Source organism: Cryptomeria japonica, chromosome 11, assembly GCF_030272615.1.
Source record: "Cryptomeria japonica chromosome 11, Sugi_1.0, whole genome shotgun sequence".
NCBI classification, from domain to species: domain Eukaryota; kingdom Viridiplantae; phylum Streptophyta; class Pinopsida; order Cupressales; family Cupressaceae; genus Cryptomeria; species Cryptomeria japonica.
In genome coordinates, this window is record NC_081415.1 from 279080862 (window position 1) to 279369219 (window position 288358).

At 35.9% G+C, this 288358-nt stretch overlaps 2 protein-coding genes across 4 annotated transcripts; both read left to right on the top strand.

The window, feature by feature from the left end:
* Positions 1-11935: 11935 nt before the first annotated feature.
* LOC131054335 (uncharacterized) lies at positions 11936-139011 on the top strand. The gene is made up of 18 exons (XM_057988817.2): positions 11936-12458; positions 61753-61789; positions 62173-62356; positions 62456-62604; positions 62768-63001; positions 63082-63271; positions 64131-64256; positions 64425-64524; positions 65596-65930; positions 120145-120427; positions 134261-134297; positions 134694-134877; positions 134976-135124; positions 135282-135515; positions 135597-135786; positions 136527-136652; positions 136818-136917; positions 138536-139011. The coding sequence occupies exons 1-18, from the start codon at positions 12219-12221 to the stop codon at positions 138848-138850; spliced, it is 3213 nt and encodes a 1070-aa protein (XP_057844800.2). The 5' UTR covers positions 11936-12218; the 3' UTR covers positions 138851-139011.
* A 58231-nt stretch (positions 139012-197242) lies between these two features.
* On the top strand, positions 197243-206764 carry LOC131054334 (uncharacterized). Of its 3 annotated transcripts, XR_009359503.1 has the most exons (4): positions 197243-197408; positions 197491-197572; positions 206327-206401; positions 206565-206764. XR_009359503.1 is itself a non-coding variant. In XM_059214217.1 (3 exons), the coding sequence occupies exon 1, from the start codon at positions 204840-204842 to the stop codon at positions 205758-205760; it is 921 nt and encodes a 306-aa protein (XP_059070200.1). In that variant the 5' UTR covers positions 204067-204839; the 3' UTR covers positions 205761-206156; positions 206327-206401; positions 206565-206764. The 3 variants fall into 3 exon arrangements, 1 of the variants encoding a protein (XP_059070200.1); XR_009359504.1 differs by lacking the exon at positions 206327-206401; XM_059214217.1 differs by lacking the exons at positions 197243-197408; positions 197491-197572 and adding an exon at positions 204067-206156.
* Positions 206765-288358: the final 81594 nt, after the last annotated feature.

Genomic DNA, 288358 nt, shown 5'->3' on the forward strand with positions numbered 1-288358 from the left:
TTCTATGTTTTCAAGGATAATTAAGATTAAAGTTAAGATCAACATATTATCTATTTCAGTTTTAAAATTTTAGTAGAATATTGATTCATCTGTCCCACTCAGCATTCTAGTTTGTTCAACATCTTTTTGATGTACAATAGAGTAATTTTTTTGTGGTCGACTATTGATAAAATAGTTCTAGGTGGGAAAGTGTTTCTTAATGTATGAAACTATTGTGCTTGCCACTTGGCAAAAACAATCATGGCATATGTATGGTTGTATCAAATTACAAAATTTTTCCATAAATGTTCCCATAGGTATCTCCTCTTCTACATAATCTAACCTCGTGGATTCTTTACCAAATTTTGTTTCAAACTTTTGTACTTGTAACTCTTGCAATTTACCATCTTCGTCATGTCAATATCTTCATTTCTCAAAGGCAGTTTAGCCAACTTTCCACATGTTTCACAAATTCATTTTATGTAATCTATTTGACTGGTTGCATTATCATCCGATTTACCACATAATATGAATACTATGAATTGACTTGTTCGCTTAGGAGGATCATTTTTATATCCATCACTTTCTTCTCTAATCTTTCAAAATATCTGATAGTAGAGATCAAATTCAATATGATAACGACAACAACAAGTTTCAAAAACTTTGTTTGTCTTCACATAATATGGCCTTAACCTTTCAAACATTTTTTGTCCAATCTTTATATGAGGGTTTGAATTAGTAAATATCACATACAATTCATGTTTTGTTGTGTCTAACCAATGTTTTACTTGGAGATCATAACGAGTAGGCCCAATCCTACATTTGATAACATCTCTACTATTTGATGAAGGACAAGTATTATCATTCCAAAAAGTTGAGACCAATTTCCTAACAACATCTTCAATCCTACAGGAATGAGGATCTCTACACATAATTGCCCAATTCCCTTTCAAGGCAGTATCATCCAAAAACCTTCTCCTTTTCACATATTTTGATATTGTATTTGTACTAAAACCAAACTCAGTTGGCAGTGACGAGATTTGTCTGTTATGGGGCATTTTTTCATTTATTATAGATTTCAACATCATTCTTCTTGACATGGTCTTATCTGTTAATTGAGATTTTTTTCCAATGGAACCCAAACCTTTCTTAACATTTTCAACAATAGCTTTTAGTAGCTGGGAACTTTTCCTCTTTTTATTTGTTGTATCTATACCCAACAATTTTAATGCATCTTTTAACTCATTGTGAATAAGCACAATTGATAACAATTGGGCTTTCTCTAATGTATCAAGATTTTCGAAATGAGAGATTATTTCCTGTGCATTTTTATTCATTGACATCCTTTTAGTATGTCTAGGTTGTTCACTAAGAAGTTTCAATTGTTGCACATCCATTTCAAGTCAATGATCTAAATTTTTATAAGAAATATTTCTCTTCACCTTTTTAGCTAGATTCACAATATGCTCATCCATACCAGTTGAAGGTAACGAGCCTAAGCCATCTCCAACCTCCATTGGTTCAACTTGGGCATCCTCCCTATGTTCAACTATGTGTTCTTCAACCTCGTTCACCTCAACTCTCACTTGAGAAATTTCTTGTTGTTGACCCCGTTCTACACACAAAAGATGAATATATATGTAAGAGAAAGATATCTCTAGAGAGGTCCTAAAAAGACATAAGGGGGGATCGAGAGATAGACTAAATTAAAACAAGATTATTTTTAATGCAACAATTCCAAATATCTACTAATCTAGAGAGAGAGAGAGGTTAAATTAAAACAAGATTATTTTTAATGCACCTATTCCACATATAATTTGCTAATTTAAAGAGAGGTCCTAAAGAGACATCCTAATTTAATTTAAGAGAGGTCCTAAATAGAGAGAGAGAGAGAGAGAGAGAGAGAGAGAGAGAGAGAGAGAGAGAGAGAGAGAGAGAGAGAGAGAGAGAGAGAGAGAGAGAGAGAGAGAGAGAGAGAGAGAGAGAGAGAGTAGAGAGAGAGAGAGAGAGAGAGAGAGAGAGAGAGAGAGAGAGAGAGAGAGGTTAAATCTATTTCACTTATATAATTTGCTAATCTAGAGAGAGGTCTTAAATAGAAGAGAGAGAGAGAGAGAGAGAGAGAGAGAGAGAAGAGAGAGATGAGAGAGAGAGAGAGAGAGAGAGAGAGAGAGAGAGAGAGAGAGAGAGAGAGAGAGAGAGAGGTCCTAAAAAGATAAGGGGGGAGAGAGAGAGAGAGAGGTCCTAAAAAGATAAGGGGGGAGAGAGAGAGAGAGAGGTCCTAAAAAGATAAGGGGGGAGAGAGAGAGAGAGAGAGGTCCTAAAAAGATAAGGGGGGAGAGAGTATAAATTAAAACAAGATTATTTTTAATGGACCAATTCCAAATGTTTGTTACTCTAGAGAGAGGTCCTAGAGAGAGAGAGAGGCCCCAGTAAAAGAAAGGAGAGAAAAAGAGAGGTTATAAAAAGACAAGTAGAGAGAGAGAGGGATTCATAAAAAGATTTAAGTAGAGCAACGAGAGACTAATTTCTAACAAGATTATTTTTAATGCATCAATTTCAAATATTTGATAATTTAAAATAGCACAAACACACTCAACTAGTTAAATAATTAAGATAAATTATTAATGAAATATATTTATTTAATCAAATAAAGACAATTTTAGGTACATAATACATGTAAAATTAAATAAAAATTTAAGTAAAGATGCATACCTGTTTGATATCTTTGCATTCTTATTTCTCGATATCTTTGTTCCATATCAGGTGAATACTTCCTTGAAGTCTTATTTTCCCTCGTCTTCTTATTCCCCATGTCCTTCCTTTAAAATTATCACCCTTAAAATAACCTTCAAATGCCTTCTCTCACAAAAAATGTGAATTGCTTTGTTATTTTGTGTTTTAAAAAATGAAATAAGACATTTATATTTATATGAAATCATTAATTAAAAATAAAAATTTATGGATAGTTGTAACACCTTGCCAAGGAACCCTAGAGGACAACACCTAACTAAGCAATTAAACATAGCAATAATTTTTTTTCTTAAAACAAATTACATAACATTACAAACTCAACGTGAAATTAACTATAGCATTTGCACATGAGGAAGATAATAATTCTCCTAACTACGTCCTCTTGTGGGTTCCCTAACGTCACTACCTAAACAATGCTCTAAAACAACATCTAAGCATCTAGAAACATAATGCAATAAAACAACTTTACATAAGCATAAACATAAATGTCTATTGCTAGGTTCATTTATAAACACCAAACTAAGTGTTCTTATGATAACCTTTAAATAAGACATAATGATAGATAACATCAGATGAGGGTGGTCGATACCAAAATCGCACCACTAAATACTAATTTAGATTACATTCTAAGATCCATTTGAAAAACTATGGATAGATTAGACAAGGTGTACTAAATCCATCTCATCTACATGAGAAAAGTTGTTATAGTAATCAATGCCCTTAACCTATGAGAAACTCTTAGCTACAATATGAGCCTTGTAGCTTTCAATAAAATTGTGAGCTTCATGTTTTGGGTAGTAAAATCACTTGCACCTAACCATATTCCATTGCATAGGAAGAGAGACCAAACCACATGTGTTATTCTTCATCAAAGAAGAATATTATTTTGCTACAACAGAATCACACTCTAGAATAATTGATGCCTCTAAAAGTCTATGTGGATTAATAGATATAGCATGACTCAAAAGAATATTGCTAGAATTTTATGAGTGAGTATGACAAGAACTCATAGGATAACTAACTAGAGGCCTAACCTCCTCAATATTATTGTGGTCCCATCTAGAAAAAACAAGAGTAGGTGGAGGTAGAGATAGTGGCGAAAGAATGTGACCATCATTTAAAGCCCCCTCAAGTTATAATGTATTTAAATGTGGTGAAGAAGGCAAAGTAGGTAGTGAGGAAGAAGAAGTCAATGAAGGATCCATTTGTATGAAGGCGTCATCAAACTAGGCATCTATTTGAAAGTAGACATCTTTAGTGGTTGGACAAAGAAATGATAACCCTTCACATCTTCATAGTAGCCAAAAAATGAATTGTTGATTCTTCTTCTCCATTTCCGTACGTTGATCATTTGGTATGAAATCCCAAGTCTCACTACCAAATTTCCTAAACAAGGAAACATTAGGCTTGATATTGGACTGAGCCTCCTCTAGAGTTATGTTATGAAATACCTTGTGTGGAGTATGTTTTGAATATAGTTTGCACGATTGACTACTTTATCCCAAAAGGATGACGCTATAGATCAATGATTGAATCATACAATTTTCTATCTCCCTACCTCAAATCTCAAGTTCATCATACCAAAACACTATTTGAGTGTCGCATGAACTTCAATACACAAAATTGAGGCAACAAAGCAAACATGGTCTCAAAATAATTTAAATCAAAAGACAATAATGGGACATATTTTCCCATATTAAAATTCGTCCACAATTCAAAGGAAAAACCATAAAATATTTCCAAACTCCATTGATGAATACTTGATTTAAAAAAAAATTTAAATTTTTAGAAATCAAAACATATCCTTTTGATCCTATGGTTAACAACACCACTATTTTAAAATCAATTTCACATTGCATAATTTTTGAAAAAGAAATTTGTCAAGATAAGAACACAAAATGAACTTTAACAATTTTTCTAATAATGAATTCATTGAATAGAAATGAATGAATTATTCTAAAACAAAAGCCATATACATCCTTATTGACAAAAAAATCAATGAAAGAAATCGATTCACCTTAAGTTTGATCTCATAAAATTTATCATTTTTTTTAATCAAATTTGAGAAGCAAATTAAGATGCAATGCAAGCAAACCTTATATCATGCCAATATAGGCAAATCAAAATGCAATTAATTTCACTAATTTTTCAATTTTGAGAAGATATGATTTTTTTTAGCGAGATATTTAAAAAAATGAACAATGAAATAAAAAGACAACCTTTTTTCATTATATTTTTTTCTTTTTAATCTCTTGTTCCACTTTTAGTTCCATTTTTTTTATTACAAAATTATAATAATTTCATTCAATTTTTTTTTATATTAAATAATATAATTTAATTTTCTTTCTTAAACTTAAATAATTTAAATTGGTTTTCTCTCATAAAAAAAAATAAAATTTTAGATTCTAATTAAATTAGTTTTAATAAAATAGATTTAATCTTTAATACACATTAAATAATAATTTTCCTTTAGTTTTTTCAAGTTAAAAGAGAAGAATTGGATTAAAGAATACTTTGAGGACGATGGTGTCACCTCTTTCGCTCCGAAGACAGAATAGATGGTTGGGTGGTAGACCTTGAAGAGTTAATGGAAGATATGGGTCTAAAGCCTCTTGAGAAGTTGGTCTGCTTTCCTTCTCCCTTTCCATGGTTGATTCAACAATGAGTCCCTATGGTCATTCAACTCATCGACTCCTCTACGACCTCTTCTTCTCAGCCTCCTCTCCTCTAAGATTTGCTGACGTTTTTCTCCCTCTGGTTCGGATTTGGCTTTGATACTCCTGCTTTCAACATTCAGTTCTTTGAATTAGGTGTTTTTATTAATGGTTTTTCAAATAGCTCTTTTGATTATTTGATAAAGACTCAAATTTTTGTCTTTTCTTTTTAGGGGGGTTCAAACTTGTCAATGGTCCTTCATCTCTTGCCTTGACTTGTAATGCCTCCTAAAATACCCTAGAGAAACTAAGGATCTAACATACTATTTTTTTTTTTACTACAACTAATGCAACACAAAACATCGTCTACAATTACACCCATCAACATTAATCATTATGAACATGAATTATAAACATATTAACTAATTATGCAAGCAAAATAACATTACAATCATTACTACTATCTCTCTAGGGTACCTTAACGTCATTACTTAATTAACTATCCTAAGCAATAACATTCTACTCACTTGATTACCACACTTATTATCAATTACTCCTCAATCTTAATAAAATGCAACTTATATGTTCCCTTCCATTACGATATGCAATCTACTTGATTATTTAACCAATATGAAATGCAATCTACTCTATCATCTAGCCAAAATGATATGCTTACTCTTTTCAATGCAAGACTAATCCCTTTTTCTTGTTCATTTTATATACCAAATCCAAATGTGCTTAAACCCTTAACCATTTCCATCTACATGATCATTATTCATTTTAAATGATAATGCAATACTTAATGCATAAACATAATCAACTTTACTTATCTGCTTTATCCATGCTACACATGCATCCATATTTGTAGCATGATCATTTCTTTAACATGAGTTCCAAATGCATAATGCAAGAATCTTAATGCCATCCTACATGCTATGCATACTTTCCTAACTTTCCAATGCAACCACATGAATGACATCATCAACTAAACATGATATTATTAATCAACCATAATTTCCTACATAATATTCATTCCATTTCCTTAGGAATCTTCCTCATAGTAATTCCACATCCTAGTTAATAACCATGAATTTTCTTTCTAAACTTATTACAAATAACCATCACATAAATCAATTCTATTCCATGTGTAATTCCATGACAAGCATCTAAGTACATGAATTCATTTCCTTACAAAATACAAGTGCATAAGTTTACATCTCATAGTCTTATTATTACAATCATGTGCTAGTCCTAATACATCGGCTACATTACAATCACAAATATAATTACATGAATGATACATCATGAGCATAACTCATTCCTAGTACATGATTTCATCTACATCTCTTACATAATAATACATTAAATGAATCCAAGACATCCATTACATAAATATGCTACAAGAGACATCCATAAGCTGCCGCAATGGGAAGAATCCACATTCACGCATGAAGAATCCAAGAGAATACCCCAATGGTTGAAAAACACCAACCACCTGACCATGTGGAACCAAAGGAACCACCCCCTGTGTTAGGAGATGACACAAGGTCCCAACACATACTCTAGACCTAAGTTGGCACCTAACAACCAAATATATTAAACAACACAAGGACTCTCAAGCAAGGACCAACCACAAGCAATCACACGAAGAAACTCCCAGAGGCTTACAAATCATCAAGTCATAAATGCAACAAGCAAGGACACATGTAGAAGTGGAGTGTCATCACATGCTATCCTCCAAAATATAGAAACACAACCCTTCAAGGCATAACCCCAATAGACATGTGGAGCCATCTCAACCTATGAGAGAATCAAGGGAGATTGACTTACCACCGAAATGGCCTTCCCAAGCTTATCCTAAAACATCTTGCCTAGGATCAAGTCTTGGGGCTCAACTATTAATTATCTTGATTAGGTGAGTCCTAATTACCCAACCCATCTAATACATTATTAATGTTATCACTTGTTTATAATAAGGAAAACTTCCAATGTGCCCTGGTGATCTAGACTTCATGCATCCTTACAAGGAACCTCATGCAATTCTATCTCTCGTGACCCTGGTCATCACAAGGAAGCCCACTCCCCCTAAAATGTTCCCAAAATGATATCACAACAAGATGATCCAAACTTAATATTCAAGAATGAAATCCAAAGCATCATCATGCAACCATAACACATACATGAACATCCAATGACTATCTTATCAAGTAAAGCAACAATGAGCCTCATAACATAGTAACACATCAAGCCATATACAGGCAATTAAATTTATTAGTCATATGAAATGAATACTAGCAGCAAGGCACATCAACTTGTTGGTTCAAAGCATCAAATCAACCCTCTCTATCATGGCTTCTCAACATGAAAGAGAGAACAAAACCACAATAATGAAACGTATCAACATATAGAAGCAAAAACCACATAAAAACATAAAAACTGATAAAATGCAATACTGGAAAACATCATCAGACCTCCATAAATGCCTCTGGTACAATGTCAAATCTGGAAAACCAGAACAGACTGAGAAAATTAACCAAATTACGAGCAGTTCAGCGCATGTGTTACACAGTATATCGCATATGCCAAGTTGTTCAACGCATTTACAAATTTATACGACACATATATCAAACTTTGAAGTGCATACACAAAATAAAACAATGCATATATTGAACTCTAAGCTCATACACAAAATAAAACAACACATATATTAAGAAATGACACATTTGCAAAATCAGATAGCGCAAATAAAGCATAGTGCAATGCATATACCTCAAACAAACTCGCATTTGCACAAAGATATAGCGCATTTGCTAAAAAACAGACAGACTTGGGAAATTTATGACTCAAAAATAAAATCAAAAACATAGCAATAAGGCCCGAATAAGGGCTCAATAGAGACGCCCAGAACTAACAAAGAGATTGATACAAATGTATAAACAAATGGTGAACTATGGGAAGACTATGTATCATAAATGTCATTCACAGTTATGGGATCAACTCCCAAAACCAAAGTCCAAGCTCGAAAATAAAATTGCAAAAAAGATTTCAAAATCGGGTAACCCAACAAGAAGCTTAGGCTATCGAATAAATAGAAAAACCAAACCAAAACTGTAGCCTCTAAGCCAAAACCCTAGCCTCAAAGCCAACCAATGAAAATATTCCCATTTTACCTACCCACGTTAGGTTATATTTTTATTTTTCATTTCAAATTCAACCAATGAGAATAAACTATGGGTGAGGGAAATATTAAAACATATTTATACTTATAAGTGGGATGTAAAAATAATATAATATAATGTACTTTATTACCCCCACATAATTAATCATTAAACTATACATAACTATAGGCTATGATTAAATAAATAAATCAAATGGGTAATTAAATAAATAATCAAAGGGCTAATAAAATAAATAATTAATCTCCAATAAATATTAATAAAAAAAAAGAAGTAAACAATAAATACTAAATAAACCATTAACCAACAATAAATAAATATCAAATCTTAAATAATTAAACACCAATAAATCATTAATAATTAAATGAGCATTGAATCCCAAAAAATTATATACTCAAATAAAACTATATTAAGCCAACAATTAATTGAAGATTACTGACTATATAATCTCACATCAATTAATTAAATAAACTAATAAACACTTGCATACTCACAACACCATAACATACTCACAAAACCATAGCTCATTGACTGACATGGCGAATTACGCCAAGACGCTGACAACTCAAGGTAGACATCTTAGACCTAGAGTATGTGAAGGGATCTCATGCCATCTCCACACCACATACCATTGAGATTTAAAGACACACTCAGACCTGTAGAGCCAAGTGGAGCTGGTGTCTAGTACTTGCAAATCCTACAACCACAAAGCAACGATACAATATATGCATATATATCTTAACAGACAAGTGATAGGGAATCACAACGACACATCTCGCTCGCAATGAGTGATGTGACATTGTCCCTCTCACTAAGACGGTCATACAATAATCAAACACATCACATTATCAACTCATCATATGTAATCGTGAAGTAGGGTTAGTGTAATCATAATAGCATCAAATCCATGATCAATATAAACTATCAATATTCCATCAACATAGTAATGCATATAGAATCCATCAAGCGTATGTGATCCATCAAACACATATATCCATCAAATCACATGATCAATAATGATAGCGTCATCATCCATATAAATCCTCAAAATAACATATGTCCAGATAATGTCTAGCATCATAATGAGTAACTAAAACACATGTATAATCATAATCCAAAACATCATAAAGAGTCTAGACAAGTCTATCATACATGAAATAAAAGTCAAGCCAAGTCAAATCAAGTCAAGTCAAGGAGGGACACTACATGGCTAGGCATTTTTTTGGATTGTCCGCTGCTTCTGTTTCTGGTTCGACAACTTTCTCAGACTTCTATGTTTTAGGTTATATTTTTATATAAATATATTCGGCTTTTGCCTTGATCATAAAAAATAAATAACAAATTTCCCTTTCATTTCCTTTCCATTGCATCACGTATGGGTAACATGTGAGATTTACTTATGAAATACGATTGCATTGGGACAATAAACAACCACAATAACAATTAACACAATTACATGTTTTCTATAACATAAGAAAAAAAACATGACTCAATCTCACACTTAAACCAAGTGTGATAAGAATTACTATACAGACTAATCCAAATTGATATCTCCAATATAACCAGTGTTAGAGAAATAACTCAAATATGCATAATTAGATGGAAAAATAACTTTGTACTATTCAAATAATTAAGATATCACCTTAATAGGAAACATAATCACGAAGTCTATGGCTTCAATATCAAATATGTTAGTACTCTAAAGTAAATTCTTTAACAACTTTATTCCAAAAATAACAAGGACGCAAAGCGTCAAGTTCCTGCCATTAGTGTGATGAGTCTAGATTAGATAAAAAAGAAATAGATAATGACCATTACAATATAAACTATCAAAATTTGAATTGTTTTTAAGATAATATTTAATTATTTTATTTTTAAAATTTGATTTAAATTTAACATTTATCTTTTTAAAAAACAAGTATATGTATTGTATAATTAAAAGTGTTGTAATTACCTTCTATTGTGAATAGAGGAGGAAAAGAATATGTTAAGAAAGGCTTTTATTTTTTACCTTCAATTTGACAATCATTTAGATATCAAAATGTTAATATTTAATATAAATATAATAATTTCAAGATAAATAAAGAATTTAAAAAATTAAATTTATAACTTAAACTATAATTTTTAGATAAATGTATAAATATAATTTTTTAATTAAATAATTAATAAAAAATTTAAAATAAATAAAGATTAAATTTAAAAAATGAATATGTTATTTCATAATTAAAATTTATCAACAAACCTCTAAAAAACATATTAATTGACCTTAAAAAAATCCTTTTTTTACATAAAATATTTCTTTATATTTTATAAAATAATAATATATTAAATTATTTGAAATAAAATAAAATAAATTTTAGTAAATAGAATAGCTCCAAATTGATATCTCTTTACATTTTGATATACATGTTTAAAATATTTATATCAATTTATGTAAAATATATTAACAATAATATAATTAGCAATATATTTTTCTATATGATATATAATCTTTTATAAATTAAATGAAGAAAATAAAATAATTTTAAATTAAACTAAAATAATATTATATTTTAGTCATATATTTAAACATTGTTAAAAAAAAATATGATTAATTTTAATAACCTACCTTCTCTAGATTTTTAATGAAATTGTTTTAATCTAGCATTAAAAAAAAAAAAGTATTAAATATATAATTATCTACATTAATACTTAAACTTAAAATAAATCTCACATTAAACAAAATATATAAAAAAATATATTAAAATCAATTCAAAAAATATTGACCATCCATGTGAACCCATGTATTAATTATTAATTTTTTTCACATTAATTATTAAATTAAATATAATACACGTTTAGTAATTATTAAAACATCCAATCATATAGTTTGAAAGTTAAAAGAATATAAATTGATGTGCATGTAACCTGTAGTATTTACCATATCGGATTGATCTAAATGCATTGCACGGTCTAGTGTTTTAATATATATGTGCAATTAAATCCGTCAATATGAATGCCAACTAAATAGCAATATGGAGAGATTGCATTAAATCTCCAGCATTAACGATGGTTAGGTTTGAGTTTTCTTTTGGTACGAATGACTAGTTATTTAAATCGAATCAAATATATAGAAATGTAAAAAAAAATATGCTGTGGCAGGGACTAATAAATAATGAAAACACAATATTACTTGATTAACATCCATAATCATAATCAACAAAGAAATAAGAGAATTAAGAATAAAGATTTTGATTTGTTAGTGGGAACTTTAAATGATTTCTGCACGATTCAACTCTTGGGTCCCATGGACTAGGTACCCGATCACATGATCGCCATTTAAAATTATTACCATCAGCCAGTGTTGCCTGCTGTGACAATTGAACAGGATTAATCTGCTCCACACGGAAGGCTCGATGACAAAACAGTATTGGATGACTAGAAAAGCAAGCTACGTAACATTGGTACTGTAGAAATCGATTTATCCGGATTCAATGTGTACACGAGCACTTTTCTTTGATCTGTATGACAATGTAAGATCAGCAGATAAATGTCATAATCAACTTTCCCATTACCCTATCCTATGCTGTTCTTTATATACTTGCTTTAAGTTCCACCGTTTTTTACCAGTACATGGCAAACTCACTGACACTACTAGCCTTGCTTCCCAACAAAATCCATGGCTTCCTATTGTTTATGGATTTGGCTTTTGGCAGCCTCTTGGAACGTATTTTTCCACTACCAAAAGACATATGATTTTAGCGCAAGTGCTTCTGTGCTTGCCAACATTTCAATCCATGGAGACGCTGCCATAGCTGAGACGGATGACGATTTTATATGCGCCACCTTAGACTGGTGGCCGCCGGAAAAATGCGATTATGGGACATGCAGTTGGGGAAATGCTTCTTTGCTTAATTTGGTAAGTCCCTTCTACACATTTTCACTTCTGCTGCTTGCACTGGTCAGTTTTGCAGAGTTTCTGTATATTTACCTCTTTTGCACTGGATGAAATGTAAAATTACCATCGACTGTTTGATTATTGAATCTTTCAATATGTATTTTCAATTTTTATGCGAATAAATGATATATATCAAATAAAACATTTTAAAATTATGTCTTATTATTACTTTTAATATAAAAATCACTTCAGTCTGTCACTAATTGTTCAGAAAAATGTATTTAAGAAATGGCTTTTGGAAAGTTTGCCAATTACTATTAACAGTTAGTAACATTATCTAGTAAGCTACTTTTTCTGCTGAACGGTTTTAAAGTGTTAGCTGATAAAAACAATTGCAGGTATAAAAGGTGAATGTAAAGGCTCTGTTAGGTCATTGTAAAGCCAGAGGCTAATTTAATCCCAAAAGGGGATTTATTTTCATTAGGATTTCCTTGCATACATAAATTTTGTCTGGTAGGTCATTGTAAAGCCAGAGGCTAATTTAAGCCCCAAAGGGGATTTGTTTTCATTAGGGTTTTCTTGTATATATAAATTTTGTATACCAAGTTTTTCTTTATGATGCATAGATCACACATTCCCATGAGGAGATTTCTATCCAAAGAGTTATCTTTCTATCTATCTTTTATTCAAATATTGTACCTTGTGTCTATATCATTCACATAGTAATTGAAGTCCATCATTTTTATATGGTAATGGTTTTTCAAGCTAACGTCATATATTTAAAGCTTCAGTTCGTTTTACTGGACTCTGTCTTAAACAACCCACTTAATACACACAAATCATTGCCAATTTACTTAAGCTCATTCATCAATCATCAAATACAGATGATGAGACTTAATAATGAACAATTTAACCGTACTGTTTTATGAATACTGTCTGCTTATATAACTGAAGATATGCCAATCTTGTAGCTTCAGAAAATTGGATAAGTCGGATGTGTATATCAGCATCCAGAGTTGAAAGAATCGAGAATGAGTTTTGTTTGAAATGAATAATCTAAATGTTAAAGAATTGATATAGCTCCTTGCCAATCTAACAAGTGTGAATTGTGCAAACAATAGAGTACCAAACTCATGGATATAGAGATGCAGACTATGAAACAACTAGCTGCTTGTCTGTGACATTGTCATTAACTGTAGACCAATGCTAATTAGCTGCTTTTCTGTGACCTTATTCGTTGTCCCACATCTGGACCTACAAAACAAATCAGTTAACCATGCACAATATGATACTTTGGAAAACAGAAATTGGAAAAAAAAAACATGAGAAAATGTACCTTGGATGTGTGGTTTGAGAGATACCACCTTGTCATCTGTCCCTGTCATTTGCCTATAACCTGCAAAACAAAGACCAACAAACTGAATCAAGTGTGTATTTATAAACAGTTGGCTCAAAATCATGAAACAAAGAGGAGAGCATGTACCGTTGATGTGTGGTTTGATTTTTATTTGTGTGACCTCAATGATCTGCAAGATTGGTGTAAGAGAATACAAAACGAAAGACAAAAACCTACCTATAAAAAAAAATGGAGAAAACACAAGTCAGTTTTAAATGCAACAACAAAGAATAGAGAAGAAAAAGTGAGGGAAAATGGTCAAATGACAATGAAAGAAACAATAGATTAGAAGCCTTGGTGGATTTATGACCTAGAGTCGACCTTGAGGTCTTTAAGTGACTTCTTTATTTGTCTGTAGAGATTTTTTACTTGCCCCCTTGCATGGGGAGATTCACGTGCTTGTGTGCACTTTTTGCTCTTTAGCTCCCTTCATGGAGCCCATTGTACTTAGACACCTTATTATTGCACTTTTATGATGATATTCAAGATTGGCATTGATCTATACATAGTTTATGGTTGACATTTCTTACTTTTCTTTCTCTCTTGTGCACATGAACTGTTTTAGAATTCATATTTATTTAGTGACAAATGTTATGAATATACCGTAAACATGTATGGTACTCTCTTCATGCTATTTTTATTATATTCTGATATATGTGAGATGGACGCAATGTGTATACTTAGTATGTATGGATGCATTAGATATATGGATGCAATGCAGTATACTTAAATGCTCTTTTGCTTTTCATGGATGCCATTTTGCTATGACATGATTTATTGCTTTTGTGTATGATATGCATGTGAATCTTGACAATATGATTGTTCTTTAGTAGGATTTTTGACCTAGGGGATTGTGGGCTAACTAGCATAGGGTGACTTCCTAAGCTTCTGAGATAGGAATTATCAGGGAATTAGTTGGGGACAGGGAAGGTATGGAAAAATATAGATGAAGCTTACAAAAGGCCAAAGATTGATCCTTGTCTAGATCAACCACTTAGACTAGTTTTCAACTCAAGCAAGCAACAAAATTTATTGTTGCCTTCTAGAATTAGACCAAAAGATGGCCAACAGGTCAAACCTAGGGTAAAGGAAAGATCCTCAACAAGGATGGCTTTTCAGAAGTAAACTAGACTCTTAATTGTTTCCCCTAGTTTGTTCGTGCATGTGCTTTACTTATTGGACTCCTTCAAATGCCATCCTTGTAGATTCAATTCCTTTTGGGCTCCACTTGTGAGTCTTAGACATTATGAGCAGTTTTTTATTTTTGACACTATTCTCATAATCTAACTGCCCCATGCAACCATTAAGATGAAAGGGCTCATCACCAAGGATTAAACTATGTGGATATGCTATTTTTCTTGTTTACAAAATTGGAGTTTTGACACCCCTAACATAGCCCCATGCTACTAGTAAGAAGTGAGGGTTTAACACCAAAGGCTATGTAAGGTGAGTAAGGGACTAAGTGCAACCAAAAGGATAGGCAACTCCTAAGACTTCCTCTTGGGAAGAATAATTGGGGAGACTTTCTTATTATCGTCAATTAGGCATCGTGGGTTTGAAAACTTACTTTGTTTAGAATAGATTGAATGATAGCTAAGACTAGGATCAATTCTGAGCTAACTTTATTTAGCATTGTTGGGAATGTAAAAGGGAATGGTGTTGATGTGTCTTTTATACACGATCAAACACATAATTAAATACCCAAAGGTACCTTATCCTCTCTTGAACAAAGCTTCCCCGAATGCTAAAGATTTCGCCTAAGCATCAATCGAGGCAACTCCAAGGTTCTAATATGTAGGTTCTCTACGTGTGGATAAGCACTAGTGTTCGTTGTGTTTGTTGTTTCATCAAGGGGCCTTACGTACTTTCTATGAAAGCTGGTTCTTGCAACTACTTAACCAATGAGGAACTGGGTTTTCCTACTACTAATCGATGTTTCAAGAAGGACAAAAGATAAGGGATTAGAGAGGGCTATATTAAACTAAGCCTAAGAATGACTAAATGGAGGGCGATCTTAGTGAAACTCTACCAATCTTAGTATTGCCATAGAAAAACAACACTACTGGAATTGGTGCGATCTTCTAAGGGAATTCAAAGATTTTCGAATCATTAATGAACATAGATACTATCAATAGGATACATATCAGTATTCAAGTAATGATTGAACTTCAAACGATTTTAATATCTCCAGTTGACCACACAGGGCACTCATACAATTAATAAGAGGCTAGTGGTTTGGACTATGAGCTTCACTAAAAGATCAAACACAACATTTATCACTCAATCTATCTCTAACATCCAAATACTATCTTCAATAAAGTGATTCAAGAAGATGAACAACCATGCAAGAAGCCACAAAGATTGCAACAAAACACCATAACTTCAATATTTAATTAATCTCATAGCAAAATATAACAACAATTGTTCAACTTTCTCTCTTCACCAAATCTACACTCTCTATGAATAACTACTCTTCTTCTCTGCTACTAATAAAATTCTTCTTCTTAACCCCTACAAATGAATTGAGTGAGAGCTTATATAGCATTCTCTAATACAATGAATGGCCTAGATTTAAAGAAGATCAAGGGCTGAGATTTTGACACCTAAGCCCTAATTAGGGTTTGTTACAAAAATAACCCTATTTAGATAAGCATTATCATAACATAGCCAATAGAAATTGGCATGAATAACGAGTAAGCATCCTCCAATAGGGATTGAATTGCCACATCATTTCATAACAACTTTTGATCTAGAATTTTGTTCCCTTTTCCTTGTTCCTTTCTGGCATATTCAATGAATTTGGACGTAATCCCTTCAATCTTTGCAATGGGAATCTCAGGCAAGTTCTTCATTCGTTCCTCCAAGTGAAGGACCTCATCAAAGGCCACAAGAAGAGTCATCTCCCATCCGTGCTCCAACTCTTTTGTTTTCTCAATCAGGAACATAGTAGTATACATTTGATCTCACTACTCTTCTGTAATGATGCTGTCTTCTCTACAAAAGATAACCTTGATCCTGTCTTCCAACTCTTGGATATCCACATCTGTTTCAATCTCTATCCTTCTATCAAGGATTGCACATAGTACATCAAACACCTTATCCTGAATAGGATTGATAGTGCCCTCAACTCGGCTGCACCTACTATTGATGTCCTTGAATAGAACCTCCTTCATTTGGAGCAAAGTTGACCATTGTAGGAGATTATGGGTTCCACCATCAATTATCCTTTCTTGTGCTAAAACTTGTCTTGATGTCCTCCTTACCACTTGCAATACTGGGATGGTAATGTCTCTAATATGAGTGAATGCATCGACAGTTACCACTAGATTATGAATGATCTCAAGGACTTGGATGGCCCTGTGGATTGTTTTCATCATTCTTCCTATAAATTCCTTGGCTACCATGTAGGATCTATCAATGCATGTATCCATGAGTCGGGCTGAGTTCTTCATCTTTTCTATCTGATTTATTGACTCAAGAGGAAGTGTCTGCAAGGGTGAGACTACTGGATCCTGTCGCCCTAATGGCTCATTAAATTGGCTAAAATAATTCCTCCAAGCATTAATCTTCTTTTCCAACCTTTTATTCTTTTCTATCTCTTCTTTCAGCTTATGTAATATCCCACTCAATTTTTTTTTTGATTTTTCAGGCCAATAACAATTCATCCACAACAAATAACCCGTTAAGGTTAGAGGAATAAGCAAAACAACTGAAAGGGAACCCTTCCACCTTTTGTTCACCGAGAGCCCAGACTGGGAGGGTGAGAGCATACGGTGTTCCAGGGATCGTCAGCATCAATAAACAAACTGAAAATTACAATGCATGGGCGGCAAGCCAGCCCCTTCTGCTTATCCAACAGGATAGAAATTGAACATCTTGGCGGTAAACCGACCAAGGGAAAATTACAAGAAATTTGAGTTCAATCACTCTACCACGTATTTCAGCAGGAGGACATTATATTAAACAATCACTCTATCGCATATTTCAGCGGGAGGACCAAAGCATTGAACTTATCACTCGACCACTTATTCAGCGGGAGGACTGAAAATTACAAATTTGTTGCATATCAGGTGGCAAGCCAGCCTCTTCCACTTATTCAGTGGGATGAGAATTACAAAGACAGAACTGGTTAGTAGTACTACTACCTAACCTTACAATAATAGAAATGATAGAAGGAGAGTAATGCAGATTTCTACAATAAAGATATAAATTTCTGTTACAACCAATCTGCAGGCTGGAAACACAGACCAGCAGCCTAGAGAAATGCCAAAATACTCATAACTCCCTCATTTTACATCCAAATCAGCTCAAACCAGTCCCAAACCCACCGTACATCATATGCAATGGTAACCAATCAAAACAACACCCCAAAAAGACCCTTATTTAATTTGCATGCATCCCAATGCAAGGCAGAAAACCCAAGCCTAGCCTAGAGATTTCGATTTACCATAATAAATTTAAAACTCAAACAAACATGCTATAAACTTACAAAGTTTATTGCTAGTGCTGGGAAGGAAGATAGGAATGATACCCATAACTGTCAGTCGCTCCAGTAGAGAGGTGTGAGCAAAAATGTGCTTCAGCCACAGGCGAAACCAGCAAGTTCCAGAATCACTTCAACACCAAGATGTCTATGGCAAAACTCTGAGGATGTAGAAGAATACAAGGCACAGCTAGGTACTATATTTCAAGTACGAAACTGGGTAGCACTAGGGAGACGCACTTCGAAGCCTCAAGTTTTGTCGCCAATCCGGCAGCATAACATTACATATTTTCAAGATAGTGCAAATGGGAGCCCAAGTCACTTATTTATAACTTTTTGCCAACCAAATTCAAATTCAAATGCACTCCAAATACGCCCAAACCAAATGCCATTCCATTTCATCTACATTTAGCATTGCATTTCATTTCATTTCCTTGCACAAGTTCGCCCTTTTTAAATAAATATAAGTGTCATAAAATAAAGTGTAAAGTGGGCGCCCAACTATGGCTTCCAAATAAAAAATATTACTAAGGCAATATACTTAGAAAATCGCCCATTTGCCTTGAGTTATAATTTATTTATTAACACCATGACGACCCCCTTGAAGTCATATGCAAATTTCACCCAAATAGACTTAGGATAAAATTAATATTTTCTCCCTTCCTAAGTCGTCCATCCATAAAATAATCAAATATTAATACCTCATGCCTAAGGTATTAATATATTAAAATACCTTCTCCTCAAATATTGATTATTGCCAAATTGAGCCGGAGACTGAAGTGCTGGAAATCACCAAAATTGAACTGAGTTGGGGCTCTGAACTGAACTGCCAAAAATAGTCATCTGAGCTGAGTTGCAGAATCCTTGCCAAGAATAGCACCAAAAAAATGCTAGAAGACCAACTGCTCAGACTGACCTGCCAGAAATAGCCATCTGAACAAGCCAGCTAACATCCTGCTAAAAATAGAACTGCTAAAAATAGTACTTACTAAAAATAGCATACTGCTAAAAATAGTAAGTGTTTCCAAAGTGATTTTAACCACATTCTGAGCAGTCGTCGCACTTACTAAAAATAGTAAGTTAGGAAAAAGTCACCCAATGTAGATGCATGTCGAACCATCTTGAAGCTCTTTGAAAACCCAGAAGGAATCCAGAATCCAAACTGTCAAACTCCCACATAAACACCCTGAAAACACCAAAGAATCCTCCTAGAAAATAGGAAACCCTAATTCTCTTTTCCAAATAGCCTACGAGTCTCTGGAATAGGCCAATGGACCACTGGATGCACATCACTGAGAAGGGGACATTACAGCTTATCCTTGACTGCCCTCACTAAATCAGTCGCATCTTCCATGGCCTGCTCAGAGGTAAGTGGACCAAGATCAAATGTCTCCAAATCGTATTCTTCTGCCATGATCTCATCATCATACTTGTCCACCATTGATGTAGCTATCTGTATCTTTTTGGAGCCTGTATCATCTCTGATCACCTTAGATATCTTTGTAGCTTTCTTCTTTTCAATCCCCTCTTGAGACTTGCCTAGAAGACTTTCCAAATCAAATACTTGCTCCTCTTCTTCAACCACAACTACCCTTGTAAGTCTTTCTCTAAGCCAATCTGGAATGGAAGACTTTCTCTCCCTTACTTGCACTTCCTTAGGCAATGGCTACTCGCCTCTAAAAGGAGATGTTGCTTCATCATCATTTCTTTCTCCTTGCTGATCATTATCACAAACTTGGAGAGGAAGAGATTGACTTGATGAGTGCTGAGATGCCCTTCCTTTGTCTTGTTTATCATTTTGTATTGTGGACTCCATAGACTCATCTATCTCATACACCTTCTCTCTTTGATCCTCTCCTTGACTTATCTCCTTTTCATGTCTAGAAGAAGCACTAGAGGGATGATCATGATTCACCTTTTGTTTCTTCTTGGACGATTCTCTCTTTTCAGGTCCCTCCTTTCTCTTCAACCCCTTAGAATGAGAAGTGTTCTCACTTGCACTCGCCTCTCCTTCTTCCGTTCTTGTTTCTAAGCTGAATGTCATAGCTATGTTTTGTTCTTTCAACCTTTGATGCTGGACATCTACCCATCTGCGAGTACAACTCAAGATTGGATCCATCAATGTTCTCAAGTCCGCGACCTCTTGCTCATCCCAATCGATCTTCACTTCTTTGTCTTCTTTCTCACAGGAAGATTGAAGATATCTGCCACTGTCTTGTGCTTGATCCGCTACTCTATAAACTTTGCATCTCCTGATAAGATGCAAGGGCAATCGAGAGTGCATCCTCTTCTTTATTTCCAAATCATCTTGAGCATTTATCCAAAAATCCTCTACTTAGGACACATGCTTGTACTTCTTCCCGACTGTTTCTTCCATGTGACCACTAGGATCAAAATTATCTCTTGAAGCGAAAGATGTGAATGAGTAGAGAGATAGCTCCTTTTCTGCATCTTCAGCTGCTTGAGAATTAGGACAAACTTCAATTGAATTTCCTAGTGAAATATGTATAGGGATACCATTCCCATGCTTATGTCTTGATGCCTTAGCACAAGCTGCCAACTGTCTAGTCACCTCAAGTAGTACTATCCTATCCGTTGGATACCTTGGCAACATATAAGGAGGTGAAGGACATCCATGAATTCTAATATAGGTGAATTTAGGAAATTGAACGAACCACGCACCATGTTTCTTCACAAGCTCTTGTGCTTCTGGAGACAGTCGATGGTGAATCCTTCCTTGTAGTGTCATGGTGATATGCATTGTGAAAGTATCGTTGACTAGCTTGTAGTAATTCTTAGGTGGATGATGCAATTGGGCATAAGAATCACATATTCTTATCTCTCCGGGCCCTCTCCCAACAACTCCTCTATGTGGTAGTCCCGCATACTCAAAACATCTGGCTAGAGAATATATAACATATGAGCTCATGTGGAATGATTTAGTAGGGACTAACCTTCCTCAACTGCACATCTAGGTTGTTACTGATAATCTTGGCCCAATTGAACATCCCTTTCCCTTGAACGATCACTTGTATAAAGAAGAACATCCACCTATTGAAAAAGAAGGCTTGAGAGGCACCTACAATTCGATTAAGCATGGTTATCAAGTCTCTGAATTCTTCTTGAAAATTAATTCTGTTAGGGGTATTAAGTATCTTATTCAGGCGAGGCCTATTCTTGAGCAACCAATTCTTATTGATGAAATTTAGACAGGTATCAGGATCATCTTCGTAGATAGACTTGGCTCCTTCTAGGCTCTTGTAGATCACATCCCTTTGCTTTGGAAGATGAAAAGCTTCACTTATAGGTCCCTCTGAGAGATAGGCAAGGATAGTCCCATCTTTGGCCACACTTGTCCTTGAATGCAAATCATAATGTTTGGCACATTCGATCATTAGCTCATGACACCTGACTGCGGGAGGGAAACCTGCTGCCTTGATGATTCCACTCTCAATTATCTTCTTGGCTATGGGTGATGGCTTGCCGATGTAGGGTGCTTCTCGAAACTTCTTCGAATTGAAGTTTCCTAAGTTGGTGTCTCCAATATTGCTCCACTTGGACGTGATCCTCGTCTCCAAGTCGTCACTCCTTTGATCTTCCTTAATGAGGGCTTGCCGAGTAGAGGATCCACTTGCCCTGGGGTTCTCCATTTATCACCTATGAAAGGGTTTAAGTTAGGTTTTAGGTATAATCACAAAGATAGGTGATTCAAGACCTTAAAAAGAACAATTGAACACCAATTTGAAAATGAAAATGATAAACCTTTAAAATTATGAATTTTCAAATTGATATCACATATGAATCAAGCTAAATCGTGAAAACCTAACTTTACAAAAATAATCTTTATTGAACTAAATCAGATCTTCATTCAAATTCCTTAAATAAATCAGATTGCACATACCTTAACCTTGATTTTAAAGATAGCAACCTGAAAAGATGGATAAATAGTGAGTGGCTGCTGAATTCACCTCCCTTCCCAGCGATGCTTTCACAAGATAGCTGTCTTAGACCTGCATCTCAAACATGTTAGAGCCTTCTTAGAAGAATCGGCATTCTCTTAATTCACCCTCTTAAATCTGAGTTTTATACTCATTGTTCCTTGAATTCGTACATTTGGAGAATTAGGTGTAGGTTTGAAGATTATTAAATTTGCATTGACCTGCCTTATGAAGCTCTGAAATTTGCCTACAAATCAGCTGCTAAAATTCGGCTCATGAAGATTATAAGCTTCCTTCTTAGGGTCTGCAATGAAATCTGCTGATGAAGTTTCGCCTCCCAAGTCTGCTTTTTAAAATTCGCTCTAAGGAAGAAATTGTTTGACTGAATGATTAATGCTTTTAGGATCCACTCTCCTTTATAGGCGCCTTCACCCTTCTTCTAAAAAGGCCAACCTTGCTATATATAAATTTTTTTTTATTATTACACCTTTCCAAGCTGGCCGGCTTTTCATTAACATTTGAAAAAAATGCTTTGGCGCCAAAGGGTGAATATTTGAAAATTTGAAATTAGCAAGTGTTTAATTTAGGTGAATTTGCTTTCTTAATGAATGAGGAATAAAGTGTTTTGAAGAAATTTGCTTTGGACCCTTTGGAAGGGTTAGGAGCGAAATAGTTATTTGCACTCAACCTTTCATCATTTCCTTGAACTTTGCTCCTAGGTTTGGCTTTTGGGTCCTCCCTCCATACTATCAAGCCCATCTACCCTCAACCATTTCAACGTTTTTGGCAAGAAATTAGGCTATCCTAAGGATTTCGCTCTGGACCCTTTGGAAGGGTCAAGAGCGATTTTTCTCTTTTAGACCCAAATCCTTCACCTTTTCACCCCTCAATTGCTTCCAAGGCATGATAACATCTTAGCTAAGGCTCGAAGGCACAAAATTAGTCCAAATTTGAAGCAAAAGGGAGGATTCTATGAAAATTCGCTCTGGACCCTTTGGAAGGGTCAGGAGCGATTTTCGTCTTTTAACCTCAAATCCATCATTGCCTTCACTTCAATTCACTTCTTAAGGCAAGTATACATCAATCCTCCCTCAACCATGTCCTAGGAACAAAAACTTTGGTTTGAACAAGGAAGAAATATGTGTTTTTAGGAAAAATCGCTCTAGACCCTTTGGAAGGGTCAGGAGCAAAATTCTTCCTAGGCTCAATTCATCTCCCATTCATCCTTTCTTTGCCTTGAATTTAACTTTATCAAACCTCCTTCTATCAGCATCAAGTCAATTCGCTATCAAAACAAGGTTCTTTTAGTGCACTAGGCGAAATTGAGAGTCCATCTAAGGATTTCACTCTGCACCCTTTGGAAGGGTCAGGAGCGAAATGAAATTTCGTCCTGGACCCTTTGAGAGGGTCAGGAGTGAAATTGCTCTTTTAGGCTTGATTCACATCCCTTTTCACTTAGGTTTGTTTTAAACTTGACTTTTGAATCCTTTCCTTCCATAATCTTGCAAATTTGCCCTTACTTTTACCCGGAATGACAACCATTCAATGACTTTGGTGAAGAATTAGGTCCTTTAGGGAATTTCGCTCTAGACCCTTTGGAAGGGTCAGGAGCTTGGATAAATTTCACTCTGGACCCTTTCGAAGGGTCAGGAGCGAAATTTGCACTCTTGGTCAACTTCCTAACTCACTCAAGGTCCAAGGGCACTCATCTAGGTCCCAAATCACTTTAAATCATTAATCTATCCTTAATCACACCATAGGAATTAAGGGTTCGATCCAAACAAGGAGCAAATAGGTGTTTTAAGAAAATTCGCTCCTGTCCCTTTGGAAGGGTTAGGAGCGAATTTGGTGTTTTTGCCCAAATTCTTTACTTCCTCATGTTCCAAGTGTATTTATCCTCTTCAAAGATGCCATGGGAGCAAGGTTTGTGGCGCAAATTAAGACCAAGAAAGGAGATATAAGGAAATTCGCTCTGGACCCTTTGGAAGGGTCAGGAGCGATTTTGAGAAATTAGTCTTAGGTATCATCCAAATACTCAAACCTCTCCCTCATTCATGTTGTTCTCACCTCAAGACATGCTAACAAACCACCTTAAGAAAGTACCTAGCTCAAAATGTTGGATTACAAGTACATCTTAACCATTTCGCCTAGGTACCTTTGGAAGGTACATGACTTCAAAAGGAATTTCGCTCTGGACCCTTTGGAAGGGTCAAGAGCGAAATTTGCTTTTTGGCTCAAATTCCTCATTCAATATTGTTGCAACTCATTCCAATGGCATGGATCGATCATTCTTCACTCAATTGAAGCCTGGAAGCAAGAGTTATAGCCCAAGTTAGGACCAAGAGAGGTTCTTAAGAGAATTCGCTTTGGACCCTTTGGAAGGGTCAGGAGTGATTTCTTCTTCAAGCTCAAATTCTCTCGCAAATCTTCAAATCTATCTGTCACAATTACATTCCTCCAAACTTGCCCTTGCTAGCCTTCGTCGTTCACGCCCATACTTCGATTACTTGCTTCATCACATCAACTCAGACTCCACAGGAGACCCTTGACAAAAAACTCTGGCCTAGTCACTTCACAACTTGACCCATACCCTTGACTCATCTGGACTCAAACTCTCAAGACTTCCTCTACAAAATATACATTCTCCAACTTTCTAAGGCAAGGTCTTGTTAAAATTCACATCAGGATTCTAGGCATAGAACAATGACTTCCCCAAGCTTAGGCCAGACTTGGCCCTAAAAGGAACCCTAGGCAAGCTCTACAAAGAAAACCCTAACTTACCAAACCTAGGCCACAACTAACTCACTCAAAACACCTAACAAGCAGAGAAAAGCTAAGCAAAGATAAAGCAAGACCCAAAAAAGAGAGGGGGTCCCCATTTTGATGGGGCGATGTGTGAAAATGGTCACAACAAATGGTAATAATGATTTTGGGAATTTGTGGTTTAGCAAGGGTAACCTATACTAGCAACTCTTAGACTCCTTACTAAGATGAAAATTAGACAAGAGCGAACCACTAACCAATGCAATGGTGGAAATAGCATAACACAATGCATGGTTTTTTTGAGATATATTTTTATGCTTTTTGATTTTTGATTTTATTTTTGAGCTATTCTATTTTTATGTTTTTCAAATGGAGTGCTTGTTTAAATGGAAGGTGTTGATTGTACCATTGAATTCTTTGCCTTCCATGGTGCACAAGTTATGGCCATCATTGCCAGCGTCTTCTTTAACGCAGTATGGACTGTCCAATCCTCATGGAAGTTTCTTTTATTTTTATGACTCTTATTTTCATGCTTCTTGTCTTGATAACGATTTCCTTGACCTCTCGGGGCTTGTTTTATAACCCTATTTGAGCTTTGCTATGTGGGTTGGGGCTTTATGAGTTGCACTAAGACTTGAAAAGTCTATTGGTGAGATGAGGTCCAATATAGTATCCCTGTTATGGATAGAAGTTGAGTGTGAAAATCAAATTCATCTTGTAGATAGATTCAAACCACTTCACATTTTGAATTGTTTGTAAAAATTGGAGAAATTTGAAAGGAGTTTGAAGCTCTTCTAATATTCCTTGAGAAAGAATAAAACATATACTCAATTTTCCATTAGGCTTGGGATGCAAATCCATGGAGTAATTCACATACTTCTTTGGTAACTCTAGAACAATTAGATTTTCAGCATTGATAGTTATGCGTTATTTTCTTTCATGTCTTAATTCCCCCACACTTACGTCATCTTAATCAAGGAATTTTCTATTGTTTTTTGACTTGCACTTGGGGAGCTTCCCATACATCATTAGATCTTGTTGAACTCATAGGTGAGGATTGCCCTGTAGAGGCCTCTCTTGTGGATACCTTGAGTAAAACTATACGGTTATCATCAAGCTCATTTGTGCAAATTCGTCCTAGAGGGTGAGTATAATCTTCCTCGAAAATAGATATGATGGTTTTGGGAAATTTTTGCCTAGATGTTACCTCATCATTTTGACCTTTTGGAACAACTCTAATCCTTAGAAAGATGGGTTTGTAATTGCTTTTAAATTCCTCTCTTGGGGCACCACAAATTTGTTTGGGTCTAACTCTTTCAAGCTATCTATTATGATTGCAAACTCAAAAGAGGATTGTGATTTATGTTAGCCAACCATTTTTTAAGTGGTTGAAGGAATTCCTTACTTTCTATTTGAGCTTCATGATTGCTTTGCTCATTTAACATTTCCTCTAGCACATATGTAAAAATACCCATGTCAAAAAAATACTTTGATTACACAAACTTGATCCATTGCATTGAATGGGAAACCAAAAGTTCATCTTGTTCTAACAACTCCATGATTTTTACAAATGTCTTAATTGACACAATTGACCCCTACTTAGGAGATTCTTCCTTCTCAAAAGTTCTAATTCCCTGTTCATCACTAGGTGTTTTTTAGAATAGAGGACACTTGATTTGGTAGTTGCTCTACTTTTTGTATGTGAATACTTTGAGGAGTCGACTTTGGGATGATTACCTTGTTGATTCCCAACTTGTATTCTATTAGAATTCCTACCTTCTTTTTGGTTACATTTGATTTAACCATGCTAAAGGGTTCTAGATCCCCTTTTGCAAAATAGATCTTTCCTAAGTGAAGGAAGTAGATCTCTTGGAATAACTTGGAAGGAAGGACCTTCATCTTGTGGATCTAGGGTCTTCCCAATGATAGGTTTTACCCTATCTCCTCATCAATGATGTAGAAGGTCACAAAAACCAAAGAAATTGGGAGTATGATCTTCCCAATTGTTGCCACCTTTAGGTTGTCATAACATTGCAAGGTATCCCTACAAGCCGTTATAATATTGTGCCCATATTCTCTCTAGGAGGAAGAATGTAACTATGTTCATAGCAACTCCATCATCAACAACCATTCATTTAATGCAGGTATTGTAAATTCATATTTGTAAGTACAAAGGAAGATCGCCTTATCTTGTTAGCTTTGCATTTGTGGGAATCTACTCTAAATCAAGGAAAAACCCATGATCATTTATATTTCCGTTTGGTTGATTCATGTCAAGATCCACTTGATTTATTTGTTCTTTCAAAGGTTGGATTATATGATTTAAATATTTAAGCCCGACTACTGCCAAGAGAGCTTCACAATGGAGAAAGAGTTCCTCAAAAGATCTACTAACAAGATCTTAGCAAAGGTTTTCTTAAGATTCTCAACCATGTTATATGGACCAATTGGGATTAGTGTAGGATCAACTATTGAGACTATGTCCTAGATTTTTTGTTTCTGGACTCTGAGATCTTCTTGCAAGTCACCATTTTGAACTAACTTGATTAAACCTAGCATTTTTGTTTTGCCTTTAATTCCCAATTGACTTAGGCCACTTTTTTTTTCTTGGAAGGGATTGTGTTGCTTATTTTCATCATTGATTGTTTTGAGTTGTTTCCTTGTTGATGAGTTGGGGAAGAATTTTGGTAGATCCTTAAATTTGAGGGGCAACTAACCCTTGTTGGTTGCGGTTTGGGTTTTTCAATAGGAGGATGAACATGTCCAAAAATACAAATCTTTGTTACTTCGGGAGAATTGATATGAAGTTTTTGTACTCTTGACATGACCTCTTCTTTTATTATTTATGGAATGAGTAGTACCTATCAAGATATTACTGACAAGTATTATGATAGAGTTCATAGCAATTGTCTCATTTGGTCTACCTTTTTACTTGTAATTGTTTCTAATGAGAAAGTCATTGGCATAAGATGTTTTGAATCCTTGAATGGGAATTATTTCCACCATCGTAATTGTTTGTGGTTTTTTCTCTTTGATGACAAAATTTTGCCATCTCTATATAGTAGCACCTTTTTTTTTCTGAATATTTTTGTGTTGAGGGATTGTTATTGCCATTATCTTGCATTATCAATCGTTTGTTGGCATTATGCTGTTTCGTTTTGCTATTGTTGGCGGCTTGGTCTATTGTAAGATCACCCTCAAGAGCCTCTGTGTAAGAATTATAATGAAGTTTTTGGATCTCCTGCCATGTTTCCCTATTGAGGACATGCTAGAACAAATCACAAAATTATTTGTCCATATTCAGCATGCTAGTTGAAAACTATAGGAATGCCTCCACTACATGATGAAATGTGTTGCAATTCATTTGTATCTTTTTCCAAACTCAAGAATTCACAAATTCCTGACTTGACCAACTTGTTCATGTCAAATGGCACATCAATGATCAAACTCACCAATGAGTTATTAGAAAGAGTGTATTGATGCTTCAAGAAGTTTGTAATACCAGTCAAAGGTGGTGCTCTCCAAAGTCTTTAGAAAGAACCTAGTAACCATCCCATCCCAAGGGAGGAGTTCTTGCATTGTTGTATTGTAAGATTTTATTTGTGAGTTAGGGTTTCCTCCCTCCCTAAACTTAGGAATTTCAAGGAGGGTTTGTAGCAACATTTCATTGTGAATTATGTGATCTAATGGCTCCTTGAGATACTAAAGGTATATTCTAAAAAGGGGTTATGTGTGGAGGGAGTGGTTCCCTAAAATATAAGCCATGTGGGTGGAGCGTATTGCATTTTTTGTTCTTGAAAGGACATGCTTGGTGGTTGCTATTAAGAAAGGACGGGATAGCTAGGCAATGTCAAGTTTAAATTTCGAAAACCAAGTGGAATCATTTGGTTAAATTTTGATTTGTAGGTATCCCACTTGATTGGTTAAAATTTGTCATATTATAAGATGAAGGCAAATAAGTACAAAAGCCTCATTGTTAGCATTGTGTGAATAGAAATTACATAGAGGGGAAGCTGAGTTGCATCTTGACCGCATATTCAGTTATAACAGTTGCAAATGAATTTGTGCTAGGTTGGTTCTTTGGAGTCTTTGGTCTTTCACTAACTTGAGCCTAATTTTGCATTGGCCTCTTAGCACTTCTAGCCTCTATAGTCCTGATCCATTGGACCAAGATTGATATAATGACCTTGAGAGTGGCTTCTCCTACATTATGTGCTTCGGAGGTCAGTTTTGGTCAAGATGTGGGATTTGATGAGCCTCATCTCTTGGTTTCTATTTGTGGTTTTCTACCCTTTCTCTTTGGGTAGAGGCTTTGTCATTTTGAATCACGGTATCAAGGTTTAACATAGTTGCTTAGGCATGTGTGAGATATTTTTCAAGGCGTTCAACCTCATTGTTTTTGTGTGACCACCTTCACAAAGTTGGGTCTATGAACTTTAGACTATGCTAGAATCCTATGGGATCTTGTTAGGCCTAATTTTGGTTGAATTATGGGACCTTGATTCTCTCCCCATGTTGGGATGTCAAAGGGCATAAATTGGTTTCGTGGATGGTTGTTGTTTTTCTCTAGTCACCCACTATCAAATTCAATCTCCTCATAGTAATACCTATTAGAATTAGGTTCCATGGATTTTCATTAACTACTCGGAAAAAATGAATTTTCGCCAAATGAGTGCAATTCTAAATGGCTTTTCCTAATGCAATTTTTTGTTTTTTTTGTTTTATGTTTTGATTTCTTGTCTAAATCTATTTTAAGTAACATGCAATTACTTTTGGATTTAAATCTATTGAAAACAAGAAAAATTCTAATTCTAACAATTTTTACCTTGGGTAGGGAAATTTTCTGGTTACTTATGAAGAAAAAGCCTTTTCAAAATAAATGAATTGAACAATGTAACTTGTGTAAAAAAGAAGCTTTCAAGAAGCTTTTGATGTTGTTTGTACTAGCACGTGTTCTTAGGAGGCTCAACTTCCTTGTCCTTCCTCTTCAACCGTGGGTCTTCTTCTTTGAATCTAATAGACTAGAGATTATTTGGAAAGCAGGGGAAGGTTTGAAGCTTCTAACAAAAATTAAAAAGGGCCACGGGGTCCTATAAGGGCATGTAAGTGCTAGTGGGGATTGTAGTAATAGACATAACCAAGATCATAAGGGTGATTCTATAGGGAAAAATAGAGCCTATTGCAGGGAAAGATAAATTGCAGTAGTACACAATCTCTCTAACTCATGGGAAGGGAGGTACTTATAGTAGAGAATCTTCATAGATTGGGGAGATTGATTGGAACTAAAGAATTGATTGAGATTCAAGAGGAGAGGAAAGTTAGTAAAGGTGAGTGAAGGCTTAGTCAAGATTGGAAAGAACTCTCTTGGAACTAAAGAACTGATTGAGATTCAAGAGGAGAGGAAAGTTAGTAAGGGGAGTGAAGACTCAATCAAGATTGGAAAGAACTCTCAATCTTAAGCAAAAATGAAGGAGCAACAACCATAATTGAAGCAATCACAACTCTCTAGAAATGACAAGGTTGCCTGTAATGTCCCCTATTTATACTCTGTCAATTATCAAAGCAACATCTATGTTACTACCTATTATTAATTAAGTAAACTAACTAATGTCTTATTACATAACTTCTTAAAACTATACCTAAACTTAAACTATTCCGACCCCTTTTCCCAGAAGAGGGCTTGGCTGCCTAGGGCACTTGACACCAACTCTTAAGGTTAACCCAGATTACCAAACTCAGTCCATTCACCCTTGGGGCCTGCATCCCAGATTTCAGGAGGAGTCTTTCACCCTTGGGGCTTCCTATCGGATGGATTTACTCCCCCCCTCCCTAGCAGCACCCATCTCCCCTGGGGAATAGAAGGTATAGAACTGGTTATGATTTAGGACAGTTTAAGAACATATTATTGATGTCTTTGATATTTCATAATTATCAATCTGAAATGTCTTATTTGTTTATCTTATTATTGTCACTTAAATGTAAGCATTGTTCATATACCACAGATTTAATATATTTAATGGTAACATTGTTCCTTGATATGTGTATATATATATATATATATTTGATGGATTCAGCATCACTGGTAATATATATGTATACATACATTTATATTAATATATATTTATATAGTTTTATTTATTTGTTTAGATATTATATATATATATATATTAATGTAGAACAAATATCAGATAATGCTATAATTATAATTATTATATTATTATCTATACTTATATCATTATTAAATTCTACATAATAACATTATCGGGCTTCATATATTAGGCATACATATCGAGCATACCTCCCCACGCATACCATCCAGAACAAGGATGTTACTGCCTGTAACTTCATAGTCGTTCTGATCTGATCTGTTCCCTTGATATATATAGCGCTCATATCCCTTCATCGAAAGGTCACATCTTTATATTAATTATTATGAATATACTAAACTGATTTCACTGAGTTAATAAATCTTAACTTATTTACTAATTCTGTTGTTATATCATAGTATAGTAATTTCAATTGTTTTAGATGTGAATGACCTTTTTAATATAGTCGTATCCTTTCTTTAAGGAATCGCAACACATGTCTGAAGTAAATCGCATCAATTCACAGACATATCTCTTTATGGAGTCATTTTGTAACTAGTCTTTTCAAAATATGATTTTCGTATTTCTGTCCAGATGTGACTTACGTGTTTACTGGCTTGTCCAAATATGAGTTTTATTGGCCATGGTATCTTTGGAACTGGTCAACATACCTTAGTCGGTTAGCAAGAGGAAACATTTGAATATCCTTTACACAGTGCTTAATAATATTATCATATTTATTACTAGTTTTGATGTTGTATATATATTATAGTTTCTGCAATTTGATAATATAATATTATATTATTGATGCTGAGTGTATTTACTGTATTTATTTACTGTTATTGTCATTCTGAGACTATACTCTTTTCTGTTGTCTGTATATATATTCGCTGCCATAACAGACTGAGATTATGTAGTGTTGTCTCTATATATACTGCCGACTGTAGAATATGTATAGCTAAGTCTTCAAAGTGCATATGTATTCTGTATTGTAGAGTATGTATATTACAAATATATATATATATATATATATATATATAGTATTATTTCATTAATTTTCTTCATATTTGCTGCTATGAGTAGGTGCCAATTCTTTGACATCAATGACAATTTCTCTACAGTTGTCATATATTATAGGCTTATTCACTGCTCCTTATTCACTGAGGTATGTGTATCGATAATGGCATTTGGTCTAAGTCTCTAGTTTCAAAGAGGGGACATGACATTGCCTCTTTTGCTAGGGCTGGTTGCCCAAGTGACCCTATAGTCTCTCAAGCGACCCCCCAATTAAATGTTGTAAAAGGTATTTGGAGATGCACATGTACTTGGAAGTCAAATAATGTTGAGAGGAAGTATGATCCACTCCACGTGGATCATGTGTTGGACCCATTGGATCATCATTGGATTACCATGTTGGCTTGTGCAATTTTGGGCACTTAAAAGTGCAAAGGTAATGATGTCATGAGATATAAATAGAAGTAACTTTGTTCTATTTATTGATGAGGTGGTAGAGGGATGCACAGTTCTCTAGGATGACATGCAACAAAGCATTTACAATTTATTTAACAGAAACAAATTGCTGAAGCATAGGCATGCAACTACAAGCAAGGCTTGTCATGGTGAAAGCAATGTTAGAGGACATATTTTGTTATATGTGGTGAGGTGGCTAAAAGGTGGTGAGAGGTGAGTGTGTAGTAGGGAGAATATACTCGATGATGAAATATTTTTATGAGAGTGACTGCCCAAATTATCTTACATTTTTTGGCATTTTGAGGAATCTTTGGCCTGGGTTGCCCTACTAATAAGCCTTTTGTAGCTAAAAATGGCTATTGACTTGTTTATATAAAAGTTTGGTGCATTGGTATGCATTGTGGTCATGACAAGACCATTTTTAGATAACCCTTAGCATCCAAGTGCTTTGATGTACTTGTTGATAGGTGTTTAGTAACATTCTCCAACACAGAATAAAATAAGTATTCTATTCTATCTTGAATTTGGAAACCTCAATTACTAAAGATATGATCAAATAAGGTTACCCAAGGTTCCTATCGTCAAGTCTTGACATGCAATGGATAGTCTCAGTGAAATGATGTGATTTTGCTGGTTACACAAAGGGACTTATGCTTCTACAAGCTGAAACTTTGAAAATCTGTTATGGTGATCTAAGTGATGCTTTCCTCCTAAACTAACTCGAACTCTTCAAGCAAGAGGACAAGGATTAGAGAAACTAAGCTAAGAACCTGTTGTTCATCAAAATTGGTTAACCCAAGTACACCTGCAATTGATCTGTGAAGTAGCCAATTCAATCTATGAAGAACCTCAGGGCTTGGACAACATAACAAGGACCTAAATCCTTCTACTCTTCAGGCTCTGCAAGACCTAGGTGGGTATACCTTTGATGCATTTACTCAGACCCATTTCACATATGATTGCATCCATAAAAGCAGAAAGATCTCATAAGGCTTAACAACTAGGAGGTTACTGTAGATGGGCTAGATCTACATTGACGTCTCAACTAAGTTGAAGCATGAGATTGGTGGAACATCTCCACAGAATAGAAAACAAACAAAGGTATTCTGATTTTTATATTTTAAGATCTCTAAGAATCCCCTGAATTGCAAAACCAATGCCTTATCTCAAGGCAACAGAGTCATACATCAAAACTGAAAATGAAAACTTCTACTGCAGATCCACCTTCATCATTAAATATTCCTGCATTAATGCCTTACAAATATGCATTACTCAGCTCACTCACAAAATCATCAAAATCTTGAAAATATATCCCATTATCTATGATTTATTATAGAATTTAAATTCTTCCTTGAAGAATGCCTGCAAACAATCACAACAATCTCCTCAAGATGACAAACTTCAGCCTCCTTGAGGATTTAATTTGTAACAAAGAAATATACATTCAGAGACAATTTTGTGTGAAATTATGTATGCCTTACATACATATAACCCTGCAACAGAAAACATCTACAACAAGAAAATAACTCCATTACTGAAAGAAAGCCCTACCCTGTACAATCTTCAGGAATACTCAGAATTGGAAACCATGAGAATCTAGAGCATTTCTCCAAATTTCAGGAACCCCACCATGAGAAGAGAAAATGGAATAAGAAGGAGAGGGGCTAACGTTAGGTCTCATCCCAAAATGCCAAGTGTCTTCCTTTTCCTTAACTGAAAAATATTCTATCCCCCTTTCCGTGGAAACTGCTCTCAGAATCTCAAAAATCAGTTGAAACAAACATCATAACTGAGTCACCTGCCTCGAGAGCTTTCCAACGGTATAAAACACTTGCTACTTTGGGCAAAATTTAACCTTTGAGCGAAATAATCATTTTGTCCCTCTGTCATTCAAATTTTGGAATTTTCACACTATAGTCTGCACTATATACTTAAGCTGATTTTTAACTTTGATTTTTCCCTTTTTGGCCTGACGCCCTACCACGTGGCGGTCTCTGATTGGCTCGCAGGGTCCACTGGGCGCCATCTGTTTGTCGGGTTGCTCGGTCATCGCCATGGTCTGGTTGCCCGGTCTGTCGATGGAACTCTTCCTTCGGCCAATCGTCCTCAGGTCACATCGACACCTTCAGTTTCATCGACACCATTCTATGTTGATGAAACTTCTTCTTCGGTGAGCTCCTTCAATGATCCATCGACACCCCATTTTCATCGAAATTCGCCACGTCGCTGCCGGGTTGGCTACGCGTCCGCCACCTCAGTCGTCACCGGGACCCACCAACTCTTTCGGTGGAAATTTGCCATTGGCCGGCCGTCTGTGGGTTTCATCGATGTCTCTGGGCCCACTGTGGACTGCCAGGTCATCTTCCTGTTGGATCGTCACCTCACCGGGACCCACCAACTGGATTTCGATGAGACTTCCTCTTCGGCCAACCGCTTTGTGGGTTCCATCGAAACTGCATTTTCATCGAAATCTCTGGGGCCCGCCTGTTGGATCTCCACATCATCGGGACATGGTCGCCACCTCACCGTCACCGGGACCCACCAACTCTTTTCGATGAGACTTTCTCTTTCGATGAGCGGCCTATGGGTTTCATCGAACCCTCATTTTCATCGATGCCCTCCACGTCATGCGCCACGTCACTGCTGCAAAATTTGCCCACCATGCCAGCGTGGGGTCCACCTGTCGCCACTTGTCAGCCTCTGGAAGCGCGCCCACGCGCGTGGGGTCCTTTTGGGCGCCCAACCGGCACCTTGTGTCAAAAGCCTTGAGGCTTTCGACATATTACTTGCGTGGGGCCTTGTATCTAAACATTAAAATTTCCCCCTCCACAACCAATGTGGGATAAAGCCTCAAGCCTGGGACTGCACTTTTTTTTGAAGCGATTTCTGAGACTTCATGGCGTTTTTGCATGACTGCCAATGTATTCTATTCACCATGCTACGACAGAGAGGGAGGAGATGTTTGCATTTGTCTTTGAGGCTTCTCATGTGAAGTTCCATTTCCTCTTCAACAGGCCCACACTTCACGCTCAGCGACTTGCATTTGTTTGAAAGCTTCAATTTAACCCTTCCCACTCTCCACGCAGGGAAGATGCTGGCAAAGGCCATGGAACCGGTTTTACACTTGCTAGTATATTTGCTTGGAGATTTAAAACCTCTTTTACAACATTCTGCTTGAAGTTTAATATCCCCACAACCATCACATAGGGAGGAGAGGACTGTTGTTTGCATTGGCTTTAATTGCTGAAGTCTATAGACTTTTTAAACTTCACATTTTCCTCTGTGCATTGCAGAAAATATACCCAAGCTCCTCCTAAAGCTCCCCATTGCAATTCTTCCTTGCCCATTTTCATTTGTTGAATCAATTAGCTCTTTTTCCCGTTCTTGTAATTTCTTGATTTTCAATTCCATTTGCTTAAACCCTATCTAGGCCATTCAAAATGACTCATTTGGAAATGCAGAGCAAAATTTTTGAAATGGGCTTCAAGACTTGACTAAATTTAACGAGTCCCAACAGAACCTAAGGAAAATGATGAGGATGGATAGTGTTTTAGATAGACAAATTCCTTAAATCAAGCTTTCCTTTGCCATGATAACAAAAACTACACAAAACTGATGCAATCTCTGAAGGTAGTGAAAGATTTTCATATTGTAAACATCATAGTTCCATAAAGTTCCTGATGGGGGGACATGGGGATGTGGGGACGGGTTTTGTGGACTAGGGGACCAAGGGCCTAAATTTGGGGATGGTGAGGGGATGACGGTGGGACAGCTGCAAAGCGGTGGTGTGGGGCCAGTGTTATAAAAATAGAGGTGAATTGAAATCTTTAGGGCAAAATATGCAATATAACATCTTTGTGAGTGCCCCATGAAAAGCCAACTAGTTTTCACAAAGTTAAAGGTTACAATTAGTATGTAATGGCATCTTAGAAAGCAACCTGGCGGCATCCTCAACAAAGGTGGTGGAGGTAGTAGAAGTGGTGGTGTTGTGGGGGGGCGTTTCCCCCAAGTCCTCAAGTCTTAGATACGTCCTTGTACAGGGGACACGGGTTTTTTTGGGGGGACATGTCCTTGTGGAACATTGGTAAACATCCATCCAAATACCCAATGCTGGCACAATCCAAATGAACATCCATAATCAAATTATTGCTCAAATGAGGTTCATACTAACCATACACTGCAATTTGCAATCAGCAAACTACAAATGGTATGAACCAAGGAATTCATCAAATATCTTCACATTTCTCCATTAACATCAATGAACTTCAACTAAATATTGAGAAGTAGAGACCATGCAAAATGTAGAAACTTCATATAAAGATCCACCATATCTTCAGTGGAAATTATGTATTGATTTCAACATAGTCCTAGCAACAATTTCTAATCTCCTCCTCCTACTACTACTACTATCACTATTAACCTTTACAAATGAAAAGGCCAAGCCTTATATAGACTTCTCAATTACAAACTAAGGGCCTAGATTGATTCTAAATTAATGGCCAAGATTAATCAATAAAACCCTAAGGTGGAGGTAGGTGTATCTACCACCACATATATTTAATGCCAACCAATGAGCAAATTGGAAGTCTTTGAATACATATCCTTTTAGAAAAAGGATCAATAAGAAAAAAAAGGCCATAATATTGCATTTAATGCCTCCTACAAGTACATCTCCTCTTCTTTGGATGAGTTAGGTTCGATGAATCTGGACATATTGCCCTTGGATTATTTGATTGGTAGAGGTGAGTAGGTGCCACCTCACCTTGCATGTCTTGTAAACTTTTTTCTTTCATTTCATCTAGCTCTTTATTTTAACTCCACTTCTATATCATCATAAAGAAGTCTCTGCATCTCCAGCAATATCTCTTGATACTCAACATCATCCAAATTTTTGACTAATTGTGATGGTTCATATTCCCAAATTGCATCATCTTTGTCAGATATAATACCATTCTTTATATCTCCACCGGATGAGTTTCTAACTTTGATTAACTCTTCTGAAACTTCAAAATGCTTTCTTTAGACTTCATTACACACTTCCATCTTCATCTTCTCCATCCTCCCTCTTGGTTGTCCATGACCTTGACTTCACTTGTCATAGTTGAGTTCTCCTTTATTCACCCTCATTCCATGCAATCTTTCCTGAAAAGAGAGAAAATCTTTGAATTAAAGTCATGGATAAACAATTTTATCAATTCCGGATTTTGGAATTCCTAACAAATTCATGAAAAGATCACGGAATTCCAAACTTAAACATATGCATTTCACCCCTAATACTCTTGTGGAAGATTTTAAAGATATTTTATGCAAAATACTCTTGCAAAGAAATTGTGAAGAGAACTAATCAATTTTAGATTTTCAAAAATTAAGTTCTCACATTCACTTCACAGTCAAAATGCATTCACAAAAATGATTTCACGAAACTTCTCAAACCTTTTTTTTCACATTGCACAAAATTTTCCAGAAAACTGAACTTCAATGAATTCTGATTTTTCCTCTAACAACTTGGAAATTCTCTGGAAATGATGCTTCAAGTCTGGAAAAAATGCTCAGATTGATGGAGAATCTCGCCTAGGTCTTCATGTAATTTGCAAGTATTTTGTCTAAGAAATTTGTTGTCGGGTAATTAAGCATTAAGGTAAATTGTGTTAGCGTTGGCAGTTAACCCATCGGTTGTCGGTAGTTGGTACCGGGTAACTGACCAGACTCCTTATATTGTATCTGTTTCCAGTCTTTGGACATGCTATTGTAGTCGAACATATTGCTATCATTGTATATACTGGCTTATTATGAATCAATAGAATACTTGTGAGTTCCATATATTCTGTGTACTTCTATCATTTATGCAATGTCTTAACCTGACACCCTATGGGGAAAACATTTGGCGCCGTTGCCTAAGTAAAAACTTGGGAGCAAAGGGAAAAGGACGTACTACATGGCACACGAATAATGGGACAACCATTACCAGAAGGAACGAGTGACCCTGACAGAGAACCCGACGAATTGTTCGAGGGGGAAAAGACACTCACGAAGGATTTTTCCTGCATCCTACAAGCGGCAATCGAAACACACCTACAGAGGGAAGCCACCACCGAAAATGTCCCAGAAGATGCTGTGTGGAGTTTGCTCGGAGTAAGCCTTGCGGTGAATTGGTTGATGAGCCAACTGCCTAACCTTTTGGCACGAGGATTTTTGGCTCTCTAGAACTGAAGGGAAGACATCTACCGAGAGAACCGACGGCAGCAAATTCTATGAGAATTTAGGGAGCGCCAACAAGAGGAGTGCAATACATGAACTTTGACGGTCATCGAGAATAAATAAGAACACCCCCATTGTAACGAGTATGTCAGTGACATACATTATGTACGAGGGATGAAGTAATAAAAGTTTTTTTGTTTGGTTGTGTACATGGTATGTGCTTGCTGTGTACGGAAGTGATTTATGCCCAATATACTAAATAAAGACAAAAATAAAAAGATACAAAGTGACGAATGGGAAGTGGCACAAAGAACGTTGAATCTCAGACAACAGATAGAACAAAGGCGTAGGCTAAGGTAGCTTACCGACGGATGACCGGTCGAGGGGTTGCTCGAAGGGAACCCAGGAGGTGTCACGGAGGTTGTAGATGCAAAGATAGACAGAGAGAATTACACTCTCTACACTGTTGTAGGGTTGCCCGAAGGGAACCTAGAAGAAGTCATGGAGGGTGCCGAAGGAGGACTCTACAGTTCGCCAGAATACCACCATAGGATAAGAAGTCGCGAAGAGTTGGTGGAACAAACAAGGCGAAATCTAAACCTGATCGACGCTACCAAAGACCTCCTAAAGAACTTGTCCATTTCGGAGGACAACCAGAGGGACACAACCAACCGGAGGGAGACGACCGAAGGTGACAGTACAGCCGAAGGTGCCGAGGGAACACAAGGGTACCGTACGGGAGGCAATTTGTTCGGTTTGGGGTTAGCAACCTTCTCCGAAGGACCCACGAGTGGAGGGTCAAGTGCAGGAGGCGGAGGCGGCGGATCACCAGGAATAAGCACACAAGGCATTAGAGGAGCGAGACCCAGCGGTGGGATGGCAAGTAAACAAAAATTGCCAAAGTTCACAGGGGATGGCAAGGAGGACCCCGTACGACACTACCGTACATGTGAAACTATTTGGTCCGCCAACGGAGTGACGGACCAGGATGAGTGGGTACAACAGTACCTAGCCACGTTACGCGGAGCTGCCATAGATTGGTACTCCGATGTTGACAAGCAAAAAGTGGCCACATGGGCCAATCTACAAAAGGAATTCAAGGAGGAGTTTCGGTTGCTCCGTGATGACAATGAAATCGTAGCCGAGATATACAGTACCAAACAAGGTCCCAAGGAGACAGTACAAGCATACAGCTGGAGGCTGAAAGAATTGCTGGGTAAAATGGAAAGCCAACCCGCAGATGGGTTGAAGAAACGATGGTTCATTGAAGGGTTGAAATCCTCCCTACAAAAGAAGATGAAAATTGTACCCCCGACGTCATATGACGACGCCTATAATAGGGCGATGGACCTTGAGAGCGAACACAAAACGTCAAAGAAGAAGAAAAGTAGTAAATTCTCATCAGACGACGATGGAGACTCTGATAGGGAAAGTAGCAGCGGTGGCGAATTCAGTAAAAAGGTGCACGTGCTCCAACAGGATATGGAACGAATGCTGAAAGAATTCAAGGCCATGAAGGAGAGTACAAGTAAGACTGAAGAAAACGATGTGTGGTGTACGGACTGTAGGAGTGACGAACACACCAAGGGGTCCTGCCCCAAGAAGGCTTTCTGCGACATTTGTCAGATTGCCGAACATTTGACAAAGGAATGTCCCTACAATATGAAAACAAGGAGCCAACAAGTTCTCTTCACGCAAGAGCAGCCAGCTGCTGGAACCCCTGATATATCAAGAAGTGAAGAAGCTGCTCTCAGCCAAGATCATCTTCCCAGTAAGACACTCGACGTGGGTCGCCAACCTGGTACCTGTCAGAAAGAAAAATGGAGAGATCAGATTGTGCGTCGATTTCAGAAATCTCAACCGAGCATCAGAGAAAGATAATTATCCGCTACCATCACTAGATGAAGTGTTGCAGATTGTCAATGGATCGCAGATGATGTCCTTTCTAGATGGATGTTCAGGATACAATCAAGTTCTAGTCGAACCTTAAGATCGACTAAAGACCGCTTTCACCACCAAATGGGGAACATTTGCATACAAGAGAATGCCTTTTGGACTTATCAATGCCGGGGCCACATTTCAGAGAGCCATGGATATCGCTTTCAGGGACTTAATTGGTAAATGTATTGTTATATATATGGATGATATCACAGTTTTCTCCAGGCAAAGAGAAGATCATGTGGACGACTTAAGAAGAGTTTTCCAAAGGTGCAGAAGATACGGTGTCTCCCTCAATCCGAAGAAATGCATATTTGGAGTAACAAAAGGAAAGCTTTTAGGACATGTCATTTCAGAAAGAGGAATATCCATTGATCCTGAAAGGGTAAAGGCCATATCCACTATCAATTTGCCAGCAAGCAAAAAGGAACTCAAGTCATTTTTCGGCAAGATCAACTTTGTCCGAAAGTTTATTACCGGATTTGCCGAGATTGTCAGACCTTTGAATGAAATGTTGAAGAAGGACGCAAAGATTGAATGGACTCCACAAGCCAAAAGGGCGTTTGAGGAAATAAAGACCGCCATCACAGAAGCACCAGTATTGATCAGTCCAGATTACCTCAAGCCTTTCTATCTATATTCCTTCGCTTCCGATTACACTTGTGCTGCCATTCTCACCCAGAGAAGTGAAGAAAGGGATGAAAATCCGATTGCATTCATGAGTACTCCGCTGAAAGATGCAGAACTCAGATATCCTAACATTGAGAAACAAGCATACGCCCTAGTAAAGGCCATTAAGAAATTTAGACATTATCTACTAAGGGCCAAGATTTATGCAATAGTGCCTGATGCAGCAGTCAAGACTCTTCTCATGCAAAATGAACTAGGAGAAAGAAGAGGAAAGTGGGTCGCCATTATCCAAGAATTTGATATTGAAATTCAGCCCATGAAACTTGTTCGAGGACAAGCTTTGGCGCAGACATTGGCAATTGACGGACCAGGATTAGTCCAGCAAATCTATGAGTTGGAGGATGTCACCCCTGACGAATGGTACAAAGATATTGTGACATACTTACTTAATCACAGATGTCCTGCTCGCATGACACCCACACAGAAAAGAGCACTAAGAATGAAGTGTCAACACTACATGCTTCAAGGAGCTGTTCTATATCGCAGAAATTATGAAGGAGTATACCTGAGGTGTGTTGGCAAAGATGAAGCGAAACAGATAATTGAACATTTCCATTCCAAGTTTGGAACCGGACATGGAGCCAACCTCGCTACAGCTCACCAGATCCTAAGAGCAGGATATTACTGGCCTACACTTTTCAAAGATACATTCAATCACATCAGGACTTGCCACACATGTTAAGTCGCAGCTTTTAGAGAAAGAAATCCTGCCATGCCACTGAATCCAGTGATTGAAGCCAGACCATTTGCCAAATGGGGGATGGATTTTATTGGTGTTATTAACCCTGCATCCTCAGCACAACACAAGTACATCATTATAGCTACAGATTATTGTACTAGATGGTTCGAAGCACAAGCACTTAAAGTTTGCACTACTGAAGTTGTAATCAAATTTCTGGAGGAAAACATAATCACAAGGTTTGGATGTCCTTATGCGTTGGTTTGCGACAATGGATCGGCATTCACATCATTGAGATTCTCAAATTGGGCTTTTGAATATGGAATAACCCTTAAGTTCTCATCAAATTATTATCCTCAGGGTAATGGGTTAGCTGAGTCTACCAACAAGAATTTACTCAGTGTTATCAAGAAATTGCTAGAAAGAAGTCCGAGAGAATGGCATACCCAATTGAGATTCGCCTTATGGGCAGACAGAATCAGGACCAAGAACGCATTAGGCATTTCACCTTATTTTTTGGTTTATGGCCAAGACCCAGTCTTCCCCATGCAACTCAGAATCCCGACTTTGAGATTTATTCAGGAGTACATGGAAGACACTGATGCAGTACAAGCCCGATTGACGCAATTAATGAACCTGGAAGAAAAGAGAGATCAAGCATTAGAAAACTTTGCGAAACACCAAGGAGTGGTGAAGAGATGGTTCGACCGACAAGCAAGAGTTAAAGCATTCCGAATTTCAGATCTTGTCCTGTATTGGGACAAAGCACATGAAAAAAGAGGAGAACATGATAAGTTTGATAAGCTTTGGAAAGGCCCTTATCAAATTTCAGAGATATTGGGAGAAAATGCATTTAGGTTGCAAACTTTAACTGGAGAAGACATCCCGTTGCCTGTTAATGGGAGGTATCTCAAACATTATTTCCAGTCCTGAAATGCCCAAGCCTTCCCTTGTACATAATTAGTTTAGTTTGCTTTCGTTGTTTTCCGTTTGTTTGTTTTTTCTTTTCGCTTTGGTTTGCCTTTTTGTTTCGTCCTCGTTTTCTTAGTTTAGGTGTTTTGTCTTAGGTTAGTTGTTTTGTCCTGAGGGGTATCCATTTGATATTGGGTGATTTTGTTATGTAACGCTCTAACTTCCCGCTAGGTTGTTGGTTGCATTTAGACAATCATGAGGTCTTTTGGAATTGCAAAGGGAGTTTCTTTTAATAAAGCTCTGAGTCAGGACGTATTTACATTGAAGCAAGATTAGCTTATTGAACTCACGTATTTTTGTCCTCCAGTTATTATATCTTTACACACTTATAATCTCCAAGTTATTATGGTTTCCAGGCAAAGCTGTGATCAGTGAAAAATCTAAAGTCTGACTTCAGCGCCACCGCAATCCTCAAACCCTAGTGAGCTTCATTGCTCGCAAGCCAAAGAATTGACAGGACTAAAAGCAGTATCAAAAGAAAAGATGAGAAAATGAGAAAAGAAAAAGATCAAAAAAAGAAGATGAGCTAAAAAGAAATATCAAATTGACTAAAGGGAATTTACGAATAACTCCATCGGGGCTATAGACGCCTGGTTGGCAATGGAGCAATGTTCGTGAGCTTGCGGCGATAACCTCGTCAGGACTATGGACGTCTGACTGGCAACGAGGCTCTATCCAGGATGCTTTTGGAGTCTAGACGAACTACGTAGCTTATCACAGGGGAGCCTGAAGATCATGATTGTCTTGTTGAGGGGAATTAACGCATTTGCACACACATGGGTAATTGTGGACTTGATACTTTGTCTCAATATGATGGTCTCTTCTTGTAAGTGTTTCTTAACTCCTGGTTTTGTTGAGGGAGGTTTTCTGAGTTTTCTTCTAGAAAGATTGATTCCCAAATGTTTTTCAACATTTCTCAGTGGTGTCGCCAGATGTTGTGACCATTTCACACATCGCCCCATTTGAAATGGGGACCCCCTCTTTTCGCTCGTTTCTACTCGCCTTTCGCTTTGTTTTTTTAGGATTTTGGTAGTTTGTCAGTTGTCTGGATTTAGGGTCAAGCCTTAGGGTTTCCATTACTGTCTTTTCAGGCCAGAATCCAGTCAGTCTTGAGAGCTTTTTAAGCTTCCTTTTGTAGGATGCAATTTTGAATGAAATGAATTCGCCAGAATGGTCTATTTTTCAATTGGAATTTTTAGTGCAGAGTCTTAATTTGTCTAAGTGTTGATGATGAAATTATGAATTTTGTCCAATTGAGTGATTTTGACCAAATTTTGAGTTTTTTTGATTTTTGATCCTGGGCGTGGGGAATGATTTGTTTTTGCCTTGTGAAGTGATTAAACTTGTAAAATCATGATATTTTGGCCTGTAGGAGCAAAATCTCTCCCGTCCCTCAGTGAAGGACCGGAGCTCGTTTTCAAAAATCTTACTGTCTCTGCAGGGTCAAGATGAATTTCGAATTGGAAGTGATAAAGAAAGGCATGATCTTTCCGTTGAATATAAATTGAAGAATTTCACGAACACGGAAATGCCTCAGGAAGCAAAATCGCTCCTGTCCCTCAGTGAAGGACCGGAGCTCAGAATCAAATATTGCTTTGTCCTTGCAGGATTTTAACAACTTGACGATTTGAAGAGGTCCAAGGAAGTACATTTTACCAGATGAATATAATTTGAAGGCACAAACATGAAGAAAGATGGACCTAATTGCAAAATCGCTCCTGTCCCTCGGTCAGGGACCAGGGCGAAATCCATTGTAGCTCCCGTCCCTCTCCCAGGGACCAGAGCGAAATTCTTCATGATGCATGTTTTGGGCAAAGATCAAGCAAGTCTTAGGTTTGAAGGCAGAATAGGAGATGAATTGAACCCGTTGAAGACAAATTGAAGATTACCAAACACCAACAAGGGATCCAAATGCCCAAGTTCGCTCCTGTCCCTCTCCAAGGGACCAGAGCGATTTTTGTCTTAGACAAATTTCTGGCCAAGTTACAATGAATTCCAAGGCATGGATGAGTGAAAAGATACATTACGAATCCGTTGAAGATAATTTTTGAAGGTGATAAAGTGAAATGAAGCCTACAGGACTAAGTTCGCTCTTGTCCCTCAGTCAGGGACCAGGGCGATATAATGATTATTTTGCTTTCTACCTAAGTTCAGGACACTCCAGGACAAAGTACAAGGTGGCAAGGACGTTTCGAAGCGTCTCAATCAAGCACAAAGTTACAAAGACTACTAAGATGAAGGACTTGCACTAAAATACCTAGTTCGCTCCTGTCCCTCAGGCAGGGACCAGAGCGAAATCTTCATGAGGACCTAGATTTCGAAAATTGATCACGTTTCAAGTGTCCAAGGGGATCAAAAGGACTTCATTTTACATGATGATAGCAATTGCAAGTTGAAGAAAGCAAACACGAGCTCAAAATACCTAAGTTCACTCCTGTCCCTCAGGCAGGGACCAGAGCGATATTGACTATAGTTGCCAAATCCTTCAAAAATCACGTTAAGCAAAGATCATGCGAGGTGATAAAAGGTCCAAGGTGTCTTTTGAAGATAATATACAAAGGTTTTAAACGTTAAATGAATACCAATTTGTACAAAGAAGCTATATCGCTCCTGTCCTTTGGACAAGGACCAAAGCGATTTTTATTAAAACCTTCATTTTCCTTCAAATGCATGTCAAGGCAGGGTCGCACAAGGTCAAGGACGCCATTTGGAAAGCAATGAACAAGAGGCAAAGATCAAGAGTTTGCAAATTTGAGCCAGGACACAAGGATTGCTCCTGTCCCTCTCCAAGGGACCAGGGCGATGATCCTCCAAACATTGAAAATGCTTTGATAAAACAAATGAGACAAACGTGGAATAGAGAAACAATGTTATTATTCACCTTATAAAGAGGATTGGTGATCAAAGAAGCGAGATCAAGGAGAGGAACGCCAGGATCGCTCCTGTCCCTCACCAAGGGACCAGGGCGATATTTGCTAAGTCACTTGTTATCCTTTGAAGATCACGTCAAAGCCAAGTTGCACAAGGTTTAAAACATCATTTGGAAGGCGATACAAAGAAGGTGAACGTTAAAATGTTACCAATTTGAGCTTGAAATGGAGAAAACATCTAGATCGCTCCTGTCCCTCTCCAAGGGACCAGGGCGATATCACATCAAGAAGCACTCGTTCACACAAGCAAGTCAACCTAGCTCGAAATCCCTAGCAAAAATGCCAAATTCAACGAAAGAATGGGGACTTTGAACGTCAAAATTGCAAGAATCAAGACCAAGTTGATGGATCGCTCCTGTCCCTCAGTCAGGGACCAGGGCGATGAGGTATGTATTTTTCATCTTCAAAATTTGGCGCTCAAGCAAATATTTTTGAATTTTTTAAATGCTAAAAAATGGATAAATAGGAATATTCAATTGATAGCATTTAAAAATTGCGTATAAACATTAATTAATTAATTTTTGCCTATTAAAAAATCGAAAAAATTAATTATAAAGGCAATTAATTAATTTATTATTATAAAAATTGGAGCGCTTGGATTTATTTTACAAAAGTCGGCCTTATTTTTTATTTAAAATTTGTTTTTAATTGCTATATTATAAAAGTCGGCCTAGAGGTAAATGAGAGGTGAGCGCTTATAAAAGGAGGGTGAAAATTTTCATTTTCACATTATCATTTTATCATCTTTCACATGCGATTTTGGAGAAGATAAGGAGGAGCGAATTTCATAAAAAGGAAGGTGCGAAGCATTATCAAAGGAGTTCGAGTTTGAATTAGGGCGAACTTGCCAAGGACATTGAAGATCACATCAAGGACTTGAAAGGTGGCGAAGTTGCTAATTTGAAGAGGAGATCACGTTGAAGCCATTTAATATCAATTTTGCCTAGGCGATTTTATTCATTTTGCATTTTAGAGTTAGCTCTCAAGTGAGGTATGGCGATGTGGTCCCTTGTTTTAAATTTTGAATTCTTGATCGTCATAGCTTAAATTTTGAATTTTGAATTCCCCTAGCTCAATCGTTATTTAGGAAATGATAACTCAAAGACTTATCATGATGTTTCCTAAAAATCTATTCTCTAATCTATGTTATGCATTGCAATACCCAATTACTTATTGTGAAATGTTGTGTAGGTATGGCGACCTCGAAGGCGGGAGCATCCACCAGTCGTCCAGCTCTCATGAAGGAAGATCAAAAGACCGAAGAAGTGGAGACCAAGATCGTGTCGAAGTGGAGCAACATTGGAGATACTAACTTGGGCAACTTCAGCACAAAGAAATTTCGAGATGTCCCTTACATTGGCAAGCCATCACCTGTCGCCTGGAGGATAATTGAAAGTGGCATCATTAAGGCGGCCGGCTTCCCTCCAGCAGTACAGTGTCATGAGTTGATGATCGAGTGTGCTCGTCATTATGATCCTCAGTCCAGAACGATCGTGTCCAATGAAGGAAACACTTTGGCGTACCTTTCAGAGGAAGCTATAAGTGAAGCTTTCCATCTTCCAGAACACAGAGATATGATATACAAGAGCATAGAAGGAGCCAGGTCAATGTACGAAGATGATCCAGATGCTTGCCTAAGCATCATCAACAAGAACTGGTTACTCAAGAGTCGTCCTCGCCTGAGTAAGATCCCAAACACACCACACAGGATTGATTTCCAGGAGGAATACAGAGATTTGATTACGATGCTCAACCGAGTCACAGGTGCACCTCAAGCTTTTTACTTTGAAAAGTGGATGTTCTACTTCATCCAGGTGATTGTTCAAGGGAAAGGAACAATTCATTGGGCCAGAATAATTAGCCATTGCTTGGACGTACAGTTGAGGAGACTCAAGGCTACCAAGTCCTTCCACATGAGTTCATACGTCATCTATGCCTTGATTAGAAGTTTTGAGTACGCAGGACTACCTCACAGAGGAGTGATTGGAAGAGGACCCGGCGAGGTCAGAGTTTGTGATTCTTATGTCCACTTGCATCATCCGCCAGGAAGCAACTACAAGTTAGTTAATGATACCTTCACTATGAACATCACAAGGACGTTGCAAGGTGGGATTCACAACAGATTGTCTCAGGATGCACAGAAATTAATAAAGAGGTATGGTGCTTGGTTTATTCAATTTCCGAAGTTTACTTATATCAGAGTACATGGATGTCCTTTACCTCCATACATGTTGCCGAGATATCCGACAGACAGAATTGTGTTACTTGAGGTAACAAGACAGTTGGCAGCTTATGCGAAGGCATTCAGACACAGACATGGAAATGGAGTTCCGGTACCTATCATATTGGGCAATTCAGTTGAGGTATGTCCTAATGCTTTAGCCATGGATGACGCAGAGAAGGAGTTAGCCTTGTATTCTTTTTCATCCTTTGCTTTGAGAGAAAGCTTTGATCCACATGGACATTTAGAGGAGACAGTCGGTAGGAAGTTTAAGCATGAGTACCAAATTGAAGATTTTATGATGAATCTCTTAGATGATCTTGAAGTGAAACGAAAAATGCATTCTAGATTGCCTTTGGATTTCATCAGGAAATGCAGGATTTACAGAGTGGCCGACCAAGCACAGGACAGTGGCAGACATATCCAGTCATCCTATGATCGAGAAAGCAAATCAGTAAGGTTAGATTGGAATGAGCCCGAGGTCGTGGATCTAGATGCTTTGATGGCTCCAGTCTTGTCTTGTACTCGCAGATGGGTTGATGTACAACATCAGAAGTTGAGAGAGCAAGGCATAACTATGACTTTCACTTTGGAAGAGAAACCAGCCGAAGGTGGAGCTAGTGTGAGCGAAGGTAACCCTAATCCTAGGAATTCAGGTGAAGGTAACTTCGATGTGCCAGTGAGGGCAATCTCCATCCAAGAGGTTCGAAGAGGAAAGAAAGATCAGAAAAGAAGGAATCTTCCAAGAGGAAGCAAGGAGTCAATCATGATCGTTCATCCGGTACATCTTCTAGACCAGAGAAGAGGACATTTCAGGTGGAAGAATCCATGGAGTCGATGGTACAGAATGATAGGCAGGAAGAAGGACAGGCACCGCAAAGGTCCCCAGGTGGATCTCTCTAGGATTATGAGCTAGATGAAGATAAAGAAGATAACGAAGTAACATCTCCTTCCAGAGAAGAAGAAGTAGTGCATAAGGAAATTCAGGTTCAGGAGACAAGATCGGCCATCCCAGATTGGTTGAAGGAAAGATTAACGAAGGTGATCGTGATAGAGGACGAGGACAATGTGATTGATTTAGAGAGCCTTGTTGGACATTCCCAGGAAGTGACAGAGAAGAGAAAGGCTACCAAGATGTCCAAGATGATTAGAGATGAGACTGGATCCAGAAAATTACAGATAGCTACACCGGCAGTAGACAAGTACGAAGGTGAGATCCTAGCAGAGGAATATGATGTAGAGACATTTGAGCTAGGTCCATCCACAGCTGAGCAGACACTAGATGATGCCACCGATTCATTTGAGGCATTGAAAGACAAGCTTAGAGAAGAAATGGAGAAGAATAGAAAGCTTGAGAGAGAGGTCGGTGCATGGAGGGCATATTTCAGTCATCTCAATGAACCTTTGGGACGTCAGGATCCAGCTAGATCACCAGTGCAGGCACTTCCCCTTCAATCAATTAATGAGGCAGAAAGATTCAGGAATATGGTCCAGCGTACGAGTACTTGGATGGATAAATCTCATACAGTTGCCGTAGAATTTGTAACAAGGATGATGAAGACTATTCATCAAGCTATCCAGGTTCTTGAGATAATCCACAATTTGATGATAACAGTAGCCGCATTCGCTCATACCAAAGATGTTATCATTCCTGTCTTGAAAGTAATTAGACATACATCAAGGAAGGTCTTAGCGCAGGAAAAGATCATGGATGGAGGACCTCACAGTTTGCTTCAGTGGTCAACCTTACTCCATATGAAGAGTGTTTTCTTTGAGGACATCAGTACTAGATGTAGCCAAGTGGAGGAGGTGATCAACCCGATCCAGGACAGAGTATTTGAGGTACTACGTACCATTCTTGGCAGGAGGATCGAAGTCGAGACAGATGTGGATATGCAGGAATTGGAGGATAGAATCAAGGTCATCTTTTGTAAGGACGCTAATATCACAGACGAGCAATATGATCAGATGTTTGCCACCATGCTCCTGATTGAAAGAACAAAGGAACTTGAATCTACATGGGACGCAGCTCTTCTAGATGCATTTGATCAGGTCATCCATTTGGAGGAAAGTATGAAGAATCTTCCCGAGATTCCAATTGCTGAGATTGAAGGAATCGTATCAAGATTCATTGCATATGCTAAAAAGGAACATTGGAAAGGGAATAAGATTCTAGATGAGAGGTTGTTATAGATGACATGGCACCTTAATTGTCATTGGTTTGTCTCCTAGGTTTTTGTGCCAAATTTAATATATTGGCTATGCATTTAATATTGTTCAGTAAAAAGGAGGCCATTTGTAACAAACCCTAATTAGGGTTTAGGTGTCATGATCTCGACCGTTGATTTGCTTTCAATCTAGACCGTTCATTGTAATTGAGGATGCTATTTATACCCTCATTTTCATTTCATTTGGTATTATTAGAAAATAGAGAAAGTTAAGAGATTAGAGAGATTAGAGTTTAGAAGCAATTTGTTTTTGTAGCAAGATTGAGTTTGAGGAAAGGAATTCAAGCAATTGTTGTACATGATGACTTTGAAATCAATGAAATATTGAAGTTATGGTGTTTTGTTGCAATTTTCTTGGTTATCTTCATGGTTGTTCAATTTATTTGAATCATGCTCAATCAAAGTAGAGTGTTAATTTGAAGGACATAGTGTGAGACTTGATCTTTGGTAGGATTCGTAATCCAAACCACTAGCTTCTTGCTGATTGTAGGAACGCCTTGCGTGGTCGACTGGAGAATACCTGAATCATTTAAACTTCAATCATTATTGTATCTTGGATATGTACCTTCGTGGTAGTGTCTTTGATCTTTGATGTGTTGAAAATCATTTTGTTACCTTAGAAGATCGCATCAATTTCAATTGAGTTGTTATTTTATGGCGAAATTGAAGTTGGTAGAACCTTGCCAAGACTTGTTCACACGAAGTCATTCTTAGGGTTAGATTAGATTAGATTTCTTGCAAAACCCTATCCTTTTGTTATTTTTTGAAATGCTTCTTAGTTTAGTAAAATTTCAAGCTTTCGGAGCATAAGACCCCTTGAGGATACAGCAAATCACATCATACGACTGGTGCTTGTCCACACGTAGAGACCCTACTAACCAGAACATTGGAGTCATCCTAACTGATCCTTCATGCGAATCTTCAGCAGTTAGAGACTTTATTCAAGAGAGGATAAGATGCCTTTAGGTATTTTATTCTGTGTATGATGGTGTACAAAATACACGTCAACAAGTCCCCAGATGACATTTTGGTGAAAACACAGTTAGGAAGGGCATGGGTGCATTGGGCCATTCAGATGCCGATATTCGCCATTCAGGATTTTGAGCCTTGCCTGCGCATGATGATAAAATCGTACAATGATGAGTTGTGCACCTCCTCGTTCAAGTACTAGCACACAAACGTCACCGTGTCTTTTGCTCCAGATGACTTTGCCAGGGTTTTTGGCATTCTTGACGGAGGGAAGAAGGTGGACAAGCATGCGATGAAGATGTCCGCCGAGAGGAAAAATCAGCTGCTACAGCAAATATGTCGGGATAACCTGACCAGAGCAGAGTGGGACAGGATTACGACACCCAAGGGGCGAGGACTGAAAAAATCTTACATAGTACCTGGTGCATGGCACTGCTTGCTCGACTTGATGAAGAGCAGTCTCACAGGAGCCAATAGGGCCTCCGACACAGCCGTGCCGATGATTGCATTGATGAATGGGCTCCGGAATGGGACGGTGTACAATTGGGCTACTGTGCTGTCAGACCGCATTCATGAGTTCCTCACACTAAAGCACAAGGCATTCTATATGCCCCACCATGCCATTGGGTTATTCCTAGACGCAGTCCGTATACAGGTGTCAGAAGAAAGGCGAGGGTGGCAGCCGCGAGACAGCATTGACCCTACGATGCCCTCCATTTTTTACTGGACTCATTTGGATACACACACAGGGGATGCACCATCCAGCAAGAAGCGGAAGCCCCAGATTCAGGTAGTCTCTGCTAGCGAGTCGGATTCGGCCACCAAGAGTAGTTCAGGAGCGGAGTCGGAGGAGACATCTTCTCGATGTTCGGGTGGTGATACCGGATTTCGCCTCTCACACACGGAGGTACCGTATCCAGAGTTGGGTACGGAAGAAGGTGCAGGTGGTACGGTTGCCCTTGGCCAGATATCGAAGGGGACGTGGGGACTGCCAGGAGGAAGAGTGGTCCGACCTACAGGTGTTCAGACAAGGAGGCTAGTATATGCAACCGCTGTGTTGACTACAGATGGGACCGTGACACCATTACCAGCAGCAGGAGTGACAGTGGGAGCCATATCAGCAATCCCTGTGTCGGGGTTTGGCCAGCTGCATCCTCGTCCCTCCCTCGAGCAGATTTCACAAGTCCCTAGTAGCAGTGTAGTTCAGCCGAGGGACACAACCCTTATTCGGACAGAGCTAGTGGTACAGCCGATGGAGGGTGGAGGTGGAGAGATCAAGTTAGATAGGGGTGACGTTGAGGGAGATGATACACACTCATGGTTGGAGCAATACTCAGCGCCACTGAGAGCCCCAGTAGGACCCCTGCCTGCCACACCTCACCGTCAGGAGGTGGTTGATTTAGAGGGTAGTGACTCTCCTCATGAGATGCGTGCACAGGGGGAACCTACGGACCTACTCTAGCACATGGGTGGTGCGGAGGATACGGTGCCACAGGTAGACATTTCGATGCTTGGTTCTACAGAGAACTAGCTCACTGCCTTGACTCAGTATTTGGCAACAGTAGAGAGTGAGGCACGCAGACTTTTGGCCTTGATGGAGGAAGGGACCCTGGGGCAGCCAGCGTTGGAGGGTCTCCTGGCATTTGCTACCGGAGGAGTTGCTGAGGCATTTCAGCGGTGCTTTGTTGACAAAGGATGGCCTTGCGTGGATATTCCTGTGATGTTGGAGGAGTGGCAGCACCCTGGACAGACTGGAGAGAGTCAGGTGCAGAGCCTACTCAGGAGGATTGAGCAGGCCATACGGGATAGTCATTTGGCGCATCGTCGTGCTTAGCAGGAGGCAGATATCACTAGAGAGACACTGGAGTTGGAGTTGGCTCAGCAGAGAGCCCGGATAGAGAGTATGGAGGAGGAGTTGGCTCGTGTCTGCGCCGAGTTAGCAGTAGCCTCAGCCACACGGGTGGCAGATAGGGCTTTGTTGGAGGCCAGTCTGAGTTGTACGAGGGCAGAGCTGGATAAGAAGTATACCGAGCTGATGGAGGCCGTATTCAGAGTGCAACGGTCTCGGGAGTGCCAGCTGGTGGCTAAGAGGGATCTTCGCCACCGCACAGAGCAGGTGTTGCAGCTCTGGGAGTAGTTGGCCTCTTCCTCATCCACGGGACCATCAGAGACGCCATCTCTACCCCAATCCTAGTAATTTGTTGTTTTGGGGTTTCAGTTTTGCTTGTACATCATTCCCATTTTGGTTGTCTGTCGTCTGGAGACAACGTTTCTTTTTGGGGGGGATGATGTTGTCGAGTAATTAAGCATTAAGGTAAATTGTGTTAGCGTCGGCAGTTAACCCGTCGGTTGTCAGCAGTTGGTACCGGGTAACTGACCAGACTCCTTTATATTGTATTTGTTTCCAGTCTTTGGACGTGCTATTGTAGTCGAACATATTGCTATCATTGTATATACTGGCTTATTATGAATCAATAGAATACTTGTGAGTTCCATATATTCTGTGTACTTCTGTCATTTATGCAATGTCTTAACCTAACACCCTACGGGGAAAACAAAATTATGTCTCCTTCTCTGCTGTAACTCACTTTTATCTCTGCTGTAACTCATTCCTTGAACTGTTGGAATTCATTCGTTTGAATTGAATTGCATTGTAAATGATCTTCTTGATTTCTCCTTTGTAGATGCTCATGTAACAATTCCTTCTCCTTGATAAGGGTTGGCTCCTTTATGTTTTCCAAATCGTCAATTCTCTCCACTTCATTCCAAGTCAGTCCTTTATATTGCACTTTACATTCTTTTCACCCATTTGTGTAGGAAGCCGACTCTCTTTCACCTAATGCACCTCTTTCTTGGTGTGGATCTCACTTGCTTATGTAGGAATTTGTCAAAGTGCTGGGCAAGATTTTAAGGTGGTTCAACAGCATGATTGCAAGATGATTCAACATTTTCCAGCGGGATTGCAAGATGTGTTTGCAATATAGAGCGGAATGTGATGTTCCCATCATGACAATCAAAACACGATGATGTCGCTCTAGAATAGAATTTAAAAACTAAATAATAATACAATTAAAAATATGAAATATTTATATATAACCACCAAACAAGACCCAATTCAGTATTATTAATATTGATGACTAATCATGGTGTAGTTAGGATCAAGGTATTAATAAGTGCATAAGGATGACAGCGATGATTCCACCACAAGAGTTCGGGAGGAGCGGACTGTCATTGTCCTGATCTAATATGGGATCGTCTTACGAAGTAAGACTTCACGACTTTATAAACAAACCAGAATACTTTAATGACCATCTCGTGGATGTGCATCAGTCTGAGAATTGATCATCTTCCGCATAGGAATAAATAGTGACGAGATATGTATATGCAAGAATAACATTATTTATAACGTCGTTTTATATATGTATATACTAATGAGTATTAATGTAGTTACTCTGGTTAATGTCAACGCCTTCCTTTAAAGCTAATGATTAAGAATGTTAAATGAAGAGTCGCCACTTGAAGAAGTCATTCGATAAACGGGACATTACAGTAAGAAGGATCGAATATGATCCTAGGCGTGGACAGATATCGATTACGTGTTAATAGAAGTCAGTAGTGAGATAAGACTAAATAATATCAATGATGATTAGATTACTATCCAAACCGATGTAAACAAAATAATTAATGATGTCGATGAGCATGCCGAACCATCAATTATAAACTAATTGATATCGTTATGAAGAGACACAATAATAATTAGGGTCAGCGATCATAACAAGCAGACGTCGATTATGTATGAAGGCTACCATATGTAAAATCAAATCGATAATAATAATTATCGTGAAAGGAGGTGATTAGCTTACGGTAGTAAGGGATGATGAATAGTCATGTCCCTTGCCACATAACTTACCATTTGAACGCACAAGGTATAAGAAGGCATTTCCACTTCTGTCACAGGGGAGGATTAGATGATAGTTACATATCGATGTTAGAAATACATAGACGTGGGTATAAGAAACTGATATAGCAGAGAGAGTAAACCATTGCCAAAAAGCCATATATATGAATATATCAATTGGGAGGCATATCGTACATCAGATCAGTCTTATTCCTTTATCACAATAAGTAATTAAGTAATCTCATTTATAGTATATCTCATAATTATATATCAGACCCTGCTATCAGTTCTACATCAATTCTGACATATTTGGGTAAGAGATAACAATTGATAATCTGTGTAATACCCTTCACTTGGTTTAAATCTCAATCATTTAATAGGAATCAAGATAATTGTCCCCACTTACCAAGATAGACCATAAGGGGACATTACATGGAATTAGAGGGTTGTTCAACAATTTTGGGCGGAACTTAACCTTGTCTTGCATTTTCCAGCAGAACTTGCATGCTATCTAAAAATTTCAAGTGGAAATGCATGTTTTCTTGGCAATTTTGGTCAAAGTTTGAAGTTTGCCTTGCACAATTTTGAACGGAATTTGATGTTCATCTCAAACCAGAATTTCAAATTGCCTCAAGTTCATCTCAAACTGGCCTCTTCACTCTTTATCCTTGGTGGGGATTCCACCTTGGATTACATTCTTGAGCGGAAATTCGACTTGCTCAAGGATTTTTCAAGTGCAATTTTATCTTGTCCAAGAATTTTTAGTGGAAATTGGAGTTGGATATGGATTTTTTCTTGTCCTTGTGACTTAAACTTTGAAATTTTCCCTTTCTAATTTATGCTTATTTTCCAGATTTCGTTTTTATTTCATGGATAAAATTCTTATTTCATTTTCATTCCAAGGACAAAATTCTCATCTCAACTTTGGAAATTTTCATGATCTTATTGTGGACTTGTAAATTTATCGAAGAGAGGGTTAGAAATCCGACCTCTCTTGGATAACTTCTCTTGATCGCATAAACTTCTTTCCATTCACAATTTTTTTTCTCTCCAAGTTTGTCCAAGGGAAGGTTGGATTTCCGACCTTCCTTGGAACAATTATTCTTACACTTTTGTTCATCATGAAACACAACTTCACTTCTTACATCTTGTTCCAAGTTCAAACTTCGATACTTCATCTCATCTTTACACTATTCATACATCTAAAGGCTCATGCTTTTCTGATTGTCCACACCTTGCATTGTTGATTACTATTCCATACTTGCGACTCGGAACAACATTTGTCTAAGAGAAGGTCACGTTGTGACGTTTTCACACATCGCCCCATTGCAAATGGGGACCCCCTCTGTTGGTTGAATAAACCAAGTCTTTTGCAGTTTGTGCCGTCTCTTGACCCTAAGGAATGAGTTATAAGGTTTTATTGGTTTGGATTTTCGTCTTTGGAAGTAATTAAGTGACTAAGTAGGGAATAGATTATTAAGGAATATACAGCCTAGATAGGATACAGTCTTAATATTGTCATCAAGTCAAGAATTAGGGTTTTAATGTATTAAAAAATGCATTGTTCTTATTGCTTTATCCTTCAAACTTTTCATTTTGCTAACTGCGAACTTGATTGATACTTGTACTTCACAACGTTTCCTTGTCTTTCTTTAGGAACACTACGGGGAGCAAAACCTTAGATGCTGAAAGGAGGACATCGTTGAGTGAGTAATATTATTGTCCAAGGAAGAGATTGCAATAATAGAACAAAGAATTTATAGTAAGAGGAATGGAATGATGGACATTTGGCTAAGTGTCAAGATAACCTTGAGAATTGATATGAGGAAATGAAAGAGAATCATTCAAAATTTTGGTGTCTGGAAGCATGTATTGTCTATTTTAGGGTTTTTACCCTTCAAACTTAAAAAAGAAGTCCGTAACCTTGAGCATAGTGAAATCCGAGGCTAAGTATAGAAAGAGAATCCTTCAAGGAAGCCACGAGTGAAATTTGAGCGTATTTTGGGAACTTTCTATTTTTAGCAATGTCTATTTTTAGAAATTTTCATTGTGGCCCCGATTGGCCTAGTTTTGCGTTTGAACAAAACTTTCTATTTTTAGAAACATGAGAATGTTGACTGTAAATGGAGCAAATACCCAGATTCAAGTCTAGTAGAAGGAAGATGAAATATAAATCGTCAAAGAAGTGAGTGTAGAAGAAAAAGTCCTCCTCCAAGCCAAAAGTACGCCCAGGAGTAGAAATTCTCATCAAAGGAGGAATTTGGCAAAAACAAAAAATCCTCTAGGCCAAAAGTGCGCCCGGGAGTGAAAATTCTCATTGAAGGAGGAATTTGGCAAAAAGGAAAAATCCTCCTCCAAGCCAAAAGTGCACCAAGAGTGGAAAACCTATTCCGAGGAGGAATTTTCTGTGAGGACAAAAGCCCTTCTCCCAAGCAAAAGTGCGCCCAAGAGTGGAAAATCCACTCCGAGGAGGATTTTTCCGCAAGGACAAAAATCCTTCTCCCTAGCAAAAGTGTGCTCAAGAGTGGAAAATCCACTCCGAGGAGGAATTTTTTGTGAGGACAAAAATCCTTCTCCCTAGCAAACGTGTGCTCAAGAGTGGAAATTTTATTCCGAGGAGGAATTTTCAGCTAGAGCTCAAATCCTCCACATGCATCAAAGTGCACCTAGGAGTGAAAATTATCCTCCAAGGAGGACTTTTCCAAATTTCCAAAAGTTATTCTATGCCTCCCAAATGCACGCCTAAGCATACTAAGTGTTGGAAAGAAATTCCTTCTCCAGACCCCAAATGCGCCAAGTCTTGGAAATGGAAAAAATGGCCGTGTTAGAAAATTCTCCCCCAAGCTTGATGTTCGCCCAAGCATTCTTCGGATATGGAGACTCAAGAAATTGGCTAAGGCATTGAAGGAATTCCTCCATCCGTCTCCAAGTGTGCTTAAGGATTTTGTAGACATGGGAATGATGAAATTTGGCTAAGGCCTTGAAAATTCCTCCTATCCCTCTGGAATGCGCCCAACTTCAGGATGGCAAGGAATGATAGAATGATGTAAGGACCCATGTAAAAATGTAAATTTGAAATTGTAATGTGAATGATTTAAGTAAAATCCAGATTGAGAATGGAAGAGGAAAGGTTATTTGGTTGGCTGTAACTTCTACATCTAGTTGTTTTTAAATTGGAAACATTGCAATAGTTTTCCTCATGCTTTTGAGAGGTATGTAAGGAAGAATAGCAGAGAAAAATAGGAAGAGTTCAGAAAGAATTCCATGGTGAAGTATTTGATTTTCTTGCCCAACAATCACCATTGCCATTTTCTACTTGCAGAATTGAGCTTAAGGAAGCCACACTGACCATCTTTCAAGATAGCAAAGCCTCTAGGATAAATGTTTGTTTTAATTTTGTAGTGAATGTTTATTTTCATTATTTGCATTGAATGTTATTGCTAAAGAGGAAACCTCACATTACACACTATTCAAAGTTGAGGCCAAGGTAGACATTGAGTTGTGCCAAAAGTGAGAAACACTGAAAATGAATAGTTAAATAAAAAATGCATTCTGTAATCTAGAGCGCAGACTACCTTATCCTTTTTGATTAGCTTCAATGGTCAACCCTTCCTGTTGCCGCAATTTAAGAAACAAAGTCACCATGGTTTTAGAAACTTGAACTTGGCATTGCGGCAAGTTGCATTAAACAGCTTATTTAGTATTTTGCAGGTAAGTATGCATGAGATAAAATTCCTTAGCCACACATCAAACAAAATATGCCTTTGAAATGCTGAAAATATTGTAAAAAATTGTCAAATGCATGAGGATATTGTGCCTAAACCCTATTAAAAAAAATTGTTGGTAAGTGAAAAAATTGTTGAAAAGCAGTCAAATGATAAAAACTAGTTCAAAAATCTTGATCAATTGTTTCGTTATTTTTTCTTCTAGAGGAGGTCAATTTGTCAAAACTCAATTTAGGCACAAGCTTTGTTGGTAATATTATTTCACTTAAATTACATATTTTATTTGGTATATTTTCATGTCTTCCGCTAATCTCTTGTGGGTTATCAAACTTACCCAATGCATTGAGAGAACCCACGCCTTCCATGGAATCATGACATAAAATTGTTCTCTCCTGTCTAACCATATGCTCTATTTATGGCTTTTGAGTGTAGTAAAGATAGGTATATTTGAAACACACAGGTAGGAATTGTAGTGGTAGCAAATGCTTGTTGGAATGAATATCTTTTACTTTGATAAAAACTGTGGGTTTTCTTCTAAAGGGAATTCATCTCCATGAGTAGCGACCATCACTTCTAAAGGGATTTCCTATTCCAATGAGCATTGACCATCATAACGAGTGGAGTTCAAGAAGTTTCTAGTTTTAAACTCGTCAGATAACCATATCTCAAGTAAGGCATTGGTGGCTTTGAAGGATTTTTATATGGTTTGATGCACAAACAAGCTCTTGATTATTGTAAATTCTACTGCAATAAGCTCTTAAAATTTAAGATGTTCTAACACCTTTTGCAATAAGGTACAATGGTACAAATTACATGCTTAGTGAGCACCTTCCATGCATCCTTTTCCTTCAAAGCTTTTATTATTCATTTGGCATATGTACTGGTTGCGTCTTTTACAGTAGTTTTATTAGTCATTCCTTGCTTGACTAGGTGTTATTAATATAGGGAGGCCTTTAAGCCTTGCAAAGGGTCCAAACAAAGGATTCAATGATCTTAGTGAATTTTATGTGGCGAGTGACTAAAGGTGTCCAGTACAACAAAAAGTAAACAGCTCTAGCTGTAAACATTACCACATATGTCTGGTGTTGTATTATCTAGTAAGTCACCTTTGTTTCGAATCTCGGGACTACTTGTTTCCATAAATCTGTTGGAAACACTTAAAGAACAAATGGGGTGCTGAAGAACTTGTATCTTTTCTCTATTTGGCTAAGACTCACCCTGGGTTCCTAGTTTACAATTGCAATTCACTTTCCTCCATGGATTTTAGAACTAGAGGCTTTATCAAAAGTCTGATTGCTGCTCAACAACTCATTGCCAGTTCATCATTAATGAAATGACCATCGGGAAGCTTCTGAAGATATTTGCATGAGAAAAATGCCACTTATATTTTGCTTTGCTACCTTGCAGGCCAATAGATGACCAAATGCATCAGGTAGATATCATTTACAGAGTGGGTGTGAGTGTGCAGCATTGCTGAATGATCTGAAGAGCTCCATTTCTTCCAATATATCCCAGTTCCCATTGATGGTAAACCGGGTATAAGCATTGAAAAAGCAATTTACTACAATTATTAGAAAGATGTGGTCAAGGCTTACATTTTGAAGCAGGATAAGGTTCAAATAGATATTCCATTAGGTCATAAGAACTTTGAAACAAAGGCTGATTACTATGGTCTCTGCTTAGTGTGTCTAGCCCATTACTTACCTTTCCAAAGTGCATAACTTATTCTATTAATGCTGATGCATCTAGCATCCACCCCATACATTTTTGAGTTCTGTTGTGGAGTCGTTTTTATATATTCCATAGCACTAGTTAAAGATGCGTCTGATTGCTGCAATATCTGATCTTGAGTTTTGTAGTTGATTAATTGAACATCTTCACAGTCCCTTTCCTTCAAAAGGTGGGTTATGAAATCGCTTGCAGCTCTATCTGGTAAAGATGCTAGGAGAATCATTTTGAAAGATAATCAAATCTCATGAGTCTTAGCAGTATATATTTTGATGTCAACATGATGAAAGTTTTGGATTAGTATATTTTTTCTGTGTTATTGAAAATTAGTCACCACTTAGTAATGAGGATGTTAGGATGTTCTGCTCGAGATCATTAATTAATAATTTTGAATATGATTCTTGTAGACGCTAGCTACTTGGATGTACATGCTCGTTGAACCAAGTCAATTATATGAGAAGCTTTTTTCGAATCTTATTTAACTACATAGGGAATATATAGCTTCTTGAGATGTAGATATCATGGTGGGTGATTAATTTCTCTACCAAACATGTTAGATGGTCATATGACTAAATATAATTTTCTCAGTCCACACAATTAGGAAGTGTGATTCACGATAAAGTTTAAGGGTTAGAAATAGAAAAGAAAAAGGTGAAATCTGACATTTTCATATCAATTTTCAATGTAGAATTTACATGTAACACATTTTTTTTTCTATTTTAAGAACTGCCCCTTCTCAAGCATGAAATAAATTAATATGTTATTGAAGGAAAAGGCAAGATGCAACCTAGAAAACTGCTACAGTAATTTGAAATATTGCAGAAATATCACTTGCAACCTAGGAAGACATCTATAACAACAATATTGTGACAAATATCATGTTTTCAAAAGAAGAATTGTAATATGAAACCAACAACGAATGGAAAAAATCAAAATTTTCAACATGAGAAAATAGAAGTTTATTTGGTATGTTCTTCTAATTTGTCCAGCTGGCTTATTACAGGATCTTGAAAGTTCACTGCTGGAAAATGCTGTGAAGGGTAAGCATCGTGCCTTCCTTTCTGCACAATCCTAAGATGCATTATCTGTTTATCCTTCCATCTTTAAGTTAATAATTGACAAAAACGTGAATTTGGTCTAACTAATTTGTAATTTTATAGCATTCATGATATTTTAATCAAACTATTTTATGCATGAAATATACATTTAAACATATAAGTTTATGTATCCTTTTGGGAGGAAAATAAGCCTTTTCCACCCTAGGAGATCAAGCTGCTTTAGAATTTGTATGGGCTCTCTAGATGATACATGATTGGTTAACATCTAGACAGTTATCATTTGTAATTCGACATGTCTTGAGAACTAGTCTTTGGGTTACAAAATGTAAGAATCCTTTGCTAACATTTTGTGTGTAAATGTACAGCATTTGATCCATTGAAAATAAGATTGGGTGGAACATTGCAAGACAAAGTCATATATGATGTTGGAGATTTGAAGCAACCTTGTCACCCTTTTATCAAAAATGTTTCTCTAATGTTCAAATTTACAGATGGATGCCTTCCCATGTCAAGATGGGATGCCCTGAACTTGTTTTTTAGGAAAACAAGGTAACTTCTTGACTGATTCTGAGAGCATTATCATAGATGGCTTAACCTTCCGTTGTTGAATTTGTAAAGTTGTTAGCTAATATTGAAGTGTGACTATAGGGCTGTGGTAGCATTTGGATTGAATGCTTTGAATGGAAGGAAAGTAGTATCGAAGGGTGTTTCATCAGGACCTTGGGATTCAACCAACGCTTATGATTTTATTCAGTATACAGTTGATCATGGTTATCAGATAAATGCATGGGAATTAGGTGAGCTGCTATTTCAAGTTGTTTTGACATTTTCCTATGCTCAGTAAGATTGTCATGTGTGATTCTATGTGGGATGTATATGTATCTCATTGTAATTGATCTATGAAATATACCCAATTTTTTATCAAGAATATGACAAGAAAATTGACGTTTTTGAGAATAGGAAATGAGTTGAGTGGAAGTGGTATTGGAACAAGTATCAACGCTACACAGTATGCAGCTGATGTAATTAAACTTAAAAGGATATTGAAAAAGATTTACAAGGATTTTCAAGTGAAACCCCAACTTGTTGCACCTGATGGATCTGTTGATAAAAACTGGATTAAGGAATTTCTTCAACGATCAGGACCAAACATTGTAGATGTTGTTACACATCATATCTACAATCTGGGGCCAGGTAATATAAGATGTTAGCTTTCATCAATGTCTGTTCCATATCAAGTTTTTAGATGATACTATTAGTTATCTGATTAACAGGTGTGAATCAGCATCTTGTGGGGAAGATATTGGATCCGCATTATCTTAGCGAAGGAGAGTCTACATTCAGAAGACTTAAAACTGTCTTGGAGAATTATGGACCTTGGTCAAGAGCATGGGTTGGTGAATCTGGTGGAGCTTATAACAGTGGACACAATCTCGTCACTAATTCATTTGTCTCTAGTTTTTGGTACACTCGTCTTTTGTGAAACATCAGTATTGTTTGCTCCAGAAATTGCAACACCATCCAGATTTTAAGATGTACTGTTTCCTTATAAAAAAAAGGAATGAAATTTATCAAGAGTCAATCTTCTAGAGCAAGCAAAATCATGAGACATGATGAAAATAGAAGCTAACAGCCAAGAATCAGAAGACCAAAATCATCTATGACTAACTCTATGAATAAACACACTAGTTTTTCTGCTTGTCCTTTTTTTTGGCCAGCCTCAAAATAGCGCTCAGTCTCTTAGGTTATTTATAGTTTTTTTGAATTTTCCTTTTCCTCTTTGTTCTTTGTGTGTACTCATACTTCACCTTTTCGTGGCAGCAATCCTGATGTATTTCTAGTTTTATGTGAGTGTATGTATATACGAAAACATGCATTTGATGTACGTATGTGTGTATATAAATATATACATTCACACATTCCATATAATTTTATTTTCAAACTCCAATGTTTCTGAAGCGTTCAGCAATATTGCATAGGATGTTCTTCTCTTTAATAAGGATCTTACATTTTGAATTTTCACTTGGGCCACTAAAACACATGTTCACACAGTGCTACACAAATTCTAGGTGTAAAGGTCACTCTATCCTTGAGTAGCTAATGAGAAAGAGAGAAATTATAATTAATTAATTTTCCTTTACGAGTGCATGAATGTGCACTTAAACCTTCAATATGTCTTCATAAATGCACAGAATGACTTACTGCACCTTCTGGAGATTTCCTTTTGGGCAAGTCCAGTTTTCTTATCCATTTTCTCTAGCACAGTGATACCATACACAGCAATTTGTTCATTTTTAAGGAACACTCGTTGGAACTGTCACAGGTATTTAGATCAGCTTGGCATGGCATCAACATACAATACAAAGACTTATTGCAGGCAAAGCTTGATTGGTGGCAATTATGGGCTTTTAAACACAACTACTTATGTGCCAAATCCTGATTACTACAGGTACAGCTTTAAGATCTGTTGTTTATTTAGTTCCTGGCGTTTTTGTCTATTTAACAGCTTAACCAAAGGGAGAATTTAATACTAAATTTGAATTCCTACTTGGGGTGATATAGAGAACCAAGATTTGGACACAAACATTGTCCTGACACTTTTTTAATTATAAATCAGTGCACTTCTTTGGCATCAACTAATGGGAGCACGTGTTCTGTCCCTAAGTTCAAATGGAACACCATACCTGCGGCCTTATGCACATTGTACTAAGAATGCTGTGAGTATTTAAGCTTATTTCATTCATAACTTTTGTATGGTACAACCTCAGCATATGGGCACAATTTCTATAATTCTGGCTTTCAATATGAGTTTTGCAGGGTTCAAGCATACCATATGATCGCAGCCTGCATCCTTGCCCTTAAGTTTTCTGTTTGCTTATCTAAAAGGGAAAGAATAAAATTCGATAGCTTTAATTAGAAAAATGTGATAAATTTATGGAGTCTTATTTCGTTGATTTTAAATTTATGCTCTGTACCCATTTATCTTTATCAGTCTAAAGGAGATACAGGATATTTCATAGAAAAAATAACTGAGGTAAATAAATGATATGGATGAATAAGTAATAATCATTCAAATGAATTCTAGTGTTCTCATTAGTTGTAACTTGTAAGTATACCTTGCATCCATCTAGACCAATCACTTCAGAAATTAAGCGACACAATTATTTGAGATTTGCACTGATCATATTATAAGCCATCCACCCTTGTTTGCAAGTAGCTTGCATCACAATTACAGTTCACCTACGTTATCATGTTTTCCTATTTCACCCTCTGTAAGCATACCGGTACAGGCCAGGTATTGATTTTTGGCAGGTACAACCTGGAAACACTCTGAGTTCCTCAAGGCAGGGACTCCTACATGGGTATGTCCCCTGGCATACGTGGGACATACCAGGGTTAGGACTTAGTATTGACCTTTTGCTTGGTTAGGACTTAGGAAATTCATTAGTATATATTATTTGCCTCTCTAATAGCAAATTAAAATTGGATGGTTCTGTGCAGTCTGAGTGGATTTAATGGTGAAAACTTGTGTACTGTATAGAAGAGTCACAATTCCAAATTCAGAGCTAGGTAGGGAACTGATACTGGAGAAATATAAAAAACTAAAACTAAAGTACCCATATCGAAAGTTGCTCTTTTTATTACTTACATGCTTCGTTCTCTCCATCTTATTTGATGCACATTTAAAAATAGAATCTCCATCTTACTTGATGCACATTTTAAAACAGTTGTAAATAAAAATTTCCAGTTTTTTGGGTAAATGACTTATGAGAATGATCAATTTCCAGACAGGAGTCACCTTACTCTTGATCAATCTAAGCAAATTGGATGTCATTACTGTTGGGGTTTCTACTTATTCTCATACTGGAGGGCAGAAAAATATTTCTGCAAGGACTGATTTGATAAAAGGGAAATCCAGATTGGAGTATCACTTAACAGCAAAAGATGGGGATTTACATAGTCAGACTATGCTCCTCAATGGAAAAGCTTTGGGTGTAAGTGTCAAGGGAGAAATACCATCTTTAGAACCAATAGAGGTGAATCCCCAGACACCTATTTCAGTAGCTCCTCTCTCTGTTGCATTTGTATCTCTTCCTTATGTTCAACTCCGAGGATGTAGCAGGTAAGGAATGTATGCAGATCCAAAATAATACTCAAAGTTGTTTTTCTTTTTGAAGCATCAATATTATTTGAATCAAGATGCTATTTAGTGTATGATTAATCTGGAAGTTCAATGAGATCAATAAATTTTTAATGTCTTGTTTTACAGAGATGTATGATGATGATCACAAGAAAATACTGTTGAAAAGAGGCTTACATTTGGATAGCAATAGGGAGTAATCCATAAAGTGGGCATTCACAAAAAATTTGATTGTTTTTTCATTTCCAATTTTCCTTGACAAAAGGTCATATTCGTTCATTAAAGGATATCGTTGGTTTTCATTTTCTCTTTGTGGTGCTTATTTTTGTTCCTTTTTAAGTTTGTTAAAGTTCAAAACTTACACTCTATTCCTTTCTTACCATTGTATTTTTCAGTCTCGTATTTCACTTTTTCATGAAGATTAATATCATTATTTTATCTTATCTTTATTTGAGATTAATTTTGTTGATAAAAAGTTTTGACATAATCAAAACCAACAACAATAATGGAGAAGAAAATAAAATAAAATAAATCAAAGGAAGAATGAAGGGAAACATCATAGGTAAGAGATGAAGAAAATTGACCAAAGAAAAATAATGAGGATTTTGAGGTTTGGAATAAAAAGGTCATAAGGTTTAAAAGTCTTAGATTTGGTTAATACACCACTATTCTTTAGTAAAGAAATACAATATATTTGATTTTTTTTCTTTTTTATTTGATCTAGTATTCAAAGTAAATCATAATAAAATATTTCAATGGTTTTTATTATATAAATTATAAAAAAAAAAGTTTGTTCATAGAATTGAAATAAGAGGGTTAGAAGGTGTAGTCTTTTTAAAGGCTCGTGTGGTTTGGTTGGAGGTTCTAAATTGGTCTAAATAAAAATACTGAAATTAGAAAATGAATAATATGCTCATTGTTTACCATCTTTATATTTCGACACTACCATGCAAAATTTTGTACTAGTAGAATGATTTTGTTCATACAATTACAAGGTGTCATGTGCTTATAAATTTTTTTTTATAGTTGTGTTTTGTCACTTGCAACTATTAAACTTGTTACTTATATAAAATACTTGATATCTTGTCTAGATGGTGTTATAGGCATTGATGGGGGCTCGCTCTTAGATGATGATCAAGCCCCACAAGATTTGGAAAAAAAAATTTGTTGGGAAAATGTGCAAGATATGTTGAAGTGAATATGTGCAAGCACAAGTATAGTAATTGCTTTTACTTTGTAGTGTCATGGTTGGGCATATATATGATTCATGCTCTAGTGTTCTTTTTAGTTTAATTGTTTTGTTATCCTTGTGTTAGTAATTATGGGGATCACTTGCTTTAAATACATTTGTTCATAATTGTTTATGGTTGTTTGGGTGTTGGGAAAGAAAAGAGGTGAGAATGATAATACTATTGAAATGAATGCATAAAATTAAATAAATAAAATAATTGTCTTTAACTCTAGGTTCAATTTAGGATTTGATTATGGCAAATGTTGTCGATCGGTTCACTAATGTGACATAGAATTGGAACTTGCCAAATGATTGCCTTGGACTAGTAAATGTATTGTTTGATGTTTTAGTTCACTTCTCCATCTATGAAATTGACCTTTGTGCCTACCTAATTGAACTTTGTGAACAAATTTGGACCCTAACTATAGATTTGAATACATTGAAACTAATTGTTGTGCATGCAAAATGCCATTAGGAACTAATGGTCTATGACTTTCTTTTTGAGGCTTATTTGATATAATTATGAAGGAATATAGAAATGATATCCTTATATAAATGTTTGTCTTATGTGATGTTAATGTTATGGAATAATCAAGAAATGTGCTTTATTTTCAAATATCTCTTGCATTGATCTTTTTCTTGTGTATTGTTGAAACAACCTCCTGAAATGCCCCATGGGATAATGAAGATTTGAATTTGAATTTTATTGAGGCACACTTTTGTCGAGCTGGACACATCTTCAGTTTATTGTTGAGTTAGGAGTGCTTCCCACTCACATATTATGATGAAACCCTTGCTCCACTAATTGTAGCACCAATACCTAAAATTGTTGTGAATATCTCTTGCACTCTAGTGTGATCTTCCAGTTTGCACTTAGTTCTTCTAAGTAGTTAGTGAGCATTGATAATCTTTGTTTTTAAAATAAGATCACTATATATGTTAGCCAAATAGTTAATCATAGTTTAGCTTGTTTGATTTCTAGTTTGAACTTTGAATTGTAATTTTCCATTTTTTTGAAAACTCTATAATTCTCCCCCTCCTAGGGCCAATTTGAATGCAAGTAATTTGTCTAAGGATCAGGGTTGAATTTGGTTTAACATTAGAGTTGGGATTCATTTTGGTTTAGGGTTATAATTAGGATTCAATTTGGTTTAGTGTTAGGGTCAAGATCATATATATGATTATAGTTAGGTTTGAGATTAAAATAGTAGCACTAATTTAATAAAGTTAAGGTTCATTTTAGTTTACTGTTAGGGTTAGGGTTTTATTTGGTTTAGAGTTAGGGTTCAATTAGGTTTAGTGGAAGAGTTTGTGTATGATTTGGTATAGGCTTAGGGTTTTATCAAATACATTTAGAGTTAGGGTTCAATTTAGTTTAGATTTTAATTTTGTTTAGGGTTAGGGTTTAAATTGGTTTAGTTTAGGGTTAGGGTTTAATTTGGTTTAGTGTTCCAATTATGTTTAGGGTTAGGGTCAAATTTGATGTTAAGGCTAGGGTTTAATTTGGTTAAAGATTAGGGTTAGGGCTTAATCTAGTTTAATATTTAATTAGGTTTATGGTTAGGGTTCAATCTGGGTTTTGGTTTAGTCTTAGGTTTAGGGTTTAGTTAAATTTAAGGTTAGAAATTTTTTGGTTTGGGTGATCCCGCAATAGTGGGTTACACTTTCACCCATGAAGAAAAAATGGGAATGGAAAAAAAAAATTTATCAAGGGTGTTTGGTCACAGAGGGGGTGTTCAATCAATTTTTGGCTGGCAAAGTTCCTCAGCACTCGATACCACCCACTATTTCACATTTATTATACCAGGTGCACCAAATTCTTTTTTCTTGTTTAAAATTGCTTGTATTTTTTTTATTTTTTTTGCTTTTTTTGGTTTATTGTTGGATTTTTAAATTTTTTTTAGCAAGTACAAATTTTTATTTTTGTATGCTTGTATTTTTAGATAAATAATTGCATATTTAAATCACATAGAATTTTTTTAAAAAACCTTAGAAAAATCTTTGAAAACCTTAGATTTTTTTAAGAAAAACTTAGATAGCCTTAAAATTTTTTTAGAAAACCTTAGAAAAATCTTACAAAACCTTAGAATTTTTTTAGAAGAACTTACAAAAATTCTTCTATTACATTACAAAACCATATAAAAATCTTTAAAAACCTTAAAATATTTTCATTTTTACCTTTCTCTCTCCCTCTCTCCCCTTAATTATTTTTACTCTCTCTCTATAAAAATCTTTAAAAACCTTACAATATTTTCATTTTTACTTCTCTCTCTCTCTCTCTCTCTCTCTCTCTCTCTCTCTCTCTCTCTCTCTCTCTCTCTCTCTCTCTCTCTCTCTCTCTCTCTAAGTCTTTTTCACGCATGTCACTCTCTCTACATTTTTCTCTCCCTCTCTCCTCTTAGGTCTTTTTACTCTCTCTCTCTCTACCCCCCCTTAATTCTTTTTACTATCTCTCACTCCCCCCTTAAGCTGTCTTTTTAGACCACCCCCCCCTAAAGTATGAAAAAAATTGAAAAGTTTTAAATTGTATGTGTAGTTTGAGTTTGTGTATGTGTAAATTTAATATCCAATGTTTAATATTTAGTTTGAGTTCACATACATGTAAATTTAATGTAACTTGAATAATCTTGTTGACATTAATGTTTGGTATTTAAATTTAATGTAACTTAGTATTTAAATTTAAATTTAATGTTTAGTTTGAGTTTATACATGTGTAAATTTAATGTTTAGTATTTAAATTTAATGCTTTTCACATGTGTGTTAATGTACACTTACATAATTTGTAACATTATGACACCTCTAGATGGATGAGCTAGCTCCACATGCACTACCTACACATCATGATGCAGTTCTTGATTATGATGATATTTTTTATTATAGTGATAAGGAGATCCATAAATTGAGAACCATAATAGATTACCCCCTTAATGATGGTGTGTATAAGAATACATGCCAAACCATTTTGAGGAGCTTGGAGAGCCTTATAGAGTGCCTAGGCTAGCACACATCATACTCCCATCTGATTGTGGATACCATTTTTAGGGAGTTGAGGGCAGAGGTCTTGAGAACTATTTCTTTGAAGGATGTCTAGCGCTAGGTCCCCAAGGAAATTATTAAACGAGATCTATTTCCTTATTATTATGACAAGCAAAAGGTGAGAGGATACTAGGTCACACAATGTATAGATGCAAATGTGGCTCATAATATATACCCTCAATTCCTTGCTACAATTGGTTGTTATCTTAATAAAAACCAAATTCCATTATACTTTTCTCAACAGGTGTACCCTAAGGTTCGTTTGGCATTGAAGGTCAACTACCTTAACCTTCCAAGCTATTTTGGGTAGGGGTGTGACAGAATGGTAGATCAAGAGCCATATCGCATAACTGACCAATAAGTGTCGGCCTATAGACATTTTGTTGGTCATAGATTTCCTGCAATATACCCATCCCTTGCTCCCATAATAGATTGGATGGTCATTGCTTCCCAAAGGGGAAGCAATTGATAGTGTTGGAGATATTGCAACTACTACTACCATTTCTTTTGATAGGTTGGGTATATATATGATGAGTTGACCATGACCCTGGAGACCATCGATAGGCTCATCATCTAGTCATGTGATCGATGATCACTATTATGTTGTCGACATCACCACACCACTGGACATAACATCTATTGCAGGAGGTGCTCAACAGATGCAGATGCCTCACTATTTGATCGAGCACCTCCTACATGCATACTATTTTATTTCATCCTACCTTCATATACCATTGGGTAAGGTCAAGCAGGAGGTGCTTAGAGAGTCACATGCTGGAGCATAGAGTCATACGTCGGGACATTCACAACATTCTCATCACTCTGCGTAGCATGACCCACCGATAGATCACTCCATTGTTGTAGAGGAGGAGATATGGGCTGATAAGGTTCATATCACACTAGAGGGCTTGGATCCATTTGAGGAGTAGCTACAGGGATTGGGCCAGATTGGTTTTATGGATATGCTACTACGGTCAAACTCTTCATCGATGCCTTCTCATCTACATAGCCCCATACACTCCTCATTTGTTGAGACTGTCACAAACAGATATGCAAATGTACTTGTTGTGGTAGATATGATTGTAGCAATTGATTAGACTATAGCTCTTGATACCTAGGTACATGATAATAAATGATTTAAAATATTCACTTATATTTAATTTATAATTTTTGTAACTTTCAATTATTGAACTAGTCCTAACATATGTACACATGTAACAGTTAGCTCATGTTACTCCCAGCTTGAGTTAAGAGTATGTGCATAGGCAGGATTCAATTGATGCTACACTTGCTAGTGGACTGGTGAGTTTTAAATTCTTATATATATATGTGTGTGTGTGTGTGTGTGTGTGTGTGTGTGTGACATATATACATGTGTACACACACACACACACACACACACACACACACACACACACACACACACACACACACACACATATATATATATGTACATATCTATGTATGTATGTGCATTTTTTTAATATAATTATTGATATTTGATATTATATGTGTGTGCGTGTGTACATTTATTGATATATAATTTGTGTTTTACTATTTGCATAGATCAGTTGGACATCCATCAAACCAAGATTCTCACTCAGAGGGTCGCTCCATTCATAATCGACATGATGACTGAGTTGGCACTTAGAGCATGCCCATCTACATGTTTACCTTTATATATAATTTCTTAGACACGTTTACCTTTATATATAGATGTATTTAGGGACTTGATTACGTGTTTGATGAGACACCATGTACATTTGTTGAGATTTAGTTCTTGATGTTTATTTAATGATGTTTATATAGACATGTTTATATAGAGAGATCATAGATTAGAAGTTTATTTGATGATGTTTATATAGATTAGATATTTATAAATGTGTGTACATGTTATATGTTTATATATGTTAGATGTAACTATATATACATGTTTATAGATCATTAGATGTTTAAATATGTTAGATGTTTATAATGTGTGTACATTAGATGTTTATATATGTTAGATTTAACTTATATACATGTTTATAGATCATTAGACGTTTATATATTGAATTAGATATTTCATATCAAGTAGATTAGATTAGATGTTTATATCTATGTTTATATAGATCTAAAATTAATCTATTTAACATTGTCTTGAGAACAATATATGTTTATGGTAAAAATGGAAACAACAATATTGAAAGACTAAATAGATTCAACCACAAAACCCTAGCCTAACAACAACAAAGATCCACCATAACATATGAAGATTACATAAGACAATGCAAATAAAATAAAATCACAAAGATTATACCATCACATGTCCAATAGGGTTTGGATCTCCGTTCTTTCTATCTCCTTTGATCTTGCTTGATATATTTGCTCTCAGATTTTATGTGTGCACAAAAGCTCAACAAAGAATGGAAATGTGGTTGTAAGTAGGCTTGATCTCATATGAAAAATCGAAAGCGTAGTTGGGGGTTGATAATGAAGGAAACATCTCCTTATATAAAATACACTATAAGAAATGGAGGGATAAGATTGAGAGATGTAAAAGATAAATGGTCGGTAAGGATTAGAGGGTAGGTAAAAGAAATAAGAAAATAATGAGAGGGTAGGTAGTGTAGAAATTAAAAGATGAATGATATGTGTCATGGGTGGAAAAATGTTAATGAATTAATTAAATAAATAAAGATTTATTAATTAATAAAGGAAGTGGGATCAATTAAATAAATAAGATATTTATTTAATTTAAGAAAAGGATAATTTAAATAAATAAAAGTATTTATTTAAATGAGAAATAAGACTAGAAGAGGATAAATGAATTAATTAAATAAATAAAAATTTATTCAATTAATAGAAGAATTAGGCTTAAAATAATTGAATAAATAAAGATATTTATTTAATTAGACAAGACAATTTTAGGTGTCTACATTTTGCCCCTCTTTGAGACAATGCAACTTGTCGCGTTGTTTCAAAGAAGATAAGATGAACTGATACAAAGTTGCCCCAAGATGGGAATGATATGCCCCCTCAAGAGATTGGATGAAAATGTTTGAAAAGATCGCAGACAATTTCTCGATAAGAAAGAAAGGCTAGAATGGACTGATCGGATAAGATAGAGTGACAAAATCACAGGATAAAGAAGACTGACTCGGGAGACTAGGGCTAGGGTAGTCTATAAAATAAACCACGAGGGAAAACATCCTCATTGTCATTCACACACCAAAGGGATCAGAGTGCAGAGAGAGCAGAAAGCAGTCAGCAGTTAGCAGCAATGACATTGGTGCACAGATTTGATCGCGTTCGCTGATATCAGAGGCCAGCAGATGCACGAGAGCCGGTGTGTACCATAAAACCTCCTTGTACCTTGTTGCATTAATTATTATCATAAATGCATGCTAGGTAGAGCAATAAATGCGCATTAGGTATGTCTAGAAAAATGTCAAGCGGGGGGGAAACGTTAAGGCGTGTCTGCGTTGGTGCCAGGTGCGTTTGGATAGGATAGGCACGTCTGCATTTGTGCCAGGCGCGTCTATGATTTCAATAGTGTCTGTGTCAGAGGCGAGTGCGTCTATGCATTTCAGGCGCGTTTATGCAGGACAAGCATGTTTGTGAAGTATGTAAACGCGTTTGTGCCTTCAAGGTCAAATCAACAGTTCTGTGATAAACATACATTGTCGATTGGATAAGTTGCTGAGAGGATACACTCAAGCAGGTTCTCTAGGGAAGACTAGGATAGTAGATAGGGCTAGGATTGACAATTCTGTGATAGAACATAAGTTGCCAATCAGGAAACTAATCAAGAGGATACACTCAAGCAAAGCCCTAGGATATGATAGATTGAGGCACTTTGTGATGAACAGGGAGTACCATAGAAATTGACAATTCTGTGATAGAACATACGTTGTCAATTGGATCAGGCTGAAATTGACAATTCTATGATAGAACATACGTTGTCAATTGGATAAGCTACTCAAGAGGATACACTCAAGTAGGTGCCCTAAATATATGATCAAAGCAGCACTTTGTGATGAGCAGGGAATGCTACTATGATAGAAAGCAACACTTTGTGATGAACAGGGAGTACCACTAGGATAGGAAGCAACACTTTGTGATGAACAGGGAGTACCACTAGGATAGGAAGCAACACTTTGTGATGAATAGGGAATGCCACTAGGATTGACACAATTGATTTGCTTGACTGCAGGAGGACCTGTCGATGCTAGAGTCATGGGAGGTATTCCCTTTGACTCAGAGTTTGCGAGCAGAGCTGACATTCGAGGATAGAGTAGCAGTTCAGGCTATGGGCTTGCGATATATTCTGTATGTGCCTGAGCTTCAGGCAAACATGAGATTGTTGACTGCTCTAGCTAAGAGATGACACTCAAAGACTTGCATGTTTCATTTACCGATGGGTGAGATGACAGTCACCTTAAAGGATGTGTATAGGATACTGAGGATACCGATCGATGGGGATTTAGTTCCTTACGATTAAGATGGAGATAGGGATGCATTGAGATGAGTGTTTCAGGATCCAGGACTGGAGATGAGGGCAGGAGATGTGGCTTAGGATACCATGACATAGACAGGATTGACAATACCGGCGGTACTGACAGGAGTGATCAGTGGGTTCCTCTGTCCGGACAGAGCGACACGAGGGTTGGCTATGGGATGGGGGAGGACACTAGAGACATTGGTGACATAGCACACCAGGTTTGCATGGGAGCCGTGTCTGCTGACACACTTGTATTATGAGCTACATCAGTTTGTGTATCACGGATCAACAGGTTTGGGATGCAGAGTGACATTGCTGTAGGTGTGGGCATATGAGCATCTGTCTGTTACATGACCGATACACTTCAGAGGTAGAGGACATGGGCGTAGCTATATACACTTGTATGATATGATTACATCACAACCACAGATTGAGAGACTGGAGTACTGGCGTAGGGTTATCGATGAGATAGACAATGTGATATGGAGGCCTTACTTAGACTGTGAGGAGTGGGAGGATGATGCAGTGGAGTTGCCGTATGTATTTCGGAGCAGGTATCTGATAGGGAGGACACCATATGTGATTGAGAGGCAGTTGATAGATAGAGTATGGAGGCAAGGAGATCATCCGTTTCCATGGATGACGGTTCTAGGGGAGCCGATAGACAAAGACGATGGAGGTGATGGTGATGATAGTGGAGATGGTGGAGGTAGAGGCCGACAATGGAGGCGGGGCACAGTGGTAGAGAGGAGAGTGGCTCCGAGGAGAGAGGGCAGAGAGGAGAGACAGGCTCATCAGACTCATGTAGTGAGGGGCAGAGGTGGATTTTCGTTACAGGTGCCAGCAGCACAGGTTCCCAGATAGGTACAGGCTCCTAGATAGGGACAGGGACAGGGACAAGGACAGGGACTGGAGCAGCTACAGGAGCAGCCACAAGGACAGGGTGAGGGGGGAGAGGAGGAGGATGAGTTACTATCCTTGAGGGAGATCTTTCAGGGACAGACATATGAGATCCAGGATCTAGAGAGGGAGACAACTAGGCTTAGGAGATAGCTGAGGGACACTGAGCGGGAGAGGGATCAGGCTATTCAGCTCTATACAGAGGCTGAGACAACACTGAGGGCAAGGAGGCAGGTGGCAGAGGACACAGGAGTAGGATATGCCTATGTTTTGCGGGCAAGGGAGGAGATAGCCTACTAGAGAGACTTGTACTATGGAGTGGTGCCACCAAATTAGCGGGCTAGGAGCTTCCAGAAACCATCGTGAAAGACAACCACCAGAGGGAGAGATAGGAGATAGGCATCTAGTTGTGGGGTTATGGGTCCTCCACCACCACCAGATAGAGGGGGCAGGAGAGATGATCCTGGGGCGGGTCCTTCCAGGGCTCAAAGTCTGTCGAGGCTAGCCGGCTCCGAGGGAGGGAGTTCATCATAGCCTTAGAGGGCTCCCTATGTATCAGTTTTGTACCATTTTGTATGATGATGTAGATACCTTCGGGTGATTGTAGCCATACGATTTTGACATCATTATATCATGACACTTATGATTTTTAAGATATATATATTAGATGATTCATCCTTGTGGCAGCTATATGCATGTGTAGCTATGTGATGTTTCTATGTGATGCTTATGATATGAATGCATTATTTCTATCTGACATTTTCGACAAACTTTTGGCATTTCCACGTCTGTGCATCCTGGAACCACATTTTTTCTTTTCTGTCACATCTGTGACCTCCGTAATCGCGTCATTGTTCAGAATTTATTTTATCTTATTTTGCAGATTGCAGGGTTGCGTCTCTATTTTCAAACCGCATCTGTGTACCATTTAGACGCGTTTGTATTTGGGAGTCACGTCTGTGTTATCTAGGCATGTCTACGAAGGATTTAGGCACGTTTGTGATTTTCTGCCATGTCTGCGTTAGTTTTAATCGCGTCTGTGGTTCAGATCTTGCATTTTTCAGTTTTTGATCTAGTTTTGGGGCTTTATTTTGTCATTTGGATTTCAAATCTGGTTTATTTTGGGCTAATACATTGTGATCTAGTTAACAAAATTGGTGCAGCTTGTCTCAGAAGCGAATTGTCTCATCGAAGGCCCCTATTTCACAAAGTCTTTTGGATTTAAAATTCACCTAACTCGTTTGCTTGCAGGAAGGGGTAATCATTTGAAACAACCCAAACTACTAACAAATCTTTGTTGCAGGATCTTGACAAGGGTTTTCTTTTGATCTTTATTGTGTGCCTTGTTTTCATAGATTACCAAACAGTTCAATTGGTGCACTAAAATTGAACCAGTGTCTTTTGTGTTTTGAGCAATAGGCTCTTTTTGTTTAATCTCTAGAGGGTCTATCTCCCCATGTGGTCATTAGGACTACTAGTGAGGAGAGAACGACCCAAGTGGTAGCGAGGAAAACCCACCTCTTTCGAACCACTATAAATAACTGTATCCATGGTGAAAGCCATGTGTAACGTGTGTTGATTAGTTCATACCGACACTATGTCTCCCCATAAACCCGTTTGACCAAATTTATTTCAAGATCAATTGTAAGGCGTAACCCTACCGGTTGGGAGCCTTCTATATTTACAGAGCTGAAAGTACTGCATGTATGGCCACACAAGCGGATGCCCTTACTAGCACCTTTTTTGGTTTAGAAAGCCAAAATCCTTCTAGTTGTTGGGTTAGGAGGTCGAACCTTTGGAGCAGCCCACACACATACAATTCTTAGTAGAGATACAAAGTTCACCACAGACAGTTTTTATGGGGACTGATGCTTGGCTGCCTCAGAGAAGTGAGTGTCGAGGGTGGAGCCAGTGGGGTCAAGCATCTAAGTATATGCTCTGAATAGCGTAGCCTCGGGGGAAACCCCATGTGGGATCAACAACTATTGTCTTGGCTAACCATAAGAATTGTGCTTGTATTCTTTTGAACAATCAAACATTCAAGATCAAACATCAAAACATTGTGTCTTTTGTGTCTTCAAGTGTATGCAAAACATTTTTACATCAGACAACACACTTTTCTTTGAGTCATTTTGAGTCTAAACACTTGCAAACATTGAGTATTCATCAACATTGTGTCATCTTATCATGAAAAATAGTCAAACAAATTCAGATTTGGTCACAACAACAACTTCACAAATTGGAAAAATTGCACTCAGTTTCCAGAAATGCGTGTGTTTAACAGAAACATGTCTATGTCATTTAATCGCATCTATGAAGTACGAAAACGCATCTGTGTCATCCTAAAGAAAATTGCATTCACAAAATCTTAGAAACGCATCTGTGCAGTGTTCAACCACGTCTGTGTCATTTAACCGTGCCGATGAAGTATACAGGCACGTCTGTGTTCAGAATTAGAAAAATTTACAGTCCAACAAACAAGAGTAGTCAATTTCAGACTTATTGAGCTTCCTAGGTTATCTCTCCGGGTTTTCATCTAGAATTCAGCCTATTTCTGGGTCTCACAAAGTCCATCATTGCTTTACACCTTACATTACATTCACATTTGTCTAATCTTGAGTCAAAAGGTCACTTGCTTGTCCTCATCTTACTTTGACAACACACTACATACAACAACATTTTGCTAAGTGGTCCCTCATCAAGGTCTATCACCTTTGGGTCTCATTTGGTCTTACTTAGAGTCAAGGTCAACTTACCTCATCAAGAGAAACTATCATCTCTTTGGAAGCCACACCTACTCTACTACATACATACTTGGTCTTACACTTTGGACATTGCAAGTAAACCTCATATTCATTTACATTCCATCCAACTCTTGGTCTTCCATACTCTTTTCTATTTTCATCTAATCTCCCACATCTTGGTCAATACCTAGTTCATGGTTGAAACCCGTTCCCAAAAATCTAGGAGGGAAGCTAAAGACGCTCAAGAGTCCGCAAACATGAGTGCCTATGAGTATGACAATGATGTCTTTTTCAATTCTAATCATACCACATTACTTGACATGGATGCCTATAGAAACATTCCAAATATTGAGAACATGGACACTACAAACAACAATGATACACACAATGACAATATGGACAATTTTTCCATACATTCAGCAGAAGTGGAAGACTCCATTATGGATCCCCGTTTTAATCGATTGGTTGAGGAAATAATGAGGAGAGATAGACAATATTTTCTACAAGTGATGGCACAAAGCGGAGCCAAGATCCCTCATGATTTTGACATGTCTCAAATAATGGAAAATCAACCTTTGCAAGAACCTCAACTCAACATGGATAAAAGGAGGCCTAATAGTGGAGGCAATAGAGGACCACATCTTGTGCCTGAATCACCATCATCTTTGTTTCAAAAACCTGAGGTCCCACATACACATGGTCAAGCATATGATACCCACCTTCGTAGACCATTATGGAAGTCATGCAAAAAAATATACTCAATCACATGCCAATGCTAAGGACCAACCACCAAAGCAATTGGATATCCAAAGGCATGTTCAAAATTTGGACAAAAGAAAACCCTGCGTCAAATTTGGGGGAAACACATTAGAATAAACTCATGACATGCCTGTAGAGTATGGTATACATGGACAAAACAGATATTCCATTCCTCATCATGACTCTATACCAAGTGGTCCCTATACGCAACATCACTATAGACCTCCTTCATATGAACATGTGTATGATCAATATCATCCATATATGCAACATGCTCCTCCTCCACCCGGTGGCTCAAGCATGGGGTATGGTCCAAGAAGTCGGTCTCCACCTAAGAACAATTTGGGATAGCAAATCAAGGACTTACAAAAGAAAATGGAGGACATAAATACACCGAAGCCATCTTACACAATGAGAGACATATGTCCCTATCCATTTGACAAAAGTATTCCAATGCCTCCATTTCCTACACACTTTGTGACACCTAAGTTTGATAAGTACATAGGAAAAGGGGATCCTAAGGCACATATAAAACAATTTTTCACAACTTGCATTGAGGTAGCAGGAGAAGAGAAATATTTGATGAGATTATTCCCATAGAGCTTAGGTGATCAAGCTATGGAATGGTTCTCCCAACTCCCACCTGGAATTAAGTCATGGGGTGACTTAGAAGAGGCATTTACTCAACATTTATCAGACAACATAGAGACAAACATATCAGTCACTACTTTGTGCAACACCAAACAAAAGGATGGAGAATCTTTTTCATCATTTTTACAAAGATGGAGAAATCTAGCCAGCAGATGCTCTTGTGAAATTCCACAAAAACAAATGGTAGAGATGTTCGCCCAGAATGTTCATAGAGAAATTGGTTATGATCTAAGAAAAGCTTGTTTGTCCACCTTCAAGGATGTCATTGAAAAAGGCTTAGCAATAGAGAAGGTCCTAATTGAACAAGGAGTAATTAAGATATTCAAAGAAAACAAAGAGGACTTTAAAGGAAAAGACAAGCCAAGATTTTGGAATAAAAACAAGAACACAGTCAATGATGGTGTTGTTGATTCCAATAGAGTATGACCCAAAATCATTTTTTTCTGGATCAAGCTCTACAAACAATCAAGTGAATACTCAAACAACTTCAAAACCACAAAGGAAATACACCCCATTGGGAGAACCACTTGAGTCAGCTTTCAAGAAGCTAGTGGCAAACAAAATAATAACAATTCCAGATATGCCTCCATATGAGCTAAAGGTCAAACAAAATTGGTGGAATGACGATGAATACTGTGAATATCACAAAAGCAAGGGCCATAAAATGGGAAATTGTCATCGACTGAAGAACATCATACAAGATCTTATTGATAGAGGCGGCATTGAGATCTTATTGATAGAGGCAACATTGAGATCGAGGGACACTCATCTAACCAAGAACACGAAATGTTTAAAGAACCATTCCCAAAACATGACAAGGGAAAGCCAAAGCCACATATGAGCATACCAACTATACCAGAGCATCTTATAACTATGATTCAACTATTAATCACATTTCAATGAACAATTATGTCTTTACCATTATCATCATGGTCAAAACGCCTGAAAATTTTACCCAAAGACCCAAGGTTGTCCTAAAAGGCATTGGACCTTCTTTTGAACCTACCTCTAAATGTAATGTTACAACTTGTCAAGGTAAATTCACTTTGCAAGCTGCTCCAGCTAAAAACACTGCTTCCTCATCAACCAAACCTGAGTATTACCTTGTAGAGAAGTTAGGGAAGACACCTGTGCTTATCTCCATCCTTGAGCTCTTACGCATATCCCCTGCACATAAAGCCATTCTTGACAAAACTTTGAGAGACACTTCCGTCCCCCTGATCTGAATGTGGACCAGTTTCAAGCCATGGTGGGATACCTTTTTGGTCCACACTCCCTTACATTTATAGAAGCTGGCGACATCTCCATGAGCCAGCCACATAATGTACCTTTACACATTGAAGCCTTCCTACACAAGCATCGAATAAAATGAGTCCCGATAGATGGAGGAGTTCGTCTCAATATATGTACTTTGAACACACTAATACAATTGGGATATTCAGACAAAGCTGTGAATGCTACAAACAAAATTACCTTCAAGGCATATGATGACGAAGAGCATTCATCCAAAGGTACAGTCGCCTTGCCTCTCAGAGTTGGGCCAGTTACAAAGGATGTGGTTTGTCAAGTCCTAGACCTGGATCTCACATACAACATATTGCTAAGACGTCCTTGGATTCATGAGATGAGGGCAATCCCATCTACATACCACCAATGCATTAAGTTTCCTCACAATAGAGTTGAAGTAACAGTTAATGGTGATCCTAATCCATTTATATATTGCAATAACTTGAGACCAAAAGCTGAGACAATCATTTCAATTAATAGAGAAGCTATCCCTTCTTCTGCATACATTGACCCTGAATCATTAAAACCTTCAACATCAAAGCAAGGTGAGCTTAAAGGGAAATATCAAGACAAAGGCATGGGTGAATACACTTTGAATCAAACCATGTGCTTACGACAAGTTATGAGTTCACCAAAAGAATATGGCCGACCACATCCTTCTAAACGGGTATCTATCATTACACTCAAATGGGATCCTACTATCTTCCAAAAGTGGGGTGAAATAGAAGAAGAAGACTTATACAAAATGCTTTACAAAGACCCTGAACATGGTACACAAGATCACATCAGCATACCATGTGAAAAATATGGCAAAGGATTCAAGATCCTACAAAAGTTTGGGTATGATGGCAAAAGTCCTCTTGGCTTAAGAAAAGAAGGTATCACTCAACCTTTGCAACCAGAATTGACATTTAAAAATCAACACTTGAAAGGGCTTGGTTTCATCTCTTCCAAGGAAAACACTCACAAATCAGAAGAAGCACTACAAATCATGATGTCCAAAGATCAACAAGAGAACCACTATTCCACCGACTCTAATGAATGGGAATGGGGTTCGGACAAATCCTCCAGTGACTATGAACTCACTGAGACATTCAGAGAACTAGGTGAACCCACAGAAGAAGAGGAATTTTATAGAAAGTTCAAAGTTGGTCAAGAAACAACCCCTGAGGATCCCACATAGTCTTTGCCTCTAAGTTCTAGGTCAAAATCATGAAGGATGAGGACACCCATCCCCGAATGCGCTTTTAGTGATGACAATTTGGACTCGTTCACGATCAAGACAGATGAGGAGAGTGCCAACGATGACCTCGACAACTACCTCGACATACCTGAATATAACTACATCTTCACCCTTAGTCCCACTGACTTTGAAAACATTGAAGGCCTTCCCCTTGTTCACCACCAACTTATTAACTGGGACCATGAAGGACCTGTACAATTCGACACATTCCAAAATGATGAAGCCTTTATTGACTATCTAGGCATACGAGATGATCTTCCTCTTGGGGACCATAAGGCGGCATACACTATAGAACTCAACAATGTGGCATATTTTGGTGAGGGTGTTGGGCCTTCCAGTCACAAAAATGTAAAAATAAAAATAAATTATGGGTGGTGAAAATCACATTGTGGCACTGTCGGACCCCAAAAAAATAAAAAGAAAGGACGTTTCCGAGGGTGAAAACCTCTCTGAGGCACCCAAAGATGGAAGGCTCGACATTCTCTCGACATCATATGATGAAAAATCATCTATGTTAGAAGAGGAGACCATCAAAACAAACATTGGTACAGAAGAAATTCCACATAACATATTCTTGGCACAATCTCTGATAGAGACAATAAGAACGAAGTTCATAAGTTTCTTCATAGAGTGACAAATCAATTTTGCATGGTCATATGCTGATATGCGTGGACTGGATCCGGATTTAGTAATACATCATTTGATAGTTAAATCGGGGGCAAAACCAGTGAAACAAAAATTAAGAAAGATGCATCCACAAGTGCCATTATTAGTCAAGGCAGATCTTGTAAAATTATTGGATGTCGGATTCATATGCCCAATTGATTATCCTGAATGGATCTCCAACTTAGTACCAGTCAGTAAGCCAGATTGTAGCATCAGAATATGCACAGATTTCAGAGACATCAACAAAGCTTGTCCTAAGGATGATTTTCCATTACCAAATATCGACCTGATCGTAGATCTCACAGCAGTTCATCGATGTTATCTTTGATGGATGGATTCTCTGGATACAATCAAATAAAAATCGCATCCGAGGATCATCACAAAACAACATTTACTTTCCCTGGGGAACTTTCTGCTGGAATGTCATGCCCTTTGGGATAAAGAATGCATGCGCTACATATCAAAGAGCCATGACTACTATCTTTCATGATCTCATGCACGTAACTGTAGAAGACTATGTTGATGACCTCTTGGGAAAATCAATTAACAGAGATACACATTTGGACATACTTTTAGTCATTTTCAATCGGTTAGAAAACTACAAAGTAAGATTAAACCCCAAGAAATGTGTCTTTGGAGTAACCTCCGAAAAGCTCTTGGGATTCATTGTATCAAAAAGAGAAATTGAAGCCAATCCAACAAAATTCAAGGCGATGCTAGAGATGCCACCACTGTGAAATATCAGTCAACTTCGATCTTTCCAACGAAGACTCCAGTCCATACGAATATTCATAGCACAACTTGCAGATAAATGTCATCCTTTTCAGCACTTGCTACACAAAAACATCAAATTCAAATGGGATGATAACTATCAACAGGATTTTTAGATACTCAAAGATTATCTTCTGAATCCACCAGTCTTGATGCCACTTGTTCCAAAACAACCCCTATTACTCTACATATCAGCTACATCAACAACACTAGGGGCACTCTTAGCACAACAAGATGTTGAGGGAAAAGAAAAGGTAGTCTACTACATCAGTCATACTTTGGTAGGCTATGAGCTAAACTACACACAAATTGAGCATGTGTGTCTCGCTGTGGTCTTTGCTTCGCAGAAATTACGACACTACATGATAACTCATAAAACTAAGTTGGTCGCAAGGATCGATCTATTGAAGTACCTTCTCAATAAAGCAACGCTTACTGGTCGACTAGCCAAATGGGTGATGCTCTTGAGTGAATTCGACATTATATGTGGACAAAAAATCAATAAAAGGACAAACTATCACAGATCAGTTAGTAGATTCTCCCATGATAGATGGTGCTCCTCTAACTTTAGAATTTCCAGATGAATCCATCTTGACGGTATCACACACAAGAAGTTAACCTTTGAGCAGATACCAAGAGAGCAGAATCGAGCCGCAGATGCCATGGCTACTATTGCCTCCCTGATTGATCTACCGTAGAATGAAACCTGCTATGAGTTCTTGGTGGATAACCTTTTGGTTCCCTCGTATGAGATCACTCCTACTGAGATGATATGTGTCGTTGGTCCTAATTCCTAGTTATACGGTTCCATTTTCACATACCTTCGTAACAACACCCTTCCTCCTGACTTATCCAACTACCAATGTCGCACTTTCATTCGCCAATCTTCTCGATATGTCATTTTAGCCGATATCCTATACCGTCGAGGTCTAGATGGCACTCTTCTTAGATGTTTAGAAAGGGACGAAGCTCAGATTGCGTTACGCGAAGTTCATGAAGGGATATGTGGTCCACATTCTAGTGGTCCTACCTTAGCCAAGAAACTCATTAGGACTGGATATTACTGGCCCAATATGGAAAAAGAATAATATCAGTTTGTAAGAAATGTAAGCAATGTCAAATTCATGGAGACCTTATTCATGCACCAGCACAAGAACTTCAACCGATTGCAACTCCTTGGCCCTTTTGTCAGTAGGGACTCAATCTCATAGGCAAGATTCACCCTCCTTCTTCCAATGGCCACAAATTCATCATCACTGTCACAGAGTATTTTAAAAAATGGATTGAAGTCATGCCTCTTACACAAGTCACTGGAAAATAGATTGCTACATTCATTCTCAACTACATCATTTGTCGGTACGGTATTCCTATTTCCATCATCATCGATAACGGGCATCCCTTCAAATATCAAGATGTTCGTGAACTTTGTAATCGCTTCCATATTACCCATCGTTTCTCCATGCCCTATTACCCCCAAGGTAATGGTCAAGCTGAGGCATCTAATAAAACCATTCTTAAAATCCTAAAAAAGATAGTCGATGACACTGGCCGCAATTGGCATATCCAACTTAATCCCGCACTTTGGGCTTATCGCACAAGTGTTCGCACCCCTACAGGAGCCACACCTTATTCACTTGTCTATGGCGCTGAAGCTATCTTGCCTATTGAGGTCGAGTTACCATCTTTACGAGTCTCTTTGCAAAACATTATCAGTGATGAAGACCATAGGGTCTCTCGCTTGCAAGAACTAGAACTATTGGATGAATGAAGACAAATTGCTTTTAATCATCTCAAGGCTTATCAACAAGGAATGAGTCGCAGTTACAATCACAAGGTGAAACCTCACACATTTGAGGTAGGTGACTTAGTTCTAAAATAAAATCCTAAGAATCAGTAAGACAGAGAGAAGAAGGGCAAGTTCGAACCAAATTGGCTTGGTCCTTACATCATCACAACAACCTATGGATCCGGTGCATATCATCTCTCAACCACAGAGGGAGAACCTTAGGAGGATCCTATCAACAACATGCACCTTCACAAGTTTTACACATAGTTATTCAGAGTATCCTAATTCAAAAATACAAAAAAAAAAAAAAAATTCAAAAAAAAAAAAAAAATCATAAAATTAAAAATCGTTACTTGGTGAAAACCTGCCAAATAGGCACCTTGTGACACAAATTTTTTTTGAAAACATAAAAGCATTTTTTCCAACGGTGAAAATCACTTCGGTGGCGCCCTGGGCAAGTACCATGGTAAAAACTGGGTCACCGGTGCCATGTGTAGAGACATTGCTCCTCCCTCCTTCAAGATTCCATTTCATCCTTCACTTTGCACACACTCACAACATATCCATCCATAATAAACATCCATTCCCATCATGGCTTGGTATTGATTGACCCAATATTGGTTAGCCATTCATAATAATCCCTCCTTTTCACCCTTTTCATCCATAATAAATCAGCTCCTATCTATGGCTAAGGCAAATCCCAAGTCTAGTGATAGGTGTGGAACTAAGAGCATCACACATTCCGAGGAGTACAGTTTCTTCCAGTCTTCTTCAATCTATCTGCACACAAACCACAATAAAAAAACACTTGCATCACTTATCCACAATAAAGTTTCATCTTCTCCGCAATAAAGTATCAGTTTCATGGATTCAGTCAGTTTCAGATGAGACACAGCAGCAACAATGGGCTTCAACAAATCGAATCTTTCAACAGACTCAGACAACATTATGGTTTGATGCTATCTATCCTTTTGTGAAAGTAAACATTGTGACCACAATCAAATAAGACTTATACAAGTGACAAGAGACACTAAACTTGAGGACTACAATGGATGTTGGTGTCGAGTCTTGGTTTTCTTTTGATTTCATTTTTTGGTGACATGTCTTTTAGCTTTTCCAGGATGTCTCTGACTAGAGATTCTATCTCCAGGATGTCTTTGACTAGAAAAGGCAAGGATGGGCTATCATCACCTATTTTTCTTTGTTGTTTGTGAATTGTCTCTTAATAATGATATGACTTGTCCAAGGATATGAGGACACTGTGAGTCTAGTATGAACTGGGGCAATCTTTGTTTGCAACTGTCTAATCTCCATGCAAATGGGTACAATGACTTTCTGGGTCGAACATATATTTGGATTGTCATAACCTATTTTCCATAATAAAGCTTAATGATGATAAAGCACAAGAAGCTCTTTCACTTCCATATCTTCTATCTTCCATCCCCCTTTCTCGATTGAATTACACCATCCTTCTTGAGTCCGTGTAGCCTGCTATCACATGACTGAGTATAATGACACACCAAAAATATTTGCATTTCATGTAGTTGAACCTGCATTACCACTATACAATAATTACATCCGCTTAAGTCATTCAATTACATCCCCAAACTTTCTAGCTCCATGTCCTAATTGCATCTCCTTTTAAGTCATTTCAATTGCATCCCCAAGTTGAGATACATATTAAGATACAATTTAATTGAAATAGATCACATAAGAAATTACAATGAAAATTTCATAAAACTAAACAATATCACATAAGAAATATCATCCCCTTAAGCCACATCATGAATTTGACTTGAAAGATACCTCATTCTTAAAACAATTACAAACTCAATTGATTATATAAATTATATATCATACATGCATTTAAATACTTTCAATTTAATGTCAATTTATGGGTTCTTAAGGGGTCTTATGTAGATTACTTGGGGTCAATTAATCAATTAAATCTCAATTTAAGTTAGATCTAGAAATGTCCTAATTGTACATCCCCAAGCCAAACATTTAAACATGTCATGTTAAACATGTTAATCTATACAATATTGATTGAAATAGATCACATATAAATATCATACATGCACAATTTACATACATCCTAATTGTACATCTCCTTAAGACATTTTAAAACATCATGTTAAACATGTTAAGATACTATAATTGGAATAGATCACATAATAAATTGCAATGAAAATTTCATAAAACTAAACAATACAACATAAGATATATCAAATCCCCTTAAGCCATATCATGAAAATTTCAAACACTGCAATTTTATGAGTTCAAACACTAAGTTCTAGATGCAAATTCAATTCATGAGTTCAAACACTACTATGAGAACTAAATACTCATCCACATAAAGTGGTTCAACTTGCTCTTCAATAACATTTAACATTTTCTCATTATCTTCACCATCTAGTCTCCACTTCTGACGTTCACGTGAATGTGGAACTGAATGAAGAATTAGGTCGACACCAATTACTAGGTGGCTATATTGATATACCTTGTTGTTTATTTGATATTCAATAAAATGAATAACATGTTGAACAATTTTAATTTGTCTGAAATATGTCCCTTGCACTACAACTAAACCTGCATGAGAAACAACAAATTCCAAAGTTAGAATTTGTGAAATATAAATTCAAAATATGCATAAAATCAATTAATCTACATATGAATCAATCAACCTATGAGAAATGATATTCCATCACTTCTTTTAGCTTTTGTTAAATTCTTCAAGTCTTTGGTGCAACACAACAAATAACAATTAACACCTTCTATATTTCTAGCCTCTGCCATGACTGCAAAAACATCTCCTACACAACAAATTTACATGAAAAATTCACACTTTTAAATATAATGTACTTCTTATAAATTTGCATGTTCAAGATATATAAAGTTATACATGTGTGCACGTACCTTTTTTAATCAATCTTGAAATATGGTCATGATCACTAGAAATCAAAAGAATGTCTTCAAAGCTTTCATCCTCATCTTCATCATATGTGTCAATAAAAACTAGTGGAACCAAATTCCATCACTCTTCAACTAGGGGCATTTTTTCATTTAGTATAAATGTCAACATCACTCTTCTTGACATGGTCTTATCTATTGATAGAGATGTTTTCCCAATGGAACCCAAACCTTTCTTAACATTTTCAACAATAGCTTTTTGTAGCTAAGAACTTTTCCTATTTTTACTTGTTGTATCTACACCTAACAACTTTAATGCATCTTTTAACTCATTACAAAAAAGTACTATTGATGACAATTGGGCTTTCTCTAGTGTATCAAGATTTTTGAAATGAGAAATTATTTCCTTTGCACTTTTATTCATTGACCTCCTTTCAGTATGTCTAGGTTGTTCACTGAGAAGTTTCAATTCCTCCACATCCATTTCAAGGAAATGATCTAAATTTTTATAAGAAATATTTCTCATCACCGTTTTAGCTAGATTCACAATATGCTCATCCATTCCAGTAGAAGGAAGTGAGCTCGACCCCTCTCCAACCTCCATTGTTTGGACTTGGGCCTCCTCCCTATCTTCAACTATGTGTTCTTCAACCTCGTTTGCCTGATATCTAAATTTGCCTCAACTCCTATTTGAGAAATTTCTTCTTGCTAAACCTATTCTGCACACAAAAGTTGAATATATATATCTCTGTGTGTGTGTAAGAGAAAGATAGAGAGAGAAAGGTTCACAATTCCAAATTCCAAATTTGAAAACAAGATTATTTTTATTGCACTAATTCCAAATTATGTCAAATGCTAATCTAGAGATAGGTTCTAAAAAGTGAGTTCCTAAAAAGACTTAATGGTGCCATACACAAAAGGCTCTAATTACAAATGAAGAACATTCACACTCTAGTTAATTAACAACTCACGTAACACCCAAAACCACACAAAAATATTTTATTCTACATCTACATGCCCGCAAGCTTACAATATTAATATAAAATAAAGAGAGTTCTATATCTGCAAAGTCTAGAACAAACAAACCAAAATATAAAAAACTAGTAACATTGCAAAATATCAACACAACGTGAATTAGGATAGAATTTGTTTGGACGTTTCATTTTTTGGAGCTTTATTCTACGATGGAGATTGCTCCTGCATCAGACTCCCAAGGAACAAAAGACTTGTGCATGGCCTCTTGTCCATGAGCTCATCAACAGTTCTACCATGTTTTGGTGTATCTAAAGCTATCATCCATGTAACATCTTCAAGGAGATGGTCCTTCCACTTGACCAAGTACTGAAAATACTCCTTGCCCCTAGTTTTCTTTACTACCTTTTCATCTAGAAGTGATTCAATTTCGTTTGATTGTCTTTTAGGTAGTTGTTGCTCCCAATTTATAATCTGATCATCTTCAAGTTCAAGGACATTTGTCAAATATTCTTCTCCTTTGAAAGGATACAAGTATGAAACATTGAATATAGGAGAAATACCAACGTCACTTGGAAGCTCAACTTCATAGACATTTGAAGAAAAATTCTTTAAGATTTTGCAAGGCCCAATTTTTTAAAATTTCAGCTTGTATTCTCTCTTTGGAAACCTTTCCTTCCTTAGGTGTACCAAAACCAAATATTCAGCTTCAAATTTCACCTCTCTTCTTTTCAAATCTACTCTTCTTTTGTACTTGTGTTTTCTTGAAGTTGTTGTTTGACCATGTCATGCAATTCTTGCATAACTGTAACAAAATCTTCTCCATCAGCACTTCTCACCTCTTGCTTTCCTAACTTCCCCAATTCATAAACACCTCTCGGATGCATAACATACACAATCTAAAATGGGCTATACCCTGTGCTTTTGTTTGGTGAATCATTATAAGAAAATTATGCTTGTACAAGTACTTGATCCCACTATTTGGGATGTTCACTTACCAGATTTCTCAATATTTTTACAAGGCTTCTGTTAACCACCTCAATTTTCCCATTTGTCTAAGGGTGGTAAGATGAATTGAAGCTGAGAGTTGTTCCCAGCTTTTTCCAAAGAGTGCTCCAAAAATAGCCAACAAATTTAGTATCCCTGTCAAAAAAAAACTTCTAGGAAGTCCATGCAATCTTAACACTTCTTTGAAGAACAAATTAGCAATATGAGTCACACCATTAGTCTCAGCACATGTTATAAAGTGTGCCATTTTGAAAAATCTATCAACTACAACAAATATAGAATTATTACCCTTCTGAGTCTTTGGCAATCCAAGTAGAAAATTCATGCTAATTGAATCTCATGGCCTATTAGGAATTGGTCAGGGTTGATATAATCTTGTGTTTTGACTTCTTCCCTTAGCATGTTGACATATCTTGCATCTTTCAACAAACCGTGTCACGTCAGCTTGCATTCTTGGATAAATATAGTACGCATTCAATTGAGCAAGTGTTTTGTTCTTCCCAAAATGTCTTGCCAAACTACCACAATGTTTTTCTTTAGTAAAATATCTCTCATTGAACATTTGGCAATGCATATCTTACTTCCTTTGAATAGTAGCCCTTCTTGGTTCATGTAGTCCATCCATGGACTCTTATCTTTAATTATAGGATCTTCACATGCTGTATAAGCCTCTTCAAAATCCAAATCCTCTTTGTACATGTCTTTCAAGACATCAAATCCCAAGATGTCTACCTTAGATTCTTGCATAATAAGAGTTCTCTTGCTTAATGCATCTGCAACTTTGTTAGATTGTCCACTTGTATGCTTGATAACAAAAGTGAAATTCTAAAAAAACTAAACCCATTTTACATGTCTTTGATTTAATTTATTTAAGTTACTAATAAACTACAAGGCATGGTTATCTGTATATAATCCAAACTCTTTCGACATTAAATACTGCCTCCATTTCTTTAAGGCTTGGACAAGAGAATAAAATTCTGTCATATGAAGAATACTTCTTTTTAGCATCATTGAGTTGCTCTCTGTGGTAAGAAATTGGGGTACCTTTTTTACTTAGGACAACACCTATAATAGTCCCACTAGCATCACATTCCACTAGGAAAAGTTTGTTGAAATCAGGTAAAGCTATAATAGGTTGTTTTGTAATCTTGTCCTTCAATAACTGAAATCTTCTTTCATCTTTCTTAGTCCATTGAAATTTCTTCTTATCTCCCTTAACTGTTTCCACAATTGGAGCACAAATTCCACTAAAGTTTCTTATAAACTTCCTATAAAAGCTAGCTAGACCACGAAAACTTCTTACCTCAAAAAAATTCCTTGAAGTAGACCACTCTATTATGGCTTTGACCTTTTCATTCTCCATCTTCATACCTTATTGTGAGACAAAAAATCCTAAGTAGATCAACTCTATCTTCATGAAAGTATGTACACTTTTCAAGATTAATGTTAGAAATTAGGATCTTAGGATACTGATCATTATAAACAAGATTATAAATTAAGTGAAACGAAAAACATACATGCATAAATGTACACATTACACAAGATATACATGGGGAAAACCCTTTCAGGTAAAAAAAAACCCCATAAAACATCATTTTATTAAAACACTTACAAAATATAGTCTATAACATGATAGACTTGAACCTGGGGATACTCCTCCAATACTTCCACATGACCAATAATAGCTCTTGTGCATAATGATACAGGTCACCATAAAGCTCCAAATTCCCAAAATCTCAAATGAGAGAGAACCTCCTTAAATATAGGAGGAAGGGTGGCTTCACTACTCACACCTTTTCAATAACCCCCATTCATAAATAATTAATAATCTAATGTTTATTAGATTATAATTATTTCAAAATGGGATATGCTTATAAAGCATATAATATAAGGTTTTATAACCTTATATTAGAACACTATATATAAATATTATTAGGATGTGACTCCTAATAACATTATGTTCTAATCCTCCTCCTTAATGTTAATAGGGGAACACATGTCAATTTTCATAAAAGAAAAATGAAGTACCCCAGTAACATAGGTATTCTTTGGCAGTGATAAACAATGACACAAATATATGCCAACATGAAGATCATGCATTCCGGACTACATGGAAGTCAAGTTGTCATAATTTATAATCTCGGTATTTTAAAAATGATGCTATGAGGTCTTAAAAAATTATATTGAAGTTGCAGTCTGTTGTCCTAATTTTTTTTTTCAAAAATGAAGGACCATTAGATAGATTTTTTGTCAAAAAATGAAAATTTTACTCTATGGAACACTTCTCGAGGTAGAATTTCACTTAATCCTTGGACTGGCTTAATCCTCAGTCCATCCTCGAACCACGTTTCAAATTTCATCGCATTCTGGGTTCGTTTGCTATGTCTTTCCTTCAATTTCAGGTTTTTTCTCCTTGACTACAGGTGGGAAATTTTCCTTGAATTGCAAGTTTTAATTATTTCCTTTGTTTTGGTATTTGTAGGGAAATTTTTGGCTAATTACAAGTGCACTTTAATTTTTTCTGTGAAGAGAAAAGGATATTGGGTTTCTTGAAGAAAGAAGAAAGACTATTGTTTCATCCTGTTTAGTTTTAGACTAGATATAGATAGGGGCAGCCTTCCCTTAATTAGGAGAGTTTTACTCACACAATGTGGTTGAAGCCACAATTTTGTATATTTCCCCAGGTGTACAAAATTTTCAACCAACATAGTCTTCTCAAATTAGCCTCTTTCCAGGTTCATTAAATAGTGCTTGTAGGACTTAATACAATGCTTTTACAAGTGGAAGATTTAAAAGGAGAATAATTTGCAATATGCCTGTAGGACTTAAGCACAAATGGGCCTAGAGGATGTACTAATGCCTACTTGTAGTATTTAAAACAAAAATGACTTACATATGCCTATCTGAAGGCTTAAAGGATCTACTAATGTCTATATAGGTTTTATTTCATACCTATTAGGACATATGCCTACTCGTAGGATTTAAAAACTAGGATCTAGCCACTAGGTGGTGTCATTGACATGCACACTCCCCCTCAATGGCATCACCTAAGGCCAAGCATGATTTGAATATGGGGCATATAATGCCTAAAGGTCTTATGCCTATTAGGTCTTATATCTAGGATTTAGCCACTAGGTGGTGTCATGTACACTCCCCCTTAATGGCATCACCTAAAAGCCAATCACTACACAAAGGATGTCAAAGTGATGGCTAAAATTATAATATATAGTATGTGCCCATGATCTTCAAAGTGTCCTTATTAAAGAATGATTTCACTTGAGTGAGGTTCCCATGATCTTCAAGGTGCCTTTATTAAGGAATACTATCACTCGAGTGATGTGCCCATGATCTTCAATGTTCATTTTGATCTTGAGAAATGATATTGATCGGAAAGAGTAAAATACCATTAAGTAAGATGGTATTTTAACATTTATCCAACTAGAACTCTTCCATAAATCTTCAAAGCCATATTTATTCTTCAAGAGCTACTTCCATATTTCACCCTTTTGATTCAAAGAGACATAAAAGATAGCCTTTTTATCAAGGTATTGCACCATCCATGTAATAGCACCCGCACCATATGTTTTGAAGGCATAATCTCGCCATACAAGAAACAATATAGTTAGTAACATAGTAATCAATTAAACTTGATTCATGGTGCAAGGAAAAAAAAACATAATATTATGAATTTGTCATTCCCAAAGATCATATAATATTTGTCATAAATTTAGAATATAATCCAATAATTGGTAGCAAGGAGATCAACATATATTTTCATGAGCATAAGCATGAATAATTAGAGATGTAGACATACTACTGCATATAGTAATAATCCAAAAAAAATGAAGCAATAGGTGAGCTATCCTTTCCAAGATTGATCCCTGGACAATTTATAAGGGCGATAGTCACCCATTATAAGTAGGTTCTAAAGACCCAATAAAGTTAGATGATACGTAAAGATCATAAAACATGTTAGCTAAAGTAAAACTCAAGAGAGACAAGAAAATAAAGTAGCCAAAAGATGCTTTGAAATTTTATGCAATTCCATTTGTCCATATCTGTAAGAGATTGAAACCTTTTGTGTCATTTTGATTCATTTTGTCATTCTTGCAATTTTAGCAAAATGGTCCATTAATATAATAAGAATGAGAATTCTTTATGACAAATAATGACCTAATATTTTATCATATAATGGACATATCCATCAATATAAATTTGACAAATTGATAAAGAACATGAAATATACCTTGGATTTTTAAGAGTGATAGACTTAAATGAAGGCATCAATACCAAAAAGCTACCAATTATCCCACCATTTTATATCAAACGTAAACCGTTTTAGAGTTTGTAGGGAAAATATTGATCTTCCTCAGATAGTTGCAAAAAACAAAAAATGTCTTCTTTGATATCTTTACCCATTTGGACATACCTTTATATCTTAAAATATTCCTCTTAATATGCCTCTCTTATCAATGTATAAGGGATCAAAGTGTCCTTGATTAAAATATTCAAATAATTAATACCAAAAATTAGCTTTGTCTTGTTTTTCCACATTATTTTCATTCTCTTGATTATGATCTTGCAAGAACGATAAAAAAATAAAAAAATATGATAAATGCATTTCTACCCAAACATGTTATAGGCAATTCGAAAGGAATGTGGAGATGCATATACTCATTGAGATATGGGGCTTCCTATATTGTAGATAAATCCAATAGGGGTATTGAGATGACACAAGGATAAAATACAATCAATCAACAAGAATACAATGTCTAACATGGAAAAATATAAAGTTCTTAAAGGATAATGATTACTTTAATATCCAAAAATAATTCGTAAGAGGATAATAACTCTAAAAGAGAAAATGTAAGAAAGAGGAAACCTTCTAATAGAGGATAAAGTATCAAGGAAGAATGTAAATGCATATGGACATTGTATTACAAAGTATTGGTTGCAATAACAAGCCTAAGATCTTAAAAATAATTGTTTTCTCTAAGTTGTCTCTTAAGACATTCATATGGTTTTAGGAAAAAAAATCAAAAGGATATTTTATGGGATATTAGAAGAGTATCATGTGTATCACATCATATTATTGTATGACTCGATATTGAATGATTTGATGATATAATTAAGACATGAAAAGAAGAATTAAGCCAATTATGAGATGCAAATCATAAACAAATTTTAGAAGGCCTAATTTGTTTTCAGTTGAAACTATTACCAATGAGAAGGGAAATATAATTTCTTTTTATATCTAATGAGACAATGGATTGAACAAATAATACCACTTGTAATAACAAACATATTTTAAATTATCTCATTACCTACTTAACATTTCCTCTAAAGCATCCAATTCCAAGTATAATAATCATAATTTCTTTGTGGTTTTCTAAGGGTAAGCTCATGTTATAGGATTCTGGAGCATTTTCTACTTTGTAGGACTTGGAGAGCAATTTTCCTTGTGGATCTAAATAGCATATTTCCATTTGCGAGAATTTGATTTCAATTTCCACTTGGCAGATCTTTGGGTGTAATCTCACATTGCGGACTTAAGGAACTAAAGATTAAAACATAAAGCATGCATATCCTCGATGGAAATGACTTGAGGCAAACTTCCACTAGGGGAAGAGCACTAGTGGCCGTCATAGCTAACTTCGTGCACCCACATATCCTAAACGGTACATCAGATTTTGATTTTTTTTGTTGTTGTCTTCGTATGCGACTTAACTGCTTAAAGCTATTGATCTGGCTTCTGAGTAGAAACGATGAACATTGTGGAATCAGTTATGCGCACAAAGGTAAAAAAATACACATTTCAAAGTGTCGCCTGATACCTAACTAAAGATGTTCCAGTAACCGTCCACTAAAAATCGCCAATACTTGTGGACAAATGTGCCAATAGTTTTGCACAAATGGGCCAATTATGAACAAAATATTACAAAAAATGATCGGTTATTGGTACAAAACAAATTTATTAATGGTTTTTCACTATGACGGATATTGGGGGTCACTATGAAAATAACATGATGGTTATTGGAACTATGTCAGCTATTGGTGCTCTTCCCCTAGAGACATTAGTAAGATCGATTTTCACATTGCAGGTTTGAATGAAGCAAATCCCACTACAAAACTTTGAAAAGCAATGTTCATGGTTGTTAGAGAGGAATGCTACATTTGATAGATTGCATGTTAATGCCAAATTGCCAACCTACACTATTACCCTTTCATTTAAAAAGAAATGCAAAAAACTTGTCTCGAGCTAAAGTATCTAGTAGCTTTAAAAACATAGTATTTATAGTTCTACTTTTTAATTTCTTATCAATATATTGAAGTGAAGGGAGATTATCTTCGATTCATTCTACACAAACAACTTGTCAACAAACTGCTTTCAAAAGCAAATACATAGTAATGTTTAGTGCATCCATATTTTGCAACAAATTTGTGAGAGCATTGTGGTGCCCAATGTTGTGATTAGGGATGAGGAGGAAGTATTTGAGTGGAATATATTAGAAGAGATATTGAGGGTAGTGATCTTTGACATGAGAAAGTGAATAGCCTATCGATTAGTGAAAGGGCTCGCAACCCATTATAGGCTATGATCTCAATGCATATACTAAACATGTAGGCAAAATATGCTTCTAATCCCAATCTGAACTAGAAGGAGAATAAATGTGTTGCATACGTGGGGGCTTCTTAAAATAATACATCCTTACAATACGATAATCTTAAAATAGACATTGCACAAAAGGTGAAAGGACATGACCTTTCTAAAATAACATTGTTGAAAGGGGGTATATGGTGAAGGCAAGAATGAATAAGAAACTAAGAAGGAAACATGGAGTGCCTTGCATATGGTGAGAGACATGAAATATTTGAGGGAATACAAGAGAAATGTATGTAAATAAATTTATCATTTGTAGAATAGTTGGGTATTTAATATGATATAAATTAAGAAAATTATTTAAATTTTAAATAAATAAAAAAATTAAAATTAGCTTTTAAAAAATTGATATGTAAAATGAATTGATTTCAAAATAAATGAAAGGGTATACTATATGAATTGTAAAATGGTTTTACCTATGAGTAGATTGAGTAGATTGAGGACAAAGGAGTTTTTCAACAAGTTTCACATATTTTGTAGTGATATAAGATGTTCAAACTTTCCATGAAAGTGAGAGGGGATAAAAGTGAACCAATTTTAAACCCTATATTATTGTCCTACCTATCAATGAATATATCTTTAATATCACAAGTGTAGTGATAATAAAAATATTAGCACAAGAATCCATTAAAGGGAATTTCGTTCAAGTATGTTAGGAAAAAAATGAATAATATTTTTAGGTATCACCTTGCACATGTTTCCATTGAGCATAAAGATGTTTCCCATCAAGTTCCTCATATCTTCTAGTATAATCTGTAGAAAGGATTAGTATAGCCTAATAGACTCTCATACCATGTTAGAAATTAGGATCTTAGGATACTAATAATTATAAACAAGATTATAAATTAAATGAAATAAGAAACATACATGCATAAATGTACACATTACACAAGATATACATGGGGAAAACCCTTTCAGGTAAAAAACCCCATAAAGCATCATTTTATAAAACACTTACAAAATATAGTCTATAACATGATAGACTTGAACATGAGGATACTCCTCCACTACTTCCAATTGGCCAATAATGCCTCTTGTGCATAGTGATGCAACTCACCATAAAACTCCAAATTCACACACTCTCAAATGAGAGAGAACCTCCTTAAATATAGGAGGAAGTGTGGCTTCACTACTCACACCTTTTCAATAACCCCCATTCATAAATAATTAATAATCTAGTGTATATAGATTATAATGATTTCAAATGGGATATGCTTATAAATCATATAATATATATAAGGTTTTATAACCTTATATTAGAACATTACATATAAATATTATTAGGATGTGGCCCCTAATAACATTATGTTCTAACAATTAATCAACAATTTCTCTTTTTGCAACTTATTCAAAACCATTCTCATATGTCTAAGGTGCTCTTCCTTTGACTGACTATAAACCAACATATCATCTAGGTAGACAATAACAAATTCACCTGTTAATTATTTTAGTACCTCATTCATGAGTCTCATAAAGGTACATGGGGCATTTATTAACCCAAATGGCATCACTAGCCATTCATAAAGCCCATCATTTGTTTTAAATGTTGTTTTCCATTCATCACCCTCTTTGATTCTTATTTGATGATATCAACTTTTTAAATCTATCTTAGAAAAATATTTAGCACCACTTAGGCAATCCATCAAATTATCAATTTGAGGCAAAGGAAATCTATACCTGACTGTGATTTTGTTGATAACTCTGGAATGTGTACACATTCTCCAACTTCCATCCTTCTTCAGATTCAACATTGTTGGAACAACACAAGGACTCAAAATTTCTCTTATTAGTCCTTTGTCCAAAAATTATTCTACCTATTTCTTGATTTCCTCATTTTCCTTTGGACTCATCTTGTAAACTGCTCTGTTCAGTAAATTGGCTCCTAGAATGAGATTTATATGATGACTAATGCTTCTCACTAGTGGTAACTCATTGGGTAAGTCATCCACAATAATATGAACAAATTCATTCAACAAAGTTTGGATTTCTTCAGGCAAATCAATTAGTGTAAAATTTACCTCCTCATCTCTAATTTGATGCAAAAAAAAGTTTCCACTTACCATGAACAATTTAGGAATGGCCTCCTCAATTGCATTTTCATCCTTAAGAGGTATGAGTATGTGCGTCTTTTCATCCATATCAAAAGTATATGTGTTACTTCTCCCATCATGGATTTCCCTCCAGCCAAACTGCCAAGGCCTACCTAAAAGAACATGATAGACATCCATTGACATAACGTCACATATTACCTAGTCTTTATAATTCCTTATCTAAAACTCCATTAAGCATTGTTCATTCTCTAACACCTGATGTCCTTTTTGCAGCCAGGACACCTTATAGGGAGTTGGGTGTCTGGTTTTCTTTAGGCCTAGCTTGTCAACCATCTTTGTGGATACAAGGTTGTCAGTACTCCCACTATCAATAATAACTTTACAACATTTACCTTTAGTCTTGCAAGTAGTTCTGAATAATGATTTCCTTTGTGTTTGATCCTAGATTTCTTTGTTTGGTTTTAGCAATATTCTCTTCATGAACAATGTTTCTCTAGCCTCAGGTACATCTTCATGAATAGGTGATTTGGCACTCTCCTCTTCAGTTTGAGCAATATGTGCAGTTCTCTGGCTTGTGGTAGAATTTGTAGTACCCCTACTCGTTTGGACTCATATTTTATTCTTGGATACATTACCATGTTTTGTTATTCAGACTTATATGACATTATTTTATGTTTTATCTGGATATGAGATGCATAATTTATTTGCAGTATTTCAGTACTAATGATTTGTGGCATTTTATGGATTATTGTTATGTACTGACACCTTACTTTATCTATGCAATGTGGAATTATATGTTGTGTGTCTGCGAGTGTATTGGATGCAAGGGGATGATTTTCCTTCACTCATTTCGGTGAGACAAGGAACATCGCGATTCTCCTTCATCGGTGTGTATGTCGTGTTTTCTATATTGTATATATGTATGTGTGGTTTGGTGATGCAGGATATTGCAGGTACAAGTACCGGGTAGGTACGGGGTATCGTCTCCACCTGGCTTCACAGGTCTGAGTGTGCCTTATATTTTCTGATGGAAGTGGAGGAGATAGTAGTTGACCCTATTTTATTCAGTTACACTCGTGTGAGTGTCGTCAGTTGGTCGTCTGGTTAGTTTGTTCAGCTTTCGTATTTTTTTGTTTGATCTTTTATGAGTATTTGCTTGAGGTTTTCTCAATTTGTGTGTTTAGTGATTTTAATTATTGCATGTTGTGTTTATTTGTCTATGAAGGGTGAAAAATTGTTAATAATGAGAATTAAATAGTGATGCTAGGATTTAACGTCCTTCGTGTAGAAGTAGGTGAATTATCGAAACTATGTTCGATGTTTGATTTTCAAATTATACTATAGTTATACGTATTTTATATGGAGATTCAGACTTGAACATATTCATATAAATATACGTGTAGGTAATTAGGAGTCGTGTTCAATTTGTTGATTATCTTAGGATTATTTGGAAGTTGAATAAATTAGAGTTTATAATATAACATACCATATATATATAGAATGATTGATTTTTAATTAATCATTTTGTTATATTGATACAAGTTAAATATATTTGGTAGTTAAATAACTGTGAAATAGATCATATATATATATATATATATATATATATATATATATATACAATTATCGTGAAATATGATTATTTCATGAATTTTGTATATGTCTACGTAATCATTTGAGAATAAATATATATGTACGTATTATATATATGTATATGAATCGACCATATACTTGTATAAATCGATCATATACAAATATATAAATATGTAATTATGATATATAAAAACATATTTTTAAAAATTATAAATATTACTTTAATGAAAAACCGAAATATATATTTACATATATATTTAATTTGTTAAATAATGATTAATGTTTAAAAATATATATTAGTGAAAGGGTCATTAACTTTATATTAAAAATATATAATAAAAAAATGGAAATTAAAATAAATTAAAAAAAAAAAACATAATATAATAATAATAATAGCAAATTATGAAGGTGGTGGGTTTAGTTGTAATAAAGTTTTTAAAACTAATATCTAGGGCGGTCGATAGTAATATCGACCACCCCATTAATAAAGGGTGGGGTCGGTATTACTACCGACCACCCTCCTCCCTTTTATTATAGATACCCCCCCTCGGTTTTATTATACGTGCCTCCTCCATTTTAAATAAAGGCTTCTCCACGTTGATTCACTCAACGCCTAAGTAGAAAGTGACACCGATTATTATGCAAATCATGTCCATTAAGGTATGTGGTGGAAGGAATTAACAAAGGGGTAGGAGGTAATGTAGGGAGTAACTTGGAGAATAATGTGGTTTACCAACCCACGTAAACCCACCCATATCCACCATTATCAACATGTATTAGATAGTTATTTAATTTGCTTATTTTTAGGAAGTTATTTTTAGTAAAGTCGACATAGTCTTGGAGTTAAAAGCCACATGGATAAATTATTAATATGGATTTAACCACTTTAGTGGTGTGGTGTCATGAAATGGTTAATGAAGAACTTTACATGGTGAACACATAGGTGTTCAAATACGATTAGGATTGTTATGATCAATTAGATCTTGAGCCAATGTCAATTAGAATCAATCCACCTCTAGTAGAGATAGCCCAAAAGTAGGAAAGAGGGTAGATGACAACCCTATATATAGACCATTGAGTTGGAAGACAAGGGGAGGTGAGATACAATGAAGGATTAAAGAATGGAATGAAGAAGATAGGAAGATAGTGGGAAGCAAGATAGAGGAGAGCAAGAACGTAGAAGAACGACAAAGAGATTAGAGAGAATAGAATAATGGAGATTTTGATGTGTTCACGACCGAGTCGTAAAAGATCGATGATGATCATTGCTGAATTAGTGTCGAACTTAGAGGTTAGGCTCTTGGATGAGTGTTAGTTGCTTTATTATTATTAGAGAAATTCTCAGAATATAGAAAGGATAAGGACTAGGAGTAGAGAGCTCGTGAGATAGAAGAGCGCCGAGAAGGAAAGCGTTGTTATCCGGATGTATTGCCGACAATTTGAAATTATCAAGGATCGTAATAACCATGGATCGTGTTTCTTGAGGTAGGCTCAAATCTAGTATGTTTTGTTGAAAGGATTTAAGAGATTAAGAATGATCTAGATTTATATTTATGAAATATTCTAATGGAAGAGTTAGAGTCACAATATCAATCAATTTATAATTGTTTAAATTATGATCATGCAAGTATAGATGCATTAATGATATATTTCATGAAAGTTGGTTTATGACTTAGTGTATTAATATAGTTGTAATTCTTATTTTCTAGAAGTCTTAAGTTGAAAGCTATTTATGCATTTTGTTGTTTTAAGAAAAGATTGCCTATATTAGGATCTTGTGTAAATGGTGTTTTCAGTCAAGTTTAAATTCTGTTGCAATTCTAGTTGAGTTGTCATTGTGCCCTATGATATTATGTTTCTTGGTCAGGTGTAGATGTATAACCTTATTGATGTGAGCCATTGTGTGTTTTGTCCAAATGGTCAATCTTTGGTTAGTGAATTGTGTTTCCTTCACCTGTGGTATGTCAGGATTAGGTATGGCTGTCTATTTCACCATAGAGTTCTCGTAGAGAGACCTTTTCTGTAGTGTCCTATGAGAGAGAGTGGCTTTCAAGCGGGGGCCGTGCCGGAAGTGGATGATAGGATAACCCATCGAAAGTTAGTTAAAAAGTGATAACCTAAAAATTGATATGGGTGGAATAAATATTAATTAAGATAATGTGCCTCGTGCATAGGTGTAGTGCTAGTACAAGGCTCATAATGCTACGAGAAGGCCTGGAATGGCGAACTTACCACCTTGTCTTTATGAAAGGATTGGTAGGGTCCGCATGAGAATTAGTTGGAACCGGAAGCCGGGAGAGGTTACCAGGATAATCCAGGATGGGGGCCAAGACCTGGGAGGCTGTACCATGGTATCCATCGTAAGCTATGCGATGACACTCTCTTCTTAGAGTTACTAGTGTGTTGTGAGTTGAGTCACATGGATGTTTGCGAAGTCTTGTAGTCCTTTCGTACTTGTTTTACTTTGTTTGCTTGAGGGTTTCTACTATCTCCTAGCATGGTGGGGTGGTTCCATTTCGGGATCACATGGTCGGGTGGTAGTGCCACTTCCCATCGGATGTTCTGGAATGTATCTTCAGGCGAGGAAGGACTTCGCTGATGTTCTTGGTTCGTGGTTCATGTACCAACTCTTGTTCATGATCATTGTTCAGTTGAAACCTTGAGGTCATTGTATCAAACTTTTATGTAACCTTGATTTTGTAACGTTGTAATTCATGGTATTTTTGTAAACATGTATTTATGGATATTGTAAAAGGGAATCATTGGAAAGTTTGTTAATTCAATTACTTTACTCTTTTGTATAAATGAACTATGAGAAATGAATGCATTGGAGTACTTGATTCTTTCATTATGGAATTTAGATTTATGTGTTGATTTCATCTTAAACATTTAATTTTTCTAATTGGCTAAACAATAGGATTTTCTGTGGTGTTAATTTATTCTACGAAGTAATCATCGTTGGTAACCCTTAGGGAATTCTGTGTTAGACTTCCACTGTGTTATTAAACGTGCAAGTGATATAATTAATGCACTTAATCTGTTAAAAAAAAAAAGTATTTCACTTTTAGTTGCCTAGTTGTATTGTTTTCCTTTAGGGTTTCTTGCAAGGCATTACAGAATTCCCTGGACACTCATACGATGTATGACCATATTTATTACATTTAAAACATTTTCTAAAAAATCCTCCACCTCTACCTCTTAGATATGCCCTTCTTCCTCTAAAAGGATTATTACCTCATAAAGATTGTTCCTAGTAATGTGAACTACTAGCTTCTTCTTTTTGAGCTTGTCATTGACCTCTATCACTTTGTGATCCTCTTCCTCTAAAACTTTAACTTTTTCCTCTCGAGATTTGTGTTTGTTTACTGGATAGTTTCCCTTCTACTTTGAGACCATATTAGTATGCTTCTTCCACTGCTCTTGGACACAAAAGGTTAATTTCATCTTGAATATTATATCTCAATCCATTGAGATATCAAGCCACCTTATCATCTTCAATATGGCCAACTCTAATGGTCAACCTATAAAATTCTTTTGTATAATCTTTAACTTACATTTCCTTTTTGCCTAAGATTTTTCAATTTCTTAAAAAGATTAAGTTGTTAGTCTTTGGGAAAGAATTTAACTTTGAGTTTAGCTACCATCTTGTCCCAACTCTTGATCTTAGACTTGTGTTTCCGTCTCCTTTCATCTTGTACTCCATCTCACTAGAGGATGCATGACCCTTCAATCGGGTTATAGTAAAATTCACTCTCTTGTCATCAACAACACTTTCATACTCAAAATATTTTCCCATTGCACTGATCCATTCAATTATCTCCTCAACATCCAAGATACCTTCATACATAGGCACCTCTAACTTTGGCACCTCTAACTTTGGTTTGGAACTTGCTCCTAGAATCGCTCTAATGATTCTTGATTCAAATCCTTCTTCTTCAAGTTTTGTCGCTTCTTCTTGAGGTTCCTCCTCTTTGTCACTAACATCTTCTATGTCAATATTTCCTGTCTATGCAATTGTTTCATAGCGTACAGTCATGCTAGAATGTGTCTCATCTCTTCTAGAATTTTTGCATTTATAGCCGCCCTTCCTCAACCTCATCCTCTTCCATGGACTCATGAATGCCATTTCTTAACAAAGAAGGTCTTCTCTCACATTGACGGGGACTTCTTCATTTGTAAATAGCATCAAAGGTATAGGACTGAAAAATACTCTTCTTCTCATATACAAATTTTGATTTGAATAATGAATTCTACAAAAGCTGTAACACTTGAACTTTTTTGAGAATTATCACAAATTTAACAAAAAATATTGCAAATTAATAATCTATAGGTCCATACAAAATGATCTCAACTTAAGCATTTAATTCCTATATCTATGACCAGAACAATTTGGGGATATGACAATGACGGCATACATGATAGTACAGATGAAGTCACAACACAATTTTTCATTACTTTATCATTACTGATTAAAACTCTAGAACCATGGGCAGAATGATAGAGAAGAATTATTACTATTTTACGCCTTTACTTTCCTATGCTGGTACAGAGGCTTCCAATGTTGCGCCTTCACTTATCCTTTGCAAAGGGAATCAATCCAAAAAGAAAATGAATTTGTTTTGCAAATTGATTGATCTGTCGCCTCTTGACAGTCAAAGTTGTAGCTTCAAAAACTGTAATTACTTCTCCTCCATGGTGGTAAAATTCTGGCTTCTTCTACGCAAACAACAATACACATAGTTCATGAACTATAGAAACAAAACTTCTTCTATAAAAACAATACATGGAAATCATGAAATAAAAAAATAGAATGGAGAGAATTCACGATGGAAAGAAACAAAATATCTCTATGAAGTGCCTCCTATGACTGGCTCTGACACCAAAACTGGTGCAATACACAGAAGGTTGAGATTACAAACAAAGAACATTCACACTCTAGTTAATTGTCAACTCACGTAACACCCAAAACCACACAAAAATATTTATTCTACATAATCTATCTCTACATGCCCACAAGCTTACAATATTTATATAATATAAAAAGAGTTTCAGATCTGCAAAGTCTGGAACAACTAGTAACATTGCAAAATCTCAACAAAACGTGAATTAGGATAGAATTTGTTTGGACGTTTCATTTTCTGGAGCCTTATTCTACAATGGAGATTGCTCCCACATCACTTAAGGGGAGAGAGAGGGGTCCTAATTTAAGGAGAGAGAGACCAAATTAAAAATATATAAATTTTAATACACCAATTCCAAATGATTGAAAATATAGAGAGAGGTCCTAAAAAGACTTAAGGGGTGAGAGAAGAGAGAGGTCCTAATTCAAAGACTTAAGGGAGGGAAGGAGGGAGGGAGGGAGAGGTTCTAAAAAGGCTTAAGGGAGGGAAGGAGGGAGGGAGGGAGAGCTTCTAAAAAGACTTAAGGAGAGGGGGAGAGAGAGAAAGAGAGACTAAATTCAAACATGATTATTTTTAATGCACCAATTTCAAATATTTGCTAATCTAAGATAGCACAAACACTGTCAACAAATTAAATAGTAATTAATAATTAGGATAAAATAATTAAATAAATAATAAATATTTAATCAAAAAGGATAATTGTAGGTGCATGATACATGTAAAATTAAATAGAATTTAAGTAAAGATGCATATGTGTTCGATATCTTTGCATTCTCTATTCTCAATATCTTTGTTCCATCTCAGGTGAATACTTCCATGAAGTCTTATTTGCCCTTGTCTTCTTATTTCCTATGTCCTCCTTTTGAAATTATGGCCCTTAAAAATTTCAAAAAAAAAAAAGATTGCCTTGAAATTCCTTCTCTCACAAAAAATGCAAATTAATCTGCTATTTTGTATTTTAAAAAAGAAAAAAAAACATTTATATTTATATGGAAACGTTGATAAATAAATAAAAAATATTTTGTCCACCTGTGTTTGTACTAACGTCAACAGTTAAAATAAGCCATGTTCGAATGAATCTGCTCGTTACAATTTTTTTTTATGTTAGGCGTGTTTAAATGAACACAGGTTTCAATGAACATCATTGGGTTCAAGCAAAACCCCTTTGTTTGAAGGGGTGTTCAATCGAGCCCATTCCTTATGCATCTCTCTCCCAACCTCTACAAATTTTTGCCTTCAAACCTTTGGTTGAAGGCTCAAATGGAAAAGTCTTGACAACCCACAATGTAGGATGGTAATCCTTGAAGAATGTCACGCCCCGCTATGAGGCCAAGAGGACTTAAACACTAAAAGAAATGAAGATACAAATAATTTTTTTTTTATAAAGAAATTACATAACACATGCATAGAGACACATACAACAAGATATAAAATGATACACAATTACTAACTGGCAATGTCCTCAAGGCCCCACATCGATGTAACCCAAGGTTGAACATCATCCAAATAACCCAACCAAGGTCTTCTATACATAATACATCATCGACCAATTACAAGGTACATTATACATATTACTATGCATGAGAATAAACATATGAATATCCAATACATAACAATAGGTTCATAATGGTACAATCTCCAAGAGTCCCATGGAGGGATGAATACATAAATCTAGTACAAATAGAAGTCTTCAATCTTCTCATGAGCCTTCATGAGCATGATGCGAACATAGCCAAAACCTAATGGGTTCAAATAACACTCCACCCAACCATGTGGTACCAATAGGTCCACCCCCCGTGCTAGGAGGTATCATCCAAACCCACAAGGTGAAAGCACACATACAAGGGTACCAACATGACTCCCAAGAGAACCAGAAGACGACATTCACAAGAGAATCAAATAGTACTAAATACATGAGAGGCTCATGACAGTAACATCACTAGAGTCACAAAAGTCAATAACCAACTTCTAGAGGCCCAAAACAATCCACATAAGGATAAAAAAACATGAGTAAACCAACCACTTTCAGAGGCTCAAAATAATCCACAGAAGGATCAAAAGATGCAAGTTATCATTAGGTAGCAATAGGGAAGAGTGTCATCACTAGGTTGTCATGAGTTACCCTGGTAGGTCTTCACTAGGTCCCGACCCCCATCCTGGGTTACCCTGGTAACCTCTCCCGACCCTCGGCCCCCATACAATCACTAGTGGACCACACCAACCTTTCAAAGGGACAAGATTGGTGGACGCCATTCCAAGCCTTCTCTACTTACCCCAAACCTATACAAGTGTTTGTGGAAAAAGAGGCAACACCAATTTATCTTTATTAATGCGAACTAACTACCCACCCAATCTCATTAATTATGTTTTCACTTGATTACAAAACTCCCATTGAGTTACATTGGCGGCCACTTTGGGTCCTGAACCCCAATAAAAGCCACTCCCCCTTGACTTGCACCTAGGAATCAAAATAAAACGCGAGGTCATGACACCCAAAAACACAAGGTGACAAGATTTCAACCATAGAAAGGCTCGGTCCACCTTTTAGAAAAAAGATCCCTAAAAAGGAGTAACAACAATAGGCTAGGAATGACCATCTAGCCCATAAAGATTCCATTGATCCAAAAGTATCAGGAAAAAAAAGAACACCAGAGATCAACAATGAAGGCTCAACTATCAAAGGAGTCATGCAAGACACTACTCTTAAAACATTCAAGGACAAGGAGAACTTACACACAAGGGACTCTAACACTCTCCTAGCCTCTGGAAACTAATTACAATTAAAGCAACATAACCAAGTATCCAACTATGATAGAAAAAACAACCAATACAATGGTCTCATAAAGCCAAACATAAAGAGTACAATACTTCTATAAAACCAAGGGATTCAAATTAATAGGTATAACTTCATTAATTCAAATACAACATTAAATCTCCAATATTCCAATTTTTCAAAACAAAATTATACATTTTATTCTCATTAATTTCTAGGATAAGATTATCACTTCAATTTTTCAATCATCTATAATAACAAATTACATTATTAGCAAATTTACTACTATGATTGAACAATAACAATTTAGAAGAATAGAGTCCCGAACTCATGATAAGAAAACACACACAAATATGTGTGTGTGTGTGTGTGTGTGTGTGTGTGTGTGTGTGTTTATTGATATGTTTCTATGCAATTCGGTATTATTCAGATCTGTTTCATCATTGATATGTTTCTATGTAGTTCGGTATATATTGATGAAAATAAAATGCAATATGCAAATCGAACAATAACTCGCACATGATGGTGGGAAAGGCTCTCCCATAGCCATGGTTGTGGGTTGAGCCTGCCCACCACGTGGGTGGCTTCCCCCACACAATCCCTATACAAAAATAAAAGAAAATGATACATGTCGACGAAATAATTTCAATTCATTGCATATTCCGTAACTTACATCAATGCATATACGCACATATTCAAAAATTAGAGAGCAAAAGAGCATGATATGATATATATATATATATATATATATATATATATATATATATATATAAACCTAAAAAAAATAGGCAAGAATACACATGAGGTATAAATAATATAACCATCCAAATTCATGGTCCAAAAAACTCATAGATTCAAGAATCAATATTGATCTAGTTCCATATTTCCAATCTAGAATAATTTTTTTTAAAAAAGAACTAGGTTAAAGAAGAAATCTTTTACTGATATAAATTTCAGACACAGAATAAATACGAGATTCTATAAACCCATCTGCCCACTAATAGACAATTCCTCAAAGGAATTTTTCAACATGGTATATCAAACAAGTTGATTAGATTCAATATAAGAAGAGAATTTACCATGCAAAAGCAAAGAATTGGAATCCTACCTCTAGAAGAGGAACAAACACAGAGGCAGTAATCGCAGGTGTTCCAATCCAGCAAACCCAAATCATTTCCAAATTTCATTTTCCAAAAACCAGATTTTCCCCAAAATCCTTTACAAAACCCCCATAACCAGAAGATACAAAGTGCAGAGCTTGTCCCCCCCTTGACCCCCACCCCCACACCCCTAGAACTTTACGGGAACTCATTTTTCCTTCTGTTTAATCCTTTCCAAAGATAATCTTTTTTCACCAAAAAGTAACTCCCAAACGCATGCAAGATTCCTCTTATAAAAATCATTAATTTTTTTTTTGTAACTCCCACACATTCAAATTTTAATTTGAAATAATAAATTATCAATTTGATTTTATAACAATTAAATATTAATTATTATTTTTTTTGTATATTTCCATGAGCACATCTAAAATATCGAATGAAATATATATATATTTTTTTAAATACTATTAATAAATTAACTTCATTAATTCACTTAAATAAATATTTAATTTTCCTAAAAAAATAATCCTTTGGAGTTAATTAAACAATTAAAATTTATTTAAATCTTTAAGTTTCAACAATTTCAATTTACTAATTAATTAATCAAAAATACTCAAATACCTTTAAAATATAATACAAAATATTAGATAATTATTAAACTATGCATAGGGGTAACAAAATATGACAAATCAAAACACGGGGGACAACCAACGGGGCTAACAATTGACATGATTGGACAAACAAGATACAAGGATACCTGACAAGGGACTCATTCCATAGGAACAATGGTACCACGGGGTCTGACTGATAACTCCAATTTCCACGTTTTCATTAGGTCAAAGAGCATGCTCAAACCTGAAGATTCAGGTGGAGTTGATGCTGGTATTTGCAGTCCTTCATTACAGAGAAGCATGCATACATACATACATCTAACATATACAACCACACCGGTGGAGGAGAGTCGTGACGGTCCGTGTCCCTTCAAAGTGGGTGATGGAAGATCATCCCCTCACACCCCATATAGACTCATACTCATACAAGAAGACGATCATATGAAATATCTCATATAAAAGAAGATATATTAGATCAAGATCAACATATACACATAATCTAACATCCAACTATCTTTCAAGATAAAATGCATTGTCTATATGATAAAAATATCACATAAGAGAGTAACATTTAGTCACATAAACCACCAGAGAAAACAAATAGATTCACACTAAGTTAGACGGAGTCTGGTTGAGGGAGGGGCACTACAAAGAAAGCTTTCCAATGACTATAATATTATTACATATTGAGTTTATTATGAACTTGTTTTTTTTAATTTTACTAAACATAGGTTTTTCATCGGACATCAACTTCTATGTTCAATGCGTTTGGAAAAATAGTAAACTAATTCATAAAAATTCTAAAAATATAGATTCCCTAGGTATTGGTGTCCTCTTTCCAACCCCAAAAAATAAATTGAATTTTGGTAAATAAAGAACACGTTATGAGTTCAAACATACACCTATGTCTAAACTATAATTAGTTTGAATTCAAAAGTTAATAAAATAAAAAATATATTCAACATATTAGTATGAAACCAATTGCATGTCTTAGGTATCGATGTTACAAACCTAAATTCAAAAGAATCAACTTTTTATCATTTTTAGGAAAAAAGTTATGCATTACGGAATGCACATCACTCTTTAAAAATATTGTTTGCTATTAAAAACTAGTTATCGAATGAGATAGAAAAATGAATACATATTTATTTAAAAAAATTGAAAAATATATATTTAGAATCTACAAATAAAATGTCACAAATCACTAGTTTACATCATCTTCAAATTCCCAACGGTTTAGGAGTTATAGGTGTCGAAAAGTGAAGATTTTTTTCAAAATATTCATTAAAGTGTCTAAGTTGGCCATAAAGTGTAACCCACTATTGTAGGATCGTTGGGATTAAACATAGAATTATAGTTAGGATTGGAACTAAAACATTAGCCCTAATTTATTAAGGGTTAAAGCTCTATTTGGTATAGTTTTTAATAAGGTTTAGGGTTATGGTTCAATTAAGTTTACTTTTAGGATAAGGATTAGATATAGAACTACAATTAGGGTTGTGATTAAAACACTAACCCTAATTTAATTAAAGTTTTCGGTTAAATTTGGTTTAGTGTTGATTAGGATTAGGCCCTAAGGGTTCAATTTGGTTTAGTATTAAGGTTAGCTTTACATTTAGTTTAGTGTTAGGGTTAGGGTTTCATTTGGTTTAGTATTAGGGCTAGAAGTTCAATTCATTTAGTTTTCGATCAAGTTTAGGCCTAGGGTTTAGTTTGGTTTAGTGTAAGATTTAATATTCAATTAGGTTTGGGGTTAGGATTTTTATTTTTATTTCTAAGGTTATGGTACATTTTGGTTTAGAGATAGGGTTTAATATGAATAAATATAGAATTACGATTAGGGTTGTTATTAAAATACTAAACCTAATTCAATAAGGGTTAGGGTTCAATTTGGTTTAGTGTTTCATATGAATCATATTCCTTAACCAAATTATTGAAGATATTTTCATGGATATGTTGTAGTTGTGGATGCTACTAGCCTATATATCTTTTATAATCTATATAAAGTTAGCCGAGATACAGGGAGACTTTAATTTTTTTCATTTTTCCACTTAAATAATAAACATTATGAAACTAAATAATTAAAACCCCCACATCTCTTAGCTTGCTTAAGATATTTTAAATACATCTATTTAAAAGATTACATAAATAATGTATTATTCTAATCATTGTGATTTAGATGGCTTAAGTTCTTAAATGTGATATTAGATAATAGCATGGATCTTTTAATATAATTTTAAAGTCAACAATGTAATTTTATTGAGAATTTAAAAATTTATTACAATTTAATGCATTGCAAATATGCTAAAATTTAAAATCTTCTCTATATGAAAATTAATTAAGTCGAGAGGCTTCCTATAATAGAAACAAAAATATAAGTTAACATTTCAACTTTTGAGTAAAATTGACTGTCATTTGATTGTTTTATACAAAATAATTAAATTGAATAGTGACAAAAATGATTACTGAAATAGTTTCATAGTTTCTTCTCTAACTATTTTCCATATCCATCAAATTTGCTAAATCATTTGTTGTGTTATAAAATGTTGAATGTAGAGGTACAACTATAGGGACCCCGTCCAGTCAAATACATTAATGTAAAGGTAAAGCTTTTTTCCTATTGATTCAAATTTGAGAGCTTATATTTATTACTTTGGCTTGGATGTTCTTCCATGCTTAAGAAAGTTCTACCAAATTGAATACTAACTTTTAACCTAATTGAGTAATAAACCAAATTGAACCATAAACCTAAACCTAATTAAACACTAAAAAAATTGAACCCTAAATCCAATCCTAAACTAAATTGAACTCTAACCCTACACTTCACTGAACCATGATCCTAAACCTAATTGAACTGTAACCCTAATGCTAAACCAAATTGAACCCTAACCCTATGCCTAATTGAACATTAAAACAAATTGAATCCTAACTCTTAGCTAATTGAACACTATACTTAACTGAACCCTAAATTGAAACAAAATCAAACACTAAACTAAATTAAAACCTAACCCTAACTAAACCAAATCAAACCCTAACCCTAAATTGAAACAAAATTAAACACTAAACTAAATTAAAACCTAACCCTAACTAAACCAAATCAAACCCTAACCCTAAATTAAATCATTTACTAACTCTTACAATAAACATAATCAAAATTAATTTGTAATGAGCGCCTAAATAATTAACTTGAAACAAAATTAAATACTAAACCAAATCAAACCCTAACCCTAAATTAAAACATACACTAACTCTTACAATAAACCTAATCAAACTATATAACTCTAAATCAAATAAAAACTTAACCCTAATAGTAAACCAAAATGAACCCTGTTCCTTATTGAATTAGAGCTACTATTTTAATCCCAATCCTAACTATAATTCTAAATGTAGAATTGAACTAAATAGAATCCTAAATCTAACACTATATCAATCCAATATATAACTATACGATAATATATAATTTGAAATTAATTTATTTAATGTCTTATAATTATAGATATATAAGAAATACTCTTTGCAAATATAATGTATATAAGTAAGTATTATTATTAGATGATATTGATTAATAATTAAATATTAAAAATTAAAAATAAAAGTAAATAAATCATTAGTATACATATTGTATATATACACACACACACACACACACACACACACACACACACACACACACACACACACACACACACACACTATATATATATATATATATATATATATATATATATATATGCTATCTGTAATGAGGATAACACCCTATATTGATAATAAGCAGTTACATATGCACCGGGTCCCCTGCAGGATATGGCCCAAACTACAAAAAACAATAATCAGTCAACAACCCGGCGCAACCAATACCACTACACAAGCCTCAAAATTGTTGCAATATGATCACCCAAAGTTGCCACCTTTTCAATATTGCTATCAAACAGCCAACCCATATCCTCCTTCATCATCCTTCGAAATGGACCCAATTCACCTGAGGAGACCCCTGCTCAAAATACATCCCAAGTGTTGCCCATGAAATATTCCTTCTTCATCCTCAAATCTCTTGCAACAACCTGTGTCTCATCATCTGTGTCTGAAACTTCCACATTGGAGAGGAAGCACATAGGGTTGAAAAAAGGGCCCAAGTTGCTCACCCACTCCTCTTTTAGTTCCATGACTGCGTTGCCTACCGTGTTGGCATCTACTTCCCTGACAAACCCATCCATTTTCTCGATACATGCCTCCTTGGAAGGAAGAGTGTCTACTAACAGGCAAAGGATGGTCTCGTAGATGAATCTGTCGCACCAATGCCTATCTCCGTTGAGCGCCTCCACAACAATCACAACGATTGTTGCCTGCCCTTTGACATCAATATCAAATAGGCGGTCACATTGCTCTGCCAAAGTCTCCTCTTGACACATACAACTCAGCCCGAAGTGATGCACCATGACTCTGATTCAACTAAGAAGAGACTTTGACAAACACTAAACCAGTCTTTGCAAAATACTAATCCAAATACAGCCCTGCAATCCTCCATACTTCCTAAAATAGTCGGTCGAGAAACAAATTCGAGGTTTTTGCCCAAACAAATCCAAGCAAATCTGCCTCTGTTGTCTAAGAAAAGAAAGGAGAGTGTCGTAATATGTATGTGTCATCCCACTCCACATGAAGAGACCCTCGAACTCAGCTATTCTCCCGAACACGCAAAGCCAAGGACTTAAGTCTACCCAATCCCTGCCCTAGGGATTGATGATTTCTCCCAGATCAAAATCTGCAATAGAGTGTCTAGAATCTCATCCACCACTAGACAAATGTCTGGGACATGGACTGCATATTCCCATGTTGGCCAAGCAGTTCGCTGCCAAATTGCCTTCTCGGTATGAGTGAGTAAATGAATAGTTAGAGATGTGACTTACAAGATGTTGGATCCTCAGGATCCAACAGTTTAGCTTCCAGTCTGTGAATTGCTGATTAGATATACCATTGAGTATAACCTACGAGTCACCTTCAATCAAAATCTTGTGTACCCCCTTCTCTACACACCATTCAAGGCCTACCTCAAGAGCAGTTACTTCGGCAATGTTGTTAGTCGATACTCCCATTGGGCCAAATTTAGCCCCCAACATATCCCTAGAATCATCACGGATAATTGCACCATATCTAGACTCACCCGAATTCCCCTTACAAGCCCCATCGAAGTTCATCTTCAAAAACCCAGGAGGAGGAGAACTCCACTTAATATTTTTTCTATAGAATTTTGAATCAGAAAATTTGTAGTCACTGCACTTATGTAGTGACCAAATGTTTTCCATCACCATATCCCATTTTTTATATGATTTAAAAGTTCAACCAAGGGATTTAACCACTTCTTCAATGGCATGTTTGATTTTTGAGATGAGAATGTCAACTTCCAAAGCCTCTTCATTAAAAATTCGACGGTTTCTCTCCTTCCAGAGATGCCAAATCAACATAGATAGACTCACAACCCAGAGAATACCCCATTTTGCCGAATTTGGCCAATAATAGAGGAAGTCTTTTAACGACTAATTCTTGACCAGATGACACTGCAAACAATCAAGGAGCCAATCCCAACACTGCTTTGCATAAGGGCACCAAAAAAGTAGATGCTCGACTGTCTCACCATCCTCCTTACATAATGTGCATACACTGGGTCTCGAGATACCAATCAACTTTAGTCTTTCCCCTGTAAGAATACGTCCGTGCAACACGATCCACAAAAAAGCACTTGCCTTGGGTAGCACACTTTTATGCCACCACAATGCCCCGTGCCACTCAATATCTTTCTCTCTGTGTCTTTGTAATTCGTAACCCAGTTGCACTTTGTACTTGCCTGATTGGCTGCACACCACAACAAACTATCCTCTTCACAATTGTAGTGAATCTTTTTCCCGCTGCACAACAATTCCTCCAATTTCTCCCAGTTTTCCTGATTCTATTCACCCACCTCTTTCCAGTTTATTAGAGCGGAAGATCTAGGCACGTATACATATAATATTATTATTTATAATAAATAATATTATTTGTATTATTATAATATTATTTAAAATGTATTTAATGTTGATATATAAAAAATAAAATAAATAAATATTGATTAAATAAAAATATTTAGATAAGATATGAAAATTAGACTTAATTAAAAAATATTGTTTTTTAAATTTAATATTAAATATATCTAATAAGTTATCTGAATTAAAAAAAATTCTTAAATATTTTTTTAATAATTTAATAAAATTATACACGTAATTAACATAATATTTATAAAATAATTAAAATATTATAAATATTAATCATAAAAGCTTAATATTATTAAAAAATAAAAATAAAAAATCTATTTTTAAGAGCAATTTAAAAATTAGCATAGATATTTTAAATACATCTATCTAAAAGATTGCATAATAATGCACTATTCTAGTAATTGTGAGTCGCATGACTTAAGTTCTTAAATGTGATATAAAGTAATAGTATGAATCATTATTCTAAACATATTAATAATATTAAAGTCAACAATATAATTTTATTGGAACTTTAAAATTTAATGCATTAAAAATATACTCAAATTTAAAATCTTCCTAGCATGAAAATCAATTATAGACTATAAGATTATTTCTCTTTTTAAATATTTGTGATATTCATTAGATGGACTACTTTGAATGAAATGATATATTATTTATTTAATTAATTAATTTTCATATGTTATGCATACATACATATATACATATACATATACATATACATATACATATACATATACATATACATATACATATACATATACATATAATCTTCTCAGCATGAAAATCAATTTTAGACTATAAGATTGTTGTTGTTTTTAAATATTTATGATATCATTAGATGGACTACTTTAGATGAAATGATATATTATTTATTTTTTAATTAAATTTCATATGTTTTATATTATTTTATGTCATATATATATATATATTAATATTACTATTTACAATAAATAATATTATATAGATTATATTATAATATTATTTAAAAATATATTTAACATTTAAATATAAAAAATAAAATAATCAAATAAATTACATACTTATATAATAAATAAATAAACTCTTCAATAAAAAAATTAAACATTTCTAAAAAATCTATTTAAAATATCTATATAAATCATACATAAAAATCATGGAAAATAGAAAGAAAATAATATAAAATATATGAAAACTAATTAAATAAATAAACAATATATCATTTCATCCAAAGTAATCCACCGAATAAATATCTTCTTCTTAACTTTGAAGCGATGATTAACAAAAATATTTATAAAGTAAAATAATATACACTTCTCAAAAAAAATTAAAAAATTAAATGACTCGTCAATCCAACGAGAACTCTCTCTCTCAACTTTGACTTTGGAAACAATGATAAAACACGTATTTAGATACCCTTCCGTTTACCATTATATAAAGTCGCATAATATTTTTTTTAAAAATTATTATAATAATCACTTCAATTTCTATGACAGCGCACGTCACTAAGCGGGGGAAACCGTACTTTGCACGGCAAATGTGACGTAAGATGGATCGTCACTGAATCAATAATGCAAAGCTGACTCTTCAATATTCGAGTGCTATTAGTTTTACAAATAATTCTAAAAAAAAATAATTTTAAAAATAATTCTAAAAAAAAATTGAACAAGGGTTGTTAGTCAAAATAAGTTAGATATGAAAATCTATTTTAATTTGGAAGCAACAAACTTAAAAATATTTGAAAATGAATTAAATTTGAGACATGAGGTCCAACAAGGCTAAACAAGGTGAAACAATAGGATTGAAATATAAAAAATTAAATCTTGTATCTTACCTTTCAAGATTTGGCATTGAGCTTGATGAAAAGAATACACTTCAAATTGAAAAACTTCCAAAGAGATCCCTTACTACCTCTTGATTTTTGGCGTAATTTTGCAATTAAGAGATTCCATTCTTTTAGTTTAAGGATAGTTTGGTTTATAATTTTTTGGATGAATGATAAAGAGTTGAGATTTGATCTTGAAACCAAGAGTTAAGGTTCCGTGAGATATTAAGATGGATGAGATACTTTCAAGTGGCACCTTGAAATTGGTGCATTTGGAGAAGAGGAGGATCAAGGAGATTTGAATGATTAAAAAGAAGTTTGATTAAATCAAAGGAATATGATTAAGTCCTCTCACAAATGTGATGATTCATAGGGAAGAGTGATTATGAAAACAATTGAAGGTGGGTAGCCTAAATGAGCTTTTTGAGGAGGCAAGACTTACAACATAGTTGGTTTCATGATCAAGATTCATCATAGAAGAGTTGACATAAAAAATAACTTGAAGATTGTTAAGGATGGAACTTGTGGTCCCTTAAATTGTCTTCTAATGGACATCATTAGAAAAAGGAGGATTGAGACATGTAACTCCTCTCACATGTTTGAGATATCACATAGGGATATGAGATGGAGACATGTGAATCTTCACGCAAGTGGGAAACACGTGTGTTAAATGGAGGGTGAGGATCTTGTTGGAGGAAATGGATGGTTTAAGATTTTGTTATAGGATTTTAGAGATAAGTGGGATCAGTTATTTAACTAGTAATTAATTAATTGATTTCAATCAACTAATTGAATTGGGGATCAATTATTTGACTGGTAACTAATTAATTGATTTTAATCAACTAAACACACAATTAGAGCATGTATTCTAGTTCAATTAAGATTAAAATAAGGGTTGGGTCAAGGATTCAATTAGAATTGTATATAAGATTCAAATAGTACAACTATAGGTAAATTAGATCATAAAGTACACAAATAGTAAAATAAATTTGTGTCTCTCATAACATTTGATTTACAAATTAAAAAATTTTAAACTAACTCTTGAATAGAAAGAAAGTCAATAAATAAACAATGTAAATAAATTTTAAAAAAAAATGGATGAAGATCTTTTACATAGATTTTTCTAAATACATATACTATAATCTAAAAAATCCAAAAAACTATACACAATTTAATTCAGCAACATATAATATCATAAATTGTAAAAATCTCTTATATTTAATAGATATACTATTAATACTATACTAAATTATACAAACCTCTATAATATTCTATAAATAAAAGAAAAAATATCTATTTAATTTTGAAACAATCATTAACAGAATAGTATTAAAAAATTATATAATATATACTTGAACAAAATAATAGATACAATAATAGTTTTGCTATGTAAAGAATCAGTGATCAATACAATAAAAACTCTTTCAACTTTGACTTTTAAAACATTGATATTAAAATACTTACTTATATACTTATATACGCTGTTGTTTTACTTTACTATTATTAAGTGACATAAATAAACTTTTAAAACCTATCAGGAATATTCAGTTTCTGTTTCTGACAGCGCACGTCACTGAGCTTGAGAAAAAATCACGTTCAGAAAAATATTTCAGAAAGTTGTGCAGCCTCATCTTATAAAAAATTACAGTCAAAACTAAGAATAAAGAATTTTTACATGATGTAGCTTCCCTGGAATTTAACAATCCTTACATGACTCACCTGGCCGCCCACCATTTACATCCTCTGTTTATGTACCCTCTTTCTTTCTTTATTGTTTTCTGCACTTTCCTAGCAATTTCCTGGCAACAGTTGTCTTCAAATTTGATTCTGTGATACTGGTTTGTTTTGGGTTGAATACCATGTTCAGTGAAATACAAAAGAACTTATGTTCCTTTTCAACAAACACTTTAAACTTAAAAAAATTGGTATACAATCAGTTTCAACATTAGGTTGAGACAATGACAAGACGGAATACCTTCTATATACTCTGTATATTAAACAGAGTTACCTTGCTCGATTGGTAAGGCGAGATCCCGAGGCAGTTATGGGCTAAACACCGACAAAACAGTGATTGATGACCAGAAAAGTAAGTAATCATTGGAACAGTTGATACCCGTTTATCCAGCTCCCATGACCCCACTTGCATTTTCCATTCATATCCATGTCAATGCAGCACGAGCAAAAAAATCTCAGAATCAACCTCCCCCATACGATGGTTTTTTTATACCTACTCTGATTTCCTTCTACATTACCAGTACATGGCACAGTCAATGCCATTATGAGATTTGCTTCCATGGCTTCTGGTTGTTTCTGGATTTGGGTTTTGGCTGCCTGTTGGGCTGTAGTCCTCTGCCGAAATGCATATGGTGCTTCTGTGATCTTTAATGTTTCAATAAATGGGAGCGCTGCCATAGCCGAGACAGATGCTGATTTTATATGTGCCACCTTGGACTGGTGGCCTCCGGAGAAATGTGATTATGGGACATGCAGCTGGGGAAATGCTTCTTTGCTTAATTTGGTGAGTGCCTTTTACATTCTCCCACTCTTCCTGATTGCACTGGTCAGTTTTTGCTGAGTTAACTTATATGAAAAGTTTCTGAAGCAAATGTCCTGTAAGGCATTACCAATATAACAATCAGTTCACTCTGTCTCTAGCTACTTGGAAAAAGTTTATGTCCTATAAGGTATTACCAAAATAAAGATCAACTCACAGTGTCTCCAGCTGTTTTGAAAAAGTTGTACTATGCTGTCTTAAGGGTGACATTTACTATGACTCCTTTATAGCTTTGATCGATAATGGATTATGCTGATTAAGAAACGATTTTTGAAAAATTTATCCATAACTATTAACAGTGGGAACGTCATCTTGCAATCTATATTTCATGCATTACAATTTTAGAGTGTTTGACTGATTAAAAAATTGCGGGCATAGAAGGCAAAGGTAAAGGCTGTTTTAGGTCACTGTCAAGCTGGAGGCTAATTTGAGCCCACAAGAGGACTTATTTTCAAGGGTTGTTTTATGTACTTAAAATTTTGTAAACCAAAATATGCTCTCCTGACGAACAGAGCACACATTATGTCCAACACAGAATGAAGGGAATTGTAAGGCGTGAGTCTAGCTACCCATAGGGCCAACCAATCATCAACTAAATAATTATAAAAGAAGGCTTTTTTTGGGTTCCATATCAGCCTTGTATGTTCCTCTTAATGTGTGATACGAGCGGAAAGTTCGATTCAGGCTTCTATTTATTGTTAAGCTTGTATAAAGGACAGTGACAGAAATGGCCGAGGAACTTTACTTTGCATTGTTATGCATCCAAGGGTGTGTACATCAAAGATGAACTGGAGCATCACTATTTCCAATCCACCTAGATCCCATTCTTAGATGAAATAAGATCAGGGGCCAAATTCAAAATGCCTTCAATAATAGGACTATTGGCATTGAATAAACTGAAATTTCTTTGAAAATTTGCTCCACAAGCTCCAGTCTTACCTACTCTATATATAAAATATGGTGGTTGGCTTGTTTGCATGAGAGTTTTGGTGTGTTGATATATGTGGTGATTAGGACCAGACCAATTTTAGACGATCCTTAGCATTTGAGTGGTTTGGATGTCTTATGTCCACCTTAGAGCATATCATTGAGCCCCTTTACCCTATAATTCTTACTTGGTGCTTAAGCCCTTGCTTAATTGAACCCATCCAGCTTGTGATTATTCATTTAGATCCCCAAAAGACAGTTTTGGCATGAGTAAAATTTGGCACTGTAGTGTTATCATAATTGACTATTCCAACTATGGTCAAAACTATCTCCAATTACCTATTTAGGAAATTAGCTGGTTATGAGAAGAAAAATACTAAGTCCAGTGTTCCATCGAGACACGTCCCCCCCCAAAAAACATATGTCCCCTGTAGGGAGATGTTTCCGAGACTTGGGGACTTAGGGGACGTCCCCCACAGCACCACCACTTCCGCCACCTCTGTCGGGGACGCCACTGGGTCGCTTGCTATATGGCCAATGTCATTACATACCGATTGCAACCTTCGACTTCGTGAAAACTAGTTGGCTTTCATGGGGCACTCACAGAGATGTTATATTGCAGATTTTGCCTTGAAGGTTTCAATTCGTCTTTATTTTTATATCAGCACCATCACCCTACCAATGCTCTACCACTGTCCCCCGCCATCCTCTCACTATCCCCAAATTTAGGCCCTTGGTCCTTGAAATCCGTCCCTGCATCCCCGTCCTCTCATCAGGAGACTCCGTGGAACTATGCTACCAACCTTGATAACTGACAATTCATGATGATCTATCAAGCACTTGCAAATGCTACTCCTACACTCTGATTTACACATATCAAACAAAAAGTGTCATAAAAGGTTCTGATGATGCAGTGAAGGCTCAACATATTTCTTGCTGCTAGGAATCCCTATAAAACTGAGAGACTACCTTTAGCTGTGTCATCCAAGGTTTGACTGCACGTTGCCATTTTTGGGGAGGCGAATGTGTCAAAACTCAATCTAGACACAGGGTTTCTTGGTGATATTAGTTCATTTCAATTGCCTGTATTGCTTCGTTTATTTTCATGTCTTCCCCTAACCTTTTGCCAGTTATCAAACTTTCCCAATGCGTTTAGACGACCTATATCTTCCGTGGAATCATGCCATAAAGTTGTTCTCTCCTCTCTAACCATAACCTGTATATTTCTTTTGATTATTGTAAGGATAGGTATATTTGAATGGTGTACTATGATTATTGGTACTGCATATTTCCATTATATAGCTAGCGAAATTTCAGCTCAATTGCACACGAGTGAACATTTTTTACTTTGATAAAAACCATGGGTTTTCTTCTAAAAATACTCCTATTCTGAATGAGTAGTGACCATCACAATGAGTGGAGTTAAGGAAAATTCTAGTTTTAGACTAGTCCTCTAACCATACCTCAAGTGAGGCTTTGGTAGCCTTGTAGGATTTTTATATGGTTTGATGCACAAACAAGCTCTTGATTGTTGTTGATTCTGCTGTGATAAGGTCAAAAAGTTTAGCATGTTCTATTACCTTTTGCAACAAGGTGCAAATTATGTGCCTAGTGAGCACCTTCCATGAATCATTTTCATTCCAAGCTTCGGTAATCATTTGGCATATGTACCAGTTGGGTTTTTTTTACAGCAGTGATATTAGCCATCCCTTGTATGATTGGTTGTTTCTCAACTTTCAAATACCAAGAGGAAAAGGCCCAAACAAAGGATTCAAGGATCTTAGTGAATTTTTTGTACTCAGAGACCAAAGGTATCCAGAACAACAAAAACTAAGCAGGTATAGCTGTAAAATTGAAAGCACACTTAAACAGTTAGGCATGTTTTCTTGTCTTTCTTGCCACTTCAGGCATAGCCCTGGCACTATTTTTTGTTGCATTTGTCACTTAAAATGATTACTAACTGCTGGAGCGAGCTTCCTTGCCACTTAAGCCACTTACTGTTAGGCGCACATATCACTTGTGTTCGACAATTAATATGTATGGACATACAAGCATGCATTTGAGGGGGCTATGTTACTCAAAAGCATACCTTTCTTACTAGTGATGCCATCATACAACTAATGTCACTTAAAAGCTAAGTTGCCAGTTTTCGTAATGATCTTGGTTCAGGTTCATGGATCCGGTTTGTGGGTTTGGCTGAAAAATCTTTTGGGGTTTGGATTTGTGTTGGATTCATCTATTAAAAAAAAAAAAGTAAAAATCACACAGACATATACCTAGTATGTTTATTTGCGCTAATAAATGCTGATCAATGTTTATTAATAGCGAAAACAAAAAAATATCAAATCAAACAATGAATAATGATGGTATAATGTGACAGCATATGCAACTATCAGATATATAACAACAATAAATCATTCAACCATTACATATCCAAATGATATAAGTTTATAACTGATATTGTAGCAAGGTACAACCAAAAAAACCCTCAATTATTAATAATATTCAACTGTGATTTTAATTTAGACCCCTGCCAGTTTGTAAAAATCGTGTTTCTTTTGGGCCAAATTGCAGAACCTGCCGGGATCCGCAGGTGAACCAGACCTGTACCTGGATCCGGTGAGAACTGAACCCGGATCTGGCCTGGCAGCAAGTGAACCTGGTAACATAGCTTAAAATACCTCCTAGGTGCTCATGTCATGTACTTATTCCACTTAAAACTTATCTCCTAGGCATGCCATTTTAATGCCTTTGTGACTTGAAACATCTCAGACCACTTGCAAGTGCACTTTTCTTGCGTATCTCACTTAAATCATCTCATTCTTCTTTTCAAGCACCTACTCTGCTCACTGCTGCCACTTAAAGCATGTCTTAACTCACCCAGGCTCTCTTTCCAGTTGCTTCTGTCACTTAAAGACTGCTAAAATGTCCCAGGCCCGCCCTACAGTCACATTTGCCTCTTAAAAGCCTAAACACATCCAGGAACTCATTTGAGCGGTCTGTGTCACTTGAACACTGGCCCTTCATTTGTAACTATGCTGAAACAAAGTTTGCGCCACTAAATAGTAAAGATTTCCCTTTGACATTGATCTCTACTGAGAATCCTATAATATGTTTCGATATATTCTACACCTATTTCCAGTCAGGATGAATCAAACCTATTTGTATCCTTGTTTATTAATAATAGAGAATTTCTATTCTTAAAAGGAGAAGTCATAAGTTCAAATCCTCTAGGAGGTAAGGTATACACCTGGTTTATAGCATAGTTAGGTGCTTTTGATATGGATTACAGGTAGTCTCATAAATTGTAACTCATTTGTAAACTAAAATAAATCACCGAAAAACTATAAAAGAATATATTTCCATAATATACAGAGATGTTGAGACAGCTAGAAAGACCCGTCAATTATCCAGGGATTATTTATTTACTGACCGAAGTAAAAAGAAAGGGACTATTGCTGCAAAATATAGCTGCTCAACTGCAATTTTGCAAGATGCTACTGCTTCTTGCCCTTTTAAATTGTAAGGTCACTAGTTTATCAACCAAATTGATTGCTCCCGTTCTATACTGGAAGTCCTACAGTGATTGATGATAATATCGCTGGCTCCTTCACTGCAACTCTGAACACTGACAGCTCCATTGCTCCCGTTCTGTACTGGCAATCCTACAGTGATTGATGATAATATCACTGGCTCCTTCACTGCAACTCTGAATACTGAAACCTCCCCTCCCAATAAGATTGAAATGCAAAAAATAATCTTTTACCTATTACCTAGCATTGAGCTTGATGAGAAGAATACACCTCAAATTGAAAAGCCTCTAAGAGATCCTTGACACCTCTCAAATTTTTTTAGCATAACTTTACATTTGAGAGACCTCATTTATCTTGATTTAAGGATAGTTTGGTTTATAATTTTCTGGATGAATGATAAAGAATTAAGATTTGATCTTGAGATCTTCAGTGGAAGATAGTTAAGAGAATAGGATGAATGAGATATTTTCAAGTGTTACTTTAAAATTAGTACATTTGAAGAAGAGGAGGACTGAATGCTTAAAAAGTAGTTTGATTGAATAAAGGAATGAGAATAAGTCTTTTCATAAATGTAAGAGTATACAGGGCGAAGAGTTATTATGATTTTTTTTTAAAGATGGAGACAATGTTGCAATCATGTGTTAAATGGAGGGTGAGAATCTTGTTGGAGGAAATGGATGGTTTAGGATTTTGTTATATTATTTTAGAGATAAGTGGGATTAGTGATTTGACTAGTAATTAATAAATTGATTTTATTCAATTAATTCAATTGAGATGAAAAAATAAGAATTAAATAAATAGTTTGTATATATAAAAGGACATGAAGGTTAGACTTATTAAACAAATATTGGGTGAAGTATAGAAAAAATAAAATAAGAATCAATTAATTAAACAAATATTGGGTGAAGTATAGAAAAAATAAAATAAGAATCAATTAATTAATTTATTTTATTTTATTAACGATTCAATAATTAAGTTGATTAATTAAATAATTGAATTTATTTAATTAATGTTAGGATAAAATAAAATCTAATGTAATAGACACAAGCAATTTAAAATTTCTATAAAATAAAAATGTCTTCATTTAATAGTAAAATACTTTATTGATCTCATTTAGTTTATGATTTGTATTGGACAAGAGCCCAAGAACTCATGTTACTATTTTTATTAATAAACATAAAGAATAACCCTATGCTACAACTTGCTTACCCCATACACATATATATGTGTGAGTAAAAGTTATTTATTATTATTTATTTTTATATTTAAATATCATTATGTATATTAATATTATTTTATTTATTATTAAAAGTGTATGATATTTGTGAAAATACCATTAACAATAGTTTTTTCAAAAATAAAATTAATATTTGCATACAAAATTTAAACAATTTACCAAATAAAATGATGACATTATGATTTTGTTACAAAAATTTAAAATAAAATAAAATAATTTTTGAATTAAAATTTACATATTAATATGGGATTCATCATGATGGTTAAGTTGTGGCATTGTTGATGGTGCTACCAAGATCTAATATGCTCATGATTCTATGTCCCTAGTGGGCTTTCATGCTCGCTAATCTAGGTTGTTGTTGTGTGGGCCGGTATGCTTGTGGACTCTATGCCCTTGTTGTTGTGTGGATTGATATGTTCGCAGACTCTATGCTTTTGTGAGGCTTCTATGCTCACGAGCTCTAACTTCCATGCTGGTAGGTTGAGTCCCCCATTTATAAAAATCTTATAACTATATAATAAAATACTTTTTAAAGTAAAATAATTCTTAAATTAAAAAAAAAACACTCTAAATTATATTTCCCATTTTCAACGTAAATCTACTTAAAATATCTATATATTTATATGCTATACTAAAATCATGCAAAATGATAAAAATTAAAAATTAAACAAATTAAATGATATCTAATTTCGTCCTCTATAATCTCCAACAAAGTAGTCCATATAATAATAATAAAAACTTCTCTTAACGTGGAAACAACGATTAACAAAATATATTAAATAATTAGTTAATATACACTTTCCGAAATTATTAAATAAATGGAAAAAAATTTCGATACAATAAGAACTCCTTCAACTTTGACTTTGCAAAAAAAATATTAAATATTATAAAAAACTTATCAATTATATACAAATTCTTTTTCTGTGACAGCGCACGTCACTAAGCTTGAGAAAAGTGCACCTTCAGAAGAAAAATTCTGTAAGTTGTGCGGCCTCATCTTATATAAATGTACAGTCAAAACTTGATACATTCCATAAGAATAAAGAATTTTTACATGATGTGGCGTCTCTGGAATTTAACAATCCTTACATGACTTCACTGGCCGTCCACCATTTACATCCTCTGTTTCTGTACCCTCTTTCTTAGTTTCTGCACTTTCTTAGCAACAGTTGTTTTCAAAATTGATTCTGTCATACTGGTTTGTTTTGGGTTGACTATCATGTCCTCTGAAATAGAAAAAAAACTCATCTTCCTTTTCAGAAAACACTCTAAACTTTAAAAAATTAGCCTAAAATCAGTTTCAACAGTAGGTTGAGACAACGACAAGACAGATAACACTTTCTATATACTTTGTATATTAAACAGAATTACCTTGCTCGATTAGTAAGGCGAGATCCGGTGGCAATTTTGGGCTAAACACCGACAAAACAAAAAGTAATTGATGACCAGGAAAGTAAGAAATCATTGGAACCGCAGATGCACGTTTATCCAGCTCCCATGACCCCACTTGCATTTTCCATTCATGTCCATTTCAATGTAGGACGAGCAGAAAAATCTCAGAATCGACCTCCCCCATACGTTGTCTTTTTGTACCTACTCTGTCTTCCTTCTACATTTCCAGTACATGGCACAGTCACTGCCATTATGAGATTAGCTTCCATGGGTTCAGGTTGTTTCTGGATTTGGGTTTTGGCTGCCTGCTGGACTGTAGTCTTCTGCCAAAATTCATATGTTGCTTCTGTGATTTTTAATGTTTCAATCAATGGAGGCGCTGCCATAGCCGAGACCGATGTTGATTTTATATGTGCCACCTTGGACTGGTGGCCTCCAGAGAAATGTGATTATGGGACATGCAGTTGGGGAAATGCTTCTTTGCTTAATCTGGTGAGTACTTTTTATAATTGTCCACTTTCCCTGATTGCTCTGGTTAGCTTTGTAGAGTTCACTTTTATGAAACGTATCTGAAGTATATTCCTGTAAGGTATTGCCAAAGTAACTATCAATCCAATTTGTCTCTAGCTGCTCGGAAAAACTATATGTCGTATAAGGTGTTTACCGATATAAAAATCAGTTCACTCTGTCTCTAGCTGTTTGGAAAAAGTTATAATATGCTGCCTTAAGGGTGACATTTATTAGGACTTCCTATATGGCTTTGATCAGTAATGGATTATGCTGTTTAAGAAACGAGTTTTGAAAAAATTATCCACAACTATTAACAGTTAGGAATGTCATCTTACAAACTATATTTCATGCGTAACGATTTTAGAGTGTTGGCTGATTAAAAAAATCATAGGTATAGAAGGCGAAGGCAAAGGTTGTTTTAGGTCACTGTCAAGCCAGATGCTGATTTAAGCCCACACGAGGAGTTACTTTTAAGGGTTCTAATATATACTTCAAATTTTGTAAACCAAGATATGCTCTCGTGATGAACATAGCACACATTACCAGAAGGAGATTTCTTTCCAAGGAGTTGTCTTTCTTTTCACCTTATATTCAAATTTTGTAGCTTGTCTCCAAGCTTAAGCATTAAACCGTTCTTATGGAAGAGGTCAATTCTTTCCCAGAGTTGCCCTTCCTGTTCACGTTATATTGTTCAGATTTTGTATCCCTAGAGGCCAGGAGTAAATTGAAACTTGCCAACCCACCTGCAAAATAAAAATCTATATAACACTTTATCAAATTCCATGTAGAGCTTGTCATGTGGATGATGTTTTCTGCCCAAAATACTTAAATTCGCTACATGTCCAACATAGAATGAAGGGAATGGTAAGGCGTAAGTCTAGCTACCCATAGGGTCAATCAATCATCAACTAAATAATTATAAAAGAAAGCTTTTTTGGGATCCACTTCAGCCTGAACATGTTTCGATTCAGGCCTCTATTCATTGTTAAGCTTGTTTAAAGGACAGTAACACAGTGTGGCTGAGGCACTGCACTTTGCATTGTTATGCACCCAAGGGTGTGTACATCAAAGACGGACTGGAGCACCAACATTTCCAATCGTACTAGACCCCATTCTTAGATGACCCTTAGCATTTGAGTGCTTCGGATATCTTATGTCCACCCTAGAGCATACCGTTGAGTCCCTTTACCCTATAATTCGTACTTGGTACTTAGGCCTCTGCTTACTTGAACCCATCCAACTTGTGGTTATCCATTTAGGTCCCAAACAATTTTGGCACAAGTAAATTTGCAACTGTAGTGTCATCATAATTGACTATTTCAACTATAGTCAAAACTATCCTCATGTACCTGTTTGGGATATTAGATGGTTATGAGAAGAAAACTACTAACTTTAACAATTGACAGTTCATGATGACCTGTCAAGCACTTGCAAATACTATTTCACTCTCATTTACACTTTACAAACAAAAAGTGTCATAAAAAGTTCTGATATACAGGGTAGGTTCTAATGATGCAGTCAAGACCCGACAAATTTCTTGCTGCTAGGAATCCCTATAAAATTGAGAGACTACCTTTAGCTGTGTCATCCAAAGTTTGACCACACGGAGGCGAATGTATCAAAACTCAACCTAGACATAGAGTTTCTTGGTGATATTATTTCATTTCAATTGCATGTATTACTTGGTTTATTTTCATGTCTTCTCCTAACCTTTTGCCAGTTATCAAACTTTCCCAATGCGTTAAGAGGACCTATATCTTCTGTGGAATCATGCTGTAAAGTTGTTCTCTCCTCTCTAACCATACCCTATACACTTCTTTTGAATGGTATAGTTAGATTGTTGGTACTCAAATTTTGCATTGTATAGCTAGAGAAATTTCAGTTTAATTGCGAGTGAACATCTTTCACTTTGATTAAAACCATGGGTTTTCTTCTAAAAATATTCCTATTTGTTGGTGTTGGAAATAAGCCACACCCGGACCGACGATGAACTGGTCCAAGAGGGGCCAGTAGCTCAGTGGTAGAGCACTCCAGCAGCGTATGGAAGGTCCTAGGTTCGAGTCCTAGCTGGTCCATGTCTCAAAATGGTATCAAAGCCAGGTCCAGGCTAGGAGCCCCAAGCACACAAGAGGTGTGGCTTAAGGGGGGGTGTTGGTGTTGGAAATAAGACACACCCGGACCAACGATGGACTGGTCCAAGAGGGGCCAGTAGCTCAGTGGTAGAGCACTCCAGCAGCATACGGAAGGCCCTAGGTTCGAGTCCTAGCTGGTCCATGTCTCAACACTATTCCCTATGAGTAGTGACCATCACATTGAATGGAGTTCAGGAAGATTCTAGTTTTAAACTTGTCTTGAAACTATACCTCAAGTGAGGCTTTGGTGGCCTTGTAGTATTTTTATATGGTTTGATGCACAAACAAGCTCTTGATTGTTGTTGATGCTGCTGTAATAAGATCTAAAAATTTAACATGTTCAAGCACCTTTTGCAACAAGGTGCAATCATACAAAATATGTTCCTAGTGAACACCTTCCATGCATCACTTTCCTTCAAAAGTTTGATAATCATTTGGCATATGTACCAGTTGGGTTTTTTAAAGTAGTGGTATTAGCCATCCCTTGTCTGATTGGCTGTTTCTCAACTTTCAAATATCAAGAGGTATTTATGCCTTGCTAAGTGGCAAGGGCCCAAACAAAGGATTCAAGGATCTAAGTGCAATTTTTGTACTCAGTGACCAAAGGTGTCCAGAGAAGCAAAAACTAAGCAGGTATAGCTGTAAAATTAAAAACACACCTAAAACAGTTAGGCATGCTATTTTTGTCTTTCTTGCCACTTAAGGCATAGTCCTGGCACTATTTTGTTTTCTACTTGTCACTTAAAACGATTAGTAACTGCTGAAGCAAGCCTTCTTGCCACTTAAGCCACTCTTTTACTGTCAGGCGCACATTTCACTTATGTTTGACACTCAATATGTATGCACATGCAGAAATGCATTTGAGGGGTCTATGTTGCTCAAAAGCATGCCTTTCCTAATAGGTGCACAATCTTACCACTAATGTCACTTAAGATACGTGCTAGTACTCGTACTTATGCCACTTAAAAGACTTAACTCATCTCCTAGGCATGCCATTTTAATGCCTTTGTGACTTGAAACGTCTCAGAACACTTGCAAGTGCACTTTTCTTGCATATCTCACGTGAGTCATCTCATTCTTCTTCTCAAGCACCTACTCTGCTCACTGCTGCCACTTAAAACATGTCTTGGCTCATCCAGGCACTCTTTTGAGTTTCTTATGTCACTTAAAGACTGCCAAAATTCTCAAGCATGCCCTACAGTTACATCTGCTACTTAAAGACTGCCAAGACACATCCAGAAACTCGTCTGGGTGGTCTATGTCACTTAACCACTAGCCCTTCATTTGCAAGTATGCTGAAACAAGGTTTGCACCACTACACATCACCCGTTTGACATTGATAGGCATGCCTTCAATCATTATGTCTTCTCCTCCAAGCCTTCATCACTCAAGACAAGTATCCTACTTTGTGCAGGCTGACATCATCTCCTGCTTGCACATATGGCTTGGCAAATAACAAAACAACTTTGAAGATGATCAACTTTTTTACAGATGGGGCATGCATCAAAGATGATAAGAACAAAACAAGACTTTCAGCATTCATATCTAATACCTTGATAGTTGACCTTAGCAAGACACACGAAAAATTGCTGTTCAAAATAAAGAGTATTATAGGGGTGTAACAAAAGGCAATATATTCCTCCTAACCAAATGAACACTCACCATGAAGATATTAATATGTAAGTCTTTGTACTATAAATTTCGATGTCAATATAAAGAAAGTTTTGGATTATTATATTTTTTCTATATTATTGTAAATCAGTCACCACTTAAGTAATAAGGATGTATTGCATGAAATCATTAATTTGAATACAATTCTTGTAGATGGCTTGCTAGATAGATGTACATGCTTGTTGAACCAATTTAATTATATGAGAGGTTGTTTTCAAATATTTTTTAACTACCTAAGAAATGTAATACTTATAGCTCCTTGAGATTCAGAGATCATGGAAAGTGGTTAATTTTTATACCCACCATGCCGGATGGTCATATGAATAAATTGTAATTATCCGAGTGCACTCAAATAGGAAGTGTAACTCATCTTCCTATAGATTTTTAATGTTGAATTTACTTGTAACACAATTTTGTGCTATTTTACGAACTTTCTTTTCTCAAGTGATGCAGAGGCAACCACACACACTCAAAAGACTCAAACAACTTCCCCTTTGATCTGATACTAAATGTTCACAAAACCCCAAGAGCCCCCCCATGCAACTAGGCTCTCCCCAAGCTAGCTACAAACCCCCAATAGTGGATTCATGCTTCACAACCCTTGCCCAATCATTGAAACTCATTAGACTAGGCTCAACTAACTTTCTCAAGGCCAATTTGAGACTCTCTAACATCTAGACCACACCAAACCCTTGGAACCCCACTCACACAAGTCTATCTCCTATTAGGACTCCCAATTGTCAATAGGGCACAACTCACAATGTCAAGTAGATATCCACCAACCAAAAGTATTTCATGAAACCCCTATAGAGACTCCTCAACATGGACAAACCACCATCCTTCACTCCCCCATCCACCCAAAAGGCCATAAAGAGAACCTACTGCTGTAACACTGGTTCAATATGGCAGTCACAAACTTTGTTAAGGGCAGTCATATATTCATGGACCATTCCTTCTTCATGGTATTCCAAACACTAACAATGATGGTAGTGGACCTCTCCAGTTCTCCCTCTGTCACCAAACTCAAAATCAATCCACCTCCTAGCCTTGCAAACTACATTGTCTTAATTCACTGTCATACTGTGACAGTCATATGCACTGTCAAGAGGACAGTCAAGGCATTTATAGCTTTGATCAACTACCTTGGATGGCCCATTCTTGGCACACATTTGAAATGTCTTGCAACACCCTTCACTGCCTTATTTTAACCTTCCAAGGTTCAACCTTACATTCACACCACCCATACACCATGAAGTCACTGTCTTATCTGACTGAGACACAGAAAATCAGAAGTTTCAACACACTTTTGCACGTGCCATTCATATCATGGACCCCTGCAAAGAAAGAAACAGAAATAAATAAATATAAAATGGTCATTCGACCCATTTGGCATGAATTTTCAACATGGATATGACCCCAATCCCATTTTTCTACTATCTCGGGTTACCGTAGTCTAGGGTATGGACATTCTTTACAAAAATTGGTGTAACTCTGTCAAAACAAGATGAAATGAAATGAAACCAAAGACAAGTTACATAGGATTCATTCCTCTAACACCTTCAATAGACTTCCAAAGACAATAAATAAGTTAATGCAAGGAAAAACTGAATGAATCAGTCTGTAACATCTGAGAAATACAGTGTATATGCAGAGAACTGCCAAGATTTTTATTGACTTTCACTTACAATACATTCCTCTATCATCTAACCTTCACATGGGCCGGTGGTAGGCCATTTAAGTGTTCTTCAAGCCATTTCCAACGGTTACAGCTGTATTTTGAATTTGCACTAACAAAATGGCCTAATCACCATTGTTACTCAACATTACATTGACAATTTTTTGTTGCAACTAACAAAACTTGACTCAAGACCCAAACTAGGACCCTTATGACTTAATGCCATTGTGAATACATTCAAAGAGGCCCAAAGGTCCTTTATACATGATGGAATACCCCATTTGATGCCCTTAATACACTTCCACCCTATAATGACAATTTTGACAACATTGAGACAACATGACTACAAATTGAACTCAAATATTACATAATGGTCTCAAGGAACCTTATTACATAAATAATGGTCTTTCATGACCTTATTCCCATCTAGACATGACATGAAATTTGAAATAACTCATAATGGCCTTATAGAAGCATATGACCAACTAGGTGCTCCTGCACCATCAAGTATGCAATAAATAAATATAGTATTACAAGAAAAGGTGAGATGCAACCTAGGAAGATATCTATTACAACAATATTGTGATTAAAGTCATGTGTCCAAAAGAGGGATTGTAATGTGAAACCAATAATGAGTGGCAAAATTAAATTTTCTACATTAAGAAAAAATAGAAATTTCCTTGGTATAAACTTCTAATTTGTCCAACTGCCTTATTGCAGGATCTTGAAAGTCCATTGCTGGAAAATGTTGTGAAGGGTAAGCATCAGACCTTCCTTTTTGCATGATGCTTAGGTGCATCATCCGTTTGGTTTCCAACTTTCCATCTAAGTTGATAATTGACCCCAGAAAAAAGAGTTTCATCTAACTTACTAGCAATTCTGTAGCATTCAGGACTTTTTAGTTAAATTTTCCTGTGCATGTAAAATACATTTAGATATATAGGTTCATGTATCCTTTGGGGGGGGGAAATAGGCCTTTCCCACCTTAGGAGATTAAGCTGCTTAAGAATTTGTATGGATTCTCTAGATTATACCCAAAGGATTGGCATATGTAGACAATTGTTGTTAGTTATTTGATACTTCTTGAGAATAGACTTTAGGTTACAAAATGTAACAATATTTGGCTAACAATTTCTAGTATGCAAATGTACAGCTTTTAATCCATTGAAAATAAGATTGGGCGGAACATTGCAAGACAAAGTCATATATGATCTTGGAAATTTGAAGCAACCTTGTCTTCCTTTTGCCAGAAATACTTCTGTAATGTTTGGATTTACAGATGGATGCCTTCCCATGTCAAGATGGGATGCCCTGAACCTGTTTTTCAAGAGAACAGGGTAAGTTCTTGACTGATTCCCAGACCATTATCATAGCTGGCTTAACCTTCTATTGGTCAATCTGTAAAATGTTAGCTGATATTAAAGTGTGACTTTAGGGCTGTGGTAGCATTTGGGTTGAATGCTTTGAATGGAAGGAAACAAGTATCGACAGGTGGTATGGGAGGAGCTTGGGATTCAACCAATGCTTATGATTTTATTCAGTATACAGTTGATCATGGTTATCAGATAAATGCATGGGAACTAGGTGAGCTGCTATTTAAGCTGTTTTGACATTTTCCTATGCTCAGTATAATTCTTGTGTGATTTTATGGGATGCATGAGTATCTCATCATAATTGATCCATAAAATGTGCCCATTTTTTCTCAAGAATGTGACAAAAAAATTGATGTTTTGGAGAGTAGGAAATGAGTTGAGTGGAAGTGGTGTTGGAACAAGTATCAATGCTACGCAGTATGCAGCTGATGTAATTAACCTTAAAAGGATGCTGGAAAATCTTTACAAGGATTTTAAAGTGAAACCTCAACTTGTTGCACCTGGTGGATTTTTTGATGCAAATTGGATTATAGAGTTTCTTCAACGATCAGGACCTAACGTTGTAGGTGTTATTACACATCATATCTACAATCTGGGACCAGGTACATGAAATATTAATTTTCATCAAGTTCTGTTTGTCATATCAAGTTTTTAGATGATTCCATTTGTTCTCTGGTTACCAGGTGTGGATGAGCATCTCGTGGAGAAGATATTGGATCCATCTTATCTTAGCCAAGAAGAGTCTACATTCAAAAGTCTCAAAAACATCTTGCAAAATTATGGACCTTGGTCAAGTGCTTGGGTTGGTGAAGCTGGTGGAGCTTATAACAGTGGACACAATCTTGTCACCAATGCTTTTGTCTTTAGTTTTTGGTAAGCTTGCCTTTTGCGAAACTTCAATTTTGTTTGGTCCAGAAATGGCAACACTGCAGATTTTAAGATTTATTGTTTCCTTTTTGAAAAAAGAATGAAATTTATGAAGAGTCTCCTCTCGAACAAGTAAAATCAAAGACATGGTGAAAATAGGAAAGTAACAGCCAAGAATTAAAAAGACCAAAATCATCTTTGACTAGTTCTATGTGTAAACACACTAATTTTTCCACTTGTCCTTGCTTTTTGCCAGTCTTGAAATAATGCTCAATCGCTTCGGCTATTCCTATGCTTTGTTAATTCTTTTCTCCTTTTGTGCATCCATACACCACCTCTTGGCAGAAATCTTGAAGCATTAGCACTTTTATTTTAGTGTAGGACTATGTATATACAGAATTGCACGCTTAAAATTGATTCTCAAATTCCAATTTCCCTGGAGCACTAAACAATATGGAATTGGAAGTTTTTTCCCAGTAATAGAGATCTAGCATTTTGAATTTTTACTTGGGCTACTAAAACGCTTATCCACACAGTTACACACGGCACTCTATCCTTGAGTAGCTTATGAGAATTAGAGAAATTAGAGTTCATTCATTTTCCTTCTTTTATGTCTTCCTAAATGCACAAAGTGATTGTTACTGCACCTTTTGCTGATTTTCTTTTGGCAAGTCCAGTTTCCTTATCTATTTTTCTGAGTAGTGCTATACACAGAAATTTGTTAATTTTGAAGGAAACTGCCACAGGTATTTAGATCAGCTTGGCATGGCATCCACCCACAATACGAAGTCTTATTGTAGACAAAGCTTGATTGGTGGTAATTATGGCCTTTTAAACACAACTACTTATGTGCCAAATCCTGATTATTACAGGTACAGCTTTAAGATCTATTTTTTATTCAATTCTTATGGCATTTTTATATATTTATCCAAATGGAGAACATAATACTAAATTTGAATCCCTGCTTGGGATGATAGAGAAAACTAATATTTGGACACAGACATAGTCCTGACATTTCTCTTTGAATTATGAATCAGTGCACTTCTTTGGCACCGACTAATGGGAAAACGTGTTCTGTCCCTAAGCTCAAATGGAACACAATATCTGCGACCTTATGCACATTGTACCAAGGATAATGTGAGTATTTAAGCTTATTTCATTACGAAGTTTTGTGTGGTACAAACATCACATATGGACATAATTTGTAGTTCTGGCATTCAACATGAATTTTGCAGTGTACAAACATACTCTATGATCGCAACCTGCTTCATTTTGCCTTCAGTTTCCCATTCGTTTTTGTAAAAAGGAATGATTCAAATTTGATATCTTATAAGAAAATTTTTAATAATTTCATTGAGTCTTATTTATTGATTTTTTATGTATGCTCTATGTCCATTTATCTCTACCAATCTTGAAATATAGGAGATGTACTCTTACTAGGTTATTGCAAAGAGGAAATAACCAAGCTTAATGAATGACATGGAGGTATAAGTAATTATCATTCAAATGTATTCCTTTGATCTCATTGATTGTATATGTACCTTACATCCATCTCTTCAATCGCTTTAGAAAGATAGGAAGCACAATTCTCTGAGAGTTGCAGTAATCATATTGTTGGTCATCCCCCCCTGTTTGCAAGTAGCTTGCTTCACCAATACGATTGACCTAAGTCATCAGATTCTTCTATTTTGTCCCCAGTAATGATACTGGTATGAGCTGGCTATTGATTTTGAGTAGGCACAATCTGGAAGTGCACCGGATTCCTCAAGGATGGAGTTTTGCCCAGGGACATCTCTTGGCAAACTGGGGTGTACCTGAGCAGGCCTCTGGATACTTACGGTGTTTCCAGGCCATGCTTGGGGCCTTTGTAGCACCATTTACCATGAAGAAAAATTAATAAACAAATCACAAGTGATTTGATCATAGAACTAATTCTTTTGGAAGACAACGAAGTGCTTGATGCCTTTTGCCCGGGGTATAAACATCCTATCTTTCAGAAAGAAAAATTGGACAGAAATATTTTGTGATGAATATTTATAGGACAGATTGAAGAATGCATCTGTATGGCCTACGCAATAGTTCAAGCTTAAAGCCACACACTCACATAATCCGATTTTCGACACTGATGACTATTCATTATTCACTTGAAAAATTATAAAAGTAAAAAATTAAGAAAGAAAAAAGAACTCCAGAATTGTGATTTGATGGTTACTTTTGTTAATTTTATGCACGTCATAGTTAATTTTGTCTATTTGACTATAATTTTTACATTTTTGTATTTTCTATTATTTCGTTTTATTGAGATTCCAAGCCATGATTCCAAAAACAATTTGTGAACACATGTTCAAACCCTATATCTGTAACTTTACTCGAAGTGGTAAGTTAGCTGTTGATCTTAATGCTTGTTAGTATATATTATTTGCCGAGCTGTAATAGCGAAGAAAACATGGATGACTCTGTGCAGCCTGACAAGGCTCAAATATTGAAAATTAGTGCACCGTATAGAGGAGGCACATGCTCAAATCCAGAGGGAGGTAGGGTAATAACACCATAGAAATAGAAAAAACTAAACACTAAGTACAAAAATATCAAAAGCGGCTCTGTATATTATTTGCATGCTCTGTCATCTTCATCTTATTTGATGCACATTAAAAAATGAAATCTTCATCTCTTTTGACGCACATTCAAAAACAGAATTGTAAATAAAGATTTCTAGTTTTTTGGGTGAATGACATGAGAATGATCAAATTTGCAGGAAGGAATCACCTTACTCTTGATCAATCTTAGTGAATCAGCTCGTATCACTGTTGGGGTGAATTTTACTGGAAAGAGGGATTTCGTAAACAGTGTCGGGAGATCTAGACTGGAGTATCACTTAACAGCAAAAGATGGGAATTTACACAGTCAGACTATGCTTCTCAATGGAAATGCTTTGAATGTAAGTTCTGATGGACAGATACCATCATTAGCACCAATATCGGTTAATCCTCAGACTCCTATTTCAATAGCTCCTCTCTCTATTGCATTTGTGTCTCTTCCTTATGTTAAACTCCCAGCATGTACCAGGTAGCAGGTAGGGAATGTATGCAGATCCAAAATAAAATTCAAATTTGGCATTCTCTTTGAAGCATCAGCATTATTTCAATCGAGATGCCATTCAATGTATTTATTATTATATAAGTTCAATGAGATTAATAAAATTTCAATACACCCAGTTGGTGTCTTGTTTTACAGTTGTTTTCTTTTCACCAGGAAATACCATTGAAAAGAGGCATATATTTGAGGTGTGTAATCCAGAAATTGGGGACTAAATAATTTTGATTGTATTTTCATTTCCATTGTTCTATTTGTCTTGACAAAAGGCAAGCAATTGTAACCAATTTTAAGTTGGAACACTAAATTATTTTGCAGCAATATACACACTTATTGTGTATGTGAGGCTTTTGGATATGAAAAAATTTGTGAGCTAGTTGTTGAATCAAAATGAAACATGGGTATTGATATTTGGGTATGGCATGTTAGTATGATCCAAAAAAGATTAGGTATAGTTTTAGTACATCTGTATGAAAAGCTCGTAAAACTCATAATTATATACATATTTGCAGAAATTAAGTTCATGCATATACTTTATAAAATTATCATAAATATTACAACTTCAATAATACTAATTTAATATCAATGTGTCAAACTTGAATATCATGATAGATATTCATTATTCAATATTAAAATAATGTAATGAGTAACCAACATCATATTGGTCTTCATCAAGACCAACATCATGAGCATTGACATTAGATCACATGGGTAGATCGAAAGAATCACAAGCATCCTTATTGTTTGTCCCAATACAATTATGTCGGCTACTTGAATCTTCAAAAAGTAAATATTGTGTGGCGACAAAAAGCATCCAAGTAAACTCAACTCACTCGACGTCAGCGTCCCACAACTTGGTTGCGCTTTCTCCTCATTATGTTTGTGTCAGTGTGTAAGAAGACACAAGTTGGAATCATGTAAACTAGTTTCTCTATCCTACTTGATGTCAATTGGTTGCACTTCACTCACTGGATGAGGGATTATGTTCTCCAATTCAACTCACATGAACAATTTATTTCAAGGTAAAGTGAGAGAATTACTAAATTGTAAATCAAACTTTAAATTTGAAAACAATAATTTAAAAATAAAAAAAATGGTTCATATTACTTTTGAGAAAATATTTGATTGCAAGAGTTTGCAAGTGTCGCAATTTATATCATTGAGGCACCAGGTCAAGAGTGAGCATACTCCCTATACTTGTCCCCAGGAGTAAAAACACTCAAATGACCAATGGAGGTTAGAAAATCAACAAACTCACTTGTAACTTTCTTTGTATTAAGATTGAGCAAAGGTTTAGCAAGTGCTCACTTGTACCCTTAGGTTGATTTCTGCATCTCCATATGATGGCACCCTTATCGGTAGAGAAAGTATCCTCATCGTAATATTTGAGACTTGATGCAAAGGCAAGATATAGTGGAGTGGTTATTTTGTTCCATTACTTAAAACAAATTGTTTTTACACATTATGATAGACTTCATCTTCTCAATTATTAGGTGATGCCATCATATATCTCTACCAAACATGGCTTATCCGTGTCAATAAAGTGGGTCATACACACGATGTGTTCGATGAATTTAAAAAGATATTCCATGTGCTATGATTGTCATCTAGGATCATTTGATTTGCATTTGGTGCCCTCTCAGTGTTGGATTGTCTCTATATAGACAAAGTTGGTTGATGACTATGTTAGAAAGCACCTCCAACATCTTTACAAGTTGTCTCAAGACCTATTTGATAATTAAATATGTAAAAAAGTGAAAAACAAAGAAGTAAGTATATTTAAATTTTGAAAAATAAATTGCTAAAATGAAATATAACTTTAAAATTTGTGTTTATTCAATTATCTTTAGTTGCTTTAAATATAAGAATGATCTAAAACTAGATTACAACATGTGTTGGTTTGTGATGAACATTTAAATCTTTTTGACTTCATCACAAACTTGTTTGATCCAATCTACTTTTCTACCCAGCTTTTGTAGCATAAGGTTTAACAAGTGGATGACACAAGGTGTCCAAAATATATATGAAACTATACCTCAACCAATATTTTAGCCACTCTCCAATTCTTTGTATTGTTTGTTATAACCCAAACAACATTTTGAGAACCAATTTCCACATTACATTGTATAAAGATGTTAGCAATAAATTGTTCATCCTTCACCTACTCATAATTTATGACATAAACATTGCCCCTTTAAGGCACACTACAATCACATTGTGTTACATGATGATATGTCCACACCCCTTAAAACCTCGCCCCCATTCCCTGAGGCATTTTGGGGATGGAGAACATTAGGGGACATCGCTAGGTCATCCCACCCCCCCACCCCAACTGAGAAAATTTAGAAATTTCCTTAAACATGTCCCTAAATTTTGGAACAACATGAACACATAGGGGATTCCTAATTGTCCTTGAGGCAATTAGGGACATCTCAAACATCCCCCAACCATCCCATGGATGCATACGTGTCCCTCAAGGAAAAGCAATTTTTATAATGTTTTAAAAGAAATTATTTATAACATTAAAAAATGTTTGTTAAATCTATCATGACAATACTAACAACAACAACAACAACAACAATAGTAGTATAATAGCAATTAATATATCATGATTAAAATTAATAATTAATTATATAAGTTATACAATAATTAACACTAACAATAATAATTTGGATTTTTTATTTCACTATTCAAAAAAAATTCCAACTTCAAGATCCTTGATATGGCATTAGAGTCAGTTGTTAGGATTTAGGTGGCATCAACCTTGTAGATCCTTGTATTAATTATTTTCCTAATTTTATTTGTAAATTACCCATAAGAGATGAAACCATTTCACCAACAACTGTAAAAGATATCATGTAAAGATGAAGTTACAGTTATCATTTGTGTCCCATTTGGAATCTTCTATTTTCAAGTTGTTGGACACATGTAAGGTGTTGTAAGTTCATGTATGACAATTATGATAGATGCAATAGGTTAGCATGAGTCACTATGAGTGTATTTATGATAGAAGACTATTGTATTGGTCCAGTTTGGTGAGATTCCTTATGACAATTGTAAGAGCATATGTAAGTGGCTATTTTACGCTACATGCATGATTCCAAGACGGTGTGTAATATGGAATTTTTTATCATGGTATTTTGGAACCTTGGTTTGGCCCATGGTAATGTTCTATAGTGGTATTTTAGGTCTCCATAAGTCTATATATTGATGGCTTGAGATGGAGACATCATAAGAGTTATTTGTGTACATAGGAGGTAATGGATTGAACGTTAAAGAGGAGAAATAAGGAAGGATTTCATGTAATCTCTATTTCATGAAGATAATACAAGCATAGACCCCTCTTCTTGGTGGAGTTTTTTTCTCAGAAGGGTTTCTCCATGTAAATTTTGTGCTATGAGATGTTCTTCTTGTGTTGTTGATTTATACTTCCTTATTGTTGGTCTTCTTGTGTTGTTGATTTATACTTCCTTATTGTTGGTATCTTATGGTGAACTAATTCTCATTTACTTGATGTTTTATGTTAATCTAAGATAGGTTTACTAAGCATGTGAAAGTGGTGGTTTTTGGCATAACAAAGAAGATGCATATCTCAATAGTTTTCCATATTAAGTCAACTCAATTTTTAGATTTGCATATAGCCACAAATTTCACTAGGTGTTGTCTAAGAATTGAATCTCATCATACATAATTTACTGGATTAGATATTTCCAACATTTTTTTAGTAATTCTTCAACATTTGATATCAAAGCCTCAAGGGTTTCCATGGTTTGCATATTGCGTGCATGTGCATGTGAGTCGCGTGAACTTGCATGTTGTTTGCATGTGCTTACATGTGAAGGATTCATGGTGTTTTGGTTCTAGGTATTCCTTTGTTTTGATTTATTAGCCTAGAAAGCTTGTGGGAATCAGTTAGAAGGAATTATGAATGGTAGGTAGCTTGTGGATTGTAGTGGATGTCCTATGTGTTAACATTGTTTTTTAAATCTGTGAGATTGTAAGCCATGGCACCTCAAATGAATATTGTCAATGGGATCTATGTTAGGCTCTTGAAGCTCATGGAGGATCTTATGTTTTATGGAGTTGATCATGACTTTGGTTCTTGCACAATGTTGATCTATAGCTCTGTTTGGCAATATGTTACTCTCATATTGCATGGTCGTTATGTTCCTTTTCTATGTGGTGATATATAGTGAAAGGGGGTGCATGTTGGTTGTGTGCTTTTAGCCTTCTAGTCACATGTGAAAGCACCTATTATTTGGACTGCATTATGGAGTGCTTATGTTGGGTTCATGATTTTATTTCTTGGTTACATGAAATTACTAGATGATAAGCCATTGAATGCTTTTGAGTTGTGGATTTGGTTGTCCTATTATGTGAATGCTTCTAGATAACTTGATAGGTTTTGCAGTTTTCCTATTTCTAAAAGTTGTTGATGTAGTGGGAAACCAACCTCAGCACAAAGTACGAACTCAACATACATGAACAAAACAAAGACTCTATATTCTTATACAAAACTTGGATTCACACGAAATAATTTTATTCAAACAAAATTCTAATTTGATACATCATATTAACCATACAAAAATAATGCTATTTGCATGGTCATCTGCTTTCTCCCGTAAATTATAACCTGCAACTTTTCCTCACACCATACAGCCACACTCATATATTTTTACAGCTTTCCTTCTACATGATGGATTGGCACCCCATCCATAATGCCCCCCAAAATCCTTATTGGTCGATACTCCTCCTTATTACTACCTCTCTCCACCCCATCATTTGGGCAATCCACCATTATGTGGACCAATGCCTCTGTTTTTATTTATCTATTTGCACAACCTTTCCCACGACCTTTCCCCACAATTCTCCCCATGATCTCTCCTCATGGTGCATTAAAATTTTGTCCCTTAAGTTGCCCTTGTCGTATCAATTTCAACTTCCTTTACACAATGCCTTACTTTAGGAAGAGTGTTGATTACGGTTCTGGAATTTGGTATTATGCTTGCCAAGTATCCAAAGTATCCTTTACAAATACTTATTGAGTATTTCCCCATTCCATTGATTCATTCTATCAACAGTTACGCGTCAGGTCTATACTCCCACATTTTGATAGTGAAATTTAAATATCACATCTGTCAAAGATCCCCACTCTGTTTTGCATTGATGGATGTCTAGATTGTTTTATTTTAAAAGGTCCCATTTTGACACATGCTGGCAGGATACTCCTGCATCAAACGCACCCGGTAGAAATTTGTGAGCATAGGATCACAAAAGTGGAGCTGAGTGATAGAATCACCCTTTGAGATTGTGAACAATCTGCAGCAACTGCACATGAAACTATTTCTTTTCCCTCTTCTTCCAGCATCTCATCGGAACAACTATCAACCTCCTCTTGCAACTCTTCTTACCACTCTTTGCTTCTCTTGTGGATTGGCATCTAGCATGCCCCATCCACCTTCACAAATGGTTCTCTCCTCTCTTCATTTCCTTCGTGGGTTCAGAACATGTCATGCATATGCTTTATAAAATTATCATAAATATTACAACTTCAATAATATTAATTTAATATCAATGTGTCAAACTTGAATATCATAATAGATATTCATTATTCAATATTAAAATAATGTAATGAGTAATCAACATCATATTGGTCTTCATCAAGACCAACATCATCAGCATTGACATTAGATCACATGGGTGGATCAAAAGAATCACAAGCATCTTTATTGTTTGTCCCAATACAATTATGTTGGCTACTTTGACTCTTCAAAAAAGTAAATATTGTGTGGCGACAAAAAGCATCCAAGTAAACTCAACTCACTCTAGATCAGCATCCCACAGCTTGGTTGCGCTTTGTCCTCATTATGTTTGTGTTAGTGTGTAAGAAGACACAAGTTGGAATCATGTAAACTAGTTTCTCTATCCTACTTGATGTCAATTGGTTGCACTTCACTCACTGGATGAGGGATTATGTACTCCAATTCAACTCACATGAACAATTTATTTCAAGGCAAAGTGAGAGAATTACTAAATTGTAAATCAAACTTTAAATTTGAAAACAATAACTTAAAAATTAAAAAAACGGTTCATATTACTTGTGAGAAAAGATATTTGATTGCAAGAGCTTGCAAGTGTCGCAATTTATATCATTGAGGCACCAGGTCAAGAGTGAGCATACTCCCTATACTTGTCCCTAGGAGTAAAAACACTCAAATGACCAATGGAGGCTAGAAAATCAACAAACTCACTTGTAACTTTCTTCATATTAAGATCGAGCAAAGGTTTAGCAAGTGCTCACTTGTACCCTTAGGTTGATTTCTGCATCTCCATATGGTGGCACCCTTATTGGTAGAGAAAGTATCCTCATTGTAATATTTGAGACTCGATGCAAAGGCAAGATATAGTGGAGTGGTTATTTTGTTCTATTACTTAAAACAAATTGTTTTTACACATTATGATAGAATTCATCTTCTCAATTATTAGGTGATGCCATCATATATCTCTACCAATCATGGCTTATCCATGTCAATAAAGTGGGTCATACACACGATGTGTTCGATGAATTTAAAAAGATGTTCCATGTGATATGATTGTCATATAGGATCATTTGATTTGCATTTGGCGCCCTCTCAATGTTGGATTGTCTCTATATAGACAAAGTTGGTTGATGACTATGTTAGAAAGCACCTCCAACATCTTTACACATTGTCTCAAGACCTATTTGAAAATAAAAAAGTTAAAAAGTGAAAAAAAAAGAAGTAAGTATATTTAAATTTTGAAAAATAAATTGCTAAATTGAAACATAACTTTAAAATTTGTGTTTATTCAATTATCTTTAGTAGCTTTAAATACAAGAATGATCTAAAACTAGATTACAACATGTGTTGGTTTGTGATGAACATTTAAATCTTTTTGACTTCATCACAAACTTGTTTGATCCAATTGTAATATCCCCTTTTGTAGGCGACATGAGATGAGCAGGGGTTGATCTACCATTAGAGTTCCTGTAGGTCAACGGTATGGTTAGGGGACTCATTCTGAGGGTCATGGAGCTTTGCAGGGGCTCTGTGAGCCATTTTGGACCTTCAGACGATAATTCCTACTTTTTAGGGAGGTCTCCTATTTTTTAGGGAGAACTGGCAGTTGATTGGATGACCACCCGGGGGACGAGGGAGCAGAGCAAGATCCTTTTGAGTAGTTACAAGTGTTTGGAGAGAGGTTCCTATTTTTTAGGGCGAGCCCCTAATTTTTAGGAGGAACTGCCAGTTGGCATGCAGGGTTCAGACAACATCAGTGATCACAGTGCTTCAAATGGAATTCAAATCTGAGTCGCAGATTTCATTTTATGAATAAATTAGGAAATATTAAAATATTTCTTAAGTTGGATTAAATAAATAATAATAAAGTGAAATAATACAATTACTTTATATTAATAAAGTGGCCCCTTGGCACATTTTCCTAGAAGTTATAGCTTAAATATATGGTCACTTTTAACGAGGGATTAGACCCTCAATCGGTTAAACCACTGAGGAGAAGTATTTTTTTAATAAAAAGAAACATTTTAACATGTTTAATGATGTCAAAAGTCCAACTCTAACCCCAAATTCGAATTAGGGTTTGAGGAATGTTAAAAGAGCGTTTGGGAGCTCATGTTTGCATTATGTGATTGAGAATTTTTTAGAAGAAAACTATTTTGCAGGTCTGCAACATATTTTGCAGGTGTGTGGATTGGAATTGGGGATGTAGACCTTCATTTCTGAGAGAAAGGACGAAAACCCTTTCATATTTTGTCAATTTGGAATGTTGGGAATGCTTATATCTATCCAACAAGGGGATACACTTACACAACAACAATTGGTCACGAGAATCGGATCTGAGCAATTAGAGGGCAACTTTTGGTGAATTATTGCAAATACCTCTCCTAGCCTAGCCTACACTCCTAGCTTGCCTGGGAATTCACAAAAAATAAATTGGAGGGATTTACATTTGGTTTTTTGTGCAAATTTCATTGTTAGCATTAGGAATAAAGAATAGAATCATTCTTTCAAGTTTATGATATCATTGGAGAGAGATATGAGCAAATCAATGGGGAAAATTGACCAAATTCACTAAAGTCTCTTGGGGGCCTAAAGGAAACAACAACAGTTCTATCTATTTGTGCAAGACTTATTTTTGATAATTATTATTTAGGAGAATAAAATCTCAAGGAGTTGTTAGAACACCTTGGAAGCTCCTGTAGCAGCAACTGGATTCATTTTAGTCAATAAAAAAGCCCTCCAAGCAAGGTGTTGGACTCCTAGTAGGCCAATTTTGGTGTATCATTGTTGAATTCCATTATTTATTGGCATTTGATAATTGTTGTTATAAAATCAGCCAATCTGAAAATTTCTTTCTAGTCATTAGTTCATGTTTCATCATTGTTGTTCAATTGCATTGTCAAAATCCCAAGGCATATATATTACAAAACACAAAAAAAACATAAAACCTCAAAAACCAAAACAAAACCACAAACTCCATTGTTGGTCAAAGTAAAAAATTGAAACAAAATCAACAGATTGGTTAAGATTCTAGTTTGGAATCTTTCACCAATCTACTTTTCTACCCAACTTTTGTAGCATGAGGTTTAACAAGTGGATGACACAAGGTGTCCAAAATATATATGAAACTATGCCTCAACCAATATTTTAGCCACTCTCCAATTCTTTGTGTTGTTTGTTATAACCCAAACAACATTTTGAGAACCAATTTCCACATTACATTCTATAAAGATGTTAGCAATAAATTGTTCATCCTTCACCTACTCATAATTTATGACTTTCATAAACATTGCCCCTTTAAGGCACACTACAATCACATTGTCTTACATGAGGATATGTCCACACCCCTTACACCCTCGTCCCCATTCCTTGAGGCATTTTGGGGATGGAGAGCATTAGGGGACATCGCTAGGAGATCCCCCCCCCACCCCAACTAAGAAAATTTAGAAATTTCCTTAAACATGTCCCTAAATTTTGGAACAACATGAACACAGGGGATTCCTAGTTGTACTTGAGGCAATCAGAGACATCTCAAACATCCCCCAACCATCCCAGGGATGCATACGTGTCCCTCAAGGAAAAGCAATTTTTATAATGTTTTAAAAGAAATTATTTATAACATTAAAAAATGTTTGTTAAATCTAACATGACAATACTAACAACAACAACAATAGTATAATAGCAATAAATATATCATGATTCAAATTCATAATTAATTATATAAGTTATACAATAATTAACACTAAAAACAATAATTTGGATTTTTTATTTCACTATTCAAAAAAAAATCAAACTTCTAAATCCTTGATATGGTATTAGAGTCGGTTGTTAGGATTTAGGTGGCATCGACTTTGTAGATCCTTGTATTAATTATTTTCCTAATTTTATTTGTAAATTACCCATAAGAGATGAAACCATTTCACCAACAATTGTAAAAGATATCATGTAAAGATGAAGTTACAATTATCATTTGTGTCCCATTTGGAATCTTCTATTTTCAAGTTGTTGGACACATGTAAGGTGTTGTAAGTTCATGTATGACAATTATGATAGATGCAATAGGTTAGCATGAGTCACTATGAGTGCATTTATGATAGAAGACTATTGTATTGGTCCAGTTTGGTGAGATTCCTTATGACAATTGTAAGAGCATCTGTAAGTGGTTATTTTACGCTACATGCATGATTCCAAGATGGTGCGTAATATAGATTTTTTTATCATGGTATTTTGGAACCTTGGTTTGGCCCATGGTAATGTTCTATAGTGGTATTTTAGGCCTCCATAAGTCTATATATTGATGGCTTGAGATGGAGACATCATAAGAGTTATTTGTGTACATAGGAGGTGTTGGATTGAATGTTAAAGAGGAGAAATAAGGAAGGATTTTATGTAATCTCTATTTCATGAAGATAATACAAGCATATACCTCTCTTCTTGGTGGAGTTTTTTCCCGGAAGGGTTTCTCCATGTAAATTTTGTGTTATGAGATGTTCTTCTTGTGTTTTTTATTTATACTTCCTTATTGTTGGTATCTTATGGTGAACTAATTCTCATTTACTTGTTGTTTTATGTTGATCTAAGATAGGTTTATTAAGCTTGTGAAAGTGGTGATTTTTGGCATAACAAAGAAGAAGCATATCTCAATGGTTTACCATATTAAGTCAACTTAATTTTTAGATTTGCATATAGTCACAAATTTCACTAGGTGCACTCTAAGAATTGAATCTCATCATACATAATTTACTGGATTAGATATTTCCAACATTTTTTAGCAATTCTTCAACATTTGATATCAGAATCTCAAGGGTTTCCATGGTTTGCATATTGTGTGCATGTGCATGTGAGTCGCATGAACTTGCATATTCTTTGCATGTTCTTACATGTGAAGGATTCATGGTGTTTTGGTTCTAGGTATTCCTTTGTTTTGATTTATTAGCCTAGAAAGCTTGTGGGAATCAATTAGAAGGAATTATGAATGGTAGGTAGTTTGTGGATTGTAGTGGATGTCCTATGTGTTAACATTGCTTTTTAAATCTGTGAGATTGTAAGCCATGGCACCTCAAATGAATATTGTCAATGGGATCTATGTTAGGCTCTTGAAGCTCATGGAGGATCTTATGTTTTATGGAGTTGATCATGATTTTGGTTCTTGCACAATATTGATCTATAGCTTTGTTTGGCAATATGTTACTCTCATATTGCATGGTCATTTTGTTCCTTTTCTATGTGGTGATGTATAGTGAAAGGGTGTGCATGTTGGTTGTTTGGTTTTAGCCTTGTAGTCACATCTGAAAACACCTATTATTTGGACTACGTTATGTAGTGCTTATGTTGGGTTCATGGTTTTATTTCTTGGTTACATGAAAGCACTAGATGATAAGCCATTGAATGCTTGTGAGTTGTGGATTTGGTTGTCCTATTATTTGAATGCTCCTAGATAACTTGATAGGTTTTGCAGTTTTCCTATTTCTAAAAGTTGTTGATGTAGTGGGAAACCAACCTCGGCACAAAGTACAAACTCAACATACATGAACAAAATAGAGACTCTATATTCTTATACAAAACTTGGATTCACACAAAATAATTTTATTCAAACAAAATTCTAATTTGATACATCATATTAACCATACAAAAATAATGTTATTTGCATGGTGCTCTGCATTCTCCCACAAATTATAACCTGCAACTTTTCCTTACACCATATAGCCACACTCATATATTTCTACAACTTTCCTTCTACATGTTGGATTGGCACCCCATCCATAATGCCCCCCAAAATCCTTATCGATCAATACTCCTCCTTATTACTACCTCTCTCCACCCCATCATTTGGGAAATCCTCCATTATGTGTCAATGCCTTTGTTTTTTATTTGTCTCTTTGCACAACCTTTCCCGTGACTTTTCCCCACAATTCTCCCCATGATCTCTCCTCAAGGTGCATTAAAAATTTGTCCCTTAAGCTACCCCTGTCGTATCAATTTCAACTTCCTTTACTCAATGCCTTACTTTAGGAAGAGTGTTGGTAATGGTTGTGGAATTTGGTATTATGCTTGCCAAGTGTCCAAAGCATCCTTTACAAATACTTATTGAGTATTTCCCCATCCCATTGATTCATTCTATCAACAGTTACATGTCAGGTCTATACTCCCACATTTTGAAAGTGAAATTTAAATATCACATCTGTCGAAGATTCCCACTCTATCTTGCATTGATGGATGTCCAGATTGTTTTATTTTAAAAGCTCCCATTTTGGCACATGTTGGCAAGATGCTCCTGCATCAGACACACCCAATAGAAAGTTTGTGAGCATAGGCTCACAAAAGTGGAGTTGAGTGATAGAATCACCCTTTGAGATTGTGAACAATCTGCAGAAAACTCCATTGTTGTGACAAATGCACATGAAACTATTTCTTTTTCCTATTCTTCTAGCATCTTATCATAACAACTATCAACCTTCTCTCGCAACTCTGCTTACCACTCTTTGCTTCTCTCGTGGATTGGCATCTAGCATGTGCCATCCACCTTCACTAATGGTGCTCTCCTCTCTTCATTTCCTTCATGGGATCCAACCCACCATCAACTAATCTCCTCCACCAAATATCCTCTCCACTCTTCCCCTTTCTCGTGGCTTTCAATCCACCACGAACCGACTACCTCCACCAAGTTTCACCTGCACAATCTTTTACAACTTCCACCAACAAATAGGCAACATCTTTATTCCACCTTGTCACTACACAATCCTCTTTTTCAATTACTTCAGCACACAAATCCATCTCAAATTATTTATTACAAATTTATAAAAATTACCTCCTCATCATGCTTCTCAAATTTGACTTTATCAAAGTTATCAACTACTGCACTTATTTCCTCTATCTTTATACTCTCATCTACATCAAATAACACATAAAATTTTGATTTTACTTTACCTTCTATTGTAGCTTTTGCCCCACCTGAAATCAGCTCTTCCCATTCCCTATCAACCGCTTCAATATGCTTCAACAAATCTTTCTTCTCAACTTCTTCTTGGTTAGCTTTAGCAAAACCAATATGTTCCTCTTTTACTGCAATATCTTCCTTCTTCTCAAGTCCACCTTCCAAGAAGCTATTGATTCTTCTAATCTCCTCTTTCAAGATGACATCCTCATCTTCATTAATCTGCTTCTCAAACAAGGGGCCCTTGAAGTGCATCATCTTAGCTTCCACATCTTGGCTTGTCACAAAAACTATCGTGTCTTCTATACCTTTACCTTTTTTAAGCATTTCTTCAATCACACCTTCATCTTCAAACCTATGACTAAGTATGATGTCATTATTGCTCTCCTTTGCATTGCTCAAATCTGCAACACTTGATGTTGTCACCTCTTCAAGATAACTCTCACGTCCCTCTCTAGTTTCTTCTAAACTGAACTCTGAAATTTTATTCTTATTTTTGATTAACTCAATCAATCTGGACACTCTCTTCATGAGATCCTTCATCCCATTTCGCACCATCTCTTTCAAATCTGCAATCTTATTCTTTTCATTTCAATCTTCTCCTCCACTTTTCCAATATCACTATGTCTTTTAATCAAAATTCCAAAAGCCCCTTCGATTGTTTCTTCTATCTCATCAATCATACATGCTATTTTTCTTATATCTATTATCTATTTCTAAAGTCTACATAAGTTGATTCTTTCTTCCAAGTCTAAAATCCAAACTCTTGATCTCACATCTATTCCCTTCATTGTGTAACCTTGACCTTCTCTTTTCTACTTAAATCTTCAAACCCTCAGTATCACACATGTAAACTACCTCACATTCAGTGATTTTTTTACACCCACAAGAGCCTTAACTCCTCAAACCCTCTTAAAAAAAATTCTTGCAAGTTGCATGTTCACATGCAACAAATATCCCACACAATCCAACCCTCAGGTCTTGGTACAAATTGCCTCCCTTCGGCGAATCTGCCTGCACACTCATAATCTTTTGGCTTTGATACTGTTGATGCAGTGGGGAACCAACCTCAACACAAACTACAAACCCAAATAACTCAACATACATGAACAAAACAAAGACTCTCCATTCTTATACAAAACTTGGATTTACACGAATTTTTTTTTTTCAAACAAAATTCTAATTTGATACATCATATTAACCATACAAAAATAATGCTATTTGCATGGGCCTCTACTTTCTCCCACAAATTATAACCTGCAAATTTTCCTCAGACCATACAGTCACACTCATATATTTCTACAACTTTCCTTCTACATGCTGGATTGGCACCCCATCCATAATACCCCCCAAAATCCCTATCGGTCAATACTCCTCCTTATTACTACCTCTCTCCACCCCATCATTTGGGAAATCCCCCATTAGGTGTCAATGGCTCTATTTTTATTTTTCTCTCTGCACAACCTTTCCCATGACCTTTCCCCACGATTCTCCCCATGATCCCTCCTCATCATGCATTAAAATTGTGTCCCTTAAGCTACCCCTGTCATATAAATTTCAGCTTCCTTTACTCAATGTCTTACTTTAGGAATAGCACTGGTAATAGTTGTAGAATTTTGTATTATGCCTGTCAAGTGTCCAAAGCATCCTTTACAAATACTTATTGAGTATTTCCCCATTCCATTGAGTCGTTATATCAAGAGTTACGTGCTAGGTCTATACTCCCACATTTTGACAGTGAAATTTAAATAATATATATGGCGAAGATTCCCACTCTGCCATGTATTGATGGATGTCCAAATTGTTTTATTTTAAAAGCTCCCATTTTGGCACATGTTGGTAGGAAGCTCTTGCATTAGTTGTGGGTTTGTAGATATATGTTTATTCCATTGCTTAGATAAAATATTTTGATGTGAATGTCTAGATGTTGAAGTGGATTTCAGATTTACAAAGATGATGTTGCTAGTTTTACATGTTAATTAGAATATATGGAATGTAGATATGTGGTATGACCATATTCAGGTTGTTTTGGATGAAGATAGTTATAGGTTTGTATGGCTACTTGGAGTGTTCTTATTGATATTGTTGGCAAATACACACTTCAATGAGAAATTGTAGGTGATTTAAGGTATTGTCATTGATGACAACCTTACAATCATAGGACACCGGCAGGCAGACACAGGCACCAGCATTGGCAGACTCTACACCGACACTCAGATCACGAGCACCAAAAGGAAGATCGCCGACACCCTGGCTGATAGGAATTTTGTTTAAATATATTTTGTATTTAATTGTAAAAACACTTTTGTAAGCCGACTTAGCGGATTGTTATATGATTCATATAAGTATAGGATCATTGTAGATCATTTGGAGAGAGCGAAAAATAGAAGGATATTATGCAGATTAATATGCGAACTATAAGGCAAATTTTGGATAAGGGTTTATGATTATTGCAGAGCTTAACCCGGTACTGAATTTGGCATAGAAGATGCCAATCTGAAGCAGTACAAGCCATTGGATTTGTATAATCCATTTTTGTAAGTCAGTGTGACTTCTTTTGTAATTGAGCAGTGAGCTCTAGGCACTTGGCCTTTCTGCATGTGCAAGCCCCTATTGTAAGCAGTAATATTCTCTTATTGGCCAGTAAGCGAATATTGTGGGTCACAAATCCCACTGAGGTTTTTCCCACGCCGATTTTCCTCATTAAAATATTGTGTTATGGTGTGTCACTTATGTTGTGGTTGCTATTCTTATTTACTGCATTAATTTTGGTTTACCGGTACACAGTCTTGATATGCTTTTCATGTTATAAGTTAAGAAAATTAATATTCTAGTCAGATACTGATTCACACCCCCCCCCCCCCCCTCTCAGTATCTTTGGGAATCCTAATAGATATATGGTTACTCTTATGTGGTTTTGTCTAGCAAATTAAGTCTACCATTGATCCTAGTGTTTGAGTCTTGGAAATCTACATGTTATGTTTGATTATCTATATTTTGCATGTTACTAATGTGTTTTTTTTTGTAGGCCTTATTCTTGGTTACCATTATTACATTGGTATGTTGATTTTGATGAGACAATAATTTTTCTAGAGTATCTAATATAGTTATTCATTTGAATCTTATCAATAGATTATGGTACATGAAAAGCTTTTTTCATGATATTGGTTATGATGCCATGTATAGCTTGGTAATACTCTTAGTGGGAGATTTATGTAGTTACATTACATGTTCTATGTTAATATTTTGGTTCTAAGTTGTTGAAGTTATAGTATATAGTAAGCCACAGATAATCTTTGATTAGAAAATTGATGGTATTTTGCAATGGTTGGTGTCATGTGAAGCATTTGGATTCTATTTTTCATATTGCAGTAAGAGTTTGACATCTTTTATTAGTGGTTGGTCAATTTTTAAATCATTGAATTTAATCCAAACAAATATCAAAATATTTTGTATATTCTTTAAATATTTCATTTGATCCATTGACCATGCCATTTTGTGTCTCATTGTTACTTTCATAGATTTCTACAAGAATATTTGGTTTAAAGTGTATTTGAGATGGTAGAGTAGTTGTGTTATTTATAATCATATTCCATTGTAGTTTTCCTCATGTTCATCATCTACATTGAATACTAGATCATTTCTTTAAGAAAAATTGATAGCATTTTATTAAATTGTGTGTGTCAACATCTTTTCTTTAGGAATAATTGATAACATTTATTATTGTGTGTTTCAACATTGTTTTTTCTATAAAAAGAAAATGAGTGTTGGGTCCATGGGTGGTAGACATAAGCAATGTTGATTAAGGTAGTCTAAATTATCATTTGTTTACATTAATCTATATAAATTCTATTAAGGATTGCATTAAAATTCTCATCTTTTTGTTGCATGGTAGAGGTCAAAGAATAGTACTTTATATTCTCTTTCCAAAAATTGTAAGGCATCAATTCAATTAATATTGGTTTATTTTCAAATACGACATAGTCAAGTATGGGTTATGCTTGATAAATATCACCACAAAAATCATATCAAATTTTGCAAAGTATTTAGTAGTCATTTACATTATATCTCATAATTGTTTGTCAATGTAACATAGAAATGTTGAGCCTACTAATTATATTTCATCTAGATAAGGAGCACACATAGCTAATGATAATGCTTTGACATTGTATCTAGTGCTTCAATGCTCAATGGAACAAATTTTGATTTGTAAAAAGTTATGTGGAATGTTGAGTTTAACATTATTCCACCTATGTTGTAAACTGCTTTTCATATATAAGCAGTTATTAGAAGCTTTGGTTTCTTTAAATCACTGTCAATGTGCAAAGAAGGGCTTGGTGTATTTCCTTTGCAATGAAAGTCTTCTAGTTCTAGCTTCGCCTACCAAGAACAAATGTATTGGAGTTTTAATATTTTTCTTTTTTTTTAATATAATGTCCTTTACAATTGCTTGTTATTCTTTATTTATTATTTAACATTTGCCTTAATTTGTAATACTCGTTGTTCTCCATAATTTATGGGTGTCGAGTGATTTCAAATGCATTAGAAGCTATACTATTTAGTGTTGAAATCCAAGAACACTAAGAGGGGGAGTGAATCAGTGTTCTATCGATGAGATTAATTTTAGCCTTATTAAAACATGCATACATCGACCGGTATATCGATACATACATAATTGAAAGAAGTAAAGCAATCAATAAGTCAATCACATAAATGAACACCATAACACATAGATTTATATGTGGAAAACCTCAAAGAGGAAAAACCACGGTGGGATTTGTGACCCACAATATCAATTCATTGGCCATATGAAGAGATATTACAAAATATAAGGGGCTTGCACTTGCAGGAAGGCTTAAAGCTTAGAGCACATTGCTCAATCACAAAAGGAGCCTCACTGACTACATATACATCCAGACTACAATCCAAAGAAGTTAGTGAACTACTAAGATAGCATCTTCTATGCCAGAATATAGTTTCGGTTAAGCTCTGTTTGTTCCAGTCTGAAACCCTAAACCCTTTACCGGAATAACCCTTACATAAATATCCTCACATACATGATCTCTCTGATATATTTCATATCATATCACATCCACATATTCCATAATCTCCTATATATATAAATTGATCAAATCCAATTGACCTATATACCATATACAATTTGTCATGCCTTATGTCGGCTTACAAAGATATTTACAATAGCAAATTACATGTCCGTTAGACAACATAAATACATGAATATCAAAATCAATTGCCGATGTCAGATCCAAGAGATGTTGGCCTCCAATATTGATAACCATATTCTAAACCATGTCGGCCTTCATTGCTGGTAACCAAAGAAATTCATCCATGCTATTGGTGCCAAAGCCAGTGTAGTGTTTGTGAAGTGCCTGTCGATACACAAGTGAACCAAAACATGAAGCCAGAACAAGATACCATGTTTCCATCAATGACAACATAGTGAAACCAACCAATTAAGTGTCAATTGCCAACAATCTCCCCCTCCGGCATTGATGGCAACACTCATGTGAAAAATGGTCTTGGTTTCATCTGTCGGTTTCATCCTACTTGCTCCCCCTGAGCTAAGTATTCATCAATGATCATAATCAAAAGTACTCCATACTCCCCCTAATATATATAACTCCTATTATTTTTCACATCTATATCACTCCCCCTTTGACATCAATGCCATCAAAGAAAAAATTTCCAAAAAGAATGCCAAAGATCCAAAACTGGGACAAAGAATGAAAGGTACCGTTCAATGAATATCCCAAAAATATCTTATCGGAGCTTAACAAATTTAAAAATTTCTGGATATGCCTTCATCAATAGCTCAAGATAAGTATCCCAGCCAGATTTAAAAGTGTTGAAAATAGATACAAGTCCATTTAACATATGTTCAAATGATTCTTTCTCACTTAACTCTGTCGGTGTGGTCTTTTCAATCATATCCATACACTCCTTCTTATGTACCATGAGTGAATCCAACCGGGGACTCACCAAGCCTCTAAGACTTTTGGCTCTTCTTATGATTTTGTCTTTTTCTTTCTCAAGAACAAAAATATGAGCTTCCAAAACCAAAATTTGACCATCAATGGATGTAGTCAATGAATTCAATCTATCAAAAGAATTAGCTATACCTGCAATTTTCTCCTGAAATTCCTTAATCTTCTTATCCACATTAACTGTAAGAACATTTGTATTACAACATATCCTGTAAATATTTGTACATTGCTTCAAAGAATTATCTATCAATTTCAATTTCTCATCAATCTTCTTCTTCTTAGACTCAATTACTTGATCAAATGTAGCTCTTTTTGCATGTGTGAACCTCTCCAGTGCTTGTTGGTTTGAAATCTGTTGCAAGGATTGAAAATCCTTTGAAATGTGCTTAGTAATTATCTTCAATTTGTCAGATGGGCTCTCTTCACTGTCAATCTTGCACTTTGGGACCAATCTATGCAAGACAGTAATAAACTGATCAATAATACTTTTATCCGTAGATCCCTCCTTCATCATTTTTTGTGCAGCCATCATCATGAGTTCAGTAAGACTCATCTCTGCTATGTTTTTCTTTGCAGCCTTCAAGGTGTCAATTGATAACAATGATGGATCTACAACCAGTTCCTTGTCGGATTCCCTTTTCTTCTCTTCTAATGATTTATCCTTAATAGCTTTCTCACTTTCACTGGTGGCTTTGCCACTCGGTGTAGTCTATGTAACTGTCAGTTTTGTTGTAGGAACTGTAACCTCAACTTGTACATTTGTATCCAAAGGACTGTTATCCTTAGCATTAGTATCTTGTATAATATCAACCTTTCCACTCTATGTATTTGTCAGTGTCTCAATATTTGTCCATACATGTGTATCTACTGGGGGCTTAATTTCCATTATCTTAATGTCCTTCAAAATTGAGGGTGAAGCACCCATAATACCTTTTCCTTTTCCTTCAAATGAGATGTCTGCAGTATCCTTCTTTGATTCCGGTGAAGTAAAGAAACCTCTAATCTCTTCAAAGAACTTAACCCATGCCTTTTGAGTCTCCTTTATTATTTCATTTACTCTTTCTAACATAAGACTAGTTATTCTATGTTTGTTGTTAAAGACCTTTCTATTTGCCACCTCAAGTGTCCTTTCCATTTCCTCTAGAGCAATGGTAACACAAACAAATAAAAACTCTTTAATTTTTATGTGTATCTCTTGTTGTATTGTCGATAGCCTTCTAGCATCCAACATATCATATAATTTTGCCGGTATTTGGTTTTCAATTTCTATCAAGGCTTTCATATAAATATCCAAATATAACAAAATTGCCTCCTCTAATTCTCTTTGTTCAACATTATCTAAATGATCATAGTAAGATTGCACATTCTTTAACATGCCATCCTTATTTATTTCATCAACTAATTATGCACAATTTTTTGGTGGAATAATGGTTACATTACTAGTTTGAATTGCCATATCAATTTTAGCCTTCTTCTTCCTTTTTGTAGTACTAGATGGAGTTGAAGTTGTTACTTTTGTGCCTTTTAGCCTCTGCCTTGGTCTCTTATGTTTTATTCCTTATAACCCTTTTGAATGCCAGGGGTGTATCATCCTCAGATATAGACTCTATTGTAACAGGCTCAATGTGTACTTCAAGTTCCTTCCTCTTTTTGCCTTTTTCCGGGACAACATCAATTAATGCTTTAATGTCCTGTGAAACCTTCTCTACAAACTTGCTTTCTTTTCCTTCCTGCTTCTCTCTCTTCTTCTGGTTGAACTTTGTTTCAACCTCTTGAGTCTTTTGCTTAGTAGTACCATAGGGCTTCTCAGCCACATCAACAGGTGCATCAATCAACATTTTTGCATAAGCCTCAAGGATCTATCCATCAACTTCGTAGCCCATTTCCTCAACCGAGATCTTCTGGGGCTTAACCGCTTCCATAAGTGTTTCATCCTTCTTCACCATGAATCATATATTAGTTGAGTATTTTTCAACAATATGCTTAGGAACCCTTTTCCTAGATTTCATATACTTCTGGAATCCCTTAAAATATCCCCATACTTTATCATCTCTCTGACTGCCTAAAGTAGCAATTGACTGTTTCAATTGTCTCCCTACTAGGATATCAAATGCCCATTGTCTCTTCCCAAAGTCGGGAGTGTCAATCATGAAGAATAACATTAAGAAAACAATTAAGTTTCTATACTAGAAAGTTCCTTTCTTTTCTCCTTTAATCTTTCCTAGGTTTATTAATAATTCATCTAACATCCATCCACACAGATCTAGTTTCTCATTTTCTCTCATCATCTTGTAAGCTGCGAAAATGTCAGAATTGGAAATAAAATTCAGTCGATTTGAATGAGTTACCTTATAACATATAATCATGCTATTGAATCTGATGTATGTGTTGGTAATGGTGCTTATTCTCATGGATCCCCTGTCAGATGTCGCATCGGTGATTTTATTCACATAATCATTAGAAACCTTCTTATATAGGCGTTGCCCAACCTGTGGCAAACTGGTGAGAGCCCTGATGGCTTCCTTGGTGATCTTGTAAGGTCTATCCAACCAGATAAACTCTCCATGAACTCTGCTCAAAACATACCTAATGATTTCATCTTTGAATTCTGGAATGTCCAAGATTTTGGTAAACCCTAAGTCTTCAATGTGCTTGTATTCCGGTTTGATCTTTCCAGATTCTCCCATCAGCTCGCTCATGTACATGCCCCTTATTTCAGATGTCCCCAAATCCTCAATGTGACAATGTATGTATTCCCTAATATCTTTGACATAAACCACTCCTTCTCGAACACGAGAAAATGCTCTAACCGAGTCATCTAGGGTAGCCACATGTGGATACCGCTTGAAAATTAGCCTTGGTCGATCCTTGACCTCTACAACAGTCATATTTGCAACAAAGATAGGAATAGATGATGATCTTGCTTTCATGATTAAAGAGAAGTACCTGATAATCGTTGTCGGTAAAAATCTAACAAACTCTTTTAGTCACTGGTGAAATCGCTCAACCAGATATCTGATCGCACTGAATAGCCTTTGATTTCTCTAACTCACTCTTAATCAAATTGAATCACTTTGAATGCAAGGTGACCAAGAATGGAGTGAATTCGACCTTTTATCGTCCAAGAAAAACCCTAATCTTTCATTGACATCAATGACTGCCGGTGAAAGATACTGGATCTCGAACAAAACATCTCCATGCCAAATAAGCATCTCCAATGTCTGAGACATCTTCTAGAACCTCTTCTTGGGGCATATACAACATCTTCATGACTTTTTCCTACCCCTAAGGCATCTTCCTTAGTTGTCGGATGAGCTTCTTGTCGGTGCAGGAGTAACCTCCTCTGCTAGATAAGTAACCGGTGCATTCTCATCTGCTGATTGTTCTTCAGTCTTCCTGACCCATCTCTGGGTGTGATCTTGTCGGATTTCATTGACCTTCTCTTTCCCTTTCACTTTTGATCCTTCATTGCCAATCGATAAATTTTTGCTTCTACAAAATTTAGCAATATATCCAACCTCATTGCATGCATAACATGTAACATTGTTCATTTGAATTGCTTTGCTAAAATTGGTGAAATTGCTTGACCTGCACTAATTAGCCATATGTCCAAATTTTCCACATGCATAGCATTTAACATTCATTCTGCAATCTTTTGTCTTATGACCATACTTATTACATTTAGAACATTTACCGAGAGCATAATCAAGGTTCTGATTTGCTTTGTTTCTACATTGCCTAGCCATGTGACCAAATTTATTGCAAACAAAACATCTACCATTAAATTTATAAGCATTAAACTGTCTTACCACTGTCTTATGATTTTGATCTTCATTAGTAGTACCAGAACTTTGTCCTTGCTCAAATCCAAGTCCACTGGAATCTCCAATTTGCCTTTTTCTCTTTAATAACTCATCTAGTTGTGTTGAGCTAATCTTGAATTATTCTTTATACTCACTTGCAGTAGTTAGATAATCTCTTAGAGTTATCATTTGTCTCTCAAGCTCTTGTTCATTACTTTGGGATTGTACTAAATCAGTTCTCAGCATATCATTCTCATGAACAAACCTACCACATTCTTCAAATTTGTTCTTCAGGGATACAACAAGATTTTCTTCCTTTTTCTTTCAATCTTCAATCTCTTTAGACATTCTCATAGTTATAGCTTGCATTTAATTTCTCATAACCATGTTCTCCTGACTCAATTTCTGACATTGTTCCTTAAGTGCATCTTTCTCTTCATCATCCTAATTTTGTAAAAGTTCCTTCCTTCTAGCTTGAATAGATGACAACCTCTCTTCTAGGACAAGAATGAATTCCTTAGCAGAATTCAATTCATCTTGTAGCTTTAAGTTCTTCAACCTTTCAACATCATAATCTTCAAGTGCCATCTCAAGTTGTTTTTCCAAGCCTATATCCATGGATTCCAGATTCAGGATCCTCCTCAAGCTATTAAACTTCCTTCGAGGCACAAGGCTCTGATACTAATTGTTGGAATCCAAGAACACTGAGGGGGGGGGGGGGTGTGAATTGGTGTTCTACCAATGAGATTAATTTTATCCTTATTAAAACATGCATACATCAACCGGTATACCGGTACATACAAAATTGAAAGAAGTAAAGCAACCAATAAGCCAATCACATAAATGAACACCATAACACATAGATTTATATGTAGAAAACCTCAAACAGGAAAAACCATAGTGGGATTTGTGACCCACAATATCAATTCACTGGCCATATGAAGAGGTATTACAAAATATAAAGGGCCTACAATTGCAGGAAAGCTTATAGCCTAGAGCACACTGCTCAAACACAAAAAGAGCCTCACTGACTACATATACATCCAGACTACAATCCAAAGAAGTGAGTGAACTGCTAAGATAACATCTTCTATGCCAGAATACCATTCCGGTTAAGCTCTATTTGTTTCGGTCTGAAACCCTTAACCCTTTACTGGAATAACCCTTACATAAATATCCTCACATACATGATCTCTCTGATATATTTCGCATCAGATCACATCCACATATTCCATAATCTCCTATATATATGAAATGATCTAATCCAATTGACCTATATACCCTATACAATTTATCATTCCTTATGTCGGCTTACAACGATATTTACAATAGAAAATTACATGTCGATCGGACAACATAAATACATGAATATCACAATCAATTGCCGATGTCAGATCCAAGAGATGTCAGCCTCTAGTACCGATAACCATATTCTAAACCATGTCGGCCTTCATTGCCGGTAACCAAAGAAATTCATCCATCCTGTCGGTGCTGGTGTAGTGTCTGTGAAGTGCCTGTCGGTACATAGGTGAACCAAAACATGAAGCTAGAACAAGATACCATGTTGCCATCAATGACAACATAGTGAAACCAACCAATTGAGTGTCAATTGCCAACATTTAGTTTATTGTGGTCTGTAGTTTCAGATATTGTTGTTCTTATTTTTTGTGATAAAGGATTTCTTGTCAATTGATGTTATTGTAGACACCTAGAATTGCCCAGTCTAATTAAATAAATATCTTTATTTATTTAGTTACTTTAGCCTAATTCTTCTATTAATTAAATAAATATTTATTTATTTAATTAATTCATTTATCCTCTTCTAGCCTTATTTCTCATTTAAATAAATACTTTTATTTATTTAAATTACTCTTTTCCTAAATTAAATGAATATTCTATTTATTTAATTGATCCCACTTCCTCTATTAATTAATTAATTAATTCATTAACCTTATCTACCTATGACACATATCATTCATCTCTTAATTCATACACTACCTACCCCTTTCATTATTTTATTATTTTCTTTAGCTACCCTCTAATCGTAGCCGACCATTTATCTTTTACACCTCTCAATCTTATCCCTCCATTTCATATAGTGTCTTCTATATAAGGAGATGCTTCCTTCATTATCAAACCCTAACTCAATTATGCACTCGACTACACTATGCTTTGCACTTTCATATGCGATCTTACTTGCAACCACATTTCCGTTCTTTGTTGAGTTCTTGTGCACACATAAAATCTGAGAGCAAATATATCAAGCAAGATCAATGGAGATAGGAAGAATGGAGATTCAAACCCTATTGGACATGTGATGGTATAATCTTTGTGATTTCATTTGATGTGCATTGTCTTAGGTAATCTTCATATGTTATGGTGGATCTTTGTTGTTGTTAGGATAGGGTTTTGTGGTTGAATTCATTTAGTCTTCCAACATTGTTGTTGTTTCCATTTTCACCGTATAGATTTTGGCATGCCCTGTGGGACTCTTGTCCCTTTTGCATTTAACATCTTTTGTTGCAGATTTTGTGGTTTGTAGGTTGCAGATCTGACATTTCCGACAACATTTTGATATTTTGCATCTGCGCACTTTCGGATCGCATTTTTGATTTTTTGTCACGTCTGTGACATCTGGATCTACGTCTGCGTATTTGACAATTTTTTTTTTGCAGATTTCGAGAAACGTGTTTGTATTCCATATTCGCGTCTGTGAGGTCTTCAGGCACGTCTGCGTTAGCAAAACGCATCTGCGTTCGGGAGCCGCGTCTATGTCAGATCTAGGCACATCTGTGTATTCTGGCAATGTCTGTGTCTGTGATAACTGCGTTTGTGTTCGATTGTTACATTTTTTGTTTCATTGATTCGGTTTTTCATCATATGGATTTCAGATCTGATTTATTTTGGGCTAACATTTTCAAATCTAGCTAACAAAAGTGGTGCAGCTTGTCTTGGAAGCAAAAAAATCATTTTTTGTCGAAGGCCCCTATTTTCACAAATTCTTTTGGATCTAAAATTTACCTAACTTGTGTTCTTGCAGGAAGGGGTGATTATTTCAAACAATCCAAACTACTAATAGATCTTTGTTGTAGGATCTTGACAAGGGTTTTTTTATTTTCATTGTGTGCATTGTTTTCATAGACTAGCAAACACTTCAATTGGTGCACTAAAATTGAATCATTGTCTTTTGTGTCTTGAGCAATAGGCTCTTTTTGTTTAATCTTTAGAGGGCATGTCTCCCCATGTGGTCATTAGGACTACTAGTGAGGAGAGAATGACCCAAGTGGTAGCAAAAGAAAAGCCATCTTCTTCCAAACCACTATAAATAACTGTATCCATGGTGAAAACTATGGATAATGTGTGCTGATTAGTTCATACTGACACTATGTCTCCCCATAAACCTGTTTGATCAAATTTATTTGATCAGTTGTAGGGCGTAACCCCTACCGGTTGGGAGCCTTCTGTATTTACAGAGCTGAAAGTGTCGCATGTATGGCCACACGAGCGGATGCCCTTACTAGCACCTTTTTGTTTTAGAAGCCAAAATCCTTCTAGTTGTTGGGGCAGGAGGTCGGACCTCTGGTAGCGGCCCACACACATACGGTTCTTAGTAGAGATACAAAGTTTTCCACGAGGAGTTTTCGTGGGGACTGATGCTTGGCTGCCCCGAGAAGTGAGTGCTAAGGGTGGAGCTAGTGGGGTCAAGCATCTAAGTATACGCTCTGAATAGCGTAGCCTCGGGGGAAACTCTATGTGGGATCAAAAACTATTGTCTTGGCCAGCCATAAGAATTGTGCTTGACTTATTTTGAACATTCAAACATTCAAGACCAAACATTAAAACATTGTGTCTTTTGTGTCTTCAAGTGTATGCAAAACAATTTTACATCAAACAACACACTTGTCTTTAAGTCATTTTGAGAAGTCTAAACACTTGCAAAAATTTTGAGTCCTCATCAACATTGTGTCCTCTTGTCACGAAAAATAGTCAAACATTCATAGTTGGTCACAACAAAACAACTTCACAAATTGGAAAAATTACACGAAGTTTGCAGAAATGCGTCTATGTCTGACAGAATAGTGTCTGTGTCATCTAAATGTGTCTGTGAAGGGTAGAAATGCATTTGTGTCTTTTGAGCAACATTGCATTTAAAACATCTTAGAAACGTGTCTGTGTCTGACAGAATAGCATCTGTGTCCTTTAAGCATGTCTGTGAAGTATACAGACATGTCTATGTTCAGGATTGAAAACTTTCATAATTCAACGAACAAGAACAGTTAGTTTCAGACTTATTGAGCTTCCTAGGCTATCTCTTCAGGTTTTCATCTAGATTCAACCTGTCTTTGGGTCTCACAAAGTCCATCATTGCTTTACACCTTACATTACATTCACATTTGTCTAAACTTGAGTCAAAAGGTCACTTGCTTGTCCTCATCATACTTTGTCAACACATTACATACAACAACATTTTGCTAAGTGGTCCCTCATCAAGGTCTATCACTTTTGGGTCTCATTTGGTCTTACTTAGAGTCAAGGTCAACTTACCTCATCAAGAGAAACTATCATCTCTTTAGAAGCCACACCTACTCTACTACATACATACTTGGTCTTACACTTTGGACATTACAAGTAGACCTCAGATTCATTTACATTCCATCCAACTCTTGGTCTTCCATACTCTTTTCCATTTTCATCTAGTCTCACACATCTTGGTCAATACCTAGTTCATGGTTGAAACCCGTTCCCAAAAATCTAGGAGAGAAACTAAAGAGGCTCAAGAGTCCGCAAACATGAGTTCTTATGAGTATGACAATGATATCTTTTTCAATTCTGATCATACTACATTACCTGACATGGATGCTTATAGAAACATTCCAAATGTTGAGAACATGGACACTACAAACAACAATGATACTGTTGGCATTATGTGAACCGGAATGAGCCTTATGTAAACTAGCATGAAGACATAATGATATTGTATGTTGTCATTGATGTCAATATGAGACATAGTGAGAACTGGCACATGAGATAAGTGAAGAAAGAGGTACCGGCATATGTGTGAATAGGTATATGCCAAAGTCAAGCAACACATTTGTTCAAAGTGAATCGACATGCAGTTATGGGAACCGACACATGGAAGCACTGTATGACTATTGGTTGGTAAGGCAGCTTCCACTTCGGGGTTTCCAGTTGGAGTATCTCAAGTCTGTGTGACTCAATCGGTGATCTTTGTGATGAGTTACCAGTATTATGGAGGACAGATCGTGTTGCCACGTAAGCTCTGTGCACGTGAAGGATCTTGCATGAAGAAGACTATTCCTATCTACCTCGGGAATGTGCGAAGTTTGTCAAATGGTGATAACGCGTGATGGGTTATCAGCCGCCATGAAAATGGTGGATAATGGACGATGGAGAATGTCTTGAGATGGACTCAAGATTGGTGCATTTAATGCAGTATGTTTCAACGGTCAGGATCGAACTGTTTGAATTGCTCAACCTAACAGGTTTAGGGTTTAAGGTTTTTGCTACTAACCTGCATGTTTCCTATAAGGTCGATGTTAGGTTTCTGTCTGAAGTTGTTGGCAAAATTTGTGAGTGTGTATCCAACGAAAGTGATACAAGATTCTTGCCAGACCATAGGAGAGAAGAGATGCCTGCAAAGTGTATGTGCAGAAGGAAAAGAGGAGCCTAAATGGATCTGTATTAGTATTAAGTGTTGTTAACAGATCATTGTAATATCTATTGATCTCTAACCACTTCAACAGTTGTAAAATCCCCTAACAGGGTAGTCTTAACTGGCTTGATTCAAAATCCCTTAAATCGGGTGGTCTTAACCGGCTTGCTGTAAATCCCTTAACCGGGTAACTCAAAGCTAATGAGTTCTAAGAAGCTAGAGAAGCTTAGGAGATCCTTTCAGCTATTGAGTTCTTAAAATCCTCTAACAAGGTGACCCTACTGGGTTTAACCCTTAACCGAGTATCCCTTAACCAGGTGATCCCTAATAGGATCGGTTCCTACCAGAACCTATTGTAATGTTCTTAACCGGACAAGGCTCCTAATAGAGTGGACTTCTAAAGAGTTCAAAAAGTAGCTTGTGGGTATTCATCCCCATCGTGGTTTTTCCCAGTTGGGTTTCCACGTGAAAAATATGTGTGTCATGTGAAAAGCTTTTGTCTTGTGATGCTTTGTTTTATCTGTTATGCACATGAAGGTTCTATGTTTTATGCCTGTCTATAAAACATATTGAACTCACTGTTGTGAAGATTTGATGGTTAAGTCTACTAGTTCATGCATGATAATATTATGATAATGTGGTATTGAGCTAAGAGAAAAGCTTAGTGAGTGACCGGTTCATGACTAATTGAGCTATACTGGATGTTACTGGTTGCACTTTGTTTTACTGGTATCTCTGTTTATCAATCATTGCGAGTGTTTGTTGTCAAACCGGTTTTGGACTGTATTTATGTCTGTACTGATTTACCCCCCCCCCCTCTCAGTACCGGTTTGGTACTAGTGGTTCATCATTGAGTTATCACTTGGTATCAGAGCACTCTAGGTCCTCTGTGTTGTAAGCTTAACCACTTGAGGAAAAGATCCTAGCCAAATGATGAAGAGGGAAGGTCCAAAGTTCAACAGGGAAAACTTTGGTATATGGAAAGATAGGATGAAGATATTCATCAAAAGCATGGGTGTTCAACACTGGAGTTATGTTGAAAATGTATATGTTGTTCCGACCGGTACTCTCATCGATGACCAAAAGAGAGAGATATAAGAAAATGGGCAAGTCATGGAAGCCCTCATCAGTAGTCTATCTGACATTGAGTTTATTGATGTTCAGGACAAGGCAAATCCCAAAGAAGTATGGGATACTCTTGAAAATATCTATGGTGTTGATGAGCATGTAAAACAAGCTAAGGAAGAGAGCTTGAGAGGAAAGTTTGAAGACATGAGGATGGTTGAAGGAGAGACCATTCAGCAGTATGGAATAAGAATCAAAATAGTTGTTGGAGAAATAAAGAGTGCAGGTGGCAAAATAGAAGATTCCACTGTGGTAAGTAAAGTCCTAAGATCCCTGCTGCCGGTCTATGCAATAAGGGTTGCTGCTATTCAGGAGCTGAGATCAATAGACAAGTCTAAGGCATCCTTGGACTCCATCATAGCCAAGTTGACAACCTATGAGCTGAATAGATTTGATGGTACTGTTCAGAAGTCAGAATCAGCTTTTAAAGCTTCTGCTATACCATCCATAAAAGGAAAAGAGGCTTGCACTAGTGGGGAACCTAGTCAGAATAGAGAGATGAAGGATGAAGAGTTTCTGATGGAATTTGAAGCTCTTCTAGCCAGGAGATTCCCAAAAGGAACTGATAAATACAAAGGTAAGCTACCTTTGAAATGTTTCTCCTGCAACCAGATAGGACATATTGCTATGAACTGTCCTAATAGTGACAACAAGGACAAACCGGAAAGGTTCAAGAAATTCAAAGGAGGAAACCGGAGAAATTGTTTTATGGCAGTTGATGAAGGTGTCACAGATGAGGAATCAGAAGATGAAGAAAATGAAGACATTGTGTTCGTTGTTGTAAAGGAAGATGTGACAGACAAGAAGGCTCTTGTCTCCCGGTTTGATGATTCCAATGAGTGGATCATTGGCAGTGGCTGCTCTCACCATATGACTGGTGACCGGAGCAAGTTTCTATCATTAGAAGAGTATGATGGTGGTGTGGTTCACTTTGGCAATGATGCACCATGCATGGTCAAAGGAAGAGGGTCCATCTCCTTTAATGGAAAGAGTAGTGCTGACAATGTGTATTGGGTTGATGGTCTTAGACACAACCTTCTAAGTGTTGCCCAGTTAAATGACAATGGACTCACTCTGCAATTCAAGAATGGAGTTTGCAGAATCAAAGGTAAAGATGGTAAATTGGTAGCCACTGGCATGCAGACTAAAGGTAACCTATTTCATCTAAATGCTAATATAGGTACATGTCTTATGGCTAAGCTTGATGATAGCTGAATATGGCATAGGAGATTCTACCGTGTGAACTTTGACAACATTGTGAAGGCTAGTAAGATCAAGGCAGTTAGAGGGTTGCCGGTGCTGTGCAAACCGGATAATACCTTGTGTAGAGAATGTCAATTGGGGAAAATGTCTTCCTCAACTTTTAAAGGTAAATCTTTCACTGCTGACAACTTGCTTGATCTTGTGCATACTGATTTATGTGGTCCTATGAAAACTAGAAGTGTGCAGGGTGATAGATACTTCATGATTCTCACTAATGACTGCTCAAGAATGATGTGGGTCACATTCTTGAAAGACAAGTCTGAAGCTTTTGGGAAATTCAAAGCTTTCAGAGCATTAGTGGAAAAGGAAAGCGGTAAAAGGATCAAGTGTCTCAGAACTGATCAAGGAGGGGAATTCACTTCCAGTGAATTCAACAAGTACTGTGAAGAATTTGGCATCAAGAGACATCTGTTTGCCCCCCGGACTCCACAACAGAATGGCCTAGCAGAGAGGAATAACCGGACTGTGGTTGAAGCAACTAGAACTATGTTGATCCAAGGAAAGGTTGCTCACACCTTTTGGAGAGAAGTGGTGAGCATTGTAGTTTACACTATGAACCGGGTACTCATCAAAAAGGGCAAGGACAAAACTCCTTATGAGTATTGGACTGGTAAGACCCCTATGGTAAATTATTTTAAGGTCTTTGGTAGCAAATGTTACATCAAGAGGAGTGAACATCAGGGCAAATTTGAAGCTAAATGTGATGAAGGAATATTTCTATGATATTCCACCAAGAGTAAAGCTTTCAAGTGCTACAACAATAGGACTCAGAGAATTATGGAAAGCATCAATGTAAGAGTTGATGAATCCTCTGAGAAGACTGAGAAAACCGACAGTGAGCAAGTTGTAAATGAACCGGTTGCAACCTTCTGGGAACCGGTTGTCAGTCAACCGAGCACCAATAACAGTGTTCCTGAACTGGTGAATGTTGATACTGATGAAGATAAGGATGAAGAAGAAAAGAAAGAAGAACCAATTAAGACCATTCCTCGGTATGTCAAGTTGAATCACGATCCCAAGTAGATCATAGGTGATAAGGATGCAGTAATCCTTACCAGAAGAAAGATCAGAGAAAACTTATGTATGATATTTGAATTTGAGCCTAAATAATTCAAAGAGGCTCATAATGATGAAGACTGGATCAAGGCAATGGAAGAAGAACTTGACCAGATAGAGAAAAATGGTACATGGTCCTTATTACCTAGACCAGAGCATAAAAATGTCATTGGCACCAAATGGGTGTTCAGAAATAAGTTGAATGAGGATGGCACAATGATTAGGAATAAAGCTAGACTGGTATGCAAAGGATATGCTCAAGAAGAAGGTGAAGACTATGGGGAAACCTTTCCTCCTATAGCCAGATTGGAAGGAGTTCGTATGCTTCTTGCATATGCAGCTTTTAAGAGATTCAAGGTATATCAAATGGATGTAAAATCTGCATTCCTAAATGGTGTATTTGAAGAGGAGGTATATATTGAGCAACCAGATGGGTTTACCCTATTTGAAGACAGTGACATGGTATGTAGGCTACACAAAGCATTATATGGTCTAAAGCAAGCACCTAGGGCATGGTATGAGTGCCTACATTCCCATCTTGTGAAGATTGGATTTGAGAGAACAAGTGAAGATAGCAATATCTACTTGAAGTCTGAAGAAGATCAGATCCTAATCTATGAAGTTTTTGTTGATGACATCATCTTTGGTGGAGATGACAAGATGAGTCATGAGTTTGCTGATGAGATGAAGAAAGAGTTTGAAATGTCACTCATAGGGGAGATTAAGTTCTTCATTGGACTACAGATCTAGTAGATGAAAGATGGAATCTTCATCACTCAGTCCAAATATGTCAAAGAGGTGTTGAAGACTTTTGGCATGGAAGATAGCAAACCGGTTGGTACACCGATGGTGACCGGTTGCAAATTGACAAAGGAGGATGATTCCACACTAGTTGATGAGAAGGAATACCGATCAATGATTGGTAAGTTGCATTATGTAGTGCATAGCAGACCGGATATTGCACATGCAGTTGGCATCACTGCAAGGTTCCAAAAGAGTCCAAGAGAATCTCACTTGAGTGCAGTCAAGCAGATTCTTAGGTATCTGAAGGGAACAATTGACTATGGATTGTGGTACCCATACAGAAATAATTTCAATTTGAAAGTATTCGTAGATGCTGATTAGGCCGGTAATGTGGATGACCAGAAGAGCACAACCGGTGGTGCATTCTTTCTTGGTGGTAGACTGGTCTCATGGATGAGTAAAAAGTAGAGTTGCATCTCTCAGTCTATAGCGGAAGCGGAGTATGTTGCTGCTTTCATGAACTGCACTCAGACAATCTGGATGAACCATGTACTGGAAGGCTTCAAGATCCCTGTATTTGAACTGGTAAGTATATTCTGTGATAACACAAGTGCTATCAATATATCAAAGAATCCGGTTTTACATTCTAGAACCAAGCATTTTGAGCTTAAGTATCATTTCTTAAGGGAAAAGTTTCAGAATAAAGAGATTGCACTGGAGCATGTGTCCAGTAAGGAGCCGTTAGTAGACATATTCACAAAGCCTCTCCCAAAGACAACATTTGTGCATTTGAGAGGTGAATTAGGGGTATTGCCCCTTCAGGAGGTGAACTAAAAGTGGTTGTTCCACATCAGTCAAGTACTGGATAGACAAATCTTTGGTTGATTGGTGTGTTTAAGGATGCTACTCCTCAGGGGGAGCAACATGAGGAAATAGTGATGATTGAACCTCCACTTTGGCATTGTTGTCAAAGGGGGAGAAGAAGTGAAGCGAAAAGATATCTGCAGCAAATGGGGAGAAGATGTGAAGCAGAGAAGATATCTTTTGTATATTGCCATCAATGCCAAAGGGGGAGATTGTTGGCATTATGTGAACCGAAATGAGCCTTATGTAAACTGGCATGAAGACATAATGATATTGTATGTTGTCATTGATGTCAATATGAGACATAGTGAGAACTGGCACATGAGATAAGTGAAGAAAGAGGTACCGACATATTTGTGAATCGGTATATGCCAAAGTGAAGCGGCACATTTGTTCAAAGTGAACCGGCATGCAGTTATGGGAACCGGCACATGGAAGCACTATATGACTACTGGTTGGTAAGGCAAATTCCACTTCGGGGTTTCCAGTTGGAGTATCTCAAGTCTGTGCAACTCAATCGGTGATCTTTGTGTGATGAGTTAGCAGTATGATGGAGGACAGATCATGTTGCCATGTAAGCTCTGTGCGTGTGAAGGATCTTGCATGACGAAGACTATTCCTATCTACCTTGGGAATGTGCGAAGTTTGTCAAATGGTGATAATGCGTGATGGGTTATCAGCTGCCATGCAAACGGTGGATAATGGATGATGGAGAATGTCTTGAGATCGACTCAAGACTAGTGCATTTAATGCAATATGTTTCAACGGTCAGGATCGAACCGTTTGAATTGCTCAACCTAATAGGTTTAGGGTTTAAGGTTTTTTCTACCGACCTGTATGTTCCCTATAAGGTCGATGTTAGGTTTTTGTCTGAAGTTGTTGGCAAAATTTGTGAGTGTGTATCCAACGAAAGTGATACAAGATTCTTGCCAGACCATATGAGAGAAGAGATACCTGCAAAGTGTATGTGCAGAAGGAAAAGAGGAGCCTAAACAGATCTGTATTAGTATTAAGTGTTGTTAATAGATCATTGTAATACCTGTTGATCTCTAACCACTTCAACAATTGTAAAATCCCCTAACAGGGTAGCCTTAACTGGCTTGATTCAAAATCCCTTAAATTGGGTGGTCTTAACTAGCTTGCTATAAATCCCTTAATCGGGTAACTCAAAGCTAATGAGTTCTGAGAAGCTAGAGAAGCTTAGGAGATCCTTTCAGCTATTGAGTTCTTAAAACCCTCTAACAAGGTGACCCTACCAGGTTTAACCCTTAACCGGGTGATCCCTAATAGGATCGGTTCCTACCAGAACCTATTGTAATGTTCTTAACCAGACAAGGCTCCTAACAGAGCGAACTTCTAGAGAGTTCAAAAAGTAGCTTGTGGGTATTCATCCCCACCGCGGTTTTTCCCAGTTGGGTTTCCACATGAAAAATATGTGTGTCATGTGAAAAGCTTTTGTCTTGTGATGCTTTGTTTTATCTATTATGCACATGAAGGTTCTATGTTTTATGCCTGTCTATAAAACATATTGAACTCACTGTTGTGAAGATTTGATGGTTAAGTCTACTAGTTCATGCATGAGAATATTATGATAATGTGGTATTGAACTAAGAGAAAAGCTTAGTGAGTGACCGGTTCATGACTGACTGAGCTATACTGGATGTTACCGGTTGCACTCTATTTTTTTGGTATCTCTGTTTATTAGTCATTGCGAGTGTTTGCTGTCAAACCGGTTTTGGACTGTATTTGTGTCTGTATTGATTCACCCCCCCCCTCTCAGTACCAGTTTGGTACTAGTGGTTCATCATTGAGTTATCAGATACACACAATGACAATATGGACAACTTCTCTGTACATTCAGCAGAAGTGGAAGACACCATTATGAATCCCCATTTCAATCGATTGGTTGAGGAAATAATGAGGAGAGATAGACAATACTTTCTACAAGTGATGGCACAAAGTGGAGCCAATATCCCTCATGATTTTGACATGTCTCAAATAATGGAAAATCGACCTTTGCAACAACCTCGCTCCAACATGGATCCAAGGAGGCCTAATAGTGGAGGCAATAGAGGACCACATGTGGTTCCTGAATCAACATCATCCTTGTTTCAAAAACCAGAGGTCCCATACACACATGGTCAAGCATATGATACTCACCTTCGCAGACCATTATGGAGGTCTTATGTAGAAAAATATGCTCAATCACATACCAATGCTAAGGATCAACCACCAAAGAAATTGGATATTCAAAGGCATGCGCAAAATTTGGACACAAGGAAACCCCACGTTAAATTTGGGGACAACACATTAGAACAAACTCATGACATGCCTATAGAGTATGGTATACATGGACAAAGCAGATATTCCATTCCTCACCATGACTCTATACCAAGTGGTCCATATACACACCATCATTATAGACCTCCTCCATATAAACATGTGTATGATCAATATCATCCATATATGCAACATGCTCCTCCTCCAATTGGTGCCTCAAGCATGGGGCATGGTCCAAGAAGTTGGTCTCCACCTAAGAGCAATTTGGAACAACAAATCAAGGATTTACAAAAGAAAATGGAGGACATAAATACACCGAATCCAACATACACAATGAGAGACATATGCCCTTATCCATTTGACAAGAGCATTCCAATGCCTCCTTTTCCTACACACTTTGTGACACCTAAGTTTGATAAGTATAGAGGAAAAGGGGATCCTAAGGCACACATAAGACAGTTTTTCACAGCTTGCATTGAGGTAGTAGCAGAAGAGACATATTTGATGAGATTATTCCCACAAAGCTTAAGTGATCAAGCCATGGAATGGTTCTCCCAACTTCCACCTGGTATTAAGTCATGGGGTGACTTAGCAGAGGATTTTATCCAACATTTCTCATACAACATAGAGACAGACATATCAGTCACCACTTTGTGCAACACCAAGCAAAGGGATGGAGAATCTTTTTCATCGGTTTTACAAAGATGGAGAAATTTAGCTAGCAGATGCTCTTGTGAAATTCCATAGAAACAAATGGTAGAAATGTTTACCCAGAATGTTAACAAAGACATTGCTTATGACCTAAGAAAAGCTTGTTTGTCCACCTTCAAGGACATCATTGAAAAAGGCTTGGCAATAGAGAAGGTCCTAATTGAGCAAGGAGTCATTAAGATATTCAAGGAAAACAAAGATGACTTTCAAGGAAAAGATAAGCAAAGATTTTGGAATAAAAACAAGAACACAGTCAATGATGGTGTTGTTGATGCCAATACAGTACGACCCAAAATCATTTTTTTGGGATCAAGCTCTACAAATAATCAAGTGAATACTCAAACAACTTCAAAGTCACAAAGGAAGTACACTCCATTGGGAGAACCACTTGAGTCAGTTTTCAAGAAGCTAGTGGCAAACAAAGTAATCACTATTCCAGATATTCCTCCATATGAACCAAAGGTCAAACCAAATTGGTGGAATGATGATGAGTGTTGTGAATTTCACAAGAGAAAAGGTCATAAGACGGGAAATTGCCATCGAATGAAGAACATCATACAAGATCTCATTGATAGAGGTGACATTGAAATTGAAGGACACTCATCCAATCAAGAACATGAGATGTTTAAGGAACCATTCCCAAAGCATGACAAGGGAAAAGTTGCAGCCACAGATGACCAAACCAACTATACAAGAGCATCTTATAACTATGATTCAACTATCAATCACATTTCAATGGATAATTATGTTTCTACCATTATCATCAAGGACAAAACACCTGAAAATTCTACCCAAAGACCCAAAATTGTCCTAAAAGGCATTGGATCTTCTTCCGAACCTACCTCTAAATGTCATGTTACAACCCATCGAGGTAAATTCACTTTGCAAGGTGCTCCAGCTAAAAATATCGCTTCCTCATCAACCAAGCCCAAGTATGACCTTGTAGAACAGTTAGGGAAGACACCCACGCTCATCTCCATCCTTGAGATTTTACGCATATCCCTCGCACATAAAGCCATTCTTGACAAAACTTTGAGAGACACTTCCGTCCCTACTGATCTGAATGTGGACCAGTTTCAAGCCATGGTGGGATACCTTTCCATACCACATTCCCTTACATTCACAAAAGCCAATGACGCCTCCATAAGTCAACCACATAATGCACCTTTACACATTGAAGCCTTCATACACAAACATCGAATAAAATGAGTCCTGATAGATGGAGGAGTAGGTCTAAATATTTGTACATTGAGCACTATTAAACAATTGGGATATTCTGATAAAGCTGTGAATTCTACAAATAAAATTACCATCAAGGCATATGATGATGAAGAGTGTTCATCCAAAGGCACATTCACCTTACCTCTCAGAGTTGGGCCAGTTACAAAGGATGTGGTTTGTGAAGTCCTAGACCTAGATCTCACATACAATATATTACTAGGACATCCTTGGATTCATGAAATGAGGGCAGTCCCATCTACATATCACCGATGCATCAAGTTTCCTCGCAATGGAGTTGAAATAACAATTAATGGAGATCCTAATCCATTCATATACTGCAATAACTTGAGACTGAAAACCGAAATGATCATCCCAAGTAATAGGGAAGTCATTCCTTCTTCTACATACATTGATCCCGAGTCATTAAAACCTTCGACATCAAAACAAGGTGAGCTTAAAGGGAAATTCTAGGACAAGGGCATGGGTGAATACACTTTGAATCAAATCATGTACTTACAACAAGTCATGAGTTCACCAAAAGAATATGGAAGAGCACATCTAAATAAGCAGGCATCTATCATTATACTCAAATGGGACCCTACTATCTTTCAAAGATGGGGTGAACAGGAAGAGGAAGACTTATACAAAATGCTTTACAAAGACTTTGAAAATGATACACAAGATCACATCAGCATACCATGTGAGAAGTATGGCAAAGGGTTCAAGATTCTACAAAAATTTGGGTATGATGGCAAAAGCCCTCTTGGCTTAAGAAAGGAAGGCATCATTGAGCCTTTACAACCTAAATTGACATTAAAAAAGGAACGCTCGAAAGGACTTGGTTTCATGACTTACAAGGTAAACACTCAAAGAAAAAAGGAAGCATTACAAATCAAAGCTGCCAAAATTCAACAAGAGAATCGCTATTCCACAGACTGCAACGAATGGGAATGGGGTTTAGACAAATCCTCCAGTGACTACAAGCTCACCGAGACATTCAGAGAGCCAGATGAACCCACAAAAGAAGAGGAATTTTATGAAAAATTCAAAGTTGGTCAAGAAACAACCCCGAAGGATCCCATACAGTCCTTGCCTCTAGGTCCTAGGTTGAAATCACATAGAATAAGAACACTTGTCCCAGAATGCGCTACTAGTGATGATAATTTGGATTCATTCACGATCGAGATTGATGAGGAGAGTGCCAATGATGACCTCAATAACTACCTCGACATACCTGAATATAACCATATCTTCACTCTTAGTCCCGCTAACTTTGAAGACATCAAAGGCCTTCCACTTGTTCACCACTAGCTCATTGACTGCGACCATGAAGGACCTGCACAGTTTGACACATTCCAAAATGATGAAGCTTTTATTGACTATCTTGGCATGCGAGATGATCTTCCCCCTGGGGACCATAAAGCAGGATACACTATAGAACTCAATAGCGTGGCATATTTTGGTGAAGGTGTCAGGCCTTCTAGTCGCAAAAATATAAAAATAAAAACAAATCAAGGGTCTTATGGTGAAAACCACACTGTGGTGCCGTCTGACCCCAAAAAAGTAAAAAGAAAGGACGTATCTAAGGGCGAAAACCTCTCTGAGGCACCCGAAGATGGAAGGCTCGACATTCTCCCAGCATCATATGAGGAAAAGTCATCCATGTTGGTAGAGGAGACTATCAAAACAAACATTGGCATAGAAGAAGTTCCACACAACATATTCCTGGCTCAATCTTTGACAGAGTCGGAACGGTCAAAATTCATAATTTTCTTCACAGAACGACAAATCAACTTTGCATGGTCATACGCTGATATGCCTGGATTGGATCCAGATTTGGTAATGCACCATTTGACAGTTAAACTGGGGGCAAAACCAGTGAAATAGAAATTAAGAAAGATGCACCCACAAGTCACATTATTAGTCAAAGTAGAGCTTGAGAAATTATTGGATGTCAGATTCATACGCCCAATTGATTATCCTGAATGGATCTCCAACTTAGTGCTTGTCAGTAAACCAGATCGTACTATCAGAATATGTACAGATTTCAGAGACATCAACAAAGCTTGTCCTAAGAATGACATCAACAAAGCTTGTCCTAAGAATGATTTTCCATTACCAAATATTGACTTGATTGTCGATCTCACAACAGGTCATGCGATGTTATCTTTGATGGATGGATTCTCTGGTTACAATCAAACAAAAATTGCATCCAAAGATCAACACAAAACAACATTCACTTGTCCTTGGGGAACTTTCTGTTGGAATTCATGCCCTTTGGGCAAAAAAATGCAGGCACCTCATATCAAAGAGCCATGACTACTATCTTTCATGATCTCATGCACGTAACTGTGGAAGATTATGTTGATGACCTCTTGGGTAAATCAATAGATAGAGATACACATTTGGACATACTTTCAGTTATCTTTGATCGGCTGGAAAAGTATAAAGTAAGATTAAACCCCAAGAAATGTCTCTTTGGAGTAACCTCCGAGAAGCTCTTGGGATTCATTGTATCAAAAAGAGGAATCGAAGTCGATCCAGCAAAAGTCAAGGCCATCCTAGAGATGCAACCACCATGAAATATCAGTAAGCTTTGATCTTTGCAAGGGAGACTCCAGTCCATACGAAGATTCATAGCACAACTTGCAGATAAGTGTAATCCCTTTCAGCACTTGCCACATAAAAATATCAAATTCAAATGGGATGATAACTGTCAATAGGCTTTCCAGATACTCAAAGATTATCTTCTACATCCGCTAGTTTTGATGCCACCAGTTCTAGACCAACCTCTATTACTATACATATCAGATACTTCAACAGCACTGGGGGCACTCTTAGCACAACAAGTTGCTGAGGGCAAAGAAAATGCAGTATACTATATCAGTCGCACGTTGGTGGGATATGAGCTAAACTACACACCAATTGAGCGTGCATGTCTCGTTGTGGTCTTTGCTTCACAAAAATTATGACATTACATGATAACTCATAAGACTAAGTTGGTTGCAAGGATTGATCCATTGAAATACCTTCTCAATAAAGCAACACTTACTGGGTGACTAGCCAAATGGGTGATGATCCTAAGTGAATTCGACATCGAGTATGTGGATAGAAAAGCAATAAAAGGACAAGCTATTGCAGATTAGTTAGCAGATGCTCCCATGATAGATGATGTTCCTCTAATTTCCAGATGAATCCATTTTAACAGTGTCACATGCAAAGCCTTGGCAACTATACTTTGACGACTCATACACACAACATGGGGCAGGAGCTGGCATCCTCTTCATAACTCCTCAAGGGGATTCTATACCAAAATCATATCGATTATCATTTCCCTGCACTAATAACATAGTGGAATATGAGGAATTAACAACTGGATTATAGATTGCAGTTCAGTGGAAGATCCACGAACTTCGTGTTTTTGGGGACTCTCAACTTGTGATTCGTCAGGCAACTAATGACTACCAAATAAAGGATGATAAATTAATGCCTTACAAAAGAATGGTGGATGACCTGAAACAACATTTCACGAAGATAGACTTTGAGCAGATACCCAGAGACCAGAATAGAGTCGCGAATGCCATGGCTACAATTGCTTCACTAATTGATCTATCACCGAATGAGACCCACTATGAGTTCTTGGTGGATAACCTTTTGGTTCCCTCATATGAAATCACTCCTACTGAGATGATATGTGTTGTTGGTCCTGAGTCCCAGTTATACGGTTCTATTTTCGCATACCTTCGTGACAATACCCTACCTCCAGATCTATCCAATAGCCAACGTCGCACTTTCATTCACCAATCTTCTTGATATGTCATTTTAGCTGATATCCTATACCGTCGAGGTCTAGATGGAACTCTTCTTAGATGTTTAGAAAGCGATGAAGCTTAGATTATGTTATGTGAAGTACATGAAGGGATATGTGGTCCACATTCTAGTGGTCCTACCTTAGCCAAGAAACTCATCAGGACTGGATATTACTGGCCCAATATCGAAAAAAGATTCATATCAGTTTGTCAAGAAATGTAAGCAGTGTCAACTTCATGGAGACCTCATCCATGCGCCAGCACAAGAACTTCAACCAATTGCGACTCCTTGCCCTTTTGTCAGTGGGGACTCGATCTCATATGCAAGATTCACCCTCCATCTTCCAATGGTCATAAATTCATCATTACTGCCATAGAGTATTTCACAAAATGGATCGAAGCTGTGCCTCTCACACAAGTCATGGGAAAACAAATTGCTACCTTCATTCTCAACTATATCGTTTGTCGATACGATATTCTTGTTTCCATCATCACTGACAACGGGCGTCCCTTCAAAAATTAGGATGTTCGTGAACTCTGTGACCACTTTCATATTATCCATCGTTTCTCCACACCATATTACCCCCAAGCTAACGGTCAAGCTAAGGCGTCTAATAAAACAATCCTTAAAATTCTAAAAAAGACAGTCGACGACGCTCGCCGTAATTGGCATATCCAACTTAATCCCGCTCTTGGGGCTTAATGCACAAGCGTCCACACACCTACAGGAGCTACACCCTATTCACTTGTCTACGACACTGAAGCTATCTTGCCTATTGAGGTCGAGTTACCCTCTTTACGAGTCTCTTTGCAAAACATTATCAGTGATGAAGACTACAGGGTCTCTCGCTTAAAAGAACTTGAACTATTGGATGAATGAAGACAAACTGATTTTAATCATCTCAAGACTTATCAACAATGAATGAGTCGCAGTTACAATCATAAAGTGAAGCCTTGCACATTTGAGGTAGGTGACTTGGTTCTCAGAGAAAATCCTAAAAATCAACAAGACAAAGAGAAGAAGGGAAAATTTGAACCAAACTGGCTTGGTCCTTACATCATCACAACAACATATGGATTTGGTGCATATCAACTCTCAACCACAGAGGGTGAATCCTTGGAGGATCCTATCAACAACATGCACCTTCGCAGGTTTTACACATAGCTCTCCAGAGTATCCCAATTTTAAAAATACAAAAAAATTCAAAAAAATTCAAAAAAATTCAAAAATACAAAAAAATAAAAAAATAAAAAAAGTAAAGAGAAACATTTCGTCCAACGGTGAAAACCACTTTGGTGGCACCCTGGGAAAGTACCATGGTGAAAAATGGGTCACCAGCGCCATGCGTAAAGACACTGCTCCTTCCTCCTTTGGGATTCATCTTCATCCTTTCACTTTGCACACACTCACAGCCTATTCATCCACAATAAAACTTACACATTCCCATCATGGCTTGTTATTGATCTACCCAAGATTGGTTCGCCATTCATAATAAACCTTCCTTTTCACTCCTTTCCATTCATAATAAATCAGCTCCTATCTGTGGCTAAGGCAAATCCCATGTCTTGCAATGGGTGTGGAACTGAGAGCATCACATGTTGCGAGGAGTATAGTTTCTTCCAACCTTCTTCAGTCTATCCGCACACAATCCGCAATAAAGCAACATTTACATCACCAATCCACAATAAAGTTACGTCTTCTTCGCAATAAAGTATCAGTTTCATGGATTTAATCAGTTTCAGATGAAACACAACAGCAACAATGGACTTCAACAAATCAAATCTTTCAATAGATTCATACAACATATGGTTCAGTGCTATCTATCCTCTTTGTGAAAATAAACATTGTGACCACAATCAAATAAGACTTATATGAGTGACAAGAGACACTAAACTTGAGGACTACAGTGGATGTTGGTGTCGAGTCTTTATTTTCTTTTGATTTTATCTTTTTGGTGACATGTCTTTTAGCTTTTCCAGGATGTCTCTGACTAGAGAATCTATCTCCAGGATGTCTTTGACTAGAAAAGCAAGGATGGGGTATCGTCACCTATTTTTTTGCTGTCTGTGGATTGTCTCTTAGTAATACTATGAATTGTCCAAGGATATGAGGACACTATGAGTCTAGTGTGAACTGGGGCATTCCTTGTTTGTGACTGTCTTATCTCCATGCAAACAGGTACAATGACTTTCCGGCTCGAACATATGCCTCGATTGTCATAACCTATTTGCCATAATAAAGCTCAATGATGATAACGCACAAGAAGCTCTTTCACTTTCATATCTTCTATCTTCCATCCTCCTTTCTTTATTGACCTCCATAGTCCTTCTTCAGTCCATGTAGCCTACTATCACATGACTGAGTATAATGACATGCCAAAAACATTTGCATTTCATGTAGTTGCACCTGCATTCCCACATATTAAGCATTTCATACATATATGTAGATATCACAATTGCATCACATCCTGCACACAACACATATTAGCATATTTTACATTTGCATCATCATATCCATCTGCATTTCATACATTCACATTCACATTTGCATAACATATAAAATATAAAAGAACAAAAATATTGCATTTCATCATATACCTATTTGCATCCATATCATAAACATACATCATGAAACATCATCATCACATAGGTACACATGCATATAGCTGCTGCAAAGATGAATCATCTCATATATATATATATATATATATATATATATATATATATATATATATATATATATATATATATAATCAAAAGTGTCATGATACAATGATGTCAAAATACATATACACCCGAAGGTGTCTACATCATCATATAAAATGGTACAAAACTGATACATAGGGAGCCCTCTATGGCTATGATGAACTCCCTCCCTCAGAGCCGCCTGACCTCGATAGAGTCTGAGCCCTAGAAGGACCCACCCCAGGATCATCTCTCTTGCCCCCTCTATCTAGTGGTGGTGGAGGACCCATAACCCAACCGCTGGATGACTGTCTCCTTTGGCTCCCTCCCGTAGCCATCGCTATCCGCGATGGTCTGCGGAAGGTTGTCGCCCGTTGCTCTAGTGGCACCGCCCCCATAGTATAGGTCTCGCCAGTAACCTATCTCCTCCCCTACCTGCAGAACATAGGCATATCTAGCCCCTGTGTCCTTCGCTTCCTACCTCCCAGCCCTCAGTGCTATCTCAGCCTTAGTATAGCGCTGGATAGCCTGATCCTGCTCACGCTCTGTGTCCCTTAGTCGCCTCCTAAGCCTAGTTGTCTCCCTCTCCAGGTCCGGGATCTCATCCGTCTGTCCCTGGTAGATCTCCCTCAGCTCAAGTAGCTCATCCTCCTCCTCCGCGGCCCCCTATGCCTCTACCTGTGGCTCCCCCTGTGCTTGTGCCTCTTCCTATACCTGTCTCTGCCCCTGTCCCTGCACCTGTCTAGGACCCTGTGCTACTGGCACTTATAGTGGCAATCCACTGTGACCCCTCACTACCTGAGCCTATCTCTCCTCCCCACCCTCTCTTTGTGGAGGCACCCTCCTCTCTCCAACTGCACCCTATCTCCTCCATCAACCTCTCCCCCCACCATCTCCATCATCATCCCCATCCCCACCACCATCTCCATCTAGAGGCTCCCCTGGGTCTGTCAGTCGTGGAAAGGGATGTTCAGCCCAATATGTCGTGTACTCTACATCCATGCCTTCATCCTCAATCTCCGGCCACATATCCCATGGCATCGACACCATCTCTACTAGCTGCATCATACGACAACATTGGCCCAAAGTGTGCGTGATCCCTGACCGTCCGAGCATACATCCCAGAATTCTCCTTGTTTAGTACCTGTTTCCGACTTAGTAGTTTGATGTGTTCATTCTATGTTAGGATCAACATTTTCTTCATCCTCACTGTCAGACATAACCTCAATATAATGAATTTTCCCCTTCCCTAAACATCTGTGCCCTGGCTACCACGCTTCTCTACAACTGAAACAATTTTTTTTCCTTCCGAGTTCTTCTCTTTCCTCCTTATCTAGCCTGTTTCTAGGGAATTCATCTTTGTTGCAAGGTTGTTTGTCTTTTTTTGGTTTAGGGGGTGGAACCTCGTGGCATCTGCTGAATACGGCCAAACTGCCTATACACCCCGTCAATCAGTTGTCTCTCCAATACATAGGGCATCCGCCCAATCAGATATCTGCTCCTAAAGGTATAGGGTAGATCCACTGCATCCTCCTCCCACTACTCGCACTCACGGTATGGCCTTCATATCATTGTGTCGATCTCATCTAGGACTCAACGCTAATGCTCATACCTGCTAATCCGTGGCTGTGAGGTAATCATATCATATAGATGCACAAAGCTGCATCCATGGCCCCTGCCCCTGAAATGTATCGGTCGGGTAACCGGCAGATGCTCATATGCCCACACCTGCAGCAATGTAACTTTGTAGCCTAATCCTACAGATCCATGATACACAAACTGATGCAGCTCATAGTACAAGTGTGCCAGCACACACGGTCCCCAGGCATATCTAGTGTGTTGTGTAACTAGTGTCTCCAAGGTGCTCCCCCAGCCTACCGCCAACCCTCGTGTTGCCCTGTCTGGACACGGGAACCCACTGATCACTCCTCCTAGCACTGCTGGTAGTGCCAGTCCTGTCGCTGTCATGGTATCCCATGCCACGTGTCCAGCTCTCATCTCTAGTCTTGGATCCCGAAATACTCATCTCAGGGCCTCCCTATCTCCCTCTCGATCATAGGGTATCAACTCTCCATTGATTGGTATCTGCAGTATCCTGTATACATCCTCTAAGGTGACTGTCATCTCACCCATTGGTAAATGAAATGTACATGTCTCTGAGTGCCATCTCTCAGCCAGTGCAGTCAGCAACCCCATGTTCGCCTGAAACTCAAGCACATACAGAATATATCATAGACCCATACCCTGAATAGCAACTCGGTCCTCGAATGTCAGCTCTGGTCGTAATCTCTGCGTCGACAGGAATCTCTCTCATGACTCTAGCATAGGCAAATACTCCTGCAGTCAAGCAAAGCAATCATGTCAGTCAAAGTGACACTCATTGTTCATCACAAAGTGTTGCTTCTATTCTAGTGACACTCATTGTTCATCACAAAGTGTTGCTATCTACCCCGGTGACACTCACTGTTCATCACAAAGTGTTGCTATCTATCCTAGTGGTACTCCCTGTTTATCACAAAGTACTACGAGTTTTGCACTCCTCGTTCATCACAAAGTGTTGCTCATATTTGCACTCAATGTTCATCACAAAGTGCTGCACTTATTGGTACTCCCTGTTCATCACAAAGTACTATGTCTTGGTACTCCCTATTCATCACAAAGTAATATGTTTTGGTACTCACTGTTCATCACAAAGTGCCTTGATCTATCCTATCCTAGGGCCTCTGCTTGATTGAATCCTCTTGAGTAGTTTCCTAATTGGCAACATATGTTCTATCACAGAATTGTCAATCCTAGCCCTATCTGCTATCCCAGTCTTCCCTTGAGGACCTGCTTGAGTGTATCCTCTCAGTAGCTTATCCAATCAACAGCGTATGTTCATCACAGAACTGCAGATTTGATCTAGAAGACACAAACAGTCCTTCATGACATAAATGTGCTTGCATACTGCACAAATGTGCCTGCTCTACACAAACGCGCCTGAAATACACAGACGTGCCTATGCTTTGCACAGGCGTGCCTGTCCTACACAAACATACCTACATTGTACAAACGTGTCTGCACAACACAGATGCATTCACATTTGACATAGATGCTGCTGAATTCATAGACGTGCCTGGCACAAACGCAGACGCGCCTAGCCATCCTAGACGCGCCTGGCACCAACGCAGACATGCCTACATGTCTTTGACATTTTTTTTTGATGTATTCTAAAATGCATTAAATGCGCTACCTAACATGCATTAATGACAAAATTTATTGCAACAAAGTACAAGGAGGTTTTGCGGTACTCACTAGCTCTCCTACATCTGCTGGCCTCCGAAATCGGCGAACGCGATCAAATCTGTGCACCAATGCGATCATTGCTGACTGTTGCTGCTCTATTCTCTCCCTGCACTCTGATCTCTTAGATGTGTGGATGACAATGAGGATGTTTTTCCCCTCGTGGTCTATCTTATAGACTACCCTAGCCCTAGCCCTAGCCCTTGTCTCCCGAGTCAATCTTCTTTATCCTGTGACTCTATCACTCTATCCTATACGTTCAGTCCATTCTAACCATTCTTTCTTATTGAGAGATTGTCTGCGATCTTTCCAGATATTTTCATCCAATCTCTCGAGGGGGCATATCATTCCCATATTGGGGCAACTTTGTATCAGTTCATATTATCTTCTTTGAAACAACACAACAAGCTGCATTGTCTCAAAGAGGGGCAAAATGTAGACACCTAAAATTGTCCAGTCTAATTAAATAAATATCTTTATTTATTTAATTACTTTAGCCTAATTCTTCTATTAATTAAATAAATAAATATTTAATTAATTCATTTATCCTCTTCTAGCCTTATTTCTCATTTAAATAAATACTTTTATTTATTTAAATTACCCTTTTCCTAAATTAAATAAATATTCTATTTATTTAATTGATCCCACTTCCTCTATTAATTAAATAAATCTTTATTTATTTAATTAATTCATTAACCTTTTCTACCTATGACACATGTCATTCATCTCTTAATTTATACCCTACCTACCCCTTTCATTATTTTATTATTTTCTTTACCTACCCTCTAATCGTAGCCAACCATTTATCTTTTACACCTCTCAATCTTATCCCTCCATTTCATATAGTGTCTTTTATATAAGGAGATGCTTCCTTCATTATCAAACCCTAACTCAATTATGCACTCGACTACACTACGCTTTGCACTTTCATATGCGATCCTACTTGCAACCACATTTCCGTTCTTTATTGAGCTCTTGTGCACACATAAAATTTGAGAGCAAATATATCAAGCAAGATCAATGGAGATAAAAAGAATGGAGATTCAAACCCTATTGGACATGTGATGGTATAATCTTTGTGATTTCATTTGATGTGCATTGTCTTAGGTAATCTTCATATGTTATGGTGGATCTTTGTTGTTGTTAGGCTAGGGTTTTGTGGTTGAATTCATTTAGTCTTCCAACATTGTTGTTGTTTCCATTTTCACCGTATACAGTTATCATCTTTGGAATTGAGCTCATTTATAGATTTGTCAATATCATCCTAGGCATGATTTGCGTTGTAACCAAACTTTGCATGATTAATTTAAATTATTTTTCACAATGTAAATAGACATTTTTCTATGAGTTGAAATTATATTTCTGTTAGAGTTGTCATGTATTAGCTAATAATTATTTATTTAATTATTAGTCTATTATCCTCTGCACTTAAGCTAAACTTAGACATTTAATAATATTGTAGGTATTTAATAATGATTAAATACACATTATCCATTTAGGGTTTCTTTAGGGTTGCATAATCTCCTTTTATAAGGATTATATTGTATTTTCTTTTTCATTCCCTCTCTGAATGATAATTTTTTTCTTCAGAGCCATTATTGCTTTTTTGCCTCCATTCTTCTCTTGTGATAGGTATTTTGCTTGCAGGTGTTCTTGGGATCTCTGAAGTTGTATTTCTCAACTTCTTCATGGTATCAGAGCCTACATCTGTTGCTAGGGTTTCAAGATTTTCAGAGTTTTTATTTTGAATCTAGGGTGTTTCTTTGAATATAGGCATTTTGGGCTCAAACAAACCTCACCGTTGAGCTCAGAACACCCAAAAACCCCCATTTCATATAAAATTTGTCCAATTTGGACAACTTTGGCCTCTAAATTTTTTGGGGGGTTTTTACCCTTTATGGGCACGAATTTTGAGAAATTTCTAAAAAAAATTAAATTGTGGGTAGTTTAGTGGCATGCCCAGACTGCTGCAAACATCGAAAGCTGCTGGTGATTTACTAACCGCCGTGACTAGCTTTCTCCCTGGTGATTTGTCACCCCCGACAGTCACCGCCTGCAGTCTGGCGGTTTGCGAACCGCAGTTGACGGTGGTAACCATTGGTCGGCTGCCACCTTGTCGCCCGACCACCGTCGCCGCCTTGTGCCACCTCCATCGCCGCTCTGCCTTGCCCACCTGCCGCCTCTGCCTAGTCACCACCTGACCCTTCTTTGAATGCCTTTTGACAAGGAGGTCATTTTTTTGCCATAACTTGGGAAAAGAGAGTCATTTTTTGGAAAACGAATAGGCATCGAAAATATCTCTTTGATCTCTTTTCAAATCTAGAGGTGAGGTTTGCATATTTTTCCATTTTGTCCCTATTTTTTTCCATCAAATTCAGAGCTCTTTCCTACACTCCGAGAGCCATAACTTGGGCAAACATACTCCTTTTTCGGCAAACGAATAGGCATTGAAAAGGTCTTCGAGAGCCCTATTCAGATTTGGGGTTCATTGTTCTAGAATTTTTACCAAGTACACAAGATATTGTTTGAAGCCATTTTTTTGCTCTTGCTTTTCTTTTAGGATCTCAGATTGTACTGGGGTTTCATTTTTCATCTTGCAGGGGGTGTTATTTTCTACTTTTTGTAATTTACTTTAGAAAATCAAATCACCTAAAACTCAAAAGAAAAAACCCCTTCTGTATCCTCTGTCTAGTCTGTAAGATGACTTAATTAAAAAAAACATAAGAGCAGGTACATGTACATGTATAGGTACAGGTATGGCAGATTCTTCTGTTGAGCTTCTTACATCGTAGAACTATCACCTCTGGAAAGTTCGTATGACGAGGCTTCTCATATCAAAAGGGTTGTGGTATTGTTTGGATGAGGCTCAACCTCAGTTGCAGTGTCTTTTTGAGATTCTTCACCACAGGAATAAGATGGATGAGGCTATGGGTGTCCTCTCCTTACATGTTTTAGATAACTTGCTTTTTCACCTTGATGGTTTTCTCACTCCTTGGGATATATGGTCCAAATTTGATGATCTTTTTGGTACCATCAATGAGTTTAGAGCATTATAGATTGAAGCAGAACTCTCTTCTTTGTTACCTGAGTCCTTTCCTCACATTGAGGACTTTCTGAACAAGTTTAAAATCACCAGATCTATCCTACACAGTTGTGGTAAAAATAAGACAAACACATAGTGTATCTTCCTGATTCTCTCTAAGCTTTGAGGTCCCTATCAGATATTTGCTTCTACATTTTATTCTACCATGGATATCTTGGGTGCATGCTTCACCATGCGTATATTTGATGTCATATGCGATCGCTTGACTCATGAATAGGCTCACCTATCTCAGTTGGACACTCTCACAGGATCAAAGAACAAATCATTGGTTGCACAGACATCTCAAGAGAATAAGAAGCACAAACTGAAGCCTAAGAAGGACTTAGCTAGCAGTGAGAGTCCCTCCAAGACACCACCTAAGTCTAATTCTAAACCAAAGTCCTATCCCAAACAAGAGAAATCTTCTAAGTTTGGTGAGTATTCCTTCAAGACTAAGAAGAAATTAGAATAACTTTGTAGTTTCTATGGCAAAGAAGGACATCCAGTTTCCCAGTGTTGGAAACGATTAGAGACTTTGGAGGAAGCCATGTAGCAACATCATATTTCTTCTCCTCAGCCTCCTTCTTCCTCTTCTATAGGGAAAGGACATGCTCTTTCTGCACGAGCTATTACTTTTTCATCCCCTTGGATTATTGATTCTGGGGCTTCTCACCACATGACACACTGTCAATGACTTGTTACCTCACTTGCTAATAGTGATACTTTACAGATTGCAGTTGGTGACTTGGCACAACTCTCAATTTCAGGTGCAGGTACTGTTCCATTTACAGGTGGTTGTATTTAGGATGTTTTTCTAGTTCCTGACATTTCGACAAACCTCCTCTATATTTATCGGATTTGTCATTCTGGCTCTGGTAAAAGAGTTGAGTTCTTACCACATGATGTGGTTATTAGAGAGCTCCATGATCCTGATTTGGTTGTGGCTACTGGTAATGTTGATCCCGATTCACGGTTATACAGGTTTGATGGTTTTGAGAGTCCGGATGGTTTAGGTGTTTCTCTTGTAGAAAATGTAGATTCAGTGAGCAGACTTTGGCATGAGCGTTTTGGCCATGTCAATTATAGATACTTACAACAGATGAGCACATAGGCACTTGTGATTGGGATCCCTCAGATATCCTATACTGATGGTGTAGGTCGAGGTTGTGCACTTGGAAAACATCACCAAGATCCTTTTCCTACAGGTAGAGCCACACGTGCTAAGGCACCCTTGGATTTGGTACACAATGATCTTATGTTATTTTTGACTCCATCTTTTTTAGGGGCCAAGTATGTGCTCACATTCATTGATGACTTCTCCAGACGTACATGGGTGTACTTTCTTAAGTACCAGTCTGATGTCTTTGATTCATTTCGAGTCTTTAAGACATTTGTAGAGAAGTAGTTTGGTCTTTCTATTTGGAGGATACACATAGATAATGGGAGAGAGTATGTGAATCGGGGTTTTACAGATTTCTGCATAAAGCATGGTTTGTAGCATCAATTATCAGTTCCTCACACCCATCAATAGAATGGTGTTGTTGAGAGACATAACAAAAAAATACGAAAGATGGCCAATTGTATGATTCAGTCATGTTCTATGCAACCTGCTTTTTAGGATGATACAGTTAATTGTGCCACTTATATTCATAATCGGATGCCTCATAAGGCATTGCACTAGATGACTCCTAAGGAGGCTTGGTCCCATGTGAAGCCTGATGTTTCATCAGTCTAAGTTTTTGGTAGTGAGGCTTGGGCATTTATTCCAAATGCTGAGGGGAAATCCATAAAGAGGAAGAGAAGACCACTCATATTTGTTGGCTACTGTGAGGATGTTAAGGCGTACAAGTTGTTTGATCCTGATTCTCGCGAGGTCCTGTTTAGGCGGGATGTCCAGTTTGATGAGCACCTTCCTCAGATGGATTCTCCATCACCAGCTTCTCTCTCACTACCTCCTCCTCCCTGTTCATCTTGTGAGGATTCCTTATTCCTTGATGATGATGATGCAGACGATGGTCTATCATCTCCCCCACCACCACCCGTAGCTCAGCCTTTGCCCAAGTGGGCCTGGTTTATAATTGACGCCACTGGTTCTATGGTAGGTGATCCTTTAGATTCTTGTCGTACTCATGCACAAACATTTGGTTCTAGTCTTCTGAGTCATGTCATTTCAGATGATCCTTAGAAATTTTCAGAGGTGACCGGTCACCCAGAGTGAGATAGGGCCATGGATGAGGAGTATTCTTCTTTGATGAAGAATCATACTTGGGATCTTTGTACTTTTTTGAAAGGAAGAAGGTTGGTTTGGTGCAAGTGGGTGTATTGTACCAAGTATGATGCAGATGGTTCTATTAATAAGTATAAGGCTCGTCTTATTGTGAAGGGGTTTTCTCAAGTGGAGGGTATTGATTACTCTGAGACCTTTTCTCATGTCGCCAAGATGAACTCTATTCGCTTTGTACTTTCGCTTGCAGCTTCACAAGGATGGACAATTTTTCATATGGATGTGAAGAGTGCCTTCTTGCATGGAGACCTTCATGAGGAGATCCACATGGAGCAACCTTAGGGATTTGTGCAGGTGTATTCTCATTTATTGTAAAGGGCATATAGAGTAGTAATTGATCTTTACAATGATTTTCTAAATCAATATGCTTATTGAAATTGATAAACCGTATAACATTTGGTTTAGTTTTTAGTTCAATCTTACTACCATTTTCGCTATACTTTGTTATGCAAGATATATGCCTTAATTGTTTTAAGATGAAGTCATTTTTATATATATCATTATATTTTGTGTTAGTACTTACACCTTATTGTTGTTATAATCATAGTGTTGAGGCTTAGAAAAACTCAACAAGCTATTTTTTAGACTTGGATGCAAATTAGATGGAAAAAATTGACTAGAAGAACTATAAAAATAATTTTTAACATTTTACAAAAAATCAAAAATTGATTATGTATTTTCTTTCCTAACTCAGTTGAGATGTTTGGTATCTAAGATTCATAAATTTGTTGAAATTTGCGAGAATTGGTTAGAGTTGGTCAAGTCTATGAATCTATGCTCATAAATATAACAACATACATTGCAAAGATTGATTGTATTCAAATGTAAGAGTGACTAATCTAATTACAATCATCAACTCCTCTACCTAACAATAACTTCTATATGCAATAACTATAGGAAGGTATTGATGCAGTGCATCTCTTGGTTAATTTATCTAGATAAAACTTGCACATAAGAAAATAAAATCAAAACCAAAAGTGTTGAATGAACATAATACCTCTTCTTATAAATCAATATAACCATCCATTAAAAATAAATATATACTCTCCTTCTAAATCTACATCATAAAAATTTCCTTCATGAACTCTAGTGTACTCCACAACATCACATAACACCCTCCCATATCCATAATCACAACAAGACCCCACAAAAAACCTTCAACACATTATCATGTAAATAAAGCCAAAATTATTTCACAATGATTGAATGCTTTTTCTAAGGGAGGCTCCACACCTCTCTTAGCCCCAACACATAGAAGGCTATTAACCCCAAATGGGAAAATATTTACTCCCAACATAACATTCGCTTTCGAAACACAAATACAAACACAAGAATCCAAAAGCTCAACAAATGTATTCACAACCATGATCAAATCAATACATGAATCTCACAACAAATTTATATTCTAATTGCAGATTTTACAAGAAAATATTGGAATGGTACTTCTAGAGACTTCCAGAAATGATAGAGATGCTCCTTGTTAAAGATGCTCCAAAGGCACTCCTCTCCAAGACTTCTCTTTTCCAAACTTAAAGTTCTCAAGACTCCACACTCTCTCCCAATAACCAAAAATAATAATACCACAAGATCACCCCCAAAAAAATTAATAAGAGGGATACAAATAAATTAAGTCACACTTAGAACAACTCCCCATACAAAAATTAGTAGTGAGGATTAGATAATACCAAGTCAATCTTCCTTTGTTACCAAGCTAATTCTCATCACACCTTTTTCAAGGAATCTGAGCAGCATTAAATCTTATCCAAATAATTTTTTTTTTATGTTCCAACAAGTACTCATCCCCGAGATATTCACCCTAGGTATTTATTTTCACTTAAATAATGAATATAAAGATGGTTTAATGTCATTCACAAGTCGAGCTTCTAAGATCAAAATCGAGTGTTTTTTACAAGGATGACTCACAACTCAAAATTCTCACACATAAATTTATCACAAAATAAAAATTCAAAATTAATAAAAACTTCCACATTACAAAACATTTTTCACAAATAAAGACCTTAGCTTCTTGATGGGTTAAGGTCAAGGTATCACTAGTGAATTACAACAATTTTCTTAGAGAACCTCCAAAGTCTTTCCATTGGTTGTGTAAATCAATCACATGCTTATAATCAAGCATTAATGTATCCCCCAAAATAGTCAAAGTAATAATAAAAATATTTTTTAAACATTATAAGCTATAGGTAATTCAAAACTAGATAATTATCACTATTCAATAATACTTATAACACTAACATAATTATTCACATCATTTATATTTATCACATAATAATATCTAACAATTTTGTTTTTAATTTTTACCATGATCAAATATCTCTATTTAGATTACTGCACCAATTCAAAATCAATTTGATATTAACATTCCTCATAATATAATTGAAATCAAATCACAATGTTAGAGAGAAAATGTCAACCCTAAAACTATTCACAAACATAATCTAATAAACCATATTCATCATCGTCACAATAATCTCATGCAAAATCAAACTATTGATATCCAAACAATCCATGATCATAATCAAATCCTAAAATAAATATGTAATCATCATAAATACCAATTTCAAATTAAATCTATCAAAATGTGATAAAATCATAAGGAAAGAGGGGGCTTCATGACCTCTAAGTTATGAATAAAAACTTCCCCTTTCCTAGGTGCTCCATGAGTGCATTAGTTGTGTTTCAATTATCTATTTTAAGAAAGAGTTTCTATAACTTATCATCTTTGAATTCCTTTTGTAACCTCCTCAATTTAATTCCATTACAATAATATCTCAAAATTTAGAGAATAATAATAAAACACTATCCCTAGAATCCTCATAACTCAAGTGTCTAAGTTATTCATTATGAAAAATTTGAAGATTTGTCATATACATTAGGATAGTAATACTATATTATCACACTATCCTAAAATGCTAGTAACAAATTAGTGGAATATACATGTGATTAGGCAAGAGATATTGACACTTAGTGACCTACATTAAAATTTACTCTTCATTTGAAATGTAGACTAGTTACATGGTCTCACAAAAAGAAACACATGGTTGCTCTTGCTACTAAAGAGGTAAAGTATTGAGGAATTATGTATGTTGTTTAAGATTTCACTTAGATTCACTAGCTTCTAGAATAGACTGGAATTGTTCAATCCAAGCATAGTACTTTTATATGTGATAATCAAGAGCTATTCAAGTTGTTTATATTCCATTTTCTTATATAAGAACCAAACATATTAATATTCATTGGTAGGTTATCAAGCAGTGCATCCAAGAAGAGTGATTGATCACTTGTATTGCTAGATAAAGGATCAAATGGTTGGTGTCTTTATGTGATTGATCACTTGTAGTGCTAGGTAAAGGATCAAATGATTGGTGTCTTTATCTAGCTTCTAATTGAAGCCAAGTTTATTTAATTGTGAAATATCTTCAATATTCAAGAATTTGTTATTAAGAGGGACATTAAGTGGTAATATATTTCATAAGTTATGTGTATCCATTAGGCCAGGATGTAAGAGCATGTTAAAACATGAAATCTTGTTTGATGATCCTAATTTGCGTGTATAGGGAAATGGTTTTCCCCCTCTTAAGAGATATATTTATGTAGGTTAAGTTTTTCTAATTATTCATTTGTTTATTCAAGTAAGGTTATTTAATTCTAGTTGTGCTTTAGTATCTCTAAACACCCCCATATCTCTATTTGTTGCTCTCTAGATGCCATTTTAATTTTTTGGTTTGATAAGATGCTTGCAGATATAATGAAAAAAAAATTGTAGTTTCAAAAACATATATGAACTATGCAAAATTATACAAAGATTCTTAGGCATATATGGTTTTTAATTATTTGGAGTGTGTATTGATATTCTTTTATTTGTGAATGATATTATTTTGGCATACCACTTAAAATAAATGACTAAGGAAAATTAGATATCTTAATATCATTCTTTAACATCTATAGACTTCATGTAATAGAGAATATTAAACTTGTATTTTTTAACATTTTTATATAAAAGACAAAGCAAGTATGCTTTATGTACAAAGATGATAACATTGAAGTGACATTCTCGTATGTATTTTTTAGTTTTTTTTTGACTAAACAACACTTCAACTTGAAACTAACAACACAATATATACTATGAAATAGGCATACAATCTTAACCACCCTTGAGAAACAATGCTTTCAAATTTACTCTGAAAACACCCAAACAAATATTTGGCTTTCTATTCTCTACTCACATCAACTCTCTTGCATGAGGCTAAGTTTTTGGGGTCCTATCTTCAAAAAGTATTATGATCAAATAGAGAGTCCTTACCTTAATGCCATTTAAACATCTATATGGAAAATGATTAGTTTCCTATTCCATCATGCTTATAGATTTTGGCATAACACCACTCATTATAATAATAAAGTTTTAGGACAATGATTATGATACACACGTTTAGATAGATGATAAACACGTTTAGATCATTTAGGTAACATGCACATCATGAGACCTACTTTAGATGACATGTTAAAGTTTCCTCACCACTAGAAATATAGACGTATAGACGTTGAATTTAAGTAAAGGCATCCTCTAAATAGTTTTTAATATACACAACGAATCTATCTAAGAGAGATGAGTGAGACATTAAGAAATGAGATCCATGTGACTAGAACCTTGATATTGTCTTTCATTGAAGTTTCACTTTTATTGCAGTTTCATTTTGAGGATAGGATCATTTAACCTCCATGGTGCACCAAACTCTTTTTTACCCTATAGCTCTAGGGTTTCTTTGTTATACTGTAAAGTTTGTTCTCATCAACTTTAGATAACTAAAATAACCATATTTTATGTACCATATTTGATATATTTTTTCCACAGAACTTTAGACAACAAATTAAGTAATCATGTGATAATTATTTTGTCTTCAGAGACTCACTCAATTTTTGACATGTCTTCATAACTTATAGGAAAAAGAGATGTCTCCCGCTTTTTTCAAGAGATGTTTGACCTTCATTGCCATCTAATTAGAAACAAGACTTCCAATATGACCCACACTATAATAGTTACATCTTTCTTCTATTCTCTTCTAAAATTGAGCAATAATTTTAAGAAAAATTATAGCACAATTTTTAGATGAAATTATAAATACAATTTTAAGATATCTTAAAATGCATTTTAGTCCCACCTTATATCTATTATTAATAAATTTTTAGTTATTATTTACTTTTTGATGCTCTTTGTTTGTCACAAATTTTAATTGTTATATCTTTTTATACCTTTGTCCTCTCACTTTACACTATACTTTTAATAATTGGATGAATTAATTTTGACTTGTTGAAGGCAATGATAATATTTATTTGTTCAATTATTTTCCATGAGCTCACTAAGAAAAATCTTATTTAGGGGAAGTGTACCCGTAGTTGTTATAGCTAACTTTGCACACCCACAAATTCTAAATGGTACATCGAATTTCGATGATTTTTTTTGTTGTTGTCTCCACATGCAACTTAACTACTTATAACTATTGTTTTGACTTTTAGGTAGTAACGATGCATGCTGTGGGATCCGTTATGTGTGCAAGGGTCAAAAATTACACATTTCACAGTGTCACTTGAAACCTACTTAAAGATGCCCCAATAACCATACACTTAAAATTACCAATACTTATGCACAAATGCCCCAGTAGTCATGCACTATGGGTACCAATAAAGGTGCACAAAGAGACCAATTCTGGTTCAAAAATGCTAAAAAATGAACAACTATTGGTACATGTGTAATTTATTTATGGACTTTAAGTTATTTGTTTTTTGGTTTTTTTAAAATTAGTAATTGGAAGATTAGGTGTGCAAAGAGTTAATTATTATTGAAACATGAACATGAACAATAACCGATGTTCTTTCCCTAATATAAAGTTCCAACATAATAAGAAATGAAATCAAGATTATTATTCTCGATAAATTTGACATATAAATACCCTTTAGCTTCAAATAACAATCTTAAAGATATTAAAAAAGAGACCATTGTACAATAGTAGGGTTTCTGACGATGTAGGGTTTGTAAGAAATTACATACACCATTTGTATTTTTGTCTATGCATAGGGTTTCAGTTTACTTTTTCCTTTCCCCTTGATTCTCTGTCGATGTTTTCTTATCGTAGCTTAAGTAATGGTGAAATTATCAGGTAAGCAAATGATCTGATGGGTTGTTTTTCTTTAATTAATGAGAGTGTAATATTTATGATGATTTGTCGGTTGAATTTGTAGGTGCTGCAAATGTGTATCAGAAAGCACGATGGAAAAATGTTCTCAGATTTTCTGACCAGAATGGACGGAATTGGAAAGATAGGTAAGAAACACTGTGAAAAATTGATTTAAGAAAATCTTTAAATTAGAAGGTGTGGAAATTACATTTGCGGTATTAGCTTTAAAACTAGTGAAGTCTGTTATGTATTCTCAGATTTAATATTTTTTCCTCCACTGTTTAAAACAGACAATTTCTCTATTTAAAATCTGCAAAGTAGAGCTGTAGATCTTTTTCACCCAATTCAAGTAATATATTTTTATATTTTAAAATTTATGCCCTTTTTTTCTCAAATTTCATAAATTTAATTCTTAATAGTGGAGAGCCAGAGAATTTTTTCTCAAAGTTTATTGAATTTGCACTAAATAAATTTAGATTTTCTTTTTTCCTATTTCACCTGGCACTGAAATTCTGAATGCTGATAAATCCATATTTAGTGTGTGGGATGCCATATCTGCTATTGGGGCAAATTAGCTGGTAACTTGAATTTTCCATAAAAGATCTCCATAGTTTTAATGCTAGTCCACAACCAGGCCTGGAATTTGACAGGCTAAATGGCCGTTTTCTCACTTTTGAATGGTATTTGACAACTTAAAACTTTTGAATGGTATTTGACAACTTAAAAAATTATGGGACAGTATGCATTGACATGTTTTTTTTTTTTTTTAAAACTGTATATATGACACTTCAAATTTTTAAAAACCTTAGAAAATTATAGTAAGTATTATATAATATTATAATATTCATATATATATTAGTTTAAAATGTTTATTATAAAAATATAAATTTATTTAGAATATTTTGAAATGGAAAGATATAATTGCTTCTAATTTTATAATATTTTAATATAGATTTTTAGGATATTTCTATTTTTTCAAATGAACTTAGAAACTTGTTATAATTGAAATAATAGAATATAATTTTTATCTTCATAAATTTAGAAACTTAGTAAATAGAGGACAATTATCTTCAATTGTTTTTAAGAATCTGGATTGAAATTTTTTTTTTTTTTTTTTTTTTAAAACGTCAAATGAAAGGCATTGAAATGACTGAACCGTCATGAAATATCCATATGACAGGTAGGGGTGGCCGTCAAATTCCAGGCCTGTCCACAACTATGGACAAACTGTGTTAAAACCATTTTTTTTAAGTGAAAAAAAATCTAGAGCAGTATGCTAGTTAGAAAACCAGTATAACCACCTAGGAGCACAAAGATAAAACTCGGTTTGCAAATAACATAAGCTAGCAACACCCTGTCCAAATAACAGGGCAAGAATAACTCAAAGCTGTCGAAACCGAGTCAAACTATAACAGATAAGCAAGACGTAAGGCCTCCGCTCAACAATCGAATGCAATAACATAGAAGTATTAGTCAAATGTGTTTCTTTGAAATCTGTAGACATTTTTTTGAAGATTAGAACACAAAAAGATTACCTTGCAGGTTGAAAAAAATTGTATATGGGAAAAGAAGGTAGTGATATGGAGACTGATGATACTGACAGGGCAGAGAGTTGGAAAGATGAGGAAGTGGGGGAAGAGGAAGGAGGAGAAGAGGAAGATTCTGATCAAAACAACTCGGTCAAGGAAACATCCAGAATGGACAGTGGTAATGAGAAGGAAAAACAAGAAGAGGATGAGGGTAATAAGGAGGAACCTACCCACAGTGCGAGCCCTGGTGATCTCAACAACCAGCCCATGGAGGAGCTGAATAACCAAAAAAACAGGAGGACAAGGAAATGGAAATAAAGTTGAACAAGGATAAGGAGGATATGAGCATGGAAAAGGATAGAGTTGGTGATGAGATGAATACCGGTATGCTTATCCTGGATAAGCAAGAACTAGTCTGATGCTCGTCTGGGTTTCGATAGATGGGTTTATGAAAGAATTAATAAAATGGAAAAAAAAGGCTAAACATCAGGAAGAACAGGGACATAAAGGTGAAAGCAACCTGGAGCAATGGAAAAAGGAAATGGATGAAAAGGTGGAGAAGTTGGAAGTTCAGATCAACAAGCTGGAGGAAGGGAAGGCTGCCATGAAGAACTTCCTGATTCTTATTCCGGAGATCCTCAACTCTGCAACCAGGAACATGGAGGAAATACAAAACACCTTGATGATCCCAGCCCTACCAAGTCTATTGTGGACCTTGATGCTGAAGAAGCTGCTACTGAGGCTGAGAATGAGGATAGTGCTCTTGGAGGTGCAGCTAAAAGGACCAGGGCGAGCTTGAAAAAGGCTGCCTTGGCTTCATCAAAGGAAATCCCTATCCTCAGGGAGAATGTCAAAGAAATGCAAGGGATTAGCGAGAAATTGGCTAATACCCTTAAAAACATAATGTAATTTGTCTTTTTTTTGTTTTTGCTGGTTGTTGCTGGTCGTGTTGGACTTTTGTGCTGGCTTTTGCCCAACACTTTGCTGGTTTTTTCGCTGTCTGTCCCGTTTAGTTTCTTAATGCTTTTATCTTTTATGGTTCCTTTGCAAAGGGTTTCAGGGTCCCTTCAAAACTTGGTTTTCCCGTAATAAAAAACATACACTTATTTAAAAAAAAAAAACTGAATTTCTAAAATTTCAATTAAATTTTCAAATGAACAAAAATTTGAAAGGTAAAATTTTTAATGAAGGTCAGTCTTTTTCTTTCAAAAATGATAGCATCTTTATATTTGTTTGAAGGCAGGATCTTCGTTGGAAGATAACTTTTGAATTAAGGTATATTTTTTGTTTTTGAAATGAATAAAATAAACACCTTTGTTCAAAGGTTACCTTCAAGTAAAGGTGTCTTATTTTATTTTCTTTTTTGAATAATGGGATATTAAACAATTTCCACTTTTATTCTAGTATTTTAAGTAGGATTTAAACAATGAAAAGAGTAGGGCTCTTGATAGGGAAAGGAGCAAGAAGACAAATACTTCACCTGCGAATGAAGGTAATTTATGGATCAATTGTGCAAACAACGGTGATGAATCACTATAAAGAGGTTCACAATGATTCTTAAAACTCTAATCCTAGACATGAAAAAGCTTAAATCCTAAATCCTAATCGTTGACCATATTTAAAATCTTATCTCATAATATTTTCAACCATCATGATCTCTCTCTCTCTCCACAAAATGGTAAATTTAAAAGAGATTAATGGAGAATACTCGAAACTTTGGAACCTCTTTATTGTGTTACATAGTATAAAGAGCTCATTGAGCATATAAAACAATGTTTAATTGTGTTACTCTCTCAAATTTATGTTGTTAATATTCATACATTTGTTCTCTTTTATCTTTTTATTCTCTACTTTATAAAACAATGTTAAATTGTGTTATTCTCTCAAATTTTTGTTGTTAATATTCATAGATTTGTTCTCTTATATATTTATCCTCTACTTTGCCTGCACCATTTGTCTCTTATTGCAATGCAAATAATGTTCCTTTGTACCCTAAAGGGACATCAAAAGACAATAATTAAAGGGGGGTGAATTCACAAAGCTGGTTCCCACTTTTGCCAATGAAGGAATTTGGCGAAAGTGGGAACTTCAATTTTCTCGGTGTTCGAGCGAAATGGCAATGTTCACTCGGACTACCCCTGGAAGTCCGAGCGAACCCAACTGTGGACCTGGGTTCGCTCGAACCACGGGTAACTTTTGGGTTCGAGCAAACCCACTTTAATATTAATATTTTATTGGGTTCGAGCGAACCCCCCATTCGCTCGAACCCTTTTTGGTTAGGGTTTTTTTTTAAATTTATAAATAGTGAAAATGACAGTTAAAAGGTCATTATAAAATTTGTCTTTTTCTGTCTAGTGGGGGTTGGATCGAACCAGTCGTCAGCATCACGTCACCGAGCTTTGTCTGCAACAATTAGCATCTTTCCTATTTCAGTTTTCGACCTTTATTATATCAGGTGCACAAAATAACCCTTTGTTTGGTTTAATAATGTCTTTTTTTATTAAATTTGTAAATAATTTGTTTGTTAATTTATTTTTTTAATTAAATAATTGTATATAGTTATTGTTTTTCAACATTTTAGAAAAATGTTTGATAATTTATTGTTTTTCATTATTTTAGAAAAATGTTTGATAATTTAATGTTTTGACTGAAATGTGTCAATTTGTTTTTAAAATTTCATAATTGTATAGATGTATATTTTTTTCAACATTTTAAAAAATTGTTATGAAAAACATAGAAAACTAACCTGTAGTAAATTAGAACTTAGAAAAACATTAGCAAAAAAAGAAAAATGTTAGAAAAATTAATAAATTTTAATTTAAATAAACATTAGAAAATTTAGATAACAAATTTAAACAAATTAGACAAAATAAATTTCCTCTACAATGTGACCCATTTTCACATCCTATTACACGCACAACATGACCCCTTAAGACCACATATGCCCTGATGACACTATACGTTCCCTTAGGAGGTCATAGAGGATCACATATAACATACTAGTGCACATGAATGACATTCCCTTTAGGATCACATCTAGTGTCCTAAGGGGTCATACGTGGTCCTAAGGGGTCACATATGTGTTATAACACATGCGTGACCCCTTAGAATCACATATGACCCCTTATAAAACTGTAGTGTGAACAACATACCCCTTAGTCCATCAAATAGTGTCTTAACACATGTGTGACCCATTACAACCGCATATGACCCTTTATAAAATCCTAGTGTGAACGACATACCCATTAGTCCATCAAATAGTGTCTTAAGGGGTCGTATGTGGTCCTAAGGGGTCATGCATGCATTAACACATGTGTGACCCCTTAGTAGGTCACATAGGACCCCTTATAACATCCTACTATACATATGACATTCCCCTTAGGATCACATAGTGTCATAAGGGGTCATATGTGGTCCTGAGGGGTCATGCATGTGTTATAACATATGCATGACCCCTTAGAACCGCATATGACCCCTTATAAAATCCTAGTGTGAACGACATACCCCTTAGTCCATCACATAGTGTCTTAAGGGGTCGTATGTTGTCCTAAGGGGTCACGCATGCATTAACACATGGGTGACCCCTTAGTAGGTCACATATGACCCCTTATAACATCCTACTATACATATGACATTCCCCTTAGGATCATATAGTGTCCTAAGGGGTCATATGTGGTTAGAACCACATATGACCCCTTATAAAATCTTAGTGTGAACGACATACCCCTTAGTTCATCACATAGTGTCTTAAGGGGTCGTATGTGGTCCTAAGGGGTCACACATGCATTGACACATGTGTGACCCCTTAGTAGGTCACATATGACCCCTTATAACATCCTACTATACATATGGCATTTCCTATGTGTCCTAAGGGGTCATTTGTGGTCCTAAGGGCTCACGCATGCATTAACACATGCGTGACCCCTTAGTAGGTCACATATGACCCCTTATAACATCCTACTGTACATATGACATTCCCCTTAGGATCACATAGTGTCATAAGGGGTCATATGTGGTCCTGAGGGGTCATGCATGTGTTATAACATATGCATGACCCCTTAGAGCTGCATATGACCCCTTATAAAATCCTAGTGTGAACGACATACCCCTTAGTCCATCACATAGTGTCTTAAGGGGTCGTATGTTGTCCTAAGGGGTCACGCATGCATTAACACATGCGTGACCCCTTAGTAGGTCACATATGACCCCTTATAACATCCTACTATACATATGACATTCCCCTTAGGATCATATAGTGTCCTAAGGGGTCATATGTGGTTAGAACCACATATGACCCCTTATAAAATCCTAGTGTGAACAACATACCCCTTAGTCCATCACATAGTGTCTTAAGGGGTCGTATGTTATCCTAAGGGGTCACGCATGCATTGACACATGCGTGACCCCTTAGTAGGTCACATATGACCCCTTATAACATCCTACTGTACATATGACATTCCCCTTAGGATCATATAGTGTCCTAAGGGGTCATATGTGGTTAGAACCACATATGACCCCTTATAAAATCCTAGTGTGAACGACATACCCCTTAGTTCATCACATAGTGTCTTAAGGGGTCGTATGTGGTCCTAAGGGGTCATGCATGCATTGACACATGCATGACCCCTTAGTAGGTCACATAGGACCCCTTATAACATCCTACTGTACATATGACATTCCCCTTAGGATCATATAGTATCCTAAGGGGTCATATGTGGTTAGAACCACATATGACCCCTTATAAAATCCTAATGTGAACGACATACCCCTTAGTTCATCACATAGAACCACATATGACCCCTTATAAAATCCTAGTGTGAACGACATACCCCTTAGTTCATCACATAGTGTCTTAAGGGGTCGTATGTGGTCCTAAGGGGTCATGCATGCATTGACACATGCGTGACCCCTTAGTAGGTCACATAGGACCCCTTATAACATCCTACTGTACATATGACATTCCCCTTAGGATCATATAGTATCCTAAGGGGTCATATGTGGTTAGAACCACATATGACCCCTTATAAAATCCTAATGTGAACGACATACCCCTTAGTTCATCACATAGTGTCTTAAGGGGTCGTATGTGGTCCTAAGGGGTCACACATGCATTGACACATGTGTGAGCCCTTAGTAGGTCACAGATGACCCCTTATAACATCCTACTGTACATATGACATTTCCTATGTGTCCTAAGGGGTCATATGTGGTCCTAAGGGCTCACGCATGCATTAACACATGCGTGACCCCTTAGTAGGTCACATATGACCCCTTATAACATCCTACTGTACACATATGACATTCCCCTTAGGATAATATAGTGTCCTAACATATAACGTGTTAGATCTCTCTATTCTTGAATTTTTTATGTATGTCAAAGATTTAAATATGTACATGTGTTAGATCTCTCTATCTCTCTGAAATATATGTTATCTCTAGATCTGAAATATATGTTCTCTCTCTCTCTCACTGAAATATTTGAAATTTTTACATGTATTTTTTGAAAATAAAAATGATCTCTCTCTCTCATGAAGATTTATATGTATATAATCTCTCTCTCTCTCTCTCTGCTTACGTATTTATTTTAACTTTATGACATGTACCTAGATAGATGGCATCCCAAGATATACCTTCGCAGGCTCCTGATCAGGATCCACCTTCGCAGGCTCCTGATCAGGATCCACCTGCGTAGGCTCCACATCAGGATCCAACTTCGCAGGCTCCTAATCAGGATCCACCTGCGCAGGCTCCACATCAGGAGCCACCACAGCAGGATCCTCCACAGCAGGATCCCCCCTTGCCCGACATTGCTACTATTTTTCATTACAGTGATCGGGAGTTGCATAGGTTGAGGGCCATACTAGATGACCCTCGTACTGATGGCATGTACAAGAGTACGTGCACGTCCATTTTTGACAGTTTGCAGACATTGAGGGACCGCTTAGTATCTCATACCTCATTCTCACCTGAGGTTATAGAGGATATATATAGACAGTTGAGGAGTGAGGTGAGGGGTCCTCATTCTTTTGTTGATGTGGTGGGGGTGGTCTCGAAGGAGACCATCAAGGAGAGATGCTTCCCACAATATCAGGAGAAGAGTAAGGTGAGGGGATATCAGGTTACCAGATGTATCGACCCACAGGTTGCATCACTGATTTACCCACGATTCTTAGCCGCCCATGATCGTTATCCTAATAATGACCAGATTCCATTATACTTTGCACAACAGGTATTTGTTGAGGTTCATTGTCAGATGAAACCAAACTACCCTAATATTCCAGGATATTATGGACAGGGGAGGGGCAGGATTGCTGATAGAGATGCATATCATAGGCGTGATAGAGCTCCGCCTAGACACAAGGACCTTGTTGGCCAGAGATTTCCTACAGTAGTCCCAGCCGTGACACCCATAGCGGATCACGTTGTGATTGCTTCTCAGAGAGAAGCAATTGATAGGATTGGGAAGATTGCATCAGTAGCAGCCACCATATCTTCTGACAGGGTGGGCAAATATATGATGAGTCGACCACGTTCGCGATCATCCATAGATCATGCATCTTCTAGTCATGGGGGGGCTTCAGATTCAGATGATCGGTATATTTCTGCTGGCATCCCCTCCCCAGATGAGGTAGCAGCTATAGTCGGAGGTAGTAGACATGTACAGATGTCGCAGTATTTAGCTGAGGACCTACTACATGCTTATAGTTTTATTTCATCTCGACTTGGGATACCATTGGCTGATGTTAGAGAGGCGATTCTCAGAGATGGTCAGGCTACAGCGGCATCGATGCATACCTCGAGGTAGTCACAACATTCTCATCACTCTACGCATGCTCCAGGCATTGACCCACCTACAGATCACTCTATTGCTGCAAAGGAGGAGCTACGAGCTGATCAACTCCATATCACAGATGAGGGTCGGTTGGATTCATTTGAGGAGGAGATACGAGCTGATCAGGTACATATCACAGATGAGGGTTTGGACTCATTTGAGGATCAACTGAGAGATTTGAGCCATACTGGATTTATGGACATGCTACTACAGTCAGACACTTCATCCACGATGCCCACTCATCTAGTTAGCCCCTTGCACTCCTCAGTGATACGTACAGCTAGAGAGAGATATGCAGGCACGAGTGATGTTGTTGATATGATCATGGGATAGGATCAGACTATACAGCCTACTCCAGGTGATACACAGGTATGTACATGTACATGTGCGTTTAAATTTTTAGAAGATATGTATACATGTTGCAAATTTGTACCTGATAAATCTATATATATAGATCATGTTTAATAAATAATCTAGAGTTCTAAGTTTTAATTTGTAGATCATTTAAATTGATTGTGGACTAATCCTTAAATTGACAGTTAGCTCATGTCACTCCTTCCTTGAGCTCTGAGCATGTGCGTAGGAGAGATTCTTTAGATGCTGTTAGTGTACAGGTTAGTTATGGTTTTTGGTACATATATGTACATGTATGTATGTACATGCACATTACAATTTATATTTAAATTTTTATTTAACTCTACTTGGATTTGATGTACATGCACGTCTAGAGAGATAGATATATTATATTTAATATTTAAATAAATTCTACTTTTGCAGGACTCCCCCTCAGATGGTCGCTCAGTTCGTAGCCGACATGATCCCTGTTGATTTGCTTCAGACTTTATAGCTCATTTACATTTATCTTTTTATATACTTTCATATTATATATATTCATGCATGTACATGGAGTTTAGACTCTAGATTATACTTTATACCTGGTTTGTGTTTGACTCTAGATTATACTTTATACTTTATACATGGAGTTTAGATTCTAGATTATACTTTATAAGTTTTATACATGTTTGATTATATTAGATTTATACATGTTTGATTATATTAGATTTATACATGATGTTTGATTAAATTAGATTTAAATACATGTTTGATTAGATTGTATATTTCATGCATGTACAACGAAGTTTAGACTCTAGATTATACTTTATACCTGGTTTGTGTTTGATTAGATTATATATGTTTGATTATATTAGATTTATACATGTTTGATTAGATTAGATTTAAATACATGTTTGATTTTCAAACAAAAGAGTATGTATGATTATACATGTTTGATTTTCAAACAAAAGAGTATGTATGAAATGAACAAACTAAACTTAATAGGTCATGTATTGAATAGCTCACATGGTATGTATATTGTAGGTATGTGAGCTTCTAGGTATGTATATTGGAGTTAAATAGTTCACAACATGTACATGTCCTAATTCCATATTAAATATCAATTTTACAAATGTACATATTACATTCTAATTTAAATATGCATTTTTTAATTAAATACAAATACAATTACATACAATTAAACATGCACATTTAAATACATCCTATTTTGATATAATGTATAAATAAACTTAAAAAATATTTATCCTTTAGTTTCAAAACAAGTTACTTGAGATCTAGAATTTATCTTGATTATATTAGATTTATATATGTTTGATTAGATTAGATTTAAATACATGTTTGATTTTCAAACAAAAGAGTATGTATGGTTATACATGTTTCAAGATTTTCAAACAAAAGAGTATGTATGAAATGAACAAAGGTATGTGAGCTTCTAGGTATGTATATTGTAGTTAAATAGTTCACAACATGTACATGTCTTAATTCCATATTAAATATCAATTTTACAAATGTACATATTACATTCTAATTTAAATATGCATTTTTTAATTAAATACAAATACAATTACATACAATTAAACATGCACATTTAAATACATCCTAATTTGATATGATCTATAAATAAACTTAAAAAATATTTATCCTTTAATTTCAAAACAAGTTACTTGAGATCTAGAATTTATCTTGATTATATTAGATTTATACATGTTTGATTAGATTAGATTTAAATACATGTTTGATTTTCAAACAAAAGAGTATGTATGATTATACATGTTTCAAGATTTTCAAACAAAAGAGTATGTATGAAATGAAAAAACTAAACTTAATAGGTCATGTATTGAATAGTTCACATGCTATGTATATTACATAGGTATGTATATTGTAGGTATGTGAGCTTCTAGGTATGTATATTGTAGTTAAATAGTTCACAACATGTACATGTCCTAATTCCATATTAAATATCAATTTTACAAATGTACATATTACATTCTAATTTAAATATGCATTTTTTAATTAAATACAAATACAATTACATACAATTAAACATGCACAATTAAACATGCACATTTAAATACATACTAATTTGATATAATGTATAAATAAACTTAATTTAAATATTTATCCTTTAATTTCAAAACAAGTTACTTGAGATCTAGAATTTATCTTGAGTACATTAAAATTCAATTCATGTGGGCTGAACCACATGTGTACTTTGGATTACTAAATGTATATATAGTTCATACCACATCAAGTGGTTCACAACGCTCTTCAATAACACTTAATATTTTGTCATGATCTTCACTATCTAGTCTCCACTTTTGAGACCACCCTCGACATGGAACTGTTTGAAGAATTAGGCCAACAACAATGACCAAGTGACTATACTAATATACCTTGTTGTCAATTTGGTATTCAGTGAAATGAATCCCATGTTGAACAATTTTAACTTGTTTGAAATATGTCCCTTGCACTACAACTGATCCTGCATATACATGTATATAAGAAACGTGAGAAATTAAAAAATTTCACATAAGCGATTTGTACATGTACATATTCAAATCAGAACTCAAACCTGTGGGAAATGACATTCCATCACTCATCTCAGATTTTGATAACTTCTTTCTCTCTTTTGTGCAACGCAATAAATAATAACTAACACCTTCTATATTTCCATCTTCTGCTATGAGTGCAAAAATATCTCCTGCAATTTGACACAAGTTAAATAAATTCTAAGTTATATGTCATTTTTAAGGAAATGTTTACATGTGTACGTCATGTATGTACCTTTTTTAATCAATCTTGAAATATGATCGTAATCACCAGAAATCAAAGGAATGTCTTCAAAGTTTTCATCCTCATTTGAATCCTCGTATGTGTCAGAAACATCTAGTGGCACCATTTTCCATTCACTAACATATCCAAGCTCTTGGTTCTTGCAATCAACATAGTTTTCGAAAATGCATTCAGAACAAAAACATGAATAATCCCTAGTGTATAATGTCCATGGGCGATTATCTGTACTCATGACACAATGCAAAGATCTTGTCCTCTCCACACTCTTGTATCCATGCATTGATTTTCTATCCACATCTGCAAAATGTACATGTGTACAAGAATGTACATGTAGATCAAGTTGTTAAATTAAAAAAAATTAAATAATATACTAAAAGAGAACACGTACCGGTTATCTCCCAAAACACTCTATATGGAATGGGCCTGTATGTTCTCGATGATGATTCCCTAGGATAATTAGGTTGCTCAAAGTGTTTCTTACACCATTCAACAACATCATGTGCATTTTCCATACGTTCTCCTGTGTACTTTATTTGATGCTTTCTTAGAGCACGTTTGATACAAGCTCATGCACCATCATGTTCACCCTTTCCATGGCCACTCTAAAAAAAAATCCAAACATGTGGTATTTTGTCATTTCGATGATATCTACATAGTGCATAAAATGGCCTTGAAGATTTGAATTGTGCCGCACATCCCTCAGACCAAACAAAATGTTTAGCTATTGTTATGCCTCTATCTTTCAAATATTCAAAAAACTTCTTAAAGCAATGTTGTACAAAAAGTGTGTCATGCTCCTTATCATCACTGATATAGAAGTGGTACTCTTTCTTAATGACACGATTTTCAAATGTACTATCAACACCATCCAAATTCATCTATGCATGTCGATAACACACATGCACGAAAATAGTGATTTGCTTTGAAAAGTAATACTCTGATTGAATCTCTTTTTGATGTGCAAAAGAGTAATTCTCTGTGAAGTCAACTACAGATAGAATAGTTCCAAGTGGGAAAGTGTCTCTTAATCTTTTAAATTGTTCTGCTTGCCACTTGGCAAAAAAACCATGGCATATGTATGGTTTTATCAACTTACCAAAATTTTCCATAAATGTTCCAATAGGTATTTCCTCTTCTACATAATCTAGCCTTGTAGATTCCTTTCCAAATTTTGTTTCAAATTTTTTGTACTTGTAACTCTTGCAATTTACCATCTTCCTCATGTCAGTATCTTCATCTCTCAAAGGCAATTTAGCCAAGTCCCCGCATGTTCCACAAATTCCTCTTATGCAATTTATTTGACCAGTTGCATTATCATCTGATTTATCACATAAGATGGATGCTATGAATTGACTTGTTCGTTTAGGAGGAGTATTTTCATAACCATCACTATCTTCTCTAATCTTTCGAAACACCTGATAGTACAAGTCAAATTCGATGTGATAACGACAACAACAAGTTTCGAAAACTTTGTTTAACTTCACATAATATGGCCTTAACCATTCAAACATGGTTTGTCCAATCTTTATATGAGGGTTTGTTTTAGTAAACAATACATACAATTCATGTTTTGTTGTGTCTATCCAATGTTTTGCATGGAGATCATAACGATCGGGACCAATCCTTTGCTTGATAACATCTCTACTATTTGATGAAGGGCGAGTATTATCATTCCAAAAACTTGTCACAAAGTTCCTAACAACATCTTCAATTCTATCAGAATGAGGAGCTCTACACATAATTGCCCAATTCCCTTCTGAGGTAGTATCATCCAAAATCTTTCTCCTTTTAACATATTTAGATATTGTCCTTCTACTAAAACCAAACTCAGATGACAGTGAAGAGATTTGTCTTTTTTGAGGCAATCTTTCATTTACTAAAGATGTCAACATCACTCTTCTTGAAATGGTCTTATCTAGTTTTCGAGATTTTTTACCAATGTTCACCAAACCTTTCTTAACATTATCAACAATAGATTTTTGTAGCTGAGAAGATTTCCTCTTTTGACTTGTTGTATCTATACCCAACAATTTCATTGGATCTATTAAGTCTTTATGAGTAAGTACAATTGATAACAATTGAGCTTTTTCTAGTGTAGTATCAAGATTGTTGAAATGAGACATTATTTCTTTTCCACTTTTATTCATTGACCTCCTTTTAGTATGTCTAGGTTCTTCACTGAGATGTTTCAACTCATCCATATCCATTTTAAGTAAATGATCTAAATTTTTATAAGAAATATTTCTCTTCACCTGTTTAGCTAGATCCACAATATGCTCATCCATATCAATGGTAGGAGGTAAGGAGCCTGATCCCTCTCCTTCAAAGGTCTCCATTGGTTCAACTTGGACAATCTCCTCCCTATGTTCATCAACTATATTGTGTTCTTCAGTAGGTTCGTTTGCCCGTTTTGCACATAATTTAAGAGTTTGTGTAAGGTTCTTGAATTAATCAGAGATTATTCAATTAGGTTTAAGAATAGGGGTGAATTTGGCTTAAAGCTTTACATGTTAAAATTAGCCCATTCAATTTGGTTTATTAAATTTAATTACTTTCAGGACCTTATTGTTATAACTCTAATTAAATACCTGTTTAGGTTTAAAGTTCAATTTGTTCTCAGGTTAGGATTAAAGTTCAATCTCTAATTTTGAGCACTAATTTAACACATAAAATAAAATTTTGATAAATTAGAAATTCCAATTTTGAAAATTAAAAGTAAAAATATTTTGATGCATGCATACGATAACTTAGGTGACCTCATATTAATTTGTTATGGACCATAATGTAGGTGGACTATAATTTGTCACATGTGTGTATATTTAAGACCTATTATTGCATAATAGACCTCCTAATCTGAAATGTTTTTGCATGTACGTGAAGTTGAATATAAATAGTTCACCTAAATTATTCAACATGTTTAATAGGTTATAAATTTATGTCACATTTAAGACCTATAATCAATGTAATAGTCCTAATAGGCCTTATTATTAAAATCAATATGACCACATTTGAAAAAACATTTCACAATTAATATACTTAACTACCCTTAAGATAGATATATTATGTGATATTAAAGGACCTATCACATGAAATTACTTGTACATGTAGATTAAATATTCAATATATATAATTTAGAACCTAGAAATTATGACATAATAGGTCTTATTAATTTTTTGACTTAATAGGTCTTATCTATTATAAATGAACTTAATTATATAGGAGAAAAATGCAATTACACAACAAGCAAGTTGATGGAATTTGAAATTTGCAAATACACATCTATTATCTCAAATTAATTATGCTTTCCAATTAAAACAAAATTATTTTTAATCCTATTATTTCCAATTAATTTAATTAAGATTTTTTAAATTAATTTTCATTAAAAATATTAGATAAAAAATATTGAGTTCTAATTAATTGATACGTAATACATATTAAATTAAATAGAAATAAAATTAAAAATACATACTTGCATCATGATATCTTTGTCTTCTTTGTTCTCGATATCTTTCTTCCATTTCGGGAGAATAATTCCTTGAAGGCTTATTTTGCCTTCTCTTCTTGTTCCCCATGCTTTTACAAAAAACCTTCAAATTATTGCCTTCAAAATAATTTTCAAATGTCTTCTCTCATCCAAAAATGCGAATTATTTTAATCATTTGTGTGATAAAAAATGAAAAAAATTTATGGACATTTATACGACTCCACAAATGAAAATAAAAATAAAAAATACATCGGCCAAAGTTCGAACGAAACCTGACAGTTAAAAATTGTTGGGTTCTCTCAAACATGACCATTACAAAAATGTGCGTGCCAAAATCGAGCTCATTGGTTTGAGCGAACCCAATTCGATCGAACTGGTGTTCATTCAAACCCTCAAATTAAAGGTTTCTCCCAAAAAATTTCAGAGTTCTGAAGAATTAATGACTTCGGAGCTCTGGTTCAAAGCACGAATGAAATAATCTTGATAACCCAAAAATATTAGATGGTAGTACTCGAAGCAAGCTTTCCAACGAGTATAATTTTGTTATATTTTGAATTTATTATGTTCATGTTTTTTTAATTTTATGGAAAATTGGTTTTTCACCGAACATGAACTTCTCTGTTCAACGCATTGGGAAAAATAAGAAACTAATTCAAAAAAATTCTGAAAAATATCTATGCCCCTGGTATTGATTTCTTTTTTCTAACAAAAAAAATAAAATTGAATTTCGATTTATATAGAACAAGTTATGTGTTCAAACGTAAACCTATGTTTGAATTATGACTAGTCAGACTTCAAAACTTTATAAAATGAAAAATATTGAACATATCGCTATAAAACCAAATGCAAGCCCTGGATATTGATGTTACAAACCAAAATTCGAAAGAATTGAGTTTTTATCATTTATAGGAAAAAAGTTATGCATTTCAGGAGGCACATCACTCTTAAAAAATGTAGTTTGTTGTTAAAAACTACTTTTAGAGGGAGATGGAATTTTTTTTTAAAAATCATTCAAAAAAATTTGAAAAAAATGTATATAGAATCTACAAACAAAATGCTAGAAATCACTAATTTACATCATCTTCAAATTTTTAATATTTTAAAAGTTATAGTTCTCGGAAGTTGAAGATTATTTTAAAAATGTACATCTCAGTGTCAAAAGTGGCAAAAAAGTGGGAACCATTATTGTGAGTTCACCCAGCCTGGAGGTCATCCCACATTAGTAGGTTACAAATCTCCTCATGAAGAATAATTGTTGGTGAGTGAAAAAAAATTGTGAACCCCTTCGAAAGAAGGAGATCCTTCATTTGAACACATTTTTTGCCTTCATTCGACACCCCCCCTCCCCCCCACCTTCGAGCAAAGGCGCTCTCTATGGAGCCTTCGCTCAAAGGATTGATGACTCATTTTTTGATTAACAAAATAATGGGTCCATTCAAAGACCCTTGAACGAACCCATTATTTTATTATTTTTTATAAAACTCAAGTATCATAATAACAACAATTTAACCTGCATTTGATATGAAAACTATCAAATGACAATTTTATTTGTCATTTGAACAATGCAGCCAACAAATTGAAGTGAACCCCAACTCGATGAACCTAGTAGATTGCAACAGCCAAGCCACCTCACTGTCTTCATTGTGCCACATCATCTTTTTAGGTTCCATTCTATTGGCTTTTCTTTGTTGCGTTTTTGCCCTTTTCTTTCTATAAATGTATTTTCTATGAAGAATGTCATTTATTACATTGTCAATGGACTAGATAGGGAGATGATTCTTAAGAAGGAAATTTGTAATGTTTGTACAATAACCTTAAAACTTTGAGGTTAGAATTTTCAAGTAATTAGTGAGAGAAACACTCGAAAAGGTTTATAAGGGCTATTAAAAAATGACTAGAATAGATTACCAAAATGATTAAGAGTGCTCAAAATTTTATGCCACAAAACCCCCACTATCAAGGCCCAATTTTTCTTTTTTTTTCATCTATACCACTACATACTCTTGGAATCAAATTAAAACATGTTTTTTCATGTTTTAGTCCATCTAAGAATGTTGTACTAGCTATTGAACAAAAACTAGAATCACCACATACTTGTATTTGTTTATGTTTCAATAGAGTAGGAATATGTCTCTCACCATCTTTCATCAAAATGAAAGTATCTTTGCTACCACTATATATTTACATTTTCTATCATATTTCTATGGTCTTAATAACAACAATTTGCATACAACTATTCATGTAGCATCACACGATACCTCATCATAATACGATCTTATGTTATTTACTTGTTATTTACTCGACACAAATTGCTAACTTACCAACACCTTACACTCTTTCTACAATCATGAAATATCATTTGGATTTAGATTCTCTATGCTTTTTTACCTCAGTTTATTTACCATTTCAATGTTGTCTTTATATAACACTTACATTTAGACTTACATGTTTTTATGAACACATTCCTTATTTGCACTATTTTATCTCTATCAAAACCAACAAGTTTCATTAACTCTTTTAATCTTGAGAATGGGTGATCGTACAGATTTGTGTTGCACTTTAGGCTAACAATGCCTGTTCCGGTCGGACCGATTTGGCAGCCACGTAGCGCTCGCATGGCAAGGGGTTTCCGGTCGGAAACCCCTTGCCCTATATAAAAGCCGAAATCCGCCCAAGCCCCTCATTTTGCATTGAGCGGCTTGGAGTTGAGCAGGAGGGTGAAAAAATTTCTCGAGATTCGGTGTTTCGGTGGTATGTACCTTTTTTTTTTTTTTAAATGTATTTATTGTATCATATTAATTTATGTTGTTTTTTTTTCAAATAGTTTTTAATAGAAAATTAATTTTTTGATAGCAAATTAGTTTTTTTTTAAAGTTTTTTTAAATAGTTTTTAAATTTTTAATTTATTTTTTTTGTATTTATTGTATCATATTAGTTTAGAATATTAGAAAATAAATACATACATGTACATAAATACACACATACACACAAATACATACACAAACATACACATACATACATACATACCTATATACATACACATACATACAAACCTACATACACACACACCTACATACCTACATACATACATTCACAAACATACATACCTACCTACCTACATACATACATACATACATACATATACATACATATAAAATAATTATATGTACACCTTAGGACATACACATACATACATAATCATACAAACATATAAAATAATCATATGTACACCTTAGGACATACACATACATAAAAATACATACACATACATACACACACATACATGTACATACCTACATGTACATACACATACATAAATACATACACATACATATATAAATACACATAAAATAATTGTATTCACCTTTGGACATACATACACCTCAGGACATGCTATCAGGGGTCGTGTGTGGTCCTGAGGGGTCACACACAACCACACACGACCCCTGATAGCATGTCCTAAGGTGTATATAATTATTTTATATGACCCCTTAGGACCACACAAGGCCCCTTACGACACATGTGCACCCCTTAGGACCTATTACGAGCACAAAAGACCTAATGGTGTCACAAGGGGTCTTATGTAGTCCTAAGGGGTCACACATGTGCTCTAACACATGGGTGACCCCTTAGGACCACACAAGGCCCCTTATGACACATGTGTACCTCTTAGGACCTATTATGACCACATAAGACCAAATGATGTCGAAAGGGACCGTCTTATGTGGTCCTAAGAGGTCACACATGTGTTCTAACACATGGGTGACCCCTTAGGACAACACAAGGCCCCTTATGACACATGTGCACCCCTTATGACCTATTATGACCACATAAGACCAAATGGTGTTGCAAGGGGTCTTTGTGGTTCTAAGGGGTCACACATGTGTTCTAACACATGGGTGACCCCTTAGGACCACACAAGGCCCCTTACAACACATGTGCACCCCTTAGGACCACATAAGACCAAATGGTGTCGCAAGGTGTCTTATGTGGTCCTAAGGGGTCACGCATGTGTTCTAACACATGGGTGACCCCTTAGGACCACACAAGGCCCCTTATGACACATCTGCACCCCTTAGGACCTATTAGGACCACATAAGACATATGTTGAAATTAATTAAATTGTAAATGCAATTGTAAATTAATTAGATTTAATTTGACTAATTATAAATTAATTTTACCTAATTTGTCTTAATTTGACCAATTTTCAAAAAAAATTTGTATATGCAAATATATGTAATTGTAAATTAGACATATATTGAAATTTAAAATTAAATTTATAGTTGTTGTTTAAATTTCTTTTGTGCATAGATCTAGAAATTTATCTTAAATTTGTCTTTTTATCTAGAAAATTTTAACTTGTATGCATTTATGACGTTTACATTTCTTTTTTGTATATCTATTTTTTTTTTAATTTACACGTTAAAAATGATTTAAATGTATGTATACTTTTATAATTATTGTAACATGTACTACATACATGCACATAAGCATATATATATATATATTACCCACTCACATCATGTCTGATAAGCCTAGATCACATAACACTAGTAGTTTTGAGCCTAGTGTTCATCCTTGTGTTAGCGAGCAGACGTCACATAGATCTACCACAACTCCACAAGAGAGACAACAATTCTACAATTAGACAGCAGAGGCACTCCAACGTTTTAAATATCACATTGGGAAACATGTGTGATCAAACAAATAAGCAAAGGGGTGAGATTATTAGACAGGAGCTACTTCATATGATTGACCTCATTGACAATTATAATCCATATGACGAGGTCAACACAGAGGAGTTCTATAGATCCCTTTCATGCAGTGTACGTGGTGCGGTGAAATGGGACACATTGAATGATAGGGTTTCCACAGATGATGTGAAAACCATGTTTTCTCATTAGCAGGTCTTTGGTAGGGTGAAGGGTTATATGCCTACCAGGTGCACGGATGCACTAGTAGCACCTTTTATCTATCCTAGATGGTTAGCCACTCATCATAGGTGGTCCCAAAAGGATGAGTTGCCCCTTTATTTCTACAAACAATTGTTTGCAAAGTTTCATTTTTTGGATGATGTTGATTACACCAATTTTCCGAAACATGCTGGGCAAGGGAAGGGTAGATTTTCAGATAAGTTTAGACGATCAGATGTGGCTCCGCTTGTTAATAAATGAGCATTGATTGGTCCAAACCTTGTGGTTGTTCGCAAGAGTGCAGACCTAGCACATGCTGCAAATAGTGTACCAAATGACACCCGACAATCCATCTTTTCTAGTATTGCTACTATAGCCACACAAGTGGATGAGATGACATCAGATTGGGTGGGTAGATATTTGTTGCGCTCTCATACTATCATTCACGATGCATCAGCAAGTGATGATCCATATGTTTGAGTAGACAAACCATCGCCGATGGATGCTACACGCATGCATGCCATAGATCCTTTACGACATGCACATGCTTATCCAGTGATCTCTTGGATTCATATAAGGTCATTTCTATGGAGCATGGGATCCCACTAGAGGATGCCCCATCATTTGTTAGGCATGTACTTGGTAGACTGAGTGCTTCTAGCCGTGGTTGTGAGCATACAGATTCTCAACCTACTATTGCTGCACATCCTACTACCCCGCCCCAACATACAGCAGTTGGTCAGGATACACCTCCTCCTGTTTATATTGATCGAGCCACAGTACTTGGTACTAGATTTTCGGGGATGTTCACTACCATGCTTATGGAGCAAGACAGTGAGGGGGATCATGTTGCAGTGGGCTCCTTGCATGATTTTGACATCAGCAAGATCGGACGAGCCTTACATGCTGCACAAGAGGTATGAATTATAATTGTAGCGTCCTAAAATTGCGACACTTGCAATTTCGACTGCATTTCGGTCTTCACGATGGCGACGCAACACGCAACCTGAATGGAGACCCCGAAACCTGATTATGACACTGAATACTGCATTTTCTTGCACCCTGGCCTGAACCTCCTTTGCACCCTGCTGTCCCGGGAGGTGGGACCAGAGCGCCCAGCACCCTGGTCCTTCAGGACCAGGGCGCCCAGCGCCCTGGTCCCTGGGTCCTATTTTGGGCCCGGTCTCTTTTGGACTTCGGGTCTTTATGTTTGCAAATTGGAAAATTATCTTTCCTGGTCGGCCTAAGGTTGGGAAAATCAGTCTATCAGCCCTAAATGACAAGTATATAAACTACATTTTCCTCTTTCATTCGATATGATGGAAAAAGCGTGGAAACTATACTCAAGCATTCAAGCATTCAAGCATTCCTTCAAGCAATTGATCATTCTAAGTCTCCATTCAAGGCTAAGTGTTGCATTCAAGACAAGGATTCAACCATTGAAGAGGAGATCACATACTACATGCTACATACAACATACAACAATACAACAAACAACAACATCTATACCTTCGCACATAAGGATACAAACATCCTTACAACAAGGTATTAGTACTTGTTTTACATTACATTTACAGTAATTTCTCATTTCTTGGTTAATTCCAAAACCGGGGTTTGACCTAAAGGCAAACCCCTAATCCCTAACCCCCCAATCGTCTTCGCTTTTCTGTGTGTAGGTTGCAGGTACGCAGCTGAAATTGAAGATCTGGAATCCTTGTGCAGAGACGAACAGATCCCCCTTCGTTTCGCGGATTTTTTGGAGGACCGTGTGCACGCCGGGCGCCATCGTCCTGTCAACTTTTGCTCAAATTTGCAGGACAGTGCTGTATCGACATTTTACTGCTAATTCCAGGTCCGCAGCTTCATCCTATATCCCTAACTCAGTTTATAAGCGAATCTTTCTCACTTTCTATGTATTCCTAGCTCAATTCTTCTATCGACATTCTTTACAAAAGAGGGTAGCCTTGCTGTCTTAACCCTTGAAACGCATTTAGCATCCAATCTTGCATTGTGTGGGATTGGATCTTGTGGGTTTCAACCCCTCTTTTGAATGTAAAGTCCCTCCTAAGTGAAAACCATCAACCCTAGTGAATCTCCCTTCTCTCTCCTTGGAGTTGGAAGAGGGGAGAGCAACTAGGGTTCGATCGCGATTTTCCGCTTTACATTTTGGTGAACCTGACGTGAACATTCTTCTGATTATTCATAGTTAGATCTGAAAATTGGATTCCTTAATTACATTTCCATGTTTGATCTTTTGCAAATTTTAGAGGTTGATTGCATAAAAACCCTAAATTTTCTTTTTAAGTAATCAAACTTGTGAAATGTTTAATTGTTGATGCTTGTTTCAGATCTGCCCTTCTATTACAGATTATCAATTCGTATTTGTGCTTTGATTTTGAAAATTAAGTGGTTAAGTGTCAAAACCCTAATTTTTGAAACCCTCTTGATTCAACCTTTGAATGATAATTTCACTGATCAAAACATCTCCAAATCAGCTGTAACTTTGGATTCCGCAATAAAATCATAATATCTTTCATCCCTGAAAATTTGGAAAAAAGTTGCGAGGACCGTGTGCACTCCGAGCGCCATCGTCCTCGACATTTTTTCTGAAATTTCGGGAGCGAGATCTTACTGTATTTTCCTGCTAAAATCCAGAATTTTGGCTGATTTTATCAATTTTAACACCTTCAAAATTACAGTCAAAGTTGGTCTAGTGATTGCTTGGATTGAGGCTTCTAATCATTCAAAAAATTGTTGAAATTGAAATTTGTGTCAAAATTGTGTTTCTTACAGTCCTAAATCTGAAAAGTGTGTTATCATTCATTCGAAATTTCAGTGATTTATTCAAATTTTTGCAATTTGTGACTTTTGAAATTAAGTGCTTAATTACAACAACTTTGATTTTCCGCTTTCAAAATTGAATTTTGCGTGAAATTGAGTCAATTTTCAAATTTCAAAACTTGCATTGCTATTGGTATTCCCTCTAAAATCATAAAATTCAAAATTTCAGTTTCCCTCTCTTTTTCAAAATTCAAATTTTGCATTTTTTCGACAATCTTGGTAGGGTTCAATTTTGAGATTGCAACTTTAATTTGGCCTATCTACAGATCGTAAAATCACTCAATTTTTTCAGGTTAGCTGTAAAATCATCATAACTTTCATCCCTGCAAATTTCGAAAAAAGTTGCAAGGATCGTGTGCACTCCGAGCGCCACGGTCCCGGACATTTTTTCCGAAATTTCGGGAGATTGTCCTGATTGTATTTAACAACTTAAATCTGGAAGATTGGCTGGTTTTACTGAAATTTGTTACCTTTAAAATTCAAAATCTTCTCTCTTTCTTTAGTGCATGAGTTTTACAACAATAAGCCCTACCTACACTATTCCCGTTAGACGAAGCCTTAGAATTAGGTCTTTCCAAGGTTTAATTACTGAGGAGATGGAACCTAATTGAATGACCTTTTTAACGAGGACATGGGTAATTCCTCTAATCCTCTTAATGATGAAGAAGCTCTCCATGAGGTTTCTGTAGAACAACTTTCAAAATTGGATAACCAATTTGATGATTTTCGACAATGGATGTCTCAAGAATACCCTGATAGTCAAGCTCTTCCTTTAATTGAGGGTCTAAAACGTATGCTTCAAAGTGATAAGAATGGAATTGATATTTTGCGTGGTATTGCACACATTGTGGATTCAAATGTGATGCCTATGAAAAGTTGTGCCGAAACCTTAGGTTATACACAACCTCCTACTCAAGACAATCATTCTATTCCTTTGACGACTTCTATTGCTAGCATACCTACTTTTACATCAAACATAATGAGCCCTACAATGGTATTGCTCGTTGCCTTCTTATTCTATTACTTCTTTTGAACAACTTGCAAATGCTTTCATTCAACAATTTCAAAACAATATAAGTCCTAAAGTTACTTTGATTGATTTAATGCATTGTAAACAAGGTGTTAAAGAAAAAGTGACTGATTTCATTGGTAGATATAAGCATTTGTATGCTCAAATTTCTTTTCCAGTGCCTGACAATGATATTCAAAGAATCTTCATTTCTAATTTACAAAAAGATATTAGAGAAAAACTCCTATTTTCTGAGTTTACTTCTTTCCAACAGTTGTGCGCAACTCTTCACAATTATCAACTGACTGTGAGTCAAATGGAACAATCACATCCTATGGCTCCGAGTGATAAGGGTGATAGTAGTCAACAACCATTTGGGAAGTTTAAACCGAACAGAGAGTCCATTAAATTCAATGAAAACATCATCAACAACAATGTGAATGCAGCATCAGGTGTGTCTCCTATTTCTAACTTTTTCAAGAGAGAAAGAAAGTTTACTCCTTTGAATGAATCATTGCATAGTATTATGAATAAGTTATTGGAACAAAATGTGCTTACTCTTCCTCCTATAAGGCAAATTGATCCTGCAAAGATTACTTCACCCTATTTTGATAACAAATCTTTTTGTCAATTTCATCGTCAACCTGGGCATGATACTGAAAAATGTTTTGCTTTAAAGGGGAAAATTCAAGATTTGATTGATAATAATACTATCTCTGTTTCTGGTGTGAATGATAAAGGCAATACATCTGTAGCTCCTCCTAACCAAAATCTTCAGATTTTCACTGATCCATTGCCTTCTCATACCTCTAATGCGATTGATACTACTGATTCCTCTGTCTCACCTGATGATCTTGTGTCTATGACTCCTAATGTGATTAACTTTGTAGAGCAGCAGAAAATCCCTAAAGAACTTTCCGTCACCTTTGATTCTAGTGAAACTATCAGGGCACCTGATGGTCCTTTATATATAGTTGCAAAAGTCAAGAATACACCTTGCCGTGGAGTGCTTATTGATCCTTCTTGTATGGTTAATATCATTACTGAAGAATTTCTTTTTACTTTGCAATTAAATCAAGTGATCTATGACAAAACAGATGTGATTGTGAAATTATTTGATGCATTTTCTTCTCCTGCAATTGGTTCTATTACATTACCTATTGAGGTCCGTAACAAATCCCTTGATGTGGACTTTGCTATTATTCCATCTTCTGAACAATTTCGTGTGAAGCTTGGCTATCCTTGGCTATCTTCCATGAAAGCTATTGCTTCTCCTATCCACAAGTGTTTGAAATTTCCCCATAATGGTGAAGTTGTTACTGTCAATCATAGTCTCTTTAAACCAGCTGAAAGAACCTCTAGTGTTCCTATTGATTATTTTTGGCCTAAATAATGGTGAAGTTGTTACTGTCAATCATAGTCTCTTTAAACCAGCTGAAAGAACCTCTAGTGTTCCTATTGATTATTTTTGGCCTAAAAGAACCTCTAGTGTTCCTATTGATTGCAATTAAATCAAGTGATCTATGACAAAACAGATGTGATTGTGAAATTATTTGATGCATTTTCTTCTCCTGCAATTGGTTCTATTACATTACCTATTGAGGTCCGTAACAAATCCCTTGATGTGGACTTTGCTATTATTCCATCTTCCGAACAATTTCGTGTGAAGCTTGGCTATCCTTGGCTATCTTCCATGAAAGCTATTGCTTCTCCTATCCACAAGTGTTTGAAATTTCCCCATAATGGTGAAGTTGTTACTGTCAATCATAGTCTCTTTAAACCAGCTGAAAGAACCTCTAGTGTTCCTATTGATTAGTGTTCTCTAAGTGAACCTAGAACACCCAAACTTGACATTCCTATCATTCTTGAGAAGGAAGTTCTTCCTTTGAAAGATAAAACCAATGTCTTTCCTCAAGAAGATTCCCAACCCATTCCTATGGATGTGACTATGTCTATGCCTAATAAACCTTCTAAAAGTAGACCTATACCTCCTCGTCATGATGGACTTGGTCTTCTTCCTAAACCAAAAATTCCTCCTTTATATGGAGCAGTTCCTCCTCCTTCCTTCTATAGAGAGAAGAGACCTTCTTCTTCTCCTATTATCCAGCCTAAGAGACCACAACCTAAACACCCAAGTGATAAGGATGAGAACATTCCTCCTCCTCAATCTTCTCCACTTCCTACTAAGACTAGACGAAATCGTTCTGCACGTGAACGCCGACGAAAGCGTCGTCTTAGAGCTCAGGCAGCTGCTTCTCAAACTTTGCAATCCCCAAAAACACCTTCAACAAGCATTATTCCATTTTCTCCTCAACCGACGATTGAGCCGAAATCTCCTAAACATAAGATGCATGATGGTCTTGATCCTGTGCGAGTTAAAGATCCTATTTTTATAAATCTTGATGATGATATAGATGAAAATGTTATTCATGATGCAAATGTTACTCCTGTTCATTCTGATAGTGAATATGAACTTGTTGATATTGATAACCATCTATCTAACGAATTTTCTAAAGCACTTATCCTAGCTCCTAGACAAGAACAATGTGGCTCGGAACATGAACATAGCCCTTGTTTGGATCTTGTGATAGCTCCATCTGTTGTGTTGGATGTTCCTCCTCTAGCGTGTTCCCTACCTTCCCGAAACATTGATCAACAAGATCGGGGGGTAGATGACGTGCTAGACTAGTTTCATTAGCATAGCAGATTCTCTCCTCCTCTCTTTTGTTACTTCTTCTATATGTTACTCGCATTCTTCTATTTGTTGTCCTTAGTGTTGTCTACTTGAGGACGATGCAAAGCATTGAGATCTCTCGATCTCTCTCATGTTGACTCAAAAGACACATGTGTTCCCTTCTTCTAGGTGACCTTCCTTGATTGGGGAATGAAGAACAATTATGCATACATACATATGATATACATGAATTATCATACAGCATACTGACCCCGAGGAAAGCAAAGTCACCTCGTGCTTTGTGTTTTGTGTCTATTATCCTTGGGCTTACCTTACACTTGGGGGCTAAATCCTTGTGATAACGTGCTCCTTTCTCATTTCTTATATGTATCACTACCTTAAAGCAATCACCCCCGGTGAGGCGTGTGCGATCGCTTTAACGTAGGGGGGCATACATCCCGTCCATATCTTTTCAAGATACTTGAAAATTTCTTGACAAATTTAGCTTTGCCTTGAAAATTTTTGATATCTTTCTTGCATGACTCATAGTGAGGGAACCTTACTACTGACAGTCATGGTTCTCCCTTGTGATCTTCCCTTTTACTTTGTCAATCGAAGTCGTAAGATCCTTAGTCCACTGGGGGCTTGGTGTATCTTGCCTCCTTGACGTGGTCAAAGTTTTTCAATGTTGTTTCCTTGTACTTTACCGGAAGTATGAGCGTACGCTTATACTCCCGCTAAAGTGGGGGCTAAATGTAGCGTCCTAAAATTGCGACACTTGCAATTTCGACTGCATTTCGGTCTTCACGATGGCGACGCAACACGCAACCTGATTATGACACTGAAAACTGCATTTTCTTGCACCCTGGCCTGAACCTCCTTTGCACCCTGCTGTCCCGGGAGGTGGGACCAGAGCGCCCAGCGCCCTAGTCCTTCAGGACCAGGGCGCCTAGCGCCCTGGTCCCTGGGTCCTATTTTGGGCCCGGTCTCTTTTGGACTTCGGGTCTTTATGTTTGCAAATTGGAAAATTATCTTTCCTGGTCGGCCTAAGGTCGGGAAAATCAGTCTATCAGCCCTAAATGACAAGTATATAAACTACATTTTCCTCTTTCATTCGATATGATGGAAAAAGCGTGGAAACTATACTCAAGCATTCAAGCATTCAAGCATTCCTTCAAGCAATTGATCATTCTAAGTCTCCATTCAAGGCTAAGTGTTGCATTCAAGACAAGGATTCAACCATTGAAGAGGAGATCACATACTACATGCTACATACAACATACAACAATACAACAAACAACAACATCTATACCTTCGCACATAAGGATACAAACATCCTTACAACAACGTATTAGTACTTGTTTTACATTACATTTACAGCAATTTCTCATTTCTTGGTTAATTCCAAAACCGGGGTTTGACCTAAAGGCAAACCCCTAATCCCTAACCCCCCAATCGTCTTCTCTTTTCTGTGTGTAGGTTGCAGGTACGTGGCTGAAATTGAAGATCTGGAATCCTTGTGCAGAGACGAACAGATCCCCCTTCGTTTCGCGGATTTTTCGGAGGACCGTGTGCACGCCGGGCGCCATCGTCCCGTCAACTTTTGCTCAAATTTGCAGGACAGCGCCGTATCGACATTTTACTGCTAATTCCAGGTCCGCAGCTTCATCCTATATCCCTAACTTAGTTTATAAGCGAATCTTTCTCACTTTCTATGTATTCCTAGCTCAATTCTTCTATCGACATTCTTTACAAAAGAGGGTAGCCTTGCTGTCTTAACCCTTGAAACGCATTTAGCATCCAATCTTGCATTGTGTGGGATTGGATCTTGTGGGTTTCAACCCCTCTTTTGAATGTAAAGTCCCTCCTAAGTGAAAACCATCAACCCTAGAGTGACTCTCCCTTCTCTCTCCTTGGAGTTGGAAGAGGGGAGAGCAACTAGGGTTCGATCGCGATTTTCTGCTTTACAATAATATATAATTTACTAATTTTAATTTAGAAATTTTATATAGCTACTTGATTGTACACATAAACTGCATAGATTAAATTAATTATATATATTGGAATGTATTTTTTGAACTATATAGGGTATCACGTTAGGGTCGATGTATGGAGATTTGGATGCTGCCACTGACCCAGTTGTTCACCAGAGACACGGGTATATATAAAGTTTAAATTATTATTTTTTTGTTTTTAAGTTCCATTTAAACGGATATCTAGGTGTTGATTAAATAATTTCAAGTTATTTAAATTATATATATATATATATATATATATCGAACAAAATGTGTGCATTGTCTAGGATGGGCGAGCATTGTGCAAGATGAGCCATTCATCCTGCAAACGTTCTAGAGTCCAACATGCACACGATGGAGGTGTTAGAGACCCCGAGGTATGTTTATCTACAACCATGTACATGTAAATGTTCAAGTAGATTTGATTTGATCTTTAATATGTAAATGTGAGTTCATGTGTAATTTATATTGCAGGTGCAGGGGGCGATGCTTGAGGATTTGCACATTGCCACCGACCCTGTTCATCAAGAGACACAGGTATACATTATAAATTTAAATTAATTCAATCTTAAATATTTAAGTTCTATATTTAAAGGGTTAGGTTCCAAGTTATAAATATATGTGTATGCATATCTAACAAAATTTCAACATTGCAGGATGCACCACTATTACGTAGGTTGAGCTCCTTGTCAGATAGACGTCCTAGAATCCTGCATGCACATGGTGGTGATGTTAGAGACCCTTCATAGTTATGTTTGTCTACACATATGCTCTTAATATATGTTACTTAAAAAAATTCACTCTAGTATGAATTAAATGTTTTTAATATATCAGTTTATGCATGCATACTCTATTGCAGGCGCATGGGGCGATGTTTGAGGATTTGCACATTGCCACCGGCCTTGTTCATCAGAAGACATAGGTATACATTATAACTTTAAATTAATTGTTTCTTTTAAATATTTAAGTTCTATATTTAAAGGGTTAGGTTCCAAGTTATAAATATATGTGCATGTATATCTAACAAAATTTCAACATTGCAAGATGCACCACTATCACGTAGGTTGAGCTCCTCGTCACATAGATGTCCTAGAATCCTGCATGCACATGGTGGTGATGTTAGAGACTCTTGAGAGGTATGTTTGTCTACATGCAAATGCTCTTAATCTATGTTACTTAAAAAAATTTACTCTAGTACATGAATTAAATGTTTAATGTATGATTTTATGCATGCATACTCTATTGCAGGCGCATGGATCGGGCCATGGTTCAAGACAAGGCCCCGAGTGACCCATTGTTTATATATATATATGTGCACGTGCACACATTTTCTAGACATTTCATATTTGTATATGTGTACTAGACATTTCATATGCGTATGTGTACTAGATATTTATTTTCCATATTTCATGTGTGTATGTATACTAGACATTTAATGCATGTGTACATGCGATAGATAGACATATATGTGTATGTGTTAGATAGATTTCATACTACTTTGCACACACACATAGACACACAGACACACACAGATATATATATATATATATATATATATATATATATATATATATATATATATATATATATATATATATATATATATATATATATATATATATATATATATATATATATATACACTAACCTCTCACTGAAATGTCTAGTTTTACCAAAATGGTACACTTGTTGAATCGAAGAAACCTCTCGGTGTTTCATCGATAAGATGATTTATCGAATAGACTTGGGCCTCAAAAGAAGGAATATCAAAGAAACCAAAGGAGGTTCCGTCGATGAAGCAAGGCTACCAAAGAAACTATCGTATCAGTAGGACGTGTAATGAATTCACCAAAGAAGATAGTTCTACTAAAATGATGAGATCAAAGAAACTGGGGAAGGTTTCATCGATAGGACTATTCGAGAAAAGAAGGGTGTCAAAGAGATACTAAAGTTATTGGCCGACAGAGATAGTTTCATCGAGAGATAAAAGGTCGATAAAACATAAGAGAGATTCATCGATAAAAAAGGGGTATCGAAGGAAAGGGAACATCGATGAACCTAAGAGGGACTCATCAAAAGCATTGATTCCACCGAAAGAGGATATCGAAGAAAGCAAAGACGGTTTTCATCAACGGGAAAAGGCTTTCGAGGAAATAATACCATCGGTGCAACATGAAGGAAACTTACCGAAAGAAAGATCACGATCAAACATAAGGAAGCTACATCGATAAAAGATATCGATAAGAATATGAGTTTCGAGGAGGCTAAAAGGCATGTTACTGATGTGTGTGGTTTTACCGATGCAACTTTATCAAGGAAGATTACTAATGAGCCCATCGATGAAAGATGATAGTGGAAGCAAATCATCAAAAGAAAGATGGCCTTGATGAAACAATAGACCCATTCATCGAAGGAGTGTAGTTATGTCGATAGAAAAAGTGTTTCGGTGGAAGGATAAAGGAAGTTACGGAAGCCCAAGATTTCTACGACATGAGACCCAACGATGTCTCATCGATATAAAAAGGGTATCGAAGAAACCTATCGATGTTTCATCGATAAGATGATTTATCGAATAGACTTGGGCCTCGATGAACTTCAAAAGGGACTTATTGAAAGCATTATTTTTCATCGATAGAGGGTATATTGAAGAAACCAAAGGAGGTTCTGTCGATGAAGCAAGGCTACCGAAGAAACTACGGTATCGGGAGGACATGTAATGAATTCACCAAAGAAGATAGTTCTACCGAAATGATGAGATCGAAGAAGTTGGGGAAGGTTTCATCGATAAGACTGTTCGAGAAAAGAAGGGTGTCATAGAGATACTAAAGTTATTGGCCGACAGAGACAGTTTCATCGAAAGATAAAAGGTCGATGAAACATAAGAGAGTTTCATCGATATAAAAAGGGTATCGAAGGAAAGGGAACACCGATGAACCTAAGAGGGACTCATCGAAAGCATTGATTCCACCGAAAGAGGATATTGAAGAAAGAAGAGACGGTTTTCATCGACGGGAAAATGCTTCCAAGGAAATAATACCATCGATGCAACATGAAGGAAACTTACCGAAAGAAGTGTTCTTATCAAAAGAATGATCACGATCAAATAGAAGGAAGCTACATTGATAAAAGATATCAATGAGAATATGAGTTTCGAGGAGGCTAAAAGGCATGTTACCAATGTGTGTGGTTTTACCGATGCAACTTTATCGAGGAAAATTACTAATGAGCTCATCGATGAAAGATGATAGTGGAAGCAAATCATCAAAAGAAGGATGGCCTCGATGAAACAATAGACCCATTCATCAAAGGAGTGTAGTGATGTTGACAGAAAAAGTGTTTCGATGGAAGGATAAAGGAAGTTACCAGAGCCCAAGGTTTCTTCGACATGAGACCCAATGATGTCTCATCGATATAAAAAGGGTATCGAAGAAACCTATCGATGTTTCATCGATAAGATGATTTATCGAATAGACTTGGGCCTCGATGAACTTCAAAAGGGACTTATTGAAAGCATTATTTTTCATCGATAGAGGGTATATTGAAGAAACCAAAGGAGGTTCTGTCGATGAAGCAAGGCTACCGAAGAAACTATGGTATCGGGAGGACATGTAATGAATTCACCGAAGAAGATAGTTCTACCGAAATGATGAGATCGAAGAAGTTGGGGAAGGTTTCATCGATAAGACTGTTCGAGAAAAGAAGGGTGTCATAGAGATACTAAAGTTATTGGCCGATAGAGACAGTTTCATCGAAAGATAAAAGGTCGATGAAACATAAGAGAGTTTCATCGATATAAAAAGGGTATTGAAGGAAAGGAAACACCGATGAACCTAAGAGGGACTCATCGAAAGCATTGATTCCACCGAAAGAGGATATTGAAGAAAGAAGAGACGGTTTTCATTGACGGGAAAAGGCTTCCAAGGAAATAATACCATCGACGCAACATGAAGGAAACTTACCGAAAGAAGTGTTCTTATCGAAAGAATGATCACGATCAAATAGAAGGAAGCTACATCGATAAAAGATATCAATGAGAATATGAGTTTCGAGGAGGCTAAAAGGCATGTTACCAATGTGTGTGGTTTTACCGATGCAACTTTATCGAGGAAAATTACTAATGAGCTCATCGATGAAAGATGATAGTGGAAGCAAATCATCAAAAGAAGGATGGCCTCGATGAAACAATAGACCCATTCATCGAAGGAGTGTAGTGATGTCGACAGAAAAAGTGGTTCGATGGAAGGATAAAGGAAGTTACCAGAGCCCAAGGTTTCTTCGACATGAGACCCAACGATGTATCATCGATATAAAAAGGGTATCAAAAGAAAGGAAACGCTAATGAACTTCAGAAAGGACTCATCGGAGATAGTAATTCCATCGATAAAAGATATCGAGGAAAGTGGAGATGGTTTTCATCGACAGGAAAAGGTCTTCGAGGAGATAATACCATCGGTGCAAAGGGACTCACCGAAAGAAATATTCTCATCAAAAGAATAAGGTCGATAAGACAAAAGGCAGTTACATCGATAAAAGATATCGATGAGAAAATAGGTTTTGAGGAGGCTAAAAGGCATGTCTCCGATATGCGTTGTTTCGCCGATACAACTTTATTGGTGGAAGATGACAAGAGAGGATAAAGAAAGGCTTCGGTGAGACAATAGTTCCATTCATCGACAAGGCATAGTGATATCGATGGAAGAAGTATTTCGGTGGAAAAATAAAGGAGGTCACCGAAGCCCAAGGTTTCATCGACATAAAAACCCGATGGATATCAGATAGGAAGCGGTGAGGAGACAACCCTAGCGACCAAAAATAGTATATCCATGAATGAAGGAAATACGTGATCGAAGTGATATTCGAAACAAAAGTGTTAGTTCACGGTTATATGTCGAGAAGCCAATATTTAAATTGAATGTTTGTCTGAGTATCTATACGAAAATATAGGGGGCAGGAAGAGGAATAAATAAGGGGGTTAAAATAGAGTTTGAGCAAGAGAAACATAAGGGGATGAAAGGAGGAACATGCTAACGGCCACTTAGGACACGAAAACAAAAGGGGGGGTTTCCTTAAGGTGGCACATACAGAAGATTGATGCCATTAGTTCCCAAGTTGGCCAACTCATCCGCTCTTTTATTGCCCTCCCTATAAATATGATTGACTATGAACCTATCAAAATCTCTGCATAAGTCAAGAGCTTTTGACAACAAAGTATTTAGTCTCCAATTAGGCATACTACCTTTCCTCAGAGCATTGACAATTATAGTTGAATCTCCTTCAATTTCCAAGTTCTTAACTCCTAGTTTCCTACATAAATGCAGACCCTCCACCAGGGCCATAAGTTTTGCCCAATTATTGGTGTTGATGCCAAACGAAGAGGCAAGGGTTGCTAGTTCCTTGCCTTCCCAATTATGAACAACACATTCTATCCCTGCTTGCCCTGGGTTGCCACGGGATGCCCCATCAAAGTTTAGCTTCACCCAACCATCGCCTGGGGGCTGCCATCTGCATGCATCCCTTGATCGAAGACTAGCAATAGGACCATCTCCTACAAAGGGAGGAAAGGATAAGCCTTCCCAACGTTTTATCATCTTTTCATCCCAATAAGTGATAGAGGCATTCTTCAATGTGCCTGATGACAGTCGGTTGTTCATGAGCTCAGTGAAAGTTGACTCTATCCTGTTAATGATTCTGGGAACCTCTAGTTTTTCATTCTTAAAGAGACATCTATTTCTCTTCTTCCATAGTTCCCACATAATGGAAGAAGGAAGAGATGTCCATAAACCTTCAAAGAGACAACTACTCCTGAGGAGAGGCCATGCCTTGAGCATTCCAACGATGGTGTGGGGGAAGGCCGCAAACCATTCAAGTTTGTTGGTGAACCAGATCCAACATTTGTGAGCAAAGGGGCAGTTAAGGAGGATATGATTGGTGTCTTCCTCATCTGCCTCACAAAGAGGACATCTGCTAGGGCCCTCATACCCCATTCTTCTAAATTTGTCCGCATTTAGGAGCTTGTTCTAAACCACAAGCCAGGAGAAGATACCTGTCTTAGGAAGACAGTATTTATCCTAGCAAAGTTTCAAGGGAAGCTCAGTCATAGGTCTTAAAAATGATTTGGAGATGAGAGAGTACCCATCCTTGGAGTTGTATTCTCCTCTTAGGGAGCCATCCCAAATGAGCTTGTCCTCATTCTGACCTAAGGCAATGCTCCTTGATTTAAGAATTGACATAAGTTTTTGTTTATCCCTTACCAGGATATCCTCATCTTCCTTCTCGATCCACTGCCAACCAACCCCATCTTTTGAAGGGGAGATATAGTTGTTTAACAGGGGTCATCTATGAGATTCAAGAAGGATATGAGTAGCACCAAAGTCATGGATATTATCAACAGCCTTATATCCACCCCAAGAATCTGACGAAAAAAGAGCTTTATCCCCAGACCCCAGGTTCCAAGTAAGTCTATCTGAGATAATCCTCCTGCAGTCTAACATAAAATTCCATAGGTAGGACCCTCTGGGAGGGTTGTTTTCTTTGAAGATTTGGATAGGATTCCCTCCATTAAGGTAATTGTGGTGCAGCAAGCGAGCCCATTTGAGGTGGGGGGTTTTGAACATCCTCCAGACCAACTTGGCACCCAAGGCTTTGCCCTGATCATGAAGGTTTTTAATGCCAATTCCTCCTTCTTCTTTAGGTTTGCATATCTTGTCCCAAGATATGAGTGATATTTTACGATTGTCATTAGCACCTTGCCAAAAGAAAGTCCTGAGATGCTTGTTGAGCTCTACAAGTTTAGAAGAAGATAAATGTTGACAGGAGAGCTGGTAAATGGGCATAGCTGACAAGATCGATCTAACCAAGGTTGCTCTACCTATAGATGAGAGCCATTTTCCTTTCCAAGTGTTAATCCTAGACTTGAATTTATCCACCAAGTTGTCCCATAATTTTGAGGGTCTTCGACCCTTGTCAAGGGGAATGCCTAGGTATTTGCAAGGAAGAGTTCCTTCACTAATCTCCAGGACATTGTTGATCACTTTCCCTAAGGAGGGGTCTATGTTGAACATAAAAACTGCAGACTTGGCTAGATTCACCTCTTGACCTGAGGCTAGCATATAGGAATTAAGGATGCCTTTGAAGGCACTCGCTTCCCTTACACTTCCCTTCCCCAAAAGCATCGTGTCATTGACAAATTGCTGGTGGGTAAAGGGAGGGAGGCCGCTGGTAATGGGGATTCCTTGGATCCCACCTTCCTCTTTGGCCCTAGAGATGGATCTACCTAGGGCTTCAACCATGATGATGAAGAGGAAGGGGGACATAGGATCTTCTTGCCTGAGCCCTCTTGGGCTGCTGAAGAAACCTTTCGGGGAACCATTAACCAAGACCGAGAATTTGGTGGTGGATATACATTCAAAGATTAGGTTGATCCAGGATTTGGAAAATCCAAAGGCCTCCAAGCATTTGCATAGGAAGCGCCAATCAACTTTGTCGTAAGCTTTTCTTATGTCTAATTTGACTAGCATACTCGAGGCCCTATTGAGCTGGACTAAATGAATGGCCTCTTGGGCTATAATAACCCCATCATAGATTGATCTATCTGCTATGAAGCCTGTTTGTTCTTCACTAATGATAATGGGGAGAAGATTTTGGAGTCTAGCTGCTAGGGTTTTGGTTAAGAGTTTGTACAGAGTGTTGCAAAGGGCTATTGGTCTGAAGTCATTAAAGCTTTTAGGATTCTATTTTTTGGGGATGAGAGCTAAGAAGGTATTGTTGATTTCTTTGAGAATCTAACCAGAGTTCCTAATACCTTCTAAGGTGTCTGTGATCTCTGTCCCCATAAAACGCCAACATTTTTGGAAAAAGCTAGTGGGAAAGCCATCCGAGCCAGGGGTCTTGTCGGGATTCATCTTCATAAGGATAGATTTAACCTCCTCCTCCGAGAATTTCTTTGACAAGATTTTGTTATGCTCATCGTTAATGACTTTTGGAAGATTCTTGATAATATTGAGTTGGCCTCTAAGGTTGGAGCCTTCAATATTGTTTAAGATTTTATCAAAAAACCTTGTTGCCTCAAAGGCAACATCATCCGGTTCAGATAGGATGGAACCCTGGCAATTCTTAATTTTAGAATTTCGATTGACCCATCACCTCTACTTAGTACTATTGTGGAAAAACTTAGTATTTTGGTCCCCATCACTCAACCAAGTCTCCCTCAATTTTTGTTTCCAAAAGATCTCTTCATTTGAGAGTGTCTTTTCATACTTAGAGAGTAGAGCCTTTTCTTTAAGGAAGAGATGTTCATCCATCCCCTTCTCAAGAACCTCAATGTTAACATTCTTAAGATCATTTTCTATTAGGAGTTTTTTTATCGAAAATATTTCCAAAATTAGTCCTGTTCCATTCTAAGAGCTTTCTTTTGATAAGCTTTAACTTGCTTGTGATAATAAACATCTTCGAACTAGAGAAAACAGAGCTTCTCCACCAGTTCTCAATTAAGTTTAAAAGGTTATCATCTCTGAACCACATGCTCTCAAATTTGAAGGGACATTTTTTAGGGGAGTGGTCAGATAATAAGATTAGTTGGAGTGGGAAATGGTCAGATCCTGCCAAAAGGAGAGGTTCTGCATTCAGGGTAAAGTTTGTTAATATCTCTTCATGGATTTAGTTCTCTTCATGGGTTTAGTTTTATTTAGATTAATTTTTCATTAGTTTATTTATTAGGTTTTTTGTTCCGACAATTTTGTATAACAGTTTACAAATGTTTTTGCCTCCTCTTTATATCTACTTGTTTATTTTATTTTGAACGTACAGTTTTTTATTTGAATACAAATTATATTCAGATTGCCATTCTTTCCATTCTTTTTTCTATTTCCTGCTAACAGAGATTCCAGATTGTTATTTTCTGCATGGGCTAACAGTGGTATCAGAGCTTTGGAGTTTAGAGTATATTTTTATGTGAAGCATTTGAAGATTGCAACTTTCTACATAATCAAAATATGGAAACAAAAAATTGATTCAGGTGAAATCAATTTATTTATTTGTACAAGAATTTTATCTTGTTATATTTGTTAAAGTTTGGCAAGAGATTTTGAGCAATCCTATAAATTTGCAAACTGTGCAAATTCTATATACATTTATTTTCAATTTACAATGTAGTCTATTGTTTCATTGATCGGGGAAATATTAACTAGAAAATATACTTGGTTGGAATGGCCTAGAAAAGTGGAAAATGCATTAATTTTTAATGATTTATGGTATAAAATATGTGATGGAGATACCCAACCTACAGAACCAACAGATGTTAAAGAAAAAGAAATTTGGAATTATAAAAATTCAAAAGCCTTGGCTTTGATAAGAGCTTCAATTAATGGAGATGTATATCATCATATACAAGGATGCAAATTTGCTTGGGAAGCCCTTGACAATTTAAAAAAATTATTTGATTCTCATTCAGAATTAGAATTTATTCAGTTACAATTAAAATTGTTCAATCTTGAATTAAAAAATGGTGATGTTATGAGTTTGGCTTCTGAAATTAGAGCTATAAAACAAGATGTTAATGCTGCTGGTGGGAAAGTTGATATTTATCTCACTGCTTTTATTAAGGCACTCCTTCCAACACATTCTACTTATCTAAAGTCCCTTCAAGCAAGCAACCAATTCAAAACCATTACTTTTGTTTTATTGGTTGAAAAGTTGGCTGAACGTGAAAAAGCTTTTGGAAGGAAAATAGATAATACTAATGAAAATTTTTGTTTTGCTCACCAAGAAAAACCTCTAAATAAGAGCTCTTCAAGAGGAGGTTATAATGATAGAGGCAAAGGTAGAGGTCAATGGAGGAAAAATGATAATCAAAATGATATGCAACATTTATATTGTAAAAGATGTGGTAGAAAAGGAACTCATGAAGCACATGAATGCAAGTTGTCATGGGATAAGATAGAAATATTTAAAGAAAATACTTTTAAGAAAAAAGATAAAACAAAAGTTTATAATGATGATAAACATTCAGATGATAAAATTCGAGGTGCAGCCCAATTTGCTTGTGATAGTGATGGTGATCAATATGTGCTTTCTATTTTTGACTTTGCATCTAATTCCTCATGGTATGATTCTTGGATCTTAGATACTGGAGCCACACAACATATGGCATTCCGGCGAGATTACTTTGAGGAATTTCATGAAAGTGCATGTGGTCCAATTTATTTAGCTGATAAATCAAGTCTCAAAACTATTGGAAAAGGAACTGTTCGATTTAAGTTGCCTAATCTTCCAGACTTTGTGCTTCATGATGTATTATTTATTCCTAAATTGCAACGTAATTTGTTATCATTAGTATTGATTTGACAACAAGGCTACTCTATTTTGTTAAAATATGGGCAAGTTGTTGTTAGAAAACAATCAAATAATCAAGTTGTATTCACTAGATGTGAGGATGGGAGATTATTAAAACTAAATGGCACTTCTTTTTCTAAAATTTTTGCATATCTTACTGAAGAAGGTAGTCTATCTCCTGTTCTTTTATAGCATGCAAGACTTGGGCATATTGGTTATGATAACATTCATGTCTTGCAAAAGAATGGTGTTGATGGCTTACCTATTTTGCCTAAAACAATTGAAAAATGTGAAGCATGTATTCTTGCCAAGCAACATAGAAATTCTTTTCCTCACTCCACTTGGAGAGCACAAAAAAAATTGCAACTTATTCATTCTGATTTATGTGGGCCTTTACCAGTAAATTTTGTGAGAGGATCTAAGTATTTCATGTTGTTTATTGATGATTACAATCGCATGACTTGGATTTATTTCTTGCAGAAAAAATTAAAAGCTTTTGAAAATTTTAAAAGGTTTCGTGTTATGATTGAAAAACAAACTCAATCTCAAATTGGTACTCTTTGAACAGATAATGGTGGATAATTTACTTCTCTAATTTTTGAGGACTATCTACTTCAAAATGGGATCCAACATCATCTTACTGTTCCAGGTACTCAACAAAATGGTGTTGTTGAACGAATGAATAGAACTATGATGAATATGGTTCGTGCAATGTTATATTTTAAAGGAATCACATTAGATTTTTGGACTGAAGCAGCAAGAACTGCAGTTTATCTTCATAATAGATCTCCATCATCTGCATTAAACCAATCTATTCCATATGAAGTGTGGTTTGGATATCCTCCTTCTGTTCGACATCTTCACATTTTTGGTTCCACTTGCTATGCTTTAATTCCCAAGGACAAAAGATGTAAGTTACAACATCACAGTATTAAGTGTATTTTTATTGGTTATTCATAATCTTCCAAAGCATATCGGTTGTATGATGAAGTCAACAAAACTTTCTTTATTACATGTGATGTTGTCTTGTTGAAACCTCCAACATTGCTGAAAATGATGAATGTAAATTCAAAAAGCTTGATACAATTACAAAATTTTCTCCTTTGATAGAAAACTTTTGTGAGATTCCAGATATAGAATCTATATCTCCAAGTGATCTAATTCATGTTGCTCCATCAATAAATGGCCAAGAAGAAGCCCATCATGATGAGCTTGAACTCTCTAAATTATTAACCACTAATACAACATCTAGTAATGAAATGATCACATCTTTTGTGCAACCAAAGTCTTCTCATAAGTGGGCAAAACAAGTCCAACAAACATTGAAAGATTTAAGACCTGGTGAAATAGGTAAAACAAGTACAAGAAGCTCTTACAAAGCAAGGCTCCAAGCTCAAACCAATAGTGCAGATAACTTGGAGACCATTGGTGAACTCAATCTCATCATTGACTCTGAACCATCATCCTATAATGAAGCCAAAAATATTATAGTATGGAGGAAAGCTATGCAAGATGAGTATGATGCTCTTTTGAAAAATGGCACATGGCAGTTGGTTGATCCTCCACTTGGTTGTAAACCTATTGGCTGCAAGTGGATTTTCAGGAATAAATATAAAGCAGATGGTACACTTGATAAACACAAAGCCCGACTTGTTGCCAAAGGTTATGCTCAAAAGGAGGGCATAGATTATGATGAAACTTTTGCACCTACAGCAAAATGGACCACCATTCATGCTTTGTTGGCCCTTGCAACTCAATATGGGTGGAAAATTCACCAAATGGATGTTAAAACAACATTCTTAAATGGTGATCTCAAAGAATCAGTTTATATGACTCAACTAGATGGGTATGCAGTCAATGGAAAAGAACATCAGGTATGCAAGATTGTCAAATCATTATATGGTTTGAAACAAGCTCCTCGAGCTTGGTATGAAAAACTTATCGAGTATCTTTTAAAGTTGAATTTCTAACATTTTGAATTTGATGATGCCACACTTTTTGTTAAAAAACTTGATAAGATTATTGTCTATCTTGTTGTTTATGTGGATGATTTATTTATCACTGGTCCTAATGAGAATAATATTCAAAATGTGAAAGAACAACGCAAGCAAGGTTTTGATATGACTAATTTGGGCCATCTTCATTACTATTTGGGTATTGAGGTAACTCAAACACCTCATTTTATTTTTATCACCCAACAAAAATATATTGGTGAACTTTTGGATAAGTTTGGCATGGCTAATTGTAAACCCCTTAGTACTCCTATGGAGCAAAATCTTAAGCTCTCTTCAGATGACCCTTCAGCATTGGTTGATGCAACTATCTATAGGAAACTTGTTGGTAGTTTGATTTATGCTACAACTACACGTCTGAATATTTCTTTTGATGTTGGAGTTCTTTCAAGGTTTATGCAACAACCTAGAGAAACTCATTGGTTAGCTTCCAAGCACATTCTTCGCTATTTGCAAGGTGCTCAACACTATGGGCTCAAATACTCCAAGACAAACCAATTTTCTTTGGTTGGCTATTCTGATTCTGATTATGCAGGTGATTTCATAGATGGAAAATCTACATCCAGGTATTTAATGTATCTTGGATCTGTTGTCATCTCTCGGAGATCTAAAAAGCAATCTGTTCCAACCGCCTCTTCTTCTAAAGCTGAATATATAGCCACCTTTGAAGCAACTTGAAAAATCTTATGGTTTCAAAGAATTCTTGAAGACTTGCAGACACCATAGATTTCATCAACTCCACTCTTCATTGACAATCAATCTGCTATCAAAATGGCTCAAAATCCAGTATTTCATGATCGCACCAAGCACATCAATACAAAGTTTCATTTGATTCGGCATTATGTGAAAGATGGCACCATATACCTTAAATATTGCCCCACTGCAGATCAACCAGCAGATATTCTTACCAAGGCTTTGGGCAGAGAAAAGTTTGAGAAGTTCAGAGACATGCTCAACTTAACCCCTTCAGTTTAAGGGGGGATGTTAATATCTCTTCACGGGTTTAGTTTTATTTAGATTAATTTTTTATTAGTTTATTTATTAGGTTTTTTTGTTTCGGCAATTTTGTATAACAGTTTACAACTATTTTTACCTCCTCTTTATATCTGCTTGTTTATTTTATTTTGAACGTACAGTTTTTTATTTGAATACAAATTATATTCAGATTGCCATTCTTTCCATTCTTTTTTTCTATTTGCTGCTAACAAAGGTTCTAGATTGTTATTTTCCGCATGGGCTAAAAAATTTAAGCTCTGAGAGCCCTCCATGGATGAAGAACCTATCTAGTTTCTCAGCAATGTTACAGAAACCAAGCCTTCTGTTGTTCCAGGTGAAGGCATTATCTACTATCTAGATTTCCAACAGGGAGGTCCTATTGATCCAATGATTGAAATCTACAGCCGCTGGAGGAAGTTTGTTGCTACCTCCTCTTTTGTCTTCTAAAAGATACCATTGAAATCTCCCCCAATGATGCATACATCATTTGGGAAACTTCTGAGGAAAGACTCCAGTTCCACCCACACCCTAGCCTTATCCCTATTTTGGATAGGATTGTAAACATTAATCAATTTGAATCTTAGGTTATTTTTATAACTTACTAATTCTCTTCCCATCCAATTTTTCTTAATCTCTAATGGTGTAAACGAGATAAATCTAGAGTCCCAAATGATGGCTAAGCCCCCTGAGGCCCCTGTTGCAGGGGAGTGCTTTAGCTATCTAACGCCTAGTTTTTTCTCAAAAAGGGCTATATTAGAGGAGTTCATTTTGGTTTCTTGGATTAACATTATATTTGGTTTAGAATCAGAGATGCGATGCTTTAAGATGCGTTGTTTGTTAGGGGCATTTAGACCCCTAACATTCCAAGTTGTGATTTTCATGGCTCTGTGGGGAGGAACTTCCCCTCCCCTGCATTAAAAAGAGTAGATATTTTAGACTGGCCCTTGGCTTCCCCATCCTTTGATCTTAGTTCAGCAAGGGATCTCCTACCTCTTCTCTTACTGTTTTTAGCACAGTCAGGAGAGTCTTTGCTTCTATCAGAGCTGAGAATGCCTAGAATATTTGGGTTATCATTTTCTAAGATATCTAATGCTACAAAGAGTTCATCTGTTTCTAAGTCAACTCTAGTAACATCCACTAGATTTTTGACCAAGAGATCCCTTTGTCTTTCCATCATCACAGATTTCATCAACCAATAGGTCCATGAGGTCATTTACTACTTCTTCCCCTACAAAATTGGCAATGATTTTAACTTCCCTAGCCACTCAATCATTCTCAGATTCTACAATTGGATCAGAAACAACCTTCAGAGATGGAGGGCAAACCTCTGACTCCTCAAAGCCCTCCATACTTGAGACTAGAGAGATTGGTTGACCCTGTAAGGATGTCAATCTTGGATCCAGGGAAAGCCTATCCAGCTCTATTGATTGCTCAGAGGCAATTAGTTCCATTAAAGGGGGAGACCCCAAGGGACTCAGCCTCTCTGGTGGAATGAGAGAGCTAGATGATGACAAATTTGTCAAGCCGAGCTGCTCTTTCTGGGGGATAACCTCATTGATTTCACCATCTTCCAAATCTCGATCCCCCAGAAGAGAGTCAGCTATAGGTGAATTTATAGTTAGTAGTGAAGGAAGAGGGGAGTGAGAGGGCTTAACAGGGGAGCTATGAGGACATAGGTTAGAGGTAAGATGATTAGGGTTAATATCAATCTTATAGCTCTCTAGGGTAAAACCCCCTCCTTCCATGAATCTGAATGGAGTGCCATTAGACTTGAGCAACGATACAGGGAAAGGTTTCTCGGAGGGGATCTTCCTTGGCATAGAATCTTCGAAAGGACCATTATAAAAGGGTAATTCTAGGGTTAAACAAGATTTATCACATTTCAGAGTTATAGGCTCTAAAGATTTAATGTTAATATTCATTTTAACAATTAAGAGCTGGTTAAAGAAGCTTAGGGCTGATTTTTTTACTTCTACAAATTTACCTATTTTGTTGCCTATTATTCTTAAAAAGTCATTATTACGCAATTCTATAGGGAATTTATCAAGTGAAATTGCTCTATTAACCATGCAAGAATTGAATTGAGATGGGAGAAAGAGAGGTTGCCATTCCCAGCAATCAAACCCTAGACCTTTAAATTTTAATATATCCTCATTAAGAAATGAATTTATAAGATTCTGATTACCACATTCAATAGCTAAGAAATTATCAGGAAGGATGTCAATTTTTACCTAGTTATTGAAGGAGGATGACACCCAGTTAGCAATTTATTTCGACGGGATCCCCCAGCCTTTCCACCGAGCAAAGATCATTTTATCGCTGCAATGCATTTGATACCTAGCTTGAGTATAATTATCAATTTCAATGATCAACCTATTAGAAGTAGCTGGGGAATTTGAAGGTAGATCCGACATAGGGTGCTTAATTTCCTTAGAATTGTGACGGCTAGAGGTTTCCATCTCCTCTGATAATTTGCCTAGAGATTTTCGTGGAGGAATGTAGCGAGCAGAGGAACTCTTTGGCTGGTTAGGTTTTACAAAACCCTCCTCCTGACAATGATTGGAAATCCTTTTGACGCTGTTTGGTTGCCCTAATGCCCTTCTGCGGCTAACCAAATGCCAATCTTGATCCTAGCCTTTGTAAAGAGGAGGGGGAGCCCTAGCCGGATTAACCAAAGAGTATTTTGTCATAACCCTCTTTCTCCATTTTTGATAAAAACTTGCTACTACTATTGTTGTTATTATTATTATTATCATTTTGTGCTTTTGTTAGAAATGATTTATTGAATAAGGTTGAAAAAGCTATTATAATATAAGAGGATTAAATAGTGGGCACACACATACACACACTTGAAAATATAATTTAAATGGAAAATTATTTAATTACTCAAATTCAATTGAGCACATGTCGTAGGAGAAATTGGAAGCTTCTAGAGGGAATCTTCAATTTCCATTTTCTTGCATGTAACTCCTCCATTAAGTGATCAATCAATTTTGCATGAGGATAATTTAGGAAAAAGAATCTTATTTTCAATTAACTCTCTTGATAGTGGAATTGAAGACTCTTTTCTATATAATGTATGCAAGTTTTCGAAAATGGGAGGTTGATTGTTTTTGGATGAGAATAAAATTTTCTCAAGTTTCTTGCTAATAGTAATAGGATCTTTCTAGTAGTCACATTTATTTTGTAGATTTGTTAAGTTACCCTTGAAGGATTCTCACCAAGTTGCAAGGAAGGATCTAACAAGGATAGCTAGAAAATTTGGAGAGGATTCTACATTAAGCTTCAAAAATCCAGGTTCTCCTCTCTTCGCATTTTTTTTATTTACATATGTAAAACTTTGTATTTGCAAAAGGAAATAGTTTTATGCCTCTCTCAAATTTTATTTCATATAAAAGATCTATGCTTGAGAAACCATCATCTTAGTTTTTTAGAAAGGTTAATCAAAGGAAATTCTATTGTTTTTAAAAATCTATATATATAATTCGTTCAAATATGAATATGCAGATTTTCTTTTTATTTACTAAATTTGTTTAGAAGGAAAGAAAGAAAATCTGATTTTTACTTTTTGCTTTATTGGATTTTAATCTTAAATAATTTCTGAATAAAAATCTTTTTCTTTCCAATAAAATTTATCCCTTTGGTGCTCCTGCAAAAAGCTTGTAATGTTTATTTGAGCATAAATCTTTTATGCTTATTTATCATTTCTTTGTGAATGAATCATCTTGTACTTTTTATAATAATCTCCTGAGAAATTTAATTCTTTAGTATATTTATTTCTCTGTGAATGAATATTTTATACTTATTTATTATTCCTCTATGAATAAATTTATCTCTATGTGGGCATTTTATTATTTCTCTGTGAATACATTTATCTCACTGTCAACATATATTTGTTCATCTGTGTATATATTTTTCTTTCCGTGCAAATAAATTTTAATTTCCCTGTGGATAAAATTTTATTATTTCTCAGTAAATGAATCTTTTATACTTATTTATTATTTCTCTGTGAATAAATTTCTCTCTCTATGTGAACATATATTTGTTCATCTGTGTAAAAAAAATAAAAAAAATCTTTCCCTGGAAATAAATTTTACTTTCCCTGTGGATAAAATTTAATTATTTCTCTGTAAATGAATCTTTTATACTTATTTACTAATTCTCTGTGAATAAATTTATCTCCCCGTGAACATAAATTTGTCCATCTGTGTATAAATCTTTTTATACTTATTTATTTTTCTCTGTGAATAAATTTATCTCTCTCCGAACATATATTTGTTCATCTGTGTATAAATCTTATTTTACTTATTTATCATTTCTCTGAATATTATATCTCTCTGTGAGCATAAACTTGTTCATCTGCGTATGCATCTGTGATAATTTGTATTCTCTATTTTTTCTGTGAATGCACCTACAACAAATTTTTAACTCTTATCATCTACGTTGCACCTGTTAGTAAAATTCTATCTCTATGAAAATTTACAAATATCTTTTCAGATTTATTAAACCCCTCTCTGAAGTTTTATTAAAACTTATATATCTTTGTGTGTGTGTGTGTGAATATATGAATATGTACATATAAAAATAAATATATTAATATCATTCAACTTTATTCGAAAAGGGAATAAATCTTTTTTTGGCATCTAACTCCTTGCATGTAGGTAGTGGGGAGGGGCCCGCGGGACCCCACTCCCCACCTCCCTTAATCGTTATCAAGAAAGAATTAATAAATATGTTTTAGTTTATTTCTTTTATTTATTTATTTATTATTTGCTGTTTTTTTTTCTCTTAAAAAAAATTCTTTAATGTAAATTTTGTTTTTTATTTATTAGCGGAATGATAGATTTATTAAGATGAAATCTTTTTTTAATACTAATATGAAATTTTTGATTTGTATTCATTTAAAACAATTTATTGGTATGGGGTGGTTTATAGTTAAAGTCTATTTTACAAATGGAGTTGATTAGTTTATGAACTAAATTTTAAAAAATTTAATTAAAGGGAACAAAACTGGGAATTTACTTTGCCAAGTGATTGGGGCAAACTTTAGATGGAATAATTAATTGTGCTAAGGATATCGCAACCTTGTCGAGACAAATCGAGAGGATCTAAATTGTAGAATGGACTTGCAAATAGACTCCTGGTTTAGACTCACCTAAATAGTTTCATTTAGTTAGTTAGTTGGTTCATTTTATTTCAATTATTAATTTAAATGGATATAATCAACAAATTAAGTTAATTCATTGTTCAAGTTGTCCAAGGAACTTTTCTCTTCCAAGTAATCATGTTTAGAAAATGAACTTTCATTTCCTATTCTTTATTTTTCATGCAAGTTATATTTAATATTATTGTGCAAGTTACTTTATTATTATTATGCAAGTTACTCATTACTATTATCATGCAAGTTACACCTTTTACATATTTATTATCTCACTAGTTGCGTAAATGATGTTGCATGTCAAAAACCTAGATGATAGTTCTCTCCTTTGAACTTTGATCACTTAGCAGTAGTAGGTTGATACTTTCAAGTGATTCTCTTTCTTGATATATAGAATTAATTTCTTGGGTTAATTTTCAATTATTTAATTCTTGCAATAATGGTCTCGACTTCAACTACATTAGAGTAATGTTATTTTAATCTTTTCAAGAGTATAACAGTTGAATTTCTTGATAGAAAACTAAGCAAGAGGAGATGGAAATAAAAACCTTAGTAGCATTCAGTATATATGGTGCCTTTGGGTCATGCTTACGGGTAATGTTGTCATGTTGAACTACTGCACTTAACGCCTAAGAAAGCTACAACAACGACGTCTGTGGCATCATCCCTATAAATCATTGGGGAGTAATAAGGGTCATATGGAAGTTAAAGTCCAAGGGGTGGGTAATTCCCCTTGGATCGATAATCTAAAATGATAATTTTTAAATATATTTTACATCCGCTTAGTTTAACCTTAGGAAATCCCATTAGGGAATGGTTGTGTATGATTCAGATTTTATTTATCTTAATGTTTTTTAACAGATGATAAATGGGTCAAGGGTGACACTTATGATACGAAATAAGATCTAGTTGTTTTAGGCCACAAGCAATAGGCCACCTTGAGCCTTTGCTTAGAGCTACCATCGTGGGTAGCAACTGCAGAGAAACTGTCTGGGACTTGACCCTAGAAAGGGTTGCGTACCCACCAAAACAGTTTACAATAAACCATAGATTAGAAAATATAACTACATACTTTACGCCTTGATCCCGTGCCGAAATGGGTATGTAGGCAGTCTAGGGATGGAGTTGTCCCTAGTACTCAGGCGTTCGGGGATGGGGTCTAGGATTTTGGTTAAGGCAAGTAGATGGATTGCAAAGTCTCATAATTGAAGGATAAGGGAAATAAAGGAAAAAGTAATTCAACGCATACTCAGAAGGAATCCTGTATGGCTTTGCTTGACTTCCTGAGGCTTTAGGCCAAATTTCGAGGCATAATTCAAGCTTGCAGTATGCTATTTTATTTACTCCTAAGGACGACGACCTCGATGGACTCCTATTAGAAGAGTGTAGTACTTAGTGAGTGACTTAGGACCCAGATGGTCCCAATGAGTCTAAGTCTCTGGCCAGAGCACCTCCTATCCCAAGTTGGATAGATGCCTACACCATTTGGGTAGATGCCTATCCCGTATTGGATAGATGAAGCCTCTTGCCCCGTATGGACAGATGCCTAACCCGTACGGTTAGATGCTCATCCTAGATGGATGAATGCCTAATCCAATTTGATAGATGCCCAGAGTATGTGATTGAATCAAACACAATCAAATAAATTTTAAAAAAAAATAGTCGAAAATTCTTGGGTTATGTAGAGTGGGTTATTACATATTTTATTTTTGCAAAGAAGGCCTCTTGATCGCGGGTCTGTGAAATGACCCTACCAAGATCCTCAGTCTCAAAGTTATTAGCCAAAACAACGAATCGATTAGCACAACCTCTGTAATTTACCCGTGGCGGATAAGAGCACTCGAAAGAAGATGTCGATGCATTGCATCTCTTTTTCGCATGCAGAGACATATTTTTTCGCTTCCTCATACAATATAAATATTATTAAGTGTTCTAGTTAATTGTATGTGATAGATATAGTCATTTGAATTTCAAATGTGTATGTAATAGATAGACATATACATATATGTGTTAGGAATCTACATTTCATACTAGACTTTGCAAATTTTTGAAAGTTAAGTGTTTAAAGATTACAAGTTTTTGAAACTTAAGTGTTTATGTATATTTTAGTTGTTCGTTGTTAAACAAATTTAGTCGTTAAAATTTAATTTAGTTGTTCATTTTAGTTAAGTGTTTATGTACATGTTTAATGAACTTATATCAATATATTTAAATCTAATGAACTTATATTCATGACACAAATATCCCCTTAAATCCCCTTCAGACCACTTAAAAGACCGTAGGACAACATAATTAAATGAAACTATATATGTATAAATATAAACTAAATGAATGTACATAGGTGAATAAAACAAATCCATGCATGTGTAAAAATATAAAAGAATCAATGATGCAAATATTCCTTTAAATCCCCTTAAGACCACTTAAAACACCTTAAGACAACATAATTAGATTCAAATTTAATTTAGTTGTTCATTTTAGTTAAGTGTTTATGTATGTTTAATGAACAAACTTAAAATTTTTAATGAACTTATATCTATATATTTAAATTTAATGAACTTATATCCATGACGCAAATATCCCCTTAAATCCCCTTAAGATCACTTAAAACACCTTAGAACAACATAATTAAATGAATCCATACAACATAATTAAATGAAACCATACATGTGTAAATATAAATTAAATGAATACATAGATGAATAAAATGAATGCATGCATGTGTAAAAATATAAATGAATCCATGACACAAATATCCCCTTAAGACCCCTTACGACAACATATATATATATATATATATATATATATATATATATATATATATATATATATATATATATATATATAGATGATCTCTTGGATTATGCATATACATACATTTAAAGATACTTTAATAGGTGATTCACACATTGAAAATTCAAGCTACTTGTGTAACTATATATACACGTGTAACTATATATACAACATAATTAAATGAAACTATACATGTGTAAATATAAATTAAATGAATACAAAGATGAATAAAATGAATCCATACATGTGTTTAAATGACCCCTTAAGACAACATGTAATGAAATGAATCCATAGACATAAATAGAATTAAAAATTAAAATCAATATGTATACATGTTCAATGCATAGACACAAAATATTTAATTTAAGAATAAAACATGTAAAATCAAAGTATAAAACGTAAAATAAATGCATCAACAAAACTAAATTTCGACAAGTTATCCAAATGTAAACACGTCTAGTAATATGTAAATATATATGAGTTTATCAAAATAAGACCTATCTAATATAATTTACTTGTTCAAACATGACAAGTGAACTTAAAGATCCTGGTACATATAATCTGGATCTTCCCCATCTTTTATAAATTCTAATTTTTTTTTCATGATCTTCAATAGGCAACCTCCACTTTTGGTTGCCACGTCCTCTTTTTGGCAATGTCTCCAACTGCAATCTTGTCGCTATTATGAAGTGACTGTACTGTAGAACTTTTTGGCCAGGGATATAATCAATGAATGTTACACCATTTGTATCTATCTTTATTTGTTGATAATAGGTGCCTTTAACAACAACTAAACCAATGGGATATTGTTGCCCATCATCATCACTGACTAATTCCAATAACTTGCATTTTGGTTGTGTGCATCTTAGTAGATAATAATCTACACTTTCAGTATTGTCAAGATCAGCAATCGCTGCAAAAATATCACTTGTGAAAAAAGACCACATTGATATATATTTAGAGTAATATTAGTTCATTATACATTTTTAAATTAATTTTGAACAATATTAAATTAAATAAGAATTTAAAAATGTGTACATGTACATATATGTTTTACAAAATACGCATGCACACACCTGTAACAACTAAATTAGAAACACGCTCATAATCAGCTGAATATAAAGGATCATGAATATCAATAATGTCACTATCTTCGTAAGGAGGCATTGTGTAAAATTCTTTCATTTCCCATTGCAAAACATATCCATTAGCAATATTTTGACAATGAGTATATGTGTTGTTCACAATGCAATCAACACAAAATCATGATATTCCTCTTGCAAGAATAAAACGAGGCTTGCTAAATCCCGTAGTCATGACTTGATGAAAACTTCTAATACCATTAATTGATTGACAATTATAAGGATTTGATTGATCAATATCTAATAATACAAATTATTTCGTCAATTTTAGTTCATTTCACACATATGCATGTATATATATACACACATAAATTTTAAAAATAATTCAAGAACACTTGAATGTTTAAGAGAATATATATATATATATATATATATATATATATATATATATATATATATATATATATTCCATGTTGGCGAAGTGCACGCTTCACACATGCTCTTGCTCCATCATGCTCTCCTTTTCCATGTCCACTCTCAAAGGAGTTCCACAAAAACTTTATGCTACGTCGAACATGTTGTAAGGATAACCAGTTAAAAGCTTTTGCAAACTTAAATTGCCCTGACATGGATAACATATATATAAAATTTTGACCTGTTATATACAATCAAATCATATATAAGAAAAAAATCAACTTAAATAATCAATTTCAAATCTAATGTACTTACCAGCACATCCATCTTACCAAATCCAATGTTGTGTACATTCTATCCCACGATCTTTAATATCTTCAAAAAACATTCTAAAACATTGTGCTACATAGCTCCTATCATGACACGTATCATTACTGATATAGAAATGAACCTCCTTGATGATAATGCATTCATTTTCAGTACTCTCTATACCATCCACATGAAATTGTGCACGTCTATAGCAAACTTGTACAAATATTGCAACTTGATCGAAATGATAATATTGACTTTGAATTTCTGTGTGAGGACTAAATGTATAGTTCTCAGAAAAATCTACAATTGAAAGAATACAACCTGGTGGAAAACAATTCTTTGAATCACAAAATTGTTTAGCCTACCATCTTGCACAATGACAATGTTGGATATGTGGATATATCATATTACAAAATCTATCTATAAACTAAATGTAGGGCAATTCACTCTCTTTCAACATAATTTTTTTGGATTTAGTTACTTACTTTTGTATGTCTCATATTCAAATCTCTTCCATATAACTAGTGCATGAATATCAATATTCTCAGTTTGCAACACAAACTTACTAAAAAATCCACAATCATTGCATTCACCTTTTATACATTGTATTTTGAACTCATCTGAATCTTCTAATTAATCACATAAAATAGACTTCATAGATTGTGTTGTACTTGTAGGAATAACTAGATTTGGATTAATTGTTGCCATGAACTTCTTATATGACTACAAGTGTAGATGAAATTCAACATGATTTCGACAACAACAAGTTTCACGTACCTTATTTATGCATACAAAGCAAGGACGCAATCTCTCAAACATCCTTTGGCAAATCTTTACATCTGAAAGTTCTTGCTTGAATGCATCAAACAATTCACTTTGTGTTGTATCTAAGAAATGTTTTGGATGTGTAATCTTTTTACCATCTTCATCTATCATCTGTATATTGTCCCTTATATTGGAAGAAACATAAGATTGGTTGGTCCAATAATCAATGACCCATCTTTTTACATCTTCAGAAACTCTATCTTTTCTAGGAGCCCTGCATAGATTTACCCAATTCTTTTCAATGTTTTCATCCAACATATTTCTCTTCCTAATGTATCTTTGAACAGTTCTTCTAGATACAAGCATTAATTGAGAAATTGCATTAACTTATTTTCTACGAGTCAATTTCTTACTAGTAATCATAGTCATGAAAGTTCTACGTGCAACACTTAAATCAACACCTCGACTTGTGTTATCAAAACAATTCAATGCTTCTTGTAAATTTTCAATTATAGTTTCTTTTAATAATGTATTAGGAGAACTTTTCTTATTACTAACACCCAACAACTCCAAAACAGGTTTAATTTCTCTTTTCCTAAATAACTTAGCAAATAATTGTGCTATTCCAATAATCGTCTTATTTTTAAAATAATTATCCCACAATTTCTTACAATGCAATTTTAATGTGCTTTCAAGTATCATAGCTTTAGATGGAATTTCATTGAAAAGACTATCTTCATCCATTTCCATCAAATTTTTCATACCAAAAAAAAAAAAATCATCTCATACCTGAGTAGATGTTTCTTGAACATCATCATGTTGATCTTGAACAACACCGGATTGTTGTTGACTATGTTTTGTATGACCTTTCATCTTATCGTTCATTTTACGATCATACAACCTTGATCTAGTTCTCTTATTCCATATTGCAAAAATTATTTAGATCTTCAAAATTTCGTGCTTTGAACCTAAAAATAAAAACATGCAAACATGCAGATCTTCAAAATTTAGTGCTTTGAACTAAAAAGGTTATATATCTAGTTACTTTTCCTCAGTTCTTAACAAAAAAAAAATTTAATTAGTGAAATGTATAAATAATTTTGCATTCTTAAATTTAACATGTGTAAATTTCATCCATTTAGATCAATTGTAAATTTCATCCATTTAGATCAATTGACTCAAAGTCCAATTTTTATAATTTAAAAAATGAAAAATAAAGGCTCAAGAAATTTAAGAGCGTTGATAAAAAGTAAGAAATTAAGTATACTTCAATTAGATACATTTGACTATATGCAATGTACATATGAATGTGATTTAATAACATTAATTGCTTGAAATCACTTAGCTAATATACAGAGAATTTGAGTAAAGTATTAGGAAATAAAATATAATATAATTCAGTACTAAATAGTGTTGAATATATACTCAATTTCATTAAAGTGTTTAAATATATTTTACAAATTCAATATTTAGTTAGATCTTAAAAATGTAAATTTATAAGATTTAATCTACTCATATAGTAAATAAGTTATATCTAGTTACTTTTTCTTGTTCTTAACAAACAAAATGTGATTAATGAAATGTATAAATAATTTTATTTTCTTAAACTTTTTAAATTGAATAAATGAATCATGTGTAAATTTCATCCATTTAGATCATTTGTCTTAAACTCCAATTTTTAAAATTTAGAAAATGAAAAAACAACATTCAAGAAATAAGAGCATTGATCTAAAGAGTAAGAATTAAGTTAACTTGGATTCTACATTTGACTATGTGATGTACAATGAACATGATTTAATAACAATAATTGAAAAAATAATTTAAGATAACATAATTGAAAATAAATGATTGAAGCACAATCAACGAATAATAAAATAAAGTTCTAAATTTAATCTAAAAAATATTTAATTTCCAAAAAAAACATCTAATATTGTAAATTAAGCATGATTGAAAAAATAATTAAAAGTAACATACTTGGAAAGGGTAGACGCCTTCCCGAAAAAAAATCAAAATCTTCGCCCCTTTATAAAATTAGAAATATTCGCCCCTTTAAAATCTTCCTACTCGCTCCAAAATGCCACTTTATTTGAGAAAAAGAAAATGAATTTTTGCAAAAGTAACTCTTATTATTTTCGTACTTGGTTGTTTTGGATTTTTTAATGGGAAAAAAACTTGTTTTTATATGTGGTTAAAGCGACCGGTCACGTCGGCCCCCACAGTTCTGACCGAAAGCGGTTCTAGCAAGAACTATTTTTGAATAGTTTCGACTAGAACAACCTATGTGGAATGCCAAGTGGCAGCCACATCAACAAAAATGATGATTTTCTGAAACTTGTCACTTCTGCAATAAAATTCAATAGGTAAATTAAACTTATTAAAAAATATATATATACCCTTTTGTAGAGATCGAAGTCACGATTCTACTTATATAATTTTTATAATGTTTTAATTACATTTTAATAGATAAGAAATTAAAAATACTACAACTGGGTATTCTTTTGTTCGATGACAAACTGCTTTGAAAAACAAAAAAAATATCGAATCACTTCAAAAAAATTGAAAAAAATATGGTTCACTAGAAGACATAGTCTTCTCCAAAAGGGTATTTTTTATTTTTTGATTATCATAAATTGAATAGACAAATTGTGGTGGGAGACAAAAACTGTCAAACTCTGGTGTATTAGACTTCCAAATGCTATAACAAAGAAAATTTACATCAAAAATTAAAAAATTAAAAATTTCATCAACTGTATAAATATGTGATCTATAACGGATATCAAAATCGGAAAAAAAAAAGTTGATTTACATTTTGTTTTGAGGTGGGAACTAAACCCCCTGTTTTTCAGTGTTTTTCAGTGTTTTTCAGCAATAAAAAAATGAACTTTAAAGCTAAAAAAACATATAAATTATTGACAATTTTTTTTTGAAAAATAGTAGACTTAAACTTCGACAAATTTTACACATTTAATCAGTTTACATCATCTTCAAATTCAAAATGCAAATGACACTTTTATGGTGACGAAATTGAACAGTTATTGTTGTGTTAGCCTTTTCCTTTGTAAAAGTGCGACACAGGTTTGTACTTTTACCCGAATGACTTGCCGCTTTTGAGTTCATCTACTTGTCGAGTTGTGACTTAATAAATTCGTCATTTGCATGTGGTGTTTTTGTCCTTCCTTTGAAAGTATTATAATCTTACTCCCTTGACATTGGAGACACTCAAATTTGCCTCATGTACTTCAATTATACATTTGAAACAAGTTCATTTTACTGGTCTTCCAAGTTATCCTCTAATATTTATAAAATATTCTATAGCAATATGAGATGTTACTTCATTTTACTTTAGCATCTTCTTAATAATAACTTCTTTATAAATTTTACCCGTCCTTACCATAAATCACTGTTCGTTTTAATATACAGTCACTGCCCTTTTCGATATCATCGCTTCCCTCTATCTTATATGACTCTCTTATATGGCTTTTGTCTTATATGGAGATTATCTTTACCTTTAATCGTGCTCCTTTTTTATTAATTAATTTTTGCATATTATAAATTCTTGATCACTGCCTTTTACTAAACATTTAGAAAAAACATCGACTTCAAGATACTGAGAGCAGAGAGGAGGTACAAAAGCACTTGAGCTACTCCTCTCAAGAAGAGGAGGTACAAGAGCACAATGAGAGCATTGATCAAGAATCTGAGGTGATTTCTAGATATATTTTTTTCTTTTGCTTTCAATGCCCTTTATATACAAAATTTGAGGTGATGTGGATTTGTTTGTTTAGGTAAATGCAACATATAGAATTGAGTACCATCCAGTAAGAGGGTTGGTTTATTATTGTATTTTCAATGGTTGTGGTGGTGAGAAAGGTAAGCGTTGTTGGCATTTAAAAGAATTAAACAAGCACTAAGAAAGTAAACATGAACTTCCACCCATTCAAGCAAGAAAGCGTGGTCAACCTCCGAGTGGGAAAGCAACTCGACCACCTCCTCCCCCCTGATAAAAGAAAATTATATTTTATGCAAATAGACTTAAAAATGATCCCGAATACTTTACTAAACAATGTGAGAGAGCGCACAAGAAGCGTATATATGGAAGGCATGCAATACTAGAAGGGTAAACTCACAATAGTGGTTCCCACTTTTGCCAACGAAGGAAATTGGTGGAGGTGGGGAATTTTATTTTATTTTTTTGTGGGGGGGGGGTTTGAACGAACTGGGGGTGTTCAAGCGAACCACCCCCTAGGGTTCAATCTAACCCTCTACCAGACATGGGTTCAATCAAACCCCAGACGGGTATGGGGGTTTGATCGAACACCCCGTTTGATTGAGAACCCATTTAATTTTTTTTTTAAATGGCTATAAAAACCGAAAATGATAGTTTAATTGTCATTTTCAAGTTTGGAGTTTTCTATGTCCAGAGGGGGTTAGAGAGAACCCTACGTTAGCATTACGTCATTGTGCCCTGTCAGCAATAGCCAACACTTCTCACCTTTCAACTTTCGACCTACATTATTTTAGGTGCACACAATAACCTTTTTTTTGTTTAATAATATTTTTTTAATTAAATTTATTTAAAAATTAATAAATAATTTGTTTGTTAATTTATTTTTTTAATTAAATAATTGTATATTTATTGTTTTTCAGCATTTTAGAAAAACGTTATAAAAAACTTAGAAAACATATCTATACTAAAATTTTAAAACTTAAAAAACCATTTGAATTTTTTTAGAAAAACATTAGCAAAATTAAAACTTAGTTAAAATTGTTAGAAAACTTAATTTAATGTTTTGATTTAACGTCGATTTGTTTTTTAAATTAAATAACTGTATATGTATTTTTTTTCTACTATTTAAAAAATGTTATGAAAAACTTAGAAAACTAAAGTAGTAAATTAAAACTTACAAAAACGTTAAGAAAAACATTAGCAAAATTAAAATTTAGAAATTGTTTATAAAACTAAATATAATAAATTAAAACGTTAGAAAAATTAAATAATAAATTTAAATTAAAAAAAAATAGTATAAAACTTAAATAACAAATTTAAACAAATTAGACAAAACAAAACCTCTATGACCCATTTTCACATCTCATTACACACACAACTTGACCCCTTAGGACCCTTAGGACCCCTTAACACAATATATGCCCTTGACGACACTATATTTCCCCTTAGGACCATAGAGGATCACATAATGGACCCTAAGGAGTCAAATGTGGTCCTAAGGGGTCACACATGTGTTCTAACACATGCGTGACCCCTTATAAAATCCTAGTGTGTACGACATACCCCTTAGTCCATCACATAGTGTCCTAAGGGGTCATATGTGGTCCTAAGGGGTCACGCATGTGTTAACAAATGTGACCCCTTAGGACCACATACACATGCATGACCCCTTAGGACCACATATGACCCTTTATAACATCCTAGTGTGTACGACATACCCCTTAGGATCACATAGTGTCCTAAGGGGTCACTCATGTGTTCTAACACATGTGTGATCCCTTAGAACCGCATATGACCCCTTATAAAATCCTAGTGTGAACGACATACCCCTTACTCCATCACATAGTGTCCTAAGGGGTCACACATGTGTTCACACATGGGTGACCCATTAGTACCATATATGACCCCTTATAACATCCTATTGTATAAAACATGTGCCCCTTAGGATCACATAGTGTCCTAGAAGGGGTCATATGTGGTCACAAGGGGTCACGCATGTGTGTTCTGACACTGTACATGCATGACCCCTTAGAACCACATATGAGCCCTTATAACATCCTAGTGTGTATGACGTTTACCCCTTAGGATCACATATGTGGTCCTAAGGGGTCACGCATGTGTTCTAACACACACATGACCCCTTAGAACCGCATATGACCCCTTATAAAATCTTGTTTTGTACGGCATATGGTCCCTTAAGATCACATACATAGTGTCCTAAGGGGTTGAATATGTGGTCATAAGGGGTCATGCATGTGTTAACACATGCATAACCCTAAAGGACCACATATGACCCCTTATAACATCCCAGTGTGTATGACATACGGTCCCTTATGATCACATGTACAATGTCCTAAGGGGTTGAATATGTGGTCCTAAGGGGTCACGCATGTGTTCTAATACATGTGTGACCCCTTAGGACCACATATGACCCCTTATAGTTCATCTAGTGTACATACGACATACCCCTTAGGATCACATAGTGTCTTAAAGGGACCTCATATGTGGTCCTAAGGGGTCACACATGTGTTCTAACACATTCATGGCCCCTTAGGACCACATATAACCCCTTATAACTATGACAAACCCCTTAGTGTCTTAAGGGGACCTCATATGTGGTCCTAAGTGTGTGTGTGTGTGTGAAAAGTGGATAAAGTTTGCAAGCTGTAAGACACAACACTTCAATTAAGTCAATGCATGCATGGTTAGATAGATATAATCATGAATATAAAAACCATAACAAATCGACCTATTACCTTATAAAAGATGCGAGTATAGACTAGCTCTAAGATTTGTCTAAGAAATACCAGTGACTAGACTACACCAAGACAAAGGATTTAATCTATATGAGCACAAGAATTAACTAAATGGATGCAAGATTAAGCTACATGAATGAAGATTAAGCTATATGAATGAATATTAAGCTAGATGAATACAAGAAATAATGATTAAAATAAGTATGCAAAAAGCTAAACTAAGATGCAATAATCTCAAAGCACAATATCTTCAATGACTCTAGAGCAAAAACTGCACAATAACAATAAATCTCCATGGTGTTTTGAATGAGAGATGAAGGCTGAATTTATAGAGACTCAAAAGAGAGACTAACGGTCAAGATCGATTAAGAATGAACAGTTGAGATTCTTCAAGAAAAAGCACATTTCAGGATAATTGAAATAATTGAGAGATCAGATTAAGTTACTCTTGAGATAGATTCCAATTATAGCTTGATTGAATGCATTCAAATTATAAGTCTGAGATTGCATTGGAGGTAAAATTAGTTGATTCCATGCACTTGAGATAAAAATAGTTGATTCCATGCACATGAGATAAAATTAGCTCAAGATTTTTATTTAGAAAAAGCCTTTTCAATGTAATTGAACCTCTTTCCTTAAGAAAAGCTTTGAGTTTTATTTTTAGAGAAGATGATTAATTCAATTTAATTGCTTTTCTGATTTCTCAAGTTATCTCAATTTTAGAAAAAGAAACATCTTAAGTTTGATTTCTTGTCTCAATTTAATTCTTTTCTTTTATTTTCAATTTAACTCTTTCTTTTGCAGATTAATTCCTCTTTTTGTGATTAATCTCTTTTTGTAAATCAATTCCTCTTTTTGTGATTAATCTTTTTTTATAAATTAATTCATTTTTTATGATTAAATGGCAAATTTATTTATTAATTAAATATGCTAGGACATTTAATAAATAAATAGGATAATTGATCAAAATGATTTACTTGGAATGATTTAATTAATTAAAGAAATATTTAATTAAGATAGAGTGATTAATTTTCCATGTAACATTAACGATTGAAAAATTAATTAATTAGGTGCTCAAGGTTGATTTAATTGCCTTTTGGTTAGGACCTTGGTGATGTTGTCGAGATTAGGGGCCCATGGTTTAGGTGACCATTTTTAGGGTATTACATTTGCCCCTCTCTGAATTAATGTGCGAGCAATGCATTGGTTCAAAGAATAGTTGATGTCAAATAGATATCAGTTTTGAAATTGATGGACCACAAACCGATGAAGAGTGAGATGTTCAACTTGATTTGAAGTGATGAAATTGAGCAAAGCTGATTAAAGCGATACCAATCCTGAACTTGATTGAGCAAGAATCGACAAAGAGCGAGACAATAAAACTGATTCTAAAGTTGATTGAACAAGAAGCGATTAGCAAAGCGATAATGTCCATCTTGATTTGATATGATAAAATTGAACACCAATTTGAATATTGATTTAGATAAGGACCAAAATTGTTATGCCCCTAGAGATTGATTTATTTGACATCGAAGAATCTCAACATAATATGACGTGATTTAGTTAGGATGCCCCTAGTAACAAGGTTTAATTGATTTTCTTTGACTGAAAAGATTTTTGCTCGAGTTTAGATGAAGATTTGAGAAATTTCTCAACTTTTGAATAATGATAATCATTGAAAAGATGTTATGAGTATGCCCCCTCGAGAGCGAAATCGAAAGATAGCGAGGGTACAATGATTTTAGGCAATTTTGAGAAGATAAAAAGATTTAGCGATGATAATTATTTGAGCACGAAGATTCATGTAAGAATTAATTTTGAGATCAGAGATGATAGTTAAATTGACCACAAAATGATGAGAAAATTTACTTGAGGATAAAAGTCCTAAGTAGTCAACGTTGTGAGTTTTGACTAGAAATTGATGTCAGATTTCGATTTCGATCCTAAAAATGGACTCAAGACAGTCGATTTAGTCAAGGGTACAAATTTTATGTCTATCAAAGAAAGTTTAAAAAATTAGGGTTTGGGCTATATAAGGGGTTCAATGTGTCATTGTCAATTCATTTTTACCTCTCAAAGTGAAAAATTTGAAAACCATCCTGCGAAGAAAAATGGCAATTCTGACTCAATAGTATCGATTCGAGCACCAAAGATGACATAATCGGCCACAGAACTACGCCCCAACAGTAAGTGATCGATCTTTAGCCTTTGCATTTCTCATTTTTTGAATTTTTGTTGAATTTTTTCATTTTGATATCCGTTTGAAGTCATGTTTATCGTTTTACCGTGCGGTGTATACCTGTTTCTCGTATGAGTTTCTGGAATTTTTTGTTTTATCATATGGGTATGTAGGGTTTGTCGTTTGGTGTTCACCCTTCTTTCATACGAGTATGTTCATAAGAGACCATTTAGTCTTGCGACATGTAGTAAATTTTTGTTTGGGTTTGTTTAATCGTTCGACTCGTAATGTTTTCTCGTACGAGTTTTTGCTTGTCTGTGGAAACTCCTATAAAAAACAAGTAGTTTTTTAGGTCTAAACAACATTTTTTTTATTTTGAATGTTGTATATTTGGATTCTTGAGCATGTTTATCACATTCTTAGCGCAAATTTGATCACGTACTAATGATTTGTGTGTTCGATTGTGCAGATTGAGTTGCCAGATATTTATTTTCGGTGTACATATCTGTCGATGACGAGACTAGTGCGTGATTTATCAGACGCACATAGAGGTCATATAGGGTTTTGTGGATTTGGATTTTTGTTATAGATGCCCGATATTCATGTGAATCATGATATGTTGACCGTATTGGTTGAGTGTTTCCATTCTGAGCATAACACTTTTCATTAGTTAGTTGGAGAGATGACCATCATGCCAGAGGATATATACAAGATATTGAGGATTCTGTTTGTAGGAGATAAGGTAGATTACGATTCTACTCCACAACCAGGTATTTTTGCTCTTAGACAGATATTCCATGATGAGACTATCCTTGATCACGCTATCACTTGGGATGATTTGATGAGAAGGTATGGTGCAGAGTACCCTCTGGCTTGCGTTTTGGCTGGTATGATTAGTTTTTTTGTGATGCCTGACAGAGGACAACAGGGATTTCTATGTGGTTGGGGCAGGATGCTTGAGATGTTATTGACTCATCCAGTGAGATTAGGGTGGGGATCATTCTTAATCACTCATATGTACCACGAGATGCATGAGATTGTCTATTGTGAGGGGAAGAGCATGGCAACAGGTGTGTTATTTTTACAGATATGGGCATGGGAGCATATCCTGATGTGCAGACCTATTGTAGATGATTCTAGAGAGGCACACCAACCTATTGTATGCTATTACGTAGGTTATGTTACATAGCCCCACTTGGGAAAGACTGATTATTGGAGGAGGCAATTGGATGACTTGATCGTCGTAGTATGGAGACAGTATAGGGGTCTAGAGTTTTGGGATAATTTGAGGGTACAAAGGAAGATATGTTCATGACTAGACCTTTGATTGGCAGATTGGTTTCTATTATTGAGTGGTTTGTAGTATCTAGGGTTTTGAGATAGTATGGGAGACCGCAAAGTATATCCCAGGTTTTTACAACGTATGCTAGATATGGGGAGGATGAGAGACGTGGATGGGCACCGAGACTATCATATGCATTGAGTATGTAGGAATTGGTGGGTTTACAGCCATAGAGATGGGATTACCTAGAGGATGTGGTAGACACGGGGGTATTTCCCTAGTATAGAGATTGGTTTCAAAGCCACCCTTTTCCTCAGCTTACAAATCTAGGAGAGCATGCACCTCTTATAGAGGAGGTTGAGTATGATGCACAAGCATAGGCAGAGGTACTAGGTTAGGTACAGAGATAGAGAGCGGATGTACTGAGATGAACAAGAGGTGATCCTGGTGCTAGTAGCAGCAAGGCACTAGCGGGAGGTCGATAGAGAGGGGAGGGTGGGTCCTTAGGCGTTGTTAGGGTTGAGGCTAGTGGTTCTAGGGCAGTAGAGGTTGGAGGTGAGGAGGAGAAAGTGACTCCTAGGAAGGTTAGGTAGTGAAGATATGAGCAGGGAGGTGGAGAGGGGGAGATGGGGAGAGAGCAGGCAGTACTAGACATAGTACGGTCTTTGAGGGCGAGGGTGAAAGGTTTGCAGTCACAGTTGACAGTGGTATAAACGGAGCTGGTAGAGCGAGACTGATAAATCATTGAGATAAGAGCAGAGTGAGATTGACATCTTGCAGAGGTGAGAACAGAGCGAGATAGACAACTTACAGAGGTGAGAAAAGAGCGAGATGCTCTTTAGCGAGAGGTTTTGCATCAGATGAGTCATGCAACTTATTATGTTGCAACTTATAGTGTAGCGGTACCAGTAGTGCAATAGGTTGTTCCATATTCTCAGTATATGGCTTGATCTAAGGGAGCTAGGGCACCCAGATAGGACGTCGATTAGCAGGCACCACCTCCTCCACCCGATGATGAGGGAGAGGCAGAGAGATAGATTTGTTATATCTCATAGATTTGGTTATATACCCCTTTTTTGTAGCCTATATGATTCTTGCTCTGATGAGACATTGTATATGACAGTTGATATCATTTGTACTCTTAGACACTGAGATTATGATGAGATATACGAGCTCTTGATTTGATTTCATCTTTCTTGTGTTGATTAATTATGAGATGTCTTTTTATATGCTTTATTCTATATGTATGCATATCTTTTCAGTATGGATGAATGTAATGGAGATGAATATGGATGTTGTTTTTTTATTTCTTTTTCATATGCAAATAAATGATAAAAATGAGTAACAAATAATGCAAATGTTTATTTTTCATGCAATAATATGAATGAAAATAAGTATATAATGAAATGTATGGATATATATAAGATGCTCATGTATGCAACTAACATCTCAATACACAAGTACTCGATTGGATAAACAATGATGAAAAAGGGTTACCACTTAGCTGAGAAATGATGATTGCTTTAGACTCTCATTCAAAACATAAAGAGGTCATTGTTATCATATTGAAATCACCTGAAATACCTAAAATTTAGAATGAATGCAACTTAAATTTAGAAACTGGATTTGGTATGCTTAATTTTCATCACTAAGCATTTTACAAACACAACAAGCAAAATAGAGTTACTTTATTTTCATATGCAATATTAATTATCTTGTTCGCAATGACCCTTTTATGGTTCATATCCTTGGAAAAATTATGCATGCATCTGGATTGCACACTAAAGAAATTCCCTCACGACAGACAAAGAAATGACTTTAACCTTCATGTAGCATACAAATAAGTGGAGTCGAGGTATGTGTGGCGATTTCACCTTGATGTGAAGACACTTATCACAGACACCCAACTGATTAGATGTTTCCAGATCATCAGAATCAATCTTACAAGAAGAAACAAAGAAAAGTATTATGCCCCCAATCCTTGCTCCTCTTAGTCAAAATAGACTTCCTCGAGTTACTCAGAGGGAATAATAATCAAAAACCAATGTAAAAAAAAACACACAAAGAAAATTTCAATCATATCTAAAACAATTTAGTGATTGTTTTCAGTAGTCTTGTTTTGCTTGTTTACGTAGTGATAAAATTCTTCAGTAGTTTGGAGATAGGTGACTGAGTTGGATTGGACGACCTAGTCCTACTGACAGAAAGATGAGTTGGTTAAACTGCTTAGTACATTTAGATTATTAGTTGATTATCCTAAGACTATGACATTGATTGGTTTCAAGCCATGAGGGTTCCAAAAGAGCCAGGATGTCACAAAAGCAACTAAAAAATATGTACAAGCAAAAGCAAAGATGCAGGAAAGCGGGAATGAAAAGAGGAAATGCCAAATTTGCGTTGATAGATGGAGTGCTTGAGTACAAGATGCGCCTATTTACTAGGTTTTCATTTTCTTCACAAAGATCCTTTCTTTTTTGTATTTTTAATTTTTTTTTCTTTTTTTCTTTTTTCAGGACTTTCTGATTTTTAAGATTTTTTTCAAGACTTTTTTGTTGTACAGGTTGCTGGAATAGAGAATACTAAGTGAAGAATTTCTTCAAGTGGATGGTGTTTATTGGTTCATAGAGTTGTTCTCCTTTCTATTTTGAGAGTTGATAAGCACCAAAGCCAAAGACTGCAGTAACAATGTACAGACCCAGCTAGTTGGGTTCAAACTTCCCTTTGTTGTCTCGAAACTATTGATTTTTAGGATTCCCTCTCAAAACAAGGTCACTTGTTATAACCTCTAGACATTATCTTTTGGAAAACTCTCAGATGATCAAATGCCACTTGCTGACGTTCATCCAACAACTCAAGTTCTTGCAATCTAGATATTCTGTAGTCTTCATCAGTAATAAGACCTTGCAAAGAAACTCTCAAAGAAGGTATTTCCACCTCAATAGGCAATACTGCTTCAGATTCATACACCAAAGAAAAAGGTGTAGCCCTAGTAGGTGTTCTGATACTTGTTCTATAAGCCCATAGTGCAGGATTGAGCTGCAGATGCCAATCCTTTCCAGATTTGTTTACCATTCTGTGCAAGAAAGTCAACAAATTTTTGTTAGATGTTGCAGTTTGTCCATTACCTTGAGAGTAGTATATAGATCTTTATTTTTAAACTGCCCTCCATTACCAGTCACAATTGAAGAAGGTATCCCATACCTATAGATTATATAGTTAAGAATGAACAGAGCTACTTGTTTATCAGTTGCTTTGATTAGCGGAACCACTTTAACCCACTTGGTGAATTATTCAGTGGCAATTATGATAAACTTTTGTCCATTAGATGATGCAGGATAGATTTGGCCAATGAGGTCAAACGCCCATAGTTGAAAAGGCCAATGTGTGATGAAAGGTATTAGATCCCTTGTTGGAGCATGTATGAGATTTTTGTTAGGGTTTCAAGCAGATCCGAACCAAATATGAACTAACAATTATATGCAGATTTAAATACAAAAGATAAATAAATAAAACAGGACACGGATAACATGGAGATTTAACGTGGTTCACCCAGAATGGGTTACGTCCACCATACACAACCCTCCAATCTTTCTTATTATTCAGCAAAAATAGTACATCAACCTTACAATGCCTTAAGCATCCCAACTGCTTATAACATGCATTTTTAGGGAAACAAACAAAGTCGACCTTTTTAGGGTTTTATTACAATGTCAGTTTTCATCAACAAAAAAAGGCAAAAAAAAATTGCTTAGGGGGCTGCCGCCCTGAACCCCCGCAGCGGGCTACGCCCACTTTCCCGGGGCCTAGCCCAGCCCCAAACCCCGACGAGGATACATGTTGAGTGTACAGTACTTTGCTGATCAGTCACCACATATCAACAATCTCCCACTTGGAGACTGATTAGGCTCCACACCAAATAATCTCCCACTTGGAGACTGATACTAGATGACACCATTGTACTTGCAAAATTCATTGGATAAAACACTTGGACTTGACTGGTATAAATTCCATAATTATGAATCAAGAAGACCAATAGAAACTGATGAAGAAATCAACTTCTCTTGTGGAACTACCTTCATGAACATATTAGCAGGATTCTCACTTGTGTGAATCTTCTCAAGCCGTAACTGACCCTCCTCCAAAACAATCCGGATGAAGTGGTACTTGAGCTGAATGTGCTTTGTCCTTGAATGAAAAGCAGAGTTATTCGCAAGATGAATGGCACTCTGGCTATCGGTATACAATGGGTCCTCCTGTGTTTGACCCAATTCCTCTAGAAAACATTGTAACCAAATCATCTCCTTGCTGGCTTCTGTAACAACAACATACTCAACTTCAGTGGTTGAAAGTGCAACAACTTTTGCAGCCTAGAAATCCAACTAACTGTCGTTCCCCCTATAGTAAAAACATACCCTGTAGTACTCCTCCGTGAATCAATATCACCTTCCAGATCAGAGTCAACAAATCCACTCAAAGTAGCATTAGATATTTTGAAACATAATGCCTTCATAGTAGTTCCTTTCAAATATCGAAGAATCTATTTCACAACATTCCAATATTCCATACCCAAATTACTCATAAACTTGCTCACAACTCCCACTGCATGTGCAATATCTGGCCTTGTGCATACCATTGCATACTTCAGACTGCTAACAACTGATGAATACGGGATGTTAGAAATTTTGTTTACCTCTTCCTGTGCCTTTGGGTACATCTCCTTAGTCAATTTGAAATGACTAGCCAAAGGTGTACTAACTGCTTTTGCATCCTACATGTTAAATCTTTTCAACACCTTCTTTATATACTCGCTTTGGGACAAATTCAAGGTTCTATTTTTCCTCTCCCATGTAAAATCATACCAAGAATTTTCTTAGCTGAACCCAAATCATTCATAGCAAATGACCTAGCTAATTTCTGTTTAAGATCATTTATATGTTGCATGTTAGACCCAACAACAAGCATGTCATCAACATAAAGCAACAGGATAATATAATTGCCATTATCCAATCTCTTAAAATATACACAATGATCAAAATGACATCTATGATAACCATGTTCAACCATGAAACTATCAAATTTTAAATACCATTGTCAGGGTGCTTGCTTTAGGCCATACAAACGTTTCTTCAACCTGCACACCAAGTTCTCCTTACCTTTGACCTCATATCCCTGTGGTTGCAACATGTAAATTTCCTCCTCTAAATCTCCATGGAGAAAAGCTATTTTGACATCTAATTGTTCAAGATGTAAATCATCTGCAGCCACAAGACTAAGAACAATTCTAATTGAAGTCATTTTTACAACTGGAGAGAATATTTCATCATAATCTATACCCTTTTTCTGTGCAAAACCTTTTACCACAAGTCTGACCTTATATCTTTTCTGTCCTCCTTCCTCCTCCTTTAGCAGATAAACCCATTTGTTAGGCAAGGCTCTTTTTTCTACAGGTAAAGGGACTAAGTTGAAATTCTTATTTTTCATCAAGGAGTGCATCTCCTCTTTCATGCGTAGCTCCCATTGTTGTTTGGCATCCACCTGCATTAATTCTTCATATTCTTCTAGTTCACTAGAGTCAGTTAATAAAATAGAATACAAAGAAGGAGAAAATCTTTTAGGGGGTCTACTTGACCTTATAGAACGTCTAACACTTGCAGGAGTTTGTGGGACAATCTGTTGTTGCTGAGCATTAGGGACCTGTGGCATTTCATTTTTAGGAATCTCATCCAACACCACATATTCTTGTTTGTCTTGTTCATGCTTCTTTTCCTGCATCTGTTCTTTATACATAACCTTCGCATTGAATATAACATCTCTACTTCTAATTATTTTCTTAATTTCAAAATCCCATAGCTGATAGCCATATTCATCTATCCCATATCTAATGAAGGTACATTTATGAGATTTAGCATCAAGCTTGGTTCTGTTTTCTTTATCAATATGGACAAAAGCTTCACAACCAAAGGTTTTCATAAAAGAATAATTTACCTTTTTACCAGTCCATGCCTCCTCTGGAATACCACCATCCAAAGGGGTTGAAGGTCCTCTATTTATCAAATAGACAATAGTATGTACAACATCTGCCCAAAAATGTAAGGGCAATCCAGCATGCAATCTCATGCTCCTCGCGCATTCCATGATAGTCCTATTCATTCTCTTTGACACACCATTTTCCTATGGAGTTCCTGGAACTGTCTTCTGCTTTTGAATCCCATTTAAGGAGTAGTAATCTTCAAATGCTTTGCTGCAATACTCACTTCCATTATCCGATCTGAGACACTTCAACTTTTTTTTTGTCTCATTCTCAACCAAAGCTTTCCATTTCTTAAAAGTTTCAAAAACATCTGATTTTTGTTTTAGGAAATATACCCATGTTTTTCTAGTTGAGTCATCAATAAAAATAACATAATAACAAGAGTCGCCAAGAGATGATACCTAAGCCAGTCCCCATACATCTGAATGCACAAGCTCTAGCTTCTCACTCTTCTTGTCTTTCCCAACCTTGAGAAATCTGACACTTTTCTATTTACCATAAACACAGTTTTCACAAAAATATAAACAAATCTTCTTTAGTCTTGGTAATATATTTTTGGAGTGAAGGATTTTCATCCCTTTCTCACTCATGTGTCCAAGCCTATGGTGCCACATTATCAAATTTGTTTTTGCAACATCTATGGTTGTTGTCCCTGCAGTAACTTTATCCGTAGCAGCTAGGGTAGAGTAAGTGTTACCAGTACACAGATATAAAGTGTCTACCTTCACACCTTTAGCTACTACTAATGATCCTTTAGTGACCTTTGAGATATTATCTGAGAAGGTAACTATGCAACCTTCACTACCTAGTTGCCCTGCAGAAATTAAATTTCTTCTTAAATTAGGAACATGTCTTACCTCTGCAGAAACCAATCATTTCCATTCTGCAACTTGATCTTTATCTTTCATTTTCTAACAATTTGACAAGGCTCATCATCACCCAAATACACCCGTCCAAAATCACCTTGAACATAATCTAGAAAATATTTTCTATGGGGTGTAGCATGAAATGAAGCCAGAATCTATTACCCAGGAATCATTAACATTATCCAAACATAAGATTAAAGCATCTTGTAAAGTATTACTTGCAATATTAGCTTCCTTACTGTCATTTTCATTTTTGTCTCCTTCTTTGTTTTTCCGAGACCAACAATCTTTCTTTAGATGACCAAGCTTTCTGTAGTACCAACAATCTTTCTTTCCTCTAGATTGAGAGCGTCATTTCTTTGACTTCCCTCGTGACTTCTCATTCCAAGGGCCCTTTCCTCTTTGCTTTGATCTTCCTCTGTTCTCCACATTCAAAACACTACTTGATGATGTTGGAGTCTCACCTGTGCTTTTCCTTCACATTTCCTCGCTTAGGATAACACAAACAATATCATCAAATACCAAAGTATTTTTACCAGAGACAGAGTTACTTACAACCATAACCAAGCTATTCCAGCTTTCTAGCAAAGAACATACAATCAAGAGAGCCCTAACCTCTTCTGCAAAGGTAATTTTTACTGAAGACAATTGACTGGTAATTGTATTAAATTCATTTAAGTGCTCCGCTACAAATCCTCCCTCACTCATTTTCAAATTAAACAAACACTTCATAAGAAATACCTTATTCGAAGCCGAGGGTTTCTCATACAACTTAGCCAATGTCGTCATCAAATCTACAGTCATTTTTGCTTCTGTTATATTGAATGCTACAGACGATGCAAGGAATAATCAAATGGATCCTAGTGCCTTTCTATCTAAAATGTCCCACTCTTCATCTAGCATTGTGGTCGCTTTCTTTGCCTTTCCTTCCAATGACCGCCACAAATCCTTTTGATACAGGTAATCCTCCATCTGCATTTTCCATAATTGATAATTCTGGCCGTTAAAATTTTCGACCTTGAATTTGGAATCCTCCATTGCTCCCACTCAAATCTGAAAGTCCTGCCAGTTTACAGAAAACCTCACTCTGATACCAATTGTTAGGGTTTCAATCATATCCGAAGCAAATATGAACTAACAATTATATGTAGATTTAAATACAAAAGATAATTAAATAAAACAAGACACAAATAACATAGAGATTTAACGTGGTTCACCCAGAATGAGTTACGTCCACCATACACAGTCGTCCAATCTTTCTTATTATCTAGCAAAAACAATACATCAACCTTACAATGCCTTTAGCATCCCAACCGCTTATAACATGCATTTTTAGGGCAACAAACAAAGTCGACCTTTTTAGGGTTTTATTACAATGTCGGTTTTCATCAACAACAAAAAACGTATGAGGATACGGGCTGAGTGTATAGTACTTTGCTGATTAGTCACCACATATCAACAATCTCCATGTAGCTAACACTTCTCACAAGTTTTAGCAAATTTTATAGCATCTTTCTCCATATCTAGCCAGTAGTAACCAGCCATTAGCAGTTTTTGAGTCAAATTAAGACCATTTGAATGAGATCCACAAATACCTTCATGGACTTCAGATAATGCGCATTAGGACTCTTCAGTTTCTAGACACCTAAGAAAAGTACTATCCAAACCTCACCTATATAGATTGTTAGTGATGATGACATACCATGAAGCGTTTCAGATTAGGTTCCTTTTCTCATTATGTGTAAGATTAGCAGGGATAATTTGCTCATGCAAGTAAGAGTAAATATGGCTATAGCAAGATGAATCATTTCCAATGATATAAAAGACCATCTGGGACTTAGGGGAATCATAAGCAGGATAATGTAACTCTTCCACCAGGAATTCATAGCGGAACTCAGATTCTTGTAGCTGTGGTATAGATGCCAATGTAGCCATAGCATCTGCTGCTCTATTTGCTGATCTAGGAATCTGTTTAAATGATACAAAGGTAAATTATTTCTTAAGGTCATCAACCATTCTTTTATAGGGCATCAGTTTCTCATCTCGAGTCTTATATATACCATTGATCTGATTGATAATCAATTGAGAGTCTCCATAGATGTATAACTCAACAACCTTCCATTCAATAGCCAACTTGATTCCATTTACCAAAGTTTCATACTCTGCAATATTGTTGGTACAAGGAAAAGGAATCTTGTAGGCCTTTGGGATTGAGTATCTTTGAGGAGTGATAAAAAGTATTCCAACACCATAACTTTGTTGAGTGAAAGACCCATCAAAGAACATTTTCCAGGATCACTAAGTAAGGTGCATGATAGATTCATCTGGAAATTCCATGTGCAAAGGTCGATTGTCTTTAAGCGGAGCATCAACAAGTTGATCTACAATGATCTATCCTTTAATAGCTTTGCGTTCTATATATTCAATATCATATTTTGTAAGAACCATGACCCATTTATCCAATCTCCCTAAAAGTGTTTCTTTGCTGAGAAGATATTTGAGGGGATCAATCTTAGCCACTAGTTTGATAGAATGTGGTAGCATGTAGTGTCTTAATTTTTGTGATGCAAAGACTAGTGTCAAACAAGATTTTTCTATGATAGTATAGTTCATCTCATAGGACACCAAGGTCCTATTGATATAGTATATAGCTCTTTCCCTTTTATTCTCATCTTGTTGTGCCAAAACTGCCCCCAGTGATGTATCAGTAGCTGATATGTAAGGATTCAAGGGCTTGCCTTGAATTGGTGGCATCAATATAGGTGGATTAAAAAGATATTCCTTAATTTTCTTTAGATGGTGTTCACAATCTTTATTCCAATTGTATATAACTCCTTTTCGTAATTCTTTTGTGAATGGTTGAGCCTTATCTGCTAGCTGAGAGATGAAGCATCTTATTGATTGGAGCCGCCCTTGTAAACTTCTCATTTGACTGACATTCTTTGGAGGTGGATTCCATGATAGCTTTAACTTTTTTGGGATCCACTTCAATTCCTTTCACTAAAACATTGTATCCTAGGAGCTTGCCAGATGTAACCCCAAATGCACATTTCTTGGGATTTAGTCTGAGTTTGAATTTTTCCATCTGGTCTAATATTGGACCTAGTTCTGATAGATGTGTTTATCTTTTCATAGATTTAACTAGAGTATCACCAACATAATCCTCCATGTTTTTGTACATCATATCATGAAAAATTATTGTTACAACTATTTGATAAGTTGCGCCTGCGTTCTTTAAGCTGAAGGGAATTACATTCCATCAAAAGGTTCCCCATGCACAGGTGAATGTTGTTTTCTCTTGATCCTCAGACAAAATTTTGATCTGATTGTATATGGAAAAACCATCTATTAAAGAGTACATTTCATAGCCAGCAGTCATGTCCATGATCATGTCTATGTTGGGTAGCGGAAAATCATCTTTTGGACAAGCTTTGTTTAAATCTCTGAAATCAGTGCAAACGCATACTGATTTGTCAGGTTTGGAAATAGGTACAATATTAGATATCCACTCGATAATCAATTGCTCTAATGAATCCAACTTTTAGTAATTTTTCTAGCTCATCTTTAACAAGTAATATGACATGAGGATGCCATTTTTAGAGTTTTTGCTTAAATGGCTCTGGGAGTGATGGAGAAATGATGCATTATGAGGTCAGGATCCAGACCTGACATATCAGCATATCTCCATGCAAAATTGATCTTATTTTCCGTGAAGAAACCAACAAATTCTTTTAGTTCTTCAACTTACAAGGATTGAGCTACATGTATGGTGTGTTGAGCTTCTTCCATTCCAATGTTTATTGGCTATGTAGGTTCAATTAGCAGTGATGATTGCTCTTGAAAGTGATCAAGAAAAATGTCAAGTATCTCACCTTCAGGCGCCTTAGAGAGGTTTTCACCGTTAGGTACATCCTTTAGTTTTACTATTTTTTATTCTGACACTGCCACACTGTGGTTTTCGCCATCAGAACTATTATTTTTCTTTTTTTGATTTTTGCAACTAAGATACTTGACATCTATTGATGTCATGTTCTCACTTTGTTCACTAGTGGAAGAGTCGATTTGTTCAACTGCATTAAGATAACAGGCTAATGTATAGTCATTGGCAAAGGTAGGTATATTCAAAGTTTGATCTTAGAGAGTATAGTCAATAAGCTTAGGATGTACTAGTGATAAAGATTTAATAGGTTTAAGGGAATTCACGGTATTTTCATCACAACCCCAGAACGACAAGTGGAGTTCTAGAAGAATACCTTGTGTAAGCATCTCGAGACCAGGAAGAGTTAGAACATGATTATCAAAGTTTATGTTAGTATCTAGGGAACCTAACCCAACAGACCTACCACTAGCATTGTCCTCTACTTGGGACTGGACTACATATCGTGGTTTGACAGTAACATGTTCAACAGATAGAGTTTCAACATTCATGATGAAGTAGTCATAGTTTGATTTCGAATAGCTAATGTCATAAATAAATCTTATTTCAGAGTGATTAGAGTCAGAAGATGAAGCCTCTAACTCTTCTTCAAGTGGCTTAGTGAAAGCATGTATAGTATAAATATCTACATCTTTGATGCTACAAGTTCCTTTGTGATTTGATTCAATTATCACTTGTAGTTGACATACCTCTTGACATAACCTTGATGACTCTGTTAGTCTCTGTCGTCTTTTCCATTCAGTTTCATCTGGACTAATGACCGAACCTACTTCCGTAGCCTCCAATTCTTCATTTGTAGCCCATACCTGATTTTATCTATCTCATTAGAGGGAGATATAGTATGTGAAGAATTTTCTTGTGCTCTTTCTTCTTTCATCCGTTGTTCATAGTCTTCTTGTCTTTTTAGTCTAATTTCCTCTATTTCCTTTTGTAGTTTTAAGTGCACTATCTCTTGTGCTTCATCTATGATATCACTAGGTTCTTCAATATTTTCTTCAGTAGATGCATCTGACAAAGGCTCTAGACCCCATTCATACTCATTTGAGTCAGTTTCTAAATCATCTACTTGCATTCTTCCTGTGTATGTGACCGGAATGTTTAGTGGTGCAAACAATTCTTTAATTCCTTCCACTTCTTCTCTCAAATCTTCTAGGATTTCTACTCCTTGTAATGTCACTGTTGATACAGTTGGAACTTGATTACAAGTTGCTGCTTCTCCCTTGATTTCTACTTCTTTGTTTTCACTATCTCCTTTGAAAATCCATTTGAGAACAACCTCCTCTTCTATTTCATCTACAAGGGAAGTAGAGGATTGTACAAAAATACCATCATAAATGACATTTGGAGTTGAATTTTGTGGCTTCATAGCCTCAGATGGTTTTCCAGACTATCTTGGCGATGGAGGAAGAGACATTAGTGAAAGTATAGGTTCTATCTTGTATCCATCCATGCCAGTACCTGTGATTTTCAATTTCTTTTCTAAGTCTTTCATCAAAGTTTCTGAAATTTCAGCTGCAAAGGCTACTCTGTTATGAGGAACAAAGGCATTAGTACACTGTTTAAATGCACTACAGTAATAACTTGTATCAGCAGGAATACTGAATTCAACTCCATTAAAAGGAAATTTCAAGAACTGATGATAGGTAGATGGTACTGCTTGCATTTTGTGAATCCATGGCCTGCCCAACAAGATGTATGAAAGAGGAACGTCAAGCACCTGAAAAATAACATCTCTCTCCATAGGTCCTACCCTGATCAGTAATAGTACTAGAACTTTAGAGGTTCTTTCTTCTTCATCATATGATTTGATTGTTATTTTCTTTGTTGGATCAATGACATGTTTAGAAAATCCCAACTGTGTCAGTAGATTGTAGGTACAAATATTCAACCCAGTCCCTCCATCTATCAAAATATGTTTGACTCAGTGTTTATGGATCATAGCTTTGATGTGTAATGGCTAGTTATGTGGGTGATTTAGTGAATTGTCATCTTATTCGGAGAAGGTGAGGTAATGAGGCGACGTCAGGTGACCCACCATAGATTGAAACCGATCTACATCTAAATCTTTGGGGACATTAGTAGTGAGCAAAGCTTTGTCCATAATCTCTCTATGACCAGAAGAGATCTTAAGTAGTCCAAAAATGGATATTTGAGTGGTAGTTCATTTTAATTGTTCGACAATGTTGTAACCAGGAGAGGATGATGAAGCCAACTGTTTAGATTTAGCTATGATCATATCTGGTTGTTTATTCAAAGAACTCGGTAGGTTTGATGTTGTTTGATCAAGAGTTGAGGAACTAGCTCCTTTTAGAGTAACCTTCTTTTGAGCGTGGGTTACAACATTTGCAGTTTGCATTTTATTTTGTTTTTTTGACAATGATCACATTGCAATACTCAAATTGGGAAGATCCAATCATGTTGATCACATTGTCATTGTTGGCATAGGCGTAATTGACTTTGGCACCTCCCTTTGATTTCGAGGAATCACCTTGTTCATAAGAAGGCAAGGGATCTTTAAAAGCTTTGTGATCAACATTAGTCGTGTGGTTTCCAACAACAATTTTGCCAACATAGATGAGGTCTTGAATCTCGTGTTTGAGTTTCATGCAGTTGTTTGTTGTATGACCCTTGTTTCAATGATATTCATAGGTACTCTTTTTCCCTCCACCATTTGGGTTTAACTTCTAGATCATATGGTCTAGAGTTGTCTGGCAATGTGATCAATTCGTTTTCCAATAGAGTTTTAAGAGTCGATTCATACAATTCTTCCAAAGGAGTGAAATCGCATTTAGTCTTTGAAATCTAAGGCTTCTCTTTAAACCACTATTTTGATTTCTTTGGAGGGTTTTCCACCACAATTTCAGCTCCTTTGAGGGCTTGTGTGCCACTAGCTAGATTAAATATTGTGGGTTTTGATTTTGGTTTAACAGTGTCCACCACTCCATCATTAATAACATTTTTGTTGTTATCTTTGTCGTATTTCTAGTATTTATTCTTCTCTTTGGAACTAGAACCTTGTTGTGTTTCTTTCCAAAGTGATATATCTCCTTTCTTTATAAGCACATCTTCCACTCTGAGGGCACTATCTACCCTTTTGTTGATTGAAGGGTAAACTTGCATTTGGATATTGTATTTCAATTGGGGGACCGAGTTATTCACAAAAATATCCATCTTCTCAGAATTTGGAATAGGCCGTGAATATCTAGAGAACATCTTTCTCCAACGTTGAAGAAAAGAGAGAAAAGGTTCCCCTATTTTTTGTTTGGTATTGCAAAGATCGATCATAAAGACTAGATGACCAATGTTATAGGAGTATTGTTGGACAAAAAATTCTACTAATTCCTCAAAATATTTAATTCCCATAGGTAGGCTTGAAAACCAATCCATATCTTGTCCTCCTAAACTCCTCAGGAAAAGGCACATGAGATATGTTTGTTCGTGCATGAACTCCATACATAAAGCACAAAATTCTCTGACATGGTCTTGAGGATCTACATTACCATCATATTTGTCAAACTTAAGAATATCCACTCTTGAAGGAAATGGAGGCATATGAAGGTTTTTGTCAAATGAAAATGGGAAGATCGTGTGTAAAGAATATTGTGTAGATGATTTATCCTTCTTTTTCATTTCTTTGATTTCAGTCTTTAGCGCTTGCAATTGTTTGTTTTTCCCAACGCGAATGATGTCTCTTCCTCTTTAGTGATAAGGTTTTCAATGTTATAATCAGTAGGAAGTTTAGCGCCTTGTTTTGCTAGCTCTAGAAAATGCTCTTCTTTTTCTCTAGCCATGATGATTTTCATCATTTTTCAGAAATCTTTATCATTTTGACAGCTATTTATAACAACTTATATAGGTTTGGAAGCTTCAGACTCACTAGATGAGGAATCACTGGCATTAGCATGGGTATTGATATTGTCATAAGTATCATGTTTAGCAGCTTCTCTTTCTTGCCTTTCTCCAGACATGGTGGGAGATGAGGGTTGATCGAAAATTGGTATATTTGATGATGAAGGTTTGTTAGATATGGGTTCTCTTACAAAGAATGGATTATTCTGTAATGAAAAGGATGATCCTTTACCTTTGGTAGTTTTCTTGTGAGAATTTCTGGTTTGAATAGGCATTTATAACTGATGTGACCGAGAGCCAGATGTGATGCAAAAGTCAAGATCAAATTGAAGCTAGTTATTTGTTTAGCATAGTGATTTGAGAGAAGTGACTAAGATAGTTTGGTTTTAGGAACGATCTATTTTGTATAAGACGTGATCTAAGTAACTTAGTTTGATTTAGTTTGATAAGTAGTTGATTGAACTAGCTGAAAGATGATTGACAAAATCATGCAACACACCAGCAGGGGTACACTATCAAGATTGTTTATAATCAAAACTATGATGACTAGATTTACACTCGTAGACTGATTAGGAAAGTATTACGATTCTGGAAAAGTGTGCAAACATACAATTTTTTGGACTGACAAAAACATAAATTCATACGACAGAGTGTCCAGACCCAGACGACAATTTAGCTGCTCCTAAATGACATAGGCAGTTTCTCATACGAGTTGCTGCCTACACTCACATGACAATTTAAGGTTCTCTAGATGACAATCTAATGAGGATTATGTTTACTCGTATGACACTGTATTGAAGGTCAGATGACAATTTTCTGGGACCAGAACGACAATTCTTGAAGACCAGGTTGATAATTCTGATAGAACCAGACGATAAACTGACAGGACCAATTAAGACTTGTACGATAACATGTATATAGCCAGATGATAATTCAGTAGACTCGTATGACAGTGGACTGGATAGAGATGAGATTGTGACATAGACATAGTTTTGATCACTAAAAGAGATGAGATTATGACAAGGACAAAGTTTTGATCATTGAGTTTTTCAACATTTTTTATTGATTTCTCCAGTTTCAGTTTCAAGGATGAAAATATAGTCAACACGCAAGATGTATAATGACTTCAAGCACAACACGTTAACCCTACAAAAGTTGGCTTAGAGAAGAAAATCTTTTCTTGCAAACTTAGGTACACATCCAATAGCTAATCAGAATATGGCCACTAAGTCTCACACAATGGATTCTCAACGCCGTATTAGCCGACTCCAAACACTAATGGGGGCACGAAATGACAAGTATCTTGGGAGAGTTACTATCTCTCTTGCACAAAGATTATCCCCCTTTCAGAGGTGAATCGGGTAGCCTCTATCTTATAGTTCTTAGTCAGGAATTTCGTTTGAAATTACCCCTTGAAGTCACACAAGCATGATTGAATCCTATAGCCAAACAAGTTACCGAAACAAGTTGTAGTCACGTAAACATGATTGAGACCGCGAGGCCCTACAAAATGCTTGATATGAGAGATCTCAAAGAGAAAACTCAAATAATCTCATCCTCTGAGAATTTAATCCCCAGAGGCCTATTTATTATAGTGAGTTGGAATGCTTAGGTCTAGTTGTACTCAGCTGGGTCATTCTCACAAGGTGATTACTTTTTCCCACTTTGACAGGCCCGCTAAAGGTACACAAATCTCAAAAATTAGAAAAAGCTTCGAGGGTCTAGATTTTTTATTGTCTATGCAGACAAGAGCATACTCTCCTACCTCTTAGATTTTTCTTAAAACACAAAAAGACAGATTTTTTTCATTAACCAGATGGCAATTTAAGTGCCTAAAAATGAATTTAAAGAATACATGATATTCACTTGAATCTCCTCAGGCAACTTGCAAAACAATGAATCAGTAGTCATATTTTTTTTGTGCGACAGGCATGTTCTTCGACAAACGTTCTACAAAAACTGGTTAGGTCATCAAAATCTCTCAGGCAGACAGAAAACAAGTTAGGGTTAGCATTAGTACCATAAAAATTCAATAAGAAAAACCATAAAATTGCAATCTGTTTTAATATCGAAAACCATAAAATCGTACGAGTATTCTCACCTAGCCATACGATAATTCATGACGGACCGTATGAGATCTACAGATTACCATTCAGGCCTCTATGAAAACTCGTACGAGTTTTTGCAGTAATTGTATGAAAAAATCCAAAAAATAAAAATGAGTTGATCTGTAAGGCTGAAAGATGAAGTCTTTTGCCCCATGGTGGGCGCCAAAAATGTGTGTGAAAAGTGGATAAAGTTTGCAAGTTGTAAGACATAACATGTCACTTAATTCATTGCATGCATGGTTAGAGAGATATAATCATGAATATAAAAACCATAACAAATTGAACTATTACCTTCTAAAAGATGCGAGTACAGACTTGCACTCAAATTTGTGTAAGCAATACCATTGACTAGACTACACCAAGACGAAGGATTTAATCTATATGAGCACAAGAATTAACTAAATGGATGCAAGATTAAGCTAGATGAATACAAGCAATAACTATTAAACTAAGTATGCAAAAAGCTAAACTAAGATGCAATAATCTCAAAGTACATTATCTTCAATGACTCCAGAGCAAAAACTGCACAATAACAATAAATCTCCAAGGTGTTTTGAATGAGAGATGAAGGCTGAATTTATAGAGACTCTGAAGAGAGACCAACAGTCAAGATAGATTAACAATGAATGGTTGAGAGTCTTCAAGAAAAAACACATTTCAGGATAATTGAAATAATTGAGAGATCAGATTAAGTTAATCTTGAGATAGATGCCAATTATAGCTTGATTGAATGAATTTATATTATAAGTGAGAGTTTGCATTGGAGATAAAATTAGTTGATTCCATGCACTTGAGATAAAAATAGTCGATTCCATGCACATGAGATAAAATTAGCTCAGGGATTTTTTTTAGAAAAAGCCTTTTCAATGTAACTGAACCTCTTTCCTTAAGAAAAGCTTTGAGTTTTAGTTTTAGAGAAGATGATTAATTCAATTTAATTGGTTTTCCGGTTTCTCAAGTTATCTCAATTTTAGAAAAAGAAACATTTTAAGATTGATTTCTTCTCTCAATTTAATTATTTTCTTTTGTTTTCAATTTAACTCTTTCTTTTGCAGATTAATTCCTCTTTTTGTGATTAATCTCTTTTTGTAAATTAATTCCTCTTTTGTGATTAATCTCTTTTTGTAAATTAATTTCTTTTTTTATGATTAAATGGAAAATTTATCATTTACTTATTAAAACAAAATGGCAAATTTATTTATTAATTAAATATGCTAGGATACTTAATTAAATAAATAGGATAATTGATCAAAATGATTTACTTGGATTGGTTTAATTAATTAAATAAATATTTAATTAAGATAGAGTGATTAATTTGCCATGTAACATTAATGAATGAATAATTAATTAATTAGGTGTTCAAGGTTGATTTAATTGCTTTTTGGTTAGGACCTTGGTGATGTTGTTGAGATTAGGGGCTGGTGCAAGAGCACCTAGTCATGCTTTACTCTCCATTTTTAGTATTATCATGCTTAAGTGTTTGTAAGTCTTGTAATAGGTTTTGAATGTTGTCATAGGTTTTTTTAGTCATTTAATGAGTGTTTGATCTCATTTTGTGCTTGAGAGATCATTTTTTGCTTCCTAGGGCTTGAATTGTCAATTTTGTGCTTCTAGGCCTAAATGGGCTAAAAAAGTGGAAAATTGCCTTATACGCTTAGGAATTCTTTGGAAAGCATTGAAACATGTTTAGAAAGTTTTTTTAATCATTTCTAGGTGGTTTTGGAAGGTTGGTTGTGTTAGGTTGCTCAAATTGCCATTTGGAGCAACAAAAGTTGTCATTTTGCTTGTAAAAGTTGTCATTTTAGACACTTTTTTGTAAAAAGAAGATAAAAATGCCTTTTGTACGTACAATACTTGATAAATACCTCCAAATACTATATATATTCCTCTATATTTTTTGTATAGGTTTGGTTTTTGTACTTTCTATCATAATCAATCAAAGGAGCAGCAATTTTCATGTTTTTTTTCTCATGTTTTGCACTCCATTTGTATAGCAGCCCATACTGGGACTTCTCATTTTCATGTTGTACCTTTTGGGAAGTTATTTTAATGTATATTCAATTCTATTCATGTAATTATATTGCAGGTTTTGTGTTTGGAAGTGGGTTGTACAAAAAAGTTTCATTTTTGGCTCTTTTGTTGCCCTGTTAAGGGTTTTGGCCTCCAAAATGCATCAAATTGTCTAATTCTAGGTTTCGGCTCCAATGGATGGACTTAGACAAGTTTTATTGCTCAGTTATAGTGTATATAATTCATCTTTTGGTTAGGGTTGTGCAAAGGAAGTGTTTTTGTGTTCATGCTAGGCAAGTTGGAGATGAACTTGGCTAGTAAATTTGAAAAAGACTCAAATAAGTTTGTGCTCAGAGGTCAATTGAGTGAAAAAACTTAAGTCAAAGGTCTGAACTAGTTTCCTTGGAGTTTTAAAATAATTTTGAGGTATAAACAATGCTCATTTCACCTTGCAAATGTGTCAAAAAATGGCTGGCAGCAAGTACCTAGTTTTGGGGAATTTAATGTCTTTTGCATCCAAAGTTGATAAATGAACATATTCATGCTTGGAATATTTTGAAAAGTGTTGGGAAAGTGTTTGAATATTTTTACATTCTTTGGTGAAGTTAATTATGAATTTCTAACCCTTCAAAGCGGAGCAAAAACAGTGAATTAGCAGTGACAATGTTGAAAACATTCATTTTTCTACCTTTTTCAGTTTGCATACCAAGTGGTTGTCATAATGTCATGCAGGAAAGAGTTGGAAACTTGTCCTAAATTATGGGTTAGATTTTATACAAGAATTTAGAGGATTTTTTTGTGGTTTAGAGGAGACATCCTTTGTTACTTGAGCAAAACCCTCTCAAAACCCTCTTTTCTTGCCTAAAATTGTGGACAGCAATTAAACCACCTTCTCAGGAGCTAAGACCTCAAAAATATTTGAGTTTGGACCTAGTATACACCTTCCAAGTCAATTTACTAGGTTTTCTTGCCCATCGTTGCACCATATAAGAAAATTTCACTCAAATTAGGCCTCCACAGGCTAGTAGCCTTTTAGCCCTGTTTTGCTAAAAAGTGAACCCGGTTGCCTCATTGATGTTAGAACCTTCCAAGTTATTGAAGGACAGTTTAAATACACCTAACGGGCATAATTAAATCAATAATGATAACAAAGACAACATTTAGGGGTGTGGACCTATGGTGGAGGATTTGAGTAACTTTGAGGAAGCAAGCTAGAACAATGTTGCATAACACACAATAGGGTGGTTGTTTGAGGACAGGTGTGGGTGTTGGAGTTTGATGTTTCCAAACACTAATTGAATACAAAATAAAAACCATATCCTTGGGTCCACTTAACAAATTAAACTAATTTAGGCTTATTGAGTAACTTCTCACCATCTTCTAATGTTAAGCTCACTTTGTGATCTTTGTTGCTTGCTACACTTTCTTGCACATAATTCGCCTTTCTTTCACCTCCTTGTGATGAGGTGGGTTTCTCTGGACATTTGTAGGTAGGGTGTCCCAACTTCTGACAGTTGTATTATTTCATGGTGGAGAAGTAGGACCCTCTTCCTGGTCCACTAGACCTACCTCTACCTGGGTTGCTAGATCCCCTTCCTCTGTAGTTGCTCTTGCTATATGAATCCCCACTTTTCTCAATAAGTTTGGATTCTCCTTGGGACCTTTGATCTCCTCTTCCACCAAAACCTCCTCTATAGCCTCTACCATCTCTACCCCTACCTCTGCCTTTGTTACTTTTCTCTTGCTTTCTCTTAATCTTCTCTTCCACTTTGAGTGCTAGTTGATAACACTTGTGAACTGTTTGTGGACATGGCAAACTCATCTCTTCTTGTATGTTTCATCTCAGTCCATTCAAATACCTTGCTACTTTTATACTCTCATCCTCTACTACCGTTGATCTCATGCATAGTTTTTGAAACTCCTCAGTGTAGCTACTAACATCTAAGTCTTTTTGTCTCAAATTTTGTCTTTTCCTATGTAGTTGGATTTCATAGTTTCTAGGAAGATAGGTTTCTCTAATCTTGGATACCATTTCTTTCCAGGTGGCTATTGGTTTCTTACCTTCTTTCACCCTTTCCTCTTGGATGAGCTTCCACCAAGTTAAGGTTGCCCCTCTCAACCTTGATTTAGCTACTTTAACCTTTTGTGCTTCAGTTATTCCATCACATTCAAAATGGTTTTCTAGGCCTTCAATCCATTCTATAAGAGCATCTAGATCCATCTTTCCACTGAAAAGAGCCACTCCCTCTAAGGTCTTACCACTCATGGCTCTCAAAGCCTTCAAGAATCGTTCTTTCTCAAGAGCAGGGTCAGGTATGGGAACCTCATCTTCTATTGCCACCATTTTTCCCTTATCTCCAACCTTATCATGGACTTCTTTAGTTTTAACTTCAACTTCAACCAATTTGGTTGCTAGTTGCTCCAACCTCTCTCTGAGTGCTCTATTTTCTTCTTCTTGGCCTTCAACCTTCTTGGCTAACTCAGCATTTGTCACCATGTTTTCTTCTAAGGATTCTATTGATCCTAAGTCAATTTGTTTTCTCTTTTCACCTGAATCTTACTCAGCTTCTGATACCAAGATACCTCCTTTCTTGGGTGCTAAAATGATAGGTACTGCACAAGGACTTATGCTTTTTCCTATCATATTTTGATCTAAGAGTTCTTGCACTTGTCTTGCCACTTATTTGTTCTATTTAGGTGTCATATTATAGGCTGCTTTGTTTGGTAAAAAGGCTCCTAGTATGAAGTCTATCTGATGGTTAATGGCTCTAGGAGGTGGTAAGGTTGCAGGTGTTCCATCCCTTATGATTTCCTTATAGTTATTAAGTATTTGTTGTACTTCTTGTGGTATCTCAACCTTCTTCTCCTTCTTTTCTTTCGTGGGTGTCACTATGAGTGCAATTGCCACTCCTTAGATGACATTCTAATTTTTAGTAAAACTCAAGAAGAGCATTTGAAGCATCTTAGAATTATTTTGAACAAGTTATATGATGAACAACTGACAATCAATTTGGAAAAGTGTGATTTTATGAAACATGAGTTGGTTTATCTTGGCTTTGTGATCTCAAGTGGAGATTTGAAAATGGATAAAACCAAGGTGGAAGCCATCACAAATTGGCCTACACCCAAATCAGCAAGTGAAGTCCAAATTTTTCATGGCTTAGCACAGTTCTACAAGAAGTTCATCAGAGGGTTTAGTGAGATTTGTGCACCAATGCTTGATACTATAAAAGGTGGAGCTAAGGTAAAGTTTCAGTGGACAATTGCAGCAAATAAGGGGTTTGAACTTTTGAAAACCAAGGTTGCTTCTCAACCAGTGCTTATACTTCCTAGTTTTGACAAGTTATTTACTATTGTATGTGATGCGAGTAATATTGCAGTAGGTGCAGAGTTGCGTTAGGATAATAGACTTGTAGCTTTCTTTAGTGAAAAGTTAAATGATGCTAAAAAGAAGTACTCTTCCTATGATTTGGAACTCTATGCTTCAGTTCAAGCACTTAGAAAGTGGAGACATTATTTGCTTCCAAAGGAGTTTGTTGTTTATACAGATAATCAGGCTTTAATTTTCTTGAATTCACAAGATGAGTTAAATCATAGGCATGTTAAATGGGTTGAGTACTTACAATCATACACTTTTACTGTAGTACCCCCGTTTTGATCGGACTTATTAGACTGATTTTGTGTTTCAGTTTACTTTTCAGTTGGCACTTGATTGCTCGTCATTTTGCAGACGTATTTGATATTATATCATGTTTATCTGGATATTGGATGCATGAGTTACTTTCAATATTTCAGTATTGGTGATTTCTAGTGTTTCGTGGATTATTGCTCGTACTGACATTTTACTTTATCTAGTTGATGTGTCATATATATGTTGCGTGTTTGCTATTGTATTGGATGCAAGGGGATGATTTTCCTTCACTTGTTTCGATGAGACAGGGAACGTCGCGATTCTCCTTCATCGGTGTGTGTGCCGTGTATTCTATATCTATATGCATGTATGTGTGCTTCGGTGATGCAGGATATTGCAGGTACAAGTACCGGGTAGGTACGGGGTATCGTCTCCACCTGGCTTCACAGGTCTGAGCGTGCCTTATATGTCCGATGGGAGTGGAGGAGATAGCTTTTGACCCTAGTCCTTACCTCAATCTGTTATTGTGAGTGCCGTCAGTCGGTCGTTCATCCCTTTTGTCTGAATTTCGAGTCTTGTTACTTTTCCTTGATTTGCGTGTCTTGGTGGTTCGGTTAATTATTTAAGTTTAAGTTGTCATTATTGTTGACTTGAGCGATTCACTCCTTATTATGCCTTATGTTTTGAATCAAGCGTAATTGATTAGTTATTAAATTTTAACTGTTAGTTGCTTATTTGGAAAAGAAATCGTGTTTAGATCCAACGAAAGGAATGGAATAGATTAGTTAATTGCTTTTAAATATATGCAAATTAAGTTAACTCATTGCTTTCCTATTTAGTAGAAAAATTGATTGAATTGCTACTTATGAAAATGTAATTTTTAAAAAAGAGGGAATTTTTCATTTATTGTTTTGAGAAATATGAAAAAGGAAAAATAGAAAAAGAAAAGAAAGTCAATGGGGAATTTTAATGTTTTTTTTTAAATAGAAATTTTGGGCAACCTAGAAAATTAGGTTAAGAGATTTTTCTTACTAAACCATTTTGGAGGAGATTTTGGGGGTTATGCTTATTTTGGAGGAGGAGAAAGAAATTTTGGAAAATTTGCTTGAAGGGTGGATTTGGGTGTGAACCAGCTGGGATTCTTGCTTGGAAATCAAAAAGGTTGGTTGAATCCTTGCTTATTGCAACAATAAAACCATTGCTTTCCTTCCTCTTGCTGTTAATTGTTTAAAATCTTGAATTGTTTGTTTGTTATGGGTTATGGAGGAAGAATTCTACTATTTGGTTATCAAATTTAAACTTAATTTCTCCCATGTAGTTTCCTTAACTGAATTCATATTGTTTCATCTTTGCTATGCAAGAAATTTCTTGGTTTATCATGCTGTTTGTAATTAGGAATTTTGATGGGTTTTGGTAGTGTTATGCTGGCAAAATTTTGCCAAGCATTCATAAAATATCTCTCCCTAGAAATTTCCAGTTTTAAAAATGATAGTTATGAGTTAAAATTCCTTGTTCATGCTTGATTGGAAGCAAATAGATTCAATTGGGGTTTGGGGATTTAGTCTATTCCCATTTAATTAAACTTTTAAAGCAAACTGGGCTAATTTGAATGAAATATTAATGCCCCTGTTTTGTCTCAGAAGATTGGTTATTGCTGGTAAAATTGTGACTCCTTTTAAATTAATTTTGTTTGTTGTATGTTGATAAAATTCGATGGCTGGGAGATTAATTTTTTTATTGTGTTTGACAGAGGTTTTCACCTCTGTCTGTGTCTTGAGTTTCTGTTCTTTTTAAAATTAATAAAATTAAATTTGTCAAATTTAAAACCAAATTGCATTGGGGGCGGTGGCGGGGAGCTGGGCTCGACCCAGCCACGCACCCCCCTTCCCTTTTTCCTGTGTTCGCTGCATCCCCAGCGTGGGTAGCAGCAGCGCTGCTTTCCCCAAGCTGGGAATGCAGCTCGCTGCATTTCCCAGTTTGGGAAAGGCAGCGCTTGCTGCCTGTGGGTGCGTGGGGGCCCACGGGGGTTTAAAATTGCTTATTTTAATGTTTTTTTTTTGTTAGTTTTAAAAAAAAACGAAAATGATAATTATTAAGTTAATGGTAAGTAAGATGATTAGTGTTATTGTATATTTAATACTATATGATAAGATATTGTTATTTTATTAAAAATAATAATATGTTATCATTTAATATTAAATAACAATATTATGTTAAAGGTTTTTAATAAATTCTATACGCATTATTTGTTTTAGTATTAAGCAATAATATATTGTTATTTTAACAATAATAACAATATGTTATTATTTAATATTAAATAATAATAATGTGTTAAATATAGTTTACGATGATGTTAAGATTAATGAGTAATTCTTTTGTTTTAGTAATGGGGATTAATTGCTTGGTATCGTGAAAATAAATCAAATGATTTAGAGGTTAGTGGTAATGTTGGGATTAAGGAAAGTCGGATTAAATTTAATATTGGTGTTTGTTATCCAAGTATTATAAAATAGTTGTATGAGGATTGTATTCATCAAATAGATGTTATTTTGGAATTATTTTATAATAGCTTGTATACATTTGTTCAATTTGATTTAAATGTTGACTGCTCAAAGAAAGATTGTTTGTAGTGTTTTTATCATTGCAGTCTAGTCGTTTTAATGTCGTCGCATTATGTTTAAAATGGTCATTATGTTGTCGATGTTTGCCCTTGGTCAGGTGTCGTTGTTCAAACCTTGAGGAAGTGGGCTTTTATGTGTTATGTCCCTTATGGTTAACTCTGGGTTTGTGACTGTGAGTCCTGCACCTGTGTTATGTCTGGATAATTTATGGTTGTAGTCCACCATAGAGTTCTCATAGATAGTCTTATCCAGTTAGTGACCTAGTAGAGAGAGTGGCTTATTAAGTGATAACCTAATAATTGTTTAGGGGGTGGGTAGTTATTAATTTAATTAAGATAATGCACCCCGTACACGGTTGAGTGCTTGTATAGGCTCAAGGTGTTTGGGAAGGCCTGGAATGGCAAACCTACCACCTTGTCTTCACGAAAGGATGGTAGGGTCCGCATGATGCTTAGATGGAGCCGGGGGTTCGGGAGAGGTTACCAGGATAACCCATGATGGGGGCCGGGACCTATGGAGACCTTCCTAGGGTAACCATGTTAAGCCATGTGATGACACTCTCTCTCTAGGGTCGCTAATGTTTTGTGAGTCGAGTCACTTGTGTACTGCGGAGTCGTTTGTACTGTTGTTCTTTTCTTGCTTGCTTGAGGGTCGTCTACTATCTCCTAGCACGGTGGGGTGGTTCCATTATGGGATCACATGGTCGGGTGGTAGTGCCACTTCCCATCGGATATCTTGTTCCTACCTTCACGCGAGGATTGGCTTCGCTGGTGCATCTTGGCTCGTGCTTCTTGTAGCACTTATATTCTTGATTTTGTACTTTGAGGCCGTGTGGTCATTGTATCAACAACTTGTAAAAATTGTAATTTATTGTTCTATGGAAGCCATGTAATTTTATGGAATATTGTAATTTAAGTCATGGGATGTATATTGTTTCAGTTATCTTTCCTATTTGTATAAATGAATCTTTGGAAGTATGTATGTTGTAATTCTGTAAGCCTATCTTTTGAAGATCAATTTATGAATATGAATTATTTAATCGTTATTGGCTTTCCTTAATTTAAATGGAAGATTGGATTAATATTGTGATGTGGTTTTTATTTTGAAGTAATCTTCGTTGGTAACCCTTTAGGATGTAATGTTAGTCTTCTGCTTATGTTAGTTATTGAGCAAGGTTATGATTATTTCCCTTAATCTTTAAAAAAAAAATTATTGCGCCTTTTAGTTGCCTTGTTGTGTTGCTATCCTTTAGGGTTCCTGGCGGGGCATTACATTTACTCTTAAGCAAAAGAAAGGGAAATGAAATAAAGTAGCAGATGCTTTGAGTAGAAGGCTTCTAACAATGCATGAAGTATAGGTTCAGAGTATTGGCATATAATCCTTCAAAGAAATGTATCCTAATGATGAAGATTTTGCAGCCATCTATAAGGTTTGCCAAACATTTGATAATTCTTTTCATAGTGAATATGTTGATTATACTTTGCAAAGTGGTTTGTTGTTTAAAGGTGGGCAGATATGTGTCCCTAAAGGCTCAATGAGGGAGAATCTGATTCAAGAAAATCACAATGGGTGTTTGAGTGGACATTTTGGTCTCAACAAGACACTAGAGTTGGTGCAACGTTTCTATTATTGGCCTAAAATGCAGCGAGATGTTAGAAGGTATGTGGAGCAATGTATGGTTTTTCAGAAAGCAAAAGGTAATACCTCTAATTCTAGTCTTTATCAACCTCTTCCCATTCCTACAGGGCCTTGGGAATGTGTTAGCATGGATTTTGTAGTAGGCTTACCTAAGACTCAAGCTGGTTTTGATAGCATCTTTGTGATTGTGGATAGATTTAGCAAAATGGCACACTTTATTCCTTGTAAGACTACACATGATGCTAGTCATATAGCTTTTTTTTTTTCAAGGAAGTGATTAGAATCCATGCTTTACCTTCTAGCATTGTTTCTAATAGAGATGTTAAGTTTCTTGGCTATTTTTGGAAGACATTGTGGAAAAGATTGGGTACTAATCTCTCTTTTGGTTCAGCTTATCACCCACAGACTGATGGGCAAATTGAGGTGGTCAATAGGACTCTTGGAAACCTCTTAAGGTGTTTGACAAAGGAATATGGCCAAAGTTGGGATCATCTCATCCATCAGGCAGAATTTGCATACAATGATAGTGTTAACAGGTCAACTGGTAAGAGTCCCTTTGAGATTGTTTATGGGATGCACCCAAGGGGTGTCATGGAGTTAAGGGATCTTGGTAACATGTATAAAAATAGTGGTATAGCAGATGACATGGCTCAATCAGTGAAGGAAGTTCATGAGCAAGTGAGAAAGACTCTTCAAGATACCTCACAAAAAGTGAAAACTAGAGTGGATGCATCAAAGAGGGATGTTCAATTTTCAGTTGGGGACTTTGTGATGGTTCATTTGAACAAATCTATATTGCAAAAGGGAGTTCCCAGCAAGCTCCAAATGAGGTGGATAGGTCCTTGCAAGATATTGGCTAAGTATGGTTCTAATGCATATAAAATCGATTTACCCACTGATCTTTCTTTGTCTCCTAATTTCAATGTTTCAGATTTGGTGGCATTCAAAGGTCAGCTTCCTAAGGAGGATCATAGAGTTTTAGATGTTCACAAGTCACTTTCAGACCTGCCTTTGCCTCCTCCATCCATTCCTCAAGCTGAAAAGGTGTTGGACTCAAGAGTGTACGAGACGACTCGCCATCAAGTGTACATGGAGCATCTTATCAAGTAGAAAGATAAACCAATTTCAGAAGCCACTTGGATGCAAGAATCTGATTCCTCTAAGTTTGGAATTCCTTCTTTTTTTCTGCCTCAAGGAGTCACATGACTTCTTTGTCTTTGGGGGAGTATGGTGCAGGAGCACCTAGTCGTGCTTTACTCTCCATTTTTAGTATTTTCATGCTTAAGTGTTTGTAAGTGTTGTAATAGGTTTTGAATATTTTCATAGGTTGTGTTTAGTCATTTCATGAATTTTTGATCTCATTTTGTGCTTGAGAGACCAATTTTTGCTTCTTAGGGCTTGAATTGTCAATTTTCTGCTTCTAGGTCTAAAAGGGCTAAAAAGTGGAAAATTGCCTTATAGGATTAGGCATGCTTTGGAAAGAATTGAAACATGTTTATAAAGTTTTTTTATTCATTTCTAGGTGATTTTGGAAGGCTGGTTGTGTTAGGTTGCTCAAATTGCCATTTGGAGCAACAAAAGTTGTCATTTTACTTGTAAAAGTTGTCATTTTAGACACTTTTTTGTAAAAAGAAGATGAAAATGCCTTATGTTCATTTATTAATTGATAAATACCTCCAAATACTATATATATGCCTCCCTCTTCTTTGTATAGGGTTTCCTTTTATACTTTCTATCATAATCAATCAAAGGAGCAGCAATTTTCATGTTTTTTTTCTCATGTTTTGCACTCCATTTGTATAGCAGCCCGTACTGGGACTTCTCATTTTCATGATGTACCTTTTGGGAATTTATTTTAATTTATATTCAATTATATTGCAGGTTTTATGTTTGGAAGTGGGTTGTACAAAAAAGTTTCATTTTTTACTCTTTTGTTGCCCTGTCAAGGGTTTTGGCCTCCAAAATGCATCAACTTGTCTAATTCTAGGTTTG

Bases quoted from the DNA above. Each gene is read 5' to 3' on its own strand.
- LOC131054335 (XM_057988817.2), top strand. From the start codon at position 12,219: ATGGCTTCCTATTGTTTATGGATTTGGCTTTTGGCAGCCTCTTGGAAC. The intron at 62,357-62,455 runs GTAACTTCTTGA...GTGTGACTATAG, and splicing joins TTGTTTTTTAGGAAAACAAG to GGCTGTGGTAGCATTTGGAT. The intron at 134,298-134,693 runs GTAAGCATCAGA...GCAAATGTACAG, and splicing joins GCTGGAAAATGTTGTGAAGG to CTTTTAATCCATTGAAAATA.
- LOC131054334 (XM_059214217.1), top strand. From the start codon at position 204,840: ATGTACAAGAGTACGTGCACGTCCATTTTTGACAGTTTGCAGACATTG.